This window comes from Haemorhous mexicanus, chromosome 1 (genome assembly GCF_027477595.1).
Source record: "Haemorhous mexicanus isolate bHaeMex1 chromosome 1, bHaeMex1.pri, whole genome shotgun sequence".
Taxonomy (NCBI): Eukaryota; Metazoa; Chordata; class Aves; order Passeriformes; family Fringillidae; genus Haemorhous; species Haemorhous mexicanus.
In genome coordinates this window covers 129,192,703-129,430,787 of record NC_082341.1, presented here as the reverse complement: position 1 = coordinate 129,430,787, position 238,085 = coordinate 129,192,703, and the positions used below count along the sequence as shown (strand labels likewise).

The 238,085-nt window shown below is 42.6% G+C and overlaps 2 protein-coding genes and 2 long non-coding RNA genes across 9 annotated transcripts; 3 read left to right on the top strand and 1 right to left on the bottom strand.

The window, feature by feature from the left end:
- The first annotated feature begins 3,866 nt into the window (after positions 1-3,866).
- Positions 3,867-6,839, top strand: LOC132335860 (uncharacterized). Its single transcript, XR_009488752.1, has 2 exons — positions 3,867-4,019; positions 5,264-6,839. It is a non-coding gene; the product is annotated as an uncharacterized LOC132335860 (long non-coding RNA).
- An 8,625-nt stretch (positions 6,840-15,464) lies between these two features.
- Positions 15,465-30,525, bottom strand: LOC132335872 (uncharacterized). Its single transcript, XR_009488757.1, has 3 exons — positions 30,425-30,525; positions 27,587-27,767; positions 15,465-18,644 (listed from the first exon to the last, which is right to left on the bottom strand). It is a non-coding gene; the product is annotated as an uncharacterized LOC132335872 (long non-coding RNA).
- A 15,419-nt stretch (positions 30,526-45,944) lies between these two features.
- TPD52 (tumor protein D52) lies at positions 45,945-168,992 on the top strand. 6 transcript variants are annotated; one of them, XM_059862769.1, is made up of 7 exons: positions 45,982-46,092; positions 54,329-54,410; positions 74,373-74,488; positions 76,107-76,255; positions 77,159-77,260; positions 83,965-84,013; positions 85,113-86,570. In XM_059862769.1, the coding sequence occupies exons 2-7, from the start codon at positions 54,404-54,406 to the stop codon at positions 85,227-85,229; spliced, it is 540 nt and encodes a 179-aa protein (XP_059718752.1). In that variant the 5' UTR covers positions 45,982-46,092; positions 54,329-54,403; the 3' UTR covers positions 85,230-86,570. The 6 variants fall into 6 exon arrangements, with proteins under 6 accessions (XP_059718744.1, XP_059718752.1, XP_059718766.1 ...); XM_059862783.1 differs by lacking the exons at positions 45,982-46,092; positions 54,329-54,410; positions 85,113-86,570 and adding exons at positions 69,072-69,404; positions 105,090-105,271; positions 168,687-168,992; XM_059862761.1 differs by lacking the exon at positions 54,329-54,410 and having other exon boundaries at positions 45,945-46,092.
- A 52,773-nt stretch (positions 168,993-221,765) lies between these two features.
- Positions 221,766-226,682, top strand: HEY1 (hes related family bHLH transcription factor with YRPW motif 1). Its single transcript, XM_059862734.1, has 5 exons — positions 221,766-222,120; positions 222,227-222,302; positions 222,376-222,459; positions 222,576-222,657; positions 223,462-226,682. The coding sequence occupies exons 1-5, from the start codon at positions 221,903-221,905 to the stop codon at positions 224,043-224,045; spliced, it is 1,044 nt and encodes a 347-aa protein (XP_059718717.1). The 5' UTR covers positions 221,766-221,902; the 3' UTR covers positions 224,046-226,682.
- Positions 226,683-238,085: the final 11,403 nt, after the last annotated feature.

Sequence of the window (238,085 nt, the reverse complement as noted above, 5' to 3'; positions counted from 1 at the left end):
AGTGGGGGTGCTGAAGCCCACTGGAGACCTGCAGTGGACACTCCAGCACCTTGTTGTCCCTGGCTGAAGCCCACTTCTGTGGGGCTGTGTGTGGCTGTGTGTGCCTGGCCTTGCTCCAAACACTGCTGCCTTTGAGTGCAGGAGGGGCTTGGAGCCCTGAGGATCTTCAGCAGCCCACGGGTACCAAATCCTCTCTGACAGCTCAGGAAGCTTGGCAGCAGGGCAGCAGCCAGTCATGACAGGGTGGGTAGGGAGGGGATTTATAAGCTGGACTTGAGGGAGAGAGCTTTGAGCCTCTGGGCTGTGGCATCCCAAATGGTGGAGAAAAGGTACAGAAAGTGCCATGTTCAGGCCTCCTCAGGGAATGAATAGCTGAGAAGTTCTGCAGGTGAGCCACTTTTGGTGTTGAGCTGTTCTTTGTTCTCAGGAATGCTGTACAGCTCCCTGGGAGAAACCCTCCCACCTCTGAATTTCACAGGGTTTTAAATCCATGGGTCAGATGACAATCAGGAAGACCAGATGCTTGTTTGTGCTCCCCCACTCCCCTCTCCCTTAGCAGATGAGATGAGCCAGCGTGGGAGGCTGTATCTGCTATCCAAGCCATTTTTTGTCCCTTCTTTTTGAGGTTTGTTCAAATGAAGGAGCTGGTTTATATTTCATTTGCAGGTCTCCTCTCCCAGGCAAATGGAGCAAAATACAAGAGCTAAATACAAGAGCTTTCTCTGCTGCCCAGCTTGCTGTCCTTCCAGCTGAGTTCCCAGGCTCCCTGGGGCTTGTGCTCTGCATGGAGCTGACAGCAAGGGCCAGCAATCTGTCAGCTGAGCTCTGCTGCTGCCCTGCACGTGACCTCACCAGCACAGACTGCTTCTCACTGGCCTACTCAGGACACACTCTCTCACAGTTTATGCTAATTCTCTAATTCTCTAATTTATCTATGCCATCTTCAGACCTGGACACAGGTAGCTGAGGTGCACACTGTGTTCAAGAGGGGTCAGTTGAATTTTAGATGAGAAATAGTAAGGGACAGGTAGGTTCACTGATACCACAGAATGGCTGCATACAACAGGCTTGTATGTCCATCTGTGCAGGTATAAATCTATTGACTGGAGCATGGTGATGGTGCTCCCAGTTTCCAGTGAGATCCAGCTGTGTGATTTCAAGGCTGTGCTGCAGATGTGCATAAAACACCATCTGGATATAAGGAGCCATCCAGCTCTATGGAGTGGGAAGCAATATCAGCAGATGCAAAAGCTAGAGACAATGCTCTCCTGGGTATTGGGTATTGCTGTTGAATTTACTGGGTCACAGCTTTGGGATCCAAATCTTCTAATATTGCAATTTTTACTGGTTCTTGAGCATATCTGACAAGTTCACAACAGCAATTTATCAACTACTCTGCTGCTGATAAACCTCAGGGTATAAATAAATAAATCAAGGTATAAACCTCAATGCAGTTTTATTCCTAAGGCCTTATCTTCTATAGGAATTTCTGGTTTAGGTGTAATAAAACTTATCAGTGTAAGTGTATTAGGCAATAGCCCTGGCATAGTTAATGCAGCTGATAACAGGAAAAAAGGCACAAGCATATGCAGATCTTGCTTTAAGAGCTGAAATAACCCATCAGATATTAATTTTTCAAGATGTAAGCATCATCTATAAACTGAGTGCCTGCCCACCTTTCTGAGAGAAGATCAGGCTTTAGCTGGCAAACATTTGGAGCATGCATTGTCCCTTGTCTGAGACCCCCCGTAGGAGCAGAGCCTGTCAGTGCTGCGGTTAGAAGAGCCTTCAGGCTGACTAGTCACACCACAACTTGGGTTGCTTCCATGTGAGCACTTAATTAGATTGAACTCTGCTAATTTAAGATAACAAGATAAGGTTAGCCCGGTTAAGTGTTTGTGGCGATTTTATCTGCTATCAGCGGTAGGCTTTGTCTTTTTCTCTGACGTGTGTTTAACTTGCAATTCCCCACAAGGTGTTATCAGCGCTCCCCGGGGTGAGAAGGAAGCAGGAGCTGCAGCTCTGCAGGGAGCAGGCAGCCCTGGAGAGCTCTGCGGGCCTTTGGGGGGTGCCAGTGGCCCTTCTCTAGAGCTGAGTGGGGGCTCCTCGCCTGTGAATAGCGCTCACACACACCGACACACGCATGCACACACGTGTGTCCCGCTAGACACAGCTCTGCGCTCTCCCAGGCTCTGGAGAATGTAAAAACCTTTTGAGCTCATTTATTTTTCAAAGCCTTTTGATACCATGTTTCACACTCTGTGAAGTGAAGACAAAGACAAAAAGGCTCGGCGATTCAGCGGAAGCTGAGATTTCCATCTTATCAGCTACTTTTAAGATAACTGTTAAAAAAATAAAAAGAGGGCGGTGATGTAAAATCATGGGCTGGAGACACCAGAGCCGAGTATTTTCTGAAGTACCAGGGATTTCCAAATAGGAGCAGAGGTGCATGCCTGTGTCCCAGGGTGGGGAAGCTGTGGCTCTGACCCACACAAGAGCACGGGAGCTCACTGCTGGTTCGCAGGCAGCTGCTCTGCTAAGCCAGGGAATTGCTGATCCCAGAGTAGCTGCTGCTTATGTCTGAGCCATCCTGGAAACAGCCACCAAGGTTTCCTCCAGAAGCTGGAGACTGGAGCTGCTCCCGGATGAGCAGCATCTCCTGCTTAGTGACTGCCACTGGGACCGCACATCTGCTCCTCTGTGCGGGTTTTGATGATCCAACACTCAAGAAATCAGGACAAACTCTAAGTGCTCTGACTGCTGGTTGTGATCTATTGCATCTGCCTGGAGCTGCACTGGGAACAGCAGCATTTCCCTAAGCTCCATTTGCACTTTATAAGAGCTGACTTCAACTTGCTCCATGGTTTGGAAGGCAGAAGGGAGAATAAGGATACAGGGCTCAGGTAACAATGTTCCTCTGTCTAGAGCAATGAAGATGGAATGAATCAGCATAGATGAGAGAAAAGCTATTTTTGCTTCTTTGTTCTTGTTATATTTATTCTCATTAGTATTATTCTCAGTAGTATTACAACAAATTAATAGTGTAATAGTATAATTATCATATAACATTAACATATATAATAACAATACTATTATATTTGTTGATTATGTTATTATATAATAAGATATAATAACGAATAATTAGTATAATTATTAACAGTATTATGCAGAAAAACTATATGCCTGAAAAACTTCCTCTCCTGAGAAGGATGACTTCCCATCCAAGTACAGTGAGAAACGCTGAAGGCATGCAGGGAAAACATCCTCCCTTCTGTTGTGTGCTATCTCATAATAATAACTTGGGGCTTCAAATATGGACCATGACCTCCCTCAGTCCGGTACAAAATAAACACTAAAAAGAAGCAGTCTCACCCTAGAAGTGTCTATAACCTGTGTATAAGACATTTGTCCTGCAGAGAGAGGATGTTGTTTTGGAAAGCTACCACTATGCCTTGATTTTAAATACCATATTCAGCTGAATATTTGCACATTATTTTCTTACAGTTCTGGAATTTGTTCAAGTTAGCCTTTCCAGCTTCTCCTCATCCTGTGATTCATGCAGGTGTCCCAGCTCAATTAGAAATCAGTCCTATCTGAGGTCAGCCTATCTACAAAATTAGCTACTTGGCAGATGTTGGCACCTCAGCCACTGTGAATGACCTACTGCAGATCACTGATAACACTTGTAACCTCCAAGATCATTTTGTCATGGTAAAGCTCACTACTTCTTTGTTCTGCCTTTCTGAGGTTAGGATCTATAAAAATATAGGAATACTGTAATGATTATTTTTTTTCTCATCTCTATAGTCTCTTGAAGCTCTCATCCTCATGTTTTGGTTTGGTTTTTGTTTTTTTTTTTTTTTTTTTTTTTTTTTTTTTTTTTTTTTTGATGTGGCTGACAGAGGTCTGGACTCACAAGCTATCCACTTCTCCCCAGCTGGGGTCCATGATTTTCAAGAGTGTTTCTCCCCTCCCCTTTAAACATAAACATTGAACTCACTTTTACATTTTGTCAAAAGGTTTGGATTTTAACCATCAGCAGATGCAGTGATCAGTCATTTAGTATCCACATTTTGAGACTAACTTCAGTAAATGGCAGCATGGGACAGATTATGTATATAATGTATTGTCACTATCACATTTACCTAACAGCAATCAGATATCTGTAATTCTGTATTCATTAGTTCATTGGTAAATGGAGCTGTGCTGCCAGATAACATTCTCTTTTTTGGCTATGGAACAGTTTAACATTTAGGTCCATGTTTGGCATTGGGATATTGCAGCTCAGGAGAAAAAAGTTGATGCTGTAAACTGGTGGTGCTGACTGAAATGAATGCTCCCCCTGCTCCTCTCTTTGTTTGCACTGAATGGCACCAGCACAGGAGCAGCAGCCAGGGAGCATCGAGAAACAGCCACAACCTTTCTGTATGTGCAGCAAAATGCTATGCTGAGAATAAATATTTGTCATACCCTACAGGTCCTACAAAGCTGCAGATGAAAAAAAACAAAAAAGGAATCTAGTTTCAGGCAACAAAGAAATTAGTGCTACAGCTGGTTTTTCCCTATATGTATGTACCACATCCCCATGTCATTTTTGTGACAGTCTCCAGCATGTTCGTCTGAAACATGAGAATGGGGGTCAATAATATTAAATATTAACATAGGACCTGGGTACTAATGTCTGACCTTATCATTAGTCTAAAATTGGATATTTAATAAACATCATGAGACAGGGAAATCTCTTCTAATAGCATCTCAAATCTTTAAAGTGCAGCTTCCCCTGCTCTATTTTCTGCAATGAGCTCTCACCACAGCCTGTGCAAGTATTTGTCTAAAGCATGAACTTCATGCCAATTCTCTTTAATATTTTAAATATTACTGGTAGCACATTTTTTAGTACATTAGGTCTTTTTAGGTCCCCCTTTCTGCCTCTCCTCTCCCTCTCCCTCTCCTCTCCTCTCCTCCACGTGAAGAGACAGTTCCTAGCACATTTAATTTACTAATACAGCTGCAAACAACATTCCCAGCCTAGGATGCCATTGAAATGGGAATGCATTTAGCTTTTGCCTCTGAGCTGGGCCTCTGTTAGCTTCTGTGTAAGTAATAGGTTTGTCTCCATCAGCATGGCCAGAAGATGAGCTTGGGCTCAATGCCAGCTTGGGACTATTGCAGAATACAGCATGGTTTTTTCTGTCTTCTCCTTCCTCTGAAATATTCCCTCCATGCTCCCTTTCTGACAGCTTTCTGCGTGTTTCACTACCAGGTTAATCCTGAAGCAGAAGAGAGATGTGGTGAGATGTTTCTGCTGAAGGCTGGGTATGGCAGGCAGCAAAGGCACCATTTTTCTGCAAACCCGCATGAGTACCAGGGGGTCAGCACGCAGCATGATCAGGGGTGTGTGACCCCTGCTATGTGGAAATGTGGAAGTGCCAGCTGCTGCTCACAGACCTAGGGTGTGGGTCAACTCTTGGGGCTACTGTGATGAGTTATGCACCAAATGGACACACCTGAGAGCCAGGACATCATCCAGAGGGACCTGAATGAGCTTGAGGAGAGGGCCCATGTGAAACTGATAAGAGAAAACCAGGGCAAGTACAAGACTGAACCTGGGTCAGGGCAGCCCCTGGTGTCAATACAGGCTGGGGGATGAACAGATTGAGGGCAGCCCTGCTGCGGAGAATGTGCTGGTGCTGGTGGATGAAGAGCTGGATGTGAGCCATGTGTGTGCACTCACAGCCCAGAAAGCCAGCCATGTCCTGGGCTGCATCCAAAGAACCCTGGCCAGCAGGCCAGGGGAGGTGATTGTGCCCCTCTACTGCAGTCTTGTGGGACCCCACCTCTAGTGCATCCAGCTGTGGGGTCATCTGCACAAAAACCCCATGGATTTGTTGTAGCAAGTCAAGAGGAGGCTTGAACACCTTTCCTATGAGGAAGGGCTGGAGAGTTGAGGTTGTTTGGCTTGGACAAGACAAGACTCCAGGGAGAACTCATTGCAGCCTTACAGTACCTAAAGGAAGCTTATAAGGAAGATGGGGACAGACTTTTTAGCATGGTCTGTTGTGATAGGACTAGAGTAATGATTTTAAAATAAAAGACAGTTGATTTAGACCAAATATAAGGGAGATTTTTTTTGTTTTCTTTTTTTGGTAATGCAAGTGGTGAGGCATTGGAGCAGGTTGCCCAGAGAAGTTATGGATGACCCATCCCTGGAAATATTCAAGGCCAGACTGGATGGGGCTCTGAGCAACCTGGCCTGGCTGAAGATTTCCCTGAACATTGCAGGAGGGTTCGGAGTAGATGGCCTTTAAAGCTCACTTCGAACACAAAATGTTCTGTGATTCTATGAAATGACAAATGTCATTGCCTGATTAATGCCTGTGACCTTCTCATGAGATTGCTTGTGTGGAAAAGCTTGTTGAAACTGTATTTTGATAACTTCTCTCCTGTACAAAACCGTGGACTTCATTGGTAAAACCTGGTACTTCCTATCAAAGCCTAGTTAGTCCTGCAGTGAATTTAATAACATTAATGCAGCTTGCCTAAAAAAACCCATTAATTTTCATTTCTTTCTCTGACTGGCTGGCCTTGCTAGCATGGTGAACAATGTGGTAGAAGGAGCACTGCCTAATTGTCTTATTCCAAGAGAACCTGTTCACCTTCTCTTATACTTAGATAAGGAAAGTTTTTGGTACAGACTGTACTGAACTCTTGATGCGAAATAACTGCTCAGCTAAAGGATGACAGTGGAGACTGAAAAGCAAGAGCTGGGTGCCAAATGAAAGCCTTGAGGTGAGGATTAGTGTGTGTGACTCATGGCAATAAATCCAGCCCAGTGTTCAGTGTGGGCTCAACCACAAGCAGTCTCCCCTTCAGGTTCCCCAGCCATCTTTGTAGCCTTGGGTCACTAGGGTTATTAGCCCAGCTTTAGTCTTTCTTGGCCAGCCTCTTTACTGCTTCTCTCAAAAATTCCAGCCCCTGTAGTGGGGATGGTGCAGCTCCCTGCAACACCTCCTTTCCTGAGGCACTCTGGGTGGCTCCAGGGGGAAACACAAAGCAGGAACACCGGGAAAGGGAGCTGATGAGCTCGGGGATGCTCATCCCTGAGGCAGAAGAGTGCGCTTGCATTTGTGTCAGCATTTGTGCTGACGCTGGCACAGTGCCCTGGCTGCCAGCACGGTGACCCTGCACACGTGCAAAAGCCATGGGAGGAGGCCACGGGAGAACCACTAAAATAAACACCAGCAGAGAAGGATTATTGCAGCATAAAAATTCTTGTGGCTGATTTTAGCAGTGGAAGACCACAACAGCAGTCTAGTTACATCCAGGAAGGAAGTGTGTCACATGCAGAGATCTTTGTGCACAGACAAGCAGTTCAGAGTGGGTAATGCATAATATAAATAGCTCCTTAAAGTCTAGGCTGGTGCAAGTTCACCTGGCCATCTATCCTGAAAATGCTTGGAAAGTAGTTCTAAAAATACCACATGCAGTTGCTGTGGGATAAACTGAACTTTAAACTTCCATTATGTTCCTGTAAATGAACATTAAATTAGTGAGATGAGCACCAGTCCACTAAAAGAAAGGAAAGGAACTCACTTCTTTGCTCCTAAGGCTGATCGAGGCAAGACTGGAGATGCATTCACACACAGAACTGTACATAAACTGTGGAGTTTGAGTAAGGGAAATGAGATCAGTAACAGTTGTTAGCTATGAGTCATCCCCTCACAGTTTTTTTGGAGCATGGGAGTGAGCAGCATGTTCCAAGAAATATGCTTACTGGAGTAAAAAATTCAGTCATGGCAGCCTATTTACATCAAACAATATTATTGTGGCTATGGCCTCCAGGGAAGAACTGAGCTGAAAACCATAATGCAACTTTTGATAGCAAATAGAAGTAGAGAGAAAGACTGAGAGGAAAACAAATTCAATGAATGTCGTTTATTTAAATATTTATAGAAAAAAATTTTCTCCACTATGCATTCTACTGAAGGCAAAATGTGGCTCTCCCCTGTTTAAATGATGAGGTGAGTAATAGTTAATTTAAACTAAAAATGCTGATTATTAGATCCTGTAGGGCTGTATTGCAATATCTAATTTCTAGATGGCTGTTTTCTTTCTTCTGCATACGGAATGCAGAGCTAAGCACCCCAGCTTCCTTTGTGGTGTGCCAGGGAAGAAGGAGAGGGATGCAGAAAGAAGAAGAAACTGCATACTGATTTGCTGGGCTTTTTAGTCAGCTGCAATTTATTGTGAACCTGCAGCTTCTTTGTTCCTACACATCACAGGGGGAAAACTTCTAGTTTAAATTTAATCTATTTCAAGCAGTCTTTTGCCTTGCCAACATTAATGTTTTAATTAAGGGATGTGCTTTCAAAAAAGATTGTCCAGTTGTTCCCACCTACTGCATCTGGCGTTGCATGCTTGGAGTCTGTGAGCTAGATTCCTTTCAGATTAAATTATGCTATGAGATTCTCCAGGAGCATATTTGAGGTGTGTGAAACACAAGTGCATGTTCAGTCCACTGGACCAGATGAGCTGGTCTTAAGTAACCCTCCTAAAAGGCCCCTAATGTAGAAGTCAGGCTTTCAGCATGAGCTGTTTCGTTCTGCTGTTCCTTCCTATAATGCTGCATTTCTTGTGGTGCAGACAGAGCCCTTCTCTCAGGTCACTGCAGGTTGCTTGGACTGAAATGTTTTTCTGCATTTATCACTGGCCTACAGCTAGTTGTCACCTTCAGCAGCATTCAGTTGCCTCTCTGGAAATCATACGAAAAAGAAATCTCTCTATAAAGTGCAAATCCAATATTAGCAGGCAGCTGACACATAGTGAAAACAAGTCATATGGTTATGGAAATAAAAGTGAGAACCAGCACTTCATTGATTTGTAAGAAAAACAACTTTGAAAGTTCAATATGTGTCTGCTTCACATCTCCTTAGGGGAATAATCACTCACACTTCAGACTCTCCTGAAAACCTGGTAACACAGCTGCACGTGAGAGAGCAGATTTCTGGCAAATCCCAACTACCCTGCATCAGTCCAGGCAGGCATTTCTCAGGTACCCAGGTATGATTGTCCACAACATGATTAGCACTGTCAATATGCAACATAACTGAATGCCTCTCTGGCTCAGAGGATCAGGGTGTGGAGGGGATTTGTGTCTCAGAGCTCTCCTATTGCCAGTCTGGCAGGTCCTCCCCTCTGTGTCCCAGCTATCATTTCCTGTGTGAAGAATCACACTCAGTGAGATGGGAGGGAGAGCCTTTGCTGGGAGCCCACCCTGAGGCTGTGCAGGGCATGCTCAGAGCAGAGGGTGTCCCTCGGGCAGGAGCCACAGTGCAGAACCTGATTGCTCAGACTCGGGCACTTTGGTGTTAGTGGAGCTGCTCTCCACTGCCAAGGCAGAGCTACACCACAATCTGCTCTGAAGAACACTTCAGGTGTTTGCAACAGGATAAATAGGTGAGAAAATGGAAGCAGCTCCTGAAATTGGGAATTTCCTCACATAAGCAGAGCTGTGGACCAGGTTGCAATGGACATAATTTCAGGGCACCCAAAGTTTCCAAACTGAAACCCCTTTGAACTCAGTGCATTTTAACAACACAGGGAGAAGTACAGAATAATTTGTGTGCAGCAATACAAACTTCTGCTTATTTCAAATAATTTTCTATTGTAAAATTTCTCACAAGTACTGTCCTTTAAATACCATTCACACAAGTGATTTAAAACCTATCTTACTGCTCTAGTAGAGGCGATTTAAATTTGAAATTAAATAACTTTCTATAGGCAAAAGGCAGAGACCTGATTAAGAACATAAGTGGGTAATCTATGTAGGATGATTTCTCCAGGTCAAATGGAAAGAGAAAAACACCCTCTGAAGGCCATGACAGCTCGAAATTGTAGGGGCTTACGTAATGCATTACATGTAAGTGTATCAGGAGCTAAAACCTGGCCTGGTGGAATGAGTTGTGAATGCTGAGGAAAGCACACTGGCTGCTGAAAGCATGTTAGAGGCTGGAAGCCAGGAAAAAATAAGGAAAAGTAATGGAGAGAGTTGTCCTGGGGCAGATCTCCTGGAGACAGAAAATTTGGGGAATGAGAGCTGAGAGGAAAAGACATCTGGAAAAGAGTGGGCAACACAACTGTGTGCTGTTCATTTCCAGCTTGTTTTGGGGACATAGGCATGCATGTGCATCCCTGTAAATAAACAGGATGACACAACCAAGAATAACCTTACTCATATAATCTTCTCCTCTTGCTAGAAATAAACCCACAGTGCCACTGAGTACTGGCTGACTGAAACAAAGCAGTCATATAATAGGAGCAGGTTTGGACAGCCAGCTCCTGCTGCACCAGCTGTTCTCTTGTACCTGGCCCTTCATACAGGGGAGTGCAGATGGAGGAGGGTCCCATGTCCCTGGGAAGTGACACATCTGGTGAACCAACCCACCTCTGATCAGCATCTTAGCTCTGAAAATGGTGGCTTCTGATTGCATATTGGATATGCAGTCAGACAGTCCGGCCCAGGACAGTCTTCAGTGGGCAGGAGGCAGCAAAGCAGCAAAGTGTGAGAAGCTGCACTGTGTTACAGGGTCAGCTGAGCGCCCTGACAGTGCTGCTGAAGCCAAGTGTGTATTCCTGCAGTGTCAGTGATCTAAGGGAAGATCCCAGTTTTAAAGGCTTGGAGCGCAGCCAGCAGGGAATCTTTCTGTGACAATGATCCTGCTGCAGCCCTCACAGATGACACATTTCCCTGGGCAGGCAGGATGCTGGAGGTGTAGTCCTAAACATTACTTGCAGCAAACCATGGGAGATACACAGAATTTCCTGTGGAAGATTGAGTTTGTTCAGGTTGGTTTGTTAGGGTGCATGACATTTAACATTATTTCACAATGGTCTTTTACAACAGAAGGGTGAGAACAGAAATCTAGCTAATTTAGGAGTAAGCTTGCTGAATTTGTGCAGGGACATGGATGATGTGGTTGCTGCAATAGCAAAGGACTGGCTTCAGCCTGTTTAAAGCACCTCCATGATCCTCCTGCTGCAGTGTCTTTGAGGCTAAGCTTTCTGACAGTTTACATGGTCTTGACCTTTAATATCACCTGGAGATCACTATTTTCAGGTGCCACAATACACCTGTTGTGTAACACAACTTCACGGCACAGGCAGGAAGCTGGGCTCTCACGCAGGAATAACCTTGTTACCCCACAAGAAATAGAAGCCACTGAAAGTATGGTGGGGACCTGAGGGGGTTTTCCAGAGCATTGGAGGAGAACCTCACACCAAGGTCATCTTGGAGCAGCTGTAAAACTTGCCCCCTCAAACTTACCTCAGTCCTGTGCACTGAGAAGCAGAAAACTGTCCAGTGAGCAATAAACTGCATCACCTGTAATCCCTGTAGCTCATGCCTCCTCCGTGGTTATCAAACACTGCAGCTCTTTCCTTGCTTAAAAACTGCAGCACTGATAACTGAACCCCAAAATGTTGTTTTCCTGAGAGACTGCTGCTGTGCAGATTTGGGCTGTGTTACTGCTTGGTGTTGACACCAACCACCTAGTTCCCCAGATGATGAGCTCTGTGTGTGTTTACATAAGTTTAGCACCACTTGGTTCCTCTGCATCTGCCACACTAACTGAGGCTTGTGCCTGCTTAGCAGCTCCCTCCACTGGCTCTGCCCATCCCCTGTCCAGCATGGGAGGCAGGTCTGGCTTGCCCCTTGCTTTTGTACAAGCACCTGCAGAGCTGTGAGTGCTCATTCCCAAGGGCACTGTGCACAAGCAAAGGAAACAGCAGAAGGGCACTTGGCTGTGGGATATGGACCCTACCTACTCCTGCTGCTCCAAACTATGTGTTTGCCTCATGCTCCATCCTCCATCCCAAGATGTGATGCTGGATAATTGCCATGGGATCCACATGGAGTCACTCCCAGGCTGGGCACTCCCATCTGGGGCTGTGAGCACACATAGAAATACAGTTCAGGACAGGTTGTATTAGGATGACGTGTTAAAGTCTTGGAGACAAAGCAGGACCCTTTGGGGAGCATGATCAGCCATGCTACATCCCCTCAAAAGTCCCTGCCTCCCACCAGGACCTGTCTTTGGCTACTTCCCAGCCTTAGACCCTGCAAAGGCTGATCCTGCATTTCTGCACAGGCAGCTTTTGAAAGCAGGTAACAAGGCTGGTATTGCAGCCTTTTGGGTGCCCTGTCAGGGAATTTCAGGGCCTGCAGCTTGAGCACAGTCTGCCAAACAAGTGGTCAAGGCATCAAGGGACCAGTTGGGACAGCCCTTGCAGAATGATTTCCTGCCTTCTCTGCTGTCCTCACGCCTGCCAAGGTGGCACAGTGCCTGCCAGCCTGCTGCCAACCCCTGTCACTGACAGCCCAGCCAGTGTTACTGCCACAGGGCACCCACTTCTCACCACATATTCACTCACTCCTTTATGGAGGTGGCTGTAATATGCTCACACTGGGGTCTCTCTGGTCAAAGTCTTCTGTGCTTAGAAAATAAATACCCAGCAAATTCTTTTAGCACCCCTGGGAGCATTTATCCAGAACTAGAGATGGTGGGGGGAACTATGCCTTACCAAAACTGTACTGCAAACATACTTTGTCCTGCTCATACCTGTACCACATTCCTTTGAATGCCTGAGGTAAGATCTTGTCCCATGTGGGAAATCTGGAGCATCCTGATCTGTACAGACTCAAATTTAGGCTGAACCTCTGATGTGGATGACCTCTGTAGCTGACATGTAGGTCACCACAAATGCATTTGGGTTTTGTGGTCACTGCTCTGGATCTCCAGTGCAGCTCCTTGCCAGTATGGGGCATCACCTTTATCCCCCCTGCCTTTCTGTAAGGACTTGGTGCACAGTGCCCACCTGTGCATGGCTCCATGGGTATGGTATGAATAAGTCAGAGCCTTGGAGGAGATGATACCTGAAGGGACTTGCAGGGCAACTTGCAAAGACTTTTGAGAAAAGTATCACGCGACAGAGCATGGGATTTGCCTAGGAGCTGCAGTTCAGTGCTCCTCCAGTGGCACCCTCTGGCTGACCTCTCAGAGCACTACAGATATGACTCATGATTGCTCACAACACCAGTCATCAGCAGGCGGATTCCTTAGGTGTACTTTCATTTGCTGTGCCCAGTTACCGCGCTGCAGAACTACCAAGGTCTTGGCACTCAGAAAACACGGAGAAATTTAAAGCTTTGTTCAAACATACAGGCCAAAGCTATGCCTGCTAAATATTCACATGGCTCAGGCTGTTTCAGGGGTGACTGTGCAAGCCATATGCTGGGTATAAGTCCTCTTGACAAGTCCCAGCAAAATGTATTTTAGTTTCAGGCTCAGCAAACTGTTACTGACATAATTCAGTCAAAATACAACACGATCTAAAGGAATATCACTGCCTGCTCACTTTCAGGGTAACACCCCTTGCCATTTGGCCGTGAGTAGGTTATCTTGGGAAAACCCCAGATGTTTCAAAGAAAACTAGATGTCATGCCCACATGATATAATAACTTTCAGAGAGATTGAACCTGGGAAGTTTTACCTGGGTCTTGCCCAGGCTAGTCTGTCTCAAGACCAGATGTCCTTTTCCTCACAGATGTCTCCAAGGCAGCTGTTTCCAGATCTTTCTTTCCTTAACTGTATTCGTGTAGTTAGAGCTGTAAAAGCCAGGTGGGTCAAATTCCTATGGTCAGACACTGCCATAATGACTTTCAACTTTGTGCTTTACTGACCCCCTGAAAGTCCAGCAGGGAAGAGTTCTTGCTAACAATCTCTTGTCTTCTGGAAGTGGGACAGACTCTTATACCAGCAGCACAACTGTCCAAGCCTGCTCACCACCTGGAAGGCAGGCAAAAAAAAGCGGGGTTGGAGAAGGAGCCAGGACGCACACATTTAAATGGGATCTTTGATATAAATGAGCCCTGAGGAAGCAAATTTGTTTGAATATAGTTGGAGAAGGTCCTGTTTTCTACAGGGTCCTCTGTGGAGACCCACTGACCATTCAGGTGTGTCCACGAGGACAGTGATAGTGTTTGCTGCTCCATGAAGACCTCTGGTGTGTGCAGCAATGAGTCTCCTGTTTTTAACATAAATGGAACCCCATGTTTAACACCCTGCTTAATGGAACATTTATGGCAAAAGAATGACTGTAGCAGAGGATAGAAAATGCTGTATCTAGAGACAGACTTGCCTGTCAGTTGGAGGTCTCTGAGTAATTGAGCTGTCATCTTAGACCCTCATCCCTCAGGAAAATGGGCATCTGTACCAAGCCTGCAGTCAAGAAGTGGTGACAATAGCTCTTGCCAGGCAGGCCTAGATAAAGAGTTCTTCCATCAGCTTCACATCACTGGCTTAGGAATGAAAGGAGAGGGAGAGAGGAAATCTGCCCATCCTGGCTATGACACCATTTGCTTCAAAACAGGGATAGAAAGCAAAACCATAGGGACATCTGGGTTTGTGGGTGCAACTGCATCATTGTTGGTGATTATTACATCATAGTTTTATCAGAAAGAGATATGAGCTTTACCCCAAATCCACAGAGGTGATAAATTATTATTGGCTTCATTATAGGAAAATCCCTTTTTGAGCAATAGGTTGCAACTTGTATATACCATGTAATGAGTAAAGACCCCCCAAAAAACCCCTGTGTGTTGCAAGTAATGCTGAAATTCCAATTAATAAAGGAGAGGTAAGGAGACTGAAAATGCACTTTTGTTGAAAGCAAATGTTAGTTCTCAGTTCCATAGTTAGCACTATGAGTGACAACAGTGACATGAGGAACAGATTGAATATAAATGGAACATGACCAACAGCAACATTTGAAGTGGCTTCTAAAAATGGGAACAGGAACTACAGAAGGTCAAGCAAAAAAGCTCAGTACTTTCCTGATGATGTATTACTACTGTGTAAAATGGGCTTAAGCCACAAAAAATGTCAAGCGTGCAAAGCACAGGCAAGCCTTCTGCTGAACTCTTGGCTGAAACAAAGGTCACATTTAGGCAGAAAGAATTTCTGTCAAAACAAACACCCCCAGTGTTACCTATCTTCCTGGGCATCTTTAATGGCCTTGGATTTCTAAACACAGGCCAGGAGCCTGTGAATAGCACAAGAAGAACTGTGTTCACCAGAAAGGGAGTGAAGCGTCAGTCTGACAAAGCTCCTGTCGTGCTGCAGGACCAAGAGAGAAGATGCCTTCTCCTCCTGTAACTCTACAGGTAATCCATTGACTGAGGAACCTAGAGACAGTCCAACTATCATACGACCATCCAGGACAGTAAATGATCCTCACTACCCAAGTCACTCATAGGCTGGAATCCTGCTTGTGCTTTGGTAGTGATGAAGAGCATAATCTTACAGCTTTGAGAGTCATTTGGTCCAACCTGGTGGAAATGCTGCCTCCTTCTGTCCTTAGCCTTCATGTAGCTCAGCTCCAAATATTTCAGTTTTATTTAGAGGCAAACAGGAGGAGCCTCATCAGAGTTACTTAGCCCTGAGCTGTCACCTACACCCCCTGCCTTACTGCCCATAAAACAATCCAACACAAGCACTGTAGGTGTTGGGGCAAACAAAGAACTTTATTCCAGGTTCTGCTGCTGATCCTTGCTATCTTGGCACAGAGAAGCCCTCTCCCCTCCCTGTTTTGACAAAGTCTTATTTCACATGCAGCCCTGAAAATTGTGAAAACATTGTGCTAGAATTCTGGACAGACTCCAAGCAAAGAGGCATTTTGAGGCTATCCTGCCTGCTCCCCCTGGGTATGCATAGAGCCCACTTACAGCTCTGGAAAATCTGCAGGGAACTCTGGCCACTCTTCCCACTTCTCACCTGAGGGCTCTCACCCACATCTCTCACTTGGGAATCACAGAATCACATAATGGATAAGGTTGGAAGGGACCGCAGTGGGTCATCTGGTCCAGCCTCCCTCAAGCAGAGCAATGCTAGAGCAATATTAACAGAATGGAAATGTTAAAACTGAGTGGAAGGGAATGCAGATCAGCCAGCACTGTCTTTATCTACTGTCCAAAAGGGGTTGAGTCTGACAACCCTTAGAAGCACAGAAAACACAAGTAATGGATAACAGTGTATTTTCAAAACATTCCAAGACACGCTCAACAAATGTCAGCTGCACAATGAAAAGGCACAGTGCTGTGTATTTGTAGCTAGATTTGGAAGTGAAGTGAAATCTAATCATTGTTACTCCAAAAAGGGGAGTCTTATTGGCATACTCTTTTTGACTTACCGCAAGAAATGAAAAATGGAAAGACTGGACTGCCCAGGACACCCTCCAGACACAGTACAAGTGGAATGCATTTGTTGGGCATAGCATTTCAAGTGTTTAATCTATTTTATTCTTGATTTGAACTGCCAGCAGTGAAATGTGAGACTGGGCTCTGAGAGGCAAAGATCAGGAAAAACCTTGAACAGTAAAGTGATGATAAATGGAGTAGAAATGGATAATAAATCACAATTGATTAACAGCAAGAATAATGCATGAGACCTAGCAACTATCAAATTATGTGAAGTCATTTGCAGTGGAGCAATTACCTCCCACAGCATTTCCGATCTCACAGTGAGTGGCCAGCTCTATTGATTCAAGTTACCTTTATAACGTCAGGAGCTAAAAAAAGTGTTTCCATGCCTTGGGAAGGTGATTTTTGTTAATGCATTACTAGCAGATACTGCCACAGAATATGGGACAAAGCAACAAGAGCACTGATGGATGCCAGGGCCAGGTTTACTACAGCTATGTTACTGGTACAAAAATGCTGAAGAATATGCTGTTCATGCTGATTAATTTATTTCTAGTTGTTACTTTAGTTTTAGTCTCAGACTTGCTATTGCCTTCAGTTGAATAATTTTGAACTGTTTTCTTTCAGGTAGAATTTTACAGGGGAATCTCTGCACTTCTATACTTCTGAAATGTTAACCTATGCTAAATAGATGAGTCACTATAAAACAAGTGTTTGCCAAAAAAATGCTAAATAAATAATCAATAAATGCAAAACATTATTTATTATCACCTGAGAAAAATTTACCAAGTTATCTGCTTGTGTGAGAGTATTAACTAGCAGCTTAAAAAAAAAAAAAGAGTTTACTGGTACCCAGGTTAAGCCCAAAGAGATGAAGCACAACTTGCTCATCCAATTTTTCCAGCTTTTCCCTTCAGTACAATGTCTTTGCAGGCTTCAGGACTTAGGCTGGGGAGCTTTATATCAGTGATATAGAGCAACTGCATGGCTTGTTGCTCTGCAAGAAAAGAGGCAGATTTCAAAGCTTGAGTGCTCACATCCTTTAGGAAGCAGGCACACTGGTGGGCCCTTAGTGTGCCCTTACACAGGAGCTATGTTTCTAAAGGGACATTATTGTGGTTGTATGTTGGCTCTCACAGGCCATGGATGGACACAACATGAAAGTGTAGGATTTGTCTTCTTGGTTTTGCCCAAGAAAAAAAATATAAAAGAAAATGCTTTAGACATACATTTCAGTCACTGGACCACAGATCAGCACCTGGAAAAGTGTGAATTAAAACCCAGATTGGCAATGCTTTCTAATGAAAATGTTATCGTTCCCATCTGCTGTAGCACTTTAGATGCCTGAAAGTCACAAAGTCAAAGCCATTAAAGTATTGCACAAACAAACAGAAGATAAAACTTACAGGGGCAAATACAGTTAAATCATTGTGCAAAGCCAAAAGCCTCTGCAAGCACAGAGTTCTGAGAGGACTTATCCAGCTTCAGAAAATTAGAAGTGGTGGGGAAGTTCTCACAGCATGTACAGCTCAAATTCAACCACACCTCTTGTTGCTTGGAAGTCCTGTGGCTGAGCAGGTCAACTTTTAAACTACCTGCCACTTCAAAACCAGCCTTTCTGAAATATGAATACACTGTGGCTTAACAAGATACAGGGTATAGATTACCTTTTCTTTAGCCTTTGCCTCTGATTTCTGCAGGGAACCTGCTGCTCTGGGATCATCCTTTTCAAGGCTTCTCTGTCCACATGCACCACTTTGAAAAGGAGCACAGTGAAACAGGAAAGGAAAAGCAGATTGAAACGTGCTTGAGAGCATGAAACTGACAAAGCTGCCTAAGACAGAGCATGGTGGAGCTTTAGCTGTGTTGAGACATCAGCTACAGTGGGAAACCACATGCTGCCAAGCTGCTGAGGGAGCTGGGCAGCAGGCACTGATGAAGGCCATGTCTCCACTACACCCTGCAGTTTGCTGTGGAGTTACTGGGGCTTTTTAGAGCTTGGGTACCAAAGGGAAATGGTATAATGCCTATAGATCCACAAAGAGAAAGCATTTAAGTCGGTCCTAAAGGTACAGCTGGAAGCCCTCTGGCAGAATTGTGCACATCCCCTCCAGCTCTGAATGTCATAAAAGACACCCCCCACCTTTCCATTGCTTGTTCATTCTTAACTGAGGCTCCTTTGTGCTCACCAGGTGTGGTCTTCAGTGGTATCATCTTTGTAATTGTGCAGGATGTGATCTGCTTCAGGGAGTAATCACAGCTGGTGAGGAGGCTGAGGTCTGCTCCCTGAGACCTTCACTTTAAATATTGCAGAGGTTTGCTTTTAGGGCACATGAGCATGGGAACTTCACACTGCAGGGAAGGCTAGAGAGTCAGTCTCTGCATTCTCCTGGGAAACAGGAAATTAAAAAAAATCATTAATGGGATGGAGTAGCAAGGCCATGCTAAATGTGACATGAAATGATCAGCAGCACTGTGTCAGCACAGCCATGGCTGAGAGTGTAAAACAAGAACTGACACAAATTTGTTTACATACTTGCATCTGTGAAAGCTGTGTTTACTTAAAGGGATAATGAAAGTTATCTTGGGGTATATTTGAATATGGAAACCAGTATTAGCTGTGCTAATGAAATAGCACTTTTGAGAATTTAAGCTGCATCTTTCCTAATCCTGCCTGGAGAAATTAAGGGCTCTAGCTGTCAAAGACAGCATACTGTGGTTTTTGGGTAAAAAATGCTCATGGAAAGGGTGTTGTTAAGAAGAAAAATATTTGGAGTAGAGATACTGCTGATGAAAAAGGGGGACAATTCAAGCAAAGAAGAAGAGATAGAACAGAGCAGCATTCTTCTTACATTCCTTTAGCAGCCTCTCCTGAGGTGCCCAGTCACTCGTCTGGGAAGGTGTTTGTGCCCTCTTGGATATCCCTGCTCTTTCACCCTCTGTCAGACTGCAATATGGAATCTCCCAAATCTCTCAGCAGAATGCTCTGCTGGCTTAACTTTGATGGATAAATGGGATACAGTGTCCAAAGTGGAAATATGATCCTGCTACAGCTGAATGTATTTACAGTCAACTGAGAATAAGGAGAGGAGAGCCCAGTTATTCCTAGGGTGACAACCAACATTGAGTATCTTCATTTTGTTATTAAGAAGCCTATAAGCAGGCAGCTAGAAGGGATCATCTGAAGTGCTTCTATTGGAACAATATCACATATCATTTCTTCCAAGCTGCAAAAAAAAAAAAAAAATTAAAGCCTTCTTTGGCATGGCCTTCAGGATGGTAATGATAAGAATGAACATTCCTATAAGATATATAAGGAGGAAATGAGTAAATAACCTCTAGAGCTCCATTGCTGTAGCTGAAGTGCAGTTCTGTTTCTGTGAAGAAGAAGCAGATCCAGAAGGGACAGACCTTTTAGCTTTGTTTTTACCAGAGGACAGATGTGATCCAAGGGACAAGGGGTTCCCTTGCTTCTTGCTTCTTCCCCTGCCTCCTGTTGCTCCCAGTGTTTTCCTTTCTTCAGAGAGAAAGGAAAACACTGGGAGCAACAGGAGGCAGGGGAAGAAGCAAGACAGGGGCTCAGCCCTTGAATTTCACACTGTCCAGAGGGACTTGGCCAAAGCCTTTCTTTGTCTGGGTCTCCTCAGTGCAGCTGGGATGGCAGATTTCCTCACATCAGAGGAAAATGGTGAAAGCAGTCACCCTCACTGGGTAACCTTGTAATCCACCACTCACTGGGCTGGATCCACCCCAGCACCCCAGCCAGGAGCCACACACTGGGGACATATCCCTGGGGATGGGAACAGGCTGGGACATGGGCACGGCTCAGTGGGACCCAGGGCCAAGGAGGGCAGGGCTGGGGGGCTGCAGGGCCGCTGGGGCAGCAGCTGACAGCCTGGGGGCTGGTGTGGGGTCCTGGCCCCTGGCAGGTTGGGAAGCCCAGCGTAGCTGACAGGGTCAGGCAGCCTGTGAATGCCCTCAGGGGCTTTGATGCTTTTTTCCTTTCATCTTCTCTGGGGTTTTAACATTACTTTGCTGTTCCACTTCAAATTTTTCACTTCTTTTTTCCAGTCTTGATGAGTACATGACAGGTCAGCAGGTAGTTCCTCCCCATCTGACCTGGGGACAGTGGGTCCAGCTGGCACCCACTGGACCTTTCCCTTTCCCTTTCCCTTTCCCTTTCCCTTTCCCTTTCCCTTTCCCTTTCCCTTTCCCTTTCCCTTTCCCTTTCCCTTTCCCTTTCCCTTTCCCTTTCCCTTTCCCTCTCCCTCTCCCTCTCCCTCTCCCTCTCCCTCTCCCTTTCCCTTTCCCTCTCCCTCTCCCTCTCCCTCTCCCTCTCCCTCTCCCTCTCCCTTTCCCTTTCCCTTTCCCTTTCCCTTTCCCTTTCCCTTTCCCTTTCCCTTTCCCTCTCCCTCTCCCTCTCCCTCTCCCTCTCCCTCTCCCTCTCCCTTTCCCTCTCCCTTTCCCTTTCCCTTTCCCTTTCCCTTTCCCTTTCCCTTTCCCTTTCCCTTTCCCTTTCCCTTTCCCTTTCCCTTTCCCTTTCCCTCTCCCTCTCCCTCTCCCTTTCCTTTTCCCTTTCCCTCTCCCTCTCCCTTTCCCTTTCCCTTTCCCTCTCCCTTTCCCTTTCCCTCCCCTATTCCAGGAGCCTCCAGGGAGGTGCAGGGCCCGCAGACCTTTGGTCCAGGCACTGCCCAACCCCCAGGATCAGCCTGAGGCAGAGGTGTGAGGGTTAGCAGGAATAAAGGGAGGATGAACGATGGAGGAGGTATTGACACACGGACTTCCTGCAGTAGAGGTGTCAGAGCTGCGTTACTGTGGAAATATAACAGGGACAATATTTGGGGGAGAGAAGGATTATTCTGAAGCACCAGGCTGCTTATTCTTGCAGTTATTTCAAGTGCTGCCATAAAAGCAAACTCATTCTGCCAGCCTAAGGCGAGTGGAAGTGTAAACGAGGAGCTGCAGCGCCATCAGCTGCAGTGTGCTGCCTGCACTACCCCCACGAGAGTATATCCACCCATGGCATTTATTTATGCATTTGGACTTGCTGCATTTCCTTCTCCTTTCTCCCTGCTGCCCTCCCTCCCTGCAGGACTTTCACTCCTCTTTCCTGCCCGGTCTCCCGTGCTGGCTCTGGCTGCCGGCCCCTGCCTGGCCTGGCAGGGCTGGACAGGGTCCCAGGGCTCCCCAGCCCCGCTGCCACCACCCCTGGGACCTTGGGAATGCTTCATAGGCGGCTGTGGAAATTTAGCAGTGTGCTGGTTTTCATGGGAAGAGTGGGTTATTTAAGTCATTAAATATTTCCTTATCTCTAGCAGGCAAAATTAGAGAATCACCTTTATTGGAAGTATTTCAAAAAGATCTTCTCTGATGTTTCCTCCTTGTTTCCCTTTCACACAGACCCCAGCATTTTAAAGCACTGTTTCAAGCTTTAAACTAGCTTGTGTTATGTTTTGGTTCACCTTGTGGTATGTTATACCAATTCTGCTCTAGCATTTTGGAACATCCCCAAATAATTTCCTTTTTCTCCTCCTCTACTACTTCACCTGTTATCAGGAGTGCATTGGCATCTCTTTGGTTGCTTTCACCTATTTTACAAAACAAAAAGTCTTACCTATAAACATAACGAATTTAACTTGAACAATTAACAAAAACCAACTTAACTGGTACCCACTGCCACGATTTTAAGATTTTTTCCCCAGTAAGTAGTTTGGGGAAATGGTGGCAGCTGGAGGCAGTGATGATTTGGTTTATTTTTCCAAAAGGGACTGAGCCTGGCTGAGTTGGTAGTGTATAGGATTGAGCTTAAGTGCTAAAAGGCTTTCCAAACACAGTCTGATTAAAAAGCTGAGTATATTGTTCTCTAAAGAAGGAAAATGTAGTTCCCTACAATGGCAGAGCAACTGAGTTTCTATTATATTTGAAAATAATTCAGTGCTTAGGAATAGATATTGGAGAGTTATAGGCTCTGCAACAAACATTTATATGGTAAGTTTTCCTTCCTTATTTTGTTCTAATTTCCTTCAAACGTTGTTTAATTTTTATTATTTTTATTAGATCCCTCTGTTGGAAAAGTGTAAAGTAATTTTCAAATAGAATTTGCAAATAACTTAATTTTAAATTCAAATAAAATATGGTTAAAACACAAAGCCCATTGCTCTGAAAATCAGTACATGCATTTTGAGGAAAAGAATGAGATAGTGTGTCATTATTCAAAACTTTTAACTCTAGTGGCTGAGATTTCACATTTTCAGACTCTCTCAAATATGAAGGAAATTTCTATTCTTTAAAATATCATAAAGAAAAGTTTTAAATTCCTTACAACCAAATAATTCCTGGAAGCTTTAGAGAAAACACTTGTCATGGGAACACTTTCTATAGAATTTCAAAAGCGCAAAGCAAGTCTCATTGACTTGTAAGAATTACTTAAAGCAAAAAATATCTACAACTACATCTGGGATTTCTTGGAAAAAAACCAACAACCAAACACACACACACACACCCCCTAGCCCCAAACTAAAAACGAACAAAAAAAGGAAACCAAACAAAGAGTGAACCTGGAAAAATCCCAACCTTTTCAAACAGCTCTAGTGTTCTTCTCATGCAGCTATTGATCTGGTGGTATTTCAAAGACTATGGGCTTGTCAGAACCTTTGAAGTTCCTCCCCTGCTGCATTTTAGTTATAAATTTCAATTTTCGAGTGTGGTACTGCTCACCTCAGAACATTCATTATTCTCTTCTCTGCTATTTTGGTACTTTATACATAAACTTAATTTCAAAGTTAGGTTAAAAAAGTAGTCTTTTCTATGAAGATAGCATTCTGAGGAGCTCTTTTATTTACTTGCTTGTTTGTTTGCTCAGGGGGCCATCTTTAGCTGGACTTGCCAAGTCCTCTTCTCTCGTAATTAAAGTGTATGTTTGGAAGAAAAGGAAAGTATGTTGTGGTTTGTTTATTCAGGAGAAAATGTTTGATTTAATTTAACAGATTATATTTTTGAAATGGAACAGGGACAAAAATAGATCCTGAGCCAAATTCAGCCTTGAGCTGCATCCTGCTTAAGTGCTGCCAGAGCCATGCTGGGGAGCAGGTCCCTGAGAAAGAGAGGTTGTGGTGGGGTTGTGTTCCATCTCTGTGGGAACATGAGGGGACATAAAAATAGAGATAAAATAAAAATGCTCCGATAGCTAGGAAAACTGCCCTTTGGTCTGCTTTTCTGCCAGCTTCAACCTCTGCCCTTGCCAAGGGGATGAGCTGGGGAGTGTTCTCTGCACAGGTGGCACCCCCATGGTGGGGAGGCTCCCAGGCTGTGATTGACTGTGGAGAACATGCCATCCTTCCTTTCCTTCCTTCCCAACTCCTGATCTCCATGAACACAGCAACAAGGGAGAGCTGGGGGGTGGGGAAGAGTGCAGACAATTAGCATTGGTCTTTACTCTCTCTTCTAAAAAAGCCCAAACCACAAATTAAAGGATTTAAATTTTTTTGGTAGACATAGCTGCATATTTCAGTAAATTAGGATATTCCAGTCAATTAGAAAATAAAAAAGAGAAAGGAAATAAAAGATTTCCCGGTGTTTGTCATCTACTATGCACTGCCATGATTCAGCTTTTCCCTTTTTTTGGGTGGAATGAGATGAGAATGGGGCATTTAATATTTTTAGAGCTGGACATCCTAGAAGTGGAAACTGATAACAGTGGCCAGTGCAGGGGAGTATTTGTCTGCTGCTCGCTGAGAGAGAGACAGCTGCTGTTGAGGATGCTTGTGCTCAAGCTCTGCAACTCTATAATTTTAAAGGTTTGGTCTTTTGATCCTCATTTCAATCCCTTCTTTATGTGAGGCAAAACCCTGAACAACAGCAGGTGCAGAAGGTAGAATAAAAACCCAGGGATAAAAATGAGACATTACATAAAGTATTTTTCTGGTCTACAGCCATTTGCAGCTTGGGACCCCCTAGACAGAAGGAGTGATTAATATTAAACAGTATTTGATGGCTTTTTCTTCCTTTTTTGTCCAATTGGTCTCTCAACTTATAACAGCTTTCTGGACTCCTGGTGTCCTGTGACAAGGAGCTTTACAGCTCAGTGGTGTAGGGTGTTAAGAAGTACTTTCCACTGCTTTAGCTATTTTGTTTCATGCCTTGTGATTTTTTGTCTTCTAAGAGAAAGTTATTATCTGCTTTTATTTTCTGCATCAACGATGATTTTATCAGTCTCTGCCATTAAGTCCCCTGCCCCTTTAATTTCTTTTCCCTGAGGGACAGATGACCTGGAAAATGGAAGGGGATGAAATCCTCCCAGGTACATTTAGCAGAACACGCAGTCACAAACTGTCTCCATGTAAAAGCAAAAGCAACAGCCTTAGTCTGCACCACAGAGTCTTTCTTGAAGGAAGAACATCTTCGTGCAGGGTAACATTCAAATTTGAGTTCTAAAAGCAGGACCTTGACCTTCTGCCAGTCTAGTTGAACCAGCTTTGCAAGTATTATAAATCCTGGGCTGGTTCAAAGCTTTTGAACAGCTACACTTTGTTTTGAATCACATGCAGCCACAGAACTCTCTCACTGCATTCCCAGGACTACTTTAGGGACAAATTCAAACTTTGGGGAAATAAAATGTTACTTTTAAGTTTTTTAGATAAAGTGTCTATATCAGGAAAGTATTTTTTTTTATTAGCAGCTGGTGTTTATACTCTGTCTCATCTTTCTTTAGTATTAGTTGACCATATTTCTTGCCAAACTGCAGCTGCTCTCCAGTATGGGTGGGGGGCTCTGTTTTCCAGCTGTATGTAGGATATGCAGGAATTTGAAGGTATTGGGAAGGTCTGATGCGATTATGCAATGGTTCTACTGCCCCACCTGCAGGCCTCGGGGCTTACCTTTAAACCTGCTTTGTTTGAACCAAAGAATTCTGCATTTCAGTGGCAGAGGTATGTTCAAACTGTGTCCTGACATAAGTGGAATTGAAGACCTGACAAGAGATTTTATTGCTCTTCGGTTTGGGAATAATTTTACATTGGAGAAAGTCAAAACACTTGTATTACACATGTAGACTGCAGTATTTGGTTCAGCTACAGGTGTTTTCCTGCATCACCTTGCAGTCCCAGGTTACTCTGGTTACATCTGCAGATGCCTAAGACGAGTCTGGAGAAAGGGCTTGCAGGGATTGTAAGATAAAAGCAGTCCTTGCTTCCCTGCAGCAGGACTCCTGCATGAGAGCCCAGAGTGAAACCACACTTTATCTCAGACATAGCTGAGAAGAGGCTCAAGGACAGAAAGGAGGAGGGGCCAGCTGGGAAGCACTAAACAAATCAGCCTGCATGCCCACACCTCATTCTAGTCAAATGGCCTTGGAATGTGTTTACAGACAAAGAGCTGTGGATTGTGCTGTTTGGCTCTGCTGGGAATTACTGTAGGGAATCAGTGTAGAAAGCCTGGGTTAGTTTATTAGCTTCACAAATCTTAGAACCTTATTTTGCTTTCTACAAAAATATTATTGTGCTAAGAGACTTTTGATTGTGGGGCCTTTCTGTGTAACATTACATTTACTGCTGCTCTTACTCTGGTAACAAGCAAAGTACAAGGAACAAGCACATTGCAAAGCAAAGCTACAAAGCCCTCTGACTCTGCAACTGCTTGCAAAACAGGACTGATAACTGGATGAGGAATCTGATCATGCCCACAAGGGAGATGAATGTATTTCAGATTCAGAGAGGGCTGTAGCAAGGTGCTCTCATTCCTGCCAGTCAGGTCTTCCTTTTTGCTAGGTGGGTAGAGATGCCTGTGCTGCCCCTGGCTGAGCAGGCTGGCAGGAGGCTGCAGGGTGAGGAGCACTGGCACTGCACCTGCCAGGTTCTGATGGTGGTTCACAGGTGTGCTTCCTGTGCTGGCTCTGAGTGTGGTGTCAAACAGGCAAGAAGGCTTGCAGAACACAAACACCTAGCACCCCATTGCCTATCTTTGCAAGCAGCTCTCACCCAGATGATCCCTGAGACCTGCCTTGCTTGTGCTGCTAATTAGACTTCTAGTTCTCTAGCCAAGAACTAGTACAGCCTCTGCCAAGAATCAATAAAATGCAAAGCAGCCTGCAGCCAAAATGCAGCCCATTAGATACCAGATCCTCATGCCAGGCTGCTTTCCTGTATCAGCATACCATGAAACCTGAGAGGAATTTCTGGAAAGGAATCACTGCCTCTAGGGTCTTACATCTGTGTGCAGTGTCCTTGGGACATGGCTTTCCAGAGTGGGATGTGATCAGATTTTTAGCACTGTTACCACTGAAACTGCAATCTGGAACGAGCTGACTCTTGTCCCTCAGAGCCATGCTGCTCCGGGCACAAGAGATCTCAGTGCAACCTCAGAGAGAAAATGTGCCCACTGTGACTGTGAGCCCTCTCCCAAGTTTACATGGTCTCAGTGTAAATCCTTTTTATTCAGTAATTTAAACATCTCCACAGTGTACACGCTATCATATTTACTGCTGTTTGCTTTTTTGTATTTTACATGCACTTTAGGGATACTTTAATAGTTCTGTTTATGTGTAGGAGTATTTCCATGATCACTTTGTGTTTCTGATGGAGAATTCACAAAGCATTTTCAGGACAGCCTTTGTATGGATTATGAACCTACCTTGGCCTTGTACCACAGCACTTAATTTTCACAGGCCACCAAAAGCACAACAGGCTGCACTGATAGTTCCTAGCACAATCAAATGTGATGCAGCAAAGAGGTGTATGCACCCCGTTCAATGTGTCCCACATGGTCAGGTTTTCAGGAGGGAAACCTCTGGAAATTCATTGAGTCTTCATGTCCTAGCCAGGCACAGTTCTCTCTTTTGCTTTCCTACGTGCTGTGCAAGATGCAGCGCAAATTATGACCCAAAACAGATACTGGTCTGTTTTCTTAATATTCTTGTTAACACATGCTGTGAACAGCTCATCTTCCCAGGCACTTTCAGTCTTGTCTTCGGGGAGGAGAGTCAAATAAGTTTTGCTCTGTGAGGCAGTAGAAGGCTTCTTTGTTTTCTGCAGGAAAGGAGGGTGTACTCTTATCTCAGGATAAGTGCAGGAAGGCTAGTTTGGTTACCATGCATTAGACAGAAGAGGTTATGGTGCTTTGGGCTCCCACAGTGTGAGGACAAGCCTAGGTGTTGGAGGCTCACATGACCCTGCACTCAACATCTAGCTGCTCTATGACATTCATTCTCCCTTGGAGAAAATACCTGAGAGATCCTGAGGCACAAGCAGTGGCATTTAGTGCCCTAACACTATCACAGTATGTACAGCTGCCATGCCCACAGCCATCTGCTGACAGCATGAAACTGTCACAGCCTACCTGAGCAGTCAGGTGGGGTGGAGAGAGGATAATCCTTCAATTTGTCCCATAAAATCATGTGAAGTTGCCTCTGCCATGTACTCCAAGACTTGCTGAGCAATCCTTCAGGATGCAGAACACAGCATAACACAGAGACATCATTGCACCAAGCACATATATGATGGAAAATCCTCAATGATTCCTAGGAAAACAGTGAGAAGCTCTTCTGTAAAAGGTTTTTCTTATGGAGGGCTCCATTTCATGTCAGATAGTGTGAACTTAAGGAAATAATTTTGAAAATGCATCCACTCAGGCATGCAAGGCAGCCTGGAATTAGGTAACATTCCTGCCCTTGGGGAACTCTCCCTGTGTGCCTCAGTATCTGACCTTTTCACAGTATTTTTGTGGGGAGACACACACAGCAGAAAAGACAGTGAAGGAGAATTCCTCTCTCCAGCACTTTGGGCAAGTGTGGTTCTGCATTAGAGCTGCAACATTTCTGCTGTTAGTAAAGGAGGAAGGAAGAGAAAGTGAGGCAGCCCTCACAGCTGGTTCTCCTCTGCCTTGGCTAATGTTTGCCTGGGAGCAGGGAGAATCATTAACTGCCCCAGACAAGTTTTACTGCCTCAAGGTCACAGAGTAATGGTGCACTGAAAGGCCACAGAAATGCAGCAAAACAAGTCTCTTGGTGCTGGAGGGACCAGAGCACTTTGTCCAGGAAAGGCAGAGCTCTGTGCACACCTATAAAGCTGCATCCAGGTTTGCTCCTGGGATCCTTCATCTGTGATGCTGACATGGCACAAGGACATGAATGGTGGACCTTCTAAAACCAGCTTCTTATTTATTTGTTATTTATTAATTTATTTTTAATTTTTATCACTTATTGCAGTTCCAGGGGAGAAATTAGCCTTAGATGTCTAACCTAAGTTATCACTTGCTAAATTTCTGACATCCTGGTCTAGTAGTCCCCAACAGCCTTGTTTTCCTTTTGGATAGTATGCTCCCTGTTCTCTGGCTGGTACCTGCAGGAGGACTGAACCCAGTGCTCCCCCTTGAACACCTGGCAGCTCCCTCACTTGCAGTGCAATTAATGAAACCTCTCCTCCTGACTGACCAGAAATTTGCCTACTTTCTCCATGCCCTTGAGCACATGCAGAGGTCACTTTTTTCTTGTAGTCCACAAAGCACAAGCAAGGCTTGTCCTCTCAGTGTGTGACTCACCTTTTGGCCCTGTTTCTCACTCCCCAGGCCAGGTGAAGATACAGAGAGTTTGTGGAGGAGGAAGGCAGATTCCACCTCTGCAGCTCCAACCACAGCCCTCACCAATAAACAGGTGAGGCTGCCCTCCCCTAAGGACATCCCCTCTCCTATCTCCCTTGATTATGAGTCAAACTCCCCCTATTCCCCCTGGCAGTGCTGGCATCCTATTTCCAGGACAGAGGTCTGCTGCTTTCAGCTGTGCATGGTCCCTGAGGTCCTTCAGCCAAGTTCAAGTCACAGCACTGCAAGCACAGCTGCTCTGCAGTGTCCTGTGCTCAAGGCTTCATTCTACAGACACCAGACCAAGGTCACAGTACCTTCCTTCCCACTCACCTTCCTCCTTCTTTCCTTAGAACATGACCTGGTGCATGGTACCCATGTGCAGCAACATCCATCCATCCATCCATCCATCCATCCATCCATCCATCCATCCATCCATCCATCCATCCCTCAGAATTTACAAACTTAAAGGTCAGATTTCATTTGGCATGAGCAGGAAAAACACACAGCAACCTTGTAGAGGGACAGATGTGTTACTCTGCATAGGTTTCCTCTGTGCAATGTAAGCATGACCCTGAGTTTTCGAGGCTTCTGCTCACCTGCTTTTTTGCTGCAAGAAAGCTGGAGCTGTTGAAATGCTTCCAGCATGCAATGCCCTCAATATAATGTAATTAACATTTTGACCACTGGATGCTACTCTTGCTCCAAACATCTGCACAAGGGACTGCAGGGTGAAGATTTACTGGCAGTGCAATCTTGTAATTTTTTAACCTAGAACCTAGTTAAATCAGTCAGTGACCTGTGAAGAGGTGTTTATTGCCTGCCCACCAACTGAAGATGAATAGTTAGGAAGTCATTATGGGGATATAAAAGAATGTCTGCATCAGCTACACACAAGCAGATGATTAAATTAGTGGTAATGGACTGAGATTTTAGTAGTGAAGAAGTGATTTTTCAAACCCTGGGATTTCTAGCACATTGACTGAGACAAATGGTTTTGTATGCATTATACCAGTGGTCCCCAAAGCCCAGAAATAAACCACATTGTTTAGGTACATTTGACAATTTATACTGCTCTCTACTCACTATCATACCTACCCTAGAACAGTTAGAGAGCCTTCTGTGTAAGCAGGTCCTTTTACCTTTCCTGTTATTAGTTGTTATTATTATTATCATCATCATCAGTGTCATCATCACTGGCAAACATTCTTGAACATTTTCCATTCTCTACTTGTTTTGCTCTCTCCTACATGCCTCCCCCCAGCCTTTCTGAATGGCTCCCATGCACTTTGTCCCTGCTGCTTTCACTGATGTGAACCAAAGCCTTCCCATCAGATGAGCACAGTTGCTATGGCTGAGATCTGCCCAGAGCAATTCATCATTTATTGATTGGTACCTCTGTGAAATACTTCCTTTGTGCACACTGTGTTGCAGGAGCTCCTGTTTTCATCTTCCCCAAAGGAGGAAGAAAGCCTTTTAAACATGCATGGTAGTTTGTCCACCCTGGGCACCATGTGGGTAGCTAATCCTCAGTCCTCCAGGTGAACATGGCCTACACCCTGCTCAAACTGAAAGAAATTCTGTACGTTTGTCTTGTACCTGCACAAAGACGATTCTGCTGCTCTCGGTGTTTTCTTTTGATTCCTCACATATTGCAGGAAACATCCAGGAACAGTTCCCAGAGCAAGGCAGTGTTTTCTTACAGTACAATTCTGTCTGAAGACCCAGTAACTTATTTACACATTGCCTTGTCATCCCACAGTTCCGGTATCTGTGAGCAGGCATCTAGAAGAACAGGTTTTGCACACTTTTCTGAGATCCTCACGTGATCTCTGGGCCAGTCTGCAGTGTCTGTAAATACACCTTGCTTGAAATCAGAGGTAAAGCAAACTCCTGCTCAAGACATGAAAAGTATGAATCCTCACAGACAGAAACTAAATAGGGAACAACTCAAGGGTAATTCATATTGCCTAAATGTAAATGTTTAATGCTCCTAGAGGGGTGAGCCAACTGATAATGGCAGAAAACTAATCCAGGAAGAAATGAAACTCACTATAAAAAGGCTGGTTTCTGGCCATTTGTGTGCTGAATGGCAAAGGGAAGGCTTAATCACTCTGCATACCAATGCAGCATAGATTTGGTTTGATGCTGCATACCAATGCAGCATAAAACCAAAACCAAACAAATAAAATATGCTTTCTCTTTTTGACTCAGTGTTATCGCTTACAAAGTGGCTGGTCAAAAATTCTGAACCACTTCCTTTATCTCATCCTGATAAATTCTTAGAGAATAGATACTTAAAATAGTTTATTTATCAAACTTCCTCTCTCTCAATTTTGTTCCTACCTTTTCTCTGAAAGACTGCTAGTGGGCTGATGTGATGTTTTAACATAGAAATTGTGGGAGCTTTTTAAACTGACATGTAAAATTCTTTCATATTTAAACCTCCTGATGATCTAACTCTGCTTGCTTCGACAGAGCAATATACAGCTGTTGCTACACACTTGCCTGTTGTCATGATTTACGCACCAGATGAAGGTGAGGGATAATAAATTAACAAAGTGTAGCTCCATAGTGCATGATCCTCTGTGCTTTAAATTAGAACTGTCTCTGGTGGGCACAGGAGTGATTGAAGCAGAATTTTGCCTTACAGGCATATTTTTCACCACCCCATCTGTTGCCCCAGATACTAGGGATGGAAATGCCCATTTTGCTAATTTTTCTCCCTTTCAAACCATTTTTCTTATCTTTTCTTTCTTGAGACTGTTCCAAATGACATAGAAAAACAACATTCAAACCAGGGCACAGTATTGGAATGCATGCTACAAGCCAGAACAGCATAAAATATTCAAAGAAGGAATACATGTGTATTCAGGTCAAGTAAAGAGAGGGATTCCTGCAGTCAGGAATCCTTTCAGTGGCTTGAACGAATTGTTACTCCTTAGTAATCATTTGCCAAGGATGCCCTCTTCTTTTAGCTCTCTTTGACTGAAGAGCTGGTGGCCTGACATTTGGTCCCTGGAGCCTTTCCATGAGATTTGCCTTCATCCCATGTCAATCCTCCTTCCAAGAGCTTGAAGAAGCAACTTTATCTTCCTGTAACCCAGAGCAAGGAACGCAGGACACCCAGAATAGAATAGGTCGAGTTCAAAGCATGAGATTATCCTCCTGAATTTAATCAAGGGCTGGTTTCTTTGGGATTCCTCATGAGTTAGTCAAAGTGAACTCTTAGCCAGATTAGCTCTGAGAGTTTTGGAGAGAAGTATCAACCTGCAAGCCAGAGCAGCATCTACATCAGCTTTACCTATAAGAGCTCTACTTTCCTTTCTCCCTTTTTTCTCACTTCAGGACCATTATTTCCTGCTATGAGCTAGAAAAACATCTGTTCTGGGTGAAGATGGAAACATGGGACACTATTATTGTGAATTATTTGCTTTTTACTAAATCCATTTGATTCTCCATTCTGGCAAATTCAGGGCCAACAGTCTATTTCAAGGTTTCTTAATTGTGAAAATCCCCCCCACACATACTTTTGCCTTTTTTTTCCTTCACATATTCTGTTTGTGATATTGCAGCAGTGACAAGCCTCTTTGTCATACTTGGATCTTGCTTAGAGCAACCAATATGTGGGAGTTCAGAAAAGTTCAAGCTGCTCATTTCCCACAGCAATTTACCAATTAATGGAATGGAAACTGCTAGATCAATAAACAAACATAGTCAGGTTTTTAGGCATTGCACATAGAAATACAGGCCTAACTCTGTAAAGGTTCAAAGCTGAATGATTGGACACTCTTGCATTCATCATTTCATGTAACTTTTCAAATATTTATTCCTGAAATACTCCTGAGCTGTATTACTTACAGCTAAAACTTTGCAGTTCCCTCCTGCCCCATGGAAAAAGCCAGCATGTTCCAAATACTGGTCTTGACTGATAGAGATGTAGGATCCCTGGAGGTCCTGAACACTGACCAGCAGCATCCAGGCTTCAGGTTGTACCAGTTGCTTCTGAGAAAGGGCTTGTTTGAGGGTCTGTTGTTAGATCTTTGCAATTTGTTGAATGAAGCTGAGGAAAAATGTCCCTGTTTTTGTGATCTCCCATCCCATCACAAGCGGTATGTCCACTGCTGGGTCAAGAAAAGAAGAGCCCTGGACATTCAGTCATTTCAAGTCCAAATTATCTGACAGTGGTTGCTTCAAACACTGCTGCTCTCTGGTGGGATCTGGTCCCTGTAAATGTCTCTTTCCATCCTCAGAAGCAGATAAGTGATATCATATTCCTGCTGGTTCAGCAGGGAATCGCTGGCTGCCACAAGCAGGCGGGCAGGTCCCTCTTCCCAAGGCAGACACTAGGGAGTTACTCCACCAGTGAGGAGCCCTATGAAACATCAGAATTAACCTCTGGGTGTGTATTTCCCTGTCTGATTCTGCACACTCTCTAATTTCCCCTTTCTTTAAACCTAACATATGCTCCATCTCCAACATACAACTGCTCACTTCCAAATATTTAAGCAATATTTAAGCACTGAAAAGTTTGTATGTTTAATATTGTAATTGGTCCAGATGTCCCCTCTCTGACTCTCCATGTTCTCATTGCCTTCTCCATTACTGCTTCTTATCACCACATATACCTGTGCCTGTAGATTACATGAAATGAATAAAATGAATGCAACCACATTGATCAGACTTTTTCTCTTTTCAGAGGCATCAGCATTTGTATAGAAGATTGAGGAAGGAGAGCTTGCTCCATGTGCACTTTTGTCTGGTGCTGCTGGGTCCAGACCCAGCACTGATGTGCAGAGCTGTTCCTGGCAAGGGACGCTGCCAGGCTGCCCATCCGCTTGAAGCCTAATAGGCATTAATAGACATTTAATACACATTAAAGCCACATTTACATCATGATCCCCCCAAAGTGGTAGATGTGCTTAGTAGTGGGAGCATTAGTAGCAATAATATGTATTTTGTGTGACTTTTCACCAGGGATGGACCAGTTCCTCTAAATGGGTTATTTTATTTATGGGGATAACTTCCCCCAGTTTTCATATTCCCTGCAAAGAGCAAGCAAAAGATTAAGAAGTTCTTCTTCTATCTAAACCTCCAGATGTATTCTTAAAATTGAAATACACTGGCTTTCTTTTATTTTGAAGTCACTCAACAATTAGCCTGCTGAAGACCTGTGAAAAATTTAATTCATACCAATGAGATGCAGTTCTGACTGACATCTGTCAAAGAAAGTAGGAGAAAGAGGAGAAAATTGTATTTCTAAACAGGGATGGAAAAATGGAACCTCCTTGCCAGGACCCTGGGCAAATCCCCTTCTGGAGCATAGCTGGCTATATCCAAGGTCAACCAAGCTCCACTGATAAGGGCTGTTGTGGAGACACACAGAAGCACAGGCCTGCCCTCCTGGGAGCTGTTTTTAGCTGAGGTTTTATCCCTGGCCCCCCTGTACTGCACTGCTGCTGTGCTGCAGTGGTGCCTCTGCCCTGGATGGTGCTGCTGTGATTCTGACCCTGACCCAGCTCGTCCAGATCAGCTTCCTGACCTGCCCTTGTACATGTCCTGTTGCTACAGACTTGCTTGGTGAGCACCCATCCGTGTCTGATGCCTGTTGCTGCCTTGGAGCTGATCCTGTCCTGGCTTCTCAGCACCCCAGCTCCTTGTTGGTGAAGGCTCAGCTTTGCTGGCTGTGCTGCCAGGGAGCAGCACTGTGCTCCTCACAGTATCCTGACTTGTTTTTGGGCTTTCCAGAGAACAATTTAACCACATTCTCTAAAATTGCCTTCAATTCTAAACCCAAGTGAAACTGCATTGCCTTCATGTGTGGCCACATGCTGAAGCTGTTTCTGCCCAGCTCATTATTTGAATAATAGGAATGAATGAATAATAGCAGATTTGTCAATATTTATATTGCATCCTCAGTAGAAATCAGCTTGTCTAAGCTGAAGTCAATATCAACTATACTGATTCATGCTGGTTGAAAATCTGTTCACATTTTCCAAACACTTCAACTGAATTAAAACCCTTGCACCTTAAGAACAAGAAATATCTTGTGTTAATGTCTTCATGTTAATATTTTCCCATTATGTAGATCACAGGCTTGAGGAACGACATTAGCACTTCCCTTCAGCACCATTTATAGCTTTTGACAACTTCCTGACATTGATAGAGTGTTATGAAAAGCAGAGTCAGCAGGCTGAAGACACTGACTGGGTTATGTTTTTATTAAAAGCATTATTCAGCTGTCACATAATGTCACATGTAAGTATCCTCATGATGTTCTAGCAAAGCAATGTCATATAAGCAAAAGGTCTCTCTTTCTCCTGTTGCCTTTGCTGTAAGAATACCACACCAGCTCTAAGAGAAGGGAATTGGGGCCCTGAAGCTCAAATCCACCTCTCCTGGTTTGTGGGCATTCCTGAGTTCCTGGGCACAGGACACATGAATTCTCAAGCTATATGAGAGAGGTGTTACCTTCCAGACAGATACCTAAAAATGTAAACAAATACTTAGAACTGCTATTTTAACTCCATTTTTCATGTGAACAAGTGCTGTCAGATTGATCTGCATTATAAACTCAGCTCTGAACTCAATTGTGATATACTCTCTGGAGATTATCACCTCTGAACTCAGTTGTAATATACCCTGTGGAGATTATTTGGACTATTCCCATTGCAGCATGTACCCTACCACAAACAAAGACACCTCTTTGCATACTGGACTCACCACTAAAGCCATGTCTTGTGGAGTATGCCCTGACTAGTTCAGGATCTGATTATGTGTATCTGTGCAAGCCCAGGGCTCACTTGCAGTCCATATTTCTGCTGGCCCATGGCTAGATGACAACCTGCAATTCAATTTCTTGCTCTACAGCTCCATTACTGAAAATCCCAGAGTTAGGTACTGCAGAGCTGGCCTGGAGTAGCTGCAGTGATTGGCACAGCAGGTCCTTCTGCCTGCATTGACACAACAGCGTGATGGACAGCAAGGGAGCTCCACAGAACCATAGAACAGGATCACAGAATCATTTAGATTGGAAAAGACCCTTAAGATCATCACCCCAGTCATTAACCTAACATCACCAAGTTCACCACTAAACCCTGTCCTCAAGTGTTACATCTACACATCTTTTAAATACCTCCAGGGATAATGAATCAGTCACTTTCCTGGGCAGCCTGCTCCAATGCTTTATAACCCTTTCAGTGAAGAAATTTTTCCTAACAACCAATCCAAACCTCTCCAGGTGCATCTTGTGATCAGTTCCTCTCCTCCTGTCACTTGTTACTTGGGAGAAGACACTCACTACTACCTCCTTTCTGCAGTGAGAGTAGGGAGTGATAAGATCCTTTCTGAGCCTCCTTTTCTCCAGGCTAAACAACCTCAGCTTCCTCAGCTGCTCCTCGTAAGAGCTTTGTGACCTAAAGCTTTGTGTAAGAATATATATATATATATATATATATATATATATATATATATATATATATATATATATATATAAAATTAATAACAATAAACAAATATGTCTCTGTTTATTGCAGTATCACAACTAAAGTTGCAATGTGATTGACTGGGCCCACAAAATGCATTTCTGTTTGAATTTGGCACTGTTTTGAAAGTAATAAGCTTGTAGGAGTGATAAAAAAATAGTAACTAAGGGGTTTGGAAAATGACTTCTGAGCACAAGACATCAGATTTGTAGTGAACAAGTCTTGCAGTTTGATATAAACATAATATTTGGTGTTTTTTGCCCAAGTTTCACTGACTCCCAGTTCTTGATTATGTATGGCATTCACCTCCATTTTTCTTCTTTTCTTTATGAAGTAGCATTAACTAAGCTGTTTTGACTCCAGTTTGCACATGACCTAGATGAGGACAGCACTGTGTTGTTAGAACTGCCCAGAAGGCAGAAAGGTGAGTCTGAGGACATGAAGCTCCCTCAAGGTTCTTGATGGGAAAAGAAAGTTAAAAGAACCAGAATGTTATCAAATGCCATTTAAGAAACCATTTTCATTATTTTGGAGACTTTATCTTGTCTTCAATAGTGGCAATAAGGAGGCTGAAGTCTGGTCACTTACCACTGCTTACATGTCCAGCACACACACATTCATTAAGGCTGTGAAAGGGTACATTCCTGCCCAATCATTTTAGTATTTATATTTCTGTTGACTATAAAAAAGAAAAGACAAGGTAAATAAAGATAAGCCATGTAAGAAGCTTCATGAGAAAGGAAGGCTGCTGTTGGAGCTTTGTCTTTTTTTTGTCTCTGGCAATGCTTCCTAGGAATGTCCTCCTCCAGCTGCTGTCTTAAGGGCTGTTTTTGCTCTTTGGTCTGCTGGTGTCTCCCTTCCTCCTGTTTTGATGGGGGTGAGGGATCCATGGGGCTTACAGGCTGGGAAGCTGCAAGCAATGCATGGAGAAGCAAGAAGGGAATTCACCAGATTGCTGAACTCCAGCCCCTGTAAAAACGCATTGCACCGTGCCTGGAGGTGCTCTGGGGGAAGCTCATAAACATCACATGGGGGTGCTGGCATTTTCCCTGGCCTGATAAATAATTACAGGCACTTTCCAAATGTTGTCCGAGGACAGTGAGACAGCGCAATGGCAGTGAGGTGGCAGCTGCCACAGAAATGGGTCGCTGGAAGACTCATGCAGCTAAGACAAGTAAAAGCCAAATCATCCATGTGGAAACTGACTTAAACATCCACACCTTCTCTTATTGTGTGCATGTTTGTGCAGAGATGGAGCGTGTGAATAGGTGGAGTACTTATCATCAGCTAATTTAAGAGGATTGTTGCTTTGGTTTTATTTGAAGGGGGGGCAGTGGGCAGGGCTGAGCGGAAGTAGTGTACATCCTCTTTAAATATGAAAGAAATGACCACTTAGAGCTTTTCTAAAAGCTCTGTCTTCCCCTGGCCTTATTTATTATTTAGTTCTTCAGCTAACATATTTAATACTGCAAGGCACTTGGAGACTCTAGTTTGACAGAAATACTCTGCACAAAATCAAGCCTCCTCACAGGAGCAGGATACATCTTCAAATGTTAATTACTTTTTCACCATTAGACAAGCCTCTTTTTTACTGCTTTACTCAATAAGGAAAAAGAATGTGCAGCATGTCTTTAATTTCTTCAGGGTGCATGCTAAACTCCCCTTTCATTTTATGTTTTGATAACAGTGAAAACTGCACACCAGTGAGTTGACTCTGACTGTGTCTTGGTACACAGAAGAAGAGAATTAGCTGTGTTATCTGTGATATTTCCTCTTAATGCTGAAATTGGCTGGAGACACAGAGCCACATAGTGATTTACTTTATTAAACCTAAGGATAAACCATATAAGAACTGCAAAAGAAACTATGGGCCTTGTCATAGGCTGTTTTATGTTGACAGTAGTAGATAATACATTAAGTTGAATGCACACTGAAGATATCATTATGTACCATTTTCACAATAAAAATAAAAATAGAGAGTTCAGTGTTCTGAGACAACAGCCACAAATACTAGTTTTTCATCCAGAAAAGTAGGGTCTGGCTCCAAGCTGAGCAAGAAAACCCTTCACATGCTTGTTTCCTTCAGCAAACCAACATATTGCTCATAAAACCCCTCTGAATACCTTGATTAAATGATTAATTATCATGAACCTGTGAATTGCAGGACATGCTGCCTTACAGCTTTTGAACTTACACCCTCTTTTATGCCTTTGAACTACAGCACCTCAAGATGTCTGTGAGTGTAGGGGGGCTGTCATGCACTGATTTCTCGTTTTGAGTGAGTACATTCAAATGCTTTCAGCAGAAGAAGGAAGAACAGGCAAACAGCTGTTTCCTCAGACCCCCTCTTGTGTTTTGCATTCTCCCAGGGCTTTACAGAATGGATTAGGAGTTTGCCCTTGCCCTTGTAACACCCTTTACTGCAGTGCAAAGTGAGTGTCATTATGTGTAGCACATCCCTGCTTTGAGCCAGGAGCTCAATGGACTCACCTGTAGGAGATTTAACAGCACAAGGCTGCAACCAAAACTCTGGGTTGCTTTGTGGGGTCCTGCCCTGCAGTGGGGTAGGTACATCCACGTGCCTGGAATGACTTTCCCCCAAGGTAACAAAGGAAAGCCATCTTGCCAAGTGCACACTAGGGACAGTCAACAGCCTCTGCTGCCACGAAGGAAACAGAATCTGTACTGAAGCCAAGTCTAGCTGTTAGTCAGATTCATATGAGAAACTCAGACTATTTATTAGTGAAGAAATGGGAATGAAGAATGTGAGATGAAAAAATACAGTTTTGGAAGAGTAAGGGGAATTTTTCAGACACAGGAGCTTTACAGTCATTCACTCAGTTCATGTCTGTATATTGATCTGGAGAGCTGCTGCTGCTGCAGTGAGGACTGAGACTGAAATTCTCAAAGCATGAACTGAGGACAACCTGAGGTCAAGAAGGAGCTGACAGGTATAAATTTAGAATGAGGGCATAAACATTTATATGTGGCCCAGCTAGTGCTGTAGGAGGGCAGGGTACTGCTTTAAGAGGCATAAATTCTCCTTTGGGTTAGTGGGCCGGTAACTGCATGTGCACTGCTTGCCATCAGCCTGCAGTGTGGCTTTATCACTGCTTACAAGCACAAACCTCAGTGAATGCACAGACAAGAAAGAATGCTTTCCTTCTTGCATTTAGCACATGCAGCAATGTATAATTCAGACACACAACCTACACGCTATTGCAAATGAAATGAGTACAGTCATTTTCTCTTTGAAGGGACAAAACTAGAACTGGAACCTGCTTGGGCTGGGGGCTGACTGGTGTCTGACTTCACAGAACCACCTCTGTGCCTCCTTGCTGCTGATGAGCAGGGAAGTGGCTGCCCATTTTGGAAAAGTTCTGGTGGTGGTTTAGGCTCTCTGAGAAACTGGATAAACTCTGTGCTGCTTTAAACGAATAGATAAGTTATGGGAAAAGAAGGGAGGAGACTTGTTTTATCTGTTTTGTTGTGACTGAAATTGGAAGTATGGTCTGTCTTCTTTGGGGAAATTTCAAGGCATGATTTTTGCAAGGAGTTTTAAAGTGAGCTTTATAAGATGAGGTAAGAACTATATTAAGACATAGCATAGTTGGCTTCACAACAATCTGGAGGAAAGACTAAGTTATATGAGTTATATCTGATTTGTGCAACTCTTACTGGAAGCATTTCTAATTGAGACTGTGATGAAACTGCCTACTCACTACGATAATGGCAGCAGGGAGTAGACAGTGTTACTAGTAAAATATTAATGAGATGAATGAAAGTTTAATCTCAGTGTTTATAGCCTAATTTGTTGCTCTTATTTTCACTTTACATTGTCTAGCTCAGTGGTATGCCTTTTCAATGAAAACAGCTATATACTTAGAAGCCTGAAACACAGATTTTGTCTCTTCAACAGGCTAGATGTTACATTATCAAGGAACTATGAGCCTTGACTTCTTGTTTGTAAAATGGATAAGGAAAAAATGTCTGAGGGAATTCAAAAGGCTGGAGTCCTACAGCTTCTGTTATGTAAGCAAGCAGGCTTTCCCATTAGTCTTCTGCCTGTAAAATACATAAACAATTTGCAGCAATTTTAGTTAATTGGATCATTGCTTTTTTTCTCCCTTGTAACCTTGTAATTGCACTCCTACATATTTTTTCTGGCCCCCGTTCTGCTTTTCTTTTTTTTTTTTTGTCTGCTTCTAAAAAATATTAAATAATACTCGTGTTTTGGTTTACCAGTAATAAAGTGGCCCTGGTAGTACATAGTCATCTCACAAGAGCATACTGAAAGTTAACTACAATTTAAACCTAGATCCTCTGGTTCTTAATTATCATGTAGTAACTGTACAACACTGCACCCTCAAAAATAATTTAGTAATGAGTTACTGAAGACATGACCTCATTTTATTCCCAGTATCAATTTTATCAATTTTAGAATGATAAAATGTTCTATTCCATCTATTTTCTGAAATAGAATAATTGTGACCAACTAATTAGCAGCAGTTAATTGACATGGATTTAGTTTAGCTAAGGCTTTATCTGCAGTATATTTACTACAGCAATGAAGCTTGCTGTAGATGATGACGCACGGTAAAAAGACTGTGCTCTCCAATCAATATATTTATGTCATAACTGGAAACAGCTAGAAGGCTTGAGAACACTTTATCACATCATTCCTGGAGCTAAAATTGAGCAAATGCTATCAAAGACAGTTGTGGTACAAGATAAATAGGTAACGAGAAGTTAGAAACATTTCTTCTGCTCACATGTGAAAGTAGCAGGGGTGGGGAGAGGGGGGAAGAGAAATAGGAAGCGTTCCTAGATATACATTTACAGCATTCATGCATCTGTGTGAACGTCTATGCTCAATTTCTTGTATGCATCTCATGCAAAATAAGATCTGTTTGGAGATTTGAGCACTTAATTAAAATAAACTTCTAGGTACTCTTCTTTTGTTGGAAAATAATGAAAATAACCAAGAGACACAAATTCCAAACTCATGCAGTGCTCTAGCCCTCCCTCTAGTGCCCCTGTAGCAGATTTAACACGGGATTAGAATTGTTTACTTATTTATTTATTTAAAATGCTTACTTCCCACCCCAAGCCCTCTTACCCTGCATCTGCTAGCAGCTGTACACAGTGGGTGCCAAAAGCTGCTATAGGCAGGGGTTGCAAACTCCCAGTTAACAGTCCTTTGCATGCACCCAGTCAGATTAGTTACAGAGAAAAGCTCACATAGGCACTTGAAGCTTGGTCCTTTGATGGAGGGTTTAGTTCTTGTGAGGATTTTGGGATTTGGCCCAGGACAAATAACAGTCTCACAGCCAGCTGACCACTTGCAATGCTCGTGGAGGCTTCTCTACAGTGGTCTATTCAGTTGAAGACCTTCAAGATCTTTCGGAGGCATCTCCAACAGCCCTGGCCTCAATGTGTTCTCACTCAAATTCTTAGAACTGCAGGGTGTTCAGCATTTAACCAGTTCAGGATTGGTTTCAAAAGTGGCCTTGGACTTGTAGACACTCAGGCATTTAAAGAGGTGTAAAGGCACCCACAGATATTTTCAGCAACATGCCGCACTTTGCTTGTGGTGAGGCAGGAGCCTATGGGATTTTAGAGTCCCACCAGGCATCTGCTTTTCAATCCCAGTGGGTACCATGGTGTGATCTTGACCTGTAGACACTAAGAGGTATGAAGAATTTATTTTCCACAGAAGAGTTTTAGCAAGAAAAACATCATAAAAACTATAAACCCTTTGACTTGTGAGTCAGATGATACCAGCTTAAAAAAGCTCTTTCTTGTTCAGTGTCTCTTTTTGATTATACAGCTGATTTGGCATAGGCAGATCTAAATTTAGGGACTTTAAATGCTTCCTCAGGAGGGACATAATGCATAGCATTTCTGATTCAATGCCCCTCTTTGTTGCCAGGACTTTGATCCAGTTAAGTGTTTTCAGGGTTCTGCTGGTTCTGCTTGGTGCATCAGGCAATAATGTAGAGGGAGGGAGCGTGCTTGCTTGTCTGTTTTCCTTCCACTAATATCCCAGTGATATTCACCTGGCATATGGTAAATACAGGTTCAGTACAGTTTTTATTTACCTGTTATACTGTGGTTCAGAATGTAGATGTGTCCTCTGCTAAAGGGGTTTTGAATTTTTACTTTGCAAGAGAATGTCCAAGCCAGAGGTTATGAGGAAGGGGCTACGAGGTGAGCCAGAGAATGGTGTGCTTAGCTACATCACAATGAATATTTATAAATCTCCTTAGCAGAACACAGCTGAGCAAAAAGGTTCTTCACTCACTAAAATTGAATGTCACACTCTTTCGGTGCTGTGAACTTTTTTTATATGCACTGGAACCATTTCCATTGGAGGTTCTGAACATGATCCTAAACATGAACATTGGAGGTTCTGCCACATGATTCCGTGGCAGAGTACTTCCTCCTGAGCCTAGGACAGGTTTATGGGAGCTAAGGGCTTCATTCTCTGCCTTGAAGAGGTACTTGAACAGAGGTTTAGCTTAATAAAATCATTCCAGGCTTTGAAAGAAGCCAAGCCAGTGGTGCCCTTTTGCTGCATTTTGAAACAAAATGTAAATAAGTTACTCTTAGATGCATATTCTTCAATATACATTCACTTTAGCAGTATTAATTCTTTGACACCTTGGCCTTTATTCAATTCTGACTGCCTTGCCAGTTATTTTCCATAAACAGCTGATCTAGGGGGAATGTATTTTAAAACTGGACTCTGACACCACAGTGGGAGACCAAGCCTACCAGTATGGCAGAACACTGGGAAGGCTCCAGTGCTGTGAGTGGGAAATGAAATGTGACATGCAGCCATAATGTCAGGTGTTTGTTTGTTGCTCTACTCATATTCCCTGCAATAAACATCCCTTGCACAGGACAGGCCCAATACCACTCAGGACAAAGTATTTTTAAGTCCTGTATTTAGGTGGTTCAAAGTTCTAATAGGCATGCCTTCTGTTGAGTCTTAAATGGCTTGGGTTGGAAGGGACCTTAAAGATCATCTAGTTCCAACCCCACTAAAGTAGACAAGGACACCTTCCACTAGACCAGGTTGCTATATGTGTGATTGTTTTTATTTGTTATAAATGAAGAAAATGGAAGTCGCAGGCACTGAGCTCAGTACACCCCTAGTCCCATTGTCCTACACCTCTGTCCTTTTTCATAGACACAACAGGACCTTCAGGACAGATGCAGTCTTTTCTTCTCAGTTCATGGGTTTATGTTCTGTGATCATAATTGGAGCCTGTAGGCAACATTCATACAACTTTTAACAGGCTTCAGTTTGAGTAATAGATGCTTGTTACAATTCCATCTCCTTGCTACTCAGGGCAATGTGTAAAAAGGCAGTACATCATTGTACTTGGAGATGGTGGGTTTTGACTGTGTCTCTTGCATCTAAAATTTTCCTAGGCGGGACAGCTGGGGACTTAGGATCTGGTATCACATGTACTCCCATTGCTTCTTTGAGAGGGCCACAGCTGCTGGGGAAATTGAGCAGCACAGTATCCAGCAGGACTGGGAAGGGGGTATTTCTAAGCTTAGACACTGAGTTCAGCAAACTGTCCATTCAGGCTGCACTTGCATTGAACAGGGTGTTCCTCAGCTGGGTGGGTGGTGAGTGAATCAGCAGTGCTCTGCTCTATCCAGACTGAGGTAGGATGGTGGGAGTGCCACTTCCAGAGGTTACTGAATCAGCTCTCCAGGTAGCAGTCCTTTCCTCATGGCTAGTTCTTGCTTTTATGGATGTGCTAGTGAAATGTCCCTTCCCCTACAAGAGGCAGTGATATGCTGACAACTTTACTGCTCTGCAAGTTGGTTCTTCATAGGCATTTCAGGGCTGCCAGCCCTGCTGGTAGTGAAAGTACCTGCAAAGGAGGGCAAATTTTATTGCAACAGATATTCTTCCACTGTGATTACAGATAATCACATATCAGCTGGTTAGTGGGAAAGCTTTGGACTTCAAGTGGAGTACTATGGGGGAAAAAATCTGTTGTTTTTTTTTTAATAGAAGTAGATGTACTCTCTCAAATATCTATTTGAATTTATTTTTTGAAACCTCCATAAAACTTATCTGAGATATGTGGGATGAATTTGTGCTGAGTCATATATATGGGAAAAAAATATAAACATGCAGGGTTTATTCTGATTGACTTCCTATTTTCATGTCATCACTCTAAGAACCTTCTGCTGCAACTCTGCATATCCTAGAATATAAACATGCTTTCCTTTTCCCTAGCAAAAGCTCACATTCCTCAGCTGCCTTGTGGATCGAAAACTACCTGGATTTGCTGCCGCTGTTTATTATCCAAAGCAAGGACATTCTGATTTGGCACCTCATGACTCTCTATTGTGCTCTGCTTTAGCATGTGACTGTGCATGCTGAACGCTGGGGACAATTTGGCTATTCACACAGCCCTGCCATGGAGGCCTTGCTGCTCATTCTGCACAAACATTGATCTTTTCAAACAATCAAATCCATAGATGTCAAGGCCCGGGATTTGAAAAGGGCGAAGCAAAGATCTATTTGATAGCTCAATATTCTCGGTAAGGCAGCCTGCTGGTCAAAATGCATAATGAAAACTCTGAACTTAATGATATTTTAATAGAAAGAGCTGTGATTGCAGCTAGAGTTGCAGCTAGAACAGTTGTTGGTTTTCTCTTCAGCTGCTGTAGTCTCTTTAAGGCAGCCATGGCTATTAGCTTGCCTGGTATAAATGCAAGTGAGTCTTGCAGGGCAATCTCTAAAGTGAGAATAAAATCACCGTTTAATTTCCATAATGCAGCACAATTTGTGTGAGTGGGTATATTTTGATATACAACCAGAAGGAAGATTCCACAGCCGCACAAAGGTGCTGGGGCATGTCCGGAGAAGGACAAAACTGGTGAAGGGTCAGGAGCACAGGTCTTGTGAGGAATGGCTGAGGAAGCTGGGGCTATTTAGGCTAGAGAAAGGGAGGATCAGGGGTAATCTGATCACTCTCTACAACCACCTGAAAGGAGGTTGTGACCAGGTGGAAATCTGCCTCTTGTGCCAGGCAATCAGCAGCAGGACAAGATGACACAGTCTTAAGCTATGCTCAGGGTGGTTTAGGTTGGACATTAGCAAGAACTTTTTCACTGATTAGACATGGGAATGGGCTGCTCAGCGAGGTGATGGCATCACTGCCCCTGGAGGTGTTTAAGCAAAGACTGGATTTGGAACTTAGTGCTATGGTCTAGTTGACAAACTGGTGTTTGGTCATAGGTTAGACTCAGTGACCTCAGAGATCTTATCCAACCTGACTGATTCTGTGAACTGTATCTCTTCAATCGTAGCTTCCTCCTGCCCGTCTCACCAGCTGCGGGCAGGTTGGTTGTCCCTCTCCGCAGCGAGCCGGTGCCACGCGGTGTCAGCCAGCAGAAGCCGAGGTGCAACCGAGGTGCAGCAGCACTGCAGAGCCAAGCGCTGCCCTGGAGCCAGGGTACAGCCGGTGAGGGTCTGACGGAGGGGCAGGCCCGAGACAGGCCGTGCCGCGCTCACCTGTGCGGGGCAGGGCAGGGCAGGGCGGGGCGGGGCGGGGTGGTGCTCGCTCACCTGGGCGGGACGCGCCGCTGAGTGACGGGCGCGGCCCCGCCCCGCGGGCACGGGCGGTGCCTCCGCTGCCACCCAGGCGGGGGCGGGCGTCGAGCTGAGCCGAGCCGGGCTGGGCTGTGGCAGCCGCGACGGGCACCGGGACGGGCGCGGGGTCGCCATGGAGCCCCCGAGGGACCAAGGTAGGGCGGGGGGTGGGCGCTGCCGCTGCGCCCCAGGCGGCTGCCGGCGCTGGCGCGGCGGGGACGGCGGTGGCTCTCGCAGCCCTTCGTTGCTCGGCCCGGACCTGCCCTGCTCAGCCCAGCCCAGCCCTGCTGGGCTGCGCTGGGACCGGAGCGGAAGGGGCTGCCCGCGGCCTGGGCAAGGCTGCGCCGGCCGTCGGCTCGAGAAATGCGGAACCGGGGCCGGGCGGCGGAGCACGGGGCGGCTGCCGGGCCCCCCAGCCGCGGATGCACGGGCAGCACATCCCGGCCTTCCCGCGGCGCTTCGCGGGCAGAATAAACTTTCTACTTTTACCCTACAGTAAAAGTAAAGCTCTTCCATTATACGAGTGTGCAACTTTAGATTGACCAGCGCTGTGCGCAGGGTTTGGTCCCTTTCAATTCTCTTCAGCCCGGGGCTGCTCCGCAGCTGGCAGCTCTGTTTGGGCAGCTGTGCCTCGGCCGCTGAGCGGCAGCAGGGCTGGCGCCGCTGTGGCTCTGTGGTGCTTAACTGGTGTGTGTTTTGCCTGGGAGCACTGGTGTCCTGCCTGCCGTGGCTGCAACACTCTTCCTAAAACTTCATGGTTTATTGAAACCCAAAAACCTTGGGACTGCTTGCCCAAGATAATAGTTGGTGCCCTGATGAAAACTGACATGAATACAAGCAAAGCACTTTCTCTTGCTGTATAAGCTTATCCCACAGAGGTGTATTACGTTTATCCAACCCATTCATAAATCAGTTGGAGCCTTTTATATGGTGTGGTACTGAACGACACGCCTGCTGCTCTCCTTTAGATGAGGTAGGGCAGGCTGGGGTCACTAAGTTACCTGCAGTAAGCTGGCAGGGCTGCTTGGCCCAGCTCGGTGTCTGTGCCCTTGGGCTGATTTCATTCAGGGTTTTCCTGCCTGGCATGCTGGAGATGGCAGGAAGCCTGCATTTGTGGTGCCTGGGATGTTGGAGGTGCATGAGCTGCTGGGAATGTACTCCTTATTCTGCCACGGTCAAGCTCTGTGCTCTGCCAGCTGAGCAGGTGCCAGCCTTGATTTGCTCTCAGTTAAGTGTTTCGAGGATTGTGTACTACACTTGTACATTTAACAGTGCCTTCTGAGTTTCTTTGTATTTACAGAAAAGGTCAGGCTACCTCTGCCTGACCAGAAGGTAATCTGGTGAGGGGCTGAATCACCTCAGGGAGGTTCCTTCAACCATTTTGAAGTGCTGTGTCTATCTTCAGTATAAGTATAAATTAAAAAACAAACAAACAAAAAAACTACAACAAACTTCCCCAAAAAAGGAAAGAAAACAGCCCCCAAACCCTGTTCTTGGGTACCAACAAACGGAATTGTGCCAGATAATAGCATGACTGTCAGTTGCTTCAGAATTTTAATTCCAACTGTAGGAGCATTAAAACTGATTTCAGTATCTGTCTCAAAGTTCTTGAGGCACTCCTATAAAAAAGGCAGAGGTCTTTATTGCAGCTGCAGCGTCTTGAACATCTAATGATGGGAAAGGAGAGTAAAATAACATGATCTTTTGAAAAAACTTTAGTGACAGTCCTGACACTTACTAGAGGCTTGTTTTGCTGTTGTACTCATTTCTGTTATAAAGTGCTTTGTACAAATAGGGTATTACACCTCAGGATGTTTATCAGAATAGTGTACCTAGTGTGATGTAAGGGACTGTTACAGAGCAAACGTGGTGCAACACCTTCTTCCTCTGCCTTCTTTTTGGAGAAATTATGCTGTTTTCTCTTCATGGTGAGGTTTAGATCTGCAGGTACAGTGGGAAAATCTAGACCAGTCAACACGCTTGTGCCAGTTAATTAAAGGCTTCTAATACCCTGCCAATTAGACTTCAAAGACCATCTTTCTTGGCAAACTAGAGTGCTTGCACTGGAAACTGCTTAATGATACCATGTTATTACACCCTAAAGCCAACATATATGGTTAAAGTCCAGGCCATCAGGTCCTGTCTCTGGTGCCAGCATAAACATTCTCGATTACCTCTTCTAAACAGGAATTAATTTGTTTAAAATTGTGAGTCAGAGGTTGCACTCTGTTGTTATGGTGACAGCTTTCTCAGGTAGTGTTAATTAGGAGATAGGAAGAAAATCTAGGTTATGGTTAGGACTGCAGCCAAACTAGACAAGGCTAATGCTCTGGGTGTAGAACGTGCTTAAGTCTCTCCTTTCTCTTGAGCAGTCAGGTTTGGTAGCAGTCCTTAAAATGTTGTTCCTAGCCTACCACCAGCAGCATCAGAATCCCTGAGCAACTTTTCACTTTAAATGTCTTTGTTTTCAGTGAAGGGATATTTGGACTGGCTGGATGGCTCCATGTGATTCTCAGTGCGCTTCAACACCTCTGGAAATAGGTCTCCAAGCACCCAGAGTTTCTTGCTCTGTGATTACAGGTGCCAAAGCAGTAGTGTAAGCTCAAGCCAAATGGATATAATATTATCCTGAGATGAGGAGTCCCTTATTCTGTTGCTTTGCTTTAACTTGTCATGAACAAAAATCTGATTCACTATATGGACTTAGTTGCTGACTAGATTAATAACTGCAGTTGTGCTTTCACAAAGATGCTGTTGTCTCCTCTTCCTCCCTACTCTCCCCCACCAAAAGAAAGCAAAACAACCAAACCGCAACCACACCTGATTCTGCTTGCAAAATGAGTCTCTCTCTGGCTTGCCACTGTTACTGTTGGTGCTGGTACAGTGGAAAAATAAGGATGAAGCTGCCCCTACAGTGGAAGCAGTGTTCTGCATGAGGAGACTGTGCCACTGAGCAGTCTCACAAACACATGCACCACAGCACAGTTATCTGGTAATGATCCATTTCCAAAGTTGTGTTCAGGGGTTCCTCTTATGCTTCAGCAACACTTCACTTATGTAATCTCTTGTCTTTCAAAATCTTCAGGTTTTTGTGGTGCTTAAAAGGAGTCCCAAAACACTACATGTGATTTCTTGAGAGACTATGTAAGCCTTTCTTTTCCTGGAGCCTTGCCTTGCACTTTTGGGGCTGACAGAATGGACTTTAATATTATTTTTTGTGCAGAAAGAACTTTTTGCTGGCAGTAGGACAAGGTTTCCCCAATTGTCCTATTGGACAAAGCTGTAACTTTTCCTACTGCTTTATTTGTTTTCTTATCACTAGGTACTTGCAGTACTGTAGGTATGATTTTTTTTTTTTTTTACTTAATGTGCAATTGTGAAATCAAACACTTGTAAGTAAATACAAGTGGACAGCTGTTGTGGGAACTGCAAAGAAAGAATGATTTCACTGAGCTGTGTGTCTGTTATGGTGACTTGAAGATGACAGAAATAACAGAAGACTTACATGAATAGGTCCCTTGAACAGCAGCGGGCTTTAATTTCTTTTGCAAGAGAAACTGTACTGGTAGGGAAAACCCTGTTCTGACTCAGGCTGAGGGTCCTGTTGTGGTGAGGTGTCATTACGTAGTTATTTGATAGCATTGCTGTCCCCCCCTCTCAGCTAGTGCATGAATGAGGTACAGAAATGTGGGGGATCAGTGTGCTGTGTTGGAGGGATGCTGGAGCAGCTGATGCACAGCTGTTGGGTGGGCAGCTGGAGGCTGGAGCAGTGTCAGCTGTTCCTGCCTTCTGCAATGCTGGAGCATTGCAGGGTAACTCGAACTCTTTATTCATACTCACACCCACTTCAGTAGGGTATGGAGAATAGCCCAGTGCTCCAACTGTGGAAAGAATCTGTTGCTTGTGGTATGCATGGATCTTTTTCCCTGTTCCCTACAATGACTGCTGTCCCAACAGGCATTACAGTCCTTCACTCAGGCAGAGTAAGGTCTGCTCTCACCCTTTTGGTGCAGGGAAAGCTTAGCTAAGGATCTATATCCTTTGATCCTCCAATGAGGCCAAGCTGTAACTGCTCGGGGCTTTTAAAATCCAACATGAAACTGATGCAATTCCTTTTTATTCCAGTTTCCCACACTTTGAAGCAGCCCACGAGTTCCCCCTTTCTCCCACTGCAAATGCCCACCAAAGCAATGGGAGGCCTTGGAGGCCCAGGCTGACATTTCTGGCCTAAAATAAAGCACTTCAACTTGGCTTTGGTTTAAGAAAGTGCTGGTGGAGGCTGAACAAGTGCCTTGCTCTGCTTGATCTGGATGTTTTGTGGCTGAAGTGGGAACAGCTGGTTTTCATGGCTGAAAGTTGGCTGCCATATGTTAACACCTCTCCTGGCCTGGGCACGAGTGCTATTGAGCTGCTATGAACTGCACTTGGAGGCTGCAGAGCACAGCCCCTTCCATCTGCAGGGGCTGTCAGTAACCACATACTGCACTACTCTGCCTTGGGAATGTTATCTCTATTCATTTTTAAGTCATTCATATCTCTGTTCATGCTCCTGTCAACTTTGTATGTACATTTTTTCCCCTTGTCTTCTACAGCTGCTGAATACAGCAGCCTTTGACTAACAGCTTTTGCTTTGTGAGCCAGATGTCAGCATAGACCCAGAAGGTGGTGGGTGTTGGGGTTTCTGATGCTTTCTGCCATGCACTGACCCTACTGGGTAAGGACATCACAAAATCTGCTTTGGCTACCTGAGTGTTGTAAAGGCTGTGAAGACTTTGTCCTGTTTCTTCACAACTGTTTGCTCCTTTAACAGGAAGATGTCCTGGCAGTTTTTATTGGCAGGAAGTCCCTCAGCCAGTATAGAGAAGTCCTCCAGGAAAACAAGGGACTAGATTTGCCATGTAAAATCAGTGAGCTGTTTGTGGATTGTTGATTCCTGAGGGTGCTGGACATTGCTGCAGGTAAAGGAGGATATGTGCTATATCTCTTCAAAAAGTGATGTTTCCATGGCAGCAGATACAGTGCAGGAGTGTTCTTGAAAGCCAATGTTTCTTGACCAGTTTTCAAAAGAAAATAATCCAATCTCCTCCTTCTTAATTTAATAGGAGAGAGAAACAGTGTCATTTGGTGAGCCCTGTGCAGCAGACACCTGATGGGTGTGGGATTTTTGTGCTTTTACGAGATGCTCCAGGTAGGCGTATGATGACCCCACTGTTGTCTCCACTGAAGTCTTTGTAATATGGACACTTCTAATTTGAGATTTCCTATATGGAGGAAGGGAGGTGTTTACCCTTGTTCTTTTAATATCCTGCAGTGAGTAAGCAGAAAAATGTCAAACAAAGGGTGGCTGAAAGGGAAAGCAAGCATTAAGTGAGATTAAGCACTAAATTGAAATGCTCTTGTTCAGCCAACACAGTCACTCTGTATCAGCTTCAATTTAAGTCTCCAGAGGGACAGTTTTCTCTCCTGTTACAAGTGGAGAGTGTCTTCAAAATTGCTCATATTTGGGTGTGTTAGCCAGAGTGACTGGGAACCTTCAAAACCTTGTATTGGAGGACAGGCTTTCTACTGCAAGCCTTCTCTTTTGAAAAGGGCTGCAATAACAGACCAGCTACCCAGAACTTTATAATCTGGATCTCTCCTGAAGGTTCATTGTCACTCCTGTCTTTTCCTCTTACTTGTCTCACTCCTTTTCCTCTGCCTCCAGTTAAGGGAGCAGAAGTGAAAGAATATATAGCTGTGTATTGGCTTTGGCTGTTTGGCAGGATGATACCATGAGTCAGGATACTGCTCTGGAGTATCCTTGCCCTGCTATGAAAACACTTCTTTCTGGCAGAGGTGTAGATGCCTGTATGGATTTTCTGCTCATGCAAGTACAAGTACAGCTTCAGGAGTCTGCAGCCACTTGTCCCTGGGTGGGTAGGGGGAGCAGCACAGCACTGGCTGCCAGCAAATGCTGGTGTGTGGAAAAATGCTCACTGTGCTGTTGCTTGCTCCTGAGCAGAAAGGGGTGGATTGATGCTATCTGGAGAGACACCAGCATTACTGCTGTGGTGTGAATGCTGTCACTGAAAGAGGCAGCTTTCCTGTTTTGCAAGCTGACTTCTCTATTCCAGAGTGTGAGAGCATAGCAGTAAGTGTCCTTGGATGCTGACTGACAGTGGAGTGGCCTAGCAAGTGCTGCCTTGGCCAAGCCTGGAATGCTCCCTTTTCTGCAGAACTGAGATCTTTAGTTACATGCTGTGACACATGCGGTTTGGAGTGACAGGCTTCTGAACTGCCCCTCTCCTGCCTGTAGCCTCCCAGCAGAACAACAAATGTGTATTGTGCTTAAAAACTTCATAGATAAAGAAGAAGCACACTTTGTGTGTGTACATGGAAAGAAAACCTGGTTATTGTTAGTATGATTGAAATTTCAGCAGTCTAATTCAATAATTAGTTTAGAAAAAGACTATAATGCAGATGAAGTCTTAGTAATAATAAAGCTAACATACAAACTTAGTTTCTGCACCTTTTTCTTGGTGGTTTATTCGTCCTTCCCCTGGCTTCTGAGGCTGTTAGTATCATTTTGGTGGTGGCAGGGTATTAGAGCAAGTTGTCATACTGTGACTCCTTTTCTGGGAGGACTAGGATTGTGGTGGTTTCTTCCTCACTGTAGGATCCACTGGAATCCTTCTCTTACATTTGCTTTTTACATATCTGCCGTTTCTTTCATGGCTTTGCAAACTCTGTGTTTCATCTAAATCTATTATATAAAGTGCCTTTTATATATGCTGGATATTGTTCCTTTGTTCTCTGTTATCTCTGAAATAGTTTTGTCCAACTGCACATCTCCACTGGTGACTGATGACTTTTTTACAGCCATTGTCAACCCTGTGCTCCCTTACTTGTACCATGCCTGTATTCTTACATTCTCTGTCTCTCCTCTGAGACACACCAAGTAAAACAAGCCCACAGGCAAATTAAGAAGGGTAGAAACAGAGCAAGCCTGACAAGTCTCTAGTCCTGGGGCCTTGCAAGCTTGGCTCAAAGCTTATGTTCTGTCACTAGCAATGCCTGTGTTGTATTGTGGAGTAACAAAGAGGCTGGGGAGCACCTGCAGCTTGCTGGGGGTGGTGAGTTAGGCAAGCAGTATCAGAAGAACAGGTATTTTTTCCTGTTTAGCTTTCCCTTGTCTAGCAGCTAGAGGGAAGTGGTGCTTCATCAGAACCCCCTAACCCCCAGATGGAGATGAAAAGATGTGCCAAGGGAGGCAGCCTGGGCTGGAGTTGGTGTTTTCAGACAGGTGCTCCTCCTGTGCTTTTTTAGGATTGGACTTTATGTATGGCAGTAATGTTTGTTCATGAGAAAAACCTCAAAAAGGTTGAAAACAAAGCTTTGTAAGTAATGTTTTTTAACTGCTTCTTAACCTGGCAAAGCTGTATATTTCTGTTATGAGCATCGGGGATGTTGCTTGTGTCTGTTTTGCATTGTTTACTTTTTGTAAACTACTAGTAGGGGTCTCAAGATGAGCAAGAAGTGATCTTACTCATGCCTCTTTGTCTGTTCTCTCCTAAATGTGTATCACCATCATGACATTAGAATGTCTTGATTAATTTCATCAGGATAGCAGAATTTGAAAGAAACTCCCCTTATGCTTCTGCTTGAGTCTTCTCTGTCTGATGTTCATTGCAATGTTCTACAGAAACCCAGTTCCTGGGAATAACATAGTGGTGGACATTTGCAGCTGCTGCCAGGACAGGTTGCCTTCAAAGAAGGCCATTTCATTGAACTTGCATCTACTGATACCCTGTAGTCCCTGCAGGAGTACATCAGAGTTCTGATATGTCCCTTGCCTTTCCTCACACAGGTTCCCAGGAATGGGGCTGTACAAGGACTTGCCTATAAGCATCTTTAAAGAAGCTGTCCTTTAAGTAGGAACCAGTACTTCCTACTCAAAAGCCCGCAGATCAGTCACTGTTTTTAACCTGCCGACTGCTCAGAGCTGCTTTGATTACTGCAGGCAGAGGTTAGCTCTGTGCCTGCACACACACAGGCCTCGGTGTGCGTGAGCGGATCACACGCCGCTGTGCAGGCTGTTTCCATAGCACCAAAGAATCTGCGCCAGGCAGTCCCTGAAGAGGCTTTGCTCAGCAGCTGACGTGCATTCAGCACTGAGGAGCATCAGAAGTAGTACCAGCCTAGGCAGAGGGTGGGAATGGAGCCTGATTTAAATATTGACTTTCCTGTTGCCAGATGTCACTGTCTTGGCAGAAGGAAAACAGGCTGTTTTATTGCAATGTGCTTTGCTTTGAGCTATGAGCTCTTAAAAGAACCATTCATGCTCTGTTGCGTCTCCTCAGCAAGCTACTTGCAAGTGTTATGTTCCGAAACGTTGTTTTTTTTTTTTTACAGGGAGTTTGTTCTTGAGTAAAAGGAAAGACCTGAAATGACTTCTTGTCTTTCTCTTAAGACTGCTCTGGTGCCTGCATGGCAGGTATGTTTTGCCTTCTTGTGCTCTGAGTTGTGACAAGCTTTTTTGTCTGTTGCCTGGGCAGACTCTCTAGGTGCTGTGCAGCTCTGGTATCCCAAGTATGCCATGCAGGGGCCCCTGTGCAACTCTGGTATCCCAAGTATGTCATGACTTGAAGGAACAGGGAACAGAAGTTGCTGCAGAGGACCCCAAAGAGAACTGTCTGGACATCTGAAGAAGGTCACAACCCCAGCTTCCCATTGTCTGAAATGGCAGACTGGTGCTGTGCTGCTGTTGAACAAGACTGAGCACATTGTGGGTTGGCTCCCTACTTCTTCCAGGGCTCAGGCTGTGGTTGGATCCCTGCACAGTACCTTTCCACCAGCTCCTGGTTCAGGATGTGTGAGGACCTCAGCCCCAAGCTTCTTGGGGGATCCTGTGAGTCATGGAAGTTGTAGTTTAACTGCCAAAAACTCTACTGCACTTTTAGCTGGCTGCCACTGTCATGATTTAAGTGCAGTAATTTGGAAGGAGGGGAAGACTCTGAAACATTACTGTTATTCTCTCCAATAAAGCAGTCCTTAACTGCAGTAAAGATGTGTTTTAGATACCCACTCTAAACTTCCTTGCCTGAAAACTCTGATGAAGGAATAAACAGTTGCTGCTACCATTTAAATAACTGTTTATAGCAATCAGTCTTAAATACTAGCCTTCCTAAAATACATTTGAATTTCGTAGTGCACTTCTAGTAAATGATGAGGTACAACAGAGACACCTGTCTGTACTTTGTGAACTGCTACTTGAGCTTTGTATATCAAACTTCTTAAAACTTAATGTAGCAGAACTAGTGTGGACACTAAGCAGGTAGTAGTATGCTTCTTGGGAAAAGTGAAATGCAGTGACTGAATTTGAATATAGTGCAGTGTTCTTTTTGAATATAGTCTTGATTTTTAGATGCAAACAAATTTTGCTTTCCTGCCCTTCAGGTTAATCTCAGTCAATTTAGTTGCTTTTGTTTTTCTGGAGGAATCTCTGATTAGTGTAGGGGGAAGAATTCTCTTTTGGACTGTGGTGTCTCTAACAGTTGACTTTTTCCAAAGAAATCAGTCTACTGCAATTACATTATTGATTATTCATTTCCAGCAGTGCTGACATTCAATATAAACTTGTTTAATTCTGTTTAATATCAAAGGAGGAAAAAGCCAGCAGCTCACCAGGCATGTAACAAGGGCCAGAGAGGTGCTGCATGTATTGCAGGACATGGCCTCTGTGTGCTGGGCTGCACTAACTGCCCACTGATTGGGTTGGTTGGAGCACTTCTCTAAAGAAGCAGGAGTTTAATGGTTTTGCTGGTGCATGTATGGGGATCCTTCAGGTTCAAATGTGTTTTTGAGGAGTTGGTTTTAACAGTCCAGCAATCCTGTAGGGAAAGTGGTCGGTGCACTCATAGCACAGCTGTAATGGTAGGTGAGCCTTCTGCCTTATGGTCCCCTCTGGGTGCATTGCTTAAAACACCAACTTCTGAGATGCAAGTTGTTCACACTCTTAAGTGTGTAATTTGTTCCTGTAAATGATTCTGGGTTAAGGCAACCTGTGGTATCAGTGCAGGCTGGGGAATGAAGGGATTGAGAGCAGCCCTGCTGAGAGGAACTTAGACTGGTGCTGGTGTATGAAAAGCTGGACATGAGTCAAGAGTGTGTGCTTGCAGCCCAGAAAGCCATAACACATCCTGGGCCTCAACAAAAGCAGCAGTGTCCAGCTGGTCAAGGGAGGTGATTCTGCCCCTCTTCTTGGATCTCATGGGATCCCACCTGGAGTATTGTGTCCAGTTCTGTGATCCCTAGAACAGGAAAAACTTGGACCTGTTGGAGCAGGTTCAAAGGAGGGCCATAAAAATCACTGGAGGGGTGGGACACCTATTATATGAGGAAAGGCTGAGAGAGATGAGCTTGTTCCGCCTGGAGAAAAGAAGGCTCCAGGGAAATATTGCTGCAGCCTTTCAGTATTTAAAGGAGGCTTATAAGAAAGATGGAGACAGACTTTTTAGCAGCACCTGTTGTGATAGGACAAGGGGTAGTAGTTTTAAACTGAAGGAGGGTAGCTTCAGACTAGATATAGAGAAATTTTTTGTGATGAGGGTGGTGAAACACTGGAACAGGTTGCCCAGAGAGGTGCTGGATGCTTAATTCCTCAAAACATTGGAGGTTTTTGGTGGTCCACTGGACATTTGGAAGGTCCAATAGAAACACTGGATGGGGCTCTGAGCAACCTGATCTAGTTTAAGATGTCCCTAGCAGGGGAACTGGAGCTCCCTTCCAACCCAAACCATTCTATGGTGAAACACAGATACTGACCAAATCTTTAACTTGGAAATTTACACCACCCTTAAAGGGCATTTGGGGCATCCTGCTTTGCTAGTTTTGCGTGTGAATTGCAGATAAACATGAGTACTATGGTTCATGAGCAGCGGTGAGCAGGGAGAATTAGTTTCTGCACATTTCTGAACAGTAGTGAAACCTGTTGGAGTTGCTGCTTTGAAGCTGAGTGGTTTCGATTGGCTTCTGTGCCTGTCACTGTGCAGGTTTTTTGGCATGGCAGATTTCGGAAGTTGTATAAGAAGGAAAGCAACTTCAGTGTCAACAGAATCAGCAGAGTGACGTGCTGAGTACTTCCTCTGTGGTGAGGAAGTATTTTTGGGATAAATGGCAAAAGGGAGAGCTTTACTGGAGTGAAAGTACAGACTTTCATTCTATGTTAGCACGCTGATACATGAAGTCTTTAGTATGCTTCTGTTTCTTATTTACAATTCAAGACCAAGCTCCACCTTGGTGAATTGCAAAAACATACTTCCTTCCCATCCCCAATGAAGAGTATTTTCCTATTCAAAAGCAACTTCTGAGAAAGTGAAAATAGGAGAAGAGAGATACAAAAATCAAAGTGAGACCTCTGTGTTTTGTCAAGAGGAGCTGAGAAGACTTTTAAATATTTTTAGAAAGGAAAACTGATGAATTAAGGATAGAGCAAGTGCCAAGTAAAATATCTTCTCTAGTCTTCCTATTCCAAAGTGATATTACTGGAGAGGCCTTGTTTGCCCTTCATGCAAGATGGTGCCAGCAGCATTTCTGAGGGATGTGATGGCTTCTTAGTAATAATGCTGTATCACAGCTCCCTGCTACGGGGCACACTTGTGGATTGACAACTGAGGACTAGCAGTATGCAAGGCAGTGTTTCAACTTCCCCCTGTTCAATATCCTGGTCAAGTTTTTACCAGAATGAAAAATTGTGGATTGCATTATTCATAGCTGTTTAAGCTCTGAGTTATTCTCAGTAGTTTTTGTGCTGATGGCTGAGCTGTGATGTGCCAAATCTGATGTAACAATAACCTGGGTACCAGGTTAGAGCAGTCCTTAACCATAAAGCTTGAAAAGTTTACCAGACTAATCTGTTAAACACAATGGATCCATTAAACTAGGGCATGATGAGCATTCAGAATGGCTATGAATATATGTATTTTTTGTTTGACATTTACAATTGGGAAATGAGCTGTGTAGTGAATTAGCTTGTGCAATAGGGAGTGATGCTAAACTTAGATTTCACAGAACAGTGTAAAGCTCTATTCTTGGAGTTTGCATTGAAGTTCTGTTCCAGGTCAAATACTGGGAGGAGGCAACTTGTGGAACAGTGCAGTTCTGGAGCAACTGGTTACTAAAATCAGTGGAGGTGTGCTTTCTTTACCAAAAAAAAAAAACCCAAACAACCCAACCACAAATCCCAACATAAAAAACCCACAAACAACCAAACCCACATAAGACTAAAAAAACCCCAGTCACCCCCTCCCCTTCCTTTTTTTCATTTCCTGTCTACTTTTAGAATTGAAACTCAGTATCCTTCAAACTTTGGTTCTTTAAATGTGCACTTGTCCCTGTAGTTTTCATCACATCAGCTGCACTAGAATCAGGAAATTGCCTTCCTGACTTTGTGTGAATTAGATAGGTCTTTCCACTATATAGTTTTATCCACTATCATATATTTCAGTAAAATGAATGGTTAAACTCATTCTACTTACTTTGCTGTGAAATTTAAATGAGGAGGCTGGATGCTTATCTAAGCATGCTGATATTTAGAAAAACTTTCGTTTGTATGGAATAGGCTGGAACACAACTAGATGGTGCATAAATATATTAATGTTGCTTGGAGATCTTGAGAGTACTTTAATGATCTGAACCTGTGTAGGTTGTTAAAAAGGAAATACAGGTTGCCTGTAATGCCACCCAGCAGCAAAAAGTAGCATCTCATGTCCAAAGTCTGATCTGATGGAGGCAGGTGTGCTCATGTCTTCTAGGACCTGGAAGTCCTTTAAAGCTTTATATCTTTTTGTGGAATTATCACTGGACAAACTTACTTGACCCTTATCTTTGCCACCTTCAGCTTTTGGAGTGATTAGTGTTTTATGACTGTCTGTTGATTTATGTGACAGCAGTATCTCTCTAGGCTAACAGTTTAATTGAATTTACTGTCCTAATGTGACTTGGAGTAGGGGCAAATGTCTCTTAACAGGATTTACTCAGCTCTAGCAGCATTAAAAGTCAGTCAAGGACATATCAATCGGATAAAATCTCTGAGTACTTATTAATATAATGGCAGCTTCAGAGGTCATAATAATCTAAAGGTAGATGCATTATCTGCATTATATTAGAAGAAAAAGCTGGTCAGTGCAGTTGGTTTGTTAGTGAATTGCTGCCGATTGTTGCATGCACAGTTGCAGGATTCTCCCTCTTATCTGTTAAATGAGATTAAGAGCAGTGTAGAACTATTCAAGCCCACATCCTGAGTTTGTCGGATTTGCAGGCCTGACAGCATGTGTCCAAGGTCTTTTAAGTAGTGATAGCTATTGCTCCAAATCCATTTGGAAGCACTGTAGGAATTGGTGCCTCCCAGCCAGATGTGGAATTTAGCAGTATGGGCAACCAGCAGCCACACTCCATCTGGAACAGGACACTTCAAGCACTACACAGTTGATGGGTAACTGGTAAAGTGCTGGACTGTAAAGGAATAGGTAATGTGTCTTGTTTGATGCTGCAGGGAAAACAACACAACTTATTCTGGGTTTTCAAGTGAGAGATTCCCAGTAATAGTGAGCTGCTGCACAAGTACTTTATACCAGCAATCTGGTGGTGTGCCATTAGCACTGCTTTGTTAGGTCATGCTTCCTTAAGTTCAAGAGGGTGCAAAAAAAACTCTGCAAACTGTGAGAAATGTAGATGAATAATAAGGGCTTGTCTTCATTATGGGCTTATCTGCTTGGAAAAGCTGTAACAGGCTCAGTGTCTGTTGTCAGCTTTTAGGTACCTCATGAACAGGCTGATTCTCTGAAGGGTTTGTAGCAAAACCCTGGTCTAAAGTTGTGAATTGACTGGTTGAAGAAGGGGGATCAGGAGCAGGTTCTTACGACCTGAAACATTTCTGGGGCTATATGTCTGTGAATTTATCGTACTAGTGCGCTTTGCTGCTGACTAGGCAGAGTTTTACAGTTTCACAGATATTTCATACTATGCTCTCAGATAAGCCAACAGCAAAAATGTTAATAGGATTTCTATACTGCTTGCTACTTACAGTTGCTTGCCTTTGAGAAATTGTACTTTAGGTTTTATGTAATTACACTTTTTTGACAGTACAAATCAAAATCGTAATCTTACTTAGTCAAGTCCTGAGAAGGGAAAAAATCTGGTAGTTTGTCATAATTGCTAAGCAAAGAGCTGATCTTTATCATGGATAGCAGAATAAGGTACCATGCTACAGTAGGTGTGCACCTTAACCATGCAACCAGTAACTTGTGTGTGGTAAAATTAGCAGTACTTCTAGAAAATGTCACTCCTTTTGGTGTTATGTGTGTATCCTTTGTGGAAGCTTACATGGAGATTACTGTGCTCTGACTATTTTGGGGAGATTTGTGTGGTTGTGCTAAAAATTGCTGTGTCCTGTGTGTGGAAATGACTCTCCCAGTGCTTCTGAAGGGCAAGCTGACATCTCTAGATGAACTGACGTGTTTGGAAGCTTTTGTATCAGCATTTTTCTGGGCTGAGGAACTTTGCTAGGGGAACCTGAGAGCATGCAGTAGAGAGAGTTACTGGAGGAGTAAAGGAAACTGTACTGGAGTGGATGAAAAATAAATTGAGGAGTCTGAGAAGGGAATTTAAAGGCTTAACTTGAGCCTAGTTTCCTTGGGTTCTGTACAACTGATAAAGGGTAAAAGGAGGAGAGGCTCCTGCTGAAAGGCAGCTTTATCTCAGTGACATGGGTAGTTTATTTGTCTACTTCAACTTTTTCTTTCTGTACAAGAGTGAACTCTTTCTGCTGCAGAGCCATACATTCACTTCCCTCCTGGAGAAGGGGTTTCAGGGGGAAGTAGATGGCTTTTGTACTTGCCAAGAGCTGCTTTTGTGTCTGGAGTCACATGTCAGGCCCAAAAAGTTGCTTGCTCATTCATTTAGTGAGCGAAGTGTACGCCTGTCCCTTTTATGAAAATACAGGAGACTTTTTTCCCCTCTCAGAATCTGTCAGCTTTTTCCTGCAGCCTCATAACAAAAACCAGTGTAGTCTCTTCTGCTGCAAATGCTTTTGCTTTGCTTGTCAGCCGTCATAATATTCCTGTACACTGGGTAGATGTGCAGAAGTGAAAAGTCTCCCATGAAGTCTCTGTCCTATCTCAGTTTAGAAAGTGTGGGAGAAAATGCAACTTTATTCTGTCAGCAGGTAGGTATTTGTAAGATGAAGGGTGGGCCATAGACCTGTCCTAAGGCAGGGTGCCAGGACCCTTTGTGTTCCTGGAGAGGTCCCTGGAAGATCCTTGGAGAATCTGGAGGAGCAGCCTGTGACTTATTACAGCCATTATGTTAATCACAGGATGGTTAAGGTGTGAAGGATCTCTGGAGGTTCAACCTCTCTGTTAGGGCAGGGTCACCTGGAGCTGGTTGCCCACCAGGACCATATCACAGAATGGTCTGAGTTGGAAGGGACCTTAGCGCTCATCAGTTCAACCCCCAGGCATGGGCAGGGATGCTATCCACTAGCTAGATCAGGTTGCTCAGGGCCCATCTAACCTGGCCTCGAACACTTCCAGGAATGGGGCATCTACCACTTCTGGGCAACCTGTTCCAGTGCCTGACCACTCTCTGAGAAAATAATTTCTTACTGATGTCTAATGTAAATTTCTCCTCTTTTCGTTTGACACTGTTCCCCCTTGTCCTGTCACTATCTACCTACAAAGTAAGAAGTTCTTCCTCTTTTACAAGTCCCCTTCAGATACTGGAAGGCCGCAATGAGGCCTCCCTGGAGTTGTCTTCAGGCTGAACAGCCCCACCTTCCTCAGCCTGTCTTTGTAGGATCTTTTGTAGAGAGATCATCTTTGTGACCTTTCTCTGGATCAGCTCTAGCAGGTCAATGCTCTTCTTTGCTGAGAATTTCAGAGCTGGATGCTGTGCTTTAGGTGGTGTCTCACAAGGGCAATGTAGAGGTGGAGAATCACCTCCTTTGACCTGCTGGTCACTCTGCTTTCAGTGCAGCCCAGGATGTGTTTGGCTCTCTGGGCTGTAAGCACACACTGGTGGCTCCTGTCCGGCTTTTTATCCACCCAAGTCCTTCTCTGCAGTACTGCTCTCAAGGACTTCTCCCAGCCAGTACTTCTATCTGGGATTGCCCTGACTCAGGTGCAGCACCTTGCACTTGGACCTTTTGAACTTGATGAGGTTCTCATGGGCCCCACTTCTTGAGTTTCTCCAGGTCCTTCTGGATAGCACCTTGTCCTTCTGTTCTGTGTAGTGCAGCTTTGTATCATCTACAAACTTGCTGAATGTGCAGTTGATGCCACTATCTGTGTCATCTATAACGATATAAAAGACTACTGGTCCTTGATATCCATGTCCACCTTGATGATCATGTCCAGATGGCTTTTGGATATTTTCAAGAATGGATTTTGTGAAGTACTTACCCTAAACCCTTGTTGTATGTATCAAATTGTGTGCTGCTTGGTTGCTTCTGTACTTCTGCCCTTGATAGTAAATGATGGAATTTTTGTGCTACATCAAATCCAGGCATCAACTTGGTAATTATATGATGGGAGCTACTGAGTACCACAAGCAAGAAGATTTTGTTGGTATTATTAAGGTACTGCTGAGACTACAGAGGGTGCTTCTTTGGTGTTTTTAATTTTAGATATACAATATATAATTCAGCCTAATGTGTAATTGAATTTGCTTTGTTCTTAAAACCTCAGTGTCAATTTCATGGCGGGACCTGGAAACAGAGTGGGGATGGTGGACTTTTCTGGAGCTGCTTTTCAGAAATGGAGTTTCTGGGATGCTGTGTTAAAAGAGGGAGGTTTGCTTAAAGAGTGTAGAAAAATAGTCTTGTCTTCTGAGGGAGGCTGGGAGTCACTCCAGAGTCACTCAAGTAAAACTTTTAATTAGATTGCAAGGTTACATACTGAAACTTTGCTTGAGACAATACCATTTCTGCACTGCAGTGTTCCTAATCTTTTCCAGCTATCATCTAGCTGCAGCTCAGCACTGTTTCTTTACATTTTTGACAGGGTCAGTCTCTTCCCTGAGGGATCAGAGTCTATAGAGAATGACAGCATAACTGGAATAAGTGGCTGAAGTGAAATAACTAAATGCATTCCTCTAAAATCTACCTGACAGTGTTTTGACTCTGTTAATCTCACTTGGAAGTGTTCCTCTGTTTGCAGGCTTTGATCTGTCTTCTCCAAAGTCAGTGCAAACTCTGATCACTGGTTCTGGTGTGGTACCCTGTCCTTTGGCCTAGTCCTTTTCCGTAGATCAGAACGCTTTTCACCTGTTAATGTTGGAGCTGACAAATGTGAGCCTTGAGCACTGTTTGAGACACACAACTTTGTCATAAATTTGGGATTTCTGCCTAATCTTCTAAATGCTGAAACACTTGCAAGGTAGTAGAGAATATGTGCAAATATAGAGAATTTTGTCTGACATGAATGGGTTAAGTATTTTACTGTAGTATCAGCTTGTCTAGTCACAGGATATGCTGGAGCATGGATGTACTCCCTCACAAGAGCTCAGGAAATTAGTCTGAGTTTATAATTGGATTGAGAGGAGAGATGAGAACTGCTGCCTTTGCCAAGACGTGCGTCAGCTGTCTGAAATACTGTGGGCTGAGACTTTGGTTTAAGAGCAGCATTGGCAACCCTGTGATCCCTACCTGTAACATTTGCAAGTGTTTGTGTTGCAGGGAGATACATCTTCAAAGAGGTGGTGATTATTGCTGGTGGTTTTTTTTTTTTTTTTTTTTGTTTTTTTTTTTTGTTTTTTTGTTTTATTAAGAGTAAGTGAAGGCAGCACTTAGGCTAAAGAAAGTGCTGGAGAAGATATTTCTGTACAAAGAACTGTACTGAATGATGTAGTTGTATCAGGCAGAGCTTGTCCAGAGAAAGCCTGTGGGGGAGGCTGAAGTACTGAGATGAATATCATGGTGTTGAGTTGTACCCTGCTAGAAGACAGCAGATACTTTACCCCTTCAGCCACATTCTGCTGACTATTATTAATGGGGCTGCAGAAGCCTGTGCTTGTACTGTTCAGGAATTGTTGTAGCTGTGCAGCTCCATTCTCGGGGGACTGAAAGAAGTGTCTGCTAGTAAAGGAAGGGGAGAGAGCACAATGTGATAGGAGCACTAATGTACAAATGTCAGGCTTGTTTAGTTTTTGGGCTTCTGTCCTCTTGCTTCACAGCATCTTTTTCTCTTAATGCAGTTTTAAGGCTTCAGATCAGGTGCTGAAAGACTTTACTTGTCTGTAAACTGGTAAGACTTTTAAGATCAAATTGATGCTACAGAATCTAGATTGGCTTAAGATGCTTAAGTAGATTTATGGCTCTTAAAATGGCTTATGCCATATAAAACTCTGTTGGAGTGGGGAGAGGACTGTTGCTGCCTGATTGGAATCTACCTGGGAAAGATGGGGGTGGTAGAAGACCACCTGGCTGGAAGTCTGCCCCATACACACTTACTGGTAGGCCTCTTATCAATCTTGCCTCTTAGCAGACTTCAGAAGTTAAAATTCAAACCAAGTATAGGCTGAGAAGGCAATTGAATCTCCACAGGCAACGTTGAAATAAGAGGCTGAATCTTTTTGCAATGCCCCTGCAGAGCAAGTGCTTCTTGCGCCTCTTCCCCCTTTTTATCAACAAAGTCTTCCCATCATTTTCCTCCATTTTCTTTTGCTTGCTTGATTAAGTGCTGGAGTCATGATAGCCTTGCCAGAAGTATGAGCTGTGGTGCACAAGTTTGGCAGCTCCAGGTATAACCAGGACACAGACAAAGGGTGTTCAGTGTGGTGAAGGTGCCTGTGTAACAGCAGAACTCAGAGCAGATTTTGTCCAAAATATTGTTTAGATCATGTCCTAGGGTAGCTTCTGCATTCCTCCAATCCTGAGGCATGAGTGGTAGCCTTTCCTGAGTTTAACTGTTTGTATTAAACACTACTGAATACATTGCTCAGTTTCGTCAAATCCCAGAGGTGATACTCATTCATACTTCCTCAGGTAACTCATCCTACTTCTGTAGGGAAAGAAGGATATAAGGTTTCCATGTATAAACTATTGTTCTGCCAGACCTATATGTGGGGAAAGCAGCTTCTCCACAAGGCTACCATAACATCCTATCCTTGCTTAGCTTCCATCAAGGTAGAAGTGCTTCAATACTATATTGCATTGCTTAAATTGTTGCTAGAGCCTTAAGTTAAGGTGGAAGCTGCAGACCTGGGTAGCAGTTGCTAGCTGAAGAAAGAACCATGCCTGAGATTAAGCAGGCTAATATCTGGTAAACGGTGTTTGCTCAAATTTAACAGCTTTTCTAGCCATGGAGGGAATTCCCTTCCTTATGATTCATAAGGAGGTGCACAATCTGTACTGACTGTTAATGCTAAATAGTTACCTGGGAAAGCTTTAAGTACACTCTGTAACCTTAACAGGAGATGACACCTCTGTAACCTTAAGAGGAGATTACAACGTGGTTAATGGTAGGAATTGTGATGGTAATGATTTGCTGAGGCTTGCCAAGCCTTCCTCAGACACTTTGTGACATTCAGTTGAACTTGTCAGTGATTGGTTCAAGCACCCTTGACAGAAGGTATCTACCTTTGTGCTCTCAGACACCAGCTTCTAAAATGCCATAGATGACTTAAGTACTAACCTCTAAGTTATCCTGAGGTGTTAAGGGCAAGTGAATGCTTGTTCTGGAACGGAAAAATCTTTGGTTTTAATCTCTTGCATAGTAAGCAAAAAGCCACTGCTACTTAGCTCTGGAACAGGTCCTTCCTTTGGCTTCAAGATCATTGCAAGTACTGCCTTGCAGCTGGTATCAGCAGTAACAACGAAGGTACACAGTGAAACTGAATTTGCAGTGCAGGGCAAAGAACAGAGATACTTGAGGATTAATGGTTAATTACTCTAAGCCATGTAACAGAAGCCTAAACTTAAACTTCAGCACTGAAATGTGTGTGTCTTGCCCTGGGAAGGCAGCATCCATCTATTATGGTATGGCTCTACAGCCTCAGTTCCACCTCCAGCCAGCTGCAAGTGCTCTGAATTATTGTGAAGGAGAAGAAGCCCATCCAGCAGGATATTTTGGTCGTGGAAGGGCCCTTTAGGAAGGCCTCATAATGTGCCTGTTTTCATAGTGTACAGAAATCTTGATTGCTGTGACTGTCAAGAGCTGCTAAACTGGTCAGAAAACTTCACACTGCAGAGAAAGACCTTGCTTTTTGGTTCTGTGCAGCTGCTGTTTGTCATCCCCATCCTGCTTTGTTTCCTTAGGCCATCACTTGAATTTAGAAAATCCATTGGAGATAGATTCATTCCTGCTCCAAATGCATCACAGTGAGCAGAACCTATCTTCTTTAGACTGGCTCTGGGCAGTATGGGGGAGTGCTGTCTTCCTCTGCCCTGAATCCCTGGATGTGCTATGGAACTTCTGGGGAAGAAGCTGATAAAATGATTGTTATAGCTGGCAGGAGATCTCATAAAACTAGAGATTGTCTTCCCTGAAGTGGATGAATTAGGAATGACAGCCTAGAAGTTGTCCTACAGTAGATTTGGAAGGGTGGACTGCAGTCCTTTCTCTTTACAGAGAGATTGACTTGTACTTCAGTTTGAAGACCATCAAATTTCTCTAAGTTATTAGGAAGAAGCTTGTTCAGCAAAACAGCTTCCTTCCTCTCCAGGAAGGATTTGTACCTGAGAAAAGTGAGGAGCAACGCTCCTGTAAACTCCAGCAGGTAAGAGAGCAGGAGGCTGATGTGTTTAGGTGATGTCCTTGGTAGGTGCTGTAGCAACCCATCTCTATGGCCACTATAATTGAGCAAAGAGAGGAACTTGAAGTAAGGAGCATGGTGTCTCTCTCTTGGCAGTGACCTTGGAACAGTAATATATCTGTAATATTTCTAAAAACTACAGATTGTCTTGGGTGACTTCCAGGGTTGTGCTCAGGCTGTGCATAAGGAGGAACAAAAGCAGAATTCAGCCTCACAGGTGGAGGCTCAGATTTGTAATTCAGCAAATCTTCCCTGTAAGCCAAATGTATGATCCAGCAGTGGGCCACATCCTATATGTGTCTGTGACTACACTGAAGAGGCGTTGAAGAGTTTGACCCATACAGACTTCTGTCAGTAGGGGTGGCAGGCCAGGTCAGTGGTTGAGACTGGCAATCCAGATGTCTCTAGGGACATGAAACTAACTTGTGCACTACAAATATATAGGAGGAGTACCAGATTTTTTTTGAATGGTGGGTAAATCTGAATGTAGGGAATTTCCTGTAAAAACAAGAATGTAATGTTTGCTTCAGGAAATGCCTGGGAAATTGTATTCTTGATTGTTAGCAGGGATCAATAGATTTTCATAAGGGGTTCTTTTTCCTAGAATAGCTACTTGCACTTGTAGCTAGCTAGCACTGACCAGCGTTAAAGTGAATGATTACCTAGGGTTTGGAAAAAGTCCTAGGGTGTAGCCTCCCCTTCTCTCTCTCTCTCTCTCTGTTGGGAGAGTGATGGTAGAAAACACCCAGCTCTTTGTGTGCCACATCTGATAACTTGTCATTTTGCCTAACCCAGTTAGCACAACTACTGCCTGAGCCTTTTGCACAGAAGGCAGCCCCTGACTGCTGAATTATACAAGGGAAAGCTGTGAATAACAATCTGTAGCTGTTCATATTAACAAACTTGGTTAATAAAGTATATTATTACTGTAGCTGTGTTACGGTTCTCTGCTGCCTCTGGATGCTTAAACTACAATCTGTGACCAAAGCTTTGACCTTTGCCAGATGAACTTTGCAGTATTTCTGGCAGATGTCACAGCCACGTGTCAGAAATGCAGGGGGGCATTCTATTTTTTTCTTTTCAGTGGGTTTAGAAAATAGCCTGTGTTTCAGGCTCCAGCACTCTCATTGTTATGAGCCTGCAGGTACTCTGCACCTGCAGAAGTGAATGTAGGTCTTTAGCCTAAAGGATCTGCTTTTTAATTAGCTGGAAGGTCTGTTCCTGTGGCAACTGACTGACTGCAGTGGAAATGGGAAGTTAAAATTCCAGAAGGGGTGTGCTTTTCTTCTCATATGCCCAGGGATTACTTTGCTTGGACTTGATTTTGGAATATTGCAAGGTTCCTTCACTGCTCTGGAATAATGCCTGAACAACTCTGTCCTTACTGTGCAGGAAAAGATTAACTTCCATTTGATTATGCTCCTCTGTGTACAGGCTGCAGTAAAGATCCCCGGTGAAGGTGTGGGGTTTAGGAGGAAATTGTTGCTCAGCTCTAAAGGTGATCTATCTACATTGCTAATAGCCTTGTGTTTTCAGTGAAGGAAGCTGACCTTGAAATAAAAATAAAACAATGTAGTGAAGTGCTGCAAAACTGTGCTGAGTGCCTCTTTTAGGTAAGAAGCATTTCTGCTTCCCAGAGTTGAATCTTAAAGGCCTGGCTTGAAGTCAGATGGCATATATAAGTTGATCTTTCTTTATGGTGTGTGTGTCAAAACATAAATACATTTCAGGTGATGCGTTACTGCTGTTACTGGCTGCTCTAAACGATGCTGATTGAAGCACCAAGGACATAGGACAGTGTACTTCATAAATATTTAACAACCCCCTCCCCCAAACAAAACCCCCTCGGGCCCAGATATGTTTAGCCTCATGGGCAAAAGTCATAATGCACATTAGAACATTCATCAATAAACCTAGGCGGTGTTTATAGGCCAGCCTTCAGAGAGGAGTGCTGCTCTCTCCTCTTCTCAGCTTGCACTATGGTGTGATACCTGGGCAGCAGAGACTGAGTTCTCACTAGTGGTTATTACACTGATGGAAGCAGCTGGAGAAATAGCTATGCACACAGAATTTTCCATTAATCAGGAAAAAGTCCAACACAGATGGTATATAGGATAGATTACGGCTGGTAATCCTTTTGTGTCCTAGAAGATTAAGGATATCCTGGTGTAACTGCAGTCAGCTGACCTTTTTTTATTTAAACGATTGAACACAATTGATGCAGTTCTGCAGAGGACCAAGGCTCTTCCAGAAGCCATGAGTGGTGCACTGTGAATGTTTGTTAAAGGAACGGTCTGTTTAAATCCAGCCTCAGTTATAAATTTACAGGAACTTAACTTTGTGCCATGTAAACAGCAGCAGCTACAGGATGGCTAAGAAATCACTTGCTAGACAGCTCTATCATATGTAGCAGAGCTGAATTCTCCGAGGAGGCACAGGGAGTGTCATGTGGAGAAATGGAGGGTTTCTGAATCCTGCTGTCTGGGTTGCCCCAGAGAGCGAAGATGAATGCTTCATTGGAAGAGGAGGATGGCTGCACGCACTGAACTGTCTGGCATGGATCTTTATGAGGATTACAAATCACCCTTCGATTTCAATGCTGGAGTGAACAGAAATTATCTTTACTTGTCTCCTGGCATAAACCTTTCTCCACCTGGATCACCTACACTGGCAAAGTCTGGTAACTTCCTTCTCTTCCTTCCTTAAAAGTCTCTACATGAAATGCTTAGCAATTAATACCTGGTAAAATTCTCAAATTAAAAATCTATAAAAGTTGGCCTCCTGTTAATTCTGGGAGTGTGTTAGCTTCAGTGTGTCATGTAGATATTATCTCATGTGTTATATTTTTATCAGCTTTACATTTTTTGTTATTTATTCAGCAGAAAGGCACTTTGAGGGAAAATGAAGTGGCAAAAAAAATTAGGAACAAAACTTCTGCAAGATTGGAATAATTTGCCTAGTTTAACTATCAGATTTTTACAGGGGAGGAGGTAGAAATTGCATTTTTAGTAGGACTTCAGAGCTCTGGATAGTCTAAAATCTGCTTTTGCCTTAATGCTGAAAATCTCACTGATTAATGAAAATGCCCTCTAAAACCTTTATTCTATTCCACCTAGCATTTTAAATGCTGCAAACCTTCCACCTGAAGATATGAACTGCACTGGGGCTGCCCTGTGCTGTGCTGCAGTGGTGCTTAACCCTATGAGTTTCTTGTTCTGTTGTACAGAACACCTATAGCTGTGCCTCCCAACACATACTAGTCTGGTTTTACTGTCGTCATTCCTTTCCATTCCTTGCTGCCAGATGTAATCTTCCAAAGTAATTTTTAATATAGAAAGCTTAGACCTACTTAAGGTGTGGCAAAGCAAAGTTACACAGGTGTTAACTTTTTTTAAATGGGCTTGTTACTTAAAAATTTAAAGAAACATGCATCCCTTGGGGAACCTCTGTATGAACTTTAACAACCCTCTCTGTGAACTTGATGAGCCAGGGGCTACTGGGAAACAGTGTTCAGCATTCACTTCTGCAATTACTGCTTCTCCCAGCTCTTCTAAAGGAGAGCGGAAGCAGTTCTCAGTGTCAGATGATGATGCATCACCATTACCACTGCCTTTTCTGGGCTTTATTTTCTTTTTCATTTGCTTTGAATGAATATCTAATCAGCATTTGGGAGAAGCCCAAGAATTTTCTCCCTCAGGTTGAAGAAATATGTCTCACTTTGGCTTCTTCACTGAGATAAACGGGAAGCACTTAAATCGGATCTTTCTTATATACTGCAGAGTAAATATGCTCTGTAGTACTGTATGTTACTCAAATGTTAGGGTGGTCTTATAACTTTGCAACAGCTTGTTCTCCTGAACTATAACAAGCACCTTTTTTATTTAGCTTTGCCAACTGTATAGTGATAACCACAATGCTCATTCTGAGTGTCGCATGCAGAACATGTCAGTGTAAAAAAGAGCTTTATGGAGGTTAATCCACCCCCACCACAAGGCTGCTTATCAAAAATGAAAAGTACTTCTTAAAACTGTTCCTCTTTGCTGCTGATCTCTGAATTCAGGCCAGGGAGGTAGGGACTTCAGGACAAAATGGAGCATGAACTTGGATTGAAATTGGCCAAAGCAAACCCCAAATCAGAAAAACTGAGTGTTAATTGAATTACTCTAATGCTTTGCCTACGCTGGCAGAATAATAGGGACTTAAATGCCATTTCCCTGAATGTGATCCATGGAGTCCTAATCAACTGACTTGCCCGTGTCTTTATTTGTTTCATTTAAGTAGATCTAATAAACTGCTGGGAAAATATGTTAATCTTAGAAATGCAGACCTAAAAACTGACCTTAAAGCTAGGTAAGTTTTCTCAGTACTAAGTCTTTATGATTTTTTCCTCCCAGACAGATTTTTTATTCTGTTTGAGAGACATGAAATGTTCAGTTAAACTTGGTTATAACAGAGTACCAAATGACTGAATTTTAAATCCTTCACAATCCAATGATGCAAGAGAACTAACATAATGAAAGGTAACAAGTTGAAAGCCGTAGTAATAATTTTACATAGCAATAAAAAATAATAATAGCAACAGTTCTGTTGCCAAAAAAAAGACCACAAGTGAGAAATGCTCTCTTAGTAGTAGTTTGAGCCAAAACATTTCCATCTGTTGGCTGATTGCTGATTTCCTGGTTTCTTGCCTCATAGAAAGATCTGAGGTGGACTGTGCACATTTCCTTATGAAGTTTTTTCAAAGCCAAGATCTTACTGGCTGTCAGCCCTAGTTTATGGGATGCATTTGGATTGTAGGCACAGCATTGTGGAGGTCTGTGGGTTGTTAGCTGTGTAGAAAACTGCTCCTTGGTCAGATGGCCCAGTGCAGCCTAGCCCATAGCATGGATGATCCCTGTGTCCTGCAGGTATTGAACTGAAGAATGGGAGCAAAGGGAACAGAGGGGTGAGCAGTGACAGGAGAGAGAGCAGAGGTGCCAGAGTGAAGATTGATGGGAAGGTGTCAGTACGCTTCATGTGAAGCTCAAAAAAGTAATAAATCGGAGGGGCTCTGAAGACAAGAAGAGGAAGGCATGGTCAGTTGTGCAGGGAGGAATCTGAATAGCAGTGATTTCCTGTTTCCCTAACAACTCTAGGAATGTGAAGGGGAGGAGAGATCATTCCCTTGCTTCTTAGCATTGTGCCTTAAATTCTGTTTGGTAGGCAAGAAGCAGAACAGTCTTGAAAATGAGTTTTCCAAAGAGAAGCTACATTCCCCAAATGGAAGCTGTTTCTGCAGGAGACAATCTGGCATGTTTTCTTACTGGTTGATTCACTTGATCTATTTTTGGTGATTTAATCCAGATGACTCCTCATAATCAGATTGAACAGACTTTCATCTGGTTGTGCTAATGCTGTTGGAGTCAGGGTGGTTTTGGTACTTGAAAACTTTCTGAAATGGTTTTGTGATGGTGGGCAGGTGATCCCTGAAAGGCTGCAGGTGAGAGCAAGGTCAGGAGTCACAGCAGAACATATTGAGGGGGTGTAGGGTGTGGAGGAGAAATGCACTTCAAATTGTTTTCCTTCAGGGTAGGTTTATGTAATTAATAGGTTAAATAGCAATTTAACAAAAAGGTGTGGCATTCTTAACTGTTAACTTTTGTTTTATGCATCAACATATTTCCTTATCTGATTCTGAGACATAGTCCTTTGTTTTAGGTGCTGTGCTTTGGTTTGGGCATTAGACTTTGAAGTTCTTACTGCCCTGGATTTTTGACACAAAATAGTGTATTGGGAAACCCACAGGACCTACATTATATTTGTGTAGAAGACACATGTAAATCTCTGGGAAAACGTGACACAGATCTCATGATTAAATGCAGAATTAGCTTTAATTTTCTTCCTGTAGGCTTCCTTCTCAGTGCACTTGGTAGTAACACAAAAGTCCTGTCCATGTAGCAGTGTGCTTCTAGAGGGCAAGTGTTCTGGACACAGATACAGGTAGACAACATACCATTTTGGAAAGAATTTGTGGAATTGAGTTTTACCTGACTTCAGTAATTTGATCCAAGAACAAGGTTTCTTCATTTTTTGGCTTGACAGCTGCTAGGAGCGTGTTTCATAAAATGTGTACAACTAATTAGAGACTCACAGAATCTTTTCTTCCCCTAATTTTTCAGTTGATTGTGATGTAGCTGTTTGATATGAAACCTCACAGCAAGATCATAGTGGTGATTAATGAGTTTTTGATTCCTGAAGGATAATATGGAGTGCCATCAGAAGCTGCTGAAATGAGAATGGAATTTTATTGGCTGGATGGTTAATTTCTATAGTGATTAACAGGAAATGTTACTTAATGCCTCTTCAACTTAGATCAATTATATATTTATGTACATATACACACACACACACACAGATATGTGTACATAGACACACCCACATATATGTATACATACACACATTCTTCCTCACTCCTTATTAATAGATAATCCTGATCTCTTTCCTGTTGTATTTTAAGATTTTTATTTGACTTCTTTTTCTTATTATCTGTAAGGCTGTTTTATGTCTTGAATAGAGAATTCTGGGAATCCACAACCATTCCAGCATGCAGTCTCCCTGCAAACTGGTCTCTCTGCAATTAGAACAGAATTCCTTGATTTTGGCAAACTTTAGGTTTAAGTGTCAGCTACAAAGACTCAAAATGGGAAGTCTTTTGGTGGAAATTTCATTGCATAAAAGGTGTTTAAAATGGTCTTACTGCAAGTACTAAGGAGTAAAAAAACTAATTATTACAGTTATTACATCATAATAATACAAATAATATCCTCCTTCCTTGCCCTGAAGCTGTGAAAGCAAAAGTTGAGAAAGACCATGGGGATGTTTGTGGTTTATGTAGGAAAATTAGGCAGAGTTTTGGTTTCTGGATTTGGAAGAGGCAGCAGTTAGAGTGGATGCATATTCTTATCAATCCCTTCTCAGTACTCTCCTGCTTTGAAGCAACAGCCTTTTGTTCCCAAGCTCTGTCTCTGGACTTCCCATCTGTCTTAAGGTCCAGGTGCAAACCAGCAGCTTATTTCCAGTTCTATGATATCTGCAACCTTCTAGCCACTGTGGTCCCAGTTACTAGGGACAGAGAGATCAAGCAGGGCACAGAGTTCATACTTGCAGTGCAGCAGTTTTCTCCATGGTTGTTAACCTTGCTTGTAGCTGCACCCAGTGTGCTCTTTACAATCTGATCCAGAGAGTAGTAAGGGAAGGAGCCTCTGCATTAGCCATGAGCATCTCCAGCAGTTCCAGAGTTTCTGTGCCAGATGAATGAGAGACCAGAGTGTGCACAGACTCCTGGGCAGGGTTGTGTAGGAAACACTGGTTGGGATGTAGCGTTTTGTATCTTGGTTTCTCTCACAGAGTAGTGGGATGTGTTGTTCTCAACAGGCTTCCAGTCTCCTATTATAGCAGCAGTTGCTATTATATTGAGCTTTAATACAGCTTGATAGAATGAAATGTAAAATGCCTTTGGTTTCCTTCCTGTAGTTGAGGGGCATGACTTTGGTGTCCTCTCATCAGTTTTTGTTTTGTGCACTGGGACAAAAGAGCTGTGTGCTAATGTTAGCTGCTGTTTGGCAGACTTGTGATAATCTGACTTTTAATGTTTTTAATTAATCTCAAGGCCTGCTGAGGAGTGACTCTATACCTGAGGTTGGAGAGGATGCTGCTGCTACAGTCAGTATGGCAGAAACACTCTCAGAAGAAGAACGAGATGAGCTAAGAAAAGAGCTTGCCAAGGTAATTCTTTTGCAAATAGCTCTTAAACTTGTTTTGATAATGAAAATATGGGATAATGTTATCTTTGAACATACAGTTAATGCTTTGCGTAGTTATTCTGTGAGTGTCTAAAGCTGGTACTCCTGTGTATTGCACAGATAGGAAGGAAGGGTGTCAAGGAAAAAAGAACAGCCAGTTCTGGTGATGGGGAATTAAGCTGGAAGTGCTGAATATACAGATTTTAAACTAAGATACATAAATACCTAACCCTTTTTTTTTTCCCTCGAGTGAGAAGGGGATAAATCAGCAAAGAGAACATGGTTGGAATCCAAAACCCAAATATTGTCTCAACTGGTGTGGAGTAGCTAAAGCTGTTTCTTTCATGAAGAATGCTTTGTAGTAGTATCTGTGTAGGCACTGTATTGCTAATGTCTAACCATGTTACCGTTCTTGTCCATAACAGAATATTTTTAAGGGTGAGAAGAAGTAGCATTCTTTGAAGAACAGACAGGCAAATATTCAAGCCTGATACATGCCAAAGTCAAGCTTTATTAAGCAGCCAGTCTTTTTTCTTTAGTAGCTCTGTGGGACTTTAGGACCCTTATGAAAGACACTGACTTAAGCCTAAGGTTAGCAAACAAATGTTAGCTTTAAATTAAGCACATTTAATACATTCTTGTATTTGGCAGTTTTGTTTCATGCCAAAGATAGTGAGGGTGGGCTGGTCCTACTAGGATATGTCAGATATCCAAAACAGAGGTGCATTGAAGATACTGTAAGGAGCTGTACTTCTGTAAGGAGCTTTAATGAGTGGGCAGCCTGCTGCTCTAAACTGGGGTGATCTTGCCTGGATGAGGAAGTAGGATAGGAGGGATGCCCCTGCCTTTATGTGTATGGCCTTAGTGCCTCTGTCGCTTCTATAAAGCTCACAGAATGACATTGTGGAACTGTGCTGACGTTTCTGGTCATGTTTCCAGGAGAGGCTTAAGTGACCATCTGAGTAAAGAAGGAAGCACACAAACAATACAGTTTTCTAGTTACAGAGCAGGTGCTATGTTGTGTGACTGCTCAGTCTGCCATCATTTCCACACCTGCTCTGGGGAAGGCACTCCCGTGGCTGGATCCAGTGCACAGGTGCTGGCTTAAGCACAAAAGGACCTTTCTGTTGAAGCAAGGAGACAAAATTTGTGTATGACAGACATGCTCTGAGCTTCCTGATACTGGTCACACGTTGGTATATCTTCTGACGTGGAAGTAGAATACAGGCTTGGCAATTGCCCTGGGTTTGACTGATCTTCAACCTTTACATATCATAGGTACTAATTTCTAACTATGCAGTCTTTTAGTTACCAACTTCCTTGTACATATTCCAGTAACAGAGCTAGCTGCAGGTAGAGTACTTTCTCACTAGCTCTTGTAGTGTCTGTTTGTTAGATTTCCCTTTTAGTGGGAATTCCCATTAAATGGGAGGCAATGTTAAAAACATCTGCCCATTTAGGAATGACTGTGAGGCAATGTTAAAAATGTCTGCCCTCCCATTACTGATGTGTAGTAGATGCTTTAAAGAAATACAGAGTTAAATGGTTGGGTATATTCCTTGTTAACTGTTAACCACTTGTTAACAACTCTGGTGCCACAGGTGGAAGAGGAAATCCAGACACTCTCACAAGTGCTAGCTGCCAAAGAGAAGCATCTAGCGGAAATCAAGAGAAAGCTGGGAATTAACTCACTACAGGAACTAAAGCAGAACATTACCAAAAGCTGGCAAGATGTTACATCAACCACAGCGTATGTACCAGCTCATGATGATTGTTTAGACTGCTGAAGTGAAAATTGTTTAGATCTTGTGTCATGTCTAAACACTCTGTTCTTGTGAAATAATATTTCTCTGGGTAAATCAACATAGACTTTTTTAAAAGAACACTGCAAGCCGTATCTCTTGCAAAAGAAGAATGATTGACCAAAATATTTGTCAATATTTTGGTCAATCAGAATATTGGTCAATAAAATATTAGTCCAATATTCTAACATACTTTTTTTTGTCTGATACATCTGAGATACCAAGGTGTCCTAAGTCCAACAGAATACCTTTCTTTTCCACCCTGAAAAATTGTTGTAAACTGAGCCCATGCAGGAAGAGTATGAAGTCACAGTTACTGTTCTTGCCAAACACATTTGTTAGCTTAAGGTCTAGAGCAAGCTGCCTTCTGCAGTTAATAACCACAGAATGTCACAAGATGTACCTAGAACTTTTTATGATGAATGTTATTGACAGAACTGTGCAGTACAAGAATTTAGACACTTGGCATAAAAAATAGACCTTTTTCAGTGTGTGTGCATAGTTTTGTTTATTTGTGTTTTGTTTTCTTTTGTATTTTTTTAGGTTTTTTTTCTTGATTGGGGTGTTTTCTGTGTGAGTTTATGTTGTATTTTAATAAATCCTTCGATAGCAGATAGCATCTGTTCTAGGGCTGGGGTAGTAGGTGCATGTTGGTGAACTGCATCTGGTCAGAGCTGGTAGAGATGCTGTAGCCAGAAGGGACTGCAAAGGCTCAATGTCATAAGCAGGTTCTCCATTTGGCCCCAAAGCTGAAGTGTACCTCTGCATTTAATACAAATAGACACACACTAAAAATTGCTTTATGTGTTCATTAAAAAAAAACCTAAAAACTAAATGTTTTTTGAACACAGATACAAGAGAACATCAGAAACCCTGTCTCAGGCTGGTCAGAAGGCTTCTGCTGCTTTTTCTTCTGTTGGTTCAGTCATAACCAAGAAATTTGAAGATGTCAGGTAGGTTTATTTACCTTTTCCCAAGTAATTGCATTTTTTATTTAAGCAGGTGATCACTGCAATAAGTTTATGCTGTTAACATACCTAGTGCTTCTAAAAGCTAATCTATCCAGAGCCTTCAGCAACTGTTTTAGGGGAGGTAAGAGACTTGCTGCAGAATCTGCTTGTATGTCCTCACTGGTGCTGAGGAGTTCTGTGGTGTGTGTTTTATGTAGGCAAGAGAAGCAATGTGTGCTACCACCTCCACTGCTGCTCTTACTTTTCTGGTGTGATTGCAGGTGGCACTGTCTGCCAGCTTCTGTGGGGTACACATAGCACTGTCATTTCTGCTCTCTCTCTCAGCTTGTGGAATATTATATTTAAACAACTGGCATCTTTGACTGTTTGTGTTTTGTTGTTTTGCTCTTTTTTTGTTGCTATTGTTGGTTTTTATTTGGGTTTTTGTTTGTTTGTTTTTGTTTTGTGTGTCGATTCCTTCCAGGTCTGTTTTATTTCTTTCTAATCTGTTCTGCCTCATAGAAGTGGCTTGATTTTATTACATTTTTAAGAGACTATTGGCACTTTTTAATTCTTAACTATTGTTGGCATGCAACATATTTTGACTTTGTGCCAAATGACACAACCCTTCATACACATTAGGTAACTCTGCCAAGTCATTTTTAGAACTATTTTGAGCTGCTTACAAAAATCCTGCTGGATGCAATACAATCAGATGCTTGGCTTACAGTTCCTTGATTATGTAATGTATGTTCTTAGTACTGGAACCTATACAATTATTCATCTCCACAGGTAATTTGTTGTTGTTAAACTTATTTTTCAGATATTGGGCAAATAAAAATTCACACATTCTCACAGAATATTGCTGCTTTGGCAGCAGTGTAATAAAATCAGCCATTTTAAAGTGCTGCCATTAACTTCATGCTTTTTGAAGTCTAGTGAGAAAATGCTTTGAGTACAGCTACACAGTTACAGATTTTTGTTCAGATTTATCAGAAGTTCATTTCTCTCTTTAATGCTTACTCTGGCATTGTGCAGACTACAGGCATTTTCACATTCCTTTAGGTAAGGTGGGCACAAGAATTGCTTCTCAAACTAAGCATGTAGTCAGACTGTCTCCATTAAAGTTTTTGATTTAAGTTTTCTCTGTAAAAGGTAATTCTTTTCTTCAGTGTTAGTAAAACTGAAGCCCTTTTAATGTCAGGGAATGTTTATTCATGTGTACCTGGTAACTATCTCAAAACATGAAATCTTGAGTATACATAATAAGTAATTAGTCTCTCTTCCTTGTTAGAAAGAAGCCCACTAAAATGTTGCTGCAAGGTTTTTTAACAGGAGACAGAATTTGGTGTTGAGGTCAATGGCATGCAGGATTTCCTTCTTTGTCTGTACAGTGTTTGTGCTGTGGCAGAGTGGAGATTTTCCCCTTTTTGTGTCTATTACAATGGCAGTTTAGCATTGTGATTCTAACTAAATAACTAGAGTCTAAATGTAAAATGGTTTATACATTCTTTTTTCATAGTTTGTCCAGTGAAACAGTCCTTGAGTTGATTACTTTAGCAACGCCAGTATTCTACTTACTTCATCTACATTACCTTTGATCTAAGCAAATACTCAGTGTTTTCAGGAGTTAAAATTGCTGTGTAACAACTTCTATCCATTGCCTCTCAGCCCATCTATCTGAGTCTGACTTAATCTTTTCTGTACTCCCCCACTAAGGAGCTAAAAACAGCAGTAGGATCTCCATAAAGATGTTGGGATTTGGCTCCTAGAGTACTAAGTGAGAGCTGTTGTCCCAGGAGAGGAGATGGGCAGAGGCACAGAATGCTATGAGAACTCAGACTCTGAAGTGAGCTCAGTTTGATCAGGTATAAGAATAGCAGCCAGTCTCAAATATGTCCTGTTCAGCATCAGTGAGACAGTGGGAATCTGGAAGACTTCTCTGTTCCTATTGGATGCAGAGCTCAGCTGCTCACTTAAGGCTGTGGTGTTTCCCAATTAGTATTGGACTATTTCACTGGACAAGGACAAGCACAGACTTAGAGCTGCTTTCTACTTCAGGAATACCTTAGGAGTGTTTTAATTACTCCACTTAGTGGCTTTGTGAGTGATGAGTACTCTATCAGAAACTGGGCCACTGGGAGAGAATGGAACAGTATCAGAGAAGTCTGCACTGTTGGTGTGCTTCTCAGGGAGAATCGTGGTGATGGAAATGCAAGGTATTGTTATAAATTCAGGGGTAGCTGTGTTCAGAAAACAAAAAAAAGTGTGAAGAATTAGTGCTGTTGAAGATCTTAGTTGCACTTGAAAAAGAAGATGTTTTTCATGAGAACCAAATTGATTTAGAATTCAGTCAGTGAATTCAGGTCCAAGGGTTATATGACTACTTGAGGGCAAGTCTGAGCTTCAGAAAGGTTTAGATGCCTAAATTCTTTCCTGGAAGTGAGAGTTCATGGGCCCGATACTTAAAACTTGAACTGATACTGAATATGCAGGTTCATTTTTGTTCTTAAACTCTTGCATTGGTTTCATTGTGGCTTCACTCTCCCTTGTATTGGTTTGGTTGAGGGACTTCTCAGCTATAGTGGTGTGATTTTTTTCCATGTTGGACTATTTCTACATATTACATGCAGCAAACATCACACAGGTCTTTATTTGGGCACTGCAAAGTGATTTAATAGGGAGTTGCAAAAGGGAGTGAGGCAGCTGCTGGAGCTGTGATTTTGGAAACTACTGAAATGGAGAGGAAGGGAGGACTGGTAGTGCAATGTCAGTGCATTTTTTATTCCTTTTTGTATTTGTTTTCTCTGCCCTTTGTTATGATGAAAATGAATTCTGTTCCATCTTAGGTTTCTCTTAATATCTTTGTTCTCTTTAAAATAATTTATTGAAGTTTTGATAAGTTAACCTTCCTTCTGTAGGCAACATCAGTATTCTGTGCAAAGCATTAGTACCAAGATGTAGCTTCTGAGCAGTCATGACTTTGCACTTGGCCCTTCTTGCACTGCATCCCTATAATGGAGCAAAGTTCATCTTTGCCTTGCTCTGAGATTACAGGATAACTTTCTTTCCTTGCTTTAGAAGTCTGATCTATGATAATGGATTCCTAAATACCATAACATATCACCTGGAAATTTAACTACAAAGTAACTAGCTACTGTGTATGTTGAGCTGTGTTTTCTAGGCTGGGACTCTGGCATACCTCCTTGTGCCTTTACAAAATGTGAGGCAATGGAGTAGCTTAAAAAAAATTATTGTGTAGAGGATAAGTAAGCTTTAATACAATACAAAATGCATGGAAGACTGGATAGCAGCTTACTGTGCCTTTTTTATTCATTGTCTTTTTTTAAGCTAGGGGTTTGCTTTTGAGAATTACAAAGAGGGCTTGTCTTTCAAACTGCCCAAGTTGATGGCCTAGTTGAGTGAGTGCTTTAGTGTGGCGTTCTGTCATTTGGGAAAGAAATACAAGTTCTCTTCTTCATAAAGCTGTTCAAGGCTTAATTGTGCCTTTTGCATTACCTGAAGAATAGGTGGTTTATATTAAAAAAAATCAACTGCATTTATCTAATTCAGTTCTCCTGCAAACCAGATCATTGTATGATAAAGCCATGTAATATCTTATGGTGGTTTTTTGCAAACTGGATAGTGAGGGTATACAGAAGTGTATTGTTCAGCAGCAAGTAAATTCTTCATGAATACATGAATAGTTTTTCTATTAAATGATATCTGAGATGAAACTAAACTTTTGTAGACACCTGTTAAAACATCTGCAATACATTGTAGGTTGTTCTTTTTCAGTGTGAGCCATTCTACAGTTTGTAAATATATGTATTTAATCCTCTTTAGCCTTAAACTTCTTGCAGGGAGAAACTTCTTGCAGCATGAGGGGAATTGGCTGAGCATTGACTGAAATTAGTTAGTGTTGGTGTAGCTTTGTAATAAAACCTGCCATGTAGCAAGCCCAGAACTTGTAGTAATCCACATCATAGTGAAGGATATATATTACAATCCAGAAGACAATCAGCTTGTCTGTGATCTGGAAAAGCCTGTGGAACCCAGACCATCCATAAGAATGAAACACAGGAGAAATGGGCTTGGGGAAATAGATGAAACATAGCTGTGCATTACTGAAGTGTCAGGAAAGGATCTGGCCTTGTGTATCTGATTCCCAGTATGCTGTAACTACAAATCAACCCGTAGTTGTGCATCTGCCTTAGGGGATTCCAACCTTTTTTTCTATGGCATTTTACTGATGAGCCCTCATAAAGGATCTCTTAAAACTTTTTCTGCAATAAATATAGAACATTTTTCTCCTGTGAATGTATCTTCCATTGCTTGTGCTGAGATGCTAATTGTAAGTTTGGAGGTACATTTTATGAGAGTTGTTTCCCTTCCCTCCTCTCCTTCCCCAGCAACTGCCTGGAAAGTATTCTCTTAAAAGGCATCATAAAGCCCAGACAGATTTTGACATTCCATATATAGTTAAGAAAACCTGAGATCATCACTTGTAATAATTCTAAGTTACTGTCGTGGTATTTGGTAAGAATTATTTAACATATAAGGCTTGTTTGTATCTGCAGTAAACAGGGATTTCCTGTATGGAACTAAATTAGATGTGTGGTTGTGGTTTTGAGGCTATTCAGGAGCTCCTTCATCTGTATCCAATTACCTTCTAGGAGTAGATGTGTTTTCTTGCTAGACAAACAGTAACTTTATAACAACACTGGCAGGTTATAGAAATCCTCCATGAATTTCAGAACACAGGACTTTATCCTGCTCCCAGCATAGATGCGACCTTGAATACTGACTGATGGGACTGCTTCTGTTGATTGATGAGCAGATAATTGTATCGATGAGTGTAAAAAACTTGTACTGAATGTAAATGGAAGCCTTCTGGATGTAGAAATCATTTTTTCATTAGGAAGATTAGCTGATTTATAAGACTCTCAAGTGTTTGCTACTTGCTATTGCCAAAATTGTAAATGCAGCATGACTCCTGTTGCTTGAGAAACTTAAGGAGCAGACAGACTGTTGCAGCTAAGTAAAACAAGTACTAACAAGCATGGCACTTGAATCTTTCTAAAAGAGAAAAAGGTTGCTGCAGCTTTTGCTCTGTACTTGTGTGTGTGTGTGTGTGTGTGTGTGTGTGTGTGTGCGCATGGCTAAGCAATTTAAGAAAGCAAACCCAAGCAGTTACTAAGACTGTGTAAGACTGTTTGGCTGTTTACCAAGGATAGTTTACAGAAGTCAGATCTCTAAGCCAACTTCTTCTCAATGTAATACTTACACTAACTTGTTGCTTTCTTTTCTCTTAATGCTGGCATTTAGTATACGCTCCTTACAACATTCAATTAGTATGCCTATTATGAGGTAATGTATGCATTATCCAGCTGTTTGGTTTATTTATTTTCATGTGTGGAATCAAGTCAAACTGAACTTAAGTCAACTAACACAGTTTTATAAAAAAAAAACAAAAAACTCACCCAGCTTTGTAATGGATTTCCTGTACTAACATATAGGATAAAATTTGTTTTATTTCTGGTTAACGGAGGTGGTTATCAAACATCTGGAAAGTGACATTTCCCTACTGTTTGGAAAACTGTAACAGCTTTTCCCTGCCTGTTTGAGTGTAATGTTACTGAGTGATTCCAAGTTTAAAAGGCAGTAGCTTGGCATATGCTTTTGAAAATGAAAGTGGGTGAAAAAGCCCCTGTGGTTTCACAAAAAGTCTCTTGGTGATCTGGGGTGCTTGCCTTTTTCTCCACTTGCCTGGCACTGTCCCCCTCTGAGAGTCTAGTTTGATGCATGTATCACTGTGTGCTCTCCAAAGGGAAAAGAGTGCAGCTAAGTGTAGCTGTCCTACACAAATGCCAAGAAAAGCTGTAGGCTTCTTTTGGAAAACACCCTTGTCTTCAATATTCATATAATACATTTTTGAGTAATCCTTAGTCCTGGTCCAGTGAAGGCAAGCATTTTCCATCCTACATAAAGGCAGAAAAAGTGTTGCACAAATTTGCATGTGGCAGTAACAGCTACTTGGAGCATTAAGCCAGTCTTCTGACCCTAATGAATTATATACCAGCCCTCAGCACTGGAAATCCCAAGCTGTTCTGCTTTTTGTATGCAGAACTTACTGTTTGTAATTACAGCTGCCTTTGGCACTTAAAGGCAAGGGGGAGTCTCAGTTAAATGTAATATGTTCGCAGAAAATGCCACTGTGAACCATGTTTTATTTATTGAACATGTAGCAAAGTAAACTGAACTAGTTTTACTGTAAAAAGTAAAAAAAAACTTGATGAGCTCTCTTCAGCAATAATGTATTAGGCTAACCAGAAGTGATGACTAAGATTTTCTGAACAAATGCTTTAAGCCAGAAACATGTTTGAAATTACTGGGAATAGTAAGCTGAACCTAAAATACTTGCTAGTTATCCATGTTGATAGGAAGGATCCTATTGCTGGACCTGGCAATGTTTAGTTGCTAAGGATGAAAGTGAGCCTGCAATTCAAGTATGTTTGAATTTTAGTTTTGTAGTACTTGGGAGGATCCAGATGTAAACTATTTTTAGGCTATCTTTAAAACAGGGAAAGAGCCCCAAACAAATCTCGTTACTGTTGGGAAAAAGGAATTGTCTGCTTGGTTTGTGATTTTATAGGTTAACTAGATGTGGTTTTAATTCTGTGGATCCTTTTTTTTTATTTTCGTAGAAATTCTCCTACTTTCAAATCCTTTGAGGAAAAAGTTGAAAACTTCAAGGTAAGACATTGAACACATTATTGACTGTGCAGTTGTGGATGTGGAGAAAAGACTGGAAGTCTTTTTGGGCAGCCTATTTTTTAGTTACTGGTAAACTGTTGAAGAGGTATTTCGATGAACATCTTTTTAAGTCCTGTGGAAACAGTTTCTCTGCCTAATGATTTGCAAATAAAGTAACGGGCTGCCTGCACCTCATACAGGAGGATGCCTTTAGAAGAACTAATAGCTAGCTAACCTGCACAAACAGCTAGTATTAGGTATGCAAAATAATTAATATCTAATGCTAGTTATCCAGAATTGTCTAGGCTTTTATTTCATGCCTTTCTAGGGACTAGTATCCTACACAGGGGAATACTTTGGGCTACATCTTTCATTTCCGGCATAAAAGACAAAAGGCCTTTGCACCTTAATTTTAACTTCACTCCTGAAAGCTGCAAGTGCCAGAAACAACCATTAATAACTTCTCCAGGTAAAAACTCACTTCAAAAATAGCTAATCTGTGTAATCAGAACCAGATTTGACTTTTCCTGGGCACACTGGACTGGATGAGAAGCAATGAACAAGGGGAACTGGGCCTTCTTCTTTTGCGACCAATTGATGTTAACACTTCGGCAGTCCCATAGAGCCAGGGAGGGAAAAGGCAAACATGTTACATGGAGAAAGTAACATAATTGCTCTGCTCCTCTGAAGATCTCAGGACTTGCCCTTGAGACTCAAAACTGTCCAAAGTTCTTTCTTAAGAAATAAAGTAGCGAGTTTTAACTCTGAATCTCTTAAAGATTTCTTGGTTTGAAAGGCTTCATACCTTTATCCACTTGTAACTGAGGGTGTGTCAACCTTTGGACTCTGGAATCAGTCCTGGAATAAGGGCTGCTTCGTGTATCTTAAAATCAAAGGGAGATTACTGTGTGAATCTGCTGGTGAGTGTTTCCTGCCAGATCTGTACAGATTTGTTTCAAGAATGTTGTGGAGGTCTCCTAGACCTGGAAAAGCTGCTTTGTTGGAGTTATTAAACCAGACGCACTGGTTTTGTACAGTTAAGCATGTTTGGCATACCAACTAACTACTGTGCTATGTTGGGGGTCTCTCTGTGTTCTAGTCTAAAGTTGGAGGAAGCAAACCTGCTGGAGGAGACTTTGGAGAAGTTCTCAACTCTGCTGCCAATGCCAGTGCCACAGAAACTATTGCAGAACAGACAGAGGATGAGACCCACTGAGATTTCTGCCTCTGTCCTGCTACCCACTGCCAGATGCTGCAAGGAAAAACCAAGCACACTTGTAACATTCTCTGCGCTCTTTCCACCAGATGTGCTTTTATTTAGCACGTAGTTATTTCACCCGATTAACTGATACCAAGCTTGTTTGTGGGTTCAAAATATTTTTGAAACTAAAATACATTGATTGGGGTTTTGTGTGGGAAGGGGAATTTCTATGCCTTTCAAGCATTTAAAGGACTTACCTGTAATTTGAAGACAACCTTGAAAATATAGCAATGAAAAAAAACTCTTTTGAGAAGTTAATTATATTGTACAGATACTGTGGATACGTATTTTCTTTTCAATCTGTAATTACTGCTCAACTTAATCCTTATGAATCTACTGCTGCTGCCAAACTGAAGCTTGTTACTTTGCTCCCTTGTGATTGTTTCAGTTGAGTGTTGCCTGCAAGGGAGACTGGACTAGGACACTGGACAAGGAGGAAAGATCACTCCCAGCTAAAGAAAGGACTTCAGTTTCAGCAGGCTTTACACAAGTTATAGCAGGATCACACACGAGTAGGAATGTACTGTCTTTTGAACGTGTTCCTCATCCAGCAGGTGTGGATAGGTGATAGAACATGTAAAACTTACCCATCTGTCCGTGCATTGTCCACCTCAGAAACTTCTGACCAAGGCAGATGGAAGCAGGATGCCTCATAGTGCTGGTTTGGTTCAGTCACCATAGCATTTTCAGTCTTGTTTTTTGTACAGGATGTCACTGTGGTAAAATAACACTCTTCTGAACATTGGACCAGTCACAAATAGATTCATTCACACGTGGTGGTGTCATATTCACACTAACAAAGCATGGAATAGAAGAATAAGCCTGACCCCAGAAGTGGTTCTTTTGTAGTCATCAAGAGAATTTCTCCTATAGCCTAATGCTGTTTCTCTTGTAGGCTGAGCCCTGAAAACATCTGCTACACCATCTTTCTCTTTTTTAATGTATTTAAGCCAGCACCCCTGTTCCCAGCTCCAGAAGTCTGTTTTGAGAGGTGCACAGTGTCATCGCTCAGCATAGCTCTCCTAAAAGATGTGTCCTCCTACATCTTGTTTTGTCTGCTGTACTCCTCAAAGTTCTTGTGTTTTATGTGTTTCTGCCACATGGTTAGAACATTTTATCACCCTGCTTAGAACTGGAAACAAGTTTTGCTGCATTTGTGTGAAATCCATGAAACTTCAACTGCCACAGGTGTCTGGAGGAAAAAAAGTTGGCTCTGGACAACCTTGCTAGCATGTCAGATGTAGAATGTGTGCTTAATTACAATGTGAGAAGCTTAATAAAAGTGTATCTGAGGAATGTATTGTCCTGTGAACATGGAGGATAATGTAAATAAGTAAGGAAATTTCATTTCTAATTGAAGCAGTCCTTTAAGTTTGGTTCAAAGCAGTGCTGATACATACTACTGTACTGCTGGGACTCTGCATGGCTGAGCTTGGCATTTCTAGACTGAGCCTAGGTTGCCTTCTAGTGGCTTACATAAAATTACAAATCACAGCATTGTTAGGGTTGTAAGGGACCTCTGGAGTTCATCTAGTCCAAACTCCCTGTTGAGGCAGGCTCACCTCTGGAGCAGGTTGTACAGGACTGTGCCTAGGTGGGTTTTGAATGTCTCTCACTCCAGAGAGTGAGAATCCAGGACCTTTGGCAGACTGTTCCAGTGCTCTGCCACTACATAAAATTAAACTGCCCTGGTTACATCGTGAAGTTCAGAAAACAGGTTGACATGTTCCCTCAGCCTCTGACAGCTCCAACTGAACAAAGGAACAGAGAATTAAATGGTATAGAGAGAATGGAGCTCTTCCTCTTTTGGGTCAGTACCATGTAGGGCAGGTTTTTCTGGAACATGATCCTTATTGGATGGGTCTTTTATTCATTTATCTAACGGACAAAGAGAAAGGTCATCTAGTCCAGAGATGAGCTTTCTGTTTTCTGAAGAAAAGTTTTTTTTTGTTTTTTTTTTTTTAAGGCCACATGACAGTTTTTTTATTGTAACACATTATTACACTCCAGGAGTTTTTGCTGCATCTTCCTCTGCCCACAGCTTCCTTTCCTCGTGTGCAGGTGGCTTCGGGGCTGCTGTGAGCACTGAAGCTTTGCTTTCAGGGCTGGTGTAGTAATTACAGAATCAATTAGGCTGGAAAATACCTCTGAGAGCAGGGAGTCCAGCCCACGGCCAAACAGCACCTTGCCTTGTCAGCTAGACCACGGCACTAAGTGGGGCTCCAGAGGGGACGGCAGAAGGTTGTGCCAGGGAATGTTCAGGCTGGTTATTACAAGAAGGTTTTTCACGCAGAGGGTGTTTGGGCACTGGAACAGGCTCCCCAGAGAAGTGGTCACACCAAGCTCGACAGAATTCAAGAATTGTTTGGACAATGCTCTCAGGCGCATGGTGTGACTCTTGCGGTGTTCTGTGCAGGATCAGGTATTGAACTCCCTGATCCTTGTGAGTCCCGTCCAACTCAGGTTATTCGATGACCTGCCACGTCCAGTCGTTCCTTAAACACCTCCAGGGACGCTGACTCCCTGGGCACTGCAATACGTAATTACCTTTTCCGTGAAGAAACTCCCCCGGGTGTCCAGCCCACCCGTTCCCTGGCGCGGCTTCAGCTCCGTCCCCCGCTCTCGCTGCTGTCGCCGGGGGGCAGCGCGGCGCCGCCGTCCCTCACCCAACATGGCGCCGCTGGCTTCAGCCCCGCGCGCTGCGCCTGCGCGGGCGGCGGAGGCCCCGCCCCCAGTCAGTGATGGCGGCGGCGCTGTGGGGCCGCGCGGCCCGGCCATGGCGGGTGCTGCTGCCCGCGGTCCGCAGGGCCAGCGGGGCCGCGCCGGGAGCCGCCGAGACTCCCCCGCAGCGAACGGAGCAGCACTCGGGCAGCGGCACCGCGGGCTCCGGTCCCCGGCAGGTGAGGGCGCGAGGGGATCGAGCCGGGGCAGCGTCCTCGGCCCTAATGCGGCCACGTCTGGAGTGCTGTGTCCGGTTCTGGTCTCGGCGGTACAAAAGAGACGAGTAGCTGCTGGAGAGGGAGCAGCGGAGGGCTAGAAAGACGAGGAGAGGTCTGGAACATCTCTCTTACGAGGGGAGGCTGCGGGAGCTGGGCCTGTTCAGTCTGGAGAAGACAAGACTGAGATGGGATCTCCTCAATGAATATAAATACCTCAAAGGCAGGTGACAACAAGATGGTGCTAGAATGTTTTCAGTGGTGCCTAGCGACATTAGTAGGATAGGGAGCAGTGGCCATAAACTAAAGTACAAGGAGTTTCATCTCAACACGAGGAAGGACTTTTTTGCACAGAGGGTGGCGGAGCACTGGACCAGGCTGCCCGGGGAGGTTGTGGAGTCTCCCTCTCTGGAGACACTCAAAACCCAGAAACCCACACATTCCAGTGTCACCTGCTCCAGGTGACCCTGCCTTGGCAGGAGGGCTGGCTTGGATGATGTCCAGAGGTCCTTTCTAACCCTAACAACTCTGATTCTCTCTTCTCACCACTTCACCCTGCATAATAAGTAGCCTGCAGAAACGTGGACAACTCCTATTTCTTTTTAAGATGCTCCTACAAAAATGTAATGTAGAAAGCATGCAAGTAGTTTTGGTTGTGTAGAAGGCAAGGTACTGCTGCGTGGGCAAAGCTGTGTTCAGGCTTTTTACAAGCTGGCAGGGAGGATGTGGAAAATCTCTTAATGATTTTATTGGGTCAGATTAAAGACCTGTTAAACCAGTATTCCAGAGACTTTTAGTGGAAATATAAAGGTTTTTATGAATGAAACACCTGTAGAATTGTATGTGTGTGAAGCCAGCATAAGAAACATCAGGACAAGGGTTGAAAGGATGCTGCACATTATTGTGAAAACCCACACTTCTCTGGGAAGCTGTGCTTGGCTGTAAAATTAGGATGGTGTGCTTGGCAAGGCCTGCCCTCTGGTAAGCTGCAGCATGAATGATTCATCAGGAGCAGACCCTGCTCCTGAAGTGCACAAGGAGGGTTACAGTATTGTGTCCCATATCTTACATGCCATCTGTTTTCCTGTGACTCCACCATGAACCAGTCTTGGAGAGGGAGATGATGAGCAGCAGTCTGCTATTTATTGAGGCTGCAGTAAGTAGAATTCTGGAGGAAAGGACCACCCTGTCAACAGCTGTTGACTCCTGGAGGGCGTAAAAGATTTGTCCAAAATCTAGTTCATCATTGCCAAACAGGAATAATGTCAGAGGTGTGGTGAGGCCCTGATAGCTGGCAACCTTCATCCTTGGTGTTGTACCCAAATGAGTTTTACCCAGATGCTTGTTGGGAATCCAGGGGTGTGGGAATGTGAGTGTATGGAACCTGGGAGAGAGTGAGTGGCAAAATAAATGTAGAGATTTTGTGAATAACCATCATTTTCTCTAGCAATGCATTGAGTTTTGTCATGCTGATTTTTCCCACAGATTGTGACAGTGCCCATTAGCAGACAGGTAGGGAAACAGAAGACAGCTCTGTGTGTGTACTGACATATTCCAGAAAATCTCTTCCAAACTGAAAACCCCTGACCTCTGTTTATTCTTCAGGTGGAAGTGATTCCACCAGATGCTGGTGTTTATCCATGACAATTATCTTTTTGTAACTTTTTTTCATTTCTGTTTGACTACACCTGTATCTGAGATTACTTGAAGTGTGCTCAATAGGATATGGAGATAAAGGCTGTGAATTATTATGACAGGACTTGTTTGGTACCACAGGTGTAGAACTGGAAATGCCTATCACTGAATCCAAGACCTGATATCCCAAATTACTGCATAATCTATAACATTCTGTTTTCCATTGAAGATCCACACTTGCAAGGCTGGCTGTGCCAAGATCAATGGTTTGCCTAACCCAGGGGCTCAGGTGGTGTCCAACAGAAGAGTTTAGGAACAGAATCACTTGATGTAGCTGTAGCAGATACTGAATGATACTTTGGGGATTTTAATTTTTTCCCCCTTTTTCTGTTGAAGTGAGTAGCTGGAAACATTATTTTCTATCTACATAATCTCTTTCTATCTATAAATTAATTGTTTTCAAGCCTTTAAAGCTTCTTAGCTTCCTCAAATGTTACATTTTATTCACAACATGTGAATTGCATACACAAATACAAATAATGCATTAGTAGAAGTCAAACTAGGGTTTTAAAATGAATATCTGGACCACAACTCTGAATTTCTATACACTTTGCTGAGCTACTTTTTCACTTGAACCAGAGGAAGGAAAGTAGCTTGCTTTGCAGTGCCTAGTGATGTTGAAAGCATAATAATGAGGTGAAGATTATTATGAGTCTACTTTCATGCTGTTCTCAGCCCAGGTAGTGCTCAGTGAGTCTGAGTGTGATTAATGTTTATTAATCTTGAATTAACAGGTTGCTCTTTGAATAGTTTACTGAAGAGGAAGAGGGTTTTGGTGAGAATGAGTTAGCAGTGGAAGGTGGCATAAAAAAAGAGGGAAATTAAAGGGATCTGACTGCAGTGTCATCTGTTCATTTAGTGTAGCTTTCTTGAAATCCCATTGTTACCACTTTTAGCTGATATTTGATTGCTAGAAAGTATGTTATTTGGTAAATAAACTTTCCATAGATGGGAGCAGCTCTGATGCTACTTTGGTAAAGCTGGGTAATGCTTATGGTAGGATGCACTGGATGCTGATGGTGAAACTCAAATATTTAGAAGCCCTTTTGATAAGATCCTTCTAAGAGAAGCACATACTTCCTTGGGAGAGGCTGTGGTGGCTCTACTTGCAGTCCCTTCCTGTGGTCCCAGCAACTGTAGGACCTGCTCTTTAAAGAAGGAGGAATGTGATCTTGCTCATCCTTTACCTGAGCTGAAGTCTGAGGAAAACTTGTGTTCCTTATCTCAGCTGACAAGTGCTGCCTGTCTTTTGCTGTGCTTCATCCTGTAAGAACCAGAGCTGGTGTTTGGATTCTTTGTGTTTCTCTTTCTTTTGGGAAGAGGCTTGATAACAGTTCCTGTACGGGTTTCCTATGTCATCTGTTCCTTCAATTTTGAAACTGGATTAACTGGCTGATATTTGGTTGGTGGTGGCTTAGTTTAGGCATATATAAATAAACTTGATAAATGGGTATGTTGACATATGTTTGTCTTCAGATGATTCAAAAAGCACAGGAATGGTATTTTTCCTATGTAGCTCTTTAAGATTTTTTTTTTTTTTTGCAGCAATGTATGCTGCTGCCCTTACCTCAAAACTGCCTGCTGGTGTCTCTGCTGTGTTGGTAATTTTATAGGGGTTCAGGTTTGTGTTTTAACTTTCACCTTCGGTTTACAATTCTGTTGTTACTGTCTTGTTAATAGTGAAACTTACGGGCAAGGCACCTAAATGTTGATTAAAACTGTTGAAAAGCTAGCAACTTGGTAAGCCAAATATCCTGATAAACCCATATGACATTTGTCTACAGCAGGCAACTCACTTCTTGCTGCATTTGCCTTCTGCACTTTTATATTTAAGTTTTGCATTATAAACAACAAAGAAAAAAAAAGACAGGTTTAAAGTTCTTTTTTTTCTCTATGGAATTGCTTAATGAAATCTTTTAGAAGGACCAAGTGCTTTAAGTGTTACCTTCATTAATGGTTTAAAGCTGCTTGCCGAGTAAAACAGGAGACCTTGTCTTTAGGAAGGATGAGATGATTTTTGATACAGGTAGAGAAATGTTTTTTGAGCTGTGTTGTTAGCTCAAAGTTTGAAGAAAATGTAAGAATAAACTCACTAATTAAGAATAAATGGACATTTTTTCCTTCACTGTGAGCTAAGTAGTCTAAAAATGTTTCAAATGGGAGTGGTGAAGTTTGTCAAGTGTCCTTTTAGGTAGAAACGGGCTGTCATTATGTGAACTTCGCTGCCAGTCTGCTCTGTGTGTCACCGTGTGATGGAGCTGCTCTGTTGGGACGTTTTCACGTGAGAGTAGCAGGGCACAACCATCAGGTGCGTGTCAGGGACTGCTTCCACGAGCAGAAAGTTGTCCTTGCTCAGAAGGAGGGATCTGCAGTCCCTGGCTCGGCCTGGCTGGGCCCAGCCGGGCAGGGATGCTGCTCCGGGGGCTGGGTGAACATCCCCGCCCGGCACAGCAGAGGGCGCTGCTCGTTTCCAGATGTCGCGTCAAAAGCAGCACCTTGAGGGATTTCCTATTTAATTCCTTGAATACCGTGTTTGAAGGGAAAGCATCTGTTAAGAAGAAACGTAACTGATTTTGTCTAAAGTTCAGATAGAGGGGATTGGATTGGTATCAGTATATTATAATATCTAATTTCTGAAAGAGAGAGATCAGGGATTATTCTTCTAGGCACATACATGTTTTTAAATTAACTTAGCCACGGATTCTTTGCTGAAAGGGTTAGTAAATTTGAGGAAGGTGTCTATGTATTTTAAAAATAAAATATCAGTATTCAGTAAGAAAGAAAATGAAAAAAATATTTTCATAGGTCATATAAAAAGCCGTTTCATCTGTTTATGTTTTAGGGGAGAAATTAAAAGCGAAAACACAAAAGTGACAATTGAAAAGGAATGAATTACATTTTTGAAAGCTACATGGGTATCTTTATAAAGAATGTGTTGTTGTCTTGCTTATGCAGTATCTGGGCATCCTCAAGTTAAACTGGTATGTGACACTGGATGTTTTGAAATCAAATAATAAAAAAAAAATATTTTCATCTAATAATCAATGGGAAATATTTCTCTCAATCTGTCTTTCCACCTAAGTTAGCATTTAGAAGGTGATTTTAGTGAAATTGCAGTTATTTGAGAGCAAAAATGCTGATTAATATTTAGTGCAATTTTCACTTGTAATTTTCATACTGTAATATTTCTTAGTATACCCGTAATCTTTATGTGACTGGAGTGCTTTGCTAGTGTTAATAAATAACTAATAAATAACATTCTTTGTTTAATTACAAATATAATAATTACAAATATTTAATTACAAATATATAGTTATATGCCAAGTGCAGAGGTCACTGTTTTAGGTGGATTATCTTCTGGCCAGCATTCAGGTGCTGGAAACTGCTCACTAACTGAGAGAGGGACATGCCAGTTGTGGGGTTTGTGGCATATGTGTGCCTGTGCTATGAACATGTCCTGGTGCTTTCAGGTTCGTGCTAAATAAGGATTGTGTCACAACCTTCTCAGCATCCTCTCAGCTGGATCTGCTTGAAATGCTGGTTTGTATTACAGTAGGAATCAACCTGTTTGTCCTTCTTTTGACCTCTGTGAAGGAGCAGTTCTGTATTGTGAATGCTCTTACTGAGGCACCAGAACTTGTCTTTTCTGACTTGGGTTTGTCCCAGCTGAAGGCACAGCTGGGTCTGTCAGATGACCTGCTTTGCATGTGACAGAAGTGCTTGCATGACAGGATTTTGTAAAACTCACACGGTGTTGGGTGTTGGAGCAACTCTCTCTGAAAGGAAGTAGGCAGGACTTCTGATGTTGGACAACAGAGGAATGATGCATGCTGCCCTTTGGAGGACTTAATTGTGAGTAACACTGCTGCCTATCACAGCCATGTACTCAGGGACACAGATTCATGTGGGAAGGCCCTGGGCCTGTAATCCTCAGTTGACTTGAGGAAGATGAAGATCACAGCTCTGGAGGAGATGTCTCTGCAGCTTGCTCCCTCAGATAGCTCTGGGTTGGCGAGTTGGTTGCTTTGGCATTGCTGGGGGTCCATGAGTGGTAGGTGATATGGCCTTGGTGACTGGCTGTCAGAGTGAAATGCCCAAAATTAAACTGTCTTGGGGCTGCCAGTGTCATGGAGAAAAAGAGGTGCATCACAGCTGCCTGGGCTTGACTGACTGCCTGTGAGATACCTGGAAGAAGGTGATGTAACCATAATGTGACAGTTAAATAGGAATTGAAATCTTTTCTAGTGGTTACTATTATCAACAGGCTATTTACATCCCCTGCTGCTGTGGGAGAGCCCAGTTATTCTCCTATTATGACTATTGAAACAGCATCCTGTCCCCCAGGAACCTGGAAAAAAAAAAGTGCCTGGAAGAGCAGGGTAGTGATAAATGGAGAAAGGCAGATACTGGGCTCAAAACACCATGGGCTGTTCTCAGGACTGTGTGTGCTCATCTGGTTAGATTTTCTTTTTGACATAATCCATTGCAGTAGGTTCACCCACTTTCTGTGATTTAGATGCTAATGGTCTATTTGTTTGCGATGAAGTTATCCTTGAAAGAAATATATAGATAAACACTTCATGTTTTAAATTCTATATAGAAGTTATTAAATTTCAAGAAAAACAAGCTGCTTTATCGTGACCAAATTCTGTGCTATTTTGTGTTGTGAAATAAAATCTTAGCTCAGCGTTGTTCAGTAAATGATCCACCTGGCTAGTCAACAGCACATTTTCAAAGCTGCATTTGAAATTCTTTATGAAAGTCTTGTTTTGCAGTTTCTTTGCTGTGTATCCAGTCAAAATGTGAAGATAAATGGAAAACCTTCCTTTTACTACAAACACAAAGAAGCTGGTATTGAGTCAACCAGTGTAGCAGATTCTACATTTATAAGACTTGTTGGGTAAGCCTTGGGGGTTTGGGTAGCATTATAGTGTGTTAGCAGTATGACTTTCTGGTTTTAAATGGGCAGCTGATTGATGAAAAAGTTTCAAAAAAGGATCTAGAAGTAGCAGATGATTAATTTTTGTGATACAACTGGGCTGACCTTCCCCTCCCCAGATGTCCTCTAATGTTTTATGCTATTCCTCCTAAGCACATGCTCAGTTACATAAAGTCACAGGAAAAAAAAAAAAAGTTTCTTTTTAAATTTTGGTGATGTGTGTCACTGTTTATAATACAAAAGCGCCCAGACTCAAACACAGTAGTGTAAACCTTTGACTTTTCTAATAATGGGCAGGGATAGCCATAATTGACTAAAAATAAATCACCTTAATTTGCATTTATTCTGGTAGCACAATATCTGTTGTTGGACATATGAGTCTGTTAATTGAAAAAATTGACATTTGTTTTGTGAACAGTCCTGCTACTCTTGAGTTAGTAGCATGTAGTAAGGCACTGGTAAGTTAAATATGTTTACAAAGTATTCTGAATAATTATGCTCTTTCATGAGTTGAAGGACAGTTTGTATACTGCATCTCAATGATAAGGTTAAGAAGCACACATCCCATCTTCAAATAGAGAAAAAGCTGCAAATAGCTTTAACAATGGGGATTTCTAGGCAACAAAGAAGTTTTGATACTAAAAGTACAGTTCAGGAAAACCTGTTGAATATTAGGCACAGCACCCAAATCCTATTCTTGTGATTTTTTTTTTTCTTCTGAGATCTACATGATCCTTCTTGAAAAGTGTAATTGTGAGAGACAAAAGGTAGTTTTCAGCATGGTATTTTACTGGTTTAGTACTACATGTATTTGGTTCTCTTTTAAACATGTGCTTTGTTCACAGTATTACATTGTTCATTATTATGAGGGCAATATATGTACAAATATATACATTCAAGCTGTTCTCTGCACAGCTGAGATATTTTTAATTACAAGTTGTTCTGCATGCAAAAATTAAGGTAGGTTTGGAATATGCTGTATTCATCAGTCAGCATTGCAGTGAGTACCAAAATATGGAGCTTGATGGAAGGTTGTTAATGAAGTTAAATTTATATTTAATGAAGTTAAATTTATATTTTATTTTTAAAAACTTTTGTTGTTTTTAAAATTGAAGTGTAATCCTTTCCTAATCTGCAATCAAAATATGATTTTAAGCACTTTTTAAAAATGTATGATTTCACTATAGGAAGTTGGCTTAACATTTGTGTCTGTAGCCAGGCAAAATCTTCCAGTGGTCTTTGCCAAGTATGACAACCCTTATAACTTCCTATAACTGTGTTTGCTTCCCTTTGGACAATGCTACTATGTATGAATAATCCTGTTCTTGGTAATACTGAAGTTTAGTACTCTCCATATTTTTTCTTTTTAGGATTAGAAAAGTTGGTAAACAGGAACTGTAACTTGGACAAAATGAAGATACTCTTCAGTGAAAATAATTTATTCCTGCATTACATGAATTTCAAAATAACCCTGTAGGTATTTTTGTGGATTAGCCTCCTTCTTAATTAGTTACAGTTCTTCCTAGGTAGAAGTCAGTGAAGCAGTACAGTTCTTACATTTTTTCTTTAGGAGTTATGTGCCAGAAAGTTTTATGGCTTGCATGTTATTTGTACTGTTGAAAGTATAACAAGTAACTGAAGCTTAGACTAATGATTTTTAGGCTGGAGACAATCACTGGGGCCATCTAGGCTGACTTGGACTGACAAAAGGCACTGAATTTCAGCCAGAGACTTTTGCATTTACCCTAGCAAGCATGTCTTTCAGGTAAATTGGTGGACTTCAAAACTGATGAATACCCTTTGCTCTTGTGAGACCCCACCTGAAATACTCCATGCAGTTATGGGGTCCCCAGTATATGAAAGATGTAGCAAGTCCAGAGGAGGCCACAAAAATGATAGCAGGGCTGGAGCACCGCTGCTGTGAAGAAGGCAGGCTGAGAGAGCTGGGGCTGTCCAGCCTGGAGAAGAGAAGGCTCTGGGAAAACCCTTCTGTGTACTTTTAGGATAAAGTAAAAAGTCTCTCTCAGTCATTATTAGTAGGGCCTGTGGTGATGGGGGCAGTGGTTTTAAACTGGAAGAGGGTGGATCTAGGTTGGACAAAAGGGAGAATGGTGGGGGTGGTGAAGCACTGGAATAGGAAGCTGTGGATACCCCATCCCTGGAAGTGTTTAAGGCCAGGTTGGATGGGGCTCTGAGCAACCAGGCCCAGTGGCAGATGTCCCTGGCCATGGCAGGGGGCATTAGGACTAGGTGACCTTTACAGTCCCTTCCAGCCCAAATAATTCTGTGAAGAAAATATCAGTTGTAATATGTGTGTGTAAGAAAGCAACATCCATCCAAGTTTCTATTCCAGTGTTACCTTTGGTGTTTTCAGCCTTTTGAGGGCAGTTGGATATCCAGTTGATGTAACTATCTAAATGGGATTTCCTAGAGGCTTTTTATTAGTGTTATTGTAGTTTATTTAGGTCTAAATTGATAACTAAGTAGGATATTCTTCATATTCCAGTGCTTATAGCTTAGCTGATTTCAAATGGAGTGGCAAAAGCAGCTCTAAGTTCACTGGTTTACAACTAAGACTTTCAATACTGTCAGATTGTTTTGACCAAGCTGCAAAGAAGGCTTATGGAGTAGATCATGCTGTCTGACATGTTCCACAGGGGAGAGGGTGCTCTCCTCCAGAGAGTTCAGTTCAGTAAGCTCACAGGTATGCTGGGACTTTGAGACTTCCAGCACACGTGTGCAGCAGGCACTACGAGATTTTACCTTCAAGTTAGCCGTGAGAGTGGAGTTCTGTGCTCCTTCAAGCCTAATCCTGAAGTATGAACAAAAACAAGGACTCAGGACTTTTATGAGGAGGATTTTACAAAATCCTTTTAGGCTTTGACAATAAAATCTTAAAATCCCCCAAAAAATCTTAATATCTGGAGTGAAGTTGGAGTGATGCTTTGCCAGACAGTTACTGCTCCTCGTCATGGGATGTTTAAATGCCTCATTTCAGCTTCTTCCAACCTTTGTAGCTGATGACTTTTGTTTGGTTTGCATTTTAAAATAAAACCATATTTCTTCACTGTGCTGAGGAGAGTGTATGGATGTTCTCTTTTGATTGAAACAGCAGAAGTTTGCTTTGCTTTCTGGTCATTCTTCAGGGGTACTTGCAGTTTTAAAATTATGATAAGACATAACTCCGGACAATTAAAACCTGAAGTAAAGTTTTTGAAAGTTAAGAAAAATTTAATAAAGAACGAATATATAGCAGTCAATTTACCTCATCCTCCTATAGGTAAAACAGAGCTGTTTCCCTTGCTTTTTCCAATCATAAAACCTGAAAGATTTTTTTCGCTCCAAATGCTACAGTTTTGGAGGAGAATCTGGTGCTTACTGTGTTCTTCTTGAATATTACTTTTGTAGTACCACATTGTATTAACAAGTGGTTCTGTTTTCTTCTCCCCTCTCCTACTTTTTTCAAAATTTGACTTTAAAAAGTTGAGTACAATACTATCCATGTATATTCGAAAACTATGGAATTAGGAGTTTTCTATCATTGGTGGTGCAATTGAAATCATTACTCAGACTGAGAAAAAATGAAGGAATATGGTGTCTTCTGGAACTTTTAGTTACACTGTTATTTCTTCTACTGGCCTGTAGATAATAAATAATTAATATTAGACTAGAATCCTTATAACTAAAATAATTCCCGTATAGAATTCAGAACATGCTAGCTGGTGTGGAAGTGCTGTCTTCATGGAAATTTGGCTTTGTAACCACTGTTGCATAGGAAGTGATTAATATGAAGTTTTTAATAAATATCTTCTATATATATCTATATGTATCTGTATATATTTAAATATCTAGCAGGGAAGCTTCCAAATTTCTCCTTGACTGCCTTCAAAGCTCTTCTTCATGACTTTGCAGTCATTAATCTTAGATTTTCCTCTAAATTACTGCTTTGAATCACAAATCCTTGTTTTATGTTTTCTGTTTGGACTATTTCCCTTCAGTAGTTTTATTAAATAACACCAGTCTTCCTTTTGTTTAAGCTTTGCTCAGTATTTAGTCTTCAAAGCCTTTTGTTAACAAGAAGTTTAAATCAGTTCTTCACTTCAGTCTTTTTGTACAGAATAAAGGGGAAAAGTCTCTTATTTAAAGGAAACTGAAGAGGTCTTCCCTGTCTTTGTGGTTGCCCACTTTGAGCTGTAAATGGAATCTGTGGGGAAACAGCATAAACTTCAGGTTTTTGATATTTTTTTTAATAGAACAAAACCTCAGCCCACTCATTGGGGAAGAGAAAGAGCTGTATTCTTGGGAGGATAAATGTAAAGCATAGAGTAGACTTTAAAGAATAGACTCTGTGTTCATGCTGTCTTTGGTTATAATTGTGCCTGTGCTGTATGTGGGATGATGTGCTGTTATTTATGAGCATTAGTAGGTGAATTTTATGGCTTTTATATTTGATTGTGTGTATACTGGTAAATTCTGTGTCCCTGTTTATTCTTATACAGCTCTGCCTAATCTGATCTTCCTGTTTTCTACTCTGTTTATAGTTTCACCTGTTTGTTTTATCCATAAACATTTGCAGTTTTTAAATAATAGTATTTTAAAATTTTCCTTGGTACATATTACAGAATTAAACATCGGGCTTAAAAAAATTCTAGAATAGCCTTATATGTTTTTAAAGCATTGGCATCATGCTGGTGTTTATTTTTTGTGTTGTCTATGTATATGAGTGGCATATATTAATGAGGAATTTGCAGATTATCTTCCTTAATACTGCCCAAGATGAATGTCATTGGCAAATAGGAGAATAACAAGTAATTTGGTACTTTTTCCAATGGCTGTCAAATACTAGAATAAAGATAGAGAAGAGATGGTTCTTTGCATTACTGTTCACATTCAAGTCCAAAAGATGCTCCTGAGTTATATTTCATCTTAGACTTCTAATTTCATAGAACCATATGATGACCTGAGTTGGAATGAACCTTAAGGATCATCTAGTTCTAACCCTCCTTCCATGGGCAGGAACACCTTCCACTTGACCAGGTTTCTCAGAGCCCTGTACAGCCTGGCCTTAAGCACTTCCAGGGACGGGGCATCCACAGCTTCTCTGTTCTTCCATGTACTACAGAATAAAAGCAACTAATGTAATGTGTATTGCAAGTACAAATATTTATCAGGTTTTGTTCCTCTTTATTGTTTGCTGTTTTTTGTTTATATTTGTTGATAATAAACAAGTAGGTGAACCCCTGCAGAACTATAGTTTGTGTTGTTTGAAAAATAATGGTAGGCACAAATCTTCTCCAAAGGAGTAGATTGTATAATACTGTAGTTAGTGCTGTATACTGAGGTGGTTACTGATGGTGTTTTCTGCATCTCAGGATGTATCTAAGCTGTGGGACAGGGTTTAAAAAATTTGAAGGAAATAAAAAAACCCTAATTATGTGTCACCTTGGCCCTTGGGTAGAAGTACAGGTGGTAGACACCCAAGGTGGGCAGTGCAGGATGTTTTGCTCAGTGCAGAATTACTTTAGAAGGGGAGACACAATGTCTGTGACTACTCGAGGTGTGGAGGTTTAGTGGGAATGCTGTCTTGGTAGATAATGGCTGTACAGTGGAATGAGCCTGAATATTCAAAGCTCAGTTGGTTTTTAAGAAATGTAGCTTGGGCACATACTAGAGGCTGGCTGTATTTTTTGAGTAAGTAATAAATGTTAGTGTCAGTTCTTACACTTTAAAAATACTTTTTCCCTAAACTTTTTTTTTTCCTACTAATATGGGAAGCAGAGTTTTTTCTTTGGGAAAGCTCTAAGAATTACTGATTACTGCTAGGCACAAAGTTGTGAACATGTTCAAAGTTCAAGGTGGAGAAGCTACATGAACTTATTTGGTCAAGGGGAGGCTGAGAGCTGTTCATCCCTGAGATCAGTTAAAGGCATGATACCTAGAGTTTGAGTGCTTATATTCTGAGAGGAGAATAAGATACATCTTGAGAAGATGTAGCTTCTCAAGAAGGACTCATCAGCTTTAGAACAAATAGTTTAATGTATATAAAATAAGGCAGCACCTAGAGAAAACACTTTGAGAGATGTAATTGCTTGTTTGCTTATATGTTGACATTTCAGTCACTGTAGGCATGTCAGTCCACTTGGTGCTCCTCCTGAGTGTCCAGTGCTGTTTCTTGGGATAACCTCAGTGTCAGGGAAACTGTGTTGGTGAAAACAAAGCTTGATGGTTATTCTTTGATAAATTCGGGAGAGTTCTCAAGTTGGCAATGCTTCTTGAGCTACTTCTGGATGGAAGGCCATTAACTGTTGGATGTCAGATTTTGTGGTGTAGTGTCTGAGTTGGTCCTGCTGTCTTTAAGGTGATATTCTTCTGCATGATGGAGTTCTGACTTAAATACAGCTTGTTGCCTTCAAGTAAAAAGTAGTAACAGAAAGAAATTTGGTAAATAAACTGCATGAATCTCTATGACCTGTTACCCTAGTAATGCCTTCAGCACTTAACCAAATCCTGGGATTTAGGTTTATATCTAAGCAACAGTGCACACCTCCGGTGGTTATAAGGTATGGAAAATTAAGGTTTGCTGGGCTAATAGATAGTAGAATTTTTTAGGTTGCTTGTTGAAATAAGTGCATTATCAATACATACTTGTTCAGTGGGTAGCTTAATATGTTGGGTTTTGTTTTAATATTCTTTATACCAGGCTCCAGTCATCTTTCCTAAGTAAAACAGTACATGTTGAAAGTAATCTCAGGAGGTTATCTGTTCACGCCACTTGTTCCAAGCAGGATAAACTTAGTTGAGGTTGCTCAAGGCCTTTTCCAGTCCCATTTTGGATATCTAAGCTATTGGGGCCCTTAGCTATTGAGCATTCACACTAACTTATTACTGCAAGTTGGTTTTTCCATTTTGTTGTTTCGTGTAAGTAACTTTGGACAGAGAGGTCTGTCTAGCTATGGATGACAGTGCTGAGGAAAACCAATTTGATAGTTACAGAGGGTTGTGTTCTTTGCATGCTGCTAGATGTTAATATGTCATTCACCCCTTAATTGTAGCAATCAGATCACCAATCTCCCATCTCTCCTCATCCATATCTCTCACATTCCAGCGTGCATTCTACTTGCCTTTGCAAGCAGACATAAAGCACGTAGGCTGGGTTTTCAGATATTTTGCTCAGTGGGTGGGATAGGGCCACCCTGCTTGTACAGTCATAGGCTTTGCTCCACAAATAGTATGTTGCATTCCTCCATTACTTCTTTTGTTTGGATCCTACTGGGGTTTAAGTCTATGACTTTTCCCACTCTGTGGTTAATATGTATCATCTTGGAGAGTTCTGTTTCTGAAAGAGCTGCTGCTTCTTCATTGAACTGTGCATGCTGAAAGTGGTTGGTATCCAAATATGTGCAAAAAACACTTTAAAATCCAGAAATTAGAAGGAAAATTAAACATATTTGGCATTTAAGAAGGAGGAGGGTAAAAAAAAGCCTTTATACTCCAGGTATTTGAAAAAATTATACCATTTGTGCTTCTGAATTTTGTAATAATCTTCAGGTTTTGTGACTTGACATGTTATCAGTATATCATCTATCAGAGCTGCATGACCATCACTCCTTGAGAATCAGAAAAGTAAAGTGCTTAATAAAGTGTGTTGCCCTGTTACTCTACAGTCATCCTGTTTTTCTGTAATGCTACTGTGGAGAATCCAGTTAAGGAGATTTAGAAGTTGTAGAGGAAAGCACTTAATGTCATTAAATCTCTTTAAATGCTTGAGATAAATTACTCTTTAATGAGATCTGCTGTAGGTTATGCAGAGAATGGGAGAAAATACTGCATTTTATGTCACTGTATTTCTAGAATGTCCACAAAAGAGTCCTTGATGGCAGTAACTAATGGCATCTCTTGAGAATTATTTTATACATAAATCAGCTATTTGTGCTCCTGAGAAGTTCCTGTCCAGTGTGCAGAATAGAGAAGGCTGCAGTCTTGTAGGCCCATGATAGAATTCTAAGAGATTCCCACTGGCTTCTTGGAAAACTATCCACAGTGAAGAATGGCCAAAAATTTCTTTGTACATTATCATCTGTATTTTACTTTAATCTGTTTCTAGTAGACAATTAGCAGATCTGTCACTGTGTAAAGATAGCATTTGTTTGTTGTGTACAGAGATTATTTCACAGGCAAGTTTGTACATGGGAGAATTTGTCATCTGTATTTTTTCTTGCTGCGGAATAAAAGAAGAGAGATGTTATTAAGTAGAATAGACAATTTTTAAGTGATGAAAACAGGAAATCCATAAGACATTAGTGTACTCATCTTCATGAAGTGCTGTGAAATTTTATTTTAGTGTAGAGAGCCCTACTGAGGGTGCCATTGTATGAAGGCAGCATGGATGAGGTGAATGCCATTAAGTGAGCGTAACTGCACATCTACTGTGAACTGTATTGATTGCTTAGCAAAGAATCTCTGTGTTGCTCAGTCATTGCTAATGACATCTATGTAAATAATATAGGAAAGTCTCCTTCAGACCAAACTTAGAAGTTCTCTTGATACTTTCTGCTATCTCAGGCTTTGTTCAAATGATGTACATGCAAGAAAAGGCAGTTCATTTGGTGGTGTGGATCATCTCATTTAAATATGTCCTCTTACTGTTTCCAGCATTTTGCATCTTTTTCTTGGTGCATTACAAGTGCATCCTGTGTAGTTATTTTCATTTGAATTTAGAATGCATAGTGAAATTCAAGCAATGCTGTGTTTGGAACCCTATATGATAGTAGCTTTCCTGTGTAAGATCCTGCTGCTCTGTTTGTGGTTTACCATGGCCAGATGCTTTCTTTTTGTGGTTTGTGTGCACGTATGCACATGTTGCACATTTTCAGCCCTTGTCCTTGGGATGCTGCATTTAACAGTTCCTGTTTCTGAAGCAGCAAATGTACCAGGTGTCAGATCTCCAGCTTGTAATTCTCAAGGCTTTGTCCCGTCAGAACAATCTGTGCTGTTTATGTCTTCCAGCAGAGCTGGAATTCAAAACTGTCTCTTGTTTTGACTTTTCTAAGAATAAAAGTTTCCAAAAGCACAAGTGGAAAATGATGGTATTATTCTCTGTTCATATAAAATGTAGATGGAATTTCAGCAACCACTTGAAGCAGTAAATGGGAAAGTGTGTTGTTGAAGCCAGCAGAGCTCTGAACTGTTAATTACTTGATTATTCAGTTTAGTTCTTCTGCTGGTTCCAAAACAGTTTGAAATCTTGCACAAAATAATTATTATCAAGTAATTATATTAAATGTGGGGAAAATTAATAGGTTCTAATTTTAAAAATCTATTTAGCTATCTATAAAATTATTTCCTTAGATTCACTTTCAGGTATGGATTGCTCCCAAAACGCTTCTCCCTTTTCATTTGTTCCTAGCAAGTAGGCTTTTCTTACTAATTGCATTTCAAAGGTGACAATCTTAAAAAGTGGTCGTACTCAGGATATCAGAGATGGCATGTGGGAGATTGAGTCTCAGTTTAATATAACTGGATATATTTACCCAGCAGATGATGGTAAGCCTGTGATGGTAAATTTTCTCAGGTTACAGAACAGAGATCTTTCACTCCATGAAGCATAGCAGGAGGGTTTGTGTTCTTGCATTTTCCCAAAGCTCTATGAGAAAAAAATGGCATTTTGTTTTTATTTAGTTACTTTGATTTTGTAGAGTGAAAAATGAGAGAAGTGATGGTTCAATTTTTTTAAAATGTTAGATCCATCCTGTGCCTGCTTTCTGCTTTTGCTGCCTTTGAAAAATGGTTTTGTTCTCTAAAGTAAAGACCTTAAGTATTATTCATTATTAAATACTTGCATGAATAGCTGCAAGGTGCTAATTCAGGTTTGGTTTTCACTGAGGAGATAACTAAGAGATGAGCAGTGTTCTTTTTGGGAATATCTCCTACATTAGGAATGCATTTTTATATTAACTTACCTAACCAGTAGTAGAACTGGCAGATGTTTTCAGGAGATGCACACTGTTATGCTTTTCTTTGACGGAATTAATAAAAACTTTACCTTTAATGTGTTAAATATTTGGAGTTGGAGAAAGGTACCAGATGCTTCCTTAGAAGTCTTGCTAAAAATGTGATGAACATGTGAAATCTTTACTTGCTATGCAGTGAATGAAGCCTTTTTATATGTTGAAAGTTTAATTTAAATCCTCCTTCCAACAGCATGTTTTGTGAAATGTTTTTTTCTTTTTTATTATTCAACTGTAGGTTCCTTCAGAGAAATCGGAATCCTTTGCATCCATGTTGAGACGCTCTCCTTTAATTCAGATGGGGCCTGCCAAAGATAAAATTGTCATTGGTCAAATATTCCATGTTGTAGAAGATGATCTTTACATAGATTTTGGTGGCAAGTTTCACTGTGTGTGCAAAAGACCAGAAGTTGATGGAAAGTAAGTAATTAATTTTACGGTAGGTGATTGACATCTGTGAGTGTCATCCTGAAATGCTTAGCTAAAGGAACTTGAACATCTTCTGGACAGACCTTGGATAGTTTGTATGAATTCTGGGGGTTTAAACTATGGAAGTTAACATATTGTGCAGAATGAAAATCCAGTCATAGCTCATCACTGTCTGGAATTCAGATTGTTTTACACATTTGCATTATTGCTATCTATTATTATTCTGACTTATGATGAGCAAAGGAAGTTACTGGGTGTTTAGTCACTGAAAAAAAAGGGAAATAGTTTTCAAGCACTGTTTATTAAAATACTTGGGAGTTCTGTGGATGTGGAACTTCAATCCCATGTTAAGTAGTCTTCTTAGGCAGTAGCTATCTCTGCTAAGCATAGATGCATGAGGTGATATACTGGGGAGTTTACATGTTATTTGTGATAACACTTTTCATAGCAGATGATCAGTGCTAATGTGGTCAAATATTCCATACTGTAGCAGGTGTTTTTATATAGATTTTGATGTCAAGTTTTATTTTGTCCTGAAGTAGAGCAACTGTGGTGGAACTAGAACAGTTGTACTGGGGAATACTGTAATTAGTGAGCTAAAAGATAAGAAAGCAATGAATTCTAGTGAAAATAACACTTATAAGCTTTCTAAACTGTCTTTGGCACCTTATAATTATATATCATTCAAAGATCCCTTGTCTATTTCATTTGTCTCCAGGTTGCTTTAATACTTTTTTTTTAATACATAGACGAGACACCATCTTTTTGAATTCATAGCATCTGAATATTTTACTCCATCTCTTTTCCCTCTGTTTCCCCTAAGAGAGGAGGAGCATCTTTGTTAATCTGCAATGTCACTGTTTTTGAAACATTAAATATGATTCCTGTGATAATCAGTTCTGCAATAGTTGATTTAACAAAAAGAGATTTAACAGAAATAATCACACATTTGTGTGCAAGTCTGCAATAGTATTTTATCAGAGTGTTTTTATACTCAGCTTCTTTTTTTAACAGGTCTGTGACTTTCAGAGGAAATGTGTTTGATGTCCCAGGATGAAATGAGTTCTTTATGCCCATCCCATTTGGCAGCAGGCAAAGATTTTCTTAGTCTGTTGCTGCTGCTGTGGTGATACAGCCCTTGTTGCTGTTTGCATCTCTTGCTAATTTCAGATTGAGATTAGTTTTGCCTTTCCCACTCCCCTTCTTGCATGCCTGAGGAGTGTTTCTGTATTAAGTCTCAACCTCTGACCATTCCTTTGGGTTTGTGGTCGAGTTCAAACCAAAACTCCCTGTTCAGCTGCACCAGCCTTCTGCCAGGCCTGCTCATTCTGCGCATTGGGAAAGACCCTGGTGAAGCATTGAGGAGTTTGTCCTTATAGATCTTGGATGTCTTCTGGGCACTTTTTCATGTCAGGACAGCTTCTCTACTCTGAATAACCCAAAGTTTACTGTCCTGAAGCCTAGATCTGTCTTCTGCCACTTTCCTTACTCACTTTCCTTCAGCATGGAAGCTCTCAGTGCTGGTCTCTGTAGCTGAGACAGACATCACCTATCACATTCTCAAGCAGTTCTTATCTGCCTGTGTGTAACATGTCCAGCAGAAAACCTGTCCTACTTGGGTTGTCTGGCACCTCTGGTGAGAAAGTGTCAGCAGGGCACTCCCTCTGATTGCTTGCTTCTCTCCATATTTGTTCCTGCTTGAGCGCACATCAGGACATTTGAAGTGCCCTGTGACAATCAAGTCCTACAATCCTGAGGTGGCTTCTGGTTGTTTGAATGAAGCTTCATCCACTTCCTCTTCTGATCACACTGCCCACAGCAGACACCCACCATGAGTCTCTGTTGGTCTTCTCTCCAATTTTGGCCCCGTGGCTCTGAACTGCCTCCTTGCATGATTCATAGCAAGGCCTCATGCTCTCATGCCTTTATGCTTCCACTGCAGCCTCTTTGCCTTGAGCCATGTTTCCTTGCACATTTCTTGCCAGGTTTGGGGAGGAGGCAGCTTTGTGTTTACCTTCAAATCCCTAACTGCAATTCACTCCCCTGGTGAATGCTGAACCCACCACTCGCTGTTTCCTTGTGTTGGGGAAGATGAAACAAGAAAGCCTTATAAATATAATTGCCTGGCAAAAGATTTTGAGAATATGGAAACTATAAACAAGATTGAAATGAAAGCAAGCTTTGAGATACCAAGCCTTAGTTGCTGAACAACTGGAAAACAATGGTATGGCTTGCTGAAGGTAATCCCCTTTTGATTAAACAATACCCTCTGCTTGCAGACAGGCCCAAGGGTCAGAGCAGACCCTACCAGCTTGGCAGAAGGGATCCAAAGAGTAGGTTTTAGGGTTTAAAATGTAACAACAGTATGGTAATGTAATGATTCTTATAGGCTGTATGTAAATGCTGTAGGATTTGTATCTTGTACTAGATTGGTTAGTGAAAATTAGAATATTCAGCACAGAAGAAGATTTATTGTTTTGTAACGGGAACTTTGTGTTCTTTTCCTTTTGCTCTTGTCCTTTGCTCTCTCTCTCTTTGGGGCTCCTCTTTGGGGCCTACTCCAAGCCGTGGCTGGCAGCTCTAAGCAGGGCCCCTGCACCCAGGCCTTTTGCAATAAACCACAAGTTCCAAGACCTGGCTTCAGAGATCTCTTGTCTCCGACTGTCCTGACCGTCCTACCCCCTGTTGCTCCTACACCTTGTGTGGTGTTACTGTTTTGTCATGGTGGTCTGGAATACTGAGATGGCAAGACAAACTGGGGGAAAGGAATGAAAGATGTCTTCCTTAAAAAGCTCACAGGCAAACAAACATCTGTCCACTCCTTCCTTGCTCTCATCTTACTCTCAATAACCTACACCTTTCCTTGTGGTGCACGTTGCAGAGGTACAGGGGAAGATGAGGCCAGGAGAACTCGTGTTGGTGCAGGTGCTTTAGAGCCAGTTGTTCATTGAATGCTGGCAGCATAAGCCCGGGGCTGAGAAGGTCTTGGCCAGTTATATTTTTGGCCTTTTATAATGAAAAAAACAAGCAGATCCCTATAAAACTTGTTTATACTTCCTTCTCACTGCTTTTGAATGGAAATGGAGAGATGGAATTTAATAGCCTGGTATTATTAATGAAGTTAAATTTGGTACTAAACGTGGTGGTTCCCAAAATAGTAAAGACAGCATTTACAAAATAGAGGATGTAGTGGCAGTGGATATAGTAGTGTTGCTACTCTATATTTAAATGACTTAAAGCATTCATTTGAGATGTAGGTGACTGATTCAAATCCCTATTCTCAGTTCAGACCAGAAACCTGATTTTTTCTCAGACTACTTAAGTGTTTAAATGCTATTTAGAAGACCTGATCCTCTAAATGAAAATAATTAAATAAGAAAGTAAATAATTGAAATAATTCTTGCCAACTTTTTCCAATTAATTGTGTTTCTGGAATTAGAATTTCTAAAATTTACCTGAATTTGCAAAAAAATTGCAGTAGCAAGCAATCTTTTGCCATTTATGTAAAGAGGTATCTTTTGAGGACATGTGCTTTTGATATTTCCTTGATATTTCCTTAGTCATTTGGCTTTTTTCTCACCAGAACTCAACTACTTTCATAATAATATGATACAGTTTTCTTTTTCTTATATGATGTCCTGTGTACTTTGAAAGTGCTACTGTTTACGTGAAGAGACAAAAGGTTTTTGAGTATAAAATTTGTTCTCTTGAACTGCTCAGTCCTGTTCCTAACAGTTGTGATTTCTTTGAGTGTCCAGGTGAAAGACCCTGTAGTGCTACCACCGTGTGGCCATAAGAAAGGATTTCACCCTAAAGACTGTCTTGGGTAAAAAAGCAACTGGAAAAAAAGGTGTCCCTCACTTGGAAAATTTGAAGTAGCTAAATAAATTTCTTCCCCTCAGTTCTACAAAAAGAAATTTCAGCTTTAAAAAAAAACCTAAAACACCTAAACCAAAACCCCAAACAAAACACCACAAACTTTAAGGAAAAGAAACCTTAGAACAGTAATGCAAAATTTAAATTGAGTAAACATTTGAAAAACCTTCTAGCGATTTTTGTTTGGTTTTCATTGATTGTTTTCCTTTTTTTTTGACATCTGTTTCATAGAATTGCAGAAAAGACATTTTTTATCAGCATTGATGGTACTGAGATTGAAAGAATGCATTGGCTTAGTTAGATATCAAATATATTGTTGGTAAAATCTCACCGACGTCAGGCAAGGATGTACTTGATTATAAATATCAGTATAATTTTGTTATTTGGGGTTTATTTACTGTGTCAGGAGTATTTATTACCCTTATGATTTCAAGATCTCATGTAATATATGCTGTACTTATTAAATATATTCTACAATTAGCAAACATGTTTCTTGATACAATCTGACTTAAATGCTTTATTAAATTTGCATTTTTTACCAACAGCACAGTAATTCTGTTAAATTCTGTTCTCAAACTTTATAAAAATGAGAAAGGGTCTGTAGTAAAGTAAAATTTCTTTACAGCCATGGGAAGAAAATATATTTTTTCTCTCTTTTAACATGCAGAGGAGTTGAAGTCCTAAAGAAGAAAATGTCTGTCTTACATCTCCAAAAAAGCAATGACTTAATCCATGGCAAAAAGGTGCTGTTAAAACCTGTTTCTGTCATTATCAGATGGAATTCCTGAGAAGCAGAAAATATGGGAAGGGATTGTGCTGACACTGCCTCTTGCATGGTCTGCACCTGTACTGTTAATGACCAATTCCCATCAAAAGCACAATGGCTTTCAGCAATTTTCTAAAATGTAGGATTGCAGGACCAGCTTCCAAAGAGGATTAAACTGCACCTCTCCATGCCAGTGTAATGAAGCTTTATTTTCAAAGACTGCTGTAACCCTCTAGCAACTCCAGTATTATCAGGCTGTAGGATCAGAAAGACACTTCCTTTATGCTTGAGTATGCAGCTGGTGCAGGGATTTCCAGTATATCCTGTGGCAATTTTACTTGACACCTTTTATACACTGCATATTTGCCAAACTTAAATAGCAGAGAAGGGAAGAAATCATTTGATGCCGGTTGTGATTTAGAACATGACAGCTTAATGAGCACCTTAAAATATTACCTAATGCTGTTTCTGCAAATTGTATCAAAATATTTACTCTGTTTGAATGACTGCCAGGGTGAATTTTATCTGGGAAACATTTTAAATTCTTCTCTTTTTGTTCTATTTTAAAAATATTTTATAGATAAGGTCAGAATGGAATCCAATTTAAACTAATCTGGTTTCTTAGATTAGGTAATGTGAATAAGGCTGGTTGTTTTCTAGCACTTTCATTTTATTAAGACAGTGTTAAATTTATGTTAAAAATTATAGGGGAAACTGTTTAAAAGATCTTGTAAGATTAAAAAAATCAATTTTCTAAAAGAAGAAAAAGAGGTGCATGAAGAGAGATGCTCTTCATGGGAAAGGATTTCAGTAAGACACTGTTTGGTTTAGTTCCAGTTTGTGTATTAAAGAGAGTCACCATGTGTTAAGCTGGAGGGTAGGTTTGGAGTTCCCTACTCTGTTTTGATGCCATGTGGATATGCTTTTTGAATGAGTGCATCTCAGCCAGAATGAGCTGCCTCACACAAAGCACCCTGCTCTCGGTGCAGCAGTGGCCCTCGTACAAGAGGACATGAACCCTTCTTGCCCTGACTGTTCTGTATGCAATGGTGCAATATTCCTGTGAAAAGGTTTAGAGAAAGATGTTGGAAACATAACTTTCTAACTCTTTCCTTTAGCAAATGTAATGACCAAACAACTGGCAGAAGGCTGTACTGCCTGAGAGTCAGCATGCAGCTCTCATTCCCAAGGCCTTTGCTCTGTCTTTGCCAGGGGCATCAAATTCACGTTTAACCATGTTTACTCCCTAGAGTATATATTTATTCCCTGTCCTGTACTGTTGCTGACTGGAGTGGCACACTGGCACATCCTTTGGCTTTCAAGCTTTGAATATTGATGGAACTATTACTGCTTTAAAAAAAAAAAAAAAAAAAAGGCAATTAATGTGATATATAGAGAAAACATATCTTGCTGCAATTATGCTGGGTTTAGTTGTACATGTTTGTTTTTACAGTGGTCTACTTCCTTTTTGCTGCCTGTTGCCAGCAAAACAGCACTTATCTGTAATATGTAATTCTTAACAGGAAAGAAGGAAATTGCTAACTAGCAGTACAAGTGACACAATAAATGATGCTTTTGCAAGTGCCATTTTCAAACTCGCACAGATGCAGAAAGAACAGGTCATATGAAAGAGGCTGGCAACCTATAGAAATTTAGTGATTTCTTAGAAATTAGTTATGTGTGTTGAAGTTACTGATAAAAGCAGAGGATGCTGAATTGGTGTGGAAAACCACTTTTGATTTTGGTGATGTTGTCTTGCTTAGAAAAGCAGGTCCACTGAGAAACGTTTCTTTTTAACTCCCAGTTTTGGTATGTGAGGGGAATGAACACAGTTCGGACAGAATTTTCTCATTCTGTTTAGGTGTTCAAATTATTGCTGTTAAGTCAGTGGTTTCTTCCTTTCCCTGCTTCCCTTTTGTTGTAATTGTCATTCCCAACAGACCAGTCTTTTTTTTACAGGTTTGTCTATTAGTATTCACACTGCAAAAAAAAATCTTACAAGAAGATTGAGAGAATGCGTAAGCACTCTGCCGTGGTTTAGGAACAGCACTCCCCAGTTTAGTGCCCCCTTGCCCCAAGACTCTCCTACACCAGGTGCCTCTTGCTTGCTCCCCCCTCTTTCCTCCCTTTCTACTTCCTGCTCTGGGGATAGAGTTGAGAAAAAGGTGAAAATTAAGGGTTGAGATAAGAACAATTTACTGGAAATAGCAATGACATTAGAAAACCAACAGCACCAGCAGCAATATTAATAACAAAAGTGTACAAAAATGGTGACTTAAATGCAAAGATGCTCACTGAGGACCCCATGACAGGGTTTCCCCTTCCTGCTATGAATTTTCTTGACCAAGCCATGCCCTTCTTCTTGGAAGCAAGAATCCCTTACTTCCACCCCTGGCAGTGAAGTGTGGTAGTGTAGAATAACAACCTAGACATGCCCACATGGCTCCAGGCTCTGCTCCCTCACAGCTACTGTGAAAATGTTGTCCTGTCTCTTGCAGGAAATGCATTTCCTTCCTTCCTGCCTTCCTTCCTTCCTGCCTCCCTCCCTGCCTCCCTCCCTCCCACCATTGGTAACAATTTACATGTGATCCAGGCTCATTCTCAGTATTCTTTTTTTCAATACTGACTGTTAATATATATTTCCAATATGAATATAATGTAGTTACGTTCATAACTAATTACAGTTTTGTATTGTTGTATATATTCTGCATTTTGCGAGTCAGTATTTTTTCAGCTTGCAAATTATTGCTCAGCTTTATACCAATACTTTACTACTGAACTGTTAGAATTTACAGTTCTGTTGTGTGTTTTTAACCAGTTTAGAGGTTGCTGCATTGCAGCAGTATAGGATATGTTCCTTCTACTATGTTCCTTCTAACATTCTTGGAAAGTTCTCAAAATAATTTTTGCTCATTTATGCATAATTAAAGCAGGAATTACAAAACCTATTAAAATACCTAGTATTATAATTTATTTAGTCAACATGACCACTTACCTGCTCTTTCCCACAAAATTATCTTTATTCTTTTGTCATCAGCTGTGATTTTTCTGTATTGTTTTGTTTTTTCATTTGTTTGGAAAGTAGTTCTTGTCTATTAGAACAAAATCCAGTAGTGACATAAGTAAGCAACTTGGGAGAACTTGTAAGTCTCTATGACAGAGCTTTCCTTTATGCCTAGGAGGTCATATGGTTTAGGTCTATCAGTGCCATGTTGCTGATATTTGTAACACTAAATGGCTATCTGAAATCAAAGCAGTTTTTGTACTTTTCTGCTCCTTCTTCCAAGTTTTCCTGCCTATCGGGTAAGCATCATCTTACTGGAGGGCAAAATTCCTCTGCAATTTGAAAGACAAACTTAGACTATGTTATAATTTCTGAATTGTTAAATAATTATGACCTGTTCACATTTGCTGAAGTATAAAATGAATAGTGCACACACACTTTCCTGAATCTCTTACAGTTTGTATCTTTTGTGGAAAACACAACCAGACAGCCGGTCTCCACATTGTGAAAACCAGTCTCTTTCTGTGATTAAAATTATGAGAATGTCATGTTGAAATTCTCTGTGGACCAAGGTGGTTTTCACTAGTCATCAGCAAACTTGGGTTTTGGCACTCTGGTCAGCCTTTGGTCTCCAACTATGCCCAAATACCAGGGAGAAATGGTTAGCAGGACGGATGATGTTGTCCTGTTCCCACATACCAACATTGCAACTTAAAAAGGAAGCCTTATTATTTATATGGAAGAGGACTAAATTCAAGGAGGTGGCAGGAGCTGCCTTTTCTACAAAGCTTCCATATAGTGCAATTCACCATTGCTCCGAGCCCAAACAATGCACGTGGTGCCATTCTGTCTGCTGTCGAACAATTTCAACTTGCTTTTTTAAAAACAGGCACGAAGAATAGCTCTGTGATTGCAAACTTGGTCAGTGTGCTGTAGCAAATAGCCTCTAACTTATTTATAGCAGCATGCATTTTGGAAATTATAGCATTTTTATCCCCCATGGACACAGCTTATTATTTGCTTGGTTACTTTACAATTGTGACTGTTTTTGCCACCCACTGTCTGTCATTCTTCAGTGGTTATTTTCAACCACAAATGGAGGTGTTGGCTTTGTGCAGTGCTGTAATACACAAGACAGGGCTTCCAAAGTTCCTGGAGCCCAAAGTCTGTACACATTTTTTTTTTTTTCGACTACACTATTAGTTTTTCCTCCCAGAGAGGTACTTTGGAGTTTAGTTAATATAATGATACCATGGGACAGGTGTTGGTTTTCAACAGTACTAGTCCATATTAATGAGGCACCCTGGGCAACATTTGATACAGCAAATACAACACGGACCTAGAAATACGGCCACAGCAGTGCACATGAGCTTGCTAATCAATTTTTATCCTTAGCTTTTGCCTCTATCATTAGTTTAAAGTAGCAATGATTTATGAGATCCAATGACCTTTGTAAGAAAAAACCCTTACAAAACTAGTAGCTTTTATTGATAAAAAAAGTTTTGCCAGTTCTGTTTTCCCAGGGCATTGTGATAAATGAGAGATGGAATATGCTGTGTAAAATGTCTTGGGAGAACAAAGCAGACCATAGGTGGCCTGGAGCTTTTTTGGCAATGTCAAAGTCTGTAAATATCTTTAAGCCACACATTTTCTCATATGTGGACGGGCACACATACACAATAGAAAAAAAAAAGTCTTGGGAAGCTTATTACTGCATTGGAAGGCTTCAATGTTGTCTGTAGGAGATGAGTAGTTAAACTCTCTCTTTTCCCCTAATCCAGGTGCTAGCTGTCAAGAACTGCAGGAACTAGAATTATAAACTCATGACTTGGCAGAAGAATTAAAATTGTTTCTAGTATTTGTCCTGAGATTGATGAGAATAAATGACTTGAATCTCTGTGTGCAGCATATTAGGAATATTCCCCCCTCACCTTTGAGAAAGCCTTGCTGTTAGCACACAATTTCACTTAAATACCTCTAGTAAAGTGTAATTAATTTTCTCAATAGCTAGGCAAGGCTCACAGAATCTCAGCCAGTCCGGATGCAGAAGATTATGGATTTATTGAAAACTCTTAAAATGCTCCCCAGCATATTTCACTCATCAGTGGCTCTGGGTGAAGTGGGTGAGGTAGGCTCCTGCCAGTTATAAAAAGGTGGTACTTTTCAGGAGGACAGGCAACTCTGCTTGACTAAACCACAGAGCAAGTTGCTGATGTTTATGGCTTAAAGTCTGGTCAGTTTGACCTGAACTTGTAGCAGAGGTAAGGGTAGATGAAAAAACAGTCCAGGTTATTGTAGCAGTATAACTGCTTTTATTAGGTTGGGTGTAACTGTGCACTAAGCCCTCTTGTCAGCATAGAGAGTTCAGCTGCAGTGCTGTGCTGATGTGGCCTTTGATTTCATTTTGGGAGACAAGTCTGGCCTAAACTGGCTCATGTGCTCTGCATGGCAATCCTCTGAGAGGTGTAGACTTGCCCAAAGACAGAAGCTATTTAGTTTCTAGGTTGAGAAACTGAATTAATGATGTTTGGGACCAAATGTGAATTATAAGACTTCATATAACAAAGATCTTACTCAGGAAAATTAATGCTATCATATAACCCTGGAGTGGTAATTATTCACCCCTCTGGAATAGTTTCAGTAAGTGAGTCTGAGAAGGGAATTAACACAGCTAGGGAAACACTGCAGGTAATATATATCAACCTCGAGTTCTTAGAAGGCATGAGTCAGGCCTCCCACAAATAATGATTTTAAAGTTGTTTTTATTTTTTGGTTTATGTCTTTCTGGGTTATTTAGTTTTTGGGTTCACATATTTTTTTTTTTTATTTGGCAGATTAGGAATTTTTAGTTAAACAACTTTTTTTGAAAAGGGCAGTTGAACTTCTGTAACAGATAAAATTGTTGATATTAGTAAAGCTGGAGATGTACAGAATTATTTCACTGATAAATCCTCTCAGTCTGCTATATAATATGAAGATTACTCAGGCTGGAGGCCAGTACCTAGCCATGTACCCCAGGTACAATGGGTCCAGTCCTGTTTACCATCTTCATTAATGACCTCAGTGGTGGGATGAGAATGTACCTTCAGCAAGTTTGCACAGACTGCAAAACTTGGAGGAGTTGTTACGCTGGGTGGTTGTGCTGCCATCCAGAGCATCCTCAACAGGCTGGAAAAATGGTGTGATGGGAACCTCACCAAGTTCAGCCAGAGAAGTGCGAAGTCCTTCCCCTGGGAAGGTGCAGCCCCAGGCGCCAGTACATACTGGGGCTGCTGGGATACAAAGCAGCTTGCCAGCAAAGGCCTATGGGGTCCTGGTGGACATCCAAGTTACACATGAGGCAGCCGTGAGCCTTTGTGGCAAAGAAACTGAACAGTCCTGGGCTGCATTAGGCATGCAGGTGGCAGGATGCAGTCCTTGTCCTCCACTTAGCCCTGGTGAGGCCAGACCTGGAGTGCTGTGTCCAGTTCTGGGCTCTGCAGTTCAAGAGACAGTGCAGTGTGGAGCCCCTAAGATGCTGAAGGGACTGGAGCATCTCTCTGATGAGGAAAGGCTGAGAGAGCTGGGGCTGTTCAGCCTGGAGGAGAGAACGCTCACAGGGGCTTCATTCATGTGTAGAAATACCTCAAGTGAGTGGGCAAAGAGTGCAGAGCCAGGATCTTAGCAACAGTGCCCAGTGATGGGACTGGGGCAGTGGGCACACACCAGCACTCAGGAGGTTCCTTCTGAACATCAGGAAAGAGCTTTTTACTGTGAGGGTGACTGAGCACTGACACAGATTACCTAGGGAGGTTGTGGAGTCTCTGTTCTTTGAGATACTTAAAAGCTGTCTCTGGCCATTGATGATTTATTTAGTCACACATTTTTATTTGAAGTCACCAGTTGGTACTGAGGGATGGTTCAGCAGAGGGAGGAGTGGGTGTTTACTGCAGCTTGGAATAGGCCCAAAAGACTGATAAAATTAATTCTGTTACTCCCACACACCAAACCCATGACAGATGCTTTTCTTCCCCTGATGCTTTCTGTAACTCCTTGTCAGCCTGTTTAGATGCTGTTATCCAACCAGGGCACAAAACCAGGTAGATTCCTACAAAGCAAGGTAAGGCTTTTAAGGCTGAGTGTTGCCAAACTGTATAGGGGATTTGGCTGCTTTGCTGCTACTAGGCAGCACAGCAATTCCAAATTAAAAAATGTGTGGTATTGAGAGGCAAAAATAAATAACGTTTTATTACATGTCTGTTATTTAAGACTAATCTATTCTCCTTTTCTGCTCACTAATATGCTAACAAAACCCACAGTCTTGCTTCTTGTCTTTTCACATGCACTTGTGTGGAGCTAGGACAGGAATAGCAAATGAGTATAATTTTTGTACCCAATATTTTGGAGCAAGAAGCAGAGGCAATAGTACTAAAGTAACACTTAGGTTGTACATACACATATATGCCCTTACTGAGTAAGGAGCGTCTGATAACACTGACAATCCTGCTGTTGTGACTGCTTGCCTGACTTTTCTTAAAAAAAGATAGAATGTTCAAGATCAAATTTAAAATTCTAGGCAGGTATTGCTGTTGTGCTGGAAGAACTGCAGTGTAAGTAAAGACCCATATATTTAAAAAGAAAAAAGGGGGTTTGGGAGAGTGTTCTAAGAGTATTCAGTAGCTGTTAAAACTTGCCTTAATAGATTTTGGAGTCTGTGTGTGGTCACTGCTGCCATGGCTCTGTCAGTGTTTTGGGCACGACAGCAGCCAAGCAGGGATGCAGATGTCTTTTGCTTTGTGAACTTGCTGAACATAGCCGTGATTTATGGACACTGAAATGTCAAGTATGATGAGAACCAATCATGGAGAATTTTTTTTAATACGACACAAAAGCTTTTTTTCCTTCTGTGATAGCTGTCAAGAAAGGCAATTTTTCTATTTTCCTGTCTTAGCATTTAACAGTTTTTTTTTTCCTAAAGAACTTAAAATCCAGTCCCAACTTGGGTGAGAAATAACAACAGCCCCCCAGTTCTTTAAATACTGAAGGGATTGTTCTGAAAAATACTGAAGCTATATTTTGAATAATCTGCTTTGAGACTTGGCAGGCTCTGATCACATGGAAAAGCACATGTAATGTGGTCACACTGTGTGAGCATGTACCCACTTAACCGAGAAACTGAGATATGACTCTAAAGGCAGAGAAATAACCACTGGGTATAAGAAAAAAAAGCCAATCATTTATTAGTGTTTGGTGACTTTTTTTAGTAGGGTAAGAGATAAAAGGCTTAAGCAATTTTTCTTTGATTAATGATTTTAGAAGAAATGAAGAATTGCTTATATGTCCTCTGCAACTTCATGTTCTTTATTTTCAGAGTAGTTAGCAGGTCTTGTAAAAACAGTGAGATTTTACTGAATGAATTTCACGATTCCTATAAAACCATGTAAAGCATTTCTTTGTGGAAGTGCTCAACATGCATGTTTAACCTGTCTGAAATCTTCTGGAAGTAATGAAGCACTAGTTTAAATATTTAAATTTTTAAAAAATTATAATCTACAATGTGAAAACTCTATCAGAGATTTCAGGTCTTTTCCATACATCATGAGAAGTGTAAGTAGCATACGAGTTTAATTTATCTGCAATTTGTACTCATTAACTTCAAGTATTAACATAGAGATCCTAATCTCAGTGGTAATTATAAGTTGCTTGCTAATCTGTCCTTCCACTTGGAGAGTTCAGTTACTTCTCTTCCTGTGACTTTATATATTTGAAGTTATCTAAAAGTGTTTTAATCTTTCAGATCAAGTAGTGCCTGTGCCACCTCACTCATCTTTGGGTCGCTGGTGCCGGACCAGTCTGTTACCACCTAAGTACGAGATTTTGTTTCCCCTGAAGCCTTTCAAGACTGTTCTTGGCAGTTGGCTTGACAGAGCTGCTGGAGACGAGACTGAAACGCGCTCTGCTTCCTCCAGACACAGCTCAGTAAACAAGCTGTGATCCTCTGCTTGGCAGGAGGCAGAGCTGCTGCTGCTGCCAGCCTGGGAGGGGATGCAGAGCAGCACTGATGCGTGGCAGCAAATACAATATCCTTTTCTGGGACTTTGACTTGAATAAGGCATTGCTGTAATGTGGAGGTTTGTGAAATACTTGCCTGCTTCTGCGAGATTTATTAAGAGCATGCTTAGCTTGGGCCTGGAGTACACACCAGTGGTGCACTTAGCCAAAACTAAATTATAGCAAGTGGGTGGAAAGGAGTAATATATGGCAAGAGTAGATTAGGCTAACGTGCTAAGCAGTGATTTAGGCTCAAAAAAACAAAAATGGAGAATGGAAGTTTGAGGGGATTTATTATAGAATCATGTAATGCTTTGTGTTGGAAGGATCATTAAAGATCATGTAGTTTCAACCCCCCACCATGAGCAGGGACACCTTTCCCTAGCCCAGGTTGCTTAGAGCCCCATCCAGCTGGGCCTTGAAGGGATGGGGCATACCTTCAGGGATGGGGTATCCATAAATTCTCTCGGCAACCTGGTCCAGTATTTCACCATCCTGTGATTATTTCTGTGACCTTCCTCTGGTCTCAGTCTAACAGGTTCACGTCCTTCTTGTGTTTTGGGCCCAAGAGCTGTGTGCACTACTCCATGTGGGAGTCTCAGGAGGGCAGAGTAGAGGGGCAGAATCAGCTCCCTTGACCTGCTGGTGATCACACTGCTTTTGATGCAGCCCAGAGCACAGCTGGCCTTCTGGGCTGCAAGTGCACATTGCTGGATCATGTTGAATGTCTTGTCCACCAATACTCCCCCCTCAAGGCTGCTCTTAGTCCATTTTCTGCCCAGCTTGTACTTGTAATTGGAATTTCCCAGACCCATGTGCAGGACCTTGCGCTTGGCCTTGTTGGCCTTTGTGTTGTTCACACGGGCTTATCTCTCAAGCTTGTCACGGTCTCCCTGGATGGCATCCAGTGTGTCGACTGCACTGCACAGCTTGGTTTCTTTGGAAAACTTGCTGAGGGTGCACTGAGTCATGTTGCTTTCATCCTCTTTGAGCTTCCTTTTTGTGTTTGAGTTTGTCCGGGAGCTCCTTGGTCATGCACTTAGGCCTTCTGGTGTTTTTGCCTAAATTCCTCTTAGTGATCCTTGAGAATTAACCAGCTTTCTTGAGCTTCACTTCCCCCTAGGGATTTATCCCATGGTTCTTTCCAAGCAGATCCCTGAACAGGCCAAAGTCAGCTCTCCTGAAGTCCAGGGTAGTGAGCTTGCTGTGAGCCCTTCCCATTGCCCTAAGGACCTTGAACTCCACCATTTTATGGTCACTGCAGCTCAGGCTGCCCTTGAGCTTCATATTCCCCACAAGCCCCTCCTTGTCAGTGAGAACAAGGACCAGCACAGCACCTTGGAAGCGATCAGGATTGTTCAGCCTGGAAAAGAGAAGGCTTCAGGGTGACTGAATTGCAGCCTTCCAGTACCTGAAGGGAACTTAGAGGAAAAGTGCGGCAAGACTATTTTCTAGAGCATGTAGTGACATGACAACATGGAATATGTTCAAATTGAAAGAGAGTAGATTTAGATTAGATATCAGGAAAAAAATCTGTACTGTGAAGGTGGTAAGGCACTGAGGTGGTGAGGCACAACTCAGGTTGCTCAGGAAAGCTGTGTATGTTCCGTGTCTGGAAGCGTTCGGGGACAGATAGGATGGGCCTCTGAGCAACCTGGTCTAGTTGAAGGTGTCCCTGCCTACAGCAAGGAGCTGGAACTAGTTGATCTTTAAGGTCCCTTCCAACCAAGCCATTCTATGATTCTATGACCTCTCCTCTTTGGCTCCTCTGTCACTGAAGATGGACATTACCATTAACACATTGCAGGGGCCTCCTGGATTGTTTATGCCCTGCTGTGCTGTCCCTCCAGCAGGTGTTGAGGTGGTTGAAGTCCCCATGAGGGTCAGAGATTGTGAATGTTGCATCTGCTTGGTCTTCCTGATCAGGTGACCTGTAGTAGGCTATAATGTCACTTGTCCCTGCTGTCAGTTTAATCCTGAGCCACAAGCTCTTGGTCTGCTCCTCATCCCTTACTATTTAGAATTGGTAGAGTAGAGTTTGTCTCCATTTTCTTCACATCATAGATGAAATTTGAAAGGGCTTTCTCTGAGAATTTTCCATTCATTATAAGAAAAAATAATCATGCTAGATGTTAGTTCTTCTTCTAGCTTTGTTCATCAGCTTTTAGATCTATGCATATGCCTGTGGCAAGATATTTAAGGACCCTAATATTAGTTAAAAGGTGAGGATTCTCCTTTAAAGTGAATTAAAAACTGCTCAGTAACATCATTGATCAGATCCTTGATAAGATTGCAGGCATACTTTGGCATCAGTACTCTTGCATAATCAGTGCCAGGATACTGAAGTGCAGTCATATGTCTTACATCTAGTGTGCAGAGCAGGCAGGCCTGCCGTATTTAAATAAAGCTCTATGTAGGTATAAATACTAGAAATTCTTGTGCTCTTCTAAAATAAAGGATCTGAGGATAAAGTCTTCACATGTCTTTAAGATTACTTGCTCACATCTTTTTTGCCAAGAATAAAAGTCAAAAATTCAAGACTCCAAAAATCTTTCTGACTAGCCTGCACATAAGGAAACTTTCAATTTGTGGGTTCAATTCTTTTTGCTGGCATTAAACACATTTTTATTTTTTTTTTTTTTTTTTAGTATTCTGGAGCTTTCTTCTTTAGCTGCTTAACATAATAACATTCTAGTATTTTGAGCTTAAAAACTGTAACTGAAAGAGCAGTAGAGAACATGCTGTTACTATCTTTGCTATTAGTGATAAAATGAACAATATTCTTTGTGTTCTGTTCATGGAAATCCAGGGATTTGTTTATTTCAGAATACAATTTTCTTCTTCTCTTTTTTTTTTTTCCTTTTTATCTTAAACCAATTCACAGTCTTAAAATGTACTAAACAGTTCTTTCTCTTTGACTTCATTATTTATGGCTTTATCTGTTGTATGGTCTGCATGAGTTAAAGAGCAACTGCTAAATCTCTTATTAGCTTCCTACTAATCATTCAAAAACCTTAACACTCTTTGCAAGCAAAGATCTCACTCCCTAGAAAAAGGTCTGCACATTTTGCATATTGTGTAATGAATGGTGTCCCTGCTCACTTCTGTGGGTTTGGAACTAGATAATCTTTAAGGTCCCTTCCAACCCAGGCCATTCCTTGATTCTGTGACAGGAAGCACGTGAGGGTAACACTTCTGATGTTGTGCTAGAAGGCTACTTTGGTTTTTTAAACATGCTCACATGCATGGTAATATGAATAATAGAAGTGCCATTTCCATAAAGAGAAAGTTGACAAAAATCATTATTTGAAGATGCTAATAGATAACTAATAATAGAGGTGCACGTGCAATATCACGGATGTGTTAAATTTTCCCTGCCCCATTATTTGCACAATCTAAATGTGAGTGTGAAATGCGGATGTACAGCTGTGGTTGTCTCGTTCCACTTCTCAGTTCCGTTGAGCCTTTGAGGTGAGGATTTAAAATTACAGCTCCGTTGTTACCGTCTTTGATGTACCTTTGGAAGGGACATAGGGCTTCTGTAATTCCAAATCCCACGCTCAGTTTTTCGTCTTGGTCCAAGTGGCAGCCTTGAACTGGATGCGGGTGGGAGGGAAAGGGCGGGAGGGCACGTTCCTGTGTTTCTGACGGAGATAAAATGCACTCGTGGAAGTGCCAGGCTGTTTCCAGAGCAGCGCCATGTCACGCAGGCCGCTCCAGGCCCGGAGCGCGGCTCGGCTGGCAGCGGTGCGGTGCAGCCCCGTGAGCGGCACCTCCAGCCCCCCGCCGCAGGCACGCAGCGCGGGGCGAGCCACCGCTGCCGGCCGGGGGAGCGCCCAGCCATTCTTCCGCCTTCACTTCCTCGGCTCTTTAGCCCCCATTGAGCGTGGAACAGTGGCGGGGGACAAAAGCTGTATACACTGTACAAACAGAGCACTAAAGCGGCAGTACACTGAGTCATTCTTCGCTCTGTGTGAGAACTGAGGGGGACTCTATTCACCGCCTTTGTGCCGGTGTCTGTCAACAGCGCTGTTTGAGGCCAGCCCCATTGTGCCGGCCAATGTTTCTTATTGACCCGAGTCTGTGCCCGCAATGTTCCCAGGGTCGAAGTTGCGAGCGAGAGAATGTTTGAAAAGGGGTAATCGTGGGCTAAATGCGTTTTGCTGCATTGTCGTCTGACCTATTAAATCTAAACTGCGGTCCGCGTTCATGCAAACAGGTAATTATGTAGTCACAGCTGCAGCCATTGACATCTGGTTACCGCCCCGTGGAAAAAGGGGATGGAGTGCTCGCCTCTCCTTCCAGGCTCTCAAACGCTGAACTTTAATGATATTAACTGAAAATAGAAGGTGGATTAGCAAGACTGACAGGTCAACAAGGTGGATACTTTATCCAAGAAGGCAGAAATAAGTCCGAATGTAGTTGCTTGGTTATTTCTGCTGCCTTATGCACCAGATTTTTCCCATAGCTGCAGGCTTTGCTGGGCTCTAGAACCAGTTATTATTTAAGGGTTTCAGATCAGGAGAAGCACCCAGATTCTTCTGTCATCCTGTTGTACAATACAGTTCTGCAGACAGCCACATTTATTGTTTTGCAAGCAGCTTACAGTGGGTTCTGGTCCCCATAGGAGGAGTTGCCAGGATGTCCAGATAACAGACCTTCATTATCAATAAGCCAGCATTTCAAAATTTAGTGGTAAGTGTACAAGGGTGATAAAACAGTCCTGGCCATAAATTATTTTAGGAAATTGGTTTTTTGGTTTTTTTTTTAATGTTCTTTGGAAGTGGGGGCATAGTATTTGCATGTAAATTAGTCTGACACATCTTCTTTTTCATCCCCCTCTGCTCTCTCCCTTTCTCTTGAGAGGGAAGAGATCTCCACATAGCATACAGAATTATTAAAACAGCTTGCTTTTCTGTCCTGCACCATTTTCAGCAATGTGATAGATAACAACCACTATAGAAATTAGCTGAGAGTGTTACAAGGTCCTGGGTGACTTTCATGGCACACCAAGGCTGGGAGCACTCTCAGTGCTGGGCAGCCCTGAGTGCAGGGCAGGAGAGAAGTGCAGCCAGCTGATAAATCCCTCCTTTAAGGGATCACTTGCAGGGATGAATGGTTTTCTGCTTCTCCTTGCATTTGCATCCCAGTGCTGTTCCTTAGGAGTCAGTTATTCTGAGGTGCTGTTGCAATGTGGACTGTCATGAAACAAGGAGAGTAGGTGTTACATATTATGACATAAATGTGTAGATACAGATATATGGATGTAATCTTCCAATATAAGATCTTCTGACATTATGGGAGGACTTTGATTGCCACAAGAGTGAAATGTTGTCCTCTAAAGGTATATCCGCTGTTAGAGATCACAGAGCTGGTTCTTCATTCATGGAGCAGGGAAGAAGAAAATGTGGTCTGCTCAGATTCAAGGGAACCTGTTTATATTGTGGATCTCTCAAATTGCCTTGCAGGCATCTGTTATGCAATTAGCTTTATCTTTCTTTTTATTGTCAGTTGACTTTTACTTGATTTCTTCTACTCCTTACAGGTCTCTAGGGAATGGACTGAGTTTCTTATGAAAAAAAGCAAGGTTAAAACGTGCAAACCAAAAATATTTCAAGCGTATGTAGAAATGTGTTGGCATTACTGTGTTTTTCAGGCAGAGGACAGTAGAGAAAGACTGAGTCCATCTGCCAGCAAAAGACAGTTAAATTGCATCTTCACAATTATTTGATTCTGTGGCTCTTCAATACTTACTGCTCTAGGAAAGAATAAATTTTCTTAGTAACATTTCTAGGCTATACCAGGACTATATACAGTCTTTTTGCTGCCTCTGCATCAACACAGTTTTTTCCAAATATACCGAAAGTCCTATTTGTGCATTCCCTGGTAGATGTATTAAGTTCATAAAAGTACTAAATAGTCGTAGAAATTTGTTGTTTTTCACTTATGTAGCTTTGTCTTCTAAGCCACTTGCCCAGTTCTCTGCTTAAAAATGAATATTCAAAATAGACTATTTCCTTTCATATACCTGCTGTTATTTTTGAGTGTAAAGGGAGTACCAAGGAATGATGTAATCTAAAGGACTCAATTGTATAAATAAGTGTTCTCTTCAGCTCTATTATCTGTAGAGGGGATAAATGAGACTGAAGATTTATCCTGCAGAGCTCTGTAAATGCCCTACACTCCTTAAAATACTTTAATTCTGTAACTGAGAAAACCTGTTCCACTTTAAATATGAAAAGTCAGGATGAATTTGAAATGAGGATTGTTAGCAGAGATCAAGAAGCTTCCTGGTTAAACTGTCTTTTTCCCTGTCTTACCTAATAAGTAAAACTTGATCAAACTTTTACATTGGGTACTCTGGTTTTGATGTCGTGTGCATCCTGTGATGTCTCAGCTGTAATTCTCAACTGTCTCTTTATGCAATTCAAGAGGATACTTTCCTTTCAAATACACTTTCCAAGGAGGCTGAGTTGACTTGGCTTTAGGTATGTCACCCAGCTTACTGAAATAGGCATTAACCACTGCAGCATTCTTGTATGTTTGGAAGCTGGTGCTGTATAATGAAAGAAAAGTTGAAAACTTAGAGATGGGAATTATTATGTGCTCAGTAGTTCAGAGCAATAAGGTAGTAACATCAATGCAATCAAGAGAAGTCTTGCATGGTATACATGGTTTAACCTCATGTTTCAGCAAACACAACATCTTAGACAAAATTCTTATAGTTCAGGACAAAATAAGAGAGCAGAAATACAGACTTCTTGGATGTGCCCTGAAGACTGATTTCCTGCACATGCAATATGTGTACTCAACATTCTGGCCTGCACTTGGTGGAGAATAACTTCAGTGTGGGCTCTGAGGTTCGTTCTGAAGTTGTTATGCTTACTGGTAAAGTCTACCTTGAATATGATGCATATTTATGCAATTTATGTATAGTGCATATATAGGCATAATCTAAATGGCCTTAGTTTCATGTACCTTTCTTAGAAGGAGAATAAAGTGTGATTAAAAAGAGAAAGAGTTCATATGAGAAATTGGTTGGCTTGTTTCAACAAAGGGCCCCAGGATATCATAACCAATGTGTAAAAAATCCAGCATGCTTGGCACACATTACCCCCATGAGTTCAAAAGAACTATGGAAACTGAAATGACCTTTCTAAAAATATATTTGAGGGCAGACCTTTTGGATAGGGGAAGTAATGTTCTGATAGCACCAAGTGGGACAGCCCTTTCTCCATATATGACATTTGTGGATTACAGCTATACAGAAAATATGGCAGAGAAGCATAGATGTACAGTACCTATAGATGAAGGCTTTCCTGCCACCACAGGATTTGTCTTCATAAAAGCCTGTAGGAAAGGCTTCATGGTTCTGTAAATTCTGCCCAGCTGAATATTAACCATTTTCCTTACAAAATTTTTCTTCAGGTTTTTAAGAAGTACATTTATTTCAGGAGAAAACTGAAATAGCGCAAAACATTTGAAATTATTCTTACTAAATTAAAGGAAAAAACCTCAATTTTTGAGGCCACTAGGTGATATGCATCATTGTCAAATAATGAGAAAACTTAAGAGCATGTTTGTGTAATCTGTGTAGGGTTCTGGATGGGTTGAAATGAACAACTCAGTGTTGCTTTAGAGAAACACAGATATAGGGGGGAATCAGATATTTAAGTTGTTAACATACTGTCTAAAGCAAAGAAATTCAAAAAAGGGAAAACTTGTACACAACCAAGATCAGATCAGTAATGGCTTTGGAAGACAGCTCTGGTTTTCCTGCCACTGGGGCTAATGCACAGTAAGAATAAAGGAGTGGGATTTGCTTACAAATTACCTCGTTTAGACTTTGAAAAATTCAAGATTTATTTCTGTAAAGTAATCAAAGGCTCCATTATGAATGCCTTTTATACTCTGCAGTAAGAGAGCAGCTGGCTAGTCAACTATATTTTCTGGTTTTATAACTCTCTAGAAGTTGATACAGTTTGCTTTTTCCTGTTGGTTTTATTGCATGTGGACATTTCCCATATTCAAGTTTAGATTTTTTTTTCCTAGTTACTAGAATGAAATTAACTTAGTTTTTCTTTTTCTCTCTGTCACACTATGACTTATATTGCTTTTCATTAGGGAAGATCTCTATATACAGACAGGATGCAGTGCTTAAACAGGGTTTTTGAACAATAAAGTATAGATGCAGACAGCCTCAGCATGGGTTTCCTTTACCCCCTCTGACTATTGTCACAGCTTCCCCTCATTCAGTCCAGTGGCAATTGTTCTTTGTGTGAGACCAATAGATAGTATTGGTAGATCAGCAAATGTGCTTATGTCTCATCTCTTGTAAAATAAAAATGCAGTTCTGGATGCTTCAGATTTCCTCATTTTCCTTGTAAGAACATTGCTGCTGCTCTGCAGCCTTCAAGAATTAAATGAAAAACTGTTTGGAGAATAAAGAATTTTTAACAGCCTATTCTTCCTTTATTTTTTTTTAAAGGAATTTCTGCTCTTTGACAAATTGAGGTATTTTTCTTTGAAGGAAACTATGCATGGCAATACACACCAAATTAGTGCAGGTGGAATGCATATTCACTTTTAGAAATGGTGCTAAAAGTTATAGTGCCAGCTACCTCATTAATTCACCTTCATTTATGGAATTGGTGAGGTAAAAATGTTAAGGGCTTGGAGACTGCGCAGCACTGGTAACAGGAAAGCTGCTCAGGGATTTTTAGGAGGAAGATGCTTATACCTTGGTGCTTCTGGAGAAGGTATGTGCAGTGGAGGGTTAACTCCTTGACACACTGAAGTGTCTTAATTAGAGCTTGGCAAAGAGCCATGGTCAGTAGAAATATGCAGTGCCTGAGACAGCAGCAATAACTGGTGGTTTGAGCCTCTGGCGAAGGCTCCTGCATTCAGCAGCACACTCTGCCTCTGCCTACCTGTTGTGGGAAAGCAAGATACTGCTCAGACCTGAAACAAAGCAGCCAAGCATTTTCCCATCCAGCTTCACCATTTTAGACTTTAAAAGAAAGGATGTGGAGAGGGGGGAGATACCTGCCAATAAAAATAGCTTTTGTAGCGACTCACTGCATGTACTAGCCTGCGGCTGAAGGAGAGAGCAGAGAAAACTGCAGAGCAAATCTGGTTTTGCACACTGAAGGGAATGAGTGCAATACTTGCCTTAAAATAAGAAAATGGGAGAATTTGAAGTTTGAGGCTGAGAAGATTTTAAAACATTGATGACCTCTGGTGATGCTTTTCAAATTGGGAATTACTGCACGTGTTTGAAGAAGGAGGATGATTTACTTTTAAGAATTATTAATAGATACTCCTTTCCCAGCGTTATAGGCTATTTACAGCCTTGGTAGGAAAAATATAGAGTCAAGTTGCTGAATTAATCCTATATTGTCATAGGATGGATGATTATAATTTCAGGACTAATAATTTCAGGACTACGTTTCTGGATCTTACAATGAGAAATGCGAAGATACAGATTTGGAATAGAGTGGAGCTGATAACATTGTATCTATAGAGACACACATTCAGAAAGACAGTAGGGTACTTCTCTAGCTGGTGTGTCCATAAAGTGCATAGAAAGACTTTTTACAATGGAAAAAAAGCCCAGAATTTGTAAGACTGCACCTTGGTATCTCTGTGAATGATGAAATATCCCATACCTGTGTTAGAAAAGAAGAAAAATGTGCTATAAGTTTGAGGGATTTTTCAGAGGTACAAATAGTAATTGAGCTCTTCAATTTGTCTCTAAATTTTGGTGGAAATTAAACATCAAATCCAGTCTGTGAAGGCCTTTGAATCATCTCCTTTTAGATACAATGCCATCAATAATGCATTGCAGTCTCACTATGCAAAACTACAGTACAATATAGTCTTTATTGGTATTAATACTTTACAATAAATAACAAGATTGAATCAAAACCACACTAGTGTGTCTCTTTAAATCTCTAAGTAGAGATTTACTTCGCTTCATCCAGGCTCTGCATTACATAGTAAATCACATCAGTGACTTGCGGATCATGGCAGAGTGCAAGTCCTGCTAATTAGTGAGGAGCTGAATGGTCATTTAATTAATGCCAATTATGTGAATAATAATAATAATAATAATAATAATAATAATAATAATAATAATAATAATAATAATAGTTATTTTAGCACCTCACTGGAGCATTTCTGGGGTCTCTAACTCTACCCTCGCCTGCTGAGTGACAGCAGAGTGGCTGGCAGTGCTAGTGCTGGCCACGCGTGTCAGGCTGGTGGCTACCATTATGGATCTGTATGAGTAGGTTTTTGCTGTGTAGAGAGAAATCTGAAAAACAACTGTGAATTGGAATCTTCAGTTTGCCCACATAAAAACCCACTTTGAATAAGATGATAATGGTTCTGGAAGGCTGTCTCCTGTGTTATGCTTTCTATTCACAAGTTTGACTTTTTGCCTGGGATTATGCATCATCTCAGATAAACCCATCAGAACTTTCTAGCAGTGATAGTCTACCCTGCAAAGTGAAAAACAGGAGCTGTTCCCATAGCATTCAATCACAGCCCTGGCTGCTTGAGATGAGAAGGACCTTCTTTTGTGAAGAACGGCATCTGCTTAGGTCTTATTGCATGAAGAAGGGTCACCTTTGCTTGAAAAAGATGATCTCTTTCAATTTCCAGTAAGCTCAGATAGCAAAGAATTCTGAGTCCTATGGAAGATTTTCCAGTATGTGTTTGGAGTTGAAGGAATTGAGGGGTTTACCCACCTGCATGATACCTCTGGGACAGCCAGCTGTTCTTGTGTGGGCACTCAGTTGCATGCCATGGCAAGTGTCTCTTCCCTGCCTAGTGAAGATAGGGGTTATCCCTTCCTACAGCATCCTTGAGCATGGATATGCTTGCTTCTGATCAGACTTGGGTCTTGGGTACATGCAGCTACTTTCAAGTGAATTTTAAGGCAGAAGTTGTGTGTTTATATTTTCTGCTTATGTTTCCTAGGAGAAATATTTGGACAGTCAGTGGTCTGATCTGCTATTTCAAATGTTTGTGCAATTATTTGAAATAAAAATGGAGGAGCAAAGGCAGTACTTAAATATATTTCTGTAAACTGTTTGCATGTGTGTTTTATTCTAAGGAACGTAGCAGATCTATATGAATTTGTATTTTAGATACTTGTAAAAATAGCAATTTGACCCAGTTATTTGAGAGCAGTTGCTTTATGAAAGAACTGCTGAGGATCAATGAAGATCTACCATGAGAAAATACAAATTGGAGTGTATAATGAAGATTGAGTGAAAAACTCCATGGCTAAATTATTTGAAAATTAGGTATATAGCTTGTGTTTCACTCAGACTCTCAATGTTTAATGTCAACATGTTTTGTGGACAGAAGGTAAAAAGTCAATGTCAGAAGCTTGACATCAAGAAATGTGCCATCTCCCTGGCCTTCTAATAGCAAACTAGGAGAGCAGGAGTTATACAACACATGCAAAACTCAGTTAAAGCCATAGTGCATTAATATCAATGGATAGTTCATTGGCTGAATGAAAAGATTCAGTGAGTTTGCTTCCATAGGATGCTGCTTTCGTTAATGGTAGCTGCCTGTATTTTCATTACTGATCAGGGTGGTGGAATCCTGAGTGTGCTCATTAAATGTAGAGGTAATGTCCAGCTGAGAGTGGCTGCTAATCCAGTTTCTGGTTCCTTTAAACTGTAATGTGGCCTTACACTTCAAAATTAAGTTGACACGTTGGAGAAGGGGTCTGAAAAAAGCTATTGACAATTGGAAGGTACAGTTGCAAAGTAATGGACTTTGCAGAGATCTGCATCAAATGGTAGACAGTGATTCTGCAGAGTAAAGTCTTGCTGTTGCTGTAGTTAAAAAGTTATGTATAAAGAAAGAAAATCATATATGTCTACATCTCCCCCCTTCCCAAGAAGAAGAAAGTAATAAGGAATAACTTGTCTAGATAAATATAATGGGTATTTTTGACTAGTGTTGTTATTTTGATCCATGGTGACTTTTTTTCACCCTTCTCATGATGGTGATCCATACAACTCCTTACTCCATCCTTCATCTCCAGTTGAGAAACCAATGAGCCTGTCCTTTTATCAAGATGATTTTCATTTTGTTGAGAGGATTTCTTAGGCCTGCTGGTGGGACAAATCTCTAGATGTCACGAAAACGGGTTAGGAAGGTGGTGTTGGCCTGCCTTCATTTTGTTGGGAGGAGCCCCATAGCCGCCAGGTGTATCTGTGATACCTTCAGGCTGACAGAGAGTCACTGGTCAAAGGACACTTGTGGCTGTTCACACTGCTTTGTGAGAGTGTTTTAATTCATTAAAGTACTGAAGTACTGGTGCTGTGCGTGACCTGCCAGGTCAGGGGAATGTCAGTCACAGTTGTGGTGTTGTGAGGTCCCCAGGACGAGGTGAGAGGTGAGAATTTGACTCCATGTTCTCAGAAGGCTGATTTATTATTTTATGATATGATATATGATATAACACTAAAACTATGCTAAAGAAAGGAGAAAGGATACATCAGAAGGTTAGAAAAGAATGATAATGGAAACTCGTGACTGACTCCTCAGAGTCTGACACTGCTGATAGTGATTGGTCATTAATTGAAAACAATTCACATGGAACCAATCAAAGATGCACCTGTTGGTAAACGATCTCCGGACCACATTCCCAAACAATCAGATCATTATTGTTTTCATTCTTTTCTGAGGCCTCTCAGCTTCCCAGGAGAAGGAATCCTGGCAAAGGGATTTTTCAGAAAATACCATGGTGATGCAAAGTGAGTTTGCAATGAATAAAGTATGGTATGGAGGGTTTCCCTCAGAATAAAGGGTTTGCCCTGGACAAACACTTATCTACATCTGTTCAGTGAAAATGCACCTTTTAAATGTAGGATCTCTTGGTTTTGATTAAACTGTGTTAAAACAAGTGCTGAGTCAGTTGCATGCATTTTTATAGGTGTAAGTACATGAAAGGAATAACAGTTTATTTATTATGCATTTTTCAGTCACTTCTTCAGGTTTTTATTACTTCAAATGAAAGAGGTTGCACAACTATACCAATGTTTAATTGTTTTAAAAAATTTAAACCAATTAAAGGTTAAGTTCCTGGTGAGAAGAAAGAACAACTTTTTGCTGAATTACTTTCAGTTTAGATTTATACTTAATTTTTACATCAGTATTTTTATACCAGTGATTTTTAGACACTTTTCATTTTGGTTTGAAAAACAAGTTCAAGGGTGTCTTGAAAGTTTCCAGGGTGTTTGTGTTTTCCTTTTTCAATTGCTGAATTTTTCCTCCAGGTAAGTGATGAGATTCCTGGCCTTTGAATGTTTTTGTTTAAGGGTAGCTTTTAAAACTACTTTTAAAGTTGTCTTTAATGGCCACTGTTTAACTTGTGTCTGGGGCTATTTGAAAATAATTGGGGTTTTTAAGGTGTTTTGAGTGGATGCAGAACAAGGAATTGAGGGGAAAAGAACTTCCCAGCTGAGCTGTTGCATTTGCTCCCTCCAGCCAGCCTGGGAGCTGATTGCTCTACCCTCAAAGCCTCTCATTGTGGTTGCCTGTGGCTTCTTGTGGCAGAAACAAGAACATAAAAACAGCTATTTTGGGTAAGACAGCAATACCTCTTGCAGTACCCAGTCTCCAGCAGTAGCCAGTGCCTGGGGAAGGTTTATAGACAGGGCAATAACAGTGCAGTGCTTTTGTTCAGCTTCCAGCTGGAGGGACTTCCAGAGCAAGAGGTAGTGTTCTCATGGTTAATAGCCCCTCACTGATCTCCCCTGCCCCAGTAAAACACTCCTTGAACTTCTGTCAACTGTTTCAGCACCTGCAATAACTTATGGCCGAGTATCACAGCCTGTGTGATAAATGAAGTTATTTTTTTTCTTAGCTTATTATGCCAGTTTTATTTAATGCCTGCTTATTTCTGCATTAGAAGCAACAATGAACCATTTTACCCACTTGGAGCTTTCCGTGACTCAAGATTCAAATACATTCCTGTTTCTCACACAAAATTGAAGTTTACCAAGGGTCAGGGGCTACTGGTCACACCGTTCAGTCCTTTCTTTTTGAGGCTGAATAGTCACAGATATTTTTTTCACTGTTTTCTCCACACTTGGAAGTTTAACTATATCCTTTCACAGGCAGGAAGGTCAATAAAGGGGATGCTTTTTAAAGCCATTATTTTGTGCAGCAGCATAAAATATTTTCAGTTTAGTTTTCTTTTTCTTGGGTAAAACCAAATAGTTGATTTGGGTTTTGACTGCAGCAGAGTCTGAAGCAAATGTTTTCTTTAAAATTGTCTCTTGTAACCCCACAATACTCTTTCTGAGCAAGAGAAAGTATTTAGGTGAGCATGTGAAGTTTAGATATTTTTCCCTCAATGTGACCTGCTTCACATTTACTTGTGGTGAATTTCATTTATCACTTTATATCCTTATCACTATATAAACTCTGAGGAGCTTATGTAACTCCTGACCAACAGTATTTTTATTAATGTAAATAGTTTGAGTTTCTTACTGATTTTAAGAGGACGGAGTTTGTACACAGATTGAAATATTACATTTCAGTGAGACTTGACTGAAGATTTCCCTTTATTGAGAAAATTAACCACTTTATGCTTGATTTTGTCTTTTCCACTCATTGATGTGATCATTGTCTTTCTTATTCCATGACAGCTTAGCCTGGTGTTTTGTCTGGAGTGGGTTTTTTTTTATGATCTCCTTGGAAGAAACCTTGTGAAACCCTCTACAAATTCAAGTGACCTGTTTTGAAGTGGTACAGATCAGTAGTTTGGCTGCTTTCAGCCTCACACCCATCCATCTATCTGAGTTACACAGTCTCAGTTTTCCCGCTGAAAAAGGAGGCAGAAATGCATCTAAGGACTGCCTCTCCTTCCCTTGTAGAAGCTGGAGTGGCTCTTGGAACACCATTTGGACAGACTGCCCCATTATTACAAGGTAACTAGTGCCCTGGGCTAGGGAAGAGGAAAAGGAAATTCAAGGCAAATTCAGTGAGTGAGAAATGAGATATGTGAAAACTTAAAAGAACATAAGTGGAATGCTGGCAGTCATTGCTAGTGTGCTTTAAAAGGAACCTTCTTCTTGCCACCTGGGCTACTCCTGCCCACAGCTTGAGCAATGTTGTGTGATACAGAAATGTTTAGGGAAGCCAGAGGAGCAGTTTCTTTGGAGTAGTCCCATTGACTCCACAGGAAGTTTGATCATGCTGCACATCAGAGGCTGTTGGATAGATGAAACCACTTTGTTTAACCACTGTCTGCTCCTTTAGCCCATCCAGCCTGTCTGTGAGTCCATCTTTTAAAATTCTGTGTTAGCTTGTGTGCGTGAGTACGTTTGTCTCTCATAAACATGCAAGGATGCAAATATATAATTGCAATTTAAAATTTGCTATTGGCTTTTAAAAATAACTGAGTGTGCTGGTTATTAGAAACTGTGAGTAAGAGATTGCAGCTCTCGTGGTGGGCTCTGTGTGTGGGATTATTTTGAAGACTTCTGTTAAATTAACACTTGGATCAAGTAGAAAGTCTCCAGGGTATGCCACAACATAACCTGTGAGGTCATTAATGTTATATCAGTAATATAAATCAGTGATAATCACAATTATTATTATAGTAAATAAAAATAAATAGCATTCTTAACACATATCTAGTTGGGAATAAATTTACTCAGAAGAAATAAATATGGTTAAACCAGTGGATTCTTTGAAGTCATAAAGCCCAGGTCATCACCTTCATATTTTCTGTCTGATTAATTCTGGGATTATTCCTGGTTCTGCTATGTCTGCTTTCATTTCATTGCAGACACAACTTCATCAAATATTAATAGTAAGGGGTGTAGGATAAAGCTTTTGCATCTTGTTCCTTGCTCTTCCTTGCTTCCTTATCAGCAGTGAGAGTATTCTGGAAGTCATGGTCAACTGCTCCTGCAGAGCCAGTAGATGGAGAGCAAGAACGCGGCTCTGGTTCTATGTGAAAATGAAATAAGGAGCTGCTATTGTTTGAGGAGGAAGAGGGTTAAAATGTAATTAGCCAATCAACATCATTAATAGAAAATGAAGTTTGAGAAGGTTTAATTTTGAAAAGACCCGCTGCAGATATTGTGTTCTCCCCCTCCTCAAATCAGTTATTTTTCTCCCCTCAAAATATTAAATGTTCTGACTGGACAGATTGATGGTTGACACACGCAAATGCAGTCCAGCAGCTTGGCTGGCTTCTCCCTTTAGCTTCTTGCATCCTGCAGCTGATAGAAGGATATGATCACAGCAGTGCTGCTTGTAAGAATGCTTGTGTTGTACCCAGACTTGAAGTCGGCACCTGTCAGGTATTCGCTGGCAAATGATTATAGTGATGTGGGTAGTGGCACAGCCTCCCTCTGAAGGCAAACACCTGGAGCAGCTGGCAGGATAGTAAATACCCCATTTTATCAATCAGCCATTTCCCTAACAGACCAACTCCTATTCTGTTACTCCTTTTTCTTGATTTGAAAGTACAGCTTTTAGGCGTTGTGCAGAAAGTTCCTTTGTAGCCAGCTTTAATCATAGCAGAAAGCATTATTTATATAGTGACCTATGTGATGTGTTCTGACAAAAGTATGAAATCTTTCTATAATATTATTTTTAATAAATCAGGTAACTTGAATTAACTTAAGAGAAAAAAGATATGTTTTTACAATAAAAATTTTGATTAATGAGAAAAACATCTTTTTATTCAGATGAGAATGAGCCTGTTAAAAATCCCTGGTTGAATACAGTCTATGCATTTACTCAGGATTCTCACTTGTGGCAAGCAAAATTTATTATTTAAAAGAACTGATCTGTGGACACTGATGTTAACAAGCCTAAAACTTCTCTCACAGTTTTAATAGTTTTTTTTTTTTTGGCTGTTCATAGCGTTGAGCCTTATGTTGTACAGTCAGTGCCTCCAGACTCAGCTGCTCATAGTCTATGAACCTATTTTCTTGAGGTGTTAGTCATTTTGAATATTAGTTCAGTATGATGGATAATGATAACAACTGTACTTGGAAGTTTAACAGTAAAGTCTAAAAGCAGAGTTTTACTCACATCCCTCTGTAGGTTAGGGTCAGTGGAGTTTTATTTTATCAGGTCCCATGTCCTGCACAAATCACCATGTACGTGTGCACATTCCAATAATGTTGTGGGAGAAATAGCTAACATCTGTCACAGGCAGTCTGTTCTTGTTTCTCTTTCACAGGGGTAAAGTTTCAAATGGAATTTTGTTTTTACAGATTTTAATTTGTATCTCATTTGTTAAGTATGCTTCCTAGAAAGAGCCCCAGCTAAAGGAATGCAGCTTGCCTTGAAACACAGAGGTGTGCTGCAGGGTGGTTCTCATGTAGGCAGGCACTCTTTTCAGAGCTTATGTCTTGAGAACTTAAGTTTTGATTGGGGAATAAATAACTCCATAAACTTCAGTGTGATGAATACCTTTAAATAATAGATATCTGCCCACCAGAAGATCTTTTATATATCCAAGCTCTGTGTCTTGAAATGCCTCGAAGTCCAAGGGATGAATATCTTCTAATACAGTGCTGTATTTCATAAGTCATTCTGCTGATCACAGGAGAGATTTGATGAACTTCTGGTAACCTGTTTTGCCAAGGAACTTATAGCTGTTCCTTCCTCAAGGGTTGCTTAATACCTGGAAGAGTGATGGTGCTGTTGCTAAACACCCGTTACTCACCTTGCTCCTATTCTCTGACAGTTGAGAAGTCTGAGTCTTTGGGAAGTTTGATGCATTCCCAGAAATCAGCAGGAAAATGCTGTTCACAGGCAATGGTGGAATTCAAATGCTCTCCTCAATTCCCAGCACTTAGAGGAGGTCTGGCCATTTTGCCATCTAAATTACGTTTGTCATGTACCTTTGAGAAACAGTAAGAAAACAGAGAGTCTGAAAATGACCTTAGAAAAAAGCAGTAACCCTGCTTGGCTGGTTTAAGATGTATTTGTTTCTGAGCTCAGACCAGTATCAGTCATAACACTTTTTTCAATATCTTGGTCTTGGATATCACAAGGTAGTTCTTTAAGTTTTGTGTGAGACTTTTTTGCAGTTGGGACTTCACTATCCATATTGAAGTTCACTGAAACCAATATTGAGTCTTTAGTTACAAGAGGCCCCACTAGTACATAACCAGGAAATACATGGGTCAAATTTGCAGAAGTTGGATTGAAAACAGTTGAGCTTGTTCATTGTTGCCTTATGTATTCAAGCTCTCATGGACCTGTTGGAGAGGGTCTAAAGGAGAGTTATGAATATGATCAGAGTGCTGGAGCACCTCTTCTGTGAAGACAGACTGAGAGAATTGGGATTGTTCAGCCCAAAGAAGAGCAGGTTCCAAGGAGACCTTATAGCACTTTCCAGTACTTCGGGGGGACTACAGGAAGGCTGTAGAGGGATGTTTTACAAGGGCATTAATAGGACAAAGGCTAATGGCTTTAAGCTCAAGGAGGGTAGATTTAGATTAGATATTAGGAAGAAATTCTTTGCTGTGAGGGTAGTGAGGCACTGAAACAGGTGTCCAGAGAAGTTGTGGGTGACCTGTCCCTGGAAGTGTTCCAGGCCAGATTGGATGGGGCTTTGAGCAGTCATGTGGAAGGTGTCCCTGCTCACAGCAGGGGGTTTTGGAACTAGATGATCTGTCAGGTCCCTTCCAACCCAAACCATTTCTTGATTCTATGACTGAACAGAGGAAACTTGATGAGTTGCTTAACTAGTGATGAAAGGATAGGCTTATGCTACCAAAGGAAGATTCTGGATACCTGACATAACTAGATAACTTGGATAGCTCCCAAGAACTAGACTGTGCAGTGAACTGGAAGAAAAATTGATGAAGCAGTGCTGAACAATACTGAGCTGTTGAGTTGTTCTTTAAATTACATTTTAGTAACTTCTACAAAAACATGTATTTTTTCAGTCTCCTCAGTCCTCTTTCAGTCTCTTGTTTTTAGAATTAGCTGTCCATAAACAGTCTTCACATTTGCATTCTTAGAAAATTAGGCTGCTCTAAAGTGCCATGAAGAGAGATAAAGGTGTGGTGACCAGTGTTATCACCACTGATAGCCACGTCCTTTATTCATCGTCAGGCAGAACACAGCAGTCCTCAAGTCAATTTAGTAATTTTACCTGGCTGAATTGCTGAGGTTTGTTTATTTGAACAAATGCCTAGTTCTGTGGTTCAGGTTTTCCAGCTCTCTTAGATCTGTTGTTTGTCAAGTTTTTCATTGTGAGCTAGTATTATACCTGCATTAAATATTTACAATATTTTAAAAGGATTGCTGTGTCTGTGCCTTCTCTGTGCCTTGTATTTTTAAAAACTCACTCCTTCAGATTAAAGATATGTGAGATATTCTGCCATATATTTATGCTTCAGTGACTAATTTAGCATGATTAAAGAATGCTGCTTGTATTATCAATATACTTTTCAAATTAATGTTCTTTATTTTTCAAGGGGAAAAAAGCTTAATACTATTGTTAATTGCATAAAAGAGTTAACATTCTCCAATAGCTAGATTTAATTGGATTGGGAAGTACCTAAAAATGTATCTTTGATGCTTCCTGTCCCGTGCGCAAGGTGTGTGCTGGATTTTTATCTGCAGTTTGACTAGAGGACATTGGGTTTCATCTCAGTCTGGGCTTATGCATGTCAGAAACTGAGCTCACAGGCAGCTCCTTCTCACCAGGAGCAGGGATGTGCATGTGCAAGTGCATATCCAGACTGACAGTGAAAAAGTAAAAGAGAGAAAAAAGAAAAAAAAAAGAAGGGAAAAAAAAAAGACTGGCTGCAGCCTGCTGAGCATGAGCAGCTGCTGCTCGCTGTCTTGTGCTGTGAGAGCACCTTTCTGACAGGTTCTCAGGCTCGGCTCCGAGGTCAGCACAGGATTAGGACAGGAACCCACTTTGCCTCTCCTGACAGCTGCAATGTTTAGTCACCACACGGTGACTTCAGCCCTGTGGCTTCTAAAGAATGTTTAATTAGTTTGCCTGCTATCAAAAATTATCTCAAGCAGAGACATGAACATATGTTGGAATTGGAGAAGACATAGTAGGGGGGCTGGTGAAGGATGACATCCAAAATATTATGAACAGTTTTTTATATAGGCTGTTACACTGCTAAAATTTAAAGTTTTCTTAGGTGATAATCCTTAAGGGAAGAGATGCTGTTGTTCTACATAATTATTTTTGAGACATCCCAAGAAAACAACGTTTCTTCTCTAATAAAAAAGTATGTTAAAGCAAACAAGTACACTGCTGTTCTCTCCCGTGGAGTAAGAGCTTGGTGGGAACTTGAGGAGCCTTGGGAAGACACAAGTGCTCTTGTGCGAGCAGAGCCAGCCCTGCTCACCAGCACACTGTGAGCACAAGCCAAGCTGAGCAGGCTTGTTACAGATAAAAGCCTTGGATCTCTCCTGCTTTCCCTTGGGGCTGACAGTGTCTCGCTGTAAATTGTGACTCCATCACACCCAGAAATACTTCCTGAAGACCCAGCTCTTTTCCAAATAGCTTTTAATTCATGAAATGGATCAGCATTCCCTCCTTTGTAAGCTTTCTGTGAGAAAACAAGCTGCATTTAAAGGTTAAAAGACTTTTCACTGAAATGTGTAACTGTGTGGCTTGTGGTGGGAGCAGGGACACAGGAGATGAAACGTGGCAGCAGCCACTGGGTTTCACACAACCTGCAGCCACTGCTTCCACTGGGCTGAACCTCCTGAGAGTGGGGCTTCTGTAAGGGCATTTTCCCACCAGGAGGAAAGCTAAGGAGCCAGGGCCTAAGGGGAGCTCACTGGCTTATGGGGTGAATTGCTGAATATTTAGGTTGCATTGGACCAGCAGAGACTGTGGTACAGAAATATATGGATACACATTTATAGGAACCCTAAAGACATATGCCCAGCTATGCTGACTGCAGGACAAATTGGTGTTTTTTTTTCTTTGCTTGTCTTCTACTTTTTTCTTACTTTGTTTTATTGACAGGTCTTAGAAATGTTTTTTTTTTTTTTCCTACTATATTATTTGCAACTACCTCGTGGTATAGATAATCCCAATGAACCTCAGTCTGTATTAAATTTTTTTTAGATTGTTCTGAATTAACATGATGTGCACTTTTTAAAATACATCCTGTGGAACTTTGTGGCCTGTTTTTTGTTTTCACTTGTCCTCCCTCCTGCTAATTAAAGCTCAATTAACTTTCCATTAAAAGTTTGTAGGCTTTATGGGATAGGAATCATTTCACCTTGCCTGTTTGAGTCCTCGATGGAATAAAATAGCTTTTCATATTTGTGATCTTAGGCTCATATGAGGGGTTGATGACATTGTAGGAGAAACAGCCTGTTGCATATCCTAGGCTGTACAAATAGCTGTCAGTAAGATGCATCTCCATACAAGCTGTCATGTCAGATTACTAATTTCTGGTGCTGACTTTGCAGTTCTCAAGAGGAATGTTGTAAATATTAATGAAACATGTTTTTCAATCTCTCAGTGCTATAGTAAACTATTATTCCCATTTTATGGAGAAAAAAATTACAGCATAGAAACTGTAAGATGCTCATGAATATGGACATATTTGGCAGGAGTAGGAAGTAACTGAATTTGTAATGTCTGTGTTTTAATCAGGAGATATCATTCTTCCTGGCTGAAATTCATTGATTCATATCATAATTGCAAAGGACTCTTCTGATAAATGGCATGAATGTTGCTATGGCTTTGCAGCATCTGTTTTCTGGCAGTCAGACACGGTCAGACTGTGGAGCAGTTGGAGTTAAGTGAAGCATCTACCTTTGCTTGTGCCAATTTGCAGAACTGTGATGTAATGGAGGATGTCAGCAGGATTCTTCTCTACTGCATTACAGCAAGAAGAAGAACTCAACACTGCCTTCTTCATTAGTGTTTAAATTTTTTTTTCCCTTACTTAAGGTTTTTAAGAATAAGCTAGAAGGCTTAATAGTTTAATATGTGTAACATCATGCATAACAGTATGCAGTTATTTCATCATCCCTCAGTCAGTTGCCAAACACTGATGTTTTAACAAATATAACAAATATTTCTTAATACTAAGATAGAAATACTGTATATGGTCCTGTAAACAGGTGTTTTCTTATGTTTTGGATATGAATTTATACGGAATTGCATGTCTTTTTTGAAAAATACAGATTTTGCTATAAACCCTGTAGGTATTGACCATTGTGTATTGTAATTGTTAGTGGCCTTTTTCTATTTTGTACTTGTTTGTAGGGAAAGGTTTCTATTAAAACTCATTTCAGAAAAGAAAAAAGCTTAGTAGAGTATTGAACTCCTGAGATCTGTAGAAACACATGGTACCAAGGAAAAGAAAATGGAGAAAGATTATTCTCTCAACCTGTGTACAAGCTGGAGTTGCCACTTGTAGACTATAATGAAAACAACCTGTATGAAGCAGCACAGTAATTATGCTGTGAATGGAGGAGCAGTAGCTTAAGACTGTTCTCTTCTCCACAGAGTGCATATTGCTGTGTACTGGGCTGTTGGGGACCTGTCCCTAGATTGGTCCCTCTCTGCAGTGAGCCTGGGAGTGTTTATTACATGAGATTTTGCTACCTAGGATTGTGTTATTTGCTGACAGCTGTTGTTTCAGAGATAGGCAGAAGAAGAGTGTTGGTCTTATTTCTTCCTTATCCTCTACATCCTCCAGTTCTTCATCAGTCTTCCTGTTGTCTCTGTTACCATAGAGACAATACTTCACTACCTGCCTGATGGTAATCAAATGGAGAGTCTTTGGGAGAGCAGGAGAGTACCCGTCAGTAAGATATTTTAGCCATTATTTCTCTAAATCTAACTAAACTAGAGAAAACCCTAAAATGTGCTAAAAGTCTCCATATCATTCCCTGGTGTTCTGGGTGAATGGGGGAAGTCATCCTTTTCATAGAGCTGGTGTGGTTTGACTCACATTGGGAGACTGGTGTTCAGTTAGGGGAATCATAGAAGCACAGAATGGTTTGGGTTAGAAGGCACCTTAGAGCCTGTCTGGTTTGCACCCCCCTGCCATGGGCAGGGACACGTTCCACTGGACCAGGTTGCTCAAAGCCCCATCCGAGCAGCCTTGGATCCACAGCTCTGGACAGCCTGTTCCAGTGTTCCAGCACCGTCATCATTAGTGTGTCTTCCTTACGTCCATCCTAAACCTCCTCTCTTTCAGTTTAAAACCTTTGGCTCTTTTCCTGTAGCTACAAAGTCTGTCCCCACGTCTCCAGTAAGCCCCCTTTATATGAAAGCTGTAATGAGGTCTCCCCTGGAGCCTTCTCTTCTCTAGGCTGAACAGCCTCAGCTCTCAGAGCCTTTCTTTGCAGGTGTTCCAGCCCTCTGATAATTTTCATGGTCCTCCCCAGGTCCTGGTCTGGCAGGTCCATGTCACTTGTGCTGGAAAGCCCAGAGCTAGATGCAGTACTCCAGGTGGGGTCTCAGGGAAGCAGAATAGAGGGGCAGAATCTCCTTCCTCGACCTGCTGCCCCTGTTAATGTTGTCTTTCAGCTTGTATAGCTTGCCATTCATTTTCTGCTCTAAATCTTTGGCTTTGAAAATATTTTGAAAGTTTTTATTTGATTTCCTCAGTTTTTATTTCAGTATTTTAGCATTCAATGCAACAGATGTATTCCAGAAAGAAGGAAATGCCATTTCCGTTATGGGAAGAAATTACAAAAATCTTTCATTTACGAGAGACGAGTCAAGGGAGTTCTTGTCTAATAGAGTAGTGGAAGATAATATTATTGGCAGGGAATTTATTTTACCTTTGTATGCAGAGTATTGATAAAAATGTGGCGTGTCACACACTGATGGGTTCCCTTTCATTAAGTGTGTTGTGTGAATGACAGGGAATTGAGTTGGAAGCACTAATTATCAACCCCAGTTTTATGTATAATTGGGCCTATAATGAGAAGTGAGAGTGGTTTGTTTACTGTGTGCTTCAGTTCTGAAACAGAAAAACACAGCCAGCAGCACAATGAAGAGCTGTCCTCATAAATTCACTTAATCTGATACCAGAGTTGATACCAAAAATTTATTTGGTATTAAAACAGTGCATTGCAGGTGTGCATAATGGTACCAATTATTTAAATGCCCATTTTACACAATATATATAGTTATATCCTCATTTTGAGGGAAAGGCAAAAGAAGGATGGAGGAGATTGAAACCACAAAGGCCCACCTGAGCTTCTTTGGTTACACCATGTGCTGAGTATACCATGTGATAGTTCTTTGTGGTCTCTATTCCTTGTGAGATTGTGATGGGGAGGGCTTCTCAGTGGAATGAATTGCATTTGGACAGTCATTACTCAAGAGCACGATGTGTTATCTGCTGGCTGATGTTCTGTATACAGCTGTGGAGGTTTATGTTACTGCTGGTTTATCTGCAGTAGCAGTATTACTGAGCAGGAGGTATGCAAGTGAATGTGAATGCTTCCTGTGAAATATGGCATCTTTCAGCAAGGGCCCATCTCTGAGGTATTACACTGGGCTGTCAACACTGGGGAGAAACCCATCCCCTTGTGGGACTTGAGCTGAGGAGACTCCTTTGAGCAGATGAACAGCAGGACCCGAGGTCCTTTATGTGATGGGTCATCACACAGCCATGGGTTGCTGCAGCAGCAGCTTGCAATGCTCAGTTGTTCATAGTGACTTGGCAATAAAGTTGAGGAAGAATGTGTTACAGGTGACCAAGGCTGGGATACAAAGTATCCCTAAAGAAGCTTTCTTCATTCTCTTGTATGCAATTTTTGGTATATGATCTTTAAACTTCGCCAAAAGCCTAGAAAAATTGAGGGGTAGTTAGTAATATTACAAGATTTCATTTTCTTTATGGTTTTTTCTCCTTGTCTTCTTTAATAATGGGAAGAAAAGTGTAGGACTTCTTTATCTAAAAAACTTCTTGATCCATTTATTTATTTTCTTCATAGTGCTGTGTGGAATAATCCAAGGGGATATGGAATGTTTCTGATGATTTGAAGATAGATAGTTTCCACTGCATAGCAGGTACTTCTTGTGGAAACATTTGAAAGGCTCAGTTTCTAGGAAGTCACTATACAATTATTGGCTGTCACTGTATTCTGCCAGCAGTCCTGGGAGCGGTTAAGTTGCATCTATGCCATTTCCCAGCCACTAATTGTATGTGACTGGTTGAGAATAGAGATGTCAATTTCCAGATGGTTTCCTGGACATTTTTTCAGAAACTAAGCCACAGTCAGAAATGTGGATGATCTCAGCTTAAGCTAAATGAACTTTGGGGTGTTCTGGAGAACTGTCGGGGACATGGTATTGGTACTGTGGATTACACTGTGGGCCTGAGTCAGAGGTACCTGACTGCATGGAAACTTAGCAGTTGTGCCAGCCCTGGGCTGGTTCTCACAGAGATCCTTTGTGCCTGAATCAGAGTTTTCTGACCAAGGAGCATCACCCTGGTCTCACTCTGGAGATGAGACCCAAAGTTAAGAAGTGGCACAAGAGAAAAAACTATGCTGGACTAAGTTTCTCATCCTGTCTTCTGCTCTCAGATTCCCCTCCACTTCTGATTCTTGTGCCTCATATACTGAAGTCCAGCATAGATTCTGTGATTCTGAGATGCCTCCATGTATTTTCCAGTTCTGTGCCCTTTCTTCCTTTCCAGCTCAAAGAGTCTGGTCAGTTCTGTTAGCCCTGCAGTTGCACTTTCAACAATGAAGGGGATCAGAAAGCCCCTTGTGCTAGTAATTACATGCAATTTATGTACCTCTTTGAAGATATAACTTGTCCACTGTTTGTCATCAGCTGCAGGATATTGATGGAGATTGCTTTTTCCTAAAGCAGTAAAAGCTGCATGTTATGCAGTAAATGCAGTCTGCTACATCTGCCTACTGAGTCAGAGCAGAGAAACAGGGCATGTTTCTCTGATTTGTGTGTGTTATGCACTCTTTTCTCAAAAAGCAATCAAAGAGATCCTTATGGCTGTTTTCAAAATCTGACCAACCACCAGGAACTGAGGAGTGCTTCATTTTCATCTTAAATTTTTATAAGTCCTTAATATTGTTTAAAGCATTGAAGGAATGGTATTTGTGTAATGAACAGCTATGCCATGCTTTGAATAGTTCACAAAGAATATAGAATTCCCTATTCCCTATTTCTTCTTGGCATTGGTAGGGTATCACTATATTAATATGCTTCACAGTCACAAATGGATGTAATTTTTCAGGATCCTGTGAGCAGAGAGGCATATTTATCCCATATTTACCCCAGTTCACAAATGGGCAGCTATGGATCAGAGATTAAGGATGCAAGTGTCTATTATAAATTCTGGGAATTATGATTACACAGCTTGAGCCATTTCATCTTCCATTTCTCCTCTTACTTTGATACCTAGCACTCTTCCTGCAGCTGTATGAACCAAGCAGCTGCCTTTGCAATCAGAGCCAGTATTAGATACTGGCCTGTGCCTCCAGCACTTTTCCTTCAGCTGCATAAGCAGGCAGGCAGCTGCTTTTATGTATTAATATGTGGAGCTGGCATTGGTTATTAAGGCAGCTGCTTGGCTGCCCTTACAGCTGGAGGAAGGGAGTTTCCTACTAGGAGCAGCTCATAGGAGTGGAGAGACTTCAAAACAAGGAGAGTATGGCCTGGCTTTTCATCTCTTAGCTATATTGCTTAGGGCTGCGAAACCATGTGATTTCATTAGGAAGTATATACAATTAATGGAAGTAATTGAATATGTTGAAGTTGCCTACCATTTTTTTCTTCTGCATTTTATGGGTTTAGACTGGTGACAAAAGTCACCATGTGACTTGATTTTTTTCTAAAGCAGAAATGTTTGTATTGCTTAAATTTAACCGATTGAGTTGAAGTTTCATACTGCATTCAAAACCTGGTAGCCCTACCTCCTTTAATTGTAGAAGTAGTATCTGTTCAGAAAAGTTTTAACATCTTTTTGTGATTTTCATAAACAGAGGTAAAAGGGGAAGTCATTCATGCCTATCCTTGCTTGTAGCACTTGGCTGTTTGTTCAGGTTACTTTTATGGGGTTTAAAGACTCTAATGAGTTTGAACTTCGGGCTCTTACTTCTGCACTTAGAGAAAAAGACTTGAGCACTTGCATCACAGTTGGTGCAGCCTTTGACAGATGAAAGCTCTACTCTGCTGTATTTCATCGGGGTATCAACAGCCAGTGGCAGCTTGGTTTTAGAAGGCCTTGTCCATATGAAACTTCCTCCTGTCAAATTCTCAAGTAACATAAGGCTTAGATGAAAAGAAGAATGGGGATTAGTGAAAAGCCTGAAAGTGCTCTGTGTGACATAAAGCCATGCCATCATTGGTAAGTGACATAAAGCCCACGACTAAGCTACTTCAGACTTCCTGGACAATGTTGAATGGAGTAGCAAAATTCTGCAGAGAGCACCAAAGTGCTTCTGGAAAAAGGAAAGCAGTGGAGAGAGAGTAAGCAAGGCGATATTTAATATTCTGTTGAGTGGGCAAAGCAAGCATCAATGGTGCAGCACTGTGCACCTCTTGAGTATCTAGGGAGCTTTCATATGGGGCTAGTGAAATGAAAGAGGTCTTTGAGGAGTAAATAGGAACACGTGAGAGGACCTCAGTGTTGATGAGAGCACGTTTCTCTATGGGATTGGGAGTCCTACGCACCATAAGCTGCTCTTGGAGCGTAAACAAACACCTCTTGGAAGAATGTGGCATGCTTTTCCTTTGATGTTGCTGAGAGGTTTTGAAGTATGTGTAAGAAGTAGTCTTCCTCTTTTTCACACCCACCTCCTCACACCACATAGTTAAAATTAGTTTCTACTCTTTCCTATGGTATTTGCAGTATGTCGAGCGAAAGTGTTTTCTTTTTGTTTTTTTGGTTATAATGAAAATCACTTCTCCCTTCAAAAGTCTTCTGACCAAAAGTTAAGTTTGTCCAATACTATTTTTAGGTGCCAGTTCAAAGAAACATTATTATTGAGTGTAATTTCTCCTTTGATATACAAATGAGGTTCTTTTGATGTGGGGTGGTTGTTCCCATAGCAAAGCAACTCTTCAGGGCAGTTCATTATTAGCAAGCAATTGTTAAATGTATTCATCTGTTTGTACCATGTAGGCAAAAGTGATTGTGGTGCTCCCTAAGTAAGCTTGTCTCATACCCTGTGGTCTTTATCTCCTGTTACTCATCCTGCTGAATTCTGTCAGATTTTGAATACGTAGAATAAAATTATCCACTGTCATTTTCCCTTCCTGGTTGTTTATTTTTCTTTCTGTGCTGCAGAAAGTGTCAAGCATTTCTGAATCTATATTGCCTTTTTTATGTAGCGTTATCCTGTCCAGCTTCTGGACAGTTCCTTGACATTTGTTAGGGGTGACCTTCATCAGGGAGGTACCTCATGCTACTTGCTTGATGCTTACTACTTACTTCCATGTAGACTGAGCTAAGGTAGCAGACATTTGGACACATACATGGATGTCTTTAGTGTCTACTGGTTCTTCTCCCAGACCAAAGGCAACTGGAGCATTGATACCAGAAACTCACGTCCTACAGCCCAGTGAGGAAGGACTGATAGGAGCCAGGAAGAAACTGTGGTATCTAGATTTGTTTTATTTCTCCTGGTCAGAAAAAGAATGATTTGCATTTCACAGTGCCTTGATCGCTGTGCCAGTTGTCAGTCATATGATTAGAGAATTAAGTACCATTTTTAGTGTCAGATGGTAGTTTGCATGGGGTGCCAAGAGTAACAGCTAGTAGTAGTGCTGATCTTCCCAGGGGAAGAAAACTGAACTGGGATTTAGAAGAGTTAGGCTCTTCTTTCTGCTCTGTGCTATACTTCTATAGCACTAAAACTGCTGGTGTTGAATTAAAATTGAATGTTTACCTAAGGGGCTGAATTGTGAATGCTGGAGAAAATTTTTCATTTTTATCTTTAGCTTTTGAAAGTTTTTTTGCCATCTTAATTTTCTTACAGCTTTCCTTCATGTCATAAATACCAGAATTAACAAAGTATTAAAGGGAGTTTATTTCAACATTTCTTTTTTAATCATTTCAATATGAAAATAATTAGTGCATGGATTCAAATCCTATTTCTAGTTTAGAAGATGATTCAGTCATATCTGTTGATCTTGGCTGGAGGAAGAACAAAAAAAAATTGGCTTGGTTTAGACAATTAGCTTAGATATTTGGTAAACAAGTTCAGCTGTTAGGAGGGTGAAACTGTCAGAGGGTTTACCCAGGGCCAGTTGTAAAAAACCTTTCCTTCCCAGAAGTTTCTTAAAAACAAGTTAGATGAATTTTTCATCATGCTACCTCCTTTGGTGTAAAAGTTAAGACTTGATGTCTCATCCCACCTTTAATTCCTCTGATTTTGGTCAAGTATTTAGAAAGTAGCTGGTCATTAAAGAAGACTTGCTTTTGAGACACTTTGAGGCAAATACAGTTGAAAATCCAGCATTTCAATATAGTAAGTGCAGCAAACATTTCAAAATTCCTGAAAAAAAAATTTCTTTGTGCTGCTTGTAAAATACTGTCTTTTTTTGAAGAGTTTGTGTTACCTTGCAAGTGATCCAGATGAATGAGAAATGCTCATAAATACAATCTCAAAGTAACTGCTCAACTTCTTTTGTAAATGACCAAGAAATAAGTAGGAGTGAGATGGGGAAGCATTTTGCTGAATTATTGAGACGGCTGTTACCTGGGATTGATTCTGCCACCTCAGTTTGATTTTGTGCATTTCAGTCAGCTCTCATGCCTTTTCATTTGTTTGATAATTGTTGGAAGAAGCTGAGATGGTCAATCATATGACCTTATCTCTAAAACAATTTGCTATCAGGCTTTGCTAAACTGCAGCATGAGTAAATATATTCTGGCTCACCAAAGGCTTGTGCTATTTAGCACAAAGAAATTAGCTTTTTTTGTGGCTTCTCAACTTCTGGCCCTCCAGTTTCCAGTTTTTTCACCTATGCTTCTTACTGCAGAATGAACACTACTCACAGCTTTGTACCTGTTCTGTTCAAGCTTGAAAATGTTAAGGGAAAAAACCCCAAAAAGATGTGAGCATCCAATATCACAATCAAATAGCAGTATCTGGTACAACCCTACACACGCATTGTAGTTTAATTAAAATCTGTCACTCCTTTAATACTTGGGTGTGTACACATGCATGAACCAGTTGACTGCTATAAAGGAAACTCTTTTAAGAAAGTGTATTATTATAATTGAATGTGTTGGTTAGTCATTGCATTGAAGCTCTTTAGATATCAAAATCAGAAAATTAGTCTTGAAAATGCTTAAGAGTTATTAACTTACTTTTTCCCCATTACTTAGTATGACACACTGGAGCAGCTTCAGTTAGAGCAGTCTCACTGCCATGTGTTGGAGGATGGCATGTTTCAGACTAATACACTGCTACCCTGAAAAATCTAAACATTTTTAATCTTTTTGAGGGTGAAGTTTAGTTATCTGTGATATCAAACAGCTAACTTGTACATTACTGCACAACCTGTGCAAAGCAGTTTGCTGTGAAACTTTTTATTTTGCAACATCCCCAAAATCAACTGAAGATAAATCCCAGCTGTTTAAATATTAAGTTCTTTAATTTCACTAGTCCTCATTTTTATGTTGCCTTTTTTTTTACTTTACTTTGTACAAATTTCTACAAAATATTAGTTCTATACAACATTTTTAGTTCGTTGTTACCTTGACAATTATGTTATATATGACCTTTAAATGTAGCTGTAATCAGAGTGGTGCTTGTACTGCACTGTCAAATGACAGAAGTGTTATGAATTGTTCTTTTTACATCACAAAGATGGATAAGCATGTATTTGACATCCAGGCTATGATGACAGTATTCCAGGAGCATTCAGTATATACTTCCTTGGTCTCTTCCCCAGTCCTTCCAGCAAAACTAATTTGGTTTTCTAAGTGAGGCTGCAACATTCAAATTATGCCTGATAAAGCTAGAAAAAAAACCCCACTGAAATAATTATTTGGAGCTAAATCTGTTCTCTGTATAATTGCACAACACAGGTGTGGGGCATTAACTGTTCAGGTGGCAAAAGGGAACTCTTGGACTTCCCAGAGCCACTTTGCTGTCTCTGTTGCAACACCGAGGTTGTGGCAGCTGCTGTCTTACCATTACCCCAGCTCTGCAGTGGCTGGTCCCCCACTGCCATTTAGAAATGATGCTGCTGTGTCTCTTGCCCACAAAAATTGCTCTTGGGACAGAGAATCCAATGTGCAGACAAACCTAAGTCTCCTGCCAGGGATTTTGAGTTCCTACCCAACAGTAATTGTAGTGCTAGCTGAACTCTAAAACTTCTGTGGCTTCTTTATAATTTTTACTGCAGTTGGTGAAGCAAAGCCATCAATCTTGAATTTATTTGCTGTTTTATTGAGTGTTAAGTGTGGCAAGTTGCTAAAATCCTGTGTTAAATAAAGCTGACTTTTTAGATATTAAATTTTTTGTATATTTATACATTCAGTTTTATTTATATATTATAAAAAGTGCATTTCATAAATTAAAAATATTCCTATGCAAAAAGTGACACTTCAAGGTTCAGTAATTACTCCTGTATTGTTGTGTCATATTACTGGCAAGCTTTGATTGAATCTCTTCTGCCTATGAAAGGCAAAACAAATAGATTAGGTTTTGTAAAAAGAAAATTTAATCGAGTATTTTAAAATTTCCATTTAAGAATTTTTATTTACAGTGTGGAATAAGTAGTGGCCTTTTAACTTTAATATTTTTCTTAGTGTGATTTGTGTGCATCCATCAGTACTGAGATTGAATAACTGCACCTTAACCAGTATGCTTTCTTCTAAGTTTCTTCTGGGGATTTATGTAACTTCCTAAGTGTGGTTAATGCTGAAAGAGGCCAGTGAGCTGTGGCCAGGACAGGGTCCAAAAGGGTGCAAGTGCAGCGTGCTTTAAGTGCAGTGTGCTTGTTACACAAAGGAGGTGCTGAAATAGTGTCAGCCTCCCTGGAGTTCAGTTTAAGGTTTGGGTCCATCAGCATAGTGGTCCAGTGGTGGTGACAGCTCTGGAGGTGCATCTCTGTGTCCAGGTACTGATGCACTGTGTCCTGGCTGCAGGTAAAGTTTCTGCAGGTGATAAATGGCTGAGCAGGTACTGCTGATCAGCCCTGTAGCAGCCTAAACCTGTTCCTGCCTCCTGGAGCTCAGCCCTGCTTGGGCTCTGCAGGCATTTCATCACCCACATAATCTGAACTTTTTCCCATGTAAAAGAGAAACTGAATTTGACCTGGGTGACTGAATGCCTGTTCTTGCTTTGTGTGGTCATTAATGTTATAAATAACAGCACTGGCTTCAAATGTGATTTACGACAGGCAGAGTATTTTAAAATGCACAAGTAAATCCTTTCAGAGTTGATAACATTTTAATGGAATTGACACATTAATAGGCAAAATCGTTTATGTGTAGTTTTTACTTTTCCCTGTGTGAGCAAACTTTCAGAATGCTTGTTTCCACCCCAAGAGTATTACAAATTGCTTGGACCATCAATACTTTCTTTAAATCTTTTGTAGAGTACAATAAACTTCCCTGTCCTTTTTATAGGGAGAGTGGTAGAATTTCACCTGCCATTTAAAATGCAGATAATACATTGTTTGGAGAAGTTTGTTTGAAAAGGTAGGTTAACCTGGAATGAGTCATCAGCAGGGTGCTCTCTGTGTGTGCATGTATTGGGAACTTGATACTGTGGGAAAGCTGCAAGGCGCCTTCTAAGGTGATGGAAAAGAAATACTGTACCACAATTAGTTTTACTCACAAAGAAGAATGGGATTTTGTTATCGTGATTAATTGCGTCTTACCATGTTCCACCAGGAGATAACAGCAATAACAGGAGCTGGAATTCTTGGATGATAGTGGGAAAGAAAAGAGTAACAAAGTGAAAGGTACGGAAGCAGTCTTGAGATCTCCCTTGCTTTCCCTAACAAATGTAACCACAGTGTCCAGCTTCTGAGATAGATGGAAATGTTAAGCAAGTCCCTTTTCAGTAACAGAGCTTATTTGAAAATGGGTTGGGACAAGCCTATTCTTTGTTTTATTAGTGTTACTGAATCTTCAGTAAAAAGCTGGCATTTGAAAGGAGGACTGCCTTTAATACAAGATTAGTTTCTAACATTTTGGGTTCCCATTTTATTCCAGGCTTATAAACTTTGAATATTCCATTGGTTTTCATTTGCTTTAATAAGATCCCTCCAATATTAAACACTGGCAAAACTTGTTGTCTTTTGGGGTAGGGTTAGGCAGCGAGATTTCCAGGGCAGCTTGGGAAAGAAAATCAGATTAAAAGGTTTAAAATTGGAAACAAAAAGGGTGTGTGACCTGGAGAAGTAGTTGGAAGTATGATGGGTGGATGTGCCTTGCTTCTTTACAGTTATATCCACTCTGGTTCATGTATGCCACCACTCTAAGTCTGCAGTGATTCACTGGCAGAATGTGTTCAGTTTACTATTCCAGAACATCTTCAAAACATATTAGAATACAAAACTCATTCTTACTTGTGAGAAACTAAAGGGGAATGTATCAGACACAATTAGTTTGTTGTAAAGCAGTTTCCTGCATCTATAAAAAGGCATAGTTGATTTTACAAGTTTTTGAAATCTTTGGATTATTGAAATATATTTTCATTAATTTTTAAGAATATAAACATAAATGTTCAGTAGAATCTTTTGCAGAGAAAAATGGGGAGAGGACTTGAACATTGCTTGCATATTATCAAGGGCTGGGTGTAGAATCTACAGAATGTACAGCAGTTGCAGGTAACAGAGAGAAAATGAGAGAGAATCTTAACAGCTTCCATTTTCTAGTTCAGGAATGTGGGATATAGACCAAGGTGCTTGGTCTTCTAGGTATGAGTATTGGCTAGGGAAAAAATCCTCACTGAGTGCTTGTATCCCACAACACCAACTAGAGAAACTTTTGGTGCCATTTTTAAAATCAAATAAATGCTGATAAGGAGAAGGGAGGCTGCAAAGGAAGTTATCTGGGGAGTTTCACTCAGTTAAAGTGTCTAAAGTTTGGAGGAAAACACAAAGAGTAGAGTGGAAATGTATTACATTCATAAAAAAGACTTACTGCTCTGAAAAAAAGTCCAGCATGAGAGAGATGCTGGCTCCTTACTTTGTTAATTTCTTCTTCATTATTTTACTTGGTTTTGGGGGTTGAGTTTTGCTTTGGTTTTTTAGCCCCAGTTCAGCAGCCACTTGTGCAGGCACATTGCAGAGCTGTATCCCCACAGAAATCAGTAAGTTTATCCATGTCAGTGACATGGAACCACAGCTCTTACAGATTTCTAGCACTAGTTTGCAAATATTTCAAGATATGCTGTCTGTACACATTTGTACAATACCTAACACAATCATGCTCTGGAACTGGGAGGACTTAGCAATAACTATGAGGGGAAAAAGGAAAATTCTCTAAAAATCAAGTGAGTTTCTTGCAGTTGACTTACATTTTAGTCTGGTTTTTTGAGCACTTACTACTTTCACTGAAAAATGCAAAATAAGAATTAAAAAATTGTTTATACACAGATTCTGTATTAAGAAATTATTTTTATTTTCTGGTAATTTTTTTTCGTGCATAGAATAGGTGAAACAATTTTCTTTCACACATTATATGCTCAAGTAAGTGCTCCAATTTTTGTCAAATATTTAGTTGTGTTTTATCTAAATGAGTCGTAATTTGAACATCATTCTTTGCAGTCACCTCTTTTCCAAGGTGATTGGAATAGAGATATCCAGTTCGTTCCATTTGCCAGGATCTCATGGCTGTTGCAGGATGTTTTAGGAAGGACACCCAAGTGGTTCCATGCACCCACTCACCTCAGGCCCCTCCAGGTGTGGGCTGGTTTTTGCAGTGCTGTGTTGTAGCCATTCACATCCCAAGCTCCAGCAGGATGTACTGGCTGACATTGAGCTGACTTTTCCCATTCAGGTATTAGACCAGGGTGAGTACAACCTTCTGAACAGAAGCTCAGTGCAAAAAATTTGTAATCATTCTTGATTTGGCAGGGTCAGGGCTAAATCAGAGCTAAAAAGTTTTCCTTGTCTTGAACTGACTCTCGGAAAAGCCACTTTCACTGTGCCCTTTGGAGCCCCTGACAGTGGGAGTCTAGTGCAGCTGTATCAGGTTTGGCATCATAGAGAAGCAGTTTAGATCTGTGTGGTTGGGTAGTCAAGAGGCTGCCAGAGGTGTTTGGACTAATTCCACACCCAGGGAGCCCTGCCAGACCTGATCTCTGCACAGCTGAGTCATTCCTCTCTGCATTGAGCTTCCTAAAGTGCTAAACTGGTGTTCCCGTATCTAGAGTAAAATCCTGTGGACACCTCTCCCAGATGACAGAACTGTTTTATTCCCTTGCTTTGTGGACAGGAGTTGTAGGAGCTCCTGTAACTCAGTTTTCTGTCTGGAGAAGGCACACTAAGATAACAGTGCATACTGTTACCTGAAAATTCTTTTTCTGATGTGCAACAGGTATGTCAAAACCTGCCTATTTTTGCTGAAGCATGTTCCTAGCAATGTGAGTGTTTGAGAGGAAGATTGAAAGGCTGAGTTTTATTCCAGATTTGCATCTCCTGGCTCCATTTTCCCCTTCAGAAGGAAGGGGATGTAATTTCAGACCCTTGGTTAAAGAGTTACAAATATTTGGGCAAACAGATAAGTCGCTGCTAATTGATTCCCTGGCCTCATGCTCCCAGTTTTGGAGGTGCTGGCATTAAAGCTGAGGCATGAGTTAATGGTCTCTGTCAGATGATTAGATGGCACCACACATGTTGGAACAGAGTAGCTGGAGAATGGGCAGGAAGAAAATGAGAATGTGACATTAGCAGGCACAGCTCCAAGGGAAAAAAACCTTACCATTTCTTCTGACTTTTGAATGTAGCCAGGAACTTGAACATACTTAAATGAGACTGGGCTAGGACAATCCATCAGTAAAGAATTGTTGGATTGTTTAAATTTTAGATTAAGTAGGTCTTATAAAAACAAAATAAAAATGCTTACAGGTAAGTGATGGTCTTTGCCCTCTGTAGAGGGGCTTTTTATAATAATTTGCTTCCACTGGACTGGTTTTCATTGCTTTTCAGCATTAATTTCATGGTAGTGCAAGTTTGTGGTTTAGATTCTCTTATGCTGCTGTCCAGGTGACTAACCCAGTATTCAGAAAGCCAGTAGTAGTTGTACTTTTTTGTCTGATTATTTTTTCCTCCTTTTTAAGCTTCAGTTTGTTAATAATCAAAGCCCACAAATGCATCCATCATGCAGGAGACATTTTACTATCTGTAGTTAAGCATTTCATTGATTTCATTATTACAGTCATAATAATTTATGATAAAAGGACAAGTAGACCCAGAATCCTCATGTTATTTGATGAAATGTGAATGTAGGTGTTAAATGCCTAAAGAAATTATTTCTGGTGAAAATAAATCCAGGCTAAAGCTAGTCATGTGGGAGAAACTTAACCCTTTTCACTGGGCTTTGGGAAGTAGTTGATAACTGTTGTGGCTGTTTGACTCCCTTGTTCAGATTAAAAAATAAATTAAAAGAAGGAGGAAGGGAATGAAAGAACATTTCCTTACCATGCAGTCACACGAGCTATTGTCAGTGAGCTCCCTGCCCCCATCTCTTTCACCCAGGCACACACACACACACACGCACACAAAAAGCCAATTTTGTGTCCTTCTGAGCACACAGATGTTCCTCTTGGCATCCCTACAGTATGGATAGGGGGTTTTTGCAGGCAGAGAATGTGAGGCTTCTTTGTTGGAGACAAAGTGTTGCCTGTGGTGGGAATTGCTGCAGTGATGGGAAAGTATCGTAATGTATTGTTGGATTACTGTGTTTTTTACCCCAGTAGAGACAGTACATTAAAGTAGCTTTGTGGGCAGTGAATTGTTTGAGCCAAGCCTGGCCAATAACAGCCTCTCCTTGGCAAGCAGTCACACAAGGTATGGTTGGCATAGTTTGGATGGTCACAGGATTTGTCCCAGGCATCTGCAGCAGCTCTGCTGCCTTGAGTACAAGTCTTAGCAGCCGCATGTGGTGAGCTAATGAGAGTGCTCTGACTGTGGAGAGAGAGCACTTGTACTTTCAGCTCTTCATTTTTTAGTGTTATGAAGATCTGATATGATACAGGCGTTCTTCTAAATTATTTTTAGGAAATCTGTTGTGGAGTTTCTGAATAAAGGGTCTAAGAAAACACCTTAGAATGTTTAAATTAATTTTCAAGTAACATTGGAAACTAATAGCATTAAGTGTTTGTCTGAGCTTGTATACATACAAAAGAGGGTTCAAATTGTTTCTTGTGCTAAAGTCTGCCAGAGAACATGGTGTTTCTTTGGGCATAGTTGATGATATTGTCTTCCTAAAGCTCTGAATCCAGCTCTTCTGTTGTTGATGGTACCAAACATGAGGCATACAGATCTGGAAGCTGAGGGTCTAAATTAAGTTCCATTTGTTAATATAATTTTATTTTTATCTCCATTCTTCAAATATGCACACATTTTCTCATGACTTTGTCTCTTTTGGTTGACAGTTTTGTACTCCCATAATAAATCTCTGATATGAAAGGTCTACCTATGTAGATCCAGTTGAAAGATCACATAGTTTAAGTTTGACCAAATGGGGTCCAGAAAGAGCTTATAGGTGAAAAATTCCTGAAAGAAGCTGCTTCTAGGAAGAAATTGAAGGTGGGACTGTAGAGGAGAAAGTTACCTGACTCTGTATAATAATCATTAATTCTTTTATTTCTCAGTTGTTTCCTCTAATGACAGAATCTCTATTTATTCCTTTTTCCCCTGAATATCTTTATCTATCTCTAATTTTCTCATTGTGGAGAAAGATGTAATAATTTCAGTTTCTGTAGTTCTTTCATCTTTCCACATCTAGGAAAAAACCCCCACAGCCTTATTTGGTATTTTTTATCAGTCCATGTGTGTGTCTTGTGTTTAATAAGAACTTAGCAGTGGTTCTCTATTGAGCAGAAGATAGAGTGGTTATAGAGAAAGGCATAAACCAGACGAGTAGACCAGGAAGATGGCTCTTGTCCTTGTAGAGTGTCACAACAGTTGTTGCTAGTTCATTTCCAAGTGTATTCCCCATGCTGAATGCAGATCTGCTATCATGATTGCACCTACTTTTTACTATTTTTAAATAAGCTTTTTTCATCCTTGAGGACTATTTCTTGTTTGTCTCTCCAGTTTCACTGAATTGCATAGACTATACTTTAAGCTTTTCCCTCTTTTTCATTCCCCTTTTTAAAATAGTAAGCATGCTCCTGTTTCAGTGTCAGTGTCCCCTAAACAGAATTCCCTTTAGAAACCCTTCCTACCCTTCTGCTGTCTTTGGTGTTAGGAGCCCAGGACACATTCTGATGTGGTACCCAGCAACTTTCCCTGGAGGCCCCTCCTTGTGTACTTCCAACCTGCAACTTCTATTTTTGCCTACATGTTTCTTTTGATTTATCCAACTATTCATTTCTTCTTTATTGCCTCCAAAACGATATTTTCTGAAAACTTCCTTATGATACTTATGTTCAGTGATAGTCCATATTTGCTTAACCTCAAGCATTATAGCGTTAGGTCAACCTTTGTAATTTCTAGTACCTTAATAGTCTGGTAATACCTTGTTTCATGCTCTTTTGGATGGTTTTCCCCTCCATTTAGCATTTCTAAAAGCTGCCCTTGGCAATCTGAGCTCACTCCTGATATTGCTGTGTGCAGCAGGTGAGTGGCTTGTTAGGTGACCTGGTAATGCCTTGCCTAGACCCATGAGGTTCTTCGTGGATATTCTTCATATGTTTTCCTCACCCATTCCACAGTGTCACGAAGGGCATATTTTAAAAATCCAAAATGCATTTGAACACTGTCCCTCTCCTAACTCTGATTAAGATCTATTAATATATTAGGTGTTTTTTAGCAGGAAGTGGACCATGAAATATTTGCTCCTCTCAAAGGCAAGTGCGTAGCATTCTGCAGAGAAGTGAACCTTCCCCATGCTTCGCACTCCTCCTTGCCACATCTGGAAAATCAAACTGACAGTGACAAACTGGTTGCATTTTAAGGCACCATTCCCCCATAAGATTTTCATGTTGTCTCTGAATAGACTTTTATTAACTGTGAAAGCCATTGGAATGAATAACACAAGTGTTACAAAGAAATGTTCCTGACCAAATCTGAAAATGTTCTTTTTACAGGAGCACCATGAACTCTTTTTCATCAAAAAGTCTGTTCAGTGTTAGTCTGTATTGTTCACTTATAATGTAAGTAGCTGAGATTGTTCTTGAGGCATTCATATAAATGGATACTAACAAGGAATTGAAATGTCAAGAAATATTATTTGATAATCCTTAAAATGTTGGGTAATGTTCTCTGGTGTAGAAATGCAGGCATTTGTTCCAGATGTGCACACTTGGTGATGCTTCAATATGGTTTAAGAGCACTGGAAATAGTTAGGTTTATAATCTGTTGTTACAGGGGGACTTTTTCTCTGCCAGATCTTGTTTTATACCCTTTTAGCTTTTTCAGACCATACTGTCAGACATTTTTAGCTAAAATTTTTAGCTGAGTGTCTTGCAGTTGTCTGAGCAATCTGCATATGCTGCATCTTACAGACCAACTCTTACGTAAATATGACTTGGCTTTTGCCACAGTGAACAGTAAGAATGACTGAGTTGGGGAAAACCTAGGGAACAGGGAGGTTCAGGGAAGAGGCTGGTACTTTTCAGCAGTCTTTAGGGAAGGAGCAGTTCTCCCTTGGCCTTAGCTGATTGAGGAAGGAGAACCATGTGGCCCCTCCTGCTCCTCTTGTCTTAGTGTCCCATCCAGTTCTTTGTCCTTTTCTCTCAAGCCTGTCAACTGTCTCTACAGACCTCACCCACATTCTCCAAAGTTGTACTCCTTTCCTCTATCTCCTCCAGACCTCTCTTGCTGCCCATTCTTCCTCTGAGATCCCAAACCATTAATGCCCAGTCTTCCCTCATATTTAGCACCTTTTGCATCTCGTGTTGCATTCACTTGTAGCTGAGAAGTCAGGAATCAGCTTCAGCTGTTCAGCAGCTCTATTTTCTTCTGTCTCTGTCTTTCCAGCCCTGACATTGGCATGGTTACCAGCACTCACTGCCCCTGAACAGCCATTTTAGCTGTCCCTACATGTCTTCAGCATCCAGCTCTCTCAAGAAAAAAATAAATCCAATTTATGGCTATGGTGAGGTTTAAATACAAATAAAGGCCATGTACAGTACTTTCCATCAGTGTGGATGGGAGCATCAGAGCAGGGTTAGGTGATGTGTCTGCAGAAACCTGCTGACAGTATGTGAATTATCCTGGTTTGCTGAGAATTCTCCTGTGTGACAGCCACTCCAAACTGCAAAAAGCTTGAGGATTGAGCACCAAAGCTGGGCAGGTTTTTAAATTAATTGTCATTGTTCCCTAGTTAGTATCATTACCCAGGTAGTAAAGGAGGAGTCTGATTTGAATTTTGAAAAGAACCATGTCTGAATTATCAGAATGTACTATTATTAATCCCTTATAAGAGAACTGCCAGGATGGCTGGTGCAAGGGGATTAGAATCAGCTGAGTGAGAAAACTGAGAAGCATTGCCAGAAAAGGGAGACCACTGAACTTAGCTGGTACTGGTGAAAGAGAAAGTTATGATGGGGTAAGAAACTGAAAAGAAGGGAAGGTTGGCTGGATGAATGGACTGGGACTAGGATGAGTGAGCAGGCAGTAAGTAAGAGGGGGCAAGAAAATATGTCTGATAGTTTTTTGTGGAATAGAAAAAGAAGACTGCAAATGGCTGGTCTGAGATCTCAGGGAGACAGCGAGAGGCCAGAGAAGTTACAATGTAGGAAATGGAGAAGGTGTAGAAAGGGAGTAAGATTGAGACCACATCTATGAAGAAAATGAAGACAGTGCTGTGTAAAGTGAATTTGAACTGTGGAGGGCTGAAGGTTTAGGACTATGTGCATGAGAAGTATCTGACTGAGCCAAAGTCTCAGCATGGGAAGGAGAAGGGGTAGGAATCACAATAGTGATTACTTGTGGAAAGATGGATAGAAGAATGTGAGCTAGAGCAGACTTCACATGAGTTTGGTTTTTTGTTTCTTTTCCACTTCATACTTTTATCTTTTGTCTTTTAAGCAGTTTGCCTGGCTTCTGCTGCCTGTAAGCGTAAAGGGCTATGGGGTTTTTTAGTGTTTTGTAAAATCATTGGCTAAGTTTTAATATATATTTAAATATGTAGTCTTTATTTTTTTAACATTTTGTAAGTTACAAAGCAATATTTTAATAAAAATAATTAATTTAATAGTTTAAACAGTGGAAAAAATATAAATATTTGGTCTAAAGACTAAGATTTCTTTTTTCTTTCATTTTCCTCTCAAGTTAAAGGAAATGCTTTACGTTATAGACTGAGAAAGCAAGTGGCATAAATTACTGTATGATGACATGACTATATCTGATACAAGTTTTTAGATGACAGGAGCCACCTCTTGCAAGTTTCATTTGTCAAAGCTTACCTCTCTGTGACATGGAGAAAAGGTTACAGCATTCATCTTTGATGTGATATGAAGTACATTTTAAAATACAGATTATTCTGTGGATTCCTTCCCTAAAAAAAGGGATGATGAGGAATGATCCTGTACCAGAAGTTTTAGGGAATGCAAATTGATTCTTGCAGATACTGTAGCAAAAGTTACAGCAAGATTTTTTTTTTTTTTTTGGCTTGTTCTAGTAATTAAATATTGGCTGCTTTGGGTTTTGTTTGAATTGAGGACAAGCATGTTACTATTTAGAAGTGATTTACAAGTAAGAAATTCTACTGAAACTCTGAATGTCCAGACTGGAACAGAATTAGATTGAAATATTTGACACCTTTGGCTGTATTCTTTTGCTGTCAAAGACACAAATGCCATTGATTATTGATATCATGGTAATAGCAGAACTTGACAGTGTCTTCACAGTGGCTTGTTTGATGCTTTTCTGTGACAATTATAAAACAATTCTTGTCAGGCTGTGCATTTACCTTCTTTTAGCAATAGGAAAGAGCACGTACGTGTTTCATGTAGCTGTGTCTGTGCCACTTTCAGTCAGCTATCTGGCATCTCAATAGCCAACAGTCAACACACAGGGAAGGGTGACAAGGTCCCTGCACTTGAGTGCCACAGAGTGAAGGCAGAGTGCCAAGGCTTGACCAATAAATTATGGCTTTGAACAGCTCCGTAAGCATAACTAGAGATATTATTTTACCCCCTAACGATGGGGTGGACTCTCAAACTCCTCTGCAGGTACCAATCTGTTTAGTAGGGTTTTTTTCCCCCAAGTGTTCATACTTGAAGTGACATTAGCACTTCTCTAAGCTCCAGTTGTCCAGGGGGAATATACAAGTGCTACAGGGTGTTTTTCACATCAGCATCTAGTTAATATGCCCAAACTCATAGTGTATTCATTTCCAACTTCTGCTTTAGATAGTGGTCAGTGTAAAGTAGGGTTTAGCTTTGGACTTCCTGAGGTGCATAAAACCTGCTGGTTTTAAGGATGTTTGCCTTAGGATCTGCTAATGCACTGTTGTTCCAAAACAGTAGGTGACAGTGGCTGTTGCTAAAGTTGTTCATTTTACACACTCTTAAAGCATTCTGCTAAATGCTTCCAAGAATATGAGAGGCTTTTATCTGCTTTTATGTAGCAGAGTAATCTAGATCTCTGCTTCTATCTATCAGAGTATAGCCTGTTTCCTTGTAGAAGTATGGATTTGGCAGAAGGAGCAAAAATATTCTGAAAAATTATTAAGCAGGTGTCACAAGCAGGAATAGCTCAGAAGAAATGACAGCGTGTTTGCTTTCTTAGTTCAAGGAAAGAGGAAAACAAATGGAGTAGGAAACAAATACAGCTGAAGTGGTAATGGGTTGATGAGTCACGAGAAGCGAGATTGCGTTTTCTGACAGAATGTAGCCAGCAACCTTGGAGCATTTTTGTGAAGTGTTTGATTGCAGAGAACAGAGATGCTTTGAAATTCCTATTTTGAGCATCCATCCCTTATTTGAATGACGGGATGCTGTGGTAATAAATAATGGATGAAAAAAATTTAAGCCAAAAGGGACCTTCAGGTCATCTCTCAGGACTTCACTGTGTCATGAGACATGACATTTCAGCAGGTTATCCTGCACTGAACTAGCACGTCTGTTTTGACATCTCTTCAGTTGAAGCCATCAATGGCTGAAAAGTCTCAGGGCTTGGAGTTTTTTCCTGTTAGTTCATTAATATTATTTGCAAATTGTCATTCTCATCTGCATTAGTTGGACTTCACTTTCCTGATTATTACAGGCTTTTCCCAGACAGATTTAAGCACCTTTTAATACCAATATTTTCTTTCTGTATAGACAGCTCAATCTTTTTAATAACAGATCAAGATCTTTACCTGGTTATTCATTTTTATGCATGTTCTTTGCCCTCTCTTTAACAGCCTTTAAAGAAAGGCAGTCAGCAGAATACTACCCCAGGACACCTCTCTCCCAGTATCTCTTCCACCATCTATGTTCTCCTCTGTGCCAAATTCACAGTACCTTTCTGCTGCCACTTTCTTCCATCACTGCTACGTACAATACTGGGATTTGGCCTTTTTGCCCCAGCATTGCCTAGGAGCTCATTCTGAGGGGAAGGGTGTGTGTTATGACTGCTGTCTGGACCTGTTGGATGCTGGATTGCCATCCCCATCACTACATGTGCAATGTGTGCCTTGCTGCAAAAAGCCACTTGACAAGATGCAGATTTTTACGTAGAAATGTGCTGCCTTCATCTTGACAGCAGTCTGCTTTTTTCATCCATATTTTCTCTGAACAAGAATTTTGTATATATACTGGCAGTGAGGGAGAAGTTTCTGGGAAGTGTTGTGCTTTCACAGAGCTCCTTCACTGTGGGGCATCAGAGGGTGAAACTCTGTACAAAACTCATACAGAACTGTGCTCCTTAAGCCAGCTGTGGAACATCCCTTTGTTGATGAAGTTGAGACCAGTGTGGGCTCAGGCAGTATCTGGGAATGTTTCAGAACATTTTTAGAAACAAAACTGATTGCTCCACACACAGCTTTGTTCCACATCAGCTGCCCTGCTTTGCTGCTGGCTGCAGTTAGAGGTGGGTTTGCATCTGGGGATGATGATTATCATTTGATGATTACTGATAAGGAGCTACAGGGTGATTTTGAGTGGATTTGAAAGGTGGTAAGAATGGTGAGCACAAACTCTGGAGAGAAAGTGATGGTCAATTTATTTCACTACCTTTGCTGCTCTTCTATTTTTTCTGAGGTTGATAATGTGGTGTCTTTCACATAATAAAAAAAAAAAAAGAAAAAGTTAAAAGTTTTTGAATTTTGTAAACTGTTCTGTACTGTGCTAAGGCATTGAAACAAAACCTCTTGAATAATGGATCTGAAAAACACACTTTGAAATTCTCAGTGCAAAAATGAAAGACATCAAGACTTCTGATGGCATTCACTGAGAGTACCATGGCTCAACTCTAACCATGTCTTTGGAGTGTTTTATATTAATTGATTTTGTATGGAAGATAATCCAGGGATTCCTTTCATTGCAGAAAGCAATCACTAGACTGTGCTGGGGGACATTAAAAAATAATGATGCAAAAAGTGTAAAAAATCAAATTAAATTCATTAAGTTACATCCTCAGTGTAGAATTAAACCCCAGGTTTAAAAGTTGTCTTCCTACTCCTATCAGAAATGCACATTCCTGAGGGGTGGGACAGAGGGCATGGAAGAATGGACAGTGGAAGAGAATGGTCACACCCAGCCCTAGCAAGTTCATTCATCTTTGTATTGCACAGGTTATTGTTCCAAAAGGAGGCAATGGAGACTGAAAATCATTAACAAAGTAAAGGTAATATGAGCCAAAATATTCCACTTGTCTCAAAATATCAGTCCTGCATTTTTATAGAATGAAATAGGAGGTATCTGTGAATGCACTTTTGAAATGAGTGGGAAATACCAGCCAAGACCCAGTGAGACTCAACCATTTCTGTAATTGCGTTGTTATTTTTTGTAGCAATGTTTCCAAAAATAGAAGCTTTGTTGCCTTAGGTTTTAAACTAATAACTTCAGTAGTTTTAATAGAAATAGGACTAATTTGTGATCACATGCAGTTTTAAATACTGGATAGTTTAACAAAATGCTTTAATGTCTACAGCTATAATTTAGAGTTTGAATAAAGTTCTTAATGCCGTGTAGTAATAAGGGTGCTTCCTTTGCATGTAAAATTGCACACCTGCAAAACTACTGTCCCATTTTCTTGGCCAAAACTGGTATAATTAGGATCCTCACTTTTTGTTATAGCCTCCTTGTTTTAACATGCTCATTGCTTTCCAAGGCAGCTCCATTTGTATACCTTTGGCTGTAACCTGGAATGACTTTAAAGTTAAAAAAATATTTCCCCCCCATAATTCTTAATTAGCAGGAGCTGAAATATGTCATTCCATATCCTCCCCCTCCAGTTTTATTATGTTAAAATATTGGGGTTTTTTGTTTCTTCATATATTTTTCACATAGTAAAATTACTTTAAAATTACAAGTTTAAAATCTTGACTGAAGAGTTTGGGGAGTTTTGGCTAAACCTTTTAATTTACCATTATGATTTTGAGAGATTTAAAGCTTCAGTGCAAAAGTGAAAGCATCAGCATAGAGACCAAATTGCAATAAAAGTGATGTAGACAGTCAGAAGGAAGCTTCCAAGTCTCTTGAGTCTGAAAGTGCTCACTGTTCTACTCATATGATTAGCAAAGAGAAGACCTACTTTTTGTAAGTTAAGATACAGTAGTTTGATATTTGCATGCAAAGATAATCCCTGTTTTTAATGTAGCAACAGGACATAAACTTTAATTTTTGTATTTGTTTTTTAAAATTTCTTTAGCACCATTAGCAAGGCTGTGCTGTGTGCTTTCTCTGTGCTCTTATATTCTGTGTTGCATTGGTGATGTGTGGTTGCACAGATTTGGGGTTCAAATAAGAAAAAGGATTTTCATTTGGATTCTTTTCTAGTTCTTCTCCAAGACAGTTCAAGAATTACAAAGAGCACTGAAGCAGTTATTTGGGTTGCCTCCAACTTAACTAAACATCATCTTCTGGAAGTGGATGTTTGAGGGAAGGTACACCTTGTATCTAGTGCTTTGCCCACTCCAGAAGAGTTGGAGAGAAGCCTTCAGGTACACATTTAAAACAGAAAAAGCTTTTTAGGGGCCCCTTGTTCCTTGGTTGAAGTTCAGGCCAAGGTTTCTGAAGGTGCTTCAGTGGGTGCTGTGGACACTGGCTTGAAAAGGGGTCATGGCTCAGCAGCAGCAGCTGCTGGATTCCCACCTCTGAATGTGGGTATTAGGTGGGGTCCTTCCATTCAAAATTAAGGCTTAAAATTCATAGCTATTGTAAATAAATTCTGTGGAAGTGGATCAAGCTTTCAGTCTACTTGCAAAATAACTTTTTTAAGCTCTAGAGAAATTCTTACACCTTCATTTATGAATGTAACTAAACACCTTTGTCTCCTTCTCAGTGAATTTAATACTTTTACCTGGTAGTAGGAAGTGGTATGAGGAAAACAGGGAATCCTTGAGAAACACAGTAAACACAGTGCTTGGGGGTTGGGTGAAGGTCAGTGGTACTTGCTGATGGTCATTGGATAAGGTGATCTTGAAACCCAGCATTGTTACTTAAAAATAAAGCGAGTCCTTTTGCAAAGTGGAGTAAGTAGATGGTTTCTTTCCTTTTACACTGGTGTCCTGTGTCTCCTAGGCCACTATTCCTGAAAATAATAAAAAGCTTGCTTTGTTTCTGGGTCCTGCTTCAAGCTTCTGCTTTAACCATAGGATAGTTTTATCTGCTTCCCAGATAAATACCTTTGTGGATAGAATATGATTGCTATACATAGAGCAACCTATCATTTCCTCTTACTCTAAAATGTGGTGGATAGACCATCACTGCATGCTGTGTTCATGTTTCTGCTTTTTCTACATCATCCACATACTCTTGAAGTGTTTTAGCTGTAGGGAACATCTGTCACAAACCCAAATGTTTATATTCATATAAATTGGCAGTTTTGTCAGCTCCTCAAAGAGATGTTCATCATGATCTTTTTGTAAGCAGATGTGCTGTGACTGGAAAAGCTTCTTTAATGATTAAGTATGATTAAAGTATCTGGAATCTCTTCCAGTTACTGAAGCAGCACTGAAGATTGTGATTCTTCTTACAAATGCTTGGATTTTGCATTACAAATGGATGCTAAAGTCATGTCCGGAAATCAGAGCAGAGTTCTCTGCAGACTGTACAGTGAGCAGAGCTAAAACTGGGGCAGTTGTGCTTAAGATTATTTGTTTGCTTATATTCTTTAAAATTATATGCATTAATAATGAGAAACCCAGTTGCTTCACAGATTTTCCATATGGACTTCGCTAGTTATAAATAGTACTTTTAAAGGCTTGATTAGAAGAAAATTAGTTTCATGTATTCACTTGTAGAGCATCACAGTAGTCAAGCAACCTGCCAAAAGGAACTGATGGATGATGAAAGTAATATTTTGTGTTTCACTTACAAAGATGGAGATCAATATCTCTCCCACTGTGAGCTGTCAGAGAAAGGACTTCTAATTCAATTTAAACCTCATTCTGTTCAATCTCTGTAGGAAAGTGTTGGTCCCTGAAGGTAGTGTTCTCAACAGCTTCCTGCTGTAGGTTACTGGTGAGCTGCTTTTCCTGTAGGAGGAAAGAGAGAAGAAAAAGGCAGAGGGATGACTGGTCTTTAAAAGTTTGTTACAGAACCACTAGTGTTAGTCTTAAGTTTTATTAGATTTAAAATATATTAAGATTTTTTTAAAGCAGCACAGAGTGCAGTAGTTCAAAGATCTGAGTTTAATGTCAGGTTTTAATAGTTTTATGCAGTCTTTTCAGTGATGTTTTCCTCTTCTTTGCTCTACTGTATATAGTATAGTTTCCTAGATTTCTATGCAATTTGCCTATGTTTTCAGTGCTTTTTTGTCACATGCTTTACATTTATCCCTTCTTTTCTGTTTTTCCAAGCCTCCTATTTTTTCATTAAAAGGTATCTGCACCTTCTTTTCTATTTTCAATGCACCATTTCTCCCTCTCAGATTTCTTTCTCTCCCTCTTATTTGGCCCTTTCTCAATCCCCCACACCCCCCTGTTGATAAAGGCAGTAAAGTCTGCTATTTTATGCTGAAAATATTGTTAGAGATCAGGATGACTTTATGGTTAGAGGCAAAGGCGAAGGCAACCCATCTAGCCAGCAGCTGTCAGTAAGGTGAAGGTTTGGTTCATGCTACAGAATTTTCTGGGAATTTCTCCCATATACCCAAATGGCTGAAACTACTAGTCAGCTGATCTTCATTTAGGATACTTCAATGAGGAGCTTTCCTTTTCATTCTCCTTCATATCCCAAGACTTTTTTGGGGACCTCTCCTCTCAATAAGCCTAATGAATCCTGGAAGATACCATTCACTTTAAGGTCTTATGTACTGTCTTTTGATTTTAGCAACACTGAAATGCTGCACATTAGGTTTTTAAATAATTCTCAGTTGTGAAACTGTTGTGAAGCTGTTCTGTTTTGAAATGTTTTATTTCACAGAGAAAAGGACAGAATTGATCCCATCCAGCTATTTAGGTAACAACCAAATATGAGCTGTGTTCTGTCTTTGGTAGCTGTGCCATAGTCTTCACTGCAGCAGTGCATGCAGAGATGGAAATGGTGCAGCCAGAGTTCCCTACTACATTTTTTTCTGTTGGTAACTGGAGAATGTTTCAAACTTTCTCTTGCTTTTGCTCAAGGTAGTCAAGCTTGCTACATCTTCAGCTCCTTATAGGAAAAAAAAAAAGTGCAACCTGAACTTTCAAAAGAAAAATAGTTCTCAATTTTATTGCTGGACTTTCATCAGTAGCTCTCCAGGTGCATTATAAAACCTGCTTGTATTTTAAATATCTTCACTAATTTGGCATTGCCATCTTAACACAGGGTCTGTTTTAAAAACACATTGAACACTCACATCTTCTGACTTAAAAGGAAAAGGAAAGAAAAAAAGAGAGCATAAAACAATAAAAGCCAAGCCTGTAGGCAGAATGTTTCATTACAATAGTTGTGGGGTTTCTTTTTAATTATATGTAATAAAAAACTTGCAGATGATGCCCACTCTTTGGATGAGGGGATAAGACAAGAAAAGTTCCTTGCCTGAGGCCTAGGGTTGGAAATATAAACCATAGTTAGCTGGCACTGTACTTTTTGATAATAGCAATGTCACCAGTGATGTAATGATGACTTTCCCTCCCCTTTGATGATATGTTGTCCTGCAGATAATTATTGGCATGATGGCAGATGATACAGTAAAATATTTTGATGGAAGACACAAAAAGTTTCCCATATAATAAACTGCTTTTTTGTAGAGTCTACATTCCCACAGTGGGATCTGGTAGTGTCTGTTCTTTGATGGGCAGGATTGTATCAGCAGAGACTGGCTCTGTGGTGGTACGGAGTGTGTCCCAGCAGATTCAGAGCTGATGACATTACAACAGGATTGGACTTCATTGCAGCGCTTGGTTTTCTGTGGGGCTGCTACTTAGATCTGCAGAGAGGAGAGAGCTTTAGGAAATGCAAGACCAGTGTGTAACAAAACTTACCTTCTTCCCCCTCTTCCTTTTTCTTCACAGAAAATATCAGAGAGGCACCCGGGTACGCCTGAGACTGCTGGATCTCGAACTGACGTCCAGGTTTTTGGGGGCAGCCAGTGACACAACATTGCTGGAAGCTGATGCAGTGCTTTTGGGACTTGCAGAGAGCAAGCAAACAAAGCAAAAGGAGTAAATTTACTGCAAAGAGATGCACTTTGTGCTCTAAAACTTATTACGTAAATTAAATGCTTCCTCAGGAAATAAATGAAAATTTTCAAATGAAATTGTTCACTTAGTCATGTAAAAGATTAGATCAATAAAATACAATAAACACGTTGTACCTAATTCTTGCTCCATTTTTATTCACTCATCTATCTAGCTCTTTGCCTTTAGATTTAAAGGTGAAGGTTAACTGAGCTTCTGTACTTTAACTGAATGTGTTCATATTCCTGTATAAAGAATTTCAGAGTCCATCATACTATCCCAAAGGAATGTTGATTTGCCACAGAGGAAGTCCAGAGCTTGCTGTTGTCGTGCTGCTTTTAGGATGGTGTTTCATACAGAACAACATCAAGGATTTCTGATTTCCAAGTTTTAGTGCAGGCTGGTTTGCTGCTGATACTGGGTTGACTATCTGTTACAGTACATCAAACTTTGGTCTCCACCTGCATGAGGAACTAGAGATTATTCTTGGCTTTAATCAGAGCTCTCATTTCCAATGCATGTGAGTAAATTTTCTCTGGTGGTTCATAAAAATGGAAAGAAGCTGTTTCAATGTAGTTGGCCAAGTGTAGGTCTTAGTTTTCTGTAAATATATTTAAGATAAATATATAGTGGGTGTTTGAACACGCAACCAAAAAATCATGCTATGGTATTTCCTATATCTTTTTGGAGGTTTTGTTAACAAAGAACACTTCTTTTGATTTCTGATGTATCCAAGCCTGAATTCTGCTCAGTCATTTGTGATCTGCATAGTGCCTAGCAGGTGTGCTGAGTGAACGTGAAATTTGCCATTCCTACCACTGAATTGCAAAAGAAAGCCTGCTTAATCTTAAAATATTTTTCCCAAATGTTAGAATGAAATGAGATTTGTTAAGATAGCATACCTTGTTTGTCTGCAATGACTGTCTAGTGACAGTGTGTTTCTTTAATATGTATGTATGTTATTCAGCACATCGCACAAAATTCAGCAAAACACACACTGTGTATTACCCAAATCCACAGACAGCTCATCTTTCTGCTGGAGCAGGCCACGTGAGCAGTGATGGAGCCACTGAAGGATGGTGTAGCTCCTTCTGCCTCTCATGACTGGGTACACAGATGTCTCAGAGGGAACAGGAGGTAAGGGATCTCTAACGAAGCAGGGTACCAGAGAGCCAGTTCCAGGCTGCCACAGCTGACACATCCCTTTTCTTGCCTCCATCTGGGAGGTGCTTGGATGAGATGGCATCAGTGCAGAAATGGGGAGTAGTTCTGTTAGATCACAGCTGGCTGGTGGGTCAGGTTGCCACCCAAGCTCTGCAAGTCTTCATATGGTTCAACAAAATTTGTTTAGCACAGTATACAAAAGATTTAACCTGTTTATAGGTTAACCATTGTCAATTCTTTTTTAAAGTTTTTTGTATTTTTTTTAACATATAAAAAGGAAAGCTGAAGTGCCTTTTTAGCTGTATGCACAGTGGTTTGTTTCTTACACCTCTGGCTAAAAGAAAACCTTTGACCAAATAAAGAGAAGAAAACTAATTTCCTACCTTTGCCTTCTCATAACCTTCTCATAAGGTTGTAAAATATCTCCATGATCATAGAATCCAGCTGTTAACCCAACACTGCCATCTTCACCACTAAACCATGTCCTTAAGTGCCACATCTACAAATTTTTTGAACACTTCCAGAGGTAGTGGTTCCACCACTTGTCTGGGCAGCCTGTTCCAATGCCTAACATCAACTGATATGGGAAGTTTTCAAGATACATCTCATGCATGATCTGTCAAGAAGAATATTTTTAGTATAATTTATATTTACCAAAATACTAGGAGGAATCACACAGTAAATGCATAACCATTCTGAAGGAATGGGCATGTTTCAGCAGATCCTTTTATAGTTTTGCAAACTGAAATTTTGTTTTTGAAATCAGTATGGATCCAAGCAGGAGAGAGGAAACAAGCGATGTGAGCTTATTTTGTTGCTTTAATTTGCTCATTCATCTCAGTGATCTTAATTAGGGGATTTTGAACATGAATTTCATTGGGTGTTACCCTCCAGGTAAAGAGTTATGCTATCAGTAGAGATAGGAAAAGAAGGCCTTTTAAGAAGCCAGGAGAGATTTAAAATATCAAAGAAATCCTGTCTGTTGAACGTAACTCATCCTACATGCTTGATCAACCTTCAATTAGAGTGATTTGGGAGGAAGTATATGTGTTAATGTTCTGGGGCAGAATAAGAGTTATTTCTCTGTAGGGTAACAGATAGTGATTTTATCAAACCTTCCTCTGGATAACCTTTACAGAATTAGCTCTTGGAGGCTGTAGTGGTGACTATTTCAAATCCAGCTTAGTGTTCTATTTGGAAACCCAAGGGTTGACATAAACTGACCCAGCCGCACAAATTGCAGGGTTGAACCTCCAATGGCTTTGGGCTGCTGCTAGTCTTTGTGGCCTTTGGTGAACCAGTTGTTGTCCCAGTTTGTTGGAGGAGTCTCTGTTTGGGGTAGCCTGTGCCCATTGCCTGTTGCCTCAGTTCTGCACAACTCCCAAAGGCAGAGTTGCAAAGACAGAGCAGGGAATTCTGAAATGTCTTTGTGGTGGGCTGTTGCAATTGCATTTCATAGCTGTGATACCTGCATATACCAAAAATATGTGGAGACTACATGTCCTTAACACAGAGTAAGAAACCACCAGCATTCATTACTGAACAGCCACAATGGCAGTTTCATGACCTCTGTCTATAAGACTATTCTTATTTTTAACTCCATCTTTTATCAGAGTAGAAATTGATAATGCAAGCAAGCATTTCTAGGACCATCCATACAGAAAAATAAATGTGGACTCTTTTCTGCTGGTTGCTTCCTGTTCCCAGGGATTCCCTTTTTTCTTCATGGCCACATTCCTTTTTGCTCCTCTCTGCGTTTTCTGCTGTGATATGTGCACAAATGTATGTATAAGAGCCGTGCACAGTGAAATCTCCTTGTCCACGTGCTGCAGATCCCTGAGTGCCCTTGTGTGTGTCTTGGTTTGGGCCGTGGTATCACTCTGAATTTTTGTTTGGAGGTCATTCTTATTTCAGGTAAGAGGATAACATGAAGAACATGTTAAAGCCAGCCAGCAGCTCTTGTGGCCCTGTGCCCAGCCCAGCCACCTCCTGGAATACTCTTCTCACTATATATACTACATGTACTTCTAACGTGAACCAAATGAATGCTACTTATACATATCAAGATTCCAGCTGTAAATGGAAATGCATCATTTTGCTGAGAATTCTGAGGGCAGTATGAACCAAGTTCTGCAACTGTGTTTGTCTGACTGCCAAAATCAGGAACTTCTCTACGTGCCATGCTGCATTTTCTTCTAAATTTTGTAATTTTGTCTTACTCTGAAGCATAGACCAGATGAGCAAAATCACTTCATTACTAAAATCGTAAGGATTTCTTTCTTCTCTCACCTTTTTTTGATTATGCAGCTGATAAGACATTTGTTTCATCATCTGTTTTTCAGACATTTGGGGTTTTTTCCTGTAACAGTCTTGAGTTTTGAAAGTGTTTTCCTTTGCTCTTTTTTTCAGGTAACAACACAAATCCCACTTCATTAGCAGATACAGAGTTTTCATTTTCCTCTATCGTATTCTGCTTTGCATGCTGCCCACATCTCTTAGTAGATTCTCACTTAGATTTGGATGAGCATGACAGATTCACTTCAAGTAGCTGTAATTCATACTTGGTGTAAAATTTGCACTTGGATTGTAACACTGAGTGCTCAGAGAGCAGCATGAAATGCATCTTCAGCATAGGAGGAGGCTGCTGCCATCCCAGCCTTGCCTCCTCACTTGCTTGGGAACTCTGTGGGTGACTCTGGTGGTCAGGCTCAAATCTTCCCTTCTGCACAAGCAAGGAGTATTTCCACACATTCTGCTAGGAGGACACTTACCTTTTCTAGACCTGTAACTGAAGAGCTTGTGAGCTTCACCCTAACCCACTTCCACTTCTCTCTCCACTCATGTGCCTGAATAGCTGTAGTGCTTTCTGGGTTTACAGATGTGGTTATAAGCAAAGTTAGCTTTGATAAAAACTGAATCAAAGCTGGCTTGGATTTTAGCTGAAGCAATAGTTTCTCTTTCGTGTTTATTCTGGTCCTGTTTTGAAGGCTTTAAAAAGTTGTCCTAGAATCCTAACCTTTATTTTATGAATAGAACATTAAAACACTTATACATACTTGGAAAGCAAAGTATCTTGATGTGGAGTTGGAAGAAAAATTATCAATGTTCAATGTTCCTTTGATGACTGATGTGCTATAACAAGACCTGGTAAATCCTCCTAGGCTTGTCTGCCCTTTCATATTCCAGGCCTTTAGGTGATGAGATGGGGAGAAAGGGAAACACTGAGGAAATCAGGCCTGCCTGTTGAAAACAAATTAGCATCTTGCCACCAAAGCTTTGGCACTGACCTCATTTCTAAAGAAAAGAATACTACACTTTTCTTTAGGGCATTCTGGAAAGTTTGGGTTCCTCCTCATTTCCTAATACTGTCACATTTATAAATCAGGCAAATTATTGTTCAAGGTTTTTATTCTTTTTTCTGGCAGTGTTAATCCTATATGCTGGGAAAGCTATTCCAGTCTTCTGTTTTGGCTAGAGAGAGCATTTCTGCTAGATACAAGCATGCACTCTATATGCATTTTTTTAGTAGATTATACATTCTGGGGAAGCGTTTATCGCATGTGAAAGGTCTAGACTGCCCAAATGGGGCTATTACATTGTCATCTGGCCATAACCCAAAAGAAATATTATCCCTGGTAGGACTGCATTAGACTAACATGAGTAAGATCTTAAACACCTCTCAGTGTTCTTGTTGCCTTCTCGGCTGTGCCTCATTCAGTCAGAGTTAAGCCCTGATGCACTCACTGCACGCTGGCTCTAATGAGGACACCTGCCATGTGTTAACTTCTGTCTGCAGCAGGCTGTGTGTCAGGAGCAGCCAAAAGTTACACTTCCCAACTGGGTTACGGGATCCAAGGCATCCTTGGAATACGTTCTGTAGTCACTCTGTAGCTTTGGGTTAGCTTCTGAAAGTGGTGGCATATATAAATTGCTTTAAAATGTTGACTTTCAAAGTAGTAAACTGTATCTTTTTCCTCCCATTTTATGAGAAATCAAAGGAGAACTGAATATCAGCTCTGTTAATGTCTTTCACACAACAGCAGCTCCACTGGTTGGATCTTTGCACATCTTCTCAACCTCAAACCTGGTTTGTGTTTAAGACATGACACATATGGGAACTGAAGTGTTATTTCACTGACTCAGTCCAGAAGCAGGGGGAAGAAATTTAAGGGCTTCTGTATACTTCTCTTCCCAGGGAGAAGAGCTGTTCAATTATTCTCAAAATGACTCCCCTGAATACATATAAACCCCAAAACTAATCGAAGTTGAAGGCCACAGTCTGATATGCCAATTACCAAAATATACAAACAAACACCTCAGAGGAGAGAGTTTGTATACATCCTGATCTGCCCCACAAATGAGAGTCTGGGCACCATATTGGACATCTCTGGATGGTCATGGTGACTGAGAGAGGTGCCTGAGCATTGGAGGAAAGAAAATATCACTCCTATCTTCAAAAAGGGCCCGAAGGAGGACACCAGGGGTGCCCAGTGCCAAGACCAGAGGTCATGGGTACACAGTGAAACGCAGGACGTTCCCTCTGAACATCAGGAAACAGTTTTACACTGTGACAGTGACTGAGCACTGACACAGGTTGCCCAGAGAGGTTGTGGAGTCTCCACCTGTGGAAATAGTGAAAAAAAAAAGTCTGGACACGGTCCTCGGCAACAAGGACCATGGAGCCCTGTTTGAGCAAGGGGGCATGAACCTCCAGAAGTCCATTTCAACTGGTGCCATTCCTTTTTCATCTGATTCTGCTTTCATCTTACTTGGCCACTCTGGTTGACACACTGCTTCTTTTAGTTTTTCTAACTTTTTGAAAGCTTGGAGATCCTGCTGAGCTAGGAGAATATAGTCTTCTCTTTGGGAACCAGTTGTCAAAAGACAGCAGGGCATTGGCGTTCTCCAGAAGTAGGAAAGCTGGAAATCTGTGCCTTCTGTGTATCCTTGAGATTGGTTTGCTCTTTGTTTGGCATGGCCTTCCCTGCAGTCTAAGGGAGACTGTGGCTACTGCCTGTGGCTGCTGCCCTCTCCCACTTCCAACAAAGGTGTAGTTCCTCCTTCTTTATTCCTACTGTATGCATGGAAAAACTGAGGATAAGCTCAGTGAGACACATTTCTGTGGGTCCAGGCTCCTGTACAGTGTGAAAAGGATATCCATCCCAGCTCAGAGTTTGGTGCCAGCCACACCAAGGTAATGGGCAGTGTTGTCAGTGTGGCTGGCAGAAGTATCTGGCAGCTGTCCTTCAAGGAGGGGTGATGGCCCTGGACTAGGTATGTAAATGTCCTCTCCTGGTAGTCACTGGCTACCTCCTGCCTGGCCTGTCGGTCAAAGCCCTGGCCTGTGGCAGGCTAGCTTGGGTCTAGCTGTTGAATTGCTTTGACCCAGAGAAGGATGTCTGAATAGGCCAGGCATGGTTTGCTCAGGTTCACCTCAGAGCAGGTGCTGATGTGTGATTTCATTACTTCTTGGGGGCCAGGCTTTGCTCTAATTGCCTGAGGGTCTCACGTACTGATCTGGGCTCCTGTTTGCCCTAGAAGATCACTGCTAAATTCACAGAGGTGTTTGGTTCTTCAGCGTGCTCAGGGAGGATGTGCAGCCCGGGAGCGGGATTTGGTTCTTCAGCGTGCTCAGGGAGGATGTGCAGCCCGGGAGCGGGGGTTTGGTTCTTCAGCGTGCTCAGGGAGGATGTGCAGCCCGGGAGCGGGGTTCGCCTCGGCCGGGCGGGCAGGGGAGGCGCGGCCGGGAGCCGGCAGAGACAGGCAGCTCGAGCTGTGAAAGAGCAGCGTCAGCTCAAAATCTTTACCGTGCCCTTTGCACCTCGGGCTGCGGCATCTTCGCACACGCTGCATCACCGGGGAGCTGGAGTTTCATTTACCGACTGAACGACTCTGAAAAAGGTCCTCCCCGTCGCAATTAGCGCTGCCGGCCGCCCGCCCCAGCGCGGGTTAAGCGGAGCCGCCCGCCCGGGCGGTGGGCGCGGGGCTGCGGCAGCGCGGAGCCGGCGGCGCGCTGGGGGGCTCCGGGCGCCCGACCCTTTCAAGCGCTGCGGCGCGCCGGGTTCTTGTGTGAAAAACAAGGGGCACAATGCTGGAGTCGTAACCTCCTCACCCCTGACGGCATGGGAAAGTGCACTCCTCAGCTGTCGGGTATAGAAAAGCTGCTGCAGGCATGAGAAATGTTCATAAAAATGCCGTTTAGAGCCTGCCCTTCTACTCTGCACATGTCATCTTGCCTATCAAGCTGCCTAATTGGAAAATTAGGCAGGCCTTAATTTAGAGATCTAAAGTTCATGCCAATAATTTCCCAGAGACTCTTTTTTCCCCAATTATTACTATAAGTGGTTTCAGCACATTGGAGATCTTTACTGAAAAAGAAAAAAAATACACCCGGGAAGAGCAGATCTTACATTTCAGAGACATTCTCTGACTTCTATGTGTGAAATTGTATTGTTGTGCATCCTGTGAATGATCACTCGGAGATGAATGTGAGCCCCTGGTGTTTTCCATGCATCATTCCTTATTTGACTGAACACAAAGAGCTCATCGTACTTTAATTTACAGCATGTTATAATCTTATTTTGGAGCTTAATACACCTGCTATTTTCTATCTGGGGAGGCTCTGAAAGCAGCAGTAAGCAGAAGCTGCCTTGCAGCTGTAAACATTTACCCCCCAGGCTCATGCATCTGTGGGCACCACTGATCCCCAGTCATCTAAGGAGACCTGAGATGGTGTGTGGGATCAGGTCGGCTCCTTGGATACTTCCTGCCTTTGGTCAGGGCTCAGCCTTGCAGTTGTGCAGCCACATCCTGGTGGCTGCACTCTATGCCTTGGAGATCTCTGCTGTGAACTGTGTTTAGATGATGTGGTGGGGACATTGCCCATCTGAGATCCCGGATGGGAGAAAGGCAGTGGTGACAAGGCACATCCAGCTGTCTTGTTTATCCTCAGCTGCTAGGACGAGGAGGAAGGATTTCTGCTGACTCCTGCTTGTGCCGTGTGGTCAGGAGCTGCACGCTGCTGCCAGCTGGGCAAGGGCTCAAGCAGGCAGGATGGCCGAGTGCCTCTGAGTGTTGCTGCTGCCCTTCACACAAGCGATTGGCTGTGTTGGAAGCTGGATGGTCTGACCAAACCTCTTACCGTGTCTCCTGGCAGTGAGAAGAGTGGCTGATGTGTACAGCAAGAGCTAAAGCATGACTTGATGAATCTGATAGTCCTCCAGATTTTTGTCCTTTTGCTGAAAGCTGCCGGCTGGAAGCATGGGAGCAGGAGAGGCCCATGCCTAAGATGATTTCCAAGGTCGATATTGGGTACCTTGACATAGATGCAGTGTGCTAAGGCCATGGACACATCCTCCCTGGGTCCTGCTAAGCCATTTGGAGAGGCTGCTGCTCAGCACAGCTACTCTGCTACTTCCCACCCAAGAAACTCACTGCCAGGTGAGTTCCCAAACAATTTTGATCCTGCTGTTTATTCAATTTAAGTCTTGTTCATTGTTTTGATTCCTTGTTTTGGCAGATGTGCTTATAGGGACAGGGGTGAGGAGATGGAGGGAGGGAGGGTGTCTGGCACAAGTTGGCGCCATTGCCTTTCCATCTCCAGGAGAAGAGCGCTACTGAACCCCGGGGCAAGAGGATGCCCTTGGGTGAGACTACCAGGCACAGCTGCAGCCCCAGGATCATGGTTTGTGAGGTTCAGCTATTCTCTTGGTGCAGCAGGCCATGCATGTGAGCAGGATCCCAATTTCTTCTCCTCTCAAAACTGTAACCACACAGGCTGGGCTGAGATCTAATGTTGATTCAGAAAGCGGGGTTCACCTAAAGAATTCCTACAAGTGAAACCCAAAACATCAGGATAAAAGAAATTACAGACAACAATGTGAAAACAAGGCAAACAAAACTCCTGCTCATCTTGGGCTCTGTCCACCCTCCCTGCAGGAATATAGCATTGCATGGGAAGTCTTCTGGTGGTAAAGCACCCAAGCTCCCCTGAGAGCATCATTACCATTTCCCTCTTGCTGGAGGGCAAAACCAGGCCAGGATGGGACACACAGACCAAGAGACCCTGTATTCATGGCAAAAAAGTGCTCTTACTGTTCCACAGTTACTGAGAGGTTTTGAAAGGGCAGGAGGTCTTCCTGGAGCAGGGCTGAGTCTCAGATGAGTGAAACTGGGCAGAGCAGGACCTTGTGCAAGCCTGAGAGGTGTATAGTGTACAGTAAAGAGTACAAATGTACATGTGTACTGAGGGGATAAAATAGGCCATAAAAGGCTTCTTTCTTTCTTCCATTTACACAGAGAGACAAAAGCTGCTGCTGACCCCCTGCAACAGTGCCTCTGGCAGGGCCTTACTGCATCTCTTGTCTGCGTTGGGAAGACCCAGAGCTCAGCTGAGCCCCTCCTGTGAAAGGGTCAATTTCAATGTCTCTAACCTTACTTTGGGTGCCTTGTTTGCTGGCAGCAGTGAGGGCAGCAGGCTGGAAGGGCAGCAGGCACCTTGGTGCAAGCCACCGTAGTGCCCTGTGAGCCCTGAAGATGGCCAGCTGGGGAGGCCCTCTTCCCAGTCCATAGTCCCAGCTCACCTGCTCTTTATAGCTGTACAAACATATTGCCCAGTTTGGCAGGACTGGGGACTTGGTGGCTAGCCCTGCCAGGGACATGCCCTGTGGACTGCCTTTCCTCTAGGCAGGCCCACGCTGCACCAGTGTGAAGTTAATGGGAGTTATCCTCCCTGCCCTCTGCTGCTTACAATGGAAATCAGTTCAGCAGGATGAAAGGTTGATGGTGGGAAAGCATGTCAGAAAACACAATGCAGAGAACACAACTCTTGGGAGAGAGCTCTTTGTTTTGTTATTTGAAAGGGCTCAGGATTTAGTCAAGGGGGTGTAGTTATAATTTACTTTAAGGGATGCTGACAACTGCATTTGTCAAGTCAGATTATGGTCACACTGTCATAAAGGATCACTCTGTTGTTTTACTGCTAGTGTATAGATGCATAAGTACTTTGGACCTCAATGAGGACAAAAATATGGCTCTGATGTGTGAAAACCCATACTGCTGCCTAAAGTTCTGTGCTGCTACATGGCCCTTTGGTTGTGATAGGACTAATCAGTGCTTACTTTTGAGCACTTGAATGAATTTTAAGTCCTTGTAGATCTGAAATAGCTTCACCTTCTGACAATCACACTCTTAATTACTAAATGCAGTCAGACTGAATGGGATATACCTAGACATTTTCAAATATATGTGAGCTCAAGAGATCAGGCTGACACAGGCACCTTGATGTGCCCTTACATTCTGAAGCAGGCAGTCATTTAGCAAAGCGACCTTGTGCCCCTAAGCTTCAGTTTTGCTGTCCATTATCATGCCTCTCCTACCAATTTGTGCCACTGTGCTCACACAGAGTATTACTATTTGCCATCTCTTTTCTGTTTCTCTCAATTTTTAAATTCCAGACCCTCAAAGCCTGAGGAATGATCTATGGTGTTTTCGTGGTTTTTTTTGTTTTGTTTTGTTTTGTTTTGTTTTCCTTAGAAAACTGTCACTATTTATATTTCTTTATCAAATGTTTCCTTTCCACTACAAGGCCTGCATGTTTGAGAAAGCCAAGTGCTCCCAAGAAAGCTGCCAAAACTGCAGCCCAGCATGTGTGGGATGATGCACCAGGGATGGTGCTTAGCAAGGGTACAGGTGCTTCTGGGGTGCTGAGCCACATGGGACAGCTCTGAACCACATCAAGCTCCTGAGATGAAACAGAGCCCCTCTCAGGCTGTGCACCAGTGAATGTGGCAGGCCCCTGCATGAAGCAGGCCCAATTGGAATGTAAATGACAGAATTTTGTTGCAGTTGTCCACACTGAGGTGCTAATGAAGAAACAACTTCATCCTTCTGAGTTGGGTGTTGGGTTTGTGTCAGGTCCCTTGGCCTCCCTTCTCTTCGTGGGAAAACAGGGGTGAGGAACTGCATCTATGCATGGGTGGACAACTGCCTGGGATGGCTTTTTTCTTTTCACATTACTTTACAAACAGCCCTTTCCCTTCTGCCTCACGTTTGCTATTCTTCATGCTGTGCTCCAGGAAAGAAGCACTTGAGCTTAGGAGAGTTCAGTCTTTCCACACTGAAAGGTTATTCTGAATTAATTATTGTTTTTGCACAAAGGTGTGTACATTAAAACACATTTCCCACAGCCAGGTAGAAGGGGATGTTGGCAGTGTACATCTCGTTCATCCAGCATGGGCTTTGGGTTCTCACTGGGTACTCATCTGAACTGAGGTCCTTCTAGAGCACTACCTTTGGCTTTGTAAAAATCAGATTTAACTGGCAAGCCTGGAGTTTATGATATGATGCTGTGTTTTCAGTACAGAAATACTCCAATTTTGAGTTCAGCCTTTCATTTAATTCCTGGAAAACCTGTCCATGTCAAGGGCTCGGGTAGGCTTGGTCACTGAAGCTGGCTCTCCGGCATCCAACTCTCCCCATATTCCCAGGTTCACAATCCCTTGAAACTGAAGCTGAGACACTGTTGAGCTTGTCCCGGTGCTTTTTGCTGCGGGAAGGACACGCTGCCGGCCGTGCGCAGGCTGTGACAGGCGGGTGTGGCTTGCGGGGCCGTGCGGTGGCACAGCTGTCCTGCCCGTCCCGCCCGGAGCGGGGCTGGCCGCGCACCTCCCGTCAGCCATGTGGCCAGCGCTCCACCGCGGCCCTGCCGAGCCGCATCCGAGCAGCTGACAGCCTGAATAATTTACTGCGTGCAAATGGTGGGACCTGCTGTCTCCCTTAGCGCTGGGATCCGATTGCCACAGCCCATTAATCGTAATTGCTGGGCTCTGCTGACAGCGGCGGGGCTTCACCCCGGGCGCGATCCCGCGGCCACCGGGAGCACCGGGGCCCCTCCGTGGCCTCCCCCGTCAGGGAACCTGGCATTTCTTCATGCTTTTATTCTTGTTTAACACAACTGCGGTGACTCCCATGTGGTGCGGCCCCCAGGCCGTGCGGGGAAGCCCCCATCCCAGGGGAAAGCTGTGGCCTCAAGAGTCTGATTGTCTCCGGAGCGGCCGTGATGGTTGCCCCAGCGGCGGGCAGGACGCTGGGTATGGAGAAGAGGTTCCCTGGCACAAATCCCGCTGCAGGGATGGGGACAGCAGCCTCACCTTGCTGTGGGGGACTGTCGCCCAGGGCCTGCCACTGCCCTGCAATGCAGCATCTGGCATGGCCATCAGTCCTGTTTTACACACCTAAAGCACAGGAGCATCTGCTCCCTGTCTCATCCCTTAGATTTCTTTGCCAGGAAGCTTCTTCATGGCAGCCCAGCTTCTCTTTTTCATTTGCCTTTTCCAGACTACCTTCCCCACCCTTAGCTGAGCCACCCCCTACCATTTCTCAGATACCCTCTCTGCATTGCTCAGGTATTTTCTCTGCTTCCTAACTCATCCTGGTTCTTCTGCAAAGCAGGTTTGGTCCTCAGCCTCCTTTACGGACCAGCCAACTCCTTGTGAATGCACTAGCTTTCAGTTTTGGTTGCTTTTGCCATGGGGCAGTAGCAGATTGAGCTCCCAACACACAGCAGTCGTGTTGATTGGAGTGTTTGTAGCTCTGTTTCACCTCTCACAGCGCCCTGAGCTCCCAGGAGGATGGATGGCACAGCTGGCTCAAGGGAAGAGGCAGAAAAGAGGAGAGGAACCTCTACTCCGTGCCAAAGCCTGGGAGAGCAGGCTAGAAGGAAAGAAGGGGGGAGGCAAGAGGACTGGACAGTGGGGCAGGAGCTCACACGGCCATGGAGTAAGCCTGGACCTGGGGAAACTCCTCATCAGAACTGGGCACAAAGGAGCAGGGCTGCTTGTTTTGGCTTGCAGTGACAAATGATTGTTCTTCGAGTGGTCACCTTGTAATTGACGACTGTGTGAGAGAGCATACCCACAGGAGCAACTGGTGTTTGAGTGGCTGGGGGGTGCAAAGCTGGGCAAAAAAAAGCCCCCCTGGAAATGGTGCAAGGAGCCTATTTGTCATCTCTAAGTATATGAGCTATTTCAGGTATGTTTGCTCAGCTTCTCCATTACTTGCCAGCACATGATACAGCTATGCCTGTGTGTGCCTGCAAGCTGTGCATGAGGGAACCCTGGTGCAGTGAGAAGCAGATTTCCTTTAAAGCTCTCACGATGGACCCCCATGGATAGCAAATGAAAATGAGAAATGCTGGTGGTTTGCTGCTCTTGTTGATACAAACTCTTTTTAGTACTTGGGCATTTGAGAAGTGGGAATTATTTTTTTGGTTCCCTTTCTTTATGTACTCTCTAGCACAAATCACAAATAGCACAAGCCCTCTGTTACCCAGCTCCCCTCCCTGTCAATCCATGTGCTTAGAATATGCAGCTGAATCCAGGCAAAAATTTTGGAAAATCTCTGCTGGAGGGAGGACTTCATCTGATCCCTTCCTTAATTAGAACGTAAGCTTGATTTGTCTATCTTGAAATGTGAAAGGCATTTGTATGTTAACCAAATACTTAACAGAGGCTTATTTCAAGCCTGTTCAAATGAATGCAGTTCTCCTGCCTACTCAGTTTTCCCAGGAATATGAGCATTGAGGGTGAGATGGAGCTGCTTTGTGTCCTTCTGGTGCTGAGAAACAGAGATGACTGAGGGCAGGTGTGATGGAGGTCCATCATATTGTTTTATGCTAGGGATTGGGTGTTCTTTCAGTGGAAGGGATAACTTTGCCCTCATGCATAAAAGGACTTTGGCCTTCCCCAAAGCCCTGCTGCTCGTCATGCCTGGTGGGATTGTTCAAGATTACGGGAGCTGTTTCCCATCCCACATGAGCACTGGGCTCCAAACTTCCACCAGTTTAGGCCTTCTCAGAAAGCCCCTTCAAATTCCCACTATAATAGGTATGAAAACCTACTGGGGGAAAAAAACCCCAAACCACCACCACCACCAAAACAAGCAGCCATGGTTTTCCATTGTTTTAATCTGACACAGCTTATTTCTGAGCCATGGATACAGCATGAAACCTCTAGATATCTAGAAATCTCATTCAAAATTCTAGAAAAGGGACTTCTCCTGAGTTTATTCTGCCTTCATCTCCCACGTCTCTGTTGTGCTGGGACCTGTTGTACCAGACAAAGCACGGGAGGATGCTCAGCAGTTCTGCAGGTTCACAGACTGCTAAACACAAATATTTTTTTTGCAAGGACAAATTCACTAAACAAGTTTTGTTTGGATGTTTTTGCTTAGGTGCCACTGCAGCGCAACCCTCTGTGGTGGTGGGTGTCCCCTGTGCCTGCTGGCTCTGCCATGTGCCATTTTCTCCCTCTCCTGGTGCTTTGCTCCCCCTTCACGCTTGGCTTTTATGTGGGATTATTGCAGCAGCAGCCTGGGGGACGGGCAGGAAGAAGTGACACTTTGATTGACCATTTTATATAATCTTTAACAATGGAATGGTTTTAGTGACTTGGTACAGCCTGTACTCAACATAAAACCCAGTCTGTTATCGAGAGGTGCTTAGATGGGGAGATAAGCTGTTAATGCTAGTGGAGGAACATTACTGCATGAGAATACAATGATGATATTTTTTTCCCACTTCCACTCTTTTTTCCTTATTTAAAATGTTCCCTTGAGCATTACCTGATAGACCTGACTTCTGCATCAGGTCATTGTTTTGGTTGGACAGGCTGAGATCTTTTCCTTATTTTAGCTATTGCTAAAATTGTATTTTTTTCCTTCTTTTTTAAGTATCTCAAGATACAAGCTGATCGAGACACACATGTTCCAATCTGATAGAAAGAAGCTTTTATATCTTAAGAAGTAAACCCTTGTTCCAGATAACAGGGTTGTGTATTATCTAGTGATTTTAATATTTAAGTAAGAGAAAACAATGTAATGAAATTTCCCCCCTTTTTTCCCCTGAAACTCTTGCTTAACTAGCAGCTCTTGTACTCCATACAAGAATGTGTGCTGATGGGTGTCCAAATAATGCTTATATTATGTAAATTGTGTACAAGAATGGTACTTGGGCAGTCTCTCTCCAGAGCCATCCTTTGAGATTCATCATGGAGGAGTTAGAAGGAAACTCACCTGCAGTTACCCCAGAGGTGCCCAAGTTTGCCAGCCAGGCTGTGGGACAGCAGGGAGCAGGGCTCTTGGCTTCCTTGTATTCAAAGGTGAGGGGAATGGAATCAGACTCCACGACCAGCTCTGGGCATGTGCACCTCAGTACTTGAGTCTGTGGATGTCCCTCAGCTCTGCTGGAGGAGGAGGAGGCTCTCCAAGACAGCAGGAGCTTCTGCTCTGGATCAACAGAGGAATCGATGCCCTCATGCAACTGGCCCTTCCGAAGGATCCCTCCATGGCATCAGGGATGCTTGTCCACACTCAGGACATCTTAGTGGGTCTGTCACAGTGCACACATGTCATTTCTGTGTCAGCTCCATCCTGCTCTGCCAGGAGGGAAAGTGTTGTGCAGTCTGGAGGGTGCCAGAGGGACTTCTGGGTGGGAATTTCATTTTCTCTGGGGAGATGGAGGGCTCTGTGATGGGAGATGATGTGTGGAAAGATGTCTGGATTGAGGAAGGATTGGTGACAAGAGCCTGCCCCTTGGGAATAGCAAGATTTGAAGGAATCCTGCCCAAACCCTTGGTGCACAAAGGGGTGGTGGGGAAGCACCTGGTCCCAGTGGCTCTCCTGACTTGTGAAGGGATGAAGTGAGAGGCAATAGTTCTGCAAAATGGCATTGCAGAGGGGGACAGTTCAGCCTTGTCATGTTGTGGTGGGGAAGGCAAGTGTCCCACTGGGACATGTAATAGGAGAATGGCTTGGTAGGACCTACAGCCTCATCCTGCCCCTCTGCTCCCACTTGTGTGGCCCCCACTGGGGCAACAGTTCCAGTTCCAGTTTCAGTTTCAGCACTGCAAAAAGGTCAGTTCTTGAGAATGCAGAGGGAAACAGTACTCAGGGACTTGGGATACATTTCTGAGGAAACTTTGACAAATCAGCTTTGTTTGGACTAATGAAAATATGGAGGGCTTCAAGTAAGTATGCATCAGCTGTGGGGAGCAGTGTTTGCTGTGTCCATGGAAGACAGGAATAAAAAGTGATGTTTAAGTTGCAGTAGGAGAGCATTGCATTAGACTTTATAAAATAATTTCAATCAGTAAGGAAACTGAAGGAGCAGGATGAATTGCCAGAGGGAAATTGTGCAGCTTTTGTTACTGGAAGTCTTTAAGAGCAGCTCAGAGAAACATCCACCCAGCTGCTATCCTGCCCTGACTTCTTGAACTCTTTCCTCTTCTAGGACCTATTCAGCAGAGGGTGTTAAACGTGTGCTTGACTCAGACTGGAGTCATCGGCTTTGTCTTGGCTGGGATACAGGCGTTACAAAAAGTGTTAAAATTGATCCATATTCAGGAAAGCATTAAAACATACGAATCATTTCAGGCACGTTTAGCACCCGGTGGGTTTTGTCTTGCGTAGGAAGGAAAGGGTTGGTAACAGAATGTCTTAATTAACACATTTCAGAACTCCAGCGTGGATGCAGTCGTGTAACTTTCAACATCTCCTTGCTGGCCAAGTTGAAAGCAACGCTGCCAAAACTTCCCAACACATCTTTAAAGCCTGACCAAGGACCAACCCAGGGGGTTGAAGCGTGTATTTGAAATGAAGCATTTGCTTCGTTCCCATACTGGCTGCAAGGGCGCCAGGAGGGAGGTTTGGTGTTTGGAGTCAGTGTTTATCCAGCAGGAGGACATGCCATGGTAGGTGTGTGCAGGATGCACCCATCCTTTGCCAGCAGCCCCTTGCCCTGCACACAGCTCTGCCACTGGCACACGCAGCCCTGCCCACGGGCTGCTCTTCCTAAATTCCTGGGGCTTCTGCCCAACAGGATCACTGTGCCCAGGGCTCCACAGAGCATGGGGGATGGTTTCTGGTCTCAGCAGAGCACAGCAGACTTGGTGAAGGGGCAGCCTGATGGTGATGAAAATTTGGTGTAATGTCCATCTCTCTGTGCACCACCAGGACGTGCAGGACTTTGCCAGCTCTGCTGGATGCTGGGTACTGGGAGCAGCTTCTGCCTGCCCCAACACCCAGCCCCAGTTAAGCTGGTTGCCTCCACTTCGTCTGCTTGCACTGCTCCATTCATTACCTTAGCGCTGATGTTGTTATGCAGACAATGCCTAATGAATGATGAAGTGTTAATTAATTAATTTTTTCTTTTGAAAGTTTTTTGCCTTTGCAGTGAAGGTCTTTCTCTAGATCCTGGATCCTGCATGGTAGGGTACTTTCCGCTTAAATTTTTGTGTGCAAAGTTAGTGGAAGAATACAAATTATATACTTTTATATTTCAAAAGATAGTCAGTTTAGAGGTAGATAGTTTAGATAGATAGATAGAGGTCAGAAGACTCTGTAACATACCTGACTGCCTTCATTCAAAAGGAGATATGTTCAATATATATGAGCAATGTTTTCCTCCACCTGTGGAATGAATATGAACAATTGATTCACACAACTCACGCTGGTGCTTTTCATATCCCTGTTCAGAATATGATTTATATCAAACTATTGTGTTTGTATCCCCTCTTTTTACCAGTTTTCATAGCTTTTAATGCTGGAGAGTGTCTTCTCTCTTGGTTCATTTAAAACCATCAGCTTTTTTCTTGCTGTAGGTTCTATGGCAGAGCTTTACATGCACTGCTTGTATCGTTGCTGAGATCCAAGACTCCACAGGATATATTAATTTCCTCTAAGCATCTGAAAAATCTTATTGGTTTTTAGCAGGACTTTATCATGACCTAAAATGTGTGTGTCCAGTGTGAAAAAATGTGATTTTGTTCAAATATCTGATGTATTTGCTTTCTTAGGCTATTTATGGAGGTGCTGGATGGCAACCTGTTCAGCATCAGGCAGATGCTCCCAATAAAAATGCTTGTATTCCAGCCTGTTTTCAGTCTAGCCATTGCTTGACACTTGTGGAAAACACTAAGCTACAGCTTTCATCATCAAGAGAACCCATTTTACAATACATGGATGGATGGATGGATGGATGGATAGGTAAATAGATAGAATGATAGATAGATAGATGATAGATAGATAGATAGATAGATAGACAGATAGATAGATAGATGATAGATAGATGATAGATGATAGATGATAGATAGATGATAGATAGATAGATAGATAGATAGATAGACAGATAGATAGATAGATAGATAGACAGACAGATGTCACCAACTTCACTGCAATGTGAGGGGGTCTCCATGTACACACAGCTTCACCTTCTGCCATCTGATGCCAGGATGAGGACTTGAAGGATCGTGTCCTTTTGTCTCCACAAAACCAACAGGGAAGTCCCTGCTCTGTTCTCATGAGTGACAAAACCTCTGTTAAAGTCAACAGGACCTGTATTTTTCCCTGTGTGTTTCCTATAACACACGCAGCCATGGAAATCAGAAATAATACTGTAAACATTGAAGTAGCCTGGTGTAAGAAAAGCCTGGCAAGACTCTGGGGATGAGTCAAAACTTCATTTTTAATCCCAGGGCTGGCCGGCAGTTGCTGTTCTGTTATCAACCTTTCTTCACCCCTCAATATTTTGATTCCAAAAAGAGAGACTAAAACCAATAATTGCTTGCTTAGCAGCGATTTCTTTATAAACATTATAAATAGATGAGTACTGCACTGCCCTACACCGAGACTTTGAAAAGGGTATTTAGAAGGCTGCTCAAGTTAAATGAAGTATAAGATCTTTATTGGTCTGCGGGCTGTAAGCGCCTGTGGCAATACAGGGACAAAATAAGACCAAAGGAAAAAAAAAAAAAAAGTACTCTTTGATAAATAACCTTTCCATATTAAATGCACATCAATCTGACATCAACAATTAGCTGTCAGGTGCTTGGCTTTGCTAGCAAAGGCCAATTTTCAGATTAGTGCTAATTGCAGGGCGGGCTGACACATCAGCTCAGCGCCGGGTAGCCAGCGGGCCGGGCAGGAGCGGCTCAATAGCGGGAGCAGGGGAGGGCTGGGGCTGCCTGTCTCCAGCTTGCTGGCAGTTTGACTGTAGACTAAAGTAATGGAGCTGGCAGGGTGGAATCAATTACTGGCCAATGAAGATTTTCCCACAGGTCGAGGCTTGGGAAAAAAAGGACGTTCCTGCTGCCGAGACAGCTGGCATGGACTGTCCACTGGGAAAGGAGCCTGGAGAATGAGAAAAAGAGGGACAGTTCTCGGTGATAAACTGGTGACAGACTATAAATTATGAAAAGGGGATTTGGCAGAGGATTTAGAGCTTGCTACCTCTGCTTTTCCCTCCCCCAAGATTTTAATGCCAGCCATGCTCACTGAGTCATTCAATTATCTTAGTTAGAAAATGAGAAGTGTTAAGAGAAAAAAGCTCAGAATATTTTTTTCTGAGCAGGGTGTGTGCACATGTGAGCTGAGCTTTAAAAACCTTTACACGAGCAATTTCCTCTCTAAGCAAAGCATTGGGCTGAGCCCCTGAGTGCACAGCTTACTAATGCTGCTCTGTCTGGTGCTTGCTCATGAGACAGCTGGATTTCTGCAGTGCTATTACAAAGGTCACAAAACATTTTGCCTTTTTGAGGAATCCAAAACTTCTTTTCCTGCTCCTTTTCTATAGCAGTTCACTTCAGCCCTGAAGAAGACTGGAGCAGGGCAGGAGTGTAGCCCCTAGCTCTGTGTTTTGCTGCATCTTGGCAGAAAGGCCAGTGATCTGCTTGCTCTAAGAAACACTGTCCTTCACTGGCAGAAAGAGCTGGGAACAGCCAGCTCTTTCTGTGTGGAAAATCAGATGTTTATGCTATAAAAATTAAAATATAACAGTTTAAGCATGCACCTAAGTGAAATCTTTATATATAAGAGTGACAGAAATGCCAAGCAAAAGGTTCAGATTCTGTTCTTTCTTCTCCTTTTGAAAGTCTTTTCATATTAGGGTGAGGATTAAATTGCTTCTTTTTGAATCCTTTTTTTGTACTCAGGGAGGAGTTTAGTTAGGAAAGTCAGGAGGCAAAATGTGAGCACTTGTCATTTTTTGCTGTATTCTGAATAGTGTGATCAGAAAACTAAGAATCTTTGGGCTATTTTTGTAGCCTCATTTTAATTGAGCAGTCTCTGTAGTGGGATGCTGGTGAGGATGATAGATTCATCTGGGTTTTATGTTGGTGTGACTGTGTGTCTACAGCAGCAGGCCACATATATGACGTGGGCCTGTGCCTGTGTCTGTTGCTGAATCTCTTTTTACATCTATGCACTCCAAAACAGGACATAATGAGGGTGTCCTATCACCCAACAACTACTAAAGACAAGTTTATGCACCTTTATTTTGCAGTGGATGGTGCCATAGAGCACCATGGGAGTGGGGCCATGGCCCTGCAGGGACTGCCCCAGCTGTCCTGGTCCAGGAGCCGTGCTGACCCACAGTCCCAGTAGTTACCCTTGGCTTCTTTTGTGTTGCCTTCTGTTTTCTAAGCCAGCATGATTTTCTTGATTCACAGCTTTGAGCTTTCTTTCATGGCCCCGAGGGATAGAAATCTACTTTTTAATGAAAGTTGAGATTCTCGTGTAATGATTTCCATTTGGGAGCTGGGGCTTTAGGAAAAATGTCTGTTATCACAAGACATTATCAAGAAATATAGCAGGAGAGTTGGCAACGCTGAGCTAGGTTAGGTATGAAAGGCTTTGTGGGAGGCTGGTAGAAAATACGAGTCTGTGGTTTACATCAAGTTTAACTGGATCTTTCTGAAACTTTTAATTGCACATATCAGCATGTGGATGGAAAAGAGCTTGATTGGCATGTCAACTTGGCAGGGTCTGGAAAAGGATTTCTCTTATCTGTGCCAAGAGCTGGGAGAAAGTGAAAAAATTCAGCAGTCATATGGCTCACGCAGAGCCCCTTTCTCCTTCCCACTGCTCGATGTGGCTGATCCTCTTCTCACCTTCCTGCCTTTCTCTTTTCCCCTCTACAGACACCAGAACACCCAGTGCTGCCTCTAGACTACTGTCGGAATTCAGGACATCCCTCTGGCTGTCCTGGACTGCCAAGACCCCTGCCAGGGGGCTCAGAGACCCTGGCACAGACCCAAGACATCTGTAGTTTTGATTATGACCCATGGAGCAAATTACCAACCTTATATGAAGATCTGCAAGCCACGACAGTTTAAGTAGAATGATAGTGGATTTATCATGGGGTGAAAAATAGATTTTTGGGGTTTTTAGCATAGGGGTTCAGGGGGCAAGATGGAGGAACTGGGGCATGTCCAGCCTTTCTCCTTCTTCTTCTTGGCCTCCATCTTCTGGATGATGTTGGCACTTTTAGATTGGTGTAGAGTAAAAGCTCACTGTCTAACATAGGTGATAGGTATTGGAAAGTAATTGTAAATATTGGATATGTAGTTTTGAGTATAAAAAGATAACACCACCCTGGGGGTGGGCAGTGTGTGTGCCTCAGACTGTCTTAATGAGCGGACCTCGCAGGACAGGAGAAAGAATTTGATGGATAAGATGCAATAAACAACCTTGAGACCAAGAAATGAAGAGTTCAGACTCCTTCTTCGACCGCCGAGCTGGGAAAAGAGACTTTCTAACCTCACCCTGACCAGCAGAAGCCCTGAGAGACTACAACAGGGGATGCAGCTACCCCAAGAGACTTTTCAGCTGCTTCACCAGCTTCTGCCACCATTCTTTGCTTCAGCTGTGGCATTTGCTCTGCTCTGGCAGGATCTCACTGCACCCAGGCTCAGGCAGCCCTGCACCATGGCCCTGCTACCCTCACCACCACCATGGACTACAATTGTCTAACATGAGCTGAAGTCTGCATGCTGCTTTTCATCTCAAGTTTCAACTTTGGTTCATTTGAAGGAGGTTTTTAAGGATGAAGAAGGAGGGGTTGCTGCTAAGGCAGATAAGAGAGAGGTGATGTTGGTGTCAAAGAAGGTGAAGGTTCCTCTTGGTGCTGACCTGCCTTCCATGGTCTCTCCTGGCTCTCTGTTCCCTTCCCTTGCTCTGACACGCAGGCTGGGGCAGATGTAAGGGTGTATGTGGGAAGTACATGCTGCTCCCAGAAGAAAGGTCACACAGCATCTACTGTTGTTTTCTTTGTGAAGGGTGACAGATATCCTTGAGCCCTTGTGGAAGGAAATCTGCATCTGGTGACTGAAGTTAAAAAAGAAGCACAGTGCTGGTCCTGCTTTAAATGTGTTTCCTCAAAACTACTAAGTGTGTCTGGCCATGTGCTGCTGAGGATCCATCACACGCTCAAGGCATGCTGGGTTACTCCTAAACCTGGTGGTGTTCTGGTCTCACTACTACTTTTCCTCTTTTCACATTTTTGCCAAGTCTGTTCTCAAAATTGTATTAGTCGAATTCAATTTCTGAAATAATTAATCTGATACTTATTTTTCTAAAGTAATTTATCTGACCCTGCTGACAAGTCTGGAGGCTGAGCAGTTTCTTTTCCAGGAGAGGAAGGTTGGGCAGTGCTCCTTATCAATCATGGCCACTATTTTGATCTGCAATTTCCTTCCTTGTGTCAGACATTTCCTGGGGGGATGCCCTGTGGGATGAGCAGCCCCAGTGCTTGTTTTGGGGTTAGCCAGGCAGGTGGGAATGGTGACTCTGGTACCTGCCACAGAGAGTGCTGCAATTAAATGCCAGCAGGATTGAGCTGTGCCATATCTTCATAAACCCAGGAACTGTCCTCTGAGGGCACCCAGGTTAAAGGGGGTTTAAGTGTGTCACATGCATGTTGGCCTGGCAGCAAATCAGTTTGATTGAATGGAGCAAAAATGCACTCTCAGAGGTTTCTCTTGGCTGCACTGAATCCTGCAGGGTACCTGCAGCTCCTCGCCAGGGCCTAATGGCAGGGTAACAATGGATTCAGCTAAATTAGGTGATGTCTTGGCTGCAGAGCACTGTAGTGAGATAAAAAGAGAAATTCAGATCTGTCTGCTGTCTTGGTTATGATTTTTCATTATAATTGCTGAAAACTCCCTTCTGTTGGCTGCATCAGGTGGCCATTGCTTGTTAAGGGAATCTCTGTGGCTTCTTCTGCTTGGTCTTGACTGTTTCGTGACTCACCTTTTAAGAGATTCACCTTCCCCGTGTGACAAGTAACATTCAGAGTAGGAGAGAGGCTCATTAATGGATGAGAATATGTGGCAGGCATGGCACTAAGGTGTCAGCACAAATCCAGCCATTGCCTGGTGGATGCAAAGAAAGAAAAGCTGAGTGACAGTGCAGCCTCTCCCAGTCATTCCATGCAGGAAATCTCCCATTAGAAGTATTCAAAGTGCACTGGGAGGCAAATAGATGGGACAAAGCTGATTCTTATATCAAACAGGCAATGCAGTGCTACTGTTCTGATTGTATAATTTCTTTTAATATGTAGTTGAATAAAATCCCCAGGGATAGCCTTTTTCCAGCATTGAGACCTGGCTTACCATTTGCTAATTGTCAGAAGCTTTAGTGATTCTTATTCAGCAATGGAAGAGGCCAAATGGGCCAAAAGGGAGGTGAAAAGCTCTTCCACTGGGTAAGGGAATTACCTTCATCATTCAAAGTGCCGTCTTCCAAAGTTTCTGCTTGAACATCCCTCCCTCTTCCCAGAACAATTCTGAGCAACTCCATTCACAGGAGGAAAGCCACTCAGAGCAGGTTTTCTGTGAGGCCTTCTCCATGTCTCAGGCATGGCTTGTAGTGATAAAAGGCAAACATGTGGTCCAGAAACCCTGCAACACGAGCTGTGGCAGATATCCGTGCTCCTGGAGGCTCTTCCCACACCTTTCCCCTGCCTCTTCCAGGAAGACAGATGGAGAAATAATTTTGTCAGGTAAAAAGTCACCCAGGAGGGCTACAAATCCTCCCCCCACTTGTGTTTTCCTTCCTGTCCCCAAGCCCTTTAGCCTGGATTTGTGCACACAGAGCCCTGACAGCAGCATTGGCACAGCTCTGGGAGCTCTGCCGGTGTCCCAGCAAACAGGGCTGCTTGTGCAGCAATGCCATGGCCCAGAGGGGATCCCCACCCAGGGACCTGAGCTGGTTCCAGTGCTGGAACACTGAGGGAACAATTGAAAGCTTTCAGGCTTAGGTAAAAGGACTGGGAAAGGCTCAAAAAATGTGGAACGGCAGGACTTAAGTGCAAGCATCCTGAAGAGATCCTGTTTAAGTGCTGGCACAACAGACCTTCCTGACAGGAACCACCCTCACCCTCCTCAGGGATGTTTTCTAGACAAAAACACAAAGAAAAAACCCACTCAAAGACTCCAAAACTGGTTGCTAGTATCAGTTAGTCTCCCTCTCCATAGATGTGCACATGCATCCTGCGGAATTTGCAGGCAATCCCAACATGGGAAGAGAAGAGATGAGAATCTTGACTCCATGTTTCAGAAGGCTGGTTTATTATTTTATTATATATATTATATTAAAATAAAATGATATACTAAAACTATACTAAAAGAATAGAAGAAAGGATTTCATCAGAAGGCTAGCAAAGAATAGAAAGGTATGACAATAAAATCTTGTGACTGCTCACAGCCTCGACCCAGGTGGCTGTCATTGGTCATCAGGTAAAAACAATTTCACATGCTGGGTAAACAATTCTCCAAATCACATTCCAAAGCAGCAAAACATGGAGAAGCTGAAGCTTCTCAGCTTCTCAGGAGAAAAGATCCTAATGAAAGGATTTTTCATAAAATATGTCTGTTTCTAAAATATGTCTTTATTTTCATAAAATATTTTTCATAAAATATTCCTGCCCACAGCACTGTGCAGGGATCCAAGCAGGCTTAGGTGCACACATTGAAGCTCCAAGATGGTGTTGGCTGCAGGACCACCAGCATGGACACAATCAGTGACTGGGATGGGGTCTGCAGTGGTGGGAACAGCTCTGAGTTTCCCGAGCTCATGCAGATTCTTCAAGTAGCCTTAACAAACTTGATTTTTGACAGACGATGTCCATGCCCAGAGCCAAAATGTGAGGCATTTTAAAGGACTTACTCAAACCCACTGTGACTCATGCAAAAATAAAGCATTTATGGATATGAAAAGACCATTTATCCCCTCTACACACAAACCCATTTTTTTATCCTTTCCACATTGTAAAATCTTTGGGAAAAGGGACTTGTTGTGGCTCTCAATTCAGGGCTTTATGACCATGTGGTATCTAATTTTCTCCTGAAAGGAAATAATGGAAAAACATCTTTCTCCCTTTTTCTTTCCTTTTTTTTTAAATTTTTCTCTCTGCAGCAATTCAGGCTATAAGATGATTAAAATTATCAGGATTTTCTCTTCATGTTTTCTAATGTAAATATATAAAATATAATGACCGAGAGGGCTGAAAAATTCTCTATGAAACACTGCTAGCTGACAGATTAAGGCTTCATATCCTAGATAATGGTCTCTTAACCTGTTCATCAACTCAGTGTAAAAGAATTTCAAAATATTAATAAAATATAAAGTATTCCTTAGAACTGCCACAACCTCCAGCACCTGCACAGATGAGATCCAAACCTCAGTCTGCTCTCTAGGGATGGCAGTGCATGTCCTTGCTCGTCAGACAGTGTTGGCAGAGGGGGTGTGCTGGGGACAGCGTGCCCTTCTCTGAATGCTGACGCCATGTGACTGTGCTCCTGTCAAGCACTCTCTGAAGGACTCTATTCAAGATTTATTTTTCCTCCTCTAAATATCTTTTTAAAATCACTGCTGCTTGTTTGTACAGCTTTCCCAGAGTCCTCTTTCCCCAGCCTGTTTATAGTTGGAAGGCCTTTGCTTATTGCTCATCCTAATCGCTCGCATCTTTACTTGGCCGCACTGAACCTCCTGTCCTCACCCCGTCTCCACTTCCTACTAGTGATTTTGCTTTCTTTACGGATCTCTTTATGTGTTTAGCTTTCTTTCTGTTCACAACATGTTTGCAGGATTACAGACATGCTTCCAGGATTAACTCTTACCTTGCAGAAGGATCGCTTTTCCTAAGACAGCCAAAGCTGTCTCTAGCTTACCATCAGTCTTTACCTCTGCAGCAGGGGCAGATAATCTCAGTTTGCTCCTGATTAGGGCAGCACCCTCTGGTTTTGGCCTGTCAGGTGACCATGGTGGCATTAGTCCCTGGGAATCAAATCTTCATGCCTAGCCTGCCTATGACCTAAGGGCATCATGAGCTGTGGCACTGCTTTTCACCGTGAGCCCTTCCTTCTCACTTCCTCCCTCCTCTGCCTCCAGCCATGGCAGTTTGCCTGAATAGTTTTTTGAACCCATTTGTATTTTTTTCCTGGAAGCCGTTTTGGATCACTGATACATGTTTCCACTTTTCCTTCACTCTGATGTAAAGGCTGGCAGTGTCACATTCTTGGCATGTGTAAAAACCGTCTCCTGAATTTCTCCCCTCAGGAAGTCTATATAGCATCCATCCTTACATTGCTTGCTTGACCACAATATTTTCCTAATCTCTATGCTTCCTTGGCTTACTTGAAATATTCGCTTCTGATTCCAATCTTAACAATGAGCTACTGCTCCCACATCTGTTTAGGTTCATACTTAGTTTCAAGCACAAGTTCTTCAGCTCCTTATATTTACAATTCCTCAGTAATTTTCCCACCTTATCCATTTAGCTCACCTACACATTATAGGTATTTTAATGAAGACACTAATGCTAACTCAGCATTTATTTTATATATTCAGGTAATGTGCAGTAAAGCATGTTGCTAGTCTGCATTCTCCAGTACAACATATTTTCATTCTCTGCCAATTGCTAATTGGGGGGCACTTGCCCTGGCACTACTATTTTCATTCCTTACAAGTATCTAAGTTGCTAACCAAATTGCTTTTCTGTAGTAGCAGGTAATTTATTTTTCTCCATGGAGATAAATGCATAGCACTCTTCTTCATGCTGTTTCATCATTTTAAAATACTAATTATTATTTCAGAAATCCTGAGAGCTTTGCCTGATTCCTCATCCTCTCCAAGTTCCTCATGCAATTCTCTAAATGTAAAAACTGATTTTAGACATTTAAAGAAGGAAGACCTTTTACACATCCCTGGTGAGGGTCACTTACTAAGATTATCTTGCAAAATGAAATCATGTAACATGTATTTATATTCTGTCTTTCCTCAGAAAGTGCTTTTGAATCTTAAAATGGCCCTAACAAGTAGGAGAAGGGCCTCACATATCACTGAAACATATAACCCCTGACATAAAAACAAGGCACTTCTGAACATCTGATCCTCATAAGCTTCCTCTTTAATGAACAGAGAGGTAAAATGAACACACAGAATTACCCTGCTGTCAGTATCTCACTAGTTTCCAAAGAAGGTGATCTGAGCTCCAGAGGTACCCAAGGATCTTGTATCATTCCCCCAGGTTAAAAAACAAGGAGTTGTAACATCGTGATGCCATCTTTGTCTATCTGGACAGCACAGACAGCCTGAGTTCTGCGACTCATATGATGTTGGTGCCAAGGAGGGAAAATTATCTATAAAAAGAAGAAAAGGTGCTTCCACAAATCCTGCTCTATGTCTCATTGGGTCAGTTAATTCCTCTCTGCACTCTGAGATAGAGCTGTATCTCAGCCTTACAAAAGGAAAAAATTTCAAGTCTGTTTTGCAGATTTGGTTGTTTTCTGTTAAGTCAGCTTCTGTACCCCTTTTGCCAGCAGAGCTTTCTGACTTGTGCCGCCTGCTAACTTTGACTCAAGCCTGACTTTGCAGTTCTGAAAACCAGGGAGTGTCTCCAGTGACTTCTGGGGACATTGGTTCCATCCTGGATTCCTCACCCTCACCACAGAAACGTGCTGCAGAGCATCATGACTATATTTAATTTTTTCCCCCTAGAATTAGGTTTTTGTTGTTCGGCTTTTTTTCTCATGACTGAAGGAAGCCCCAGCTCAAAGTGGCTTGCAGGACCGTGTCAAAGGGAACATTGCTGAATTTTTTTCTTTCTCTTCTTTGGAGTAAAATATTCTCAGGGGCTCTTGGATGGCCTTCCTTTTCACTCCCAACCCTGAATGAGGCTGCTGGGCAGCGTCAGCTCTGCTCTGTTGTGCTCTGCTCCCCAGTCCCACGAGTACCCAATGGAGTGGTTGATACTGCAGCCTCTCCTTATGTGCACAGACCCTTTGAAGTCACTTCAAAGGGGTTGTTTGCAAAGGGGCTGCAGGTACCAGGCGGTTAAATATGGCCAATACCGTCTCGACTGTTTAACGATTCAAACATTATTTCTTATGAGCAAACAGGGGCATTTTTTTATATTGTTGACACTGATCCTCCAGCTTAGCAAAAGGCACTCGTGCAACATTTTCTGCCTCAATTTATCATCTGCCCTAGGCGTTCGTTGCACTTTGCTCATCATTAGGGAAGAATAAAAGCCATTCACTAATCCCCAAACCACTTTGTTCCTCTATGGCCCTTCAAAGAGTAGGGCCCCTAAATGGTGATTAAGGACTCTGGAGACCTTTCTCAAGAGAGATTCCTTTGCGTCCCCAAATCAGGTAGAAGGAATCGAATTCTCAGGCTGGGCAGTTTTTTTAATTAATACCATGGGACTGAAAATAAAATAAAATAAAATAAGATAATTATATGGGGCTTTTAACCTTTTTATAGACTTTTAATGTTACTTTTAAATAAAACCAACTCTCTATGCTCAGTTTGTGGATTTAGGGTGATGGAGTTAATTTGCAGGCTGAGGCAGAGATGGCAAGGGTAGGAAGTTAGGCTAAACTCTACCTGGCCTCCTGCTGAAGAAGCAAGAAGCCTTGTACCCTCTTGCCCTTGGCCCTGAGGTGCTGTCTGCCCAAAGGCAGAGGAACTTCAACTCCTCCAGCAACACGGGGATAGGAGAGGCCAGGATTTGGCCTCAGCCCTGCCACATCTGCCAGACACCGAGCTTTGAGGCGAGTACACTGCATCTCTGGGGGCAGCTGCCCCACGTGTGCAGCATCATCTCCCCAGCCCTGGGTGTTTGCTGATGGACATGAACCTCAGCACCAGCAGCTGTGGCAAACACTTGCTTTTCTGCTCCCTGGTGCAAGTTGAATTTTCTCATGTATGTGTAAATTGTGGGGGAAGAAACCTGACATCTGTGGTCATTTGCATGGGTGTAATTTGGGGGCTGGGTAGGACTTCAGCAGAAAATACCTGCCTCAAAAGTTGGAAAATTTAGAGGCCTTCTTTCTCTTTTATGACATGTCTGGTTTTTATCTGTGTGTTTTTTCTTCTTGTTGGTAGCCCTTTTCTGTAAGCTTGTGCCTGATGAATACTGATTTGAGACCTCTAGATAGAAGTTTTCTCTCATTCCCTCCCAGGCTGGATGGTCGCATTTCTTATTTTCCTTTTGAGCACAGCAAAGCTGTTTTTATTTCTGATGCTGTTGTTAGAGGTTTGGGGACACAGGTGCATGCGTGGGAGAGTGGAGGCACAGCCACAAGTTGGAACACTCTTTGTGTCTCTGTTAGGGAACTTCCCCCTTTCACCTCCCTCCCCAACCACAGAAAATGCAGGATTTCAGAACTCCTGCATGACAAAAATGAAATATGTTCCACCTCTTACAGCTGGCTTCAAAAGCTCAGCGTGATAGAAAATTGTGATGAGTCAGAAATACCCGTGAAATGGAAATAATTGACATGGTTCTTCTTATGGTAGTGTTTCTAGGGCTGCTTTGTTGCGAGTCTCCATTTCAGGAGAACAGTGGGAAAGTCTTTGTTGCAAAAAAAAAAAACTTCTGCAAAAACACCCTCCTGGTATCAGTGACACTCTTGTTTAAAAAAAAATCATGAAGTCACGTCACAGGTAAAGGCAGTGGCATTGGAGCTGTGAAGGGGCTGTAGAGCTGCCACCACTTCCATTGGGTGGTGCAGGAGCCCTCCAGAATTGACTCCCAGGATGTTCTAGAAACTGATGCTGTTGGTGCCTGTGAGAAGAGTAAGAGGGCAGTTCTGCAGCAGCAAGTGAGCTTTAAAGCTTCACTGTTATCTGTGGTGAGTATCACGGTGCTTTGGCAGACCTTCTGCAAGGAAGACTGGATTATGCATTTTGCACAAACCAGTCTTAGTAGGCTGACCTACTAAGCTGTATTCTCTCGAGTCAGGCCCTGTAGTGTAAATCTGGAGTAAGCAGGTGTGAGCTGGTGGAGGCTCAGCAGCCCCAACTGAGCAGAATTTGTCCCTTTGGTTTTTCTCACCCCTGGTGGATTCATCTGTCATTGGGAAAAAGCAGAAACTTATAATTAACAGAGAAACAGGAAGGGAAGAGCAGAGTTCAAAGCTGTCTGCCAAAAGAAAGCGATCCCAACCGAGTCTCCCATGATTGTGTCTGGGATGACAATCGCAGCCCAGCACTTCCAAGGACAGCTTATTGTTGTGCCGTGCTCCCCGTCCTCACCGCCGCTATTGTCCGCCTGCCTTGCCTCGCTTGTTGAGCTGTAAGTTGCCAACCCAAAATTAGGACTCTTCAGGGGCTAAAGGTCAACTGGCAGCTTTGTGATCTTTCTGAGGATGTGAGTTATAATGAGATCACAGAAAAGTTTTCAAACGATGAGCAATGCAGTGGCCTAGCGATAAGGAACGGAGCAAAACTGGGGGGCTGATCCATTTCTCTGGGTAAATTTCTATACAAGCGCCGCTCTCATTTCGTCCGTATAAAACAAGCCCGGTTTAACCTATTTAAAATGGGGTTAAAAGGGGTCATAAATCTCTACAGGAGCTGAGGATCCACAGAAAACTCGATCTGATCTCTTTTACATCTGTTTCAGGTTCTCAGCCTTATCTGCCTCAGCTGCCTTTGCTCTTTGTGGCCGCACACAAATGCCATTAAACAAAAGTCCTTTTGCCGGGGCTGAGTGGCAGGTATAGGGTGACCGTGCTGCGGGGGCAGCGGAGGCGGCGGGGGGGGGAGCGGTTGCCGCCGACAGCCCCCGCAGCCCGCCTGATTGACATTGTAAATCTATACAGAGGGGTTGTTTGAGGGGAGTCCGTCAGATTGACAGTGTAAATGTGTAACACACACACACAGCCTGGGAGAGAGGAGCCTGCCGGCGGGTGGGAGAGCGCCGGCGGAGTGCCGGTCACACGGAGATTGAATTACAGCTGCATTAGATCAGAGCTGTGGGAAACGGCACCTCCTAAACACACACACGGCCGGCGGCGGGAGGGCGGCCGGGGAGGGCGGGCAGCTGCGGCCGGCCCGGGGCAGCGCCGGCGGGGGAGCCGCTCCCGCCCCGCCGTTCCCGGCGGCAGAGGGGAGCCAAGGAACTCCTGGAAAAAGGGGAGAGGCCGGGATGGGAAAGGCGGGATGGCGGCCCCGCAGCTGGAGCGACCAGGCTCCAGAGGGGATTTTGCTGGCTTTAAGCGATACTTTTGAAGATTTGCAGGTTTATAGCGTTTCACTGGCACTGTGGGGAAGAATCTTAAGACCAGCGTCCCCCTCAGATACCAGCCGCCCCTAATCCTTTTGATCGGCCATACGCTCCCCTGGCATCCCACGAACCTGCGGCATTAGAGCCTCCGAGCCGAGGGCCGAAGGGGGGGGGGGGGGGAGCCTGGAAAACCGAAACATTTTAAGCTCTATTAGAAAGGGCAAAAAGTCACCGGGCTTTGAAATGAACGCGCTCAGCAGGAGCGGTGGAAGCATTTCCAGGAGACAGCGGGAAGGCATTTGTTTTCTTGGCTGGCACCAAAGCGCCGGCTCGCCCTGCCGCGCACAATGCCTGCTCTTCTGTGGGGCCATCGCACCTCGGCAGCGACAGCCACCGAGCCACCGTCTGTCCCCCGCCCCTGCTCCCCAGCCAGCCGCCCCTCCACCGCCCGCAGGAGGAACCCTCTGCGGGGGAAGGAAAAGCCTCCTTGCTCTCCCTTCAATCGCCTGTGTTTGCACGGCTCCCCGAGGGCTGGATGAGCAGAAGTCAAAAAATGACCATAACGGCTCCTATCCACAGACCCCATTTAAAAACAAAAATAAATTATTTAATTGGTTTTTTTATTATGAAACCAAGTTTTCAAAACAGGATTTTTATTTTATTTTTCAGCGTCTCCTGCTTTCTCTGCCCTTCTCTGCTTGAAAACACTGGCCAGTCCATTTCTAATTTCTCAGCCTCCAGGCTAATTCTCACAAATAGAACTCAAGCCAAAGGGTGAGACAATGCCTGACACAGGAGCTGGGGCTCCACAGACTCCACAGATCCAGAGGGCAGTTTGCCTCCAGCTACAGGGCAGGGTCTGACCCACATTTTACTGCACTTGAAGTCTCAGAGACTTACTGTGAGGCTGATCTGTGCAGCTTGGCTGAAAACCAGAGCAACTGGCAGCAAGCAGGGAGAGGCTTCGGCCAAGCCCATGAAGTTGTCCAGAACTGGGAAAGATGTACAGGTGTGCTGTGAGTTGTAATGAGGTCCCTGCTCTACAAAAACCAGAGATATTTTTCTCTTGCTTTTCCCAGGTGTTTATAGACCAGACCAGAGGCCTACCCTCTCCACTAGTAAAATTTTCCCAGTAAAGGCAGAACCCTGGCACTGTCACATTTTGTCACGGTGAGCTGCCGACTGAAACAAGCAGTGAATGGCTTGTGCTCAGCATGAAGGATACACAAAGGCCACTACATTCTCTGCCTGTACATCAACCGGGAGGGAAATGTCCCTGGCTTCAGGTCATTTCACATTTACAGACATCATCACTGATAGCAAAACTACTCCTTAATTTCCAACTCTCTGCCAGACCCAGGTCCTCAAAACCATTCAAACTCATCCAGGTTGGCTGACCTGGCCTGAATAAGGAATTCCCTCAGCAGAATTGCTGAGGTGTGTGGGATGGAGGGATGATGAGCACTTTGAATGGCAACTGCTTCAGCTGGATCAGCTGCAGCCAAACCAGCCTTGGAAGCCTGGTTAACTGCAGGTGTCCTTTGGCACCAGGATTCCAGGCTGGCTGGGCTTGGCCAGTCTTCTACTATTAACCAGGTTGTCTGGTTGCTCTCCAGCATGGTTTTAGTCCAGTCTCCAAAATGCAGAAGAGATAAGACCACTCTCTTTTGAGGGGAAAGAAAGTTCAGCTGTGTGTATATAAGCTGTGTTGTGGCACTTGGCCTCATGAGCCCTGGTCTGTTTATTTAAGAGTGTAGATATAGCTCAGGTAGAGTAAGCCCAGAGCTTCACAACAGGGGTTTGCTGCTCCCAGTTCACAGACAACCTGCCACCTGACAGGCTCTGACACTGCTTTGGTTCACAGGAAATTAAATCTCAAGACAGAGCCTGGCTGACTCCACAAGGAAAACGTCCTCTCCAGTGCATCTTTTTCTCAGTCCCCTTGGTCACAGGCCAGCCAAGGTCAGGGAAAGACACATGAAGATGGACAGATCTTTATGTCTCCTTCTGTAAGAGATGTCTGTTACTCAGTGTGAGGGGATCTTTGAGCCCTGACTGCTTGCAAGCCTCATCCCCACAGGGTTTCTTCCTACCTTTCCAGAGTTCCTTACAGTGCTGGCTGCTACAGTATTTTTAAAGTAAATATACTGTACACACACTCAATGTCATTGTTGTTTATAGTTAGTTCACTTTTGTAAAGAGTGTAAGGATTGTTCCAGAAGTTGTTGGAAGATAGCAGACCCCAGATTCATGTCATTTTGATATTCATATTCTATTACACTTATGAGACTTGGAAAGATGTGTGGTGCAGCGTCCCCCACTTCTCTATCTTTAATCTGCAGTAGCTGCCATGGGTGCAGCTGTGCTCTCACTGACCAAATCACTGCTTGATCTTGTCATTTTTCCAGGCTAACCTTGCTGGAGGAGATCAATCCAACTTTCTGGTGAATCTGACACAACACGTGGGAGAGTCCTGGGAAGCAGGTGTTCCACTCTTTGGCCCACGGCCAGACCTCATCCAGCTAGCACTAACTGTGTGAAGATCTTTCTTCTTGCACACAGACACTTTCTTGCTGCAGTCTCCCAGCTCAGCCTTGGGCTCCCAGGAGTGAAGACATTGCTCCTCCAAGGTGACCCTATAGAACTAGGAAATATTTTTCAGTTACTCAAAAGCCTCAGCTGGAAGGAGAGGAAGTGCTTTACCAGTTTGTTGACTGATTTGGGGTTTGTCTCTGCTCACTTGCTGAACAACTCATTGATTCTGGTCCCTGCTACTGTCACCCAGGGGTAACCCTATGCTGGTGATCAGTGTGCCCCTGTGAAGGGGCTGCAGGGCAGAGGGATTGCTTCCAGCTCCTTGCTCCTCAAGCTGCTAAGCAGTTTGTTGTCCTGAAAAAAAGAGAAATTATTTCTTTAGAAGGATCTGCTAGTTGGCAGCAGATTATTGAAGAAGACATTTTGTCGTACAAAATGTACAAAACAACAAAGACTATGAAAAACAGAGGCTTTTACACTGTGCATGTTTTATAGTCTGAAAATTCTTCATGGCTTTGTGAGCCTTTTTTATGGCTTTTATGAGAGGCAACCATTAAACGAGGTGGGAAATCAGAGCTATCAGATGCATTTGAGCCTCAGCCATCTTGACAGGTCTTGGCCTTTGGGTGAGAAGGTGCTGATGCAGCATGGCAGGGCAGGAGGCAACACAGGGTCCATTTGCAGTTCTGCAGAGGATGATCAAGGCTTACAGCACAAATATCTCACCTTTGAAATTCCAGTGCTATCAGGACTGAATCAGTGTAAATCCAGAAACTCTGGCTATCAGAAGCTTTCTGTGGAGCCTTTATGTAACAACTGTTCCTCAAAGCAGAACTCTTTCCCAAATGGGATTTTGAAGAGGGAAGTGCTTCAGTTTATTTTGATGTTTTAATTAATTTACTCTAAAACATAATTAAAATAAAATAGTTGTTAAATAAATTGTTGTGAACTTTTCCTAGATTATGAAGTTGCCAACATTTCTGTGAATTTAGTTTAGTGTCAGGAGCTCTCCAACCCTTCTAACTTCAGAGAAGACCCACCCAACTGGAATATCAAGAAATAGCATGATGTCCTTCAGATAAGTTGAATTTATTGTGTCTGCATGAGATGCTGGCTCTTCATTTACCTGGAACAGGTAAATTTTTCTCTTGTTTACCACCTGCTTGCAATATAATTTCTCTTTTCATTCTCACGACATGTTAAGGATCGACAATTGAATTTTGTTTTGGGGCTGCTCCAGTTTTCATGAGAGATGCAGCAGTTCAGCTAGGGAACAATCCACAACTGTGACTTCTCTGCAGGACTCTCCTATCTCACATAACCATTGATCCCTTTCTGAGCTGAAAGCAAACCTCCATGTGAAACACATTGATACAGCTACCTCAGCACACCCCTTTCTTTTCTTTTTTTTTTTTTCCAACCTGAATTCCTGCTGGCTCCCAATGCAAATCATTTCAGTCCTGCTTCACAATAGAGCAGGAAGGCTTTCCACTGGAAAAGCATTCAGTTTTGAAAGTGCTTGTGGTGCTGGGGAAGCTCACAGGTTGCAGCCAAGCAGGGCAAGATCACACTTCCAGGAAAGAATGACTAACCCGATTTCCACATTGACTTAGCACACAGAGTGCCCTGGTAAATATAGCACCTCAGAGGTCATAGGAATGGGCTGCTGGGGGTAGAGTTCAGTTAATTTATGGCCAGGCAGTGCAAATCAGGGCATTCTGCCCTTTGATGTCAACTCTGTTATCGGCACCAGCTCGCTGGGTGAGTGAGATTAGTGAGTGTGCATTATAATGTTTCAGGGCAGGATGTTGCTTCCTGGATGGGCAGAAATGGGACGGTGTGCCTGTCAGAGCTGGCGGGCTGCTGATGGAGGAAAATGTGTGGTGGGGAGGAGGTTATCAATGAAACAGCTTATTAAGGATGGTGAGGCACCAGAACAGGTTGTTCAGAGAAGTTGTGGATGCCCAATCCCTGGAAGTGTTCAAGGCCGGATTGGATGGAGATTTGAGAATCCTGGTCTAATGAAAAGTTCCCTGACCATGGCAGTGAGGATGAAACTAAATTGTCTTTAAGGTCTCTTCCAACCCAAATAATTCTGTGATTCCATGGTTCTGTGATTCTGTGGCATCTGCAATTGCACACTCCATGAGCTGTTTAACCCCCCTTGACCTCCAAAGGCTATTTACAGAGTAGCTGTAGGTGTGAGCCAGCTCTTCTGCTGCTGGCAACAGGACAATGGCCTGTGGTCATCAACACCTATTTGCCTATAAGTTGTTCAGGGTGTTGTCTGGTCACAGAAGGTAAATGTTCCTCTTCTCCTCTCTGCACATGCCACCCAAACAAGGGGTCATGTTTTGGATGCAGAGTCAGGACCCTGAGGGACCTAAAAAAGAAGCTGGGTGCTGTTGCCCTAACCTACTTAAAGCTCTTCTTATCAGCCTCAGACAGATTCTCTCTCCTCTTTCTTGCCCGTTTCCTCCTAACAATCTGCCTGGTACTTCTTTCAAAAACAGTTTCCTTGTATGAAATCTAGTAGTGAAATATCTCAGTATTTTCAGATAAAACAGTAACAGTTCTCTTTAAAACATAACGGTGTATGCAGAATGCATGGCTGGGCAATGCCTTGGCACTGCCTCTTCTGGTAGGTGAACCTACCCAGTGTCTCCATAGCATCTCCGCTGGTGATGAATGAGGACACCTCTGCCATGTGCCAAAAGGTGCCTGGTGCACCACCAAGCCTCCATGGGAGCTATCCTTCAGTGACTGCAGTGCATGACATGGCAGATACTGCATCACTGCCATGTTTACTTTCCTGTAGCTTTAATTAAAAGAGGAAAGATTTACAAGAGTATTGAAAGCATTAGAAGAAAATTTTCCATGCATCTGAATTTTGATTCCTTTCAAAGAAAAGACTACAGGAATTTGTATATGAAAGTGTATACATACACCTAAAAGAAACAAACAGCAGCGTTGTTTGTTTACCATGTCCAAAATCCACTGGAAAGTGGAGAGTGTCCCACTGAAAACACCAAAAAAAAAGAAATCTTGTGTAATGGGTGAAGCAACAAAAGTGCAATCTAGTGATTAGGGCAGGTGCAGGACTGAGAGGATGTCTTTCTGGCAGTGGTTTTATTCCTGGCCTTACTGCAGCATTCCTGTGTGCCTGGCCAGGAGATGCAGAGCTGGACAGCATAAGCATGTCTTGGGGACATGCTGCGAGTAAAGCTCTGAGCCTGCAGCAGAGCACTGGGACCAGGATTTAGCTCTTGGAGCAGCTCACAAGCTGCTCTCATAATCCAATCCAAGGAGTGTGAGGCCATCACATGGCCTGGTCTGGGGCAGAGATCTGCAGGAGGGCCACCATGGGAATGTTATGAAGGGGACGCAGACATCAAGTCAGCCATGGCATCACTGCCTCTAGGCAGGCTGACTGGGGTTGCTGCAGCCGGGACAAAGCAGGATTTTGAGTTGTGACTTTCTGATCTCAAATCTGGGGCAGCACATCAGCATGTGGCCTCCTCCCCAGCATTTGCATTTCTACCTCATGTGGTCACAGTGGAGATCACTGGACTTGGGAGACTAAGTGCCCTCATTCAAGCTCACCTTAGGGGAAGGAAGGAAATGGGAGTAAAATGCAGGCTGTCATTTGTGGTCTAATCAATGGAGCTTCACCTTCTGCTCTCATCACCCTCTGGCTGAATTTCCTCTTCATGGGAAGGGTAAGTGAGGTGGGTGAAGGAGGGGCATGGATTCAGAGGCAGCAGCCACTATTTATACGCACTGCACATTAAAGGTGACCTCTCTGGGCTGCCCGTGTCCTCCTCACTGGCCGCCTCACCAGGCTCAGATAACAAACAGCCCTGGCTGCCCTGCAGATCTGTGGCAGGGATTATCTGCTCGTTTGAAGTGATATTTAGCTGGTCTCAATCAGAAATCTGACCGCATCAGGTTTGCATTAGCTTGTGTGGAGGTAGTAGTTTCACACGCTGACATGGTAGCAATTAAGGGAGTCGCTACTGGTTCTTACCCGGGGGTACAACTTTGTTTTGTTCCTTACAGATTAGTGAGGCTGCATGTGTTTCCACATAGTTTTCTTTCCTGTAGACCCTGGCTATTTAATGTTGAATCCTCTGGGACCATTTATTAGACCACACAAACAGTCATTATTTCCCAAAGAGGCCGAAGGTGTTCCAGACCTCTTGCATGGCCAATTATAAAAAATATTATGAATCTTAGCAAGGGAAGGGATTTCACTAAAGCCAAAGAAACCGAAGAAACTACACAAATGCAGGGAATGAAATAATTTTGAATGGCAGGAACAGAAATAAGTATCTCTTCAAAAATACATTATTGTGCCTTTCTTGACATGGGAGGTGAGAGTGAAGGAGAGCACCTCCTGGGTCCCCCTTAATTTCCTCCCTTGGCTTCTTGCCTTGGCCAAAGCCACAAACCTCATCTCTTCATGTTAAACCTTCCTGAGGGACCCAATTACAGCCTGGTTGCTGCTCACATCAGCCCACTGGAAGAACCCACATTTATTTTATGACTGAAGCTGAAGGCCTGACATGTGGGAAGAGGTTGGATGTGCCCCACCCTTGGAATAAACAACTTAAATGAAAGAAAGAAGTTGACATGAAAAAAAAGTGAGATGCATAAAAGTTATAGCAAATCAAGACAAACACACACACACACACACACACACACAAGCAACTATCTGAGCCGAAACTCAGCCTCTTACGATTATGAGAGCAAATGCTTTCACAAAACCAGCTGCTTTCAGATGAACTTTAGTATGTGACAGTTTTTCATCTTGGGGACCACATGCCTCTGTGTAGGAACTGAACAACTCTATGTCTTGTGGATGCCATATGAAATGACTGCTGTTCATTACTTTCTGGAGTTCCCTCCTACAATATTCTGAGGCAGTCATGCAGGGGAAGTATCTTATTCCAAGCCCATTGTGTTTCTCTTAGCATTTGCATGAGTCAGGATTTATGTGGATTGAGGGATAAAATCACATCTATTCACTTCAAAAATGTAAAATTCCGTAGCCAAGTTTCTTCAATCTTCTAAACCAAACCATAAAAATACAGGAAGAAGAAAAATTAATAAAATAGCAATTTGCTGCCTGGCCAAAGGCAATAGATGATCACGTTATCCCAGTATCATCTTGTTAATATCCACTAACTTAATGTCATTAAATCATTTCACAGCAGGCTGACATTTATTGATCTCAAATATATAGAGTCACTTACTGCAAGTGACCTAAGCTACCATTGCTATCAGATGCCTTGGGCAACTCCTCTATGCTAGGTGTCCTGAAAGCTCTCTGAAGAGCTGTCATTGCTCATGCACAGGACTGGCCCCAGCAAAGCCTCTAGATGGGAACTCACCAACGTTGGATGCTTGGCATTGCCACAAGCACAGCTAAGCAGAGGGAGTGGACAGGCACAGGAAAGTCAGTATGAGTGTTCTCAGCTCTGAAGCCCACACTTTGGAGGGCTACAACATACAAACACATCCAGCACATGAAGCAAGGAGGCTGGTGTTTCTAACAAGCTCAGCTCGGATCTTTGCAGCAATTGCCACAGCAGCTGTTAAGTCCGTAGATCTTTGGAAAGGCAAACATTATAGCTGTGTGTTTGTATGATGGCAAATCCAGCTGTAAGCCACCAGCTGAGGATTTTCCTGAGAGAGTGAATGGCCTGCTGCAGAGACCTGACTTCTGTCACGTTTTTTAGCTTGGGAAATGACGCTCCTGCCACTTGTGCCTCTCAATGCAGCTGGCAAGTGAGAAGCAGTTCAGTGCCACGCAGCTTTCCTTTACTGGCACATACTCGTGACAGGCAGTCTTTGGCACCACTTGGCAGAGGTGTCTGTGTCGAGGCTGGATTTCCACAGACCCAATTCTGTCTCTTATCAACATCTGGGCAGTGCTGAGCTCTAGGTCAGGAAGGTCTCAGCTCCAGCAGCTGCAAACTCTCCCTGGTTAGGAGTCAGTCCACGGGTTTCTTAACTGAGAAAGTGTACTTTAGCTGGCCTGCATCAAACTCATCCTCTACCAGCAGCAATGTGGTGCTGTGAACGAGGCCTCTGGGAAGCCAGCCACAGTCCTTGGTAGACTTGTCCTGGTTTTTCACAGCAGGGGTTACCTGTTTCTACTTCCTGCACACTGCTCACATAGGCTTTGTTATGGGGAGCACTCCACCTTTTCCAGCCCCATGGAATCCTGAGGACTGTTTGTTTGTCTCTGTGATTTACAGGACTATCTCTGACATTAGCAGGAAAATGGTTATTTTTATATTCTTGTAGCACTTAAACTAGGAAAGAACTTGTTGTATCAAGGAACACAGTGTGTGTGCATGTGCCAAGAGATTTCATGGATAATATAACAGTTATGGATTTAATGCCCTCCTCCACAGTTTCACCGACAGAGTGAAAAGCAACAGAGCATTTTCCATGTTAGTGGCCTGAAATCCAAACAGACTTCTTATCTTCCTCTTGGTTGAAGTTTGGATGCTGTTTTCCTTTACAAAGACACAAGGGAGAAGGACCCCAATAAGCACAATTTCAATGGCTTTCTAAACTTATCCCATGACAGAGCAGGCGTGTTGTATTTTCTAGGGCTTACAGGGTATTAAGACAAAATCAACTGACAGTTCAAAGGAGGCTGGGAACAGAAATTCTTGTTCCATTTATTATACTATTTCTGATGGCAGCTACCACTTATATTTCTTGCTGTTTACTTTTCAAGAGGTCAACAGCCAGTGTCTGCAGGAAGGATGATCCTAGGAGTTAAAATATTCTGACTATGTGGTTCCTTCCAGCAGCTTGTGTCTTTTACTGGTCCAGGGTCATTACCGTCTTTCCATATTTTCTTTTCTTCACTGCATCTTAAATTATGTATATATGTATATATGCTTCCCATTAGCCAAAGCCCCTCCTCCCTACTACTTATGAGAAAGTGTAACAATGATGATATAAACTTCCAGTTTTGAGCCACAAGATTGATATTCCTCCAAAGTAAACACTGGCCTTGGCGGTGCCACAGTCAATATTTACTTTGAGTAAAATAAATCTTGCTGACAACCAAAACCTGAAGTCAACATTGGCTGCTGTAATCCAGCTGGTATAAAGTAATCAGTTTCCTTTATAATACCTGAATGCTTTATGCAAATATTTTCAAGTTAAAGGTGGACTCTACATTCCTGGAGTTGTAAATGCAGTACTGAAACCATCTCCCCATTTTTAGTCATCACAAACCTGAGAACTCTCCAAGAGAGAGTATGAAAGCTCTTCTATCTCAGAAACAATCTGTGAGTGACTGATTAACTATCTCATCTATGTACTTTGAGGCCCAATACTTCAGTGTCTAAGAGTCTTACAAATCCTTAAAAGAGGCAAAGTTCAAAAAAAAAAAAAAAAAAAAGGGAGTACCTTTTACTAGAGCAGGCAATATAGCTGAGAAAGTGGGTAAACTGGATACACAAACCTTAGATCTAAAGATATGGACTGTTCCAAAACCCCCTGCTTTTTGTTTATTTATACCATTATGTTTACAGCAATATCATTGCTGCTACTACCTCTAAGGACTGAAATAATATCTTCCTCCTAATCCACAGGGAAACATTTTAGTACTCAAAATAAGTACTTTGGCAACCAAGTTTCAGCAACCATCTCATTTATCTGCTTTGCTGTTTATGTATTTATTGATCAGACACTCCAAGCTCAATAATGCTGAAGCCTGTTGGCTACCACCTCACCACCTCTGATGAATATCAGATTCAAACTAATGGATATCCTACAGGTTTTATGCAAACCTGGTGAAGCAAAGGGCCCTAGATTGGTTGTCATCTGCTGGCCATGCCAGAGGATTTGATCTGGGTAGTCAGCATGCCCAAGCCCTCTGCCCACTACAGCATCTCCTGCTTCCTGCCCACGTGCCAGCCTGTGGGTGCAGGCAGCAGCATCATGGAGCAAACTGGCAGGTACAGATTCTGGGCCAGAATCAGGATGCAGAGCATTGCTCCATAGAAAACAAGGTTTGATTAATTCTGCTGACTGTGGAAAAGTACCATTTAAAAATTTTTTGTGTGTAACCAAGTATATTGGACAAGTACACACACCAAAAGAAAGTTGAAATGAAGTTGTTAATTTAATTTGTAGTTCCAGAAGGGGTGGGCACCTTCACAGAACATTTTGCAATTACTGTGACCAATGCACCCAGAAGCCTCTCTTTTAGCTGGAGCTCTGTTCCATTGAAGTGACTGTCGTAGGCTACTGTGGCCATGAAGTCTGAGTAAAGCTCCCTCAGGCTCCTATAGGCTTTGCATATCAGGAGACAAATCATGAGCCACTTTCCATATTCAGTGAGAAAACAGGAAAAAGAACAGAGAACTTTTAAATGACTCACTGATGGGCTGGGTTTTTTTGTTCTCATTGGAGCTTTTTAATTTCTAAATATAAATAATGACTTGCAAGGACTAAAAAATAATTAACTAGATTTAGTTCTGAAGAAGCCTTGTAATTGTTACAGTGCACAGAGTTGCTTTGCTAGATTATTTTTCCTTTGGTTAAGGTTACTTGTGCAAAGATGTTGGTGGTCCTCACATACTCTTAGAAGATATCTGAACAGAGCACTCACCACTCCCTGCAGTGCAATTTTGTCTGATTAGCAACCTCTCTGGGAGGTCAGTGTCTAGAGCAGTTTGTGAGTTGCATTATAAAAGAAATAAATAATAAGAAATTTTAATGCTTGCAGTCAGTGGAACACCTCAGGTGCAAAAAGCAGCAGACTATCAACTGTTAGTGCTATGCCCAGTGTTCCCCTCAATAATACTGCAGCCATTCCAAAGGAGAGGGATGCTTTCCATCAGGAAGAGGAAGATCTGACAGGACATTTTTCAGGACTACTTGCAAAGATATCAACCTGGGGCCAAGTCAGGGATTATTTAATGGAAATAATGAAGTTAATGATGCGCATGTGAATGCTCCCATATTTCTGTATGGCACCTTCCTCACTGGTCACCAGTTTCCTGAGTAAAGCAGGCCATGATGCAGGGTGGATTCTGCAGGTCTTTCCCTCTCTAAGCTTCTCCACATTCACAGTGGGTGAGCCTGACTTCAAGGCAGACTCTGCTTTCCAACCTGCTAGAGCACCAGAAGTGCCTGCTCATCTGCAGAGGGCTGGGTCACCAGCTAGTTGCTCACCTCTCCTTAAATTCTAGCTCTTTATCTCATTGAAAGCTAGACTGCAATTTACTTACCAAAGCAATTGGAGCTACTGCATGGATGTGAAGTGTTTGTAAATGACAGAAGCAGTTATGAGCAGAAAGCCAGATGTGCAAGATGGTCTAAGGACACCAGCTCTGAAGCCTTCCACAATAACTCTGTAAAATGCTTCTTTCCATGGCAGGAAAAATTACCTGCATTTCTCTTGGCCAGCCATTCAGTCTGTACCTTCAATAATGTAAAATATCATCCTGTACCCTGAGCTGAAGAGGCTGTCATGAGACAGGTAACCCAGACAGAGGGTTCAGTTTCTAAAAGAAACAGGGCTGGGGGACAACATAAATGACAACATCCAAGTATTAAAGTGACTCTCACAGAGATGCCCTTTAAGGCTGAGCTGACTCACAGGGAAGCATTTTGCTGTTTCCGAAACAGAGGACTTGTTTTCCCCACTGAAAGGACAGGAAAACCCCAAACCAAACAGACTTGAGATATTTCGGTTCTCTGTAACCCAAGTGAAAGCAAAATAAAAGCCTAGAATATTGGAATTTCCCAGAGGATGGAAATTTTTGCCTAGCTGCAATCCCACAATGTCAAAGCAGACTGATAGTTCTTTCTTTGGGCCTTTCCTTTAACTGTACCAGAGTTGAACAGGAAAGCACAGGCCATACTTGCACTAAGCCTGACTGTGGTCATTAGCAGCACACCTCTGCTTTCACAAGCTTGTGCCTGGTGAAAGAGAAGCAAGCACAGATTTAGACCGTGATGTGGTTCTGGGTGCTTGGCAGCACCCCTCCCATGTCAGAGGTTCGGGCCTGCCTCCTCCTGAGCACCGGTGCCTTTGCTGAGCCCAACCACGGCAGCGCAGGCACCAGGCATCCAGCCCGCGGCTGAAATGGGAAGAGCCCCAGCCACGATGCTCCCAGCAGGGCTCCCTGGCCGCCCTGCCCGGCCCTGCCCTGCCCGGCCCGGCCCTGCTCGGCCCAGGGCGGCCCTGCTCTGCTCAGCCCAGTGCGGCCCTGCCCGGCCCAGCCATGCCCTGCCCGGCCCGCCCCTCCTCGGCCCAGCGCGGCCCTGCTCTGCTCGGCCCAGCCCGGCCCTGCCCTGCCCTGCCCTGCCCGGCCCAGCCATGCCCTGCCCGGCCCAGCCCTGCCCGGCCCGGCCCTGCTCGGCCCAGCGCGGCCCTGCTCTGCTCGGCCCAGCCCGGCCCTGCCTTGCCCGGCCCAGCCATGCCCGCTGCCGCTGCAGCCCCGCCGCTGCTCACCGCTCTCGGCCCCCGCTATTTCCTCAGCACGGGTGCAGAACTGGCCCAGTCTAGAGTCACTCTAGAGCAGCAGGACAGGGACTGTCAATGCCAGAGGAGCACGGCCCGAGGGCTCGCTGGCTGGCTGGCTGAGGACAGCTTTCAGCCCAGGCTGCGGATGCGGCAGCAGGGGTCAGTGGGACCCTGGCAACTCCTACGGCTCCAGTTTGATGCCTGTGTGGGCTAATGCTGCCTGCATGATCTGAGGGGGGGTCTAGTGTGCTCAGCATTTGAAAATGAGCACCAGGGCTATGGGCAGAAGGATTTAACTAGAGATCTAAAAGTTAAAAAATAAAAAAAAAAAATGCACCTAAACCAAATCCAGTGTTGAGCCTAAAACCTGATCCATGCACAGGTAGTTGGTGCTGCTGTGTGACTTGGCCCTGCTGTCTGACGCCTGCTCTAATAAGCAAATGCCATGACTCAGGCAATCTTCCCTCTCTCTCTCTCTCTCTCTCTCTCTCTGGGTCTTATTTCATTTTGCAAGCCATGGCATGAACTAGCTTAGCTTTGCAATAAAAAATGGACTCACTTCCTAAGCGCAGGCTAAAATAACCTGAGGATTTTTTTTTCTCTAATGGTGCTTTTACCTTCTTAGCCACAACAGAAAGACATTGGGGATTTCTGAAGATTAAAAAAAAAAAAAAATTAAAAAATCAGGCTTGTTAAACACAGATGAGATGTTCTTTCCAGCCCAATTTTCTCTGCGTCTCTGAGTTGCTCCTTTTCAGAAGAGAATCTGTGCCTCTCCGGTGTCTAGTGCTTGACAATCAGCACTTCTTCTCTCTTCCCTGAGTGGTAAGGCCGGGGGGGAGGGAGAGGGCTGAAAGTAAAGCAAAGAATTGTTCAGATTGCCTAGATCCCTCCAGGAAGTGATCTTTCTGCTTTTACTCCAGACACACGCCTCCCAGCTAGCCAGCGGCTCCAACTAATTAGCACACGTGATGGGAATAGGAAACAAAGCCACAAACAATAGTAGCGTGGGAACGCAGTGTAAACTGCAATTACATAGACCCCCCCTCCTCCCCCGCCCGCCCCCCACTCTGCCCTTTTCCAAATAAATAAATAAAGGCATAAATAAATAAGTGTATAAATCCGAAATAGCTGCCGACAGTGCGGCAGATAAGCATGGGAGGCAGTGCAAACCGTGCTGGGGAGAAGGTGAAGATCGGCATTTGCAGGGGGAGCAAGAGCCAGCTATTATTTTCATTCCATACTTCAAGTATATCGAGGCTGCTTCGTTTCCTTTTGTTCAGCGTTGGGGCACAACAGAAAAATCTGTTTGGGGAATTTCAGCACTTGCCAGGTCATGGGGGAGGTCACTCTACTTTTGTTGGGAGAGAGGCAGAAGAAGAAAGAGGGCAATCAAATATCCTCCTTGAGACAGCTTACAAGCACATGTCTCATGCTGTCAGGGGGCTAGGCTCCAGTGTGACACTTCCAGCTTCTTGTCCTCCTGCCAAACTGAATATGTTTGGTATACGTTATATATGTGAGAAGTGGTCACCACTTCCCTGGCCGAGCACAGCTTTAAGACACAGGATAACGGAGCTATTGTGTGGGATTAAACACATTTGCTGTGGTGTAAGCATTAAGAGCGTGTGACTGTTTGCACTTGCTTTGGAGCACCGTCATTAATAGTGACTGTGGGGGTGCTCCTGCCTGGAGAGCTCATCATCCTGGCATCTCAGTGCTTGCACAGTTATGTATTGAGAGCCATGTCCCAGAGGTTTGGTTTGCTGACAAGTAAACACAAGGGATTTTTATCATGGCTAGAGCAGTATGAATCAAGAGAGGCCTGGGTATGCCTGGAAAGTAACTGCTGGAGCTGACCTGGCATGCTGCTTTGATAGTGTCTTTTCCCATATAACTGAGATTTTCTGGAATAAATCTTTCAGATGGGGGCTGTTTTGGAAGAAAACTATTTCCCCTGGAATAGTTTTTCATTTTTAGAAGCAGCTGAAATGAAGGTTACTCAGAGAACAGTGGATCTATACAGGATACAGGTTTTGCGCTGCTATACTGGTCAGCTCTGCAGGATCCACAAGTCTTGACTTTTCTGAAACTGACAGGAATGCTGCTCTTTTTAAGAACCGTGAGCAAGACTGAAGTAAAGCAAATCACAGGAAAATACCCTCAATGTCACAGCAGGATGTTACAAAGCTTTCATGGCACTTCAAAATCGGTTTGAATCTCAAAATTATGAGCCCTCAATTTGGAGTCAAAATGCTCAAGTCAAATGGTAGGTACAGTATCTAACTCTGTTCTGGCAAAATCACAGTGACACTTCTTTTCTGTGGCTAATTTTTTTCCTGGTATTCCATAACATAATAGAAGAGACAGCTGATGACAGGATTTGATTTTTGTGTCCTCCAATATCCAAATACTCTGACTGTCTGGAATAAGGTTTCACATTCCAACCAGTCAAGCTTAGTCATTACCTGAAGTAGGCAAATCAAGCTACTTTGCCAGGATCTCCATGATGAAACCTCAGCCAAAGCCCTGACCAACTTTATGGCAATTGAAAATCCCTGGCACTTTCTCACTCTTGTTACACATGCTAAACATCCCCTCACAGTTCATCTCTCTGTGGCTGGGGAGTGTCTCCTGTAGTGGCTGCTTCCCCAGGTCTAACTTTTGCTCAGGTGGCTGATCGCCGTGGGACAGCAGCTGTCTGGTAAAGCCTAGGGCAGAAAGGTGTGAGGTGAATACAAGTTATCATCTGAGAGAGAGCAGATGCTCTTCTGGGAGGCAGTGCTCACCACTTCCTATACAGAATATTCTCCATTTTCATTTAACTCATCTGTGCAATGGTCTTAATAGCTGGTACCTTCAATAGTCATGGATTAATACTTTGATTTGCTTTATTCCAAACTGCCCTTACCAACAGCTAAAGGGCACGCTCCAGTTTCATTTTTATTTTTTCACAATGAAATTCAGTTCAAATAAACTTTTTTTAGGAAAAAATATTGGTTTTATTAGCCAAAAAGTCAGGTTTTTTTCCCCTTGAAAGAGCATACTATAAAAAATTAGTTTTCATGGTAAAACAAGGTCTGGGAGTTGTTCTCTGTGCCACACCTCCTAGCAAGAATGAGTAGTACACATACATTTTTCTCAAAGCTGCATCTTACTGGCAAAGAAAACTCAAAGTAGGTCTCAGACTGTAAAATCTTCAGAGTAGGGACTTCCATATAGCGCTGTATAACACAAACATGAGTTGAACACTGCTTTTAAAATGCTGAAGTGGTAAAATTGCACAGGAAAACATCTAGTCAGGCTGTTCCTCAATGGACTGTGAAGATTTCAACAGCAATGAAACCAGAGCAAGTTTCTGCATTATTATTCCTCACTGAAGCACTGTAGGAACAGAACAAAACTATTTTGGCAAACTCCAGAGAATTTGGTTATAAAAAGTTGGCAAAAGGAAAACCTGGTTTTACTCTGTGATATTTGGTGCCAACTGTACTGTGATAGTGAGGAGTGACTGTGATAGTGAGGAGCAATCACTGGTGTAAATTAAGTACCCATTTACAGTGAGATTGTCACCATGGTGGGATGGTGTCAGTATCTGATGCAATTTTGGGGCCATTGTCCCCTCTAGAGTTGGCAGTGCTGTCAGAGGCTGTCCTGCCAATAATGTGTTGCTGACTTTTTGTGTGATTTTACACAAGGCGCACTGTTATACATATGGACAGGGTGTCACTTTCCCGTGATTAAGATCAAAGGTGGTTGGTTGCAAGTCAAACCAGAATTTCCTACACTCTGCCATGTCAAGTTTGCCTCCTTTTGCATCTATTCTGAGACAGCCATTAATTAACATGACCTGGTGTCATTCTTCCTGGAGGGTCTTCCTGTATCTTGTAGTGTCTTTCCACAGGACAGCCTGTGTTGTGGAAATGGAAGAAGGGATATTTATGGAAGAAGCTGACATCTGTAAGAGCCTTAGGTCAGATGGAACCTTGCATAAAAAGAGAAAAGAGGCAAAATTTATTGGAAAGGAAACCAGGTAATAAAATAGCCAATCTGCCTCTTCCCTCATCAATCACAGGGCTGATGAAATATGAGGTAGCTTTGCTTGTCAGCAGCTTGAATGTGCATTCACAGATTAGCCTTTTGCACAGTTAGAACACAGGTCTGGTTTTGGAGACGAGCTGAAGCCTAAGCAGGTAAATGCAAAGAGTACCTCTTGGAGCCATCCAGAACAGATATCTGTTTGCACTGCTGCTCTTCCTGTGCTGACAGTGCTAGTCTTGCTTATTCATAGCTATACACTGCTTCCAAAAGATGACACTTGAAACTCATCCTGCAGCAGAAGCACTGCAGCAGGAGCATTCTGCTTACAGTAAAGACTTCGATGTAAATATTATTTATCCCTGTCCTTGCCAGCTTGAAGAGAGGAATGTCTTGATGATCTGAACATCACTACAGATGCATGTGAATGTGTGAGGTTTATGTCCTTCTACTGCAGCAATGGCTGCAGCACAAAGACACTCAGCTCCTGCATGGCAGAAGCTGGGGCCAGTGTGCTTAGAGAGCACCCCAGCCTAACTTCTGAGCTGGCTGTTTGGACCTCTGGCATGTGCAGACAGGAGTGTCAGAGTTCAGCTCCTGAGGAAACACAGTTAGAGCCACAGCACTGCTAACAGATGGTGCAAGGAGTCTAAAACCTACCTCTGTCACTCCCATTCACTTCTCCAGCACTTCCATCTGACCTGTGATAACTGGTTTTGCCTTGTGTCAGTGGCACCAACAATCAACACTCAGCCAAAACTCCGTAAAGAAAAGAACAAGATTTGGAGCAACAACCTCTTGCTTGCAGAGCTGATGCTGCAGCTGGATATATGCAGGGAGGGGAGGTCAGGGGGGAGCACTGATGTTTTTGCCTGGCTGCAATGTGAGTGCCAGAGCCACCAGTTGAATTGGGCACAGTAACCATAGCAACATCGAGTTTCCGGGACTTGGGGTGACAGGTTGACGGGATTACTCTTCAAAGCACTTGCTCTCTTGGGAGAGAAAACCTAAAGGAAGGGGATGGGAGTTAATTTAGCACACACACACTGGAGCAAGGGTCAGATGTGGCAGGTCTCTGCTGGAGGGAAGCCTGCAGCAGCAATAAACAACACAATTTCAAGCACTTTGAATAGCACCGAAATCACTCCAGGGGGCATCCAACAAAAAAAAAAATGTGAGGTGCACACAAAAACTAGCACCACTCCCTTCCAAAGGACAGTTGCCACAAGAGTTCCTGCATGTCTCAAACCTGAGTCTCTGCTTTGGTGTGAGGTCTGTACCCTGTCCTGCCATTCCTGCTTCCAGCACTGGGGGCCAGATGTGGCTGTAGACCCTGGATCTGGAAATGCTGAGTTGTGCCAGACCTGGAAGCAATGGGGAAACTGAGGCAGGGGGGACTGGCCAAAGGGGGCAAGTCAAGTGGTGGTGGTGGTGTGCGATAGGAAGGGGTGTGAGATGAAATATTTGGGTGGTGGGATGACTGAGGCACGGCATGGCTGCAGTAGGAGGTGACCATGTAGCTGGCAAGAGAGCACTGCAATGTGATCAGGGAAAAGGGAGGCACAGTGACAGTGTAGGGGACGAGAGAGAAGGCTGTCATCTCCTAAGGTTCACAGCCTCATCGGTGCAAAGCTATCAGTGGGGGCTGAAATTAAATTCTATTTAGAAGGATCACCTTATGCACTGTTTTAATTTCCTTGGGCTTTGGTGAGCAATGGGCTGCTCTCCTGTCTGCCCTTCTGGTGAGAGAGATGTATGACAGCGCTGTCTTGGTGTGTTGGTAATTTTGAGCTAATAAAATTTCCCTGTGGGCCATGGTTAACAATTAGACCAATGCTACGGATCCATGCCCAGCACCAGAAAAGCACAAGAGCAATTTAAAGCTGGTTTTGCTGTCTGCTCCTCCTAGTGCTGGATGGGAAGATTGAAACCACACACAGGCAAACGTTTCCTATCTTCCCACAGCTGCTGATAGCCAGCTACAATTGCTCACACTGTGTGGAGGCACAGCTACACTCTACCTGCCCGTTCTTGTAAATCATTTGCAGAAGTCAGTGTCTGCAAATGATTTACACAAGCTCAGAAAGCTTCTTTGTAGGCTGCCTGGCCCCAGTGGTTCACAGAGCTAAAGATGGGGGCAGCTTCAGGATGCAGCTGCTGGGAACCTGGGAGGCCACACCTCTACTCCCAAGCAATCAATGCTTAATCCCAAGGAACTTCTACCATGTTTGTTTTCTCCACAGTAGGAGAAGATCTATATGTGCCTGGGTGGGAGAACTCATATGTATAGTCGGCAGGCCAGAAAGGCATAAATGTCACTGTTACTTTCACTGACCTGTAAAAGCAAGTGGTGCAGGCAGACAAGTTTCACAACAAAAATATAGAGGCTGGGAAGGTGGATGTAATAAGTGCTGACACAAACTTAATTAAAGCACTGCAGAAAGGATAGCTTTGTGAAAAAAATAATGTGGGAATAGAAGGTTTCTGTCATCTTCTGTTAGCTGCTTACAGGTGACTACAGGCCTGTTTCTATCTTCTTAACTGCAGGTCTTTTACTACTTTTAGCTTGGTCCCTGCTTCCATTTCCCTCCTACTTGAGATGCTTTGCAAAAATATGGGCAACTCCACGAAAGAGACAACCCTGTGCTGGTAACCTAAACCAATGGGAGGCTGAAGGTAATTATCCCAGGGCCTTAGAATGGGAAAATCTGGGTTCATCAACTCTTTGCTCTTATTGGATGCTCATCTTGGTTATCCTCCAGCCCATCCAATTGTGAAACATGGAAGAATCAGCTTAGAAGGGAGCCTGAGTTGAAAGGCTCCATGTAAATGAAAATTTAATTATTATGAAACCACCTCAAAGAGTACACCCTCATTTCACCTGTCCTATTTTGCCTCAGCCTGAGAAAGCTGGCAGAATGAAGAGGACTTGCTGGGGGAATACAGCATTCAGGCTGAGGGCCCTGCTGAGTGCAAGGCAGCATGTACTCACAGTAAGCGTGCCAGCCAGACCTCCACACATCCTGTATCCAGTGCTGACCTTCCCTGTCATTCCTCCCTCCTTGCCAGCAAAGGCCATGTGCTTTCAGGTTCTTAAAAGCTGTTCCTGCTCCTGCCCACTGCCACAATATGTGGTGGGGGGAGTAAACAAGAAAAGGATGTGGCTGACAGATTTGCAGTTTGGAAGCGTACAGGAAAGAGAGATGCCTTAATTTCCCTTGCATTGCCAACAAATTGAAAAACTCCAAGTTTTTGTGGATTTGTTTTTGTTTGTTTGTTTGTTTTGGGTTTGTTTTCTTTTTTTGGTTTTTTTTTTTTTTAAAGGAGGGCAAGCTACTCTTGCCAAGGCTTTCCCTTTTTCTTTTAGCTCGGAAAAGAGAATTGGGGTGACCTTATCACTCTCTAGAACTCCCTGAAAGGAGCTTGTAGCCAGGTGGGGATCAGCCTCTCCTCCCAGGCAACCAGTGACAGGACATTAGGACGCAGTCTTAAGCTATGCCAGATGAAGTTCAGGTTGGATATGAGGAGCTATTTCTTCACAGCAAAGGTGATACCTGGAATGACCTGCCAGGGAGATGGTAGAGTCACCATACCTGGAGGTGTTTAGGAAAAGAGTGGATGTGGCACTTAGTGTGGCACTAGCCATTGTCTGGTTGACCAGAGGTGTCTTCTAACCTCATTTATTCTGTGGTTGTACTCACTCAGCTCTCCCAGGCCCTTGCTGCCTTAGGGAAGCTCTCAGAAGCTTCATCAGCCTCTGCAGGGCGTAGTGATTCCGCTGGGCTCGGGCTGCCGGGGACCCCAGCAGGAGGGGCTGGCAGAAGGACTGGTGGTAGCCCCGAGGGTGCTGCCCTGTCCTGCCCATCTGCACAGCACCCACAGCACCCACACCGGCTCCCCAGCTGGGGACATGCCCATTCCCACCCCTGCCCAATGCCTGCCATCCATCCATCCATCCATCCATCCATCCATCCATCCATCCATCCATCCATCCATCCATCCATCCATCCATCCATCCATCCATCCATCCATCCATCCATCCATCCATCCATCCATCCATCCATCCATCCATCCATCCATCCATCCATCCATCCATCCATCCATCCATCCATCCATCCCCCTCGCCCCCCCGCCGCGCCTCCCGCCGCGTTCCCACGGCCGCACCTCCCCCGCGGCGGGGGCGTGGCCCCGGCAGCGGCCGGTGGCGATTGGCTGGGGCGGTAGCGGCGGCGGCCAATGGGGGCGGGCGGGGCCCGCGCGTGGCGGTGCTGGGCGGCGGGCGGTGGCGGGCGTGCTCTGCCGGGCTGCGTCCGTGCCCGCCGCCTCCGCATCCCTCCCTCCCTCCCTGCCTCCCTCCCTCCATCCATCCATCTGTCCATCCATCCATCCATCCCTGCTTCCCTCCGTCCCTCCCTGACTCTGCCCGCTGCCTCCTGCCCGCCCGCCCGGCGTGGGAATTCCATGGGAGAGACGGGCGCCGGGCGAGGCGCGGGACGCGCTCTGGGCGCGCTCCTCCCGCGTCCCGCCGCTCGCCGCCTCCCCGACGGCCGCCCGCGCCCCGCCGCCCCCGTGCCCGCCGTCGGTGCCATGAAACGGGCGCACCCCGAGTACAGCTCGTCGGACAGCGAGGAGCTGGATGAGGCCGTCGAGGTGGAGAAGGAGAGCGCAGACGAGAATGGGTGAGCTCAGGCGGGCTGCGCCGCGCCCCCTACCTCCCCTCCGTCCCGCGGAGCCCCGGCACCCCCGAACCCCCCGCGGTGACCGGTGTCCCGCTGCTCCCTGCAGGAACCTGAGCTCGGCCGCGGGCTCCATGTCTCCGTCCACCACCTCGCAGATCCTGGCCAGGAAGAGGCGCCGAGGGGTGAGTGCCCGCCGGCCGGCCGCGGCTCCGCGCAGCCCGGCACGGCCCCGCTGACCCTCGCTCTCTGCCCTAGATCATCGAGAAGCGCCGCCGCGACCGCATCAACAACAGCCTGTCCGAGCTGAGGAGGCTGGTGCCCAGCGCCTTTGAGAAGCAGGTAGCGCCCAGCGAGCCTCCGCGGTGCCCCCCCATCCCTTCCCGGGAGGGAGCGTCACCCCTCGGTAAGGTCTCTGCTTCTGCCCGAAACGTTTCGTGCCTTCCCTTCTCTCCTAGGGATCAGCCAAGCTGGAAAAAGCAGAGATTCTGCAGATGACTGTCGATCACCTGAAAATGCTGCATACAGCAGGAGGGAAAGGTAAAGTTTTGTGCGTGACAGAGTCAGCAGCCCTGCAGGGAGGCTGCTGTGAGAGCAGCGCATTCCCGAGCATTGGCAATGCCTGCAGAAAGTGAACGGCAGCTCTCTTGCGTTTCATCAGGAATTAGGGACTTTTGCTACTTCACAAGATTTGTGGCATCACTAGCACTGAAAGGTTTTGCAATGCTGGCTCTGAGGAGAGAGTTGTTCTAGAGGAGAGTGACTACGTTTCTCTAGCAGTGTGTCAGCACTGCGAAGTGAATCAGCTTTTGGCAGTTTGGAAGGCAGTTATTATTGATGTCTAATGCTTGTTTCTGTAATTTTCTGAAAGTTCAGAACAAAACTGGGAAAAAATACAGGATGAAATGAGTAGTGAAAAGATTTAGCAAAAATGCTGAAAGGCCCTTATAAGAAAAAAGTACTTTGCCTGCTCAGGTCTCCCCCTGATAAGTTAGGACTTGTGTTTCTAATGAATTTCAGTGTGTTGTGGTTTAACTTGCACAAGGGAGACAAATGGAAGGAACAAAAATACTTTCTTCCAGTGTCAGTGGGCAATTCCAGTTTAAAAATGGCAGTTTGTGCCTGGTCTTGGGACTTGCAGCATCACAGCACAGATATAAAAGAAAAGCTTGTTAAACAAAAAAGGAAGGAAAAAAAAGAGCTTGGCAGCTAGTCTATGGTTGGGAATACTAACCACATCCAAGTGAAATATGCTTATAGGGGAGGGTGGAGTGGGGAGGCTACTTGTAGACAATGACTAGAAAACAACATCTTAAGACTTCATTCTCTGTTCTTTTCTCTTAGGTTATTTTGATGCTCACGCTTTGGCTATGGACTATCGGAGTCTCGGGTTTCGAGAGTGCCTGGCTGAAGTTGCTCGATACCTGAGTATCATAGAGGGCCTGGATGCCTCTGACCCTCTGCGAGTTCGACTCGTGTCTCATCTCAACAACTACGCCTCTCAACGGGAGGCAGCGAGTAGTGCACACACTGGCATTGGACACATTCCTTGGGGCAGTGCCTTTGGACATCACCCTCACATACCTCACCCGTTGCTGCTGGCTCAAAATGGGCATGGTAATACCAGTACTACAGCATCTTCCACAGAACCACATCACCAGACCAGAATTGCTGCCCCACATGCTGAAACTTCCTCACTCAGAGTGCCCCCCAATGGCAGCGTCGGACCAGTGCTCCCTGTGGTCACATCTACTACCAAACTGTCTCCTCCTCTTCTCTCCTCCATGGCATCTTTGTCTGCGTTCCCCTTCTCGTTTGGCTCCTTTCATCTGCTGTCCCCCAACGTGCTGAGCCCATCTACACCAACGCAGTCAGCAGTGCTCAGCAAACCCTACAGACCCTGGGGGACTGAGATTGGCGCCTTCTAAGAACTGACTCTTTAGCAAGGGTGGGAAAGCCTATAAACCTAGCTGAGCTGGGTTATGCCACCCTTACAGTTGAAGTTCTTAGTAACTGGGACAAAGGTACAGCTTCACCTTAACTGAGTTTATCTAAAAACTGTCTCATTGGATTTTTCTTTTTATTTTCTACATTTTTGTATTAACAGGTTGTTTGTTTTTTTTTTCTGATAGTTGCTGAAGTTGTCCAAAAATAAAATTACAATAGTGGTTTGTTAACACTTCTGTTAGATCTCTGCTGAGCATTTAAGTCACTTTTGTAAACAAAAGTTTGTTTCAAATGTTTCATTTTTCCTGAGTACATCAGACTGGCTTTTTATGAAGAGATACCACCTATTATTGTTAGTGATGGCTTAGTTTTGTTACTAATTTTTCCAAGACCATTCTTCTCAGCATTTACAAGCTGTGTTTTTTGTTAGTATTTTGACACTGTTCTATATGTTCTATAAAGAACACTGTTCAGATGTTCTATAAAGATTTACTCTTTTTGTAAACTATATTTGAGTCTTATATTTCTGAGCAAAGCGTTGACAAATCAGATGGACCTGCTTGACCAGCTTTATCGGGCCCAATTCCTCTTTCTTCTGAAGCCATTTGGTATATTTGGCAATCTTATTCTAGTCCCTAGTAGATATTTGCTCACTTCTTAGAATCACTACACTATTTCTTCCATCAAAAGGAGAGTATGAGTGGGGAGGGTGCTAAAGTCAAGTTGCACGCTGTATTGGTGGTGGGTTTAGTTGCTGGGGAAGTTATGGGAATTCACGTTGCCACCTGCAGTAATCTCCCAGCTGGAGCTGGTCACATGCATCTTCATTCCATAGGGCCAGATCCTGCTTTGAGTTACAGTGGAGTAATTGTTCTGCTAGCCTGAATTCTTGGGTATCTGAGGTCAGACTCTTCTCTGTCAGTTTCAAATTTTCAGCTGAAACAGTTGATGCTGGTATTTAAATAGCCAGTGGAATGGTACAGTGGGAACATGTTCAGTGCACAGCCTTGTTGTTTAACATGCATTCTAACTAGGTGATGTTTCTGTTGCGTTTTAGGTGCAGTTCAGTGCCACTCCTCATTTTTTAAGGGTTCTGCTGTGTTCTTGTGTGCCTGAGAGTGTGTGCATGTACCTATATTTTTCCTGATTTCATAAGAATCTTAATCTGAACAGGTTTATTGAGTGAGTTCCACTGGAAGGGGTTTGCCTGCTCTTGTATCTGTGTTGTGGCTAAATAAAGGAGAAAGAACAAAGTATTTTAAATGTCATGCTTGTCTGATATATATCAGTGGAGAATTCTGTGCCTGTGGGTGTCACAGGAGATGTCGAACGATTGCTACTTAGTCCTGCTGTGGCCATTTGTATTTGCTCTTTTCTCAGATATTACGGCATGTGTAGCTTTACTAGCTGAGTCCATGAAGAACCACAGTGCCTTGGAATAACAGTCAAGGGAAGGAAAATGTAGGATTTCTTTTGCACATCACTTTTATGTGCCTGGCAGTGCGTGGGCAGGTAGTGAAGATAGCAGGGTTTCTGCTAAAGAAGAGGTTAAAGCTGCACTGCACTTGAATATTCTTAGTGACTTGTATTAACATTAAAAAGTGATCATCTTTACAAATATGAAATCTCTTCTATGAGTCTAACTCATGAAGTTGTTATCTGTCCTATAGCTCTGGAATGAAGTTTTGTACGTTAGAATGAGGTTCAGATCACGTTCAATTCATTAGTGCAGAATCTACCCCAGATCTCTGGCTGATCCTGTGTTTGTTTCTGAGTGGTAGCACCAGTGTCTAACACCTTTGCTTGAAGTAAAAACCTGGCAGGATTACAGGCAGATAGGTTTTCTCCTGATGCAGTCCATCCAATCTGCAAATCTGTACCTGCAGAACTTCTGGAAGTACTTTAGTTTCCTGCACATTTGAATTTATAGTGCACTTGTTTTGGTAAATGGCACATCCTTGTCTGGATTTAGCTGTGCCAGAATAGCAGAAAGAACTCGGCCCTGTGGGAGACGAGAGCTTTGTTTAAAGAGGGGCTCTCAGGCCAATTAAGGAGTGGCATTGATGAGAGACTTTCTCGGAAGAAGGATTGCTGTGAGGCTGGGAAGAGCGGGAGAGCATTCAAGTGCGTAACCTTGTTTTACCTTCCTTCTGGGGCTGTAAGAGACCACTGCTAGAAATGAAATGCAAAACACTGTGGGAGCTAGAAATACATAGGTGTTATTAAGGAGAGATTATAGAGCGTAGTATTTCATGTAGAAACCTGAAATAAGAGGCTGTAAAATTCCAAATCCAGTTTCCTTTCACAGTGTGTATTGTCTCCTGTTTAATTACGCTCTGCCCTGTCCCTAACAGGTTTTTATAGCAAATTAACAACTCCTACCTAGAAGATTGCTATAGTGCATGCAACTATTCTTTAGATCTTTTAATAAATGGCAATGCTTCTCAGCCTTTTAATGGTTATTTCATTGACATTCAAATGACTTTGCCTCCCTCTAAATAGCTGGCTCTTTTGTGTAGAAAGACCCCTATAATTATTTTTGTCCCACTGTCCTACCCTTGAATGGACTTCAGAAGCAGACTGCAATAAAAGTTTCGCTGCTGGTGTTTGTCTCTATATCCACTGTCTTCTCTTTTTATTACCGATGACAAAGGTATTAATGAAAAGTACTAATTCAACTTTTGCAGTAATTCTATATTCATTTTCAGGGATTCAAAAATCTACTGATTTTGTTGTTATCATAGAAAGAAATGAATGAATTCTAGCAACTCACAAAGACTAGTAATTCAAATGGGAAATGCATGGCCCAGAAGCTGAAACACCAGGATTGTAAGTCCAGGGCTACTGCCAACTTTGTAAATCTTAGCAATCATTTAATGTACATCTCTTTTGCCAGCAGTGAAACAGCTATGGCAGTGTTTGGTTTCCTTTCCTCAAAAGGCAGTTTTAGTTGGAAATTTTCTCTATGAATGATAAATGCTGTTATTTCTTAAAAACTACAATTCTGATACATTCTGCTATTTTTTCTTTCCTGAAGGATGCTAGGTTTCTAAAGAGAAACTGAGAAAGGCAAAATAAGCTTGGTTCTTTAGGCAATAGATATCTCCAGAGTCCAAAAGGTTTACTTGTTTACCCTATTGCAAAAGAGCGATTCAGGAGCACAAGCTTAACCAGAGGGATGCTGGAAAAGAAAGGAAATGCATATGTGTCTTGATCCTCTGACCCCCCAATGATCTTCAATTGCTTTGGATGAAATGTGTCCATCTGGAAATCCTCAGGCTAAAGCTTTGTGTAGGTTGTAAGATGATGTGGTACTGCATATAAGCTAATACTATCCTCCTTTATTAAGGAAGCTGGCTTGGAGTGAAGAATAAATTTAAAAGGCTGGTAAATGCTGCACAAAACCAGATACAAACCTCTGGAAATCCATTCTGCGCTTTGGTGTAAAGGAATAGCTGATGAAAGTGACATTTTTTAGCTTTTGGAAAGAAGCTGTCAGTAGTTCTTAAAACACTTTCTGTTCAGCACTCCTGTCTTAACACTAGTAGCATGACAGAGTTTATTAGGATCCTGCTGAAAACCCCATGAATCCTGCCTATTGCTCTCTTCACTCACACATCAGCATGTGAGTCCCCAGGTGACAGGAGCCTTCCTAGACTATTGCATAGTGGTGGGAAGTCTGCCAGGCTTTTTTTTTTTTTTTTCCTCCCAAGCAACAAACAAGCCCAAGTGAACACAGATAAACTGAAATCCTTCTTCCTGTTTTATATTGTGTGCATGCTCACAAATGTTTATTGCCAGAAACTCCCAGTTTGGATTGCAACATGCTCTACATGGTGCTGGGATTCTCTAGTGAATAATGTAGAGGCCTTGGGCTTTGTGCTGGAAGGCAACAAAAATTATGTAGAAAGCCCTTTTCTGAGGCCTTACATGAAAGGATGCAGAGATGGATTGGGGTGTTTGTGACTCAGTACACCAAGGCACGAATATGTTCATGTGTTAACCAGCCTGCCTGACCTTGCAGGGTCTGTGTGTGCTTTGCCTGTAACCGAATTACTCTCTCTCCTTTTGCCCAGCTTATAAATAAAAATTAGAACAGTCCCTTTCTTCTGGAGCCAGGAGATGTGGGCACTGACTCATGCTTGCAATATAGTAGTGTGTCTGCAGTCATAAATGTTGAAATGCCAGTGCCTTGTAAGATACAGATCCTCGAAGGTGTCTTTTGGGAGTCTGAAATGTTCATTTGGTGAAGGCTTTTATTAAGGAAGTGCTTAGGAATTAGATGTTGCTCTCTCTTATTCCACCTAATCCTGTGAAATTTTTTGTCTAGCAAATTCTGCTGATTATTCATGCAGCTTGAAGGAGTGGACCAAACTGCCTTGCTCTAACCTGTGCAGTCTGCCCAAGCCTTCTCAGCAAAGTTCTTGAATGTAGGTTCCCTTCCAGATGTTTTTTATTTTTTATCTCAATAAATCATGTAACACAGCTGTATAATGCAGGAGGGGCTTATCTAAGTGCTCAGGACTGCTGAGCAGGGGGGCATTCTGCCCTGGTTGTAGACCCCCTAACCACATTACATTGTTCGGACCTTTTCAGAGTCTTTTACAAGGCTGCTCATTTCAGGTGAAACCTTCTGGCAAGGAAGGGGAGGAATGGCTGGAACCAGTTCTGCAAACCTCCTGCTCATTGGCAGCCTCAGCACAGGCAGGATGTTGCAGACCACACTTTTCTCTCTGCACTGAAGAGACTTCTTGGAGCTTTCCAGGTGGCTTCTCCAGGGTAAGCTGTAAAGTCTAGGCACAAACAATAACAGGTTAAACAGGTACGTGCATTGCTCTGTTTTGCCCTGCTTTCACAGATGGAAGGATGTTGGGAGTTGGAAAGTTGGTGGAGCAGCTCTGCCGGAGAAAGACAGGAGAAGGAAGGAAGGCTGATCTGTAGGATCAGAGATCAGAGGAAAATTGAAGCTGTGAACAGATGAATGAAGAGATGCATTGTTTGCATTGCCTGTGGCAAAGATATGGAAATACCTGACATCGGATGAAAAAATAAGCTGCATGCCAGTATGTAGAGAATTTAGAGAGGGGAAGGTAGTACTCAGTATTCATAATTTTTCTCAGTATGAGCACCATACAACCAGTGAGGCAAGTTATTTAAAACCAGTAAGGTGCTGAAACAATGCATGTGAATATCTTAATTTAATTTAATTGATGGGTCATCCCACTGGCTAAGGAGAAACCAGGCCTAGATGGACATCAGTGGCTGTTAAGAGTGCATCATAGCGTGGTTTACTGATTGCATTTGTACAATCCAGACAAATAAGTGTGAGGAGGTCAAGGAATTAAAGCTTGAGATGGGGCTTGACCCAAGCTGACAGAGAATTTGAGACATCAGAATAACTGATAAGAGCATCTAGTGACTGGCAGCCTCTTCCACAAGCCACTCAGCCTTCATCAGCAGTTACCACCTAGCTGTTAGTGCTGCCACTTAGCTCCTGGGTGTTGATATGGTGTTTCTCAGCATGGGTTAGTCATTTCTGTAGATATGAGGTCTCCTTCACAATTACATGTCTAGGAGGTGCATGTTCTGACCCGTAGTGGAAATGAGCCCTTCTAATGAAGGTGAGTATGGAGCCTCTTTCTGAGTCAAGGCATATCTGGTGGAGAGAACACAGAACTTCTTTCATGTTATGTATCTGCTGTAGATAAGGCTGATAAATGACTGGGTAATCCTCTTATTGTCACCAAGCCCCCTTCTTTAACAGCAGAGGCCATTTCAGAGGCTGGGTTTCAATAGCAAAAGAAGAAAAGAGAAAAAATGTCATTTGCTGCTGTTCAGGGATGGTTATGTGAAAGTTAGTAGGATTGGATAATGATTAAAAATGTAGCAAAGGGAACTGCAGTGTGTGCTGTAGGAACTCTTTTATATGCTGCACAGCAGGTATATCTGTTTTTTACTTCATCAGGAAAACATCAATGTGATTGAACAATGTTCCCTGTATGATGTAGATGCCTAACTGTCTGTAGATTGCCCCTTTGAATTTCTCTGGGATTCATTGCGTCTTCTGTTAGGAGGAAATTATCAACAACAAGAGGAAATCCTGTACTAGTACTGAATAGTCCTTATTTTAAAGGTACTTCCCTTCTTGTGGGAATTGTATATAATCAGAACAACACTCCATAAAACAGATGAATTATTTTAGAAGGAGACAGGTCAGCCTTTTATTTAAAAGGTCTGACGTTATTGTGCATAAGAAAATCAATTGTTAGAGTGGATGACATTCTTCCACTAGCTGCCTGTGCTTCCCAAAGGTGGGGCAAAGTTTAAGGCATTGGTAACAGGAAGCCTGGGCTCCTTGGAGACTTTCATGTTTTCTGGAGCACGCAATGACAGAATGACTCTTTTTCTTCCCCAAAATAGCAGCAGGAATAAGAATGATTAAACTTTACCCTGTTAAGAATTGGAATAGGTAAAGATGCTAATGGTGCACATACCTGTGGGCCAAACCCAAATATCCACCAGGTTGGTGTGGGCAGGGGAAGGTGCATTAGTCAGTGTTGTGCTGTAAATGCCGTGCAAGAAGAAAGAGAAGCTCTTTTGAAGGCAAACCCTTCCAACAGACCTCCAAGGTCTGGCCCTCTGTACTTCAGTTCCAGCTGCACAGACCTTTCCCACCACATAAACCAGTATGGGCTGAGCAGGGGGCAGGTGCAGTTCCCACATGAAGCCAGGGGCTGAACTACCACTTTCAGAATAACTGATAAGAGCATCAATAAGGGCTGCAAATATGTTCTGGGATGTGGGGCACCAAATTAGCCAAGCACACCAAGAGGTGTGATTGCAGATGTAAAGCTAAGTGGTTGTCATTCCCTCACTTGTTAAATCTGTGCCAGCTTCAAAGGAGACAGCTGAAATCCCACATACTCTCCTCAGCCAGCCTTCAAGCTATGAGAAGGCTATGAGTAAGGTATTCCATGAAAGAAACTAAAGCAAAATATGTTACGGGACTCTAGAAGTCTTTGGGTTGTTGCTAGTTTTAACAAAGTTTGTCTAATTTTTCTCTCCTTCATGGGAGGTAGAAGGCTTCCTGCTTCTTTGTGGTGCTGACAGAGGTTTGCAGGACCCCTCAGACCCGACCTCATCCTACCAGGAAGCAAACTGAAGGGTTATTTTCTGCCCCTGCAGCACAGCAACATCCCAGGCTGAAAGCAGAGCCTCAATGGCAGGGCTGGCTGAGAGCCACAGGGGCCCGAGACTGGGAATTCCCATGGTCTGCCACCAGGGACAAAGCTGAAGGAGTGACACAACAGGTTTCCGGGTAGAAAAGTCCCTGTGGTTTTTTGTTTGTTTGTTTTTAACTGCATCAATATCCTCATAATGTGCTAGTGAGACAGTCTGACTTTATGCTTTTTTTAAATAAAGAGGGAGAAATAATGAAATTTTTCTTTAGCTTTCATTTTGGCTGTATACTTTTTGATGGGGAAAAAAAGGGTTCAAAATCCCCATCTTATTGCCAGGTCTTCTAGGAACTGCAGCCTCCCCTCCATACTGTTTTCATTGCCTTTCATGAGCTAGATACCCAGTCTGTACTAAGCAGTTGCTGAGAAAGCTGTGATTCAAGCTTCATATAATGCAATACTTTTTATACCAGAGTCTATTGGGAAACAGCCTGTTCAACTCAGCTATCTGCATTGCATTAACTTTTATAACCTAAACCTCCCATCAGAAAGGAGATTTTTATGAGATTGCATTTGACACATCCCCAAAAATGTTCCCTTAACAACTATGTCTGACTGACTGAAAAAGGCTAGAGAAGACTTTGCCAGGGGCTAGTGCCACCTTAGATTTAATTTTTGGAGACAGTGTCTGCTCCTCACTCATTTGTACTGTTCCAACACTGCTGTTAATCCTGTGGGACAGGGAGAGAGCATGAAGGTAATTTTGTACACTGAGCTTCTATGCAACACCTAGCCTGACTTTGCTCCAAGATCACAGAAGTTGCAGAATAAAGCATAGTCCAGGCGAGTGGGTAGGGCACCAGGGAAAAGTTGAGACCCCTTTTATGTTGAAGTCCAATTCTAAAGAGTAGGTTTTTTATTAATAAACTCCCTATCCCCAGGGCTTTTTCAGTCTCAACGCTACTGCCTCTGCCTACCCCCAAAGTTAGCTGACATGTGCAGTGTACTGTGGAGGTGTAGCACTGCATTTTGGGTAAGAAGTTGGGACTCAGAAAGTTGAACATCAAATAGTTGAGCTTCTTGGCAGAGGTGTTTCAAACTGGGTTCATTTTTTTCTTCAGGACTTCTGCAGCAGTTCTGGATTCAAAGCACAGCTGCTCTTGATTTTCTGGAAGCCCCAGAGGGTGAATAGTTCTTCACATCAGCCTGAGTTACTTCCCATGTCAGAGTTTCAGCATAGGGAACATTTAGGAAGCCTTTTTCTAGTCTCCTACAGCACTTAAGTAAATGGAAGGAAAAAAAAACCACAAAACAAAACAAAACCCAAAAACCCCCCAAACAATCCAGTTCCCACTTTACCCTTAACTCTAAGACTGTATTTTCCACTCTAGTCTCCTAACACATTCAGCTGTTTCAGCAACAACCAGATCCCTTCACTACACCCTGAAGAAAGGAAATCCAGCCAGTGTTTGGAATGAAACAGGTTTTGTAGGCAAAATTAATACTTCCCTTAGATGTGTTTTTTTTGGTGTTTGACTTCAAACCTCAGCACTGTGTTTCTAACACAGTCCTTTGTGTGTAATGTACTAGGTGTTAAATAAATTATTTGAAGGCATGGCTTCACTTACGATGTCTCAAATGTGAAGGTCTTCAATACTCAGACCCCTTCAACAGGGAGGGATAAGTGGTGACACATAGAGGTGATCTTCATGTGGACCAGATCTGGGTAAGAATGGGTTTAAGGGGAGAAAAATACCCATGTGAGGGCTCTGTGTGATCATGGGGCATGCACAGCTGAGGACTCTGCTGAGATGGCACAGATTGCCATTGTGCCACTGGATCATGGTAGGGACATGGCGAGGGGCCAGCTGGGATCCCAGTGGAAAATGTGCAGTAATAAAAATGTCTAGGATGTGAAAACTGGCATTTAGAGTGCAGCTTTGAGCAGAGTTAAAGGCATGAAAGGAAACTTGTTGGGACTGTGGAAAAGGTGAGGGCTGAGAAAAGGAGCCCATGTGTGAAAGGAGGGGATATTCCCCTCAATCCTCCTCACTTGCCAGAAACATCATGGTGCTTTCCTAGCATGTGTGATGTATCAGTTGCTTGGACACAAGAGATAGGATCACCATCAGGTAAGCCTGAACCTTTGTTCTCTCTGAAATTGCCTCTGTTCATTAAATGGATGTAATTACCTGGATGAGAAGCTGACAATAAAACATCACTCCTTTTGCACAAGGTGCCCCAGATCCTGAATTTCTGCAGACACAGCTGCGCTCTTGCAGCCTTCCCTGGGCACAAACAATGCCACAGATTATTTTTCCCCTAAGTAATTGCTTGCTTCCCTCTGTTGCCTCTCTAGTTCTACTGTCTGATACCAGGAACAATGACAAATGTGCAGCACTAATAAACAGCTAGATGCTTCAGCAAGGCATTTGTGCCTGCACATGGCTCAGTTGCTTAAAATGGCCAATCTCTAACTTGGAGTGATGTATTCAGAGGATGAACAAGGAGCCCTTCTAACCTTGGGCAAGTGGTCTTCACATGATGATGTCAGAGGAAAAAAAAAAAGGCAATTAGGATTTGTTAGGACTTGTTTTGCAATCCTTTGTAAGGAGAGAAAGATGAAATCTTCTTAAGAGTGGGTAGGAAAACTTTTCTGGAGGACACACGAAAAGACGTCAGTTGTGCCTCTTCTTAGGGAGTGTACAGAAAACACAGATTAGTGTCTCTGGAACAATTTTGGTTTGTGCTCTGGCTCTCACAAGAGGAGGAAGGCTGCGGGGCAGCAGAGTGATTGCAGTATTCAGTGGCACGGCCCATGGGAGCCAAGGAGTGCCGCTTGGGGCGGGGTGTGGGCTGCACAATAGCGACGGGGCTGTTTGGGAAATGCTTTCAAACAATTTTATGAGAGAGAGAAAATAGATGCCTATAGAAATAACTTTTACAACTCTGTTGATTTAAAAGAGAATGAGAGTGCAATGAGGGTGCTTTTGTTCCAGCAAAGAACTTTATAGTATGTATTGTGCCCTGACATCTCTGTGGCTTTCTGCATGTTGGGGTGCACTGGGCTGATTCTCCTGGGTTTTCCTTCTTCTCCCTCTGAGGCCAGCAACTGTGTCAGGGCTCAGTTCTAACATTTATGGCATAAGGGAAAGAAGATTTCTTTAAAAAACCAAAAAACCTGTGCAGAGGTACCATGGGTACTTCTGGGTAATAATTAGAAGTTTTGCCCTGCTGTCTTCAGGGGGATGAGATCACTGTTGCAGTCGGAGATTGCTGTTTCTCTCTGGAACCTGTGGGATAAAGTCTGATGTGGTCAAAATGGACAAATAATGAATTCAGTGCCACTGAACACTGAGATATCTCTTACAGTAAGTAATCTAGTGTCAGAAAATATCTTTCTATTCTGGAGCTGTACTGGTATCTCTATGGAGCAAAAGCATTTCACTACTGCAAATGCCTATTCCAGATGACAGGTTATGGTTATGCTCTGGTGAAATAGTCACTATTCATAAGTTTGAATTATGTGTTATTAAAAAATGAGAAAATAGTGGAAAGCATTGGGCACACTGAACTGTTAGAGTCCTGCAGGCTCACAGACAAGCATACCTAAAAAAATAACAGCATTTTCAGGCACCACAGCAAACCTCCCTCCCGGCCCCTGAACTTCATCCTATATTCTTGGAGATAACCCAGCCTGCACCTCACCTGCAAGGGATGACATAGCGTGACCTTAACAACATGAGTGCCTTTATGGTGTCCAGATGAGCAGGGAGCAATCAGCATTAGCAGGTTTTTTCCCAACAGATTTTTTTTTTGTCTGGAGATGTTGTTGAAGAAGCAAGATAAGGTTCAAACCATGAACACTGCTAGTCCCAAAATCAAACCAGGTCACTTTGACTTTTAAGAGTCAATGATGCCTTGACAAGAGAGGAAACCTGATGGCAAAGCACAGTGGTGCTGGCAAGAGGGTTTGCATCTGTGCAAGAGGTATCTGTGGTACCTCTCCTATCACTAAGATGCCAGAAAGAAACCCCAGGCTTCTGGGAGGAAACGTTTGCCATCTGCTTCCCTCTGTTGACTGAGTTATTGAAGTACACCGAACTTGGGTAGACTGAAGGCAAACTTCACAGACAATAAAGTGGGTTGGAAATGCAGACAATAGGGCAGATTCCTGGCACTTGTGAACTGCTGGAGCTTTGCTCACAGTACTGCAATGACTGAGGATTGGCCCACTTTACTCTTAGTTTAAGCAGCCCCTTTTATGTAAGACCATGGTCTCAAAATGAACAGACATGATTTATGTGTACACACTTTCAAAGGTGCATCACCTTTCTCATGTCTAAATAATAACACCCCCCAACCTAAACTTTTGTTGTTTGGCAGATCAAGCTGTCTTTCTTGTCTTTCAAGATGCCAGTCACTGCTGGCACTTGGCCTACAGTCAGGGAGGAAAATGAAGTAGCTTTCTTGTTCTAATGGTGTTTTTAAAACAACAGCTTTGTATTAGTCACCACAGCTACCAAATGTGGGCAGTGGTTCAGGAGAGCTTTCCAAGAGTATTGCTTTCTTCCACGGAAATGTTGGTAAACTCACACTGGCTGTAAGAGTTTCCAGTCCTTCATTGGGTGCTATGGAAATGTAGTGTGCATTATAGAGAGACACTTCTATTAAACACTAACAGCTCATTTGCACTGGAGTCAAACTGCCTAATATCTATCATCCTGTCCTGCTCTGCCTTGGCCACAGAGTATACATTTCCCTGATCTGGCAGGGGAGAAATGGCAGCAGTGACTCATGTTTGACACTTATGTCATTTGACATGAATACCATTTCCACTGGAGACTTGCAAGACCCTGGCTTGCAGTTTCTTTTGTTTTCTGACTATTTCTCTGGCATCTTCCTACGTGACATTTTGTTTGAAAATGCTAGAAAGGGATGCCCTCAGTTGGCATGAGAGTCACACAGTTTATTTTCTGCTGGCAGAAGCATGCCACTCAAAGGGGCTTCAGCTCTCCATAAAGCACCCCCCCCAAATTTGGACAGATTTATGTTTGCACTGTTTGCCTGAGATGCACTGCACAGCAGCATGGCTGTGCTCAGAAACAGACTTCACCCATGGCAAAGGCACCTTCATGGGCTTGGCACAATCCTCCTCCGGGTGTACAGGTAACTTTGAAGACTCCCCTGAGCTGGCTGGAAGAACACTGTAAGCTCTGCTTTATCTTCTGAGAAGTAAGCTGAAGTGACAAATCTGCTGGGCACTTTTTCTCAGCTCACCCTGTACTGAGATGCTGCTGCTTGGGACTGAGCTGAGAAATACTGTGGACGTCTCTAAGGGAGTAAATCACTTAAAGCTTTTTGGCAACAAGATGTGATCATCTGCCCATCTGCAGAATGTATTGGCTGGCCACCACCTGGTAGTTGTCAAAAATAGCCATGGAAAGTTGCCTGGCTATGGAATGTGCCAAGGAATGCTGCTGCTCTTTCTTGGTGGCCTGTGATCAGAGGCACGAGCTGCTGCTTTGCTTGGCTCTGCTCAGCAGATAGATGTTTTAGGACTCTGGTTTTAGCTGTCAGCACCAGGCATCGTTTGTTGTTGTCTTTACTTCAGACCTGCTCTGGTACATGACAGCTATGAGTGGATTTGCTCAAAGGTCAGCTGTCTTTCAACACTAGGATGAGCCAGATTCTTTTCTCATTTGGCTCCTACATGGTGATTTGTTCACTTGGAGTATCCTGCCAGGATCTTAAATAATCTTAAACTATGTAGGATTGCTACTGAGCTCCCCTATTTCTAGCATTTTCTTGTGGTTCCCTTAAATGTTCTGGGTGATGGAACACTGGGAGCATGTAGAGTTAAAACAAGTGAGCATAAGCATTCTGCTGTTTGCATCTTTCTCCAAAAGGGCTAATAAAGAAACTCCTCTTTGGGGTGGGTGAAAATAGAGAGAGGTAATCTTTGCAATTATCTTCACAGATGCCTGACTACAACTTCTAGAGCTTGACTTTGTGTTTAGCATTAAACATGAAGGGAGAATTACACAGGCTGCGCGGGGCTGAGGCCTGCCTTCCTGCTTTGGGGATAGGTTGGTTTGTGGCTGGGAAGGATGGTAAAGCAGGCAAACTCCTCCATGCAGTGTTTTTTTGCTGCCAACATGAGCCCAGTTACTTGCATCCATCATATGAGGGCATGCTCTTAACACATGCCATTGCTCTGGTACTTGGTTGGAATGTAGAGTCTGCTACTCTTTTTATGCCTTGGACCAACCCTTCTATTCTGATGGCTTCATTAATAGCACAACAAGGATTGATAAACTCATGAGAGCTTTTCCTGGCAACCAGGAAAGTAGGAGGAAAGCAGCTCACTCAGAAAGTTCATCCATGTCAGAGAATGGAGAGATGCAGTTCCTGAGCTGAGCCACACCTGAAGTCGCAAGTATTTAACCAGATCACTTTTTCTTGTTTTCTTTTTTTTTTTTCCCTAGGCAGCCAAGGACAGTATTTAATTTGCTGATACTGCTTCCGTTTCTTTTTGCAGTCAGATACAGATAATTCTTGGATACATGTGATGAATGATTGCCACAGTCACAGATCAACAATGATATACCTCCCATTTTAGGCATAATTATGCTGTGGTATCAAAAAAAAAAAAAAGAGGATATAGGTCATGGTGTGTGAATTTTCTCATTTACTCAAGTGAGTCTAAATGTTTCCTTTTTGCAATGACTCAACTATTCAACGATGGGATTTTGAATGACCTGTTTAGTGCCTGATTCAACATTAAATAACACAGTGGAACAAATTTCTGTTTGTATAAGGGAATATTCACATCAGATCCTT

Excerpts from the sequence above, each read along its gene's own strand:
- HEY1 (XM_059862734.1), top strand. The coding sequence starts at position 221,903 with ATGGGAGAGACGGGCGCCGGGCGAGGCGCGGGACGCGCTCTGGGCGCG. Across the intron at positions 222,303-222,375 it reads CCAGGAAGAGGCGCCGAGGG|ATCATCGAGAAGCGCCGCCG; the intron begins GTGAGTGCCCGC and ends TCTCTGCCCTAG. Across the intron at positions 222,658-223,461 it reads GCATACAGCAGGAGGGAAAG|GTTATTTTGATGCTCACGCT; the intron begins GTAAAGTTTTGT and ends CTTTTCTCTTAG.
- TPD52 (XM_059862783.1), top strand. The coding sequence starts at position 69,233 with ATGCTTCATTGGAAGAGGAGGATGGCTGCACGCACTGAACTGTCTGGC. Across the intron at positions 69,405-74,372 it reads ACCTACACTGGCAAAGTCTG|GCCTGCTGAGGAGTGACTCT; the intron begins GTAACTTCCTTC and ends ATTAATCTCAAG. Across the intron at positions 74,489-76,106 it reads TAAGAAAAGAGCTTGCCAAG|GTGGAAGAGGAAATCCAGAC; the intron begins GTAATTCTTTTG and ends CTGGTGCCACAG.